Source organism: Choloepus didactylus, chromosome 4 (genome assembly GCF_015220235.1).
Source record: "Choloepus didactylus isolate mChoDid1 chromosome 4, mChoDid1.pri, whole genome shotgun sequence".
Taxonomy (NCBI): Eukaryota; Metazoa; Chordata; class Mammalia; order Pilosa; family Megalonychidae; genus Choloepus; species Choloepus didactylus.
In genome coordinates this window covers 97812131-98055923 of record NC_051310.1, presented here as the reverse complement: position 1 = coordinate 98055923, position 243793 = coordinate 97812131, and the positions used below count along the sequence as shown (strand labels likewise).

At 43.5% G+C, this 243793-nt stretch overlaps 1 protein-coding gene, 1 long non-coding RNA gene and 1 pseudogene across 7 annotated transcripts; 1 reads left to right on the top strand and 2 right to left on the bottom strand.

The window, feature by feature from the left end:
• Positions 1 to 3493: 3493 nt before the first annotated feature.
• LOC119532747 lies at positions 3494 to 5091 on the bottom strand (annotated as a pseudogene).
• A 3924-nt stretch (positions 5092 to 9015) lies between these two features.
• Positions 9016 to 223944, top strand: ARNT2 (aryl hydrocarbon receptor nuclear translocator 2). Of its 6 annotated transcripts, none has more exons than XM_037833232.1 (19): positions 9016 to 9128; positions 65457 to 65571; positions 72563 to 72610; positions 79713 to 79926; positions 83679 to 83892; positions 132740 to 132842; positions 137411 to 137476; positions 137795 to 137880; positions 177699 to 177775; positions 179971 to 180105; positions 182071 to 182145; positions 188197 to 188348; positions 199084 to 199156; positions 200015 to 200138; positions 203125 to 203224; positions 206458 to 206596; positions 207204 to 207369; positions 217507 to 217643; positions 219612 to 223944. In XM_037833232.1, exons 2-19 carry the CDS (start codon positions 65459 to 65461, stop codon positions 219708 to 219710), a joined length of 2121 nt encoding a protein of 706 aa, XP_037689160.1. In that variant the 5' UTR covers positions 9016 to 9128; positions 65457 to 65458; the 3' UTR covers positions 219711 to 223944. The 6 variants fall into 6 exon arrangements, 5 of the variants coding, with proteins under 5 accessions (XP_037689160.1, XP_037689163.1, XP_037689159.1 ...); XR_005216382.1 differs by lacking the exon at positions 9016 to 9128 and adding an exon at positions 9443 to 9723 and having other exon boundaries at positions 217507 to 218959; XM_037833231.1 differs by lacking the exon at positions 9016 to 9128 and adding an exon at positions 9447 to 9723.
• Positions 206159 to 210257, bottom strand: LOC119531693. Its single transcript, XR_005216384.1, has 4 exons — positions 209346 to 210257; positions 207270 to 207396; positions 206725 to 206774; positions 206159 to 206477 (listed from the first exon to the last, which is right to left on the bottom strand). It is a non-coding gene; the product is annotated as an uncharacterized LOC119531693 (long non-coding RNA).
• Positions 223945 to 243793: the final 19849 nt, after the last annotated feature.

Sequence of the window (243793 nt, the reverse complement as noted above, 5' to 3'; positions counted from 1 at the left end):
ACGCCCAGTTTTGTGGTGTGTGCCTATTATTTGAAGCACTTCCGTCACACTGGGTTGTCTGGGGCAGCTCTGGGCTATGGGGCTGGCGATGGGCAGGAGTGTTTCCTGTCCACCAGGATGATGGCTGTGAGTGGACACCCCCCTTTTCTTGGGAAGTTGTGGTGTTTAGTGAATTTTCTCAGCCACTGGATTATTGCCTTTTGTCTCAGAGCTCTCTCAGTTCTGCTCTTATCTTGACCTGCCCAAATTGCAAGTCTTTGAGGCTTTCTGTATTGGGCTTCTTAGAGTAATTGTTTTAGAAAAAGAAAAAAGGATTAAAAAAAAAAAAAAAAAAGGGCCCTACTCACAGATCTAATGGGCTATTGAAATGCTAAGAGACAAAGCAATTAGGGCCATTAAGGAAAGGTCCACAGGGCAGAGAGATCAGCTTTTCTTTGGGATTTGCATATGAGCCTCAGGGCCTGAGCTCTGCCCTTCCCCTTTCTATGTTCACCAGAACTCCAAAAATCCTCCGCTTTTATTTTGGAGTTTTATGTGTTGTTTTTTTCTATGCCTGTCTTCTCTCTGCCTGGCTGGCTGCTCTCAGATTCTCTGGTGTTTGGTCTCAGTCTATCTGTGGTTGGAGTTTGGATCAGTAGAATGAGTTTCTGATAAGGGCTGCCACTGCAGTTCTCCCTTCTCCTTCCCGGAGCTGACAGCCCCTCCTCCCACGGGACTGAGCCTGGCAGGGAGGGGCGCGGGTCCCCTGGCCACAAAAACTTACAGATTTTGCTGATCTCAGCAGTTCCACATTTTCATGAGTGTTGTATGAAGTATGCCCAAAGTCAAATTGCTCTGAGGTATCCAGTCCACGCAGTTCGTGGCTTTCTACCTACTTTCCTGGAGAAGTAACTAAAACATACAGCTCACCAGTCTGCCATCTTGCCCCAGGAAGCTCAATAGTTATTGATGAATGAGAAGTTTGTGGGGAGAGGGCCATTCTGGGCAAAGGAAATATGGCGCATGTAGGAAGAAACAAGTGGATGGATTTTACTGCAGCATGATTGTCAGTGGGGGTGGGGAACAAGTGTCAAGAGGCCAAAAGAGACAGGAAGGTGGAATTAGATATACAGAGGTTCTTTCCAAAGACTCAACCCTTATTAATTTATAAATTGTGTGTGTGTGTGTGTGTGTGCTTGCTAACTTGGTTTCTGCATTTGTTTTTGTTAATGGTTTCCTCCTACTTTAATTTTCCCCCCACTTTGTAGTGGACGTCTATGAAATGTTCTCCCGGCCTTGGCGTCCTTCCTCTTGGGAACAGTCTCCCAGTTCTTTAGAGAACTGTTTGTTCCCTGGCTCCATCCCAGGGTTCCACCAGCAGCTGTTTTCTTCTCACATGACCTGCTTTCCTGTCCCATGCTGGACAGCCGTGGTCTTCTGATCCTTGGCCACTGTTGGCCCTACCCCTTACCCTTCCCTGAGATGTCCTTAAATCTGAAATAGACAAAGAAAGAGAGTTCCTTTCTGGTCATGGGGGCTCAAGATGTGAAACTCCACCCATGAGGAGTTATTTTCTTTTACCACATGGAGAAAGGTTCTGTGCAGTGAGAGAGAATGACACACAAAGAGAAGGAGAGGGGAAATGTACAGTGGGTCCCAGTGGAGTTCAGACCCCTTCTTCCAGTTCTCCTGAGGTCTAACTGTATCCCTGGCTTTCTGCGTTTTGGTTGTTAATCCTTTCTTTGGAACACATTGGTACCTTTAGTATCTTACCAGTAAGCTCGCTAGTTCGAGCTCAAGCTAATTTGAGTTGGGGTGCTTTCATGTACAAAAAAATGAATCCTTATTAGTTGACCCTGAGATTCTCGAGCTGAATGCTGAGTTCACTTATTTTCATTCTTTCTTATTTAATAATCAAGTATTTGCAGCTGTGAGTTTTTCTCTGGGTATATCTTTTTACACAAACAGTCATCATTATGTTCTTTTCCAAATTGTCAGTTTCTGTGGTTTTGAATTCCTTTTTAATTTTTAAAAAATTTGTGCCATCTCATCCTCATCTATTGAACCTTACCCTCTTATAATAACAAACACTAGCATTATACCAATCAGTGCCAGATAATGTTTAAAAATGTGAAGTCATTTAATTCTCACATACACCCTATGAAATAAGCACTATTATTATCTCTTTTTCATCAACGAGGAAACCACAACGCAAAGAGTTTAACTCACACAGTGAGTAAACAGCATTGCTGAGAATTGAGGCTGTGATCTGTGAGCAGTTTAGCAGCTAAACTGTTACATTCTGATTCCTCTATATGTGGAGAAAGCCATCCAGATGTTACCAGCAACTGACAATGCCAGAGAACCCAGCAGAAGGGTCAGCGACAGCAAGCATGTTTCTCCAATACCTAAAGAAGCTGAGGCCTCTGGACATTGGCTTCTTTTTTGCAAGAGAGCAATTCCCAAGAGGCAGCTATCTCCAGAGAGGAAGATTATGCTTGTAGCATTATGGTTCAATCATTGTCCCCAAATCCACTCAATCATAGCCACATGTCTTCCTGTTGGATCTGGGGTGATTTGGCCCCATGCTTAGAGGAAGAGTTGGGAAAGGGAGGTGGAGCTGAGTCTTACAGTCTTACAATATGACCAAGTGCAAACAACAATCCTCTAATAAAAAAATTTTACATTTATCCATTGTTGGTGTTTATTTGATCTACCAAAACCTGGAAAAAGTTGGTTAGAGTCTCCACAGCCATTGTGATTTTTGTTGGTTTCTTCTTCAATTTCTAGTAGTTTTTGTTTTATACATTTTAACACCATGTTACTTGGTTTTAATTCTGCAAAGTTCATGGATGGTATATTTTCACTGGAGATATGTTTATGTCTGTTATATGTTCACTTTAAATTGCTCCTTTTTCAATTGTTCATTTGAGCCAAATGAGCTTTAACCTTGACAAACTAATGGTATCTCCTGGGCTTAAATAATCTCTGTCAAATAGTTCAGACTTTCAGGTGAAAGTGCAGTTGTTCCAATGTCCCCATCCTCGTTCGTTCCTGCTCCTCTTTGAGATGGTGTCCAGTGGAGAACCAGGGAGCCTTAGATGCTTGCTCATTTTTCTGAGTGGCTGGGCTGGGCAGGTCATTTGGCTAGTGACTGTTAAAGAATTTTTTTTTTTTTGAGTCTGTAAATTCATTGAGTAAAAATGAAATCAATGTCAGACATACTAAATTCAGTTTGGTTCAAATTTAGCTGATGTCCATTTACAGCAGGGAAGAATTGGGGCAAGGAGGAGACATGGTGAAGCACGCAAGAGGAGACTGAACAAAACAATCTCCAGTTAGTTGTACAGGCAGGCACCACACAGTCAAGGTGAGTCATTTAGCAGAGGCTGGGGGACTTGACATTTAATAAGCAGGGATAAAACCAAGAGCTTTCAGGAGAGCAGAGGACATTTAGAGGACAAACTGCGGTAGGACTTGTGGGAGAACAGTAGTCAGTGCAGACCTAGCTGGTTCACTTGGAGAGCATGGCGATCTGGCCGTAGCCCTTGGGTGGTGTGACCCACTCCCAGGCATGCTTTCCACAGTAGTTTTGATCCTCTACAAAGACATGGCCCTTCTATTTCAGTGAGTGTCACAACTGGTGCACACATAACACTCTGGGTGGTGGGCTGGTCCTGCAGTTTACAAAAATGCTGACAATGCCAGTGCATTTGTCACACTCAGGCAACTTCAGGGCCTTTCCAATCAATGCAGTACTTTGGTGACTGGAGCCTTAACACTTCTGAATCTTGAGGGCTTGTTGGGATCACCTTTCTTCTCAGACTCCAAATTTCCTGCAAACCCAGGAATGAAGTGGACTGCTTTGGGGACTCATTTGATTCCTGTTTCTCCTAAAGCATCTTGTAAAATTCAGATTCTTTGTTTACGATGAGGCCACTTGGAGACTAAGTATGATCTAAGGGTCTGCTATTAGACCTTTCCCTGCTGACTCTGTGCCAGTTTGGATGTATTATGTCCCCCAAAACTCCATTACCTCTGATGCAATCTTGTGTAGGCAGATGTATTAGTGTTGATTAGATGTAATTCTTGGAGTGTTTCCATGGAGATGCTATTCACCCAACTGTGGGTGATGATGCTGATTAGATAATTTCCATGGAGGCGTGGCCCTGCCCATTCAGCATGGGCCTTGATTAGTTTACTGGAGCACTATATAAGCTAAGACAGAAGGAGCAGGCTTGCTACAGCCAAGCGGGACACTTTGAATAACATATAGGAGCTGAGAGAGGAGCTGCAGCTTACAGAGACATTTTGGAGTTGGCCTTTAAAAGCAGACTTTTGCTCTGGAGAAGCTAAGAGAGGACAAATGCCCCAAGAGCAACTAAGAGTGATATTTTTGAGGAACTGCGGCCTAGAGAGGAATGGAAACCAGAACTTTGGAGCAGATGCCAGCCATGTGCCTTCCCAGCTAACAGGTTTTCCGGACGCCAGTGGCCATCCTCCAGTGAGGGTACCTGATTATTGATGCATTACATTGGACACTTTATGGCCTTAAGACTGTAACTTTGTGACCAAATAAAACCCTTTTATAAAAGCTAATCCATTTCAGGTGTTTTGTGAAAAGGCCGCATTAACAAACCAGAACAGACTCCAACATGTTGTTGAAGTTGGAGATGTTTACAGAAGTCACAGAGTCAGCAGGGAGAGCACTGGAGGGGCGAGGCAGTAAAGGGCATGGCCCTACTGTTGGGGCACTTCCTATGTGCAGGGCTTCTGGGTTCAGAAGCTAAATTCATCTTGTTTGGATGACTTTCCCTTCCTCTGTCACCAGAGGAGACCAGATTTTATGTTCATATCTGGCTACCATGAGAGTCATATTGTCTGTGCAACCCTTGATTTTGTTCTGAGCTTCCAAGCGTGTCATGTTGTTAGCTAGTACGTTCCCCATCGATGGCTATGATTACATCTCTGATACATAAAATAGTTAAACCAGCCTTGCTTCCTGGAGTGATCTCACCAGGAAATGGCGTAAGGCTACTCTAAGTCCTTGCCCCCAATGTGTTGGAAACCCCATGGTCCCAGGCCCTGGATGACTATCTGCTGGGTGGTCATGGTGTGGTGGCAGTGGGCAGCGACATGTGGGGACAGATGTGGCATGGTGTGCTGGCCTCTCTGGGAAGCTGTTGGCAAAAGAGGGCCACCTAGGTATCTTTAGTAGAACTCGCACTGGGAGTGGAAATCTGGCCCTGGTTTTTGGTGTTTATTTATTCAGTCCTGCCCACTGAGGCCTCTTAGTCCTCACCCAAGCATCCTACTCTAGACCTTTTGGATACCTTCATGTCCTCTCGTGTGGGATTATAAGGTTTGTGAGCACAGCACACGAGGCCTTGGGGAGCTAGGAGTACCACAGCAAGCCCAGGCTCTGGACACGTCCCTCGATCCCTGGAGAACCACCTTGTGTGGTTGTCTCCTCCTAGGTTTCCACATGGGGAGCAACCAAAACCCCCTCTGCCTTCCCTGGGACTTGGGCCCAGAAAACAGAAGTCAGAATATATGGTTCTGACTACCTGTTTCCCCTCCTTTCCTTCTTTCTTCTTGCCACTCGCCATGAATATAAAACATGATGAGCTTCCCTTCCTATATCTCTTGGGCAGGGATTTATCACAGTTTTCTTCTTCCCTTTGTGACACCATCAGAAGAGCATTTTAAAGTCTCTACAGTGTACAGCATACATGTTACCTCATTCAATGTGATCTTCACTATAACTCAGCAGAGTATATAACATTACACCCATTTTACAGATGGGGAAATTGAGACTTAGAGAGGTTGAACTAAGTCCCAGCAGCAACAGAGTAAGTGACAGAGCAAAAGCCTGTCCCAGGGTTCTCACCTCAGAGGCCAGTGCTTATGCCTTTTCACATAAAACAAAGATCTCGTTCACTTCAGACTCTGAGTGTTAAGTAAGGACGTGATGGAGAAGGGAGGAGGGGATGCCCAGACATAAACTGTGTGGGCAGCTCTTGCCTGTGTGTAAAGCTAAGGAGGTAAGAGTGGGGATAAAAAAGACCTCTAAGCTTTTCTCATCAGTGAAGAGAAAGACGTCAGAAAGAATGAAGGAGTGAGGAAATGTAGAGAGGAGGCATATAGGACTTTAGGTCAGAGAGAAAAGGCTTGTGTTCATGATAATGGCAGTTCATTAAGTGCCCCACCACTTCCACAGCAGTTCTTGCTTCCTTTCTAGTTTTTTGCCACTTTAAAGTCAAAAGAAGATAAAAATTCCTTGGATCTTTATACATAATGCAATGGAAGTCCTTTTTCTCTGGTGTTGAGACTCAAAGAGAAATAAAGCAGAGTTGGGGTGATTTCCTACCACCACCAAGTTAAACAAGAGAAGCAAAAAACAAACAAACAAAAAAGAAAAACAAGGCTCTGGGGCCCTGGTATTTTCAGCTGGCAAACCCTGGCCATTTGTGGGAATACTTTGTCCAGAACTGTGTGTTATGGACCCAGTCAGTCTGCATTAATTTTTTTTTTTAAATGCAAATCTCTGCTTCAAATTCAACAGCCTGCACTGGAATTTAAAAGAGTTCTAGGTTGTTTAAAGGTTGAGTGGAATTCCTGAGCTGTTAACTGGTCACAGTCTACTAACGCTCACAATTAGCATGAGACCACTGTATTGTGCAAACGCCACTCAGTATTCAACAATGACTAACCGCTCCATTTCAGACTGTTTACTTAAGCGGAGCTTTCATACACAATCGATATTTCTGGGTATTTAACCTATTTAATTCCACGAGACAAGGCAGAGAAGGTAAGGGCCCAAATCACCCATACCCCATCCCTTCTCACCCCTCTTACCCCCTTGGCCACCAAATCCCAGCACTGTGGGCAACCCCTTCCTAAACCTTGTCCCGCTATCGAGCTGTGTCATTTTGGGAAACTCGCTTCTCTACCCTTAGCCTGAGTTTCCTTATCTGCAAACTCTGGGGGCTGAACTGGGCAATGTCAAAAGGTCCTTTCACCTCTGATATGCATATATTGGGAGCGAAGATAAAATGTCTCCTTCTTTGTTAAAATTCAGACATATTTATTATTTACTAAAAACCGCAGCATGACCGACTTCAAGCAGACTATGGAATGTGTCCTAACCTCCAACAGCTGTTCACATTGGCCTGTCTTTTATTGCAATGGACAAGTGCAAGAAGAAGGCTTGTGCAAGATCCACTACTAAAGATACTTGAAGAGCAATATTTAGAAAAATAGGCAGAAGGCGAGAGCACAGTAAGAAAGTAAAACTTGTCAAAACTTTGGCATTATCTTCAAACAAATATGTATAGTTATAGATGTGGATGTGGTGTGTGTATATATATATATATTGCATATATATGTAAATGTCATTACAATTTTATTTTTTTAGAGAAAATATTAGAAATACATTTGTTTGGAGATAATACCAAGATAAGCTGCTTGTAGTGGCTAAAATGTTTGCTAAACTGATATGCAAAAGCCAAGGAGAGGAACTTGCTTTCTCCTAAGAGGTGTAGAGTTGGAGAACGGAAAGAACATGGCAGGATGTGGTGGCAGGGGGAGGACAGTAAGGCTGGACATTGTATATGTAGAATAGCCACCAGAGACAGAACTGTCTGTGGGGAGCAGGGCCAAGAAGGGACTCTGGAAAGCAGACATATCTAAGACGGATTTTCACCTCATTTGATGTGAAGCGAGCAAGGTGAATTTTTTCTTGCACTTACCTTAAGAAAACTTCAGTCAAGTTATACTGTGTATTAATCAAGTATGTGGGGTAATTAATTGAATATTTGAGTGTGTTGTCCTTTGGGATATGTAGAAAAGAAGCTGAGTTCTCATTTGGCTTGAAGTTGGGGAAATCAGGGACAGTCTACTTTGAGAGAAGGAAGTGGGTCACAGCTCATATCTGGATTGAACTCTTTATTTCTCTCTTATCTCTATCAGGGCCTGGCGTTTCCTGTGGCCAGAACATACTTTGGATATAGGCTTTATTCTTCATTTGAAATGTCTTCTCTTTTTCACTTCTGCACATCCAACTCGTTTCTTCAAAGCCTAGTTTTTATTTTTCCTCACCACTCTACCTCTTCTCTGCCCTTATTCATTCAGCAGTGACCACAAGCTGGAAATGCTCATTTCAGGGGTTTTATTCTGTGTCCCCAAGGCAGCTGTGTGCTTCTGGAGTACAGATACCTTATTTTATCCTCTCCATCCCTTCCCCAGACTAGAAACCCCAGGAGAGCAGAGACCCTGTGACTTTCTTTCTAAGGTATGCCCAACATTTAGCTTTGTGTGTGCCACAGAGCTGACATTCAACATTTGTTGAATCATTATGCACCTATTAGTCAATATGTAGTGACAAAACTCCTGAAATAATACACTTATTTGAAAATATACCCCAAGCATTGTTTCTCTACCCCTGAACAACTGCTTCTTTGGAAGGATTTAAGGTAGTCTGATGTCTGCAAACATGTCTATATTTCAGGGCCACCTTGTCCTTCTGGGCCCCCACCATGTGATGCACTTATTCTTTCATCTAACTTTCACCAGGCACCCACTAGGGTGACATTTTCTTCCTAAAAGCCATGGTCTCCCACAGGGATCCTAGAGTCTGAGAAACAATCCTTTCATGCTCTCTGCAGCCTAACTTCACCAGCATATGTAGACTGAACCATTTTAAAAAATCTTTTTTAAGTTCTCCATTTGGTCGTATAAATAAGCCTCTTGCAACAACCCCAGGTAATAACCAATGACAGTCATCTTGGCCAGAAGGGCAGCAGAGGTCAGCGCCTTCCTCAAAGCCAAGTCATTCACAATTTCCTGGGACCTGATGCCTCTGCCTGCATCTGTTTACTGACCGCACCGGAAGCTATGTGTCGCGGTGGCCTTGAAGGTGCCCGTTGCCTTAAGAATCTCTGGGTGCTGGGCGTCCTCCCTTCGGCATCGAGACCTCGGCTCTGGCCCCGGGAGCCGCGCAGCGCGGCCCTGGCATGCTAAGTGGGCAGCACTGGGGCGCCTTTGTTTCTCGCGCCCATCTCTAAGGACCCCACTTCCCTCTGAATCTTAATGGGCTTCTCTCTCACCGGCTCCGCCTTGGACCCCTGGCCTGGGAACGGCGCCCCTCGGTACTAGGCGATGCGTCCAGGGACACCTGGGGAGTGGGTGTGGTGGGCAAACCAAGACTAAACGGGTTAAGGCAGGGGGTGCGCCTGAGGTCTCCAGACTGGTCAGGCCCAAGCGCCCGCGTGGGCTCGAGGGGGCGGTCGCACGCCTGCCTCCCCCGGCCAGTGAGGGCGCCCCCTCCAGCCAGCTGCCCTAATCTTCGGGGGTCCCGCGGCCTGCAGCCCAAGTCTCGCGGTGCTACGGCTCGGATTGGAGAGCCGGGGCCCGGCTTCCAGCGGCGCGGACGGCGCTCCCCTCCGCGCGACAAAGGCTGAACCGGGAGGAGGAGGAGGCCGGGGAGGAGGAGGAGATAAAGGCGGGGGTGACGAGCGGCCGCGGCGGCGAGGAGAGCGGGAGGGAGCGCCGCACTCGCCCGCCCGCGTCGTCCTTTGTGTAGCGGCGGCGGCGGCGGCGGCGGCGGCGGCGCCTGAGCTTGCTCCGGCCGCTCCTGGCCCCGGGGGGCGCCCGGCTGCGCGCCGCCCGTCCCCGCCCTCCCGCCCGGCGCGCGCCGATCCTCCCCGAGCAAGATGGCAACCCCGGCGGCGGTCAACCCTCCGGGTGAGTAGCGGCTGCGGGCCCTGTCCTGGGACCCGAGCGAGTCAGGCGGGGCAGGCACCCCGGGGACGCGGAGCCGGGCGCTCAGCCCCCCGCAGGGGTTGGGGGAGCGGCTGTCACTCCGCGCTGCAGGCTCAGCATCAGCGCCAGCAGCAAGGCATCTTCATCCCTATCTGATCCGAGCCGGGATGCGCCGGCCTGGACTCGCGGGGGGCAGGACGCCTGGCCCCGCATCCTCGGCAACCAGAAGGACCCGCCCGGGATCCCCTCAAGGTCCGACAAAAAAAAACACTTTGCCTTCCGCATCCCACGCATTTTTCTCTTCCGGCACCGGCAGGTGTGGTGGCATCACGGCCATCAGGCGGTGCCGGCTGGTGGTCGGGTGCCGCGGTGGCGGAGGGAAAAGTTTGGAGCTAGGATTCAACAGGGTAGAACTCCGGATATTCTTCCCTGCCCGCCCCGCCCCCCAAGCGCTAGTCCTCTGTGCCCTTTGCAACTGGATGCCGAGTATCCTAAACATTAACGGGCGCAGCCTGTAGTAACAGCGTGGAGCGTCTCCAGACCTGCCCAAGTCACATTCTCTGCCGTCTGGGGCTGAGCTGCCCTCAAGGTGCAGTCTGTGACCTCTGTGCTCATTTGGGTAGTTTGCAAATGAAAAGAGTTCATAATCACTTGGGAATATTTACCTGTGTTTTGGAATCATAGAAAGGAGATTTGGTTTTATTAGGGAAAATTACCTACCTGGTGTGTAGGGCTGCCTACAGGGTGCCCGAGAACGGGAAGGGGGACACCTGGTCTGGCTGCCGCAAAGTTGTGAGTGTTGTGCAGTGACTGCTGTGGGCATGGCACGGGTGCTAGGCCCAGAGGAGGATGCAGGAATTGGACAGGGGCCAGTCCTCAGGGAATACCCCTACTGGAGGATCCCGGGGGGTGGGGGGAGGGCCGTGAACACCCGCGGTGCCTAGCAAAGAAAAGTCATCAGAGAGTTGGGAATGAAGGATCCTTTCCATCCACACTGGTCAGGGAAGGGTTTTTGCAGATTGGACATTTAAGCCGGACCTTGGTGAACAGGGAGGTTTGACTATTCAGAGTCCGGGGCTGCAGCAGGCAGAAGGGTGGCATAAGGCTCTAAGTATGCCTCTGGGTGGGTGAGCAGTCAGTGCACTGAGGACGTAAGAGGGAGCAGCAGGATTTAACGCTGAGTTGTTCGGAGGTGGCCAGGCCTTAGAGTGCTTTGAAAGACAGGTTAAGGAGTGTGGACTCTCTCTTTCCACATGAACAAGAAAGTCACATGATCACTTTTCTCCTGGAAGGTTATCAGCCATAAGTAGGTATCATAGAAAGGAGGAAACAAGACTGGGTGCAGGGAGGTCAGGCTGAAATGAGGCAGGTGCTGGGGAGGTCGGAGTCAGCAGTGGGGCCTGGAACAGAGAGGAAGGAAAGAACCGCTGGGCAGGTAGAGGAGTTCACACCTGGCGACTGACTGGATATGGGGTCAGGGTGAAGGAGAGGGCCAAGGAGAGCAGAGGTGAGGTGGCCGTGGAGACACAGAGGTGAAGAGCCTGTGGAACTCCAAGGAAGGAGGTTCCATTAAGAAATAGAGAATCCTGTTGGAAGACCTGTCTGGAAGAATGGATAAGGAGCCTCCTGTCCCAAACACTGAGTGGGAACAGGGCTGGCTTAAAAACACAGCTGTGCCAGTTTGCTTGCAACTGAAGCCTGCAATTTCAGTCCATTCAGCTGCTTAAAAATCAATGGCGGATTGATAGATTTAAATGTTATTAAATTAGAAAAAGTAAAAGAAGTTAAATTAGTCCAGTATAGATTTATATTGGGAATCGGAATAAAATCACAGAGGCAGTTTACATAATTTGTATACTATTACATCACTGTTTAAAACCATTTTTTCCCATTACATTGTTCCGCGAGCTACATGGAATAAATGCGGGGCAGCTGCTGGGTTGCTAGTGCTGAGCACACGAATGCCAGTGTCTTGGACCCTGGGAGACTTGAATGGTGCCAGCACAGGGCATTGTTTGTAAACATCAGGCCTGCTTGACAGACGGGTAGTTATATGCCTTTGCTTGTTGACGGAGATATCAAAAATCTTGTGCCTGGTGAGACTATCTCAGTTTCCTAGGGGTGATCGCCTTTTTTCTTATCCATTATCTTTTACCAGTCACTGGCTATAACACTCAGAACTGTGAGGACATCGTGTGTTCTTGCCCTGTTTGAATCTCTAACTTCTTCTTTGGGTGAGAGGGTTTCAGTCTTGAGGGATATGGCTAAAGGTTTGAGCCAAAGAGACATTTCAGATCCTGCAGGCAATTTACAACAAAAGGAGGCATGGCAACTGAACTGGTCAACCAGAGCCTGCCCCTCCTGGACAAGAGGCATACGTTAGTTCTTTGAACTCCTTCTCTACCTGTTACCTTGCACATCTCTCTGGATGTTGTTGCTTTGCAAAGAATAAGAGCTTGGTAAACACAGGCAAATGAACTGGGAGACAACAGGATTTATTCTGCTGCCTGTTTATGCCCAGGGTACAAAGGCCACAGCCCACTGTCTCTCTGCCCCCATCCATTTGTTCCCCTTTTTTCCAGCTGACCACTGCACATCAGCAGACCCATTTGCAATTTCATTTCCCTGTGATGTCACTCTGGGATATAGGTTATGATAGATGAAGTTGCATTCTTCACACTCTCATGTTATTCAGTTGATATGAGTCAGGTTCAAATCTCTAATCTGTCCCTTCTAGGTCCCCTGTTTAGCTTTTGGGCAAGGATTCTACCAGCTACTCTGACTGAGGAGTGGCCTCTGGAGAAAGAAGGGTTTGGCGCCCATGTGTTCTCCTCCTGGCTTCTGTCTGGGTCTGGTTCCTATCGCCTGTGGCCTGTGACACCTGTCCTACCTCTGGGTTAGTTCCAGTCCCTACACTGGTTACTGGGATTGCTGTATTGTCTGGGTTTTCTCTTCTCTCTGACTAGGGACATATATTCTCTAGACGAGGGGATGGAGTCCTGGAGTCTTCTGCTCTGTGTGTGTTTGTGTGTGTGTGTATGCACATGTGTGTGTAGTATTTCACTACCTTTTTGGGTAATATTTAAGCATTTCAGATTTATATGAAGTAGTGAAGGTTTGAATTAGTTACATGCATCAAAGAGTATCTGCATCAGAAATGGTGCAATTAAAAAGGGGATTGTATTTCCAATGCCACTGTTCCATCTTAATCTTTTGTAACTTAAGCATGAGGGAATCAGGTACAAATTCAGACTAATAATCGTTAGGAATTAATCGTTATCTGGACATCCTCTGAAATGACTAAGTAATTGATAAGGTTTGCATATTTTAAAAGAATTCAAAGAAATTTAGAATTTCTACTTTTTTCCTGAAATCAATTATTAGACCCCCCTCTCCCGTTCCAGGTTTCTAGTCTTTGGCATTTTAATTTGGAATTGTTTAGTACAGGAAGATTGTCTGGGCAAATTGCCTGAGATGGATGGACATTGGGACCAGTTCAACAAACATATTGAACACCTAGGGTGTGCCAAGTCCTCTGCCTGGTGCAGGGGTGATGCGAAGGCGAGGAGGAATGCTCCTTGGCCTTGGGAGTTCAGAGTCTAACAGGGGAGGTGTAGGTAGACTAACTTTATAACACGAGGTGGAATGAAATGAACGTTGACTAGGTGTGTGTATCATAATGGGCCCAGAGGACACTTGTGTGGAGGTAGCTCCTGTCGCTGAGTCTTTTGAAGGCAGAGATTTTGGCCTATAGATGCTCTCGAGAATTTAGGACTGGTCATTTCAGTCTGGTGGTGTGGACAGGATCAGAGAAGTATGGGATACCGTCAGAGATGGGAATTCTGGAGTTCTGGTCTGCTCAGTGCTCTAGGGCCCATTAGAGTGCTTGGTGGTCCTTGCAGCTGTCTAGCAGCCTTGCCTCAAGCAGAGGCAAAACCCAAACCAGCTGAAAGTACAGGTCCGTGTTGTTTACATGCTCATTTCGTTGAATCCATGGGCCCATCAATTTGAAGATGCATCATTATTTTATATACCTTTAAGAAAAAAACTGCTGCCAATTAAACTGACATACTATTGATTGTAAAATGCTCCTCGATTTCAATGATATTTAAAATGTGCATCTTAGAATCAATAAAATATTATACGGTAAGAAAAAGTCAACTTCGCTGCCTGACCATCTGCTTCTAAAACATACGGTCTCTTTTTCAACAAAAAGCTCTCAAGTTTGCCTTTTAGGCAAGTGCTAGAGAGCCCAATGATGAATTGGTGGCTTTTTGGCTTCTGTCAAAAGAAAGGAATGATATATGAAAAGATAGGTTTATACATTCCTTCAGCCACTGTTCATTGAGCAACTGCTATGTTGGAGGCTCTGAGCTAGATTCTGGGGATACGGATGGTGAACAAAATAAGTATAGTCCCGGTATCATGCTGTTTACAGATAGTGGGGCAAATAGTCATAAAAGAATCACGCAGATATGTTGGCCATAAAATGTATTAATGCTATGAAGAAAAATGATCCACTGAGATAAAATAACTGAGGGACCTAATTTAGATTGGAGGATTGGCATTGGTCACTTGAAGTCAGTAAAGGCCTCTTCGAGGAATTGACCTTCACATTGAAATCTGAGAAAAGAAGAGAAACATGTTATCAAAGAGCATTCCAGTACAGGGAAGAGCTGTGAAGGTCCTGAGGTGGGGAAGAGCTGGGCAGGCCCAAGGAAGCAAAAAAGCCAGTGTGGCTGGAGAGCAGTGAGCCAGGGCGAAAGTGATGTGAGAAGCTGGAGATGCGGGTAGAGGAAGGAAGGCTCATGGAACGTCTTGGAGCTAGGGTTTAGGGGCTTCTGTGGAAAGGGGTTTCAGTGCAGATCTGTTGACATTCTTGAGCAGTGCAGGGACGTAGTCTGATTTGCACATAGAAAGGAATGATGTGTCATAGAAAGGAATGAAGTGCTGATACATGAACCTTGAAAGTAAGGTGGAAAGTAAGGTGAAAGTAAGAGTGAAGTAAGCCGGGTGCAAAAGGGTAAGTATTGTATGGTCCCACTTATATAAAATATCTAAAACAAGCACATTCATAGAGACAGAAAGCAGATTAGAGGTTACCAGGGGCTAGGGGGCAGGGGTGGGAGCTGGGAAGTTATTACTCAGTGCGGGGTCATGAAAAAGTCTTGGTAGTGGATGGTGGTGATGGTAGCACAATGTTGTGAATGTAATTAATGCCACTGAGTTGTGTAATTAAAAATGGTTAAAATCAAGGGGAGGGGGAGAAGCTCCCTCTGGTTGCTTTGTGGAGAACAGATTAGAGGGAGGCAAGAGAATAAGACAGACCCCATTTAGATGAGATGGCTTGGGTCAGGGGGTGGCAGTGGATATGGAGAGAAGCAGACGGATTTGAGATATCATGTGGGGCAGGAACGCCGTGTTGCACAATGCCAGGTATTCAGTCACATCCTGTCCATCCTTGCAGTTGGACAGGGCATGTCCTGCTTGCTCATATGCAGCAACTCCATTTTTGGAGTAGAATTATCCAGACTTTATGGTAAGGGGTTGGGGAAGGACACTGAAGGAGAAGGAGGAGTCAAGGATGCCTCCCAGCTTTCTGTCCTGAGAGTGGGAAAGTCAGAGGTGATGGGCAGATAGTGAGACACGCATCGCCAGTGGGCGTGCTTGAGGCTTGAGTGTTAGACAGGAGGGGAAGTGCCCGAGGGACATCCATGTGGTGCTGTGGTGCCGTCAACAGACAGTGGGACACATGGGCCCGAGGGAGCTGGGCTGGAGAAGTAAATGAGAGGGATGTTAATCAGCCTTTCCCCAGGTTCTCTAAGGGCTTTCCCTGGGGTAAGGATCACAGAAATGTAGAGTATTTGGACTAAATTATTTTCGTTCCCAAGTAATGCTTACATTTACTGCTTTATTGCTTGTCTTTACTGAGACCCAAGTCCATGGAGAGATTATTTCTGCCTCTTTTCCGGAGCTATTACTCTACTAATTTTCCTATATATGTAATAATCAAATTCAGGCTGGACTGTGAACTAAGAAAGGAACGTCCAGTAGTTTAGCTTGCTCCGTAATGGAATACGTGACCTGGGGCGGTGGTAAGGTTTCCAAACAGAAACTGGTAGGAGCTGCTACTGAGAAAGTATCTGCAGCTGTTGGACTACGTTACCATGCGATCTTCTTTGTTCAATGAATAAAAATTATTTCCCATTTCAAGTCAAGCTCCTTGCCACTTGAGGCATTTGCTTACCCTGTGCTTCCTGGAATGTTTAATAGCTTACTTGTCCCTCCTTTCCCACCTCTATCCCTTCCCCACTTGTAACCATTTCCCTGTCCAGCTCCTTTTTTCCCTTCTGGTCTGAGTTTGAACTCTCACTCCACTGGGAAACCTCTTCTGACCCATCTACCCAGGAAAAATGTACCTGTAATGCATTCTACCTGTACTCTGGCTGTATTTGCCTTTGAAGAGCTTCCCCTCCTCTAGAATGAAGTGGTAAATTATGCAGTTATTTGATTGAAGGTGGGTCTCCTGCCTGACTGGAAGCCCCGTGAGGGCAGGAGGTGCATCTTTCACGGTGGCACCCCAGCACCTACTGTATTGCCGTGCATCCAGTAAAGTTTTGTCAATGAATAGATGTATAGATACCAGGAAATCATGTTATATTTTTCTATGTGGCTGCCTTTCAATGTCTCCCTTGAAGCAAAGAAAGCATATGTCTTTGTGGGTCTCTGAAACAAAATAGGCCAGAGCTATCTAATTTAGATTCTGGTTTTCATTTGTGGGAACTGATTTTGATCTGAAAATCCTACCAGGATAATCCCTACCCAGACCAGTTCTTCGGGACTTTATAATAAGATAATAGCCCCGGAGCCATACAGACCAAGGCGATTGATCCCCTTATCATTCTCTCTGGAAGGAGGGAGGGTAACAGCCTGGAAACCAGCTGTCTGTAGTGGAAGGCCCATCCCCACCAGGGACCTTCCCGTTTACTGTCCTGCTTTATGTGGGGGAACTGCTTATATGGCTTGCCTAATTACCTGCAGATATGGATAAGGCAGACTCCTGGCTGGCTTTGAGAGTCAGCCACCTAAAGGAGTGGTTGGAAGGGACTCAGGAAGACAGCAGCAACTTCAGAAGATGTATCCAATGTGTTCTGATTGACGGTCGCAGGCTCTAAAGTTGGAAGCTGAGGCCCTTTGCAGATAAGCAGAGACCATTCTAAGACATGACGGTCGCAGGCTCTAAAGTTGGAAGCTGAGGCCCTTTGCAGATAAGCAGAGACCATTCTAAGACAATGCCAATTTGACCATTTTTCAGGAAAATCCACAAAAGCAAAAATGTTTCCAAGCATGCAGTTCTTGTTTTTGTATGTTGTATGGAACCATAGGGCATCTTTTTCTGCTCTGGTTGTATTGTGAGAGCAGCTCTTCCAGCCCCTACAAGGTGGCTTCTTTTGTCACCAAAAACACCTTTTTCCACTGAATGCAACAATAAAGATACATGATAACTGCAAAACATTTAAAAAAAAATCCACTAACACAGTTCCACCACCCACCATTAACATTTTTGCATGTGTCTTTACAGACATTTTTCTAAATATTATGTGTGTGTGTGTGTGTATATATATATATATATATATATATATATATATATATAAATCAAAATAGAATCATTCTGAACACTTTGCTTTATTACCTTTTTTTTTTATTAGCGGTATATCCTAGCAGGAATACATCTTGAGAGGCTGCTGTGTCATAATTTGTTGACACAGTCTCTTGTATTCAGACATATAACATTTAATGCGGTTTCCCATTTGTCAGAATTATATACAACATTGTAATGAACATCCTTGTATATAAATATATATTTCCTTAGAGTAACTTCCTAGAAGTGGATTTGAACAGTCAAATGGTATATATGCATTTTATATTGCTTTCCACAAAGATTAAACCAGTGGCTCTCATCCGGGTGATTTTGTCCCCCAGGGGATATTTGCCAATGTATGAAGTCATTTTTGTTTGTCATAACTTGGAAGAAGGTGCTGTTAGAATCTTGTGGGTAGAAGTGTGGGATGCTGCAAATACCCTACAGTACACAGGACAGCTGTCCTCAGCAAATTATCCAGCCCTAAATGTCAGTGGTGCCCAGGTCGGGAAACCCTGGATTAAACTAGTCTGAGCCACAAGCCGTGTGTTTTCTTTCTAATATTAGCTCTTTTTAAAAAGAGTAACTTTGCCAATTTGATAGACAAAAAATATTACATTTTTAATGTAAATGTCTTTTAGTACTAATGAGGTTGACCTTTTAATATCATTACTGGCCATTTTGTATTTCTTCTTTGGTGTATATCATGTCTTTAACCCCATTTTCTATTGGATTTTGTATCTTTTTTTATTGACTTGTAATTTCTTTTAATATAGCATGATAGGAATATTTTCAGTATCACATGTTTGGTGCAAATAATTTTTCCAATTTAGGGTTTGCTTCTCAACTTTAAGGTCTTTCTTAACTTCCTGAAGTTTTAGATTTTAAATAGTTAAATCTATCTTTTCTGTGGTTTCTGCCATAGCCATCATGCTTAGAATAGCTTTCCCCATGAGAAGATTCAATGACTATTTACGCATATTTGTGACATGAGACTCAGAGAGAGGTTCAGAGGCCCCAGAGTATGAGTGGAAGAGCAAGACAAACCCAGATGCTGTGTTGTGGGCTCCAGCAGGTGCCGAGTGACCTCGGCCAGCCTCCTCCCTGCCCTCCTGGGTTCTATCAGGAGGCCCCATTGTTTCCCCTCCACTGCCTTCCTTACCTAGTCCCCTCTTGAACACGGCTGGCAAACCACCCTCCTCAACTGCAGAGGCCACCAGTTTGCCCAGAAACTTTTGATTGCCACTGATTATCCATGCACCCTGCTTGACTTGAACTACACATTTTCCCAGCCGGGTCTGTTGGCTGACCGCTCGTCAGGCGTAGAGAGCATGGTCCAGGTGAGGTGTTGTCTTTCTATGAGCATTTTGTGGTGTTAGGTTGTTCTTGTTATTCCTGTTTCAAATGCAGATTCAGGAGGTTTTAGTAATTGAAAAAAATGTGTTTTGCTTTTGATTTGGTCTCTGCTTTTCTTCCACAAATCTAAACATGTAGAGAGTAGCTGCAGGTGGAAACAGGCACCTTTCTGTCCGGGCCCAGGTGGCAGAAGGAATCACTGGGAAGCAGGTCCAGGGCTGGAGATTGCCAGGATGGTGGCCTTAAGCGAAACCTTGCTCGTTGGATAGATGGACCAGCTGAGGGCCTCACTGCTGAGGGAGGAGGGGACTAAAGGAGAGGAGAGCTGTTTGCCATGTACCAGGTAGTAACTGGGTCCCCACAGCGACCCCCTTTGGGCACTTGGAGGCTCTCTGCCTACTAAGGCAACATCCTGCCTGTTTTCCCTTGGACTGCAGAATTGCCCCAATAGCAGTTGAGGAAAAAGCCACTGAAATTGAAAAATGTTAGAGGGGAGTCCAGGAAAGGTAAAATGTTGCTCTCATAGACATCAGTAGATGAGCCAAGTTGTAGAATTCGAGACAAGAAGAAGCTCGAAGCTAATTTGTGCCCCCACTTTTTCTTCATACCTGTACCCAAATGGTATTATTCTCTTTCTGGTCTTGACCAGAGCTCCAACCATGTCAGGAGGCAGAACTCCCGGGAAGCCTGGGCACCGAGAGGCCAGGGCCATATCCACAGCTGTGCTTCTCAGCCAGGGCCATTGTGCTCCCAGGGGACATGTGAAATAGCTGGAGACATTTTTGATTGTCACAGCTGAGGTGGGGGTACTACTGCATCTGGTGGACAGAGGCTAGGGATGCTGCTAAACGTCCACAGTGCAAAGGGCAGCCCCCCCACAAAAGAGAATTATCCAGCCCCAAATGTCAATAGTGCTGAGGCTGAGAAACTCTGGACTATGGTGACAGGACTTTTTCATAGTGGCAACTGGAAAAGGACCCTAGGAATTCCAGAAGGGATGTGTGACAGGCAGAGAACTATGGGACTGGCCCCCAAGACTACCACTTCAATATAGGAAAATATGACGGCTTTAAAAGCAAGACGACATTTTTGAGGGAGTTATGAAATCCGTGATGGAAGTTCATTTAAATGTGAAATAACAGAACTGCAAGAAGTTTTTAATTATTATTATTTTTAGAACAGCATTGATGTTTCTGTCACATCAGCGGTTTGAAATGAGGCATAGTCTGGAATCATTTGCCATAATTTGATATGCTTGATGGATTCCAAGTCCCCAGAAGAATAAAATAAATGAATGTGATCAAGAATCACAGCTGTGTTCTCTTCTTTTGAAAGCATTTCTACCAGAAAACTTCCAACTCAGTTCATCCAGCCTTCCCTAAGCGACCCCCTATTCCCCCACCGCCATGCTCATTGCTGGGAGATAGAAAGACGTTGAGTGAAACAGGTTGCTGTGCATTTGTTTCAGCCAGCCTGTAAATCAGGCCACCTTGAGACAATTTGATGCAAATGGCAAGTTATAGAGCAGAAGAGAATGTGGACCTTACTCAGCCTGCCCCACCTGTTCCTTTCCACTGGCCAGGAAAGAATTCTAAAAGAGTGGTTTAGGGGCACAGCACATTTTGGGAAGAGAATGAGTGCCTTTTCCTAAATCCCCATTTCCAGCTGCTTCTAGGTATCTTGATCTGTGCACCCCCCACCTCCTACATTGGCTCTTCTCTGAGCCCCCTGTGGCAGTGAATGGCACCACTCTTCATTCAGTGGCCCAAGCCAGGCATTAATTATTTTAATTACTTACCCACCTCATTAAGCAAATATTAATTGAATGCTGACTGTGCCCTCACAGTGGTGTGCAAATCTAGGCGTGGTTTCTGCTTTCACAGAGCTTGCTGGGTGATAGAAGAGTCAGCCGCTTATTAAATAATCACACACAGGAGGCTGTCACGAGCTGTGAAAGAAAGGGACTCTTTATTTCCAGATGCCACAGAAAGCCCTTGAATTGCCGGGGGTAGGGGTATGGCGTGATCAGAGGTGCCTTTGAATTGACCATTCTGGCTGCCGAGTGAAGGTTGTGTGGGCAGCGTGGGTCGGGTGAGGGAAATTTCCTGGGAGGCTGTCCCCGCAGCCTGGGGGAGAGACTGGGAGCCTCTTCCAGGGGCAGAAGCACAGAGAGGAGGAGAGGGAGTCTTGAGATACTTGGCAGGGAAATTGGGATTGGAGGTAGGAGATGAGCGGGAGGGAGTGGCAAGGATCCCATTCAGACACCAGTGCCAGTTGCTACGTGGAGAACCCTGGGTGAAGTCTGAAGGGTTTGGGGTTTTGTGTCTTTGGTGAAGGCTGGGAGGAGATCATGAACGTGGTCTTGTCATCCAAGTGAGACCGGGATTTGGCAGAAACCTCTGAATTACTGCATTTTCCCCTTTGAGTCAGGAACTTTGTATCAGTTTCATTCACTGCTGTATCCCCAGCACCTTGAACAATGCCTGACACAGAACTTGATGCTTAAAGAGTATGTTTTGAATGAATTAATGACTTGGTCTCCAAATCCCAAACCAAGGAACAGAAATGTGTTCACACTGCAAGGTTACTTTTTAGTTTTTGGTAACTTTTCATTCAGGATTTCAGGCTTACAGAAAAGTTGTAAGAATAGTGCAAAGAACTCCTGTATATCCATCACCCAGATACCCAATCGTTAACATCTTACCACATTTGCTTTATTGGTTTCTCTCTCTCTTTTTTTTTTTTTTTTTTGCTGATCAACTTGAGAAAAAGTGGCAGACAGGATGCCCCTTTTACCTCTAAACATCAATGTGCATTTCCTAGGAATAAGGACATATGACCAAAAGTTAGCATTAATATAACAGTGTTATCTAGTCCGCAGGCCTTATTCATATTTCACCAACCGTTCTTCACAGCAAAAAAACAAAAACCAGAAAAACTAGTGTTTTCTGGTCAAGGGTTAATCCAAGATCACAAGTTGCATTTCGTTGTGATGTCCCTTTAGTCTCCTTTAATTCTGGAATAATTCCTGTCTTCTTTTGCCTTTCATGGTCATACATTTTTGCAAAGTACAGGCGAGTTATTTGGTAGACTATCCCTCAGCATGGTGGTTTTGTCTGATCTTGCCATATGATTTTATGGAGATTATGCTTTTTTCGGGGGGTGGAGGGGGCAAGAATACCACAAAAGGAATATTTTATCTTACCAGTTTACTTTTAAAGGTCATTATTTAAAAGTGACTTTCTCAGTTGAGGAAGTGAAGGTCATGTGTAGACAAGGTTACGGAAATGTGCTTTGTGGTTGAAGATGCCATTTCCTATCCTCCTTTTGGGTTCCATACAAAAAGCCTGTTTCAGATACTGCTTGTCGAGTTCAGGTCCCAGGGGATTTTTGTAAGACTATAAGAGTAACACTTTCCTAAACTAAATATCAACTTCATTTGATGAACAAAATAATTATAATCTAACTATGTAAGGATTATCATATCTCTGATAAAGTCTATAGGGAATTGAAGTGTTTAATTGCCAACTTTCCTGACATACAAATTGACAAGCTTTTCAGGTAAGTTGCTCGTGTGGAATGCCTGAAACATACTGCAATTAACAACCGGATCTTCATTCAAACAGTAATTAGTGTGAGATTTGTCCCATTCTTTGTTGTTGGTGCATGTCCAGGTTTAGATGTGTGTTTGCATTTATTTTAGGAAGTTAATTTACTATTTCTGCTAAGTTCCATTAAAAAAAAAAGTTTGTGTTTTGCTGTGACTTCATAAAGGAAGATCACCTTTTCTTTTTCTGATGTAGTTACTTAAAAAACAGATTTTTGGGGGGGTTGGGGGGTGGGCATAATTTGCCTGGAGAAACTGTGAGTTTTCCAAAGTTTACAAAGCCTTTGAGAATTTCCCTTTTCCCCTTTTCTCCACCTCATTCTCTCTTTTTTCGTTACAGACCTAAAGGGACAGAATAGGATGAAAATGTTTGGTCTCTCCAGTAGTTTGCTACTGCTCCGTACTATGTGCGTGGTGATGACGTGAACACAGTCTGCTAGGAGACAGTACAGAGAGTGAGAGCCTCGGGTTCCCCATGTGTAAAATGAAGTGACTCACTTATGGGGCACTCACCGTACCAGGGCCTACTCTGTGAGCTCAGGAGTGAGAAGAAGGGAACAGGACACTGTCCTGCCCTCAAGGCTGGATGTGGTGGGCTGGGCAACCCACCCGACCAGCTGGTCAACCTCATACTGCCACTGTTTCCTTATATGTGAAATGGAGGCAATAATAGTATGCACCTCATTTGGTTGTGGTGGGGATTAAATGGTTATATTTATCAATGTTTAGGACAGTACCTGGCACATGGTAAGTACTCTATAAGTGCTGGCTTTTCTTATTATACTTGTTTTTCTCAGTGTTGTCATAGTGGTGTGGAGTACACCACAGGGTTCTTTCCAGCTGGGCAGTGAAAATTCAGGGAGCAAAGAACCAAGTGTGCACAATGAAGGGAGAGGGGCCGCTTGTCAAACGGGAAGTGCTGTCTTCCCTTTGCCCCTGGGCATGCAGGCTGGGGCTCTCCTGGGTGTGCAGGGGCCTTGCACTGTCCTGCTGTGGGCGTTCCTCCTTCCCACTTTCATTGTGGAGAAGCCTCCGGCCCCAGCCTCTGCCATCCCCACCCCTCACGGCTCTGGGGAAAAGCACATCAGCAGCCCTGGAATAGGCTCCTGCCTGATCCTGCTGGACCCCAGGCTGCTTCACCCTGTGTGTTGTGACTGCCCTTCTCGACACCCCTCCTCATTCGCTAGCCTTCCCGTGTGCTCTGCATCCGACTAAGTTTGGACCAGTAAAGCCCTTGTCACCGTTTCTCTCCTCCTGTCCCTACTAGTGGAGGATGAAGGGGAGGGTCCCATCGCCCCAAGGAGTGTTCTCCCTCCCGACCCACCCACCGTGGATCCCCTGGCGCTGGCGCAGGGCTGCTGTGCTCTCGGACTCTGTGCCTGGCCTGCCTGAATGCCTGGAACCTACCTCTGCAGCTGGTTTGCTGCCCCATCTCTGTCCACCTCTTTATCTGGCCCTGCTGTGTCTCAGGCTTGGTCCCAGGGCATGTGCCCTTTTGTTTAATTTCTCTTCACTCATTCAACAGATGTTTATTAAATGTCTGTTATAATGGTGCTTAGGTGCTGGGAATTGGCTGATTAGAGATAAGGACACAGCTGGTGCCTTCCTGCATCTTCTAGAGGGCAGCTTCTTCCCCTGCATCCTGCCCTTTGAAGGTTCAAGCACCGAACACAAACTGTCTTCCAGCATGCAGGACCTGTGAAGCCTTTCCACCACTAGATGGTGCTTCCAAACTGCCGGATCCGTGGCTCACAAAGATGACCACGTCAGAACCACCCAGGGGGGCTGTGAGCAGAGTGCGGACCTCTCAGAGTTCCTCAGTTAGCACGTCCTGAGAGAAGGGGAGTGAGATTCTCATTTCTGAAAAGTTCCCAGGTGATGCTGCTGCTGCAGGTCTGGGGGCCACAATTTCCGATCCACTGAGGCAGTGGTGGTGCTAAGCCAGTTCTGCTTCCCCTGCCAACTAATTCACCCGGTGCAGGGGCCTCCCTATCTGTGAGCTCATTTGCTCTTCGCAATGGTTGGGATTAATAGCCCTGTTCCACAGATGAGGAGACGGTAGCTTAGACAGTCAACAGCTTTGCCCAAGGTTGTGTAGCTTGTGTGTGGCAGAGCCGAGACTTGGAACTTGTTCTTCTGACCCTGGGTGTGCCCTCTTGCCATAGTCCCACCAGCCCTCCTTGAGCAGTTTGAGCAGAGAAGGAAAGTGGGTCAGTGAGTGACCATTCTGGGAGACACGGACTAGAGGTGTCTACCAGACATTCTGGGCAGTGTGGTAGGGTGGAAAGAGCACTGTTTCGGTGGCCTAGTCCTGGCTTTGACATGACCCAGCTTTGTGGTCTTGGACACCCCACTTTTTTTGTTTGGGCCTTAGTTTCCTCATCTATAAATTGCAGGGTTGGTCACAAATCACCTCTGAGATTTCAAACAGAATCTAGAGGTCATTCTGGGGGTTATTTTTATGCATTATATAGATATTCCCTTTTGGTTTTTAGTGTATTTGAATAGCTAGAAGGAAATACCTGAAACTGTTGAACTGTAATCCAGTAGCCTTGATTCTTGGAGATGATAGCTTTTATGGTGTTACTGTATAGTTGTGAAAACCGTGCAAATGACATTCCCTTTATGCAGTGTATGGACAGATGAGTAAGAAAATAAAGACAAAAATTAAATAAATAATGGGGGGGTAAGGGGGATGGGATGTTTTAGGTGTTCTTTTTTATTTTTAGTTTTATTCTTCTTCTTATTTTTTTTGAGTACTGAAAATGTTCAAAAATTGATTGTGGTGATGTATGCACAACTATGTGATGATACCATGAACCACTGATTGCTCACTTTGGATGATTATCTGGTATGTGAATATATATATATCAATAAAATTGCATTAAAAAAAGGTCACTTCTGAGTGGCAAATTCCTGAAGAGTTCCTGGAAAACAGAGCTGAATAGACAGGGTCCGGATTCTCAGGGAATGTTTGTGGTATTTGGGAAATAGACAAAGATGATCTTCCTCCTGTTTCTCTAAGCAGATGGACAGCCTGAATCGAGTGTATTTTGCTTGGGAGTCCAGTGGAAGGGTGTCAGCAGAGGGTCTCTCTGTAGTAGGGGTTTTATGAAGAGTCTGGGAGGAGATGATAGTGAGGCTGTGTCTGTGTGTGGGAGGCCTGGGGTGACGGGCAGACTGGCAGCCCATAACCCCAGACCTCCACTTCCCTGTCTGGCTCCACCATCCACCCACCCCTCTGAGCTTCTTTTCCACTGCTACTCTCTCATGCCAGAACTGATGTTCTGGATCTCTTTTTTAATCAATCTGTTTTTTCACTTACAACAGGGAGAGTCAAATGATGTGATGGTAAGAACATAACTATTCCTGGGTTGGAATCTCATTTCTGCCACTTGGGGGCAAGTAACTTAACCCTCCTTGTCTTTTCCCTGTCTGTAAAATGAGAAAGAGAAAAAAAGAAAAAAAAAAAAAACACAAAGCAAAAAAAACCCTGACCTCCTCCTAAATAATAATACACATCTCAGAGAGTTGTGAGAATTAAATAAGAAACACATAAAACGTGTAGGGCAGTGCCTGGTATGTAGGAATTATCCAGCGAACCGGTACCCTGTAACAGGAGTCAGGAGTAAATGCCAGGAGTGACCGTCAGCTATATTCCTATGACAGGTGCTTCCTATCCGAAGGGAAGGGGAAAAAAGTATGTACCATGCCACCTTTCTAAGGTAAAGTTTTCTCTTTCTGCTAAGGTAGATCGTTTAGATGCCCCTAGCTAGCTGTCAGCTGTTACATGCCATCAGCCAGACATCTGAGCTTTCCTTCCCAGCTTAACATTTTCCAGGCTGCTGAATAATGAGGATCCCTTTGAATGGTGCCACCTTCTCCGAGGCAGGCTTGGATATTTGATACGCCATATGCTCTGCTGCTGGCAATTTGTAATGGAGCTTCTCCAGTGGCTTTTTAAGAATATCCTTAGTTGCATTTTGGCACCATTTGTAATTGCCCCACTAGAGCGCTCTGTCTACCTGCTCTGATCTGGACCTGTTGATCCCAGGATTTCTTTTCACCACTCACCCAGGATGGCAGTACCAAGGTCTCAGGGTCCTTTTGAAGGCACCCTGGATCTTGTTTCTTCCTCTTTTTTGGCTTACTCTCTCTCATTTTTCTGGAATACAGAACACATCTAGAATCCTCTCTTTGTCCTTGGTGTGGGTTTTTTGGTGGTTTTTTTTTCCCCATTTATTTTGCTCAGTACTCAATGTGCCCTTTTGCTCTGGATGATCTTTGACTTTTAGGACTGGGAATTTTTTTTTTTTAATAAATAAATGCCTTCTCTCTCTCCTCTTTCTGGAAATCGTGTTGCTGGGATGTGGATCTCCTAGATTGAGCCTCCCTCTCCACTTCTCTCATTTCCCCCCAGATCCCTTGATAGCTTTGGGGGATTTCATTTCTTTATAAATAATCCTTCTAGTTTTTCCATGTGGGTTGGTGCCAGGTTTTCAGAATTAGGGACTGGAATTCTTTGGCTGTTGCTAATGGGGTGTTGAGGAGAGATGAAAGAATATATTCAGTGTGCCATCGTAACTGGAAAATGGTGGTCTTTAAAAGAAGGACTTAGGTTAATTTTTTGTTTAAAAAGACAAAGATTCCAAAGGTGGGGCAAGATGGCAGCATAGGGAGGTGTGGAATTTAGTTAGTCCTCTGGAACAATTAGCATATAGCCAGGAACAACTAGTAAATAGTCTGGAACAACTGTTGGAGGACATCTGTGACTCCGCAAACATTGTACACCAGCCTGGAGTGGGTGAAATGACTGAGATTATTGCATAAGAACTGTAAGTAAAGCTCCACATACTGTGAAACTGGCACCCCTCCCCACTGGCATGGCAGGCTGAGTTGGAAGACTTCCCTGTGGGAAAAAGAAGCAGTCTACTAGGAGGAAGGGAAGGTAGCTCAAACAAACTCCAGTTGTGGTTTTAAGTAATAAATTTGGACTACTGAATACAAGCTACAAGCACAGATAAATTCAGAGCAAACAGGAAAGGAACCCAGAGGTTCCTCCCAGCAGACAGGAGGTGGGGCTGATGGAAAAAAAATACATAAATAAATAAAAACAGAGTCTTTTGGAATCAGCTGAGCTTAGAATACTGGAAAAGGGCTGTGTCCCAAGAAAAGTGGCACATCGAACTGGGCACCAACTTCAGTTCTTGACTGGTAATGGGGGCGGAGGGGCTGGGGACTAGCTCTGAAAGGGGGATTTCTTTCTTTTTCCCCTTTTTTTCTCTCATTCTAAGTAGCTCATGAGAGAAAGCCTCAGGCATTTGCAATTGTCAGCACTGACCCGGGCAAGGGTAGAGTTAAGATAGTAAGAGAGTCAACGGAAGAAATCAAATGTAGGAGATAAATCTTTAAAGGGCTTATTTTCCCTTAGAAAAGGGGGAGGTGGGGCCCAGTTCAAGTGGCTGCCCTCCCTCAGAGAACTCAGACCCTAGGGCCTTGGTGGGGGGGGGGGCAGAAACAGCTTAAGCTGACACTCTCAGGGATGGGGCTACTGAGAATTAAAGGCAGTTTACCTCGTTACACTGGTGGGGAGCTGTGGGCTGACATGTGCCACCTGCTGGGCAGAATAGGAAAAGCACAGCATCTAGAGGCCTCACAAGGAAAGTCTGACAACCTGTTGGGTCTCATCCTCAGGGAAACCTGATACTGAGTACAGCCTCATCCTGAGACCTGGGCCCATCTGGTCTGGGAAAATCTGATTGGAGTAATCAAGGAAACCAGATGCCTAGACAACAAAAATTATGATTCACAGTAGAAAAAATGAAGATATGGCCCAGTCAAAGGAAGAAATGCTTCAAATGAGATACAGGAGTTGAAACAACTAATTAAAGATCTTCAAACAAATATGCTAAATCAATTCAAAAATCAAATCAATAAGTTGAGGGAAGACACAGCAAAAGAGAAGAAGGATATAAAGAAGACATTGGGCGAACATAAGGAAGAACTTGAAAGTTTGAAAAAACAATTGATAGAACTTATGGGAATGAAGGGCATAAAAGAAGAGGTGAAAAACACAGTGGAGATGTACAATGGCAGATTTGAAGAGGGAGAAGAACAGATTCAGGAACTAGAAGACAGAACACCTGAAATCTTACCTAAACAAGAACAGATAGGGAAAAGAATAGAAAATTACAAGCAGGGTATCAAGGAATTCAATGACAACATGAAGCACATGAGTATGCTTGTCAAGGGTGTCCCAGAAGGATAAGAGAATGGAAAGGGGGCAGAAAAAATAATGGAGGAAATAATCACTGAAAATTTCCCATCTCTTATGAAAGACATAAAATTGCAGGTCCAAGAAGCACAGCATACCCCAAACAGAATAGATCTGAATAGGCCTGCTCCAAGACACATATTAATCAGATTATCAAATGTCAAAGAGAAAGAGAGAAAGCAGCAAGAAAAGTGATCCATCGCATACAAAGGAAGCTCGATAAGACTGTGTGAATTTCTTAGTAATAACCATGGAAGTGAGAAGGCAGTGGCATGATATATTTAAGATACTGAAAGAGAAAAACTGCCAACCAAGAATTCTAGATCCAGCAAAACTTTCCTTCATAAATGAGGGAGAGTTTAAAATATTTTCAGACAAACAAACACTGAGAGAGTTTGTGAACAAGATACCTGCTCTACAAGAAATAGTCAAAGGAACTCTACAGGCAGATAGGAAAAGACAGGAGAGAGAGGTTTGGAGAAGAGAGTAGATAGGAAGTCTGTCAGTAAGAGTGAAAAGAGAGAGAGAAAAAGTAAAAATAAGATTTGACATATAAAATCCAAAAGACAAAATGGTAGACAGTGGATGTTACATTGTGTGAAATTAGCCAGAAGCAAAAGGATGGATACTCTGTGGACTCACTAATATGAACTAACATCGATGAGTGAAATTTGAGAATTAAAGTTGAGAACACAGGTTGTCAGGAGATAGAAAGAAGTTTAGAAAATGGGCATTTGATGCTGAAGGAGTACATAAGGTTCAACAGGATTGACTGTATAGATCCAGAAATGGAGAGCGTAATACTGTGCGATGGTAGCACATTATTGTAATTACTCTGAACAAAGATGAGTGTGAGTACGGTTGACAGTGGAAGGGTAGGGGCATGTATGACACCAGAAGGAAAGATAGAAGATAAACACAGGGATTGTTTAACTTAGTGAAACCTAGAGTGGTCAGTGATGGTGATTAAATACACAAATATAAGAATGTTTTTAAAAGAGGGAGAACAAATGAATGTCAGCATTGCAAGGTGTTGAAAATTGGATGGTATAGGGGAAAAATACAGTCAGTGCAGTCTAGAGTCTATAGTTAATGGTAACATTGTAAGATGCTTCCGCTTTGTCACAAAGTCAATATACCAAAGCTAAATGTCTATAAGAGGGGGATATAAGGGAGTGACAGGGGATTCTTGGTGGTGGTGGTGTTGTCTGACTTTTTCATTTTATTTTATTTTATTTTATTTTTATTTTCTTCTATTGTTTATATTTTTATTCTTCATTTTTTTCTCCTTTTCCTCTTTCTTTGTGGAAGAAATGGAAATGTCCTCATATAGATTATGGTGATGAATGCATAATTACATGATTATACCTGGAATCATTGATTGTTTCCTTAGAATGGATTGTATGGTGTGTGAATAAAACTATTTAAAAAATAAACAGAGGGATACAAGTGCTGGAGAAAATGTGGAGAGAAGGATGTACCTATTTACTGTTGGTAGGAAAGTAGAATGGGGCAGCCCATCTGGAGAACAGTATGGTGATTCCACAGGAAGCCAACTATGGGGTTGCCATATAGTCCTGCAACCCCGTTATTGGGTATGTACTTGGAATAACTGAGAGCAGGGACATGAGTGGACATTGCACACTGGTGTTTATAGTAGCCATATTCATGATTTGCAATGGATAAAAGTGATGTGAGGATACATTGACCGATAAATGGAATGGTGAACTGTGGTGTATACATACAAAGGAATATTGGAGTGGCAGCAAGAAGAAATGAAGTTGTGAGGTATGCAACTAGGTGAATGGACCTTGAGAACAGTATGTTGAGTAAAGTAAGCCAGAATTGAAGACAAACATTATAACGCCTCACTAATATAGACTAACTATAATGTATAAACTCTGAGAATTGAATCTGAGAGCATAGGTTATCAGGGGAAGGCTTATAGTAAAGGTTCCTAGATTGTAAGCTCTTAGAGCAGTCACATCTGTTCATGAGTTGCAATGGTTATTTCTAAATTCTGAGATGCTGAACTGTTTGTGTATATCCTGATCAGTCCCTGGAACTTCGGGTATCTGTGTGTTACCTGAGACTCAAAGCCAGAGTCTGGTAGCTATGAATGTCAGCATTACCCCATACAGCAAATTTTAAAGAAGCTGAAAAAGATAGCAGACTTTAATTAGAGATATGAACAAAATGGACTTGATTAGGACTAAGGTAAACCAGACTAAAGGGAAAATAATGATATTGACTGTGTTTTAAAACTTCGATTTCTGTGTGAGATCAAAGGAAGAGATGTATATTTGGTGGAAAATCTATATTTTCTGTAGCATGCTATGTAATGTAACTTTCATGGTCAGTTTATTCAAATACTATAATTACATGGAACCTTGAGTAGGGGGTGAGATCTGATTGGTTTGTCCAGTTAGCATGAAACCTTCATACATCCCAGAGTAATTTGGGCAGAGAATAAACAGTATTTGCAAAGCCCCCTTCAGGGACTGGGGAAAAATTGGAAATATTAAACTTCTCCACCTGGGGAATTACTGATATTCTCACAAGCATTGAGGACTACCAATTTATTTTTTATTTTTATTTTTTGTTTTTTTTTAATTCATTTTTACTGAGATATATTCACATACCATGCAGTCATACAAAACAAAGTGTACATTTGATTGTTTACAGTACCATTATATAGTTGTGCATTCATTACCAAAATTAATTTTTGACTTTTTCATTACCACACACACAAAAATAATAAAAATTAAAGTGAAAAAGAACAATTAAAGTAAAAAAGAATACTAGGTGCCTTCCCCCCCCCCCCCTTTTTCTACTCATCCATCCATAAACTGGACAAAGGGGAGTGTGGGCCATATGGCTTTCCCAATCACATTGTCACCCCTCATAAGCAACATTTTTATACAATCATCTACAAGATTCATGGGTTCTGGGTTGTAGTTTGATAGTTTCAGGTATTTACTGCTAGCTATTCCAATTCATTAGAACCTAAAAAGGGTTGTCTATATTGTGCGTAAGAGTGCCCACCAGAGTGACCTCTTGGCTCCTTTTGGAATCTCTCTGCCACTGAAGATTATTTCATTTCCTTTCACATCACATTTGGTCAAGAAGATGTTCTCCATCCCATGATGCTGGGTCTGGATTCCTTCCTGGGAGTCGTATTCCATGTTGACAGGGAGATTTACTCCCCTGGGTGTCAGATCCCATGTAGGGGGGAGGGCAGTGATTTCACCTGCCAAGTTGGCTTAGCTAGAGAGAGAGGGCCACATCTGAGCAACAAAGAGGCATTTGGGAGGAGGATCCCAGGCATAATCATAGGCAGGCCTAGCCTCTCCTTTGCAGCAACAGACTTGCCAAGGGCAAGTCTTGTAGTAGAGCGCTCAAGCCCATCAAACCACCAGAGGACTACAAATTTAGAAGGCTGAGCTCTCGATCTTGGGGCTTGCCCTTATGAAGCTTGTTACTGCAAAGGAGAGGCTAAGCCTACTTAAAATTGTGCCTAACCTCTCTAACTAAGTCACCTCAGCAGGTGATCTCACTGCCCTCCCCTCTATGTGGGACCTGATTCCCAGGGGTGTAAATCTCTGTGGCAATGCAGGATGTGACTCCCGGGGATGAATCTGGAGTCGGCATCATGGAATGGAGAACATCTTCTTGACCAAAAGGGGGATGCAAAATGAAACGAAACAAAGCTTCAGTGGCTGAGAGATTTCAAATGGAGTCAAGAGATCACTCTGGTGGACATTCTTACACACCATATAGATAACACTTTTTAGGTTTTAATGTATTGGAATAGCTAGAAGTAAATACCCGAAACGATCAAACTCCAACTCAGTAGCCTTGACTCGTGAAGATGATTATATAACGATGTAGCTTACAAGGGGTGACTGTGTGATTGTGAAAGCCTTGTGGATAACACTCCTTTTATCCAGTGTATGGATGGATGAGTAGAAAAATGGGGACAAAAACTAAATGAAAAATGGGTGGTATGGGGGGGATGATTTGGGTGTTCTTTTTTACTTTCATTTCTTATTCTGATTCTGATTCTTTCTGGTGTAAGAAAAATGTTCAGAAATAGATTGGGGTGATGGATGCATAACTATGTGATGGTACTATGAACAGCTGATTGTACACCATGGATGATTGTATAGTATGTGAATATATCTCAATAGAACAGAATTTAATTTAAAAAAATTGTGCCTAAGGATCACCCCCAGAGAACCTCTTTTGTTGCTCAGATGTGGCCTCTCTTTCTAAGCCAACACTGCAGATAAACTTGTTGACCTCGTCTATATGTGGGACACTCCCAGGGGTATAAATCTCCCTGGCAACATGGGACATGACTCCCAGGGATGAGCCTGGTCCTGGCATCGTGGAATTGAGAAGCCTTCTTGACCTAAAGGGGGAAGAGAAATGAAACAAAATAAAGTTTCAGTGGCTGAGAGATTTCAAATGGAGTTGAGAGGTCATTCTGGACGTTATTCTTAGGCATTATATAGATATCCTTTTTAGTGTATTAGAATAGCTAGAAGGAGATACCTGAAACTGTTGAACTCCAATCCAGTATCCTTGATTCTTGAAGATGACTGTATAACTAACTATATAGCTTATATGGGATGACTGTGTGATTGTGAAAACCTTGTGGTCCATACTCCCTTTATCCGGTGTATGGACAGATGGGTAGAAAAAAGGGGGACAAAAAGTAAATGAATAATAGTGGGGGAAAAGAAGTATGAGATGTTTTGGGTGTTCTTTTTTACTTTTATTTTTATTTTTATTTTTATTTCTTGGAGTAATGAAAGTGTTCAAAAAACTGATTGTGGTGATGAGGGCAGAACTATATGATGATTACTGTGAACAACTCGTATACTTTGGGTGATTTTATGGTATGTGAATATATTTCAATAAAGTTGCATTAAAAAAAAGACAAAGATTCTCTAATTGGGTAAAACAACAGAAACTAGAGTGTGTAATTATGTGCTACTATTTACAATGTGAGACAGGGATTAAAATATTTAAAAACCAAGAAATTGGATGTGGTATGTCAGACAAATACAAACAAAAAGCCTTGCTCACAATATTAAAATCAGTAAAAAGGAAATCAATGTCAAAAAGCATCTCAGTACAAAGAAGGCCAGTTTTAATCTACAATTTATTGGTTTTGAGACATAATGAAGCAAGCAACCCTGTATAACTGGTAAGAATTGTCTGATGATAGTTGGTGCAGAACTCATCATATTGTTTATTTTGGTGTTCAAATTAAATCTACCTCATGCCTGCCAGCTTGTCTGTTGAAACACATAATGTCATCATTTGTTCTGTGGAAGGCATACGTTTTCCCCGGAGTCATCTATGATACCTTGGGCCTTATGTAGCTCAGCAAAATTGGAAACGGGCCTCTGTCCTCCATTAATTGTGGTTCCTAATAAGATACTCATGACCCAAGCCCTCCAGGGTCCAGTTGAAGACTGGAGGTGTTCACCAGACATTCTGGGCAGTGTGGTAGGGTGGAAAGAGTCTGTTGCCTGTTATTTTACCCAGATGAACTGTTAGGAAATTCTGGCATTGAAAAATAAAAAGAATTAGGAAATCAGTGGCTTGATTAAACAGCCACTGAACACAGATGAATGAAGAATTAATGAATTAGGAGGTGGGATTAAAGAAATTACAGAGCATCCATCAGAGAGGTAAAATTAGACAATATAAACAAGTGGCTGTGAGACAAAGACTTCAGACCTCCTCCTCCTTCTGCATGTAAATTAGAGTTCCAGTAAGAGATAGTAGAAGAGAGGAGTGGCAGTATTCAAAGAAAGGGGGCTGATGATTTTCTAGAACTAATGAAAGACACAGAGTCTCAGACTCAGGAACTGCAACAAATCCCAAGCAAGATAAATAAAAATTCCAAACCTAAAATAATATAGTATGCCAAAGACAAAGAGAAAAATCTTAAAAGTAGTTACAGAGAATAGATTACCTACACTAGAATGGTAATTAGTCTGACAAATGACTTCTCAACAGCAGTAGTGCAAGTCAGAAGATAATAATGTTGTCAATACACTAGTTGAAAATAATTATAAAGCTAGAGTTTTATACCTAGAAAATTTATTTTTTTAAGAATGAGAGGGAAGTATAAATATTTTTAGACAAACAAAGCAAGAGAGTTAGAGACCTCATTAAAGTAACTTCTAAAGGATCTACTTCTGGAATATAGCAAGTAACTCCAGATGGAAGTTCTGAGAGGCAGGAGGGAATGGTGGGCAAAGAAAATAATGAGCACAAGAATAAATATAAATGTATTTTGACTATAAATAATAATGTCTCCTTTATGAGAGTGATCAGAGGTAAAGCTGTGTATATCAGGAGGAGGGTAAAGATGTTGGATAATTTTAAGCTTTGCTAAGTTAAGTATGCATGATAATGTTTCTAGAGTAACAACAGAGTGTTTAACTTCCAAACTAGTAGAACAACAAATAATGGAGGAAGAATATACTCGTGCTTCCCACCAAATAAAACAATAACAAAAAGGGGAAAAGAAACGTAAAAAGTGGGGCAAACACAATGCAAAAAAGAAGTGGTAGAATAAATCTATAAGTCATCCCAATAAATGGACTAAGTGTTCCAGGTTAGTAAACAAAGATTGCCGAATTAGGATTTGAAATATATAAATAGCCATATGCTGTTTACATGAGACATATTTAAAATATAATTATGAATCCATTAAGGATTCCATTAGGAAAGTTTACAGATTCAATGTTTTATTTCTTAAGGTGGGAATATGTATAAAGTTTCATTCCTTTTTGTATGTCTTAAACTTTTTCATAAGTTAAATTTTAAAATTAGGTTAAACCAAGTTAAATGGAAATGGTGAAAAATATCTTTAAATATATGATAGAGTTAATATCAATTGTGTATATTGTATGTTTGTACATGTATATGTGAGTGAGTATCTGTGTGTGTGGTGTGTATATAAATAATACAACATAGACTAAGATCCTGAGAGGAAAATTTTTTAAAATATAGGAGTAGGCAGTTGGAGAATAAATATAATCACATGAAAACATGTTTAGATTCATAAATAACTCCATGAAATAAAAATCAAAATAAGATATAGTTTTTTGCCTGTCAGTGTGGCAATAATTTAAACAAATTATAATATTTTGGGTTGGGCAGGAAGTTAATTTGTTTCTGGTGGTAGCAAATGTGTATAACTCTAGAGTGCTAATTAATTTTAAGAAAATAATGAGTATGAGAAAAACAAGTTGTGCAGAAATGATTTTTGCAAAGTTGTTTATAAAAAAGAAGTAATCTAAATGTCCAACCATGATAAATACTGGTTAAATGATTTGTATATATTTTAATGGCCTATCATTTGGACATTTCAGTGATGGTATAGTTCTACTTTTATTGACAGGAAAAGACTTTATGATTTATTAGTTGAAAAAAGTAAATTATATATTTAATTTGATCGCATTCATATTAAATATATCTATTTATTTGTATTTTATGTGTATGGAAAGGGGACTGGACTCATATACCCCAGCAAATTAACTATAATTATCTCTTGGTGTAATTATATTTACTAGCCTTTTCAGTCTTGTAATTTATAATAAAGTAACAATTTTTAAAAGAGATTATGTTCCGAAAAAGAAACAGATAGTCCCCTTCAGACCCAGTCAAGGCGACCCTCCGGCTCTCCCAGGAACCTTCAGCCTGTGGTGTCACCCCAAGTTTGAGGATTGCTGTCAGTCAGTGGTAGAGTTCATTAAGAGGGCCATCATGCACTCCAAGAATGGGAAGTTTCTCTATTTCTTGAGATCCAGGGTTCCAGTTACTCCTCCAGGAAAGTAGGTAGAAAGCCAGGAACTGCGTGGACTGGACACCACAGAGCAATCTGACTTTGGGCATACTTCATACAACACTCATGAAAACGTGGAACTGCTGAAATCAGCGAAATCTATAGACGGAGACCAGACACCAGAGAATCTGAGAGCAGCCAGCCCCGCAGAGAGGAGACAGGCATAGAAAAAAAACAACACGAAAAACTCCAAAATAAAAGCGGAGGATTTTTGGAGTTCTGGTGAACATAGAAAGGGGAAGGGCAGAGCCCAGGCCCGAGCTCAGGCCCTGAGGCGCATATGCAAATCCCGAAGAAAAGCTGATCTCTCTACCCTGTGGACCTTTCCTTAATGGCCCTGGTTGCTTTGTCTCTTAGCATTTCAATAACCCATTAGATCTCTGAGGAGGGCCCTTTTTTTTCTTTTCTTTTTTTTTTTTTTATCCTTTTTTCTTTTTCTAAAACAATTACTCTCCACCTTTGAGGCAAGATGGCAGACTGGTGAGCTGAAAGTTTTAGTTACTCCTCCAGGAAAGTAGGTAGAAAGCCAGGAACTGCGTGGACTGGACACCACAGAGCAATCTGTCTTTGGGCATACTTCATACAACACTCACGAAAACGTGGAACTGCTGAGATCAGCGAAATCTGTAAGTTTTTGTGGCCAGGGGACCCGCGCCCCTCCCTGCCAGGCTCAGTCCCGTGGGAGGAGGGGCTGCCAGCTCCGGGAAGGAGAAGGGAGAACTGCAGTGGTAGCACTTATCGGAAACTCATTCTACTGATCCATACTTCAACCATAGATAGACTGAGACCAGAAACCGGAGAATCTGAGAGCTGCCAGCCCAGCAGAGAGGAGACAGGCATAGAAAAAAAAAATAACACGAAAAGCTCCAAAATAAAAGCAGAGGATTTTTGGAGTTCTGGTGAACACAGAAAGGGGAAGGGCGGAGCTCAGGCCTTGAGGCGCATATGCAAATCCCGAAGAAAAGCTGATCTCTCTGCCCTGTGGACCTTTCCTTAATGGCCCTGGTTGCTTTGTCTCTTAGCATTTCAATAACCCGTTAGATCTCTGAGGAGGGCCCTTTTTTTTTTTAATCCTTTTTTCTTTTTCTAAAACAATTACTCTAAGAAGCCCAATACAGAAAGCTTCAAAGAATTGCAATTTGGGCACGTCAAGTCAAGAGCAGAACTAAGAGAGCTCTGAGACAAAAGGCAATAATCCAGTGGCTGAGAAAATTCACTAAACACCACAACTTCCCAAGAAAAGGGGGGTGTCCGCTCACAGCCACCATCCTGGTGGACAAGAAACACTCCTGCCCATTGCCAGCCCCATAGCCCAGAGCTGCCGCAGACAACCCAGTGTGACGGAAGTGCTTCAAATAACAGGCACACACCACAAAACTGGGCATGGACATTAGCCTTCCCTGCAACCTCAGCTGATTGTCCCAGAGTTGGGAAGGTGGAGCAGTGTGAATTAACAAAGCCCCATTCAGCCATCATTTGAGCAGACTGGGAGCCTCCCTACACAGCCCAGCAGCCCCGAACTGCCCTGGGGGGACGGCACTCACCTGTGACATAGCACAGTCATCCCTCAACAGAGGACCCAGGGTGCACAGCCTGGAAGAGGGGCCCACTTGCAAGTCTCAGGAGCCATACGCCAATACCAAGGACTTGTGGGTCAGTGGCAGAGACAAACTGTGGCAGGACTGAACTGAAGGATTAGACTATTGCAGCAGCTTTAAAACTCTAGGATCATCAGGGAGATTTGATTGTTAGGGCCACCCCCCTCCCCGACTGCCCAGAAACACGCCCCACATACAGGGCAGGCAACACCAACTACACACGCAAGCTTGGTACACCAATTGGGCCCCACAAGACTCACTCCCCCACTCACCAAAAAGGCTAAGCAGGGGAGAACTGGCTTGTGGAGAACAGGTGGCTCGTGGACACCACCTGCTGGTTAGTTAGAGAAAGTGTACTCCATGAAGCTGTAGATCTGATAAATTAGAGATAAGGACTTCAATAGGTCTACAAACCCTAAAAGAACCCTATCAAGTTCAGCAAATGCCACGAGGCCAAAAACAACAGAAAATTATAAAGCATATGAAAAAACCAGACGATATGGATAACCCAAGCCCAAGCACCCAAATCAAAAGACCAGAAGAGAGACAGCACCTAGAGCAGCTACTCAAAGAACTAAAGATGAACAATGAGACCATAGTACGGGATATGAAGGAAATCAAGAAGACTCTAGAAGAGCATAAAGAAGACATTGCAAGACTAAATAAAAAAATGGATGATCTTATGGAAATTAAAGAAACTGTTGACCAAATTAAAAAGATTCTGGACACTCATAGTACAAGACTAGAGGAAGTTGAACAACGAATCAGTGACCTGGAAGATGACAGAATGGAAAATGAAAGCATAAAAGAAAGAATGGGGAAAAAAATTGAAAAAATCGAAATGGACCTCAGGGATATGATAGATGATATGAAACGTCCAAATATAAGACTCATTGGTGTCCCAGAAGGGGAAGAAAAGGGTAAAGGTCTAGGAAGAGTATTCAAAGAAATTGTTGGGGAAAACTTCCCAAATCTTCTAAACAACATAAATACACAAATCATAAATGCTCAGCAAACTCCAAATAGAATAAATCCAAATAAACCCACTCCGAGACATATACTGATCACACTGTCAAACACAGAAGAGAAGGAGCAAGTTCTGAAAGCAGCAAGAGAAAAGCAATTCACCACATACAAAGGAAACAGCATAAGACTAAGTAGTGACTACTCAGCGGCCACCATGGAGGCGAGAAGGCAGTGGCACGATATATTTAAAATTCTGAGTGAGAAAAATTTCCAGCCAAGAATACTTTATCCAGCAAAGCTCTCCTTCAAATTTGAGGGAGAGCTTAAATTTTTCACAGACAGACAAATGCTGAGAGAATTTGCTAACAAGAGACCTTCCCTACTGGAGATACTAAAGGGAGCCCTACAGACAGAGAAACAAAGACAAGACAGAGAGACTTGGAGAAAGGTTCAGTATTAAAGAGATTCGGTATGGGTACAATAAAGGATATTAATAGAGGGAAAAATATGGCAAACATAAACCAAAGGATAAGATGGCCGATTCAAGAAATGCCTTCACGGTTTTAACGTTGAATGTAAATGGATTAAACTCCCCAATTAAAAGATATAGATTCGCAGAATGGATCAAAAAAAATGAACCATCAATATGTTGCATACAAGAGACTCATCTTAGACACAGGGACACAAAGAAACTGAAAGTGAAAGGATGGAAAAAAATATTTCATGCAAGCTACAGCCAAAAGAAAGCAGGTGTAGCAATATTAATCTCAGATAAAATAGACTTCAAATGCAGGGATGTTTTGAGAGACAAAGAAGGCCACTACATACTAATAAAAGGGGCAATTCAGCAAGAAGAAATAACAATCGTAAATGTCTATGCACCCAATCAAGGTGCCACAAAATACATGAGAGAAACACTGGCAAAACTAAAGGAAGCAATTGATGTTTCCACAATAATTGTGGGAGACTTCAACACATCACTCTCTCCTATAGATAGATCAACCAGACAGAAGACCAATAAGGAAATTGAAAACCTAAACAATCTGATAAATGAATTAGATTTAACAGACATATACAGGACATTACATCCCAAATCACCAGGATACACATACTTTTCTAGTGCTCATGGAACTTTCTCCAGAATAGATCATATGCTGGGACATAAAACAAGCCTCAATAAATTTAAAAAGATTGAAATTATTCAAAGCACATTCTCTGACCACAATGGAATACAATTAGAAGTCAATAACCATCAGAGACTTAGAAAATTCACAAATACCTGGAGGTTAAACAACACACTCCTAAACAATCAGTGGGTTAAAGAGGAAATAGCAAGAGAAATTTCTAAATATATAGAGACGAATGAAAATGAGAACACAACATACCAAAACCTATGGGATGCAGCAAAAGCAGTGCTAAGGGGGAAATTTATAGCACTAAACGCATATATTAAAAAGGAAGAAAGAGCCAAAATCAAAGAACTAATGGATCAACTGAAGAAGCTAGAAAATGAACAGCAAACCAATCCTAAACCAAGTAGAAGAAAAGAAATAACAAGGATTAAAGCAGAAATAAATGACATAGAGAAGAAAAAAACAATAGAGAGGATAAATATCACCAAAAGTTGGTTCTTTGAGAAGATTAACAAGATTGACAAGCCCCTAGCTAGACTGACAAAATCAAAAAGAGAGAAGACCCATATAAACAAAATAATGAATGAAAAAGGTGACATAACTGCAGATCCTGAAGAAATTAAAAAAATTATAAGAGGATACTATGAACAACTGTATGGCAACAAACTGGATAATGTAGAGGAAATGGACAATTTCCTGGAAACATATGAACAACCTAGACTGACCAGAGAAGAAATAGAAGACCTCAACCAACCCATCACAAGCAAAGAGATCCAATCAGTCATCAAAAATCTTCCCACAAATAAATGCCCAGTGCCAGATGGCTTCACAGGGAAATTCTACCAAAGTTTCCAGAAAGAACTGACACCAATCTTACTCAAACTCTTTGAAAACATTGAAGAAAATGGAACACTACCTAACTCATTTTATGAAGCTAACATCAACCTAATACCAAAACCAGGCAAAGATGCTACAAACAAGGAAAACTACCGGCCAATCTCCCTAATGAATATAGATGCAAAAATCCTCAACAAAATACTTGCAAATCGAATCCAAAGACACATTAAAAAAATCATACACCATGACTAAGTGGGGTTTATTCCAGGCATGCAAGGATGGTTCAACATAAGAAAATCAATCAATGTATTACAACACATTAACAAGTCAAAAGGGAAAAATCAATTGATCATCTCAATAGATGCTAAAAAAGCATTTGACAAAATCCAACATCCCTTTTTGATAAAAACACTTCAAAAGGTAGGAATTGAGGGAAACTTCCTCAACATGATAAAGAGCATATATGAAAAACCCACAGCCAGCATAGTACTCAATGGTGAGAGACTGAAAGCCTTCCCTCTAAGATCAGGAACAAGACAAGGATGCCCGCTGTCACCACTGTTATTCAACATTGTGCTGGAAGTGCTAGCCAGGGCAATCCGGCAAGACAAAGAAATAAAAGGCATCTAAATTGGAAAAGAAGAAGTAAAACTGTCATTGTTTGCAGATGATATGATCTTATATCTAGAAAACCCTGAGAAATGGACGATACAGCTACTAGAGCTAATAAACAAATTTAGCAAAGTAGCGGGATACAAGGTTAATGCACATAAGTCAGTAATGTTTCTATATGCTAGAAATGAACAAACTGAAGAGACACTCAAGAAAAAGATACCATTTTCAATAGCAACTAAAAAAATCAAGTACCTAGGAATAAACTTAACCAAAGATGTAAAAGACCTGTACAAAGAAAACTACATAACTCTACTAAAAGAAATAGAAGGGGACCTTAAAAGATGGAAAAATATTCCGTGTTCATGGATAGGAAGACTAAATGTCATTAAGATGTCAATTCTACCCAAACTCATCTACAGATTCAATGCAATCCCAATCAAAATTCCAACAACCTACTTTGCAGACTTGGAAAAGCTAGTTATCAAATTTATTTGGAAAGGGAAGATGCCTCGAATTGCTAAAGACACTCTAAAAAAGAAAAACGAAGTGGGAGGACTTACACTCCCTGACTTTGAAGCTTATTATAAAGCCACAGTTGCCAAAACAGCATGGTACTGGCACAAAGATAGACATATAGATCAATGGAATTGAATTGAGAATTCGGAGATAGACCCTCAGATCTATGGCCGACTGATCTTTGATAAGGCCCCCAAAGTCACTGAACTGAGTCATGATGGTCTTTTCAACAAATGGGGCTGGGAGAGTTGGATATCCATATCCAAAAGAATGAAAGAGGACCCCTACCTCACCCCCTACACAAAAATTAACTCAAAATGGACCAAAGATCTCAATATAAAAGAAAGTACCATAAAACTCCTAGAAGATAATGTAGGAAAACATTTTCAAGACCTTGTATTAGGCGGCCACTTCCTAGACTTTACACCCAAAGCACAAGCAACAAAAGAGAAAATAGATAAATGGGAACTCCTCAAGCTTAGAAGTTTCTGCACCTCAAAGGAATTTCTCAAAAAGGTAAAGAGGCAGCCAACTCAATGGGAAAAAAATTTTGGAAACCATGTATCTGACAAAAGACTGATATCTTGCATATATAAAGAAATCTTACAACTCAATGACAGTAGTACAGTCGGCCCAATTATAAAATGGGCAAAAGATATGAAAAGACAGTTCTCTGAAGAGGAAATACAAATGGCCAAGAAACACATGAAAAAATGTTCAGCTTCACTAGCTATTAGAGAGATGCAAATTAAGACCACAATGAGATACCATCTAACACCGGTTAGAATGGCTGCCATTAAACAAACAGGAAACTACAAATGCTGGAGGGGATGTGGAGAAATTGGAACTCTTATTCATTGTTGGTGGGACTGTATAATGGTTCAGCCACTCTGGAAGTCAGTCTGGCAGTTCCTTAGAAAACTAGATATAGAGTTACCATTCGATCCAGCGATTGCACTTCTTGGTATATACCCGGAAGGTCGGAAAGCAGTGACACGAACAGATATCTGCACGCCAATGTTCATAGCAGCATTATTCACAATTGCCAAGAGATGGAAACAACCCAAATGTCCTTCAACAGATGAGTGGATAAAGAAAATGTGGTATATACACACGATGGAATACTACGCGGCAGTAAGAAGGAACGATCTCGTGAAACATATGACAACACGGATGAACCTTGAAGACATAATGCTGAACGAAATAAGCCAGGCACAAAAAGAGAAATATTATATGCTACCACTAATGTGAACTTTGAAAAATGTAAAACAAATGGTTTATAATGTAGAATGTAGGGAAACTAGCAGTAGAGAGCAATTAAGGAAGGGGGAACAATAATCCAAGAAGAACAGATAAGCTATTTAACGTTCTGGGGATGCCCAGGATTGACTATGGTCTGTTAATTTCTGATGGATATAGTAGGAGCAAGTTCACAGAAATGTTGCTATATTAGGTAACTTTCTTGGGGTAAAGTAGGAACATGTTGGAAGTTAAGCAGTTATCTTAGGTTAGTTGTCTTTTTCTTACTCCCTTGTTATGGTCTCTTTGAAATGTTCTTTTATTGTATGTTTGTTTTCTTTTTAACTTTTTTTTCATACAGTTGATTTAAAAAAGAAGGGAAAGTTAAAAAAAAAGAAAAAAGAAAAACAAGGGGAAAAAAAAGATGTAGTGCCCCCTTGAGGAGCCTGTGGAGAATGCAGGGGTATTGGCCTACCCCACCTCCATGGTTGCTAACATTACCACAGACATAGGGGACTGGTGGTTTGATGGGTTGAGCCCTCTACCACAGGTTTTACCCTTGGGAAGACGGTTGCTGCAAAGGAGAGGCTAGGCCTCCCTATAATTGTGCCTAAGAGTCTCCTACCGAATGCCTCTTTGTTGCTCAGATGTGGCCCTGTCTCTCTAGCTAAGCCAAATTGAAAGGTGAAATCACTGCCCTCCCCCCTACGTGGGATCAGACACCCAGGGGAGTGAATCTCCCTGGCAACGTGGAATATGACTCCTGGGGAGGAATGTAGACCTGGCATCGTGGGACGGAGAACATCTTCTTGAGCAAAAGGGGGATGTGAAAGGAAATGAAATAAGCTTCAGTGGCAGAGAGATTCCAAAAGGAGCCGAGAGGTCACTCTGGTGGGCACTCTTATGCACACTTTAGACAACCCTTTTTAGGTTCCAAAGAATTGGGGTAGCTGGTGGTGGATACCTGAAACTATCAAACTACAACCCAGACCCCATGAATCTCGAAGACAGTTGTATAAAAATGTAGCTTATGAGGGGTGACAATGGGATTGGGAAAGCCATAAGGACCACACTCCACTTTGTCTAGTTTATGGATGGATGAGTAGAAAAATAGGGGAAGGAAACAAACAGACAAAGGTACCCAGTGTTCTTTTTTACTTCAATTGCTCTTTTTCACTCTACTTATTATTCTTGTTATTTTTGTGTGTGTGCTAATGAAGGTGTCAGGGATTGATTTGGGTGATGAATGTACCACTATGTAATGGTACTGTAAACAATCGAAAGTACGATTTGTTTTGTATGACTGCGTGGTATGTGAATATATCTCAATAAAATGAAGATTAAAAAAAAAAAAAGAGATTGTGTTCCTAATATTTTGTATTGCATTGTTAAAAGCATTTTCATTTAAGTCAAATATATGTTGGTTTGCATTTTAGCTCTGTCACTGTTCAGATTAGTTAACCTCTCTTTTAATTTCCTGATCTGTAAAATGGGAATAATAATAGTACCAACCTCATAGAGAAGCTGTGCGTAGATGTGGTTGTGTAATGATGGTAGTACAGAGCCTGGCAGAGTTGTGCCCAGTTAACACGAGATGCCGCTGTCATCAGGATTGTCATCACCGTCATCCTCGGTCCGAGGACCATTTCCACAAAGGAGTTGAGAAATGATACTCATATGCCCTGAGAGCAGTAGGGCTTTGAGGAATTCCTAGGAACAAGTTTCTGTCAAAGGAATGAGTCACCTAATCAATTATGTCAAATGTCTTTTTTTGCATATTTTTTTAAACTTTTTAAATGGATTGACAAAAGGTGGTCTAGACAAACAATGGAGTATTATTTAAATGTCTTTTATAGACTCTATTAAGATAAACACATTTTTTTCCTTATTCAAGTTATTGAGATTTCCTAATATTGAGCTGTTCATATATTCCTGAAATAAAAGGTATATGGTGACACTGTATCATTCTTTTAGTATTATTATTAAAAGATATGCTGGATTTGATCTGCTGATATTTTATTTAGGGTTTTCTTATACATATGAATAAGTGAGATTTTTCTTCAAATATGCTAGAATTTGTAGTCAGTGAAGCATGTGCTTGTCAAAATAATTCATCATGTATATAAGTAGCAAGTAGTGTGTGTGTGTGTGTGAGAGAGAGAGAGAGGCGGAGGGAGGGAGGGAGAGAGGAGAGAAAAGAGAGGTGGGGGGGAGGGGACAGGAAAAAAAACACCTCACAGTATGTGCCAGGATTCTTTCAGCTCCAAAAGAAGGACAACCCAGTTCAAACTAGATTAAACAAATAATAAAAGGATTGTTCATAAAACTGAGACATCCAGGTGGGCTTTTTGCTTCAGGTAAAGATCCAGGGAACTAACAATGTAGCTAAGGCACTGTTTTTCCCTTCTGTGGGCCTTATTCTCTGGCAAGTTCCAGCAACTGGTGGCACAGTGGCATCTTAACAGTGGAGACTCCAGCAGAAGATGTGGGTAGGATAGTCACAGGCTAAGCCTGACCTAGTCCCTGTTGCCAGGAAAACACAGTGCGTGGACTCTGATATCTAACACAGGCTGGTAGAGTACTTTCAGTATCACAGATTTTGGTTATCTCATTTGGTTTTCACACGACTCCTTGTAAGTTTTATTTTATAGTGTAAATGAGGAGATGGCCTCAGCAATGTGCAGGGGCTTGCCCACTTTCAGGTCTGAGCTGAGGGCTCCTTCCCCTCCAAAGGCTGCTTTTCCCATCAGGACAGCCTGTGCCACTTCTTTGGGGTCATTTTCACGAGCCAGCCAGGGTAGTGTCAATTCTGATTTCCCGCTTAGTTCTGTTATGGCACCGTTTGTCTGTGATAATCAGGTAAAATGTCACCTGTGGGTAGAAGTCAAGGAGATTGTTCTCTGACTGCTTCTCTATTGCCTGGAAGCTCTCTGTTTCAGTCCTTGGATTCATAGTTTTTCTTTGGCTTATTGGCAAAACAGCTTTTATTGTTTTTGTCCAAAACAGCCCTAAAAAACAAATAAGCAAACAGAGAATGGATTTCTAATTTGTCTCACAAACTCAGGCTTCTAGAAATAATTGCAGAACCCTCATCTTTGTTCCAAAGATGTGAAACTGGAGCAGTCTAATCTATAGTTGCTTCTAAGAATTTGACATGAATTTTGCACAATTCCTTGTGGAAAATAAACCATGTTTTGCAGTGGAAAGGGTTGAAGTTGAAGGATCATGTAAACAGATCATCCAACAGATGAGTTATTAAAATCAAAACATATCCTGGAGATATTTTTGCAAAGTAGCTTGGGATTTTAGGCCATACCCAGAGACTCTTGACCAAATCTTAGCACACTGGTGCTTTGTTTTGTATTATTGAATGTCTCACTCAGAGTAACCCTGTTTGAGTCAGGGGTGAATGAACAGGGGACTTAAACATGTCTTTAAATGGCTTACAATAAGAATGTCCTTCCTAGGAGTCTGGAATGTTGATAATCTTTGACTTCCTACACATATAGCAGACTTGTTTTTGCAAGCATTGCTCCCCAAATGGCTGATATTTGTCTTATTACTTGAAATCCTGATGAGTGCATTTCTTTTCTACCCTTTTTGATGAAGTTTGTTATTTCAGTGGAGCAGAAGTGCTGCAAGATGACCTCTGAGGGTCAAATTCCATAATTTACTCCTATTTCAGGTTCCCAAGTCTGTCCAGAAGACTCAATTGAATTAAGTATTCTTTACTGGACATTTAAAAAAAATGTCCATTTGTTGAGTGCAAGGTTAAAATAGAAAAGATAGAAATGTGACTGGATGCCTGCTCATTCTCTGCCCAGGATAAAAGATTCTTGAGGTCTTTGCTTCTGCTTGAGATAGATGTGGCTTATTGGTAACTCCTCCGCCATATGTTGGTCATGCTGATCTGTGACTTTTCCAACCCCATACTGAGCATAGCTGAAGGAGTAGAGTTGGCTCTTAGATGTCATCTTAACAGGAGAAATACAACAACAATCACAGCAGCCCTGATCTGCCATCAAAATTCAAAACTTCCCTTCCCTTCCCAGCTTCTGTCCATCGGAGTAAAACCCAACTTCTTACTTGCCCCTGCTACAAGGGAAGAGGGAGAGAGAAAGGAAGGGAGGTTTGGCCAATGCAAGGGCATGAACATCTCTCATAGGGTTGTTTTCTCAGAGGAGATTTAACTGCTATTGACCTGGTTAAATTATAATTATCTTATTGACAGGGACACAGTCACAGATTAAAAGCATCCTCTCAGCTAGGTGTCATTGACTAGCACAGAGTTGTTTTTGTTAGAGTGATGTTGTCATGCTGCATGTGTAGACCAATAAGGTCCTGAACGTGGTGGAAAAGGTGAGACAAGGCAGCTGCATGAAGGGGAGACAGCAGTGCCTCGCTGATGACCAGGGAGAGGAAGGCTGTGCAGGTAATGTTTGTTCTGCTAGGACTTGAGCACATGGGCTTTGTGTCCTTTGCCTACTTCTCTACTAAGACACATCTTAAAATTATTTCTTGGTTCACAGCTTACATCGATTCTCTATTGGACTGTCCTTCTTGGCTGTAAGCTTGAGGGCAGTGCCTGATGTGGTATCTGATACAAGATAGAGGCCCTGAAAACCTTCGCAGAAGGAAGGCAGGGAGTTTTGGCCTCAAGACTTAAAAAAGTGAGGTTCTGCTGATGGAGAGAATGGAAGTCAGGTTGACAAATGGTTTGAGAGGGAAAATTGAATTCGGTTTTAGAATATAGAGTTTGAGGTTAACTGCAAAACCTCCAAGTACAAGTATGCCAAGAAGTGGTTGAAGATCATATAATCATGTACTCTCAGCAAAGTCTAGGCCATTTATACTAATCCTGTATTCACATTTGGAATCCTTATGATACAAGACTCCCAAATTTGGCTTAGAATACTCATACAGGCATGTAGCTCTAGTTTACAAGTCAAAATTTTAAAAACATAGACCGTCCTGACTCTTAATTCTCTTCTACTCTTCAAAAACTGCCTCCCTGGAGATTGTCTTATTCTTGGATCTATCATCTGAAGTACTACAGTCTGCTTCTAACCTTGCTTCCTGGTGCCTGTTCAAACCCAGCTTCTAAGGGACTCTGCCTTCCACTGTCTTCTTTAGAATTCACTCTCAGGATCGCCCACATTTGCCAGCTGGTCTCGAAAATGTTGAAGGGCTCTGAGATCTACAGGGTCTGCCCACTTCACTGGCCCAACCAGCCTCCCCTCTCACCTGTTCTCCAGGCATGGCTGGCCAATTTTATTCCAGAATCCAGACTGAAGAACAGGCTAGGGTGCCCATAAAAAAATAGATGAACTCTTAATGTCATTTATATGATCAAACCAGATAGACAAATCCATTGCAAACTCCTAAGTCAAAGACCTTCCCATCCCAGAAGCTCCTTGGAGGTTTTCTCTCTTGTGAGAGCTCAGGGCCAGGATGAAAAAACCCAAAGGAAACAGAGCCAAGGGACTACAGGTGCCAGTTACCAGCTGTCCAACCTCAATTCGAGATGTAAATAGCCTTGGGCCCTCTGTCCTGGCTTCTTCATGGTAGTTCCCCCTCTCTTTTTTGTTTGATTCATTGGGATCTGCCTGATCTTCCAGGGTATTGGTTGGGACCGTGATGTTTTTCTCAACTTGGGTGATCCCTTCTGCTTTAGTGACACAGAGAAATAATCAGAATTGGGAATGAAGTGTCTTAATTCCCCATACTTTCCTCTCCTCCCTGCAGATGACCTCAAAGGCAGTCAGGCAGTCTGGCCAGGCCGGTGGAGGGCACTGGTGTGTGAATCCAGCACTCATCTTCCTTCCGTCTGCTCATCCGGAGCTCTGTCTACACCTGCTATGTGCTGGGGCCTATTCTGGATGGTGTATAGACAGTGGTGAATTCTGCATTCCCTCTCCCCAGACTGTGTCCCACTCTGCCCATCTTACTTTATATCCTCACAAGAATCCAATGTCATGATCACCCCACCAAGCATTGGGCACTGGTCAGGGTACCTACACAGTGGAATTTTTCTGAAGAAAATTTTCTGCTGCCACCATCCCCTTTCCCCCCAAATAATGACAACAGCAGAAGCAGAACCCTAAGCCCGTATTTTCCCTAAGAGGCCAGTAGCTTTTGTATCTGTGAATAGCAGGCCCTTCTGTCCTCTCGGCTCCTTTCTTCTGGAGGGTCTGGTTCTCTCTGCTGCAGGTGAGCTGCTGGGAACAACAGGGCTGTGGCCGTGCTAAATGGAGTATTTATCACCATACTCTTTCCCACTTGGGTTTCCCATGGCCTGGTCAGGAGGGATAAGGTCCAACCCCCTCTCACCCCCGTAGATCGGGGCAGCCCCTTCCAGTCAGCCATTTCCCTCGGAAATCCCCATGTTTTTTCCCCAGTGAGGCTTCCCTTCAGGATCCTGAAAATGGCACTGATGCGGCCCTGGCTCCTTTGAGCCTGTCCTGGCCTCTGAGGCCAGCTGTTCAGAACATCCCCCAGGACACCGATTCCAGGGACAGTTCACACTGGGGGTGCAGCAAACAGGACAGAGGGACAGATTGAAGTAGCTTGAATAGAGGTCTTACAGACAAGGCTTACATCCCTCTCTTTAGTGTTTGGTCTTCCCATGTCCCCATGTCCCCATGTCCCTATGTCCCTATGTCTCTATGTCTCTTCACCTGGGCATTTCCCCCTTGGGCCTCGTGGACAGGAGACTCCCTTTTCTTGGTACAAGGCCCCTGTCTGCATCCTGCCCAGCTGTTTTTCCAGCCTCCACAGCTGTCATCCCTGCTCTGCAGGTCTCTACAGCTCCTTCTCCACCCCTTTCCACATGGTTGTCGTTAGCTGCTGCTGGCCGCTGGGTCTCTCCAGGTCTTCCCACACCCATGCTGGGCACGCCGGATGGCTTCCTGGAGGGGAACATGCAGCTGCAGCCACACAGTGGAAGCCATGCTCCCGGGTGACTGGCCACCCAGGGGTCTCTGCCCAGGGCCTCTCTTCTTCCTCTGCTTTTGGGACAAGCTTAGGTGTATCAGCCTCTGACCCCTCCTCAAATGGCCTGATGGAAGTGAGTGACAGACCTTGTGTGGGTTTTGCTCAGCCGAGAACCAATGCTGCTCTTTCATGAAAGCTTAGCCTCAAAGACTTGGGGGTTCTCAATAGGTAAAAGTGCAGTGTTTGTTTCCCATTCAGCTGCTGCTCCCTGAAGGGTGCCAACTTAGATGAAATATGCATACTGCACCAGGCCTTCACTGGCTTCTCTGGGGTGCACTGGGAGGGCAGGGCCCTGCCAGTTGCTCAGTGGAACTGGAGGTACTCTTGGCGTCTCCTGAGATCCTCCTGGCCCTGGTGCTTAAACCTACTTGCTTAGATTTGAGGTTGGCAAGTTATGACCAGTGGGACACATCTGGCCTGCCACCTGTATTTGTATGGCCATAAGCCGAGTTTAACATTTTTAAATGGTTGGAAAAAAAAATCAAAAGAAGGATGATAACGTCGTCCCACATGAACATTAAATGAAGTTCAAATTTCAGTGCCCATAATAAAGCTTGTGGGAACACAGCCTCACCCATTCATTTACTATTTTCTTGTGCAGTCATCATAAAATAATAAAGAGCACACCTGGGAAATGGTGGCAGTGATGTCTCTGTCACGGCCAGCTGAGGGTTAATGAGCCTGCTTAGGGCCTGGCACCTCCTTGGGGCTCAGTAGACACTTTGTCAGTCATGCCCCCTCCCCCTCCTATGACTCCCACCCTCCCCTCTGAGAAAAGTTTGCTCCATCATGGGTGGTTAACGATCTCACAACTGCCAGAAGTCTTCTGTTCCACCACCCTGACTATCCTTCAGTTCCCACTGTCCTGGTCTGGTCATTTATTTTCAATTAAATGACTTCTGCTTTTTTTTTCTTTTTCTTTTTTTTTTTTTTTTTACCCTGATCATAACAGTATTGTATACTAATTTTTTAAAATTTAGAGATTATATAGAAAATGTAATCTTGCCATCCACACATTAGCTATGTTATTTTTTAGTGAATTTACCTGGGACCCACACACGCATGTGCTCTCACTGTTCTCTTTCTCGCACCTTGTGTACATGTATTAGAGGTACACTGAATTAATTCAGTTTGCTAAGCTGCTAAGCGTTGAAGTCAGTGTTTGGTTGAGATTGAAGTTGAAGCCTAATATCATTGGGTGAAATTCTGTCATTTTATCAAAAATAGGTATTGTCACTATTCTATTACTGATGAAGAGTAGTCACATTGTGCAAGCTTGGCATCCAGGTCAGGAACAGTGGTGCTGGCCCTGTCCTCTGGAAGATGGCTTCTGCACTCAGGTGCCACGATTGTGATGTGGAATAGACACGCATTTACAACTGAGGTTGGTGGAAAAATGACATACGTTGGGTACTTCGTATTTCTCTAACGTTTTCTTCTTTCCTCTGTTCTGCTTTATTGATTATGCCTGGATTGACGATGATTTATTATAGATGTTAAACGTGATTACAAGTGTTATCTGTGAGTACTAGTTTTTCCTCATGAATTTTTAAGGTAGCAAAATTGACAGTTGGCTAGTTATTTATCCTAGTAAAGATATAGAAACTCCCAAATAATACTTTTTCTTGAAAGATGCATGGTCTAAAAAGAAATAAAATTAAAAAAAAAACCTTAGCAGTTGTTTAATGTTATGGAAGCCAGGACACCAAACAATTCCACAAAAATATGAATTGTGATCTAATCTAATCTAATCTCTTATTCTGCTTGTATTATTATTTACAGTTCTATACACATTTCTTGGCTCAAAAAAGATATGTCTTCCTAAAGTAGCAACCAAATATATTCTCTCTTAATATTTGTATTATTTCCCTATTTCTTTTTCATTTAACTATTTGAAAGTTCATAATAATTGGTTTTGCACATAAAGTTAATAGCTTTCACAGTATGGTCATGGATTATTGCACATTTTACTCTGGCAGTAATATATTTATATTTATAAACCATCTGATTGGTTGAATTGAAACATGTATCAGACATGCTAGGAGGTTTTCAATCTAAGTACATCAGTCTGGTACATCGAGAATGCATATCCATAATAGAAAGTAAATACTCAGTCTTGAGCAATAAATTCATACTGTGTGCCTTGTTTGTTATGATGATATTGCTATGCTGATTAGAGATGATGGTGACCAGTATCATTGATTATGCACAAGTTCAGAGATTCCAAAATGTTGCCGAAGGAGGTGTTGGATGTCTGTCCTTTCCCAGGCTGAGGCATTCATTCAGAAGCCTTCAACCTTGTGGCTGAAGCTGAACTTTGATGGATTCCTGATAAACATTTATTTGCATATAAGAATGTGTATCCTGCTCTGTTTACTTACCCTTAGCATTTTCCTGAGACTTCCTTTGAAATCATGATATTGAATGGCTGGCGACTTTTATCTCTATGAGTGTCCTATAATTTATTAGCTTTTCTCTTTCTGCCAGGTGTTTTAGCCCCCTTGGTTTCTGTTCAGCTTCACTCTGTATCTGGACAACCAGCATACATCAGGGTCATTCGGGGTCATTCCTTTTTTCCTTGCCCTTCATATCTGTGGCCCACATTGTGCAGTCTGCAGCAGTCGAGAAAAGGTCTCTTTCCTTTTGTACATGAAGGTCCCTCCGGTTTTTGATGACAATTTCATCTCTGCTTCTGTCTCAAGGTGTCCAGCAGCCACTCCTCAATGTAGAGATTGAATCCCTCATCATCCATGTGGCTTTCTTACATTTTTGAAAGTGGAGAATCAGAACCCTGAGCTCAGGCTCCACCACTGCCACCCACACTCTGCACGTCCTCCTGTGACGTCTGTCTGGCTGCACTGGCTCCAGGTTCCATCGTCGTAGGCCCTCCAAGACCTCCTGTGGGGTGGCCTGTCCACTGACAGTGAGCCTTCCAGCCAAGGGGTTTCTGGTCTGTCTTTTGCAGGGCTGAGGACTCCCCACTTTCCTCTAGTGGTCTCTGACTGTTGGGTTTGGTTCCAGCTTGAGCTGGGTGCTGGGTGTATGATCCTGCTGTGGTTAGAGCTGTGGACACTTGTTCGTGGTCTCTCACAGAGTGGGGGCAGCCGAGCGTGGCGTTCACCCTTGCTGTTTTGCCCCAGAATCTAAATCATCATCCAACAGTCTTTCCTCATTACCTGTCTTCTTGCTGGATCTGTGTTGTTTTCCTCTCTTTTGTAAAGTCCAGTACAGGGATGCTGGTGCTTCAGTGCGCACGTTGGGGAAGGAAGCTGGAGTTGGGGGGGCTTGGACACTAGTAGACACTGCCATACTAGTGGGTTGAAGTGTTAGTGTCCATGGTCCAGAGGGCCCACCCCAGTGCCGGACAAGGCTCTGCCTAAGCCCCCATCCATGACCGAGGTGGGCGGGCCTTACCAGGCTGCCTTGGAGCTGGTTCCAATGCCCTGCTGCTGCGGAAGGGTCCAGGCTGGAGGCACTGGCAGATGACGCAGGACCTGGTCCCTTTCTCCTTTCTCAGCAACACTAGCTGCCCTCTTCCCATTTCTGCCACTTTCTGCTCTGTTGCGGATCCTGCTGGTAGATCGGGGATATCTTACAGAGAATCACAGGCTGATGAAAACCCACCTAAGATCCAGAGGGTCAGAAACCCGTTAATGCCCTGACTCCCAGGCTAGTGATTGCTCTGTCCTTTGTGCTGTAGAAAGCCCACCCCACTGAGGGCCCTTGGGAATCCTGTGCCTTGTCTTCCTTCCAGAAGTGGAAGGGACCCTCTCTCGTTTGCACTTCAAGGAGAATCCTTTAGAGTTTTTTACTGAAATATTTTGAAAACAATCTACATCTTTCAAATGTATATTTGTTATGGTTGCCCCTGAAATTCGTGTCACCGTTTTTTTTTTCAGAACCTAAGCAGTTAATGGTAGAGATTTTGCTGCAAATAAATTGATCAGTATGCAAGACAGTTGTCACGGCTGAATCATGGTCCACAGTTAAGGTAAACAGATCTGTGATGACATTTTCTGAGCAGAATACCAATGCAACTACATTTCCTCCCAGAGGTTTCTGACATTTCTTCTACACGGATAACAGATTCTCCTAAGAAGGTGTTGGTCAGAAGGAAGAACGAGCTTTGTTTAATCCCTCTGAAAAGGTAGGGCTATGATATTTGATGTTCCTTTCTGTGAAAAGAATTGTTCTAAGAGAGATGGATATTAAGGAGAATGTTTTTCCTTGGATAGCTGCCTTCCTTCGCCCCTACCCCCACCCCCCAGCCATGGAGAAAGCCTTTTGATTTTTAGTTTATTTGAATGATCATTAAAATATTCTATGTTGTTGTATTGTGAAAGTTGGCATGCGATACATTTTTTTTTTCCCAACATGAAGATCAAGGAATATTTTTCTTATTTGGATTCACATGAAATAGTGGGGAGAACAAAATGCCTTTATTTATCCCTCATGCTCCTTTCATCTGCAGTGCTCTCAAGTTTCACATTTTTCCAGGTTATCACTGCCTACACGGTATTTTACAAATTCTTCACAGCATGCCTGTATTTGAAATGTGTAGCAGTCTGTAGCCAGATACTGCACTGTAAGCCAGATATGCCTTTGGTATTATAGTGCATCTTTAAAATCCTTAGCTTGTACTGATTTTAAAATGAGCTCAAAATCTCATTCCAACTTTGTCCAGGAGCAGGCAGTCATTGCATCCTTATGTATAATGGGAGACGGTTTCCTTTGGAAATATTTGCGTTTGGGGTTACATTGCTGTGGATAGAGAAATTTCTGCTTGCTTGTGCACTTGCCATAGGTTGTGACCAGGGATCCTGAGCAGAGATCTATACAAGAAGGTTTTATTTGAGGTGGGGGACTTGTAGGGAGTAGCAGTTGGGGTAAAAGGCCAGAAAGTTCCGGTGACTAGAATTGAACAAGAGAGCGTACTCCTCAAAGGGGTAAGGGGGATGAAAGATTGTGCTCAGAATTTCTGTGGCATCCAAGGGAACACATTTAGGAAAGGGTCATCATTTATATAGGGCTTCATTCCTCCCAAAGTATTTCCACAGTCTGTGGCCAGGTTAGTGCAGGTGTGGCCTCCTCCTCCATGAAGCCGCCTCAGATGCTCCCTGGTGTCCCCACAGCACAGTGTCCAGTCCTCTCTCATAACGTGTATCTCTCAGTATGAAATTACCCAGACACGTCTCCATCCCGTTCAAGACAGCCCATCAGAGGGCAGGATCATGTCCTTTCATCACAGACCATTGTTCAGCCTCTAGCACAAGTTACAAACCTTGCACATGCTTCTTGGATTTGAAACGGGACCCCATTTCTTACAGCAGCCTCTGCGGAAGGAAGTAATAGCCCGATGAACCCCAGTTTTTAGATGGAGAAACTGTGGGTCAGATGGTGGTGATGCCAGAACTAGAACCAGACGCCTATTGCACGCTTGGTCCTCTGAATAACCGGATGGAGAAGGGTGTGAATGCTTGTGCCTCTGCCTTGCTGCGGAAGTCCCCGTGAATCAGGCTTGTGTGGCATTGTAGATATAAGTGTGCAACTGATCCAGCCATATTTTTCTTCCTCCTCCAGAAAATGTTTGCCCCATGCAGTCACCGTGTAGGTGGATCAGGCGACTGAGGTTTTTTAGAATCTTCCCTTTTTGGGTTCTGACGCTGACACATTGTGTATTTTGGGGCGGTGACATCATCTCTTCACCTCCTGAGCGCCGTCCTTGCGGCTTCCTCCCCACTGTCACTGTCTTCCTTCAGTCCCTGTCGCTTCTACCTGGACTGCTGTGACCTTCACTCACTCACAGGAGAGGTGCAGGTACAACAGGGAAGAATCACCGGGTCCACACCTAGCCTAGTGGGGGTAGGGGTGTCAGTTGACCAGGGACAGGCCTCCTTGAGAGAGGGATGTTTGAACAGACTCTAAAAGCTTGTTAGGAGTTAATTAGGTGAAGAGAGGGCAAAGAGCTTTCTTGCCAGAGGGCATAGAATGTGCAAAGGTCCTGGGGTGGGAGGGAATGGGCATGTTCAGTAATGGATGGGACAAAGTGGCTGGGACCCATAGAGGTGGGCAGTGGCCTGACCATGCAGGACCTGGCTGGTCATAGCAGGGAGCTTGGCGTTTGTGCCAAGAACAAAGAAAAGCCATTAAAGGTTGAAAGCAAGAGCTGGCCTGATCAGATCTGGCTGCCATATGGGGAAGGCACTGGAGGGGAAAGAGCTGATACAGGGAGCCCAGTGGGAAGGTCCTGAGGTCAGCCAGCAGCAGGACCCAGAAGACAGAAAGGCCTCAGGCGGTAAGAGCAGGGCATGGCAACTGGGGGCCATCAGCAAAGAGAAGGTATGTCAAAGTCCTGGATGGAATCACCAAGGGGAGAGGATGGAAGGAGAGGAGAAGGCTGCACAAGGAGCCCTGAGGTCTGCTAGAAGAGGAGGAGCTAGCAGAGGAGAAGGGGATGGTTGGGGCCTGTGAGGCCAGAGGCGAGGGGATGTGGCATCTGGAAACCCAGGAGAGAAGAGTGTGGGATGGGGGTACAGGGGGCTGCATCTCATGCTCTGGGGGCAGAGAAGTGACGATCTGCCTTCATCAGCGCTGGCCCCATGATGGCGGAGCTCTCCATTGGGGTGACGGGACAAAGTCCGACTAGAGGATCGAAGGGAGAATGGGAGGAGGGGACATGATCCGATTGTGAGGTGAGACAGCTCTTTCATGGAATTTCTCTGCATGAAGGGAGCAGAGTACTTTCCCATAGTTCCAGACTTTTACTTGTGCAAGTGAAAACTCTGCATCTGTCTTGAAGACTGCATTGAGTTTTGATGGGGGGCATTCTCGTCAGTGGAATGCGTCAATGTTTCCTTCATCTCCTTCCTGTTGAACTGCTTGGCTTGCCCGTTAGGAAATGGGGTAGAGCGGGGATGAATGGCTCGTCCAAGGGTTTCCGGGGCTCACTTGCTGGCCCCAAGTGAGCCTTCTGAGGGCCCGTGAGGGGCTGTGGGGACCTGGGGCTGTGACGGGTGCCGCACGCTTCCCTGCATGGGTGAAGATCCCCATTGGTGATGGAGAAGCAGTTGCTGATTGGGGAGGTCAGGGGCAGTGTGGAGGATGCAGTAGAGGGGTGGAAGCACGCAGCTCAGGACCCAGCCCTGCAGTGGGAGGGGCTCAGGGCGTCTGCTGAGCCTGTGCCTGTGATGTCAGGGGGCCTGTAAGGGCAGAGCTCTGTGTGGCGAGGCAGTGGGAGGTGGGCACAGGAAGAGAATTGTGTCTCAGGTTGGCGAGGTTGGTGCCAGCCCCTCTTTGGATCCCTAATCTTCGTATCAACTTCATGAGATGACACCATTGTTGTCCCCATTTTATAAACAGAAAACGGGCACAGAGAGGTTAAGTTATTTACCCAAGAGTTATATCCAAGCACACACACACATACACACACATGAAGTGCCAGATTTGGGAGACATTCTTTTCTTAGGGGAAAGTAAAAGAGAGAAGAAAAATTACTTTTGCTCAGGACTGTGCCAGGCATAGACATAGGCCCTCTTCTTTAATCCTCACAGTAACCCTATGGCATCAGTATTTTTCTTATTTTACAGATGAACCATCTGCAGCTTAGAGGTTAAGTAGCTTGCCCATGACCCCGGAGCCAGATAGAGGTGACCCCAAAGCATGACCATTTTCCCCATGTTGCACAACGACCACCTGGGCCAGCGATTTAGAACCGTGACACTGGGGCATCTCCCGTTGACACTGGGGGGCAGTCTGCCAGGCTGTCCAGCCTCTGCCTGGGCACCACCAGGGGTGAGGAGCTCACCTCCAAGAGGACCCCACAGAGGCCAGAGGCCTCAGAGGTGCCCAGTCACCAAGCTGACCATGTAGATGGTGCATGTGCCCGACCGCTCTGTGCCCAGGTCCTCATCCGTACAGTGGGATGCCTCTACACCTACCTTGTAGGGCAGATGTAGAAGTAAAATGAGATGCATGTAGCAGAGTGCCTGGAACATAGTTAACATCCAATTTAAATTGTACTGTAGACAAAATGTTGCCATTATTAAGCCAGTCCATTCCATTGTTGGCCATTCTCATTATTAAAAGGGGTTTCTTCCCTGTCTCTGCTGCATCTCATTCATTGTTTGCTTCTAGTTCTTCCCTATATATGTTTTCTACCTTGTTTTCCACCTGGAAACTCCTTAATATACTTATTCACTTTTTGATCATTAAATTAACAAGTGTTCATTGAAAACAAAAGCTGGAATGTTCAACAAGAACCAAAAAGAACTTTTAGGAGAAAATAGAACCCACCTATAATCCCACTGCAAAAATAGCGAAGGTTTACACTTTGGTGTACGTCTGCCTGCCTTACACACACACACACACACACACACACACACACACACACCTACGTCTGCCTGCCTTACACACACACACACACACCTACGTCTGCCTGCCTTACACACACACACACACACACACACACACACACACACCCCTTCCACCTCCAGGATCCTCAGGTAAGACATTGACAGTGTAGGATCTATGGGTAAATGCTGAGTTGTCCTCTACAAAGGCTGTGCCCCCACACAGTCCCAGCTGCAGGATGTGATCACAGCTGCATTGTCACCCTATGGTGTGATTTCCATGGTGTGCTTTCCTCTCTGCACAATCAGGTTCCACTTTCCTTCATTTCTGAGTGAAGTACAGAAACCCTGGGGCAGATCAACCTTGTGCTCGGAGGGCTACAGCTACGTTCCATCTAAATGTGTGGTCATCTGTTGCTCCACTTTTTACCAGACCCTGCCTAGCGAGTGACCCTCCTCTAGCCACCTTCCCTGAGTAGAGGCACTTTGGGGGATGGCCCAGGGGCTGTGCTTGCTTATACTCGAGTCGTATAGAAAAGTTGCTGGTTTAGGAAGCAGGGTGTCACTTTTCCAAGGAAGGCTGACAGATCACATCGATGAATATGGACTTCGATTACAGAGAAGAGACCTGTTTTTCACTTTTGTTTGAACTTATTAAGAGTGGCTCCTAAAAAACATTAGGGAAATTATTTTAACCTTTAAAATGAAATTGAATTTCTTTGATTGCATCTTCCATTTGGTTTATTTGGTATCAGAAACACAATTTTACTTACCAAAATTGTATTTAATAAAATGAGACATCCATTCCTTAAATAAGCTTTAAAACGAAGGCCTAGAAGCATATTTCCTTGATATCATAAAGAATATCTGTCTTAAACCAGCAACTCATTCTGATTAATTTCAGGGACCAAACAAGGCTGTTTACCCTCACCATAATCACGATCATCTTTGTTATCATTGTTTATGTTTATTCTCCTCCAGGCACTGTGCTTAATTACATTATCCTTATTTATATTAATTATTAATTATTAATTATTTATTAATATTAATAAATAATATTAAATATAATAATAAAAATTAAATATTTATTAATTATTAATAAATAATTATTAATTGATATTAATACATATTAAGTATAATTACATTATCCTTAATTCTGAAACCAACCCTTCAAGGTAGATACTTTTGACATTTCATAGATGACACTTCAACATGGAGTGACACAGGCTCTCTCATGGCTAGAAAGTGGTTGAGTTGTGGTTTTAAACCAGTTATGCCTGATTGCAAAGCCCCCGTAGCCTTTCTCTTATCTCATTGTAGGTCATTAATACTGAATAGTGTTCTGGAAATTATGGCCAATGAAATAAGATACAAAAAGGAAATTAAAGGTTTATTTGAAGGAGATAAAGGGATCATTGTGTGCAGTCAATAAGATTTGTAAACTTAGGACATTTTAAAAAAATCAGTTAAAAATTATTAGAACAAATAAAAGAATTTGGTGAAATGGCAGGAGACATGATAATGACCTGAGAAACTCTTTAAACAGGATTGTAAATTTTGAAAGGATAATACGCAGAATTGTAAGAAAAGGGAGGACACCACCTACCTTACCATCAGGTCAAGTCAGTTGAAATCATTTATGACAAGTTTGTTATGGCTCAATTTCTTCATAGCTACAAACCAGTTAGAAAATAAGCTGGGAAAGATGATCCCATTCACACTAGTAGCAGTGATATTAGCACATAACACAACAACACATCACACTTACAAGAAAAAATACCTAGAAATAAAGCAAACAAGAAATTTGGGGTCCTATGTGATGTAAACTAAAAACCTTATTGAGCTAAAAGGGGAATCTTGAGTAAATTATAGGCATACGCTTATTCTTGGTAGAAATGTCAGTTTTCCCCATAATTAATTTGTAGATGCCAAGGTAATACAATTAATTGCCAAGGAGATTAAATTTTATATCTTAATTAAAGTATTCTAAAATTTAAATGAGAGGAAGAAGAAAGAATTCAGAAAGATAAGAGTAGTGAGAGAAACTTGCATTACTACAAATGTTATAATAGTGCAATGCTAGAGCAAGAACAGATACCTAGGTAATTGCCAAAGAAATGGATGTTCTAGAAGCAGACATTTTTTCTATGTACATATAGTATAGGTTAGAGGGAGCTTCAGAAAACTTACGGGGAAAGAAAGGACTCCTGAGTAAATAGGGTTGGGACAATTGACCTTGTCTTCTTAAAACTTTCTCTAGTTTTTAAAGGATTTTTCAATGTGAAAAGCAAGCAACAGATTGGAAAAAATATTATAAAATATTTTCAGTAAATATGACAGAGCTCTCATTTCTTTATTGTAAAAAGAGATAAGAAAAACTAAGACTCTCAGAGGAGAAATGGACACAAGATATACAAATGCAGTTTACAAAAGGAGAAATTTTACAGTTTACAGTTTACAAAACTACAAAGAGGCAGACCTTAATTAACGGTTTGTGATGGTACTGGAGATGGTAAACCTCCAGCCAACTTTCTGCCATTGCTTGTTTAGTCGCCTTTGTTGATGATGTGTATGAACCTCTCATTTTCAAATTAGGTTTCTGTATTTGAATATTAAGCCCCCTTGCTCCCCTCACCTTTTCCTGTAGTTCACTAGCCTTATGATATGTGCATATCACATATAAAGAATTTAGATATCTTTGTGCATATCTTCCTGCCATATCACCTTCATTAAGTGTACAGTTTCTCCCGGTAGAAACTACTTTTGTCACCTGTCTACTTGCACTTGATACCTTGCACCAAATTTGGAGGGTACTAGGATGGACACAGTGGGGTGTGTTAGAGGGAGGTAGGTTGTGGGTCTGCCTTTTGCTGAGCAGATGAGACTGACCCATAGGAGATAGCCAGGAGAGCAGAGTCGCATGCTGATGTGACAAAACGACTGCCTGCTCCTGGCCTGGCCACTCCCTCACGTGGGCACCTGTACAAGTCACCTGAGCTCTCTGCTTCGCTTCTCTCATCTGTCTGAAGAAGGGGTTGGACTTTCAGCATTCCTTACCTTTACCCTGCCAGCTGAGATTTGTGTTGCTTTACTTTAGTAACTTGTATTGCAATTGACAAAGGATGGACCTTCCTAGGTTTGCAGATGATGACTAAGAGCTGTTTCAGCCTGACATTTCTTTAAATCAAAGTCAGGAATGACTTTAAAGTACTTAAACTAGTGTTTTGTGGAACACTAGCTGTGCAGGTAATAAAAAAAAACATTTCCACAATTAAAGATGTTTGTGGTATGTTGGGTTAATCAAAGTTAAACAAGCTTGTTTATATAGGACTTCTCAATATATACATATTTTTACTGGAGCAGTTGTAGGTTTACAGAAAAATCATGAAAAAAGTACCGAGTTCCCATATACACCCCCATACAGTTTTCTTTATTATTAACATTTTACATTAGTGTGATACCTTTGTTGCAATTGATTTAACAATATTATTATAATTGTACTTATACCTATAGCCCATAATTTACATTAAGTTTCACTCTTTGTATTGTACAGTTTCAATAGGTTTTGTTTTTTTTCCTGGTAACATATGTAACTTGAAATTTCCCATTTTATCCACTTTCAAATATACAATTTAGTGGTTTTAATTACATTCACACAATTGTGCCTCCATCACCATCATCCATTGCCAAAACTTTTCTTTCACCCCAAACAGAAACTCTATACCAATAAAACATTAACTCCCCACGCCCTATACCCATTCTGCCCCGGTAACCTGTATTGTAGTTACTGATGTTATGAATATACATATTTTCCTTATTTCATGTAAGTAAGATCATATAGTATGATCTGGCTTATTTGGTGTCTGGCTTATTTCACTCAAACATGATGTTGTCAAGGTTCATCCATGTTGTCTCATGCCTCAGAACTTCATTCCTTTTTATGACTGAATAATATTCTGTTATATGTATGTAACACATTTTGTTTATCCATTCATCAGTTGATGGACACGTGGGTTGCTTCTACCTTTTGGCAATTGTGAATAATGCCACTGTGAACACCAGTGTACAACTACCTAGTCAAGTCCCTGCTTTCAGTTCTTTTGTGTGTGTACCCAGCAGTGGGATTGCCAGCCATATGGCAATTCTATATTTAATTTTCTGAGAAGCTGCAAAACTATTTTTCACAGTGGCTGCACCATTTTACATTCCCACCAACAATGTACGAGGGTTCCTGTTTCTCCACATCCTCCCCAACATTTATTATTTTTCAGTGTTTTAATTGTAGCTATTCTAGTGGATGTGAAATGGTATCTCATTGTGGTTTTGATCTATATTTCCCTCATGGTTAATGGTGATGATCATCTTTTCATGTGATTATTGACCATTTGTATATCTTCTTTGGAGAAATGTCTATTCAAGTCTTTTGCCCATTTTTAAATTGGGTTGTTTGTCTTTTTGTTGAGTTATAGGATTTCTTTATGTATTCTGGATATTAAACCCTTATCTGATAAGCGGTTTCCAAATATTTTCTCCCATTCTGTAGGTTGTCTTTTTACTTTCATGATGAAGACCTTTGATGCACAAAAATGTTTACATTTGGTGAGGGCCCATTAACCTATTATTTTCTTCTGTTACTTTTGCTTTTGGTGTGAAGCCTAAGAAACCATTGCTTAATACAAGGTACTGAAGATGCTTCCCTAGTTTTGGTTCTTCTGTTTAGGTCTTTGATCTATTTTGAGTTGATTTTTGTGTATGTTATGAGGTAGGGGTCCACTTTCATTCTTTTGAATATGGCTACCCCGTTCTCCCAGCTGAGTGGTCTTGGCTCCCTTGTTAAAAATCACTTGGCCATAGGTGTGAGGGTTTATTTCTGAACTCTCAATTTGATTGTATTGGTCTGTGTGTCTGTCCTTGTGCCAGTACCATGCTGTTTTGATTCCTATAGCTTTGTAATAAGTTTTAAAATCAGAAAGTGTGAGCCCTCCAACTTTGTTCTTCTTTTTCAAGAGGTTTTTGTCTATTTGGGATCCCTTAGCCTTTCAATATTTTTGAATGACTGTTGGAATATCCAAGAAGGGGAATAAGTTTGTAACTTTTTCTAAACTTTTTTGAGCATTGGAACCCCTTTCCTTGGGGAATCTTGAGGGACTAATATTCTACGGAACTTATTTTAGGAAGTTGTAACTTTCATTTTCTTCCATATTTGCTCGAGCAGTCATTCTGCTCTTTGGTTTTGGGACTTAATCAGCTTAGTGTACATTAGCCTCCATGTCAGAAAAAAATACAAAGTTTTTATCAGATGCAGGCATATGATAAGGCTGTCAGGTTATCACAGTTGATATTGCATAGCTGTCACAAATCCAGTAATTATCTTAAGTGGAGAGAATTACTTTAAGAAATGGATTTTTTCCTTGAGTACTTCTAATGTGTACATTAGTTAAAGGAAAAAAAAACTGTAATAGTTCTCAAATTTTTGTGAACTTAGCAGAAGAGATAAAGTAAACTTTGGTTATAGTGTTTTAGAATTCTTCACAAATGTTGAGTGGAATAATTCAAGTTGACCTTCAAATGTCCTTATTAAACACGATGTCTTTGGACATGACTAGTTGCCTCTCAACGACTCCTTTGTTTCTGCAAGAAGGCAGAGAGCAGAAACCTATACCATGTCTGCCACCGACATCACGGTGCATCATTTTCTGCTGACAGGGGCCGAGACTCCCGCATTTATCTCTGTCTTTGAAAAACATTTTTGTAGACTGTTTCTTCTCTTCTGCCCTGGGTAAGAGTTGGACTAATAAAAGTGAATACTGCAGAAGCCATTCCCAAGAACAATAAACAGAATCAGAGATGACGCTTGAAATATTTATCTTGCCATTCAAAGGTCTGTATAAAGGGTGCCTGCATTTAGGAAGCTTTCCAGAAAGTGAGAAGGAGAAACTTTTTAACTGTGTAGTTTCTTTGAAATTAGGGATGTTTGACATTGCCTTAATGAGCTTCCCAAAGTGACAAGCTTATGAGAAATAATATATTTGGACGGCAATGCTCAGAAAAGGTACTCGCATCAAATGCCAGACCTTCTTACTCTCTAAATTAATGTTTAGAAATATGCTGGGAACTCCTGGGAAGGTCTGGCCGTGGAGAGCCGTGCACTCTAGACTGGCCACTGGGCGGTTAAAATGCTTTTAACCCCTCTGGACCTCACTGTCCTCTTTGTGAGTAGAGGGGCCAAGCGGGGCTCTGACATTCAGGGGTTCTAAGTCCAGATTGGGGTATAGGTTAGGATGGGGAAACAAACATCCTGCTTGAAAACAAACATCCAGGGCCGGGGCACAGCATCTACAGACACTGCCACAGGGACTGACTCAGCGAGTTTGCCCTCATCTGGTAGTGTTGGTTCTTTCTCCCCAGGTCTGGCCGCGTCTTAACCTGTCTCTGGCTGACCAGGAGTCAGGAGTTCCTTATGAAACCTACTAAGCTGTGTGCTCTTTTTAACTACTCTTTCAAGAACCAAATATGGAGCACGGCATGCCCGGAGGCAGAGGACAGAGAGGAGAAAGACTCACCCTAGGCCATGTAATTGGAGATGGCCAGGGATGCCTGGGACCCAGGTCCTTGGGCTTTCCTCCCGTTGGTGCTTTTGGTACAGCCTGACAGCTTTCTGGATTGTTACAGGGCTTTTCTGCCATTGATAAAACCTCTTGTGCTTGCTGAATTCCAGAAATGGCTTCAGACATCCCTGGATCGGTGTCATTGCCCGTTGCCCCCATGGCGGCCACCGGACAGGTGAGGATGGCAGGGGCCATGCCCGCCCGCGGAGGAAAGCGGCGTTCTGGGTAAGCAACCTGAGTGTTTACGGGAATGAGACTTCATCAATGTTGAGCAACACTCTTGACCTGTTAGGAAAATATTGTTTCTCTCCCTCCTGTAGCATGATAGCTCAGCAGTTCGCATCCTGTTTAGATTTTGCAAGATCCCTAAATATGCACATGATTTGCCTCTAAGTGTTTTGGGCCTCAGCACCCAGCTGGGGATTTCTGTTTGTTTGTCCTTGAGTGAAGAATGTGCTTTGTGATCCTGCTGGGCCTTGCTCAGGCCATTTTCCAAAACGAGGGAGGGGGCCCACCCCGTTCCTGGCCCCCGCATACAAGTTTGAGGGCAGCCCTGCAGAGCTGGGCTCCAGCCACCTGGGGGCTGCAAAGGATCCGCCCTGATACCTTCCACCCCGTCCCATCTTTGGAAGGTGGTATGTTGGCACTCCTTTCACAGGAACTGGCTAAAGCCCAGCACCTAAAGGCCAAGCGGCTTACAGCCTATTGACTGTTTTTGACTGGACCAGAAAGACCTTCACTCTTGAGCAGATGGAACCAAAAACTGCACCTACTCATGACGTATAGAGTTTGTAACTATACACAGAACTAAAACACAAACAAAAAAATCCCTTAAGGAAAATATAACTGACCTTTTCAGACTCAATATATCAGCTAACCTGTTTTCCTCATTGAATCAATTTTATTTTCAATGAAATGTTTGATAAACAAGGTTTCTCAGGAACTAGAATCAGTGCTTAGATTTAATGCAGTAAGGAATGTTAGACTTCTCTCAGCCCAAGATCTGCGGAGTCAGTCTGTGTTGTTTGAATGGTCAAGCATTTTAAAGCCTGAGAGTTTCTTTCAAACCAATGTGATTCTTGAAGGGTGCTGGGGAGAGGTGTGTATCCAATCTGGGATGGAGTGGGGTTGTAAGAAAAAAAAGCATGTTCAGTATAATTTTAGATTGCAAAAAGACTTGTTTGTGTAGAACAGTCATTAAAGGAGGGCATGAGATTTTAGAGATGATTGCATGGGTTGAGAGAGGCTGAGAAACTGAGCTCACTGGTTACACTGGAGACCCCTGATTCAGCAGGCCAATTGCTGATGTGGTCAGTTTTCCGTCCACTCCTGCCTGCTCTCATCTTTGCAGCAAGATTGGCAGAGCTTTAAAAAGCAGTGCTGGCGCCTGTGGCAAAGCTCCTCAGATCAACTTTGTAGTAAATGATGTGGTTTGCCTCTGGGGTTTCCTGCAAACACAGCCATCCTATTTTAACTAGCTGTTCTTGCTAACCAGGTGCTAAACTCAGCAGACTCTGGGTTGCTAAAGGAATGTGCATGCTGTCAACCTATTGACCTACTGGTTTTTTTTTTTTTTTTTTGTTTGTTTGTTTTAAAATTCCGGGTCTTTTAAAATTGTTTTAAAGGTTTGTCCTCTCTAACTTGCATTCCCTGGGGACAAAGCCCCATGACTTGCCCAAGTTCTTTTGAAGAAGAGGCCAGCACAGGGCTCTTTGATGAAGTAGGTGGACTGGGTCAGAGCCAAGTGCAAGCAGAGCTGCACAGGCCATGCCCTGTATTTCCAGGGCAGGGAGCCCTTCCTGGGCTGGGGAGTCATCTTGGAGCTTCTGCCAGAAAGTTTCTCCCAACCCTCCTGCAGGGTCAGTGCTGGGTCTGTGCTCTCTCCTGGGCCTGGGCTGAAGTGAGCTGAGCCTGCCTTTCCCCCACCCTGGCCGCAGCGTTCCTGACCCTCTGGCACCCAGACTCTGATTTCTGATTGCTCCCTGAGCCGACGCTCTGTCTGTGGACTCGATCTCGTGTCTGGAGAAGCCCTGCCCCACTCTTCCTTTTCCTCCTGGCCCACACCCCACAGCCTAGCATTGAAGGCAGAGCCCAGAGTGCAGTTACACTTAACAGCCAAGGAAGCAAAGCATCAAGAGAAGAAAAGAGAGATAAAAGAGGATGAACAGCTAACTGCTGCCACACTACCCAACAGAGGGATGAGGGTGTGACCCCAAGGGCTGGGGCACTTTGAGCCCCTTGAAGGCAGGTCAGCAAGCATGGCTTTCTCTGGGCTGCTTGTCCTCCACTTGTCCTCACTCTTGGGGTCCACTTGCGCCTTCCCTGTTTTCTAGCAGAGGGAGGGAGCAAGCAAGCCAACCATGATTCTTTTTAAGCCCCAATAACTTACAAAGGACCAAGCCTCCATTTCTAAGAAAAATACTCTCTGTTTTTATAGTGCTGTTTCCATACTAGTTCTGGCATCTGGCATTTTTTTTACATGTTTTACTGAAATTCTGTGCTTGAGGCCACTGCTGTCCTGGAACCTCTTAATTGCTCTTCTTTGACCACAGCTTAAACACTTAGCTATGTAAGCACAAAGAAGAACCTGATGGAAGTCAGAGCCACCAAAAACCAGACAACTCTGTGGCAGGGCCCCTCTCCTGTACCATGGTGTTGTGGATTGAATCATGCCCCCTACAGGTCCTAACCCTTGGTCCTGGAGTGTGAACCCATTTGTAAATGGGATCTGTGAAGATCCTATTAAGGTGAGGCAAACTGAATCAGGGTGGACTTTATCCAATATGACTAGAGGCCTTATAAGCAGAGGACATTGGACCCAGTAAGAAGAGACAGAAGAAGACACATGATCGTGGGACAGAGGCAGAGACTGAATTATTTCTGGCTGGCAAGCCACTCCACATGCTACAGCTTCAGAAAAAACATGGCCCTGCCCACACGTTGATTTTGGACTTTTAGCCTCCAAAATGGTGAGGTAATACATTCCTTTTGTTTAAGCTAACATGATAATTGTTGGAGCAGCCCTGGCAAACTAAGACAGGGGGCATGCATTTACTGCTGCTCTCTCTACTGGGAGAGTGTCCTTCTACCACCCTCTCTCCAAGAGGGGGACTCAGCTAGAGAGACAGAGGGAGGGACAGAAAAGAAGAGAAGGGGAAAAGGGGATGATGGGAGAGGTGAAATGTTAAGAGGTGTGGGCCTTCTTCCCACTACGTGTTTGTTGGCTAGGTCTTCCGACTCTCACCTGACCACTCTGATGTTGGGAAGTCCCCCCAAACCCCCAAGAGAACCATCCCATCTTGTCCTGCTGTTTCAAAACCAAGTAGAACTAACCCCTTGCTGGTTTCGGATCCTCCTGGCCGCACGCCTGGCTCAGTGCTGTTGCTCTCCCTGGGCAGAATGTTCTGTCCATTGCCTGGGCGGCCTTCCTCAGTGAGCATCTTAGCAAGCCACGTACTCTCCTAGCAGTTGGGACACAAGGTGAAGGTTCAGATTCTTTGCAAAGTGATTCCATGTGTATGGGAGAAATGCACTGAAGCAAGTCACCAGAAATGCATTTTTGTAGGCACCTCCCTGATCTCAGGGATGGCTTGTGGGAAGGGGGTTTCTTCGACAGGGCCAGACTCGGTGCTTCTCTAGAGGGGAAGCAGCAGTGACTAGTTAGGATCCCCAAAGCGCCACCTTGGAGGGTGGAGGTTGCAGGCATGGACCTATCAACTTCCATCCATTGCCTTGGAGTTAAATGCCGGGCTTCTAAAATATAATCAGTGAGTGAAAAGTATTTTCGAATTGCATACAGCAAATAGACCAGCCTCTCCCTCAGAAGTAACCCTGAGGGCTGCTGGGAGATGGCCAAGTAAAAGGCATATTTACTTGAGCAGTTGCTCCACTTGGTTAGCGTTTATGTGCTAGCGTTGCTGCAACCCCAGCAGGCCCATCAGGGCTCTGAAGGAAGAGCATTGGCTGATACTCTCCTCACTTTGCCTTTTGCTAGCAGAACCTTTGGACCGGCCCAGGGTTGCTCTTTTACTGCCGTCGTCGGACCAGCCCTGATGACACAGCCTTTTATCTTTTCTCATAAGCTCATCAGTGAATTCTGCTTCATGACTCATATTTGATGATGCATGCATTGTTATTATTGCACAGTCACTCTTAGGAAAGATTCATATCACTCACTCTTAACTAATTGCAAGCCAGGAATGCCTTTCACAGTTTTTTTCCAAGGTAAGAATTCATGCTTATTGAAGGACAATGAGGTAAGAAGCATTTTCAGCTCTCCTCTCAAAGATTCTTGTAGCATCTACTCATTGTACTGAATTCTTTAAAGTGAGTACAATAGGACTTAAAAGTCATATTTTGATTTCTCTCCTTTATTATCCAGATGCTTCAGTATAATAGAGAAACATAAAAGACAAAACAAAGGATGATTTACTTAGGCTTTTTATAGTAAACGAAATAAGCATAGCTTATTGTAGTCATATTTAAAGTAGAGAATTTAAAGTGATGACAGAGACACAAAGGCAGTGTCTTGGCAAGTGTTACTTGGAAAGATGGTCAGGAGTTGCATTTTCTGTATTGTTGTGAGTGTGCTTGCCTCTGTGAGCAGGTGAGACTGGTTGGGCGACAGGTGGGTTATCCTGAGAAATTGAACAATTGCTTGTGCCCTGGTTTACTGTCTGGGTTCACTCCCACTCTATGGTTTTCCAAATTACTAAAATTTGTGGCACACATGATCACATGCCCGAATTTTTCATATACAATTCCTGATTCTCAAGTTCCCAGTGGACTTAAGAAAACTTTGGCTCTAGGATAGGGCCTTCACTTCCTTGTACCCTCTTGATTGAGCCACAGCTGACCTGGCCTGTACTGGGGCCCTTTTTTCACAAAACTTCCCCATTTGTCTGCTCAGCTCTGCTCTGTGAGGGTCCAGGTAAAGAACAGAACTGTCTTTTGTTAAAACTATAGGGACCAATTATCCTTGGTTAGCTGGGACCATCCCAGTTTTAGAACTGAAGACTGGGAAAACCAGGACAGTTGGTCACCCTAAAAATCCAAAAGATTGTGCAGGTCGAGGAAGAAGAGGGCTGTCTAATAAATTACATTTTGCAGGAGCCTGATTATCACACTCATATCAATTTGAGCTCACATGCATTTTAGAGATAACTGTACATCGCACATCAATTTCAGGTTTTGTTAAGGTTTGCATGAATTTATTGGGATTTTGTAAAGGTTATTTTTCTTAACACTACAGTGTTTTTGACAGCACAGAGGCATCAAGTAACCTTCAGGTGGGCAGCAAAATTGCTGTTTCCCATAATGAACACTGGGTGGCAGTGTGGCTCTGCCCAACACCAAGAGGCTATGGTAGCCGTATTTTTGGTGGTATCTCTCAGGTGTAATTTTCCAGAAAGGCGAGGTGATGGCTTGGTAATTATGTAGCGTGCTGATGGCATTACTTCATTTATAAAACCTTTCATTCACACACACACAAACACACCCCATATGTTCACAACATAGATAACTCTGTGGCTGCTGCTGGGACCTGGTTTCCCAAATTGCATTGGCAGGGTAGGTGGGGTGGGGTGGGAGATGTCTGTCTGTCTCTCCTAGGGGTGTGTATGTAGTCTTTTAACTGTAGTTTCCCTTTCTTATTACTTCTCTTCCCTGCCACTCCTCTTTGCACGTCGATTTTTTTTATCATTGCTGTCATCTTTTCCAGTTATATAACTTCTTTTGTTCTTTTATTCATAGCAGCTAATGCAACCCTTGTGTCTGAGAACCAGGAATTCCACACTGGCAGGGGATCCCATCAGATCATCCTGAGCAAACTGATGCTCAGATTGGAACTCTGGCACACTGTACATAAAACAAAACAAAAACAAGCAAAAGATACTTTTTTTAAGAAGAACAAAATATGCCTCTCCCCTATCTGATCCCAGCCCCTAGGATCCCTCAATCTACAGCCTAGAGGGTACACTTTCTTTTATTAGAGGCCTCTCAGATGTACTTGCTCAAGAATGGCTCTTCCTGTAAAACTGGGCTATTTCCTGGTGCCTGGGGATCCTGTGTCCACTGCCCACTGATCCAGGTCACCCACTACCCACTGAAGCCCTCGAGCCTCACACTTGCTGTGAGGACGGCAGCCCTGGCGTCTGTAGCAGTGGTCTTTCACACGCACTCCGTTCTTATGCTGACCTGCCCAGTCAGGGAGCTTCTTGTCCTGGCTGCCAGGCAGACTGGTCTTCCTCTGCTTGGATTCATGGAAACCGTGCCTCACCCAGCCCTTCCAGTCCCATCAAGAATAAGACGAGGCATCTTCTGCTCGGAACCCACTCACCCTGAATCTCCAGCCCAGCCAAGACCCCTGTCTTAGTTCTCATTTTGCTCCCCAAAGACTCTGGGTCCATCTACCTTGTGCCAGTTAAGCCCTCCCTCTGCTCCAACATCTTCCAGGGTAATATTAGTTGAAATTAAAGAAGTTTGGTTTTTTGACAGAGTTTGGGATACTCATTAAACAATTATCTATATAGACTTTTGTTTTATGTTTATATTGAAAAGCCCATAAAGTGGGAATCTGAGTAATTTTTTGGGTGAGTTTCAACAAGCAGACAGCCAATTTAAATAGTTTAGGCCCCAAATGACCCCTTTTCCCCCTTCAACAGTCATTTCTTTGGGCCTGAACTTGAGAGTATAATGGCCTTAAATATCCTTTCACTTTCACGCACCAAGACAAATCAATTTCTCAAGTTGTGCAACCAGTAATATGCCCTCTTTTTCCTCCTAGTCCCTTCATCACCTTTAAAACTTCCTGTTTCCAAAATCCCTTGTTTTTATAGTGTGTTAATATACCACAGAATAAAGGAGAAAAGGAAGTCTCAAGTGGAGGTGATGATGTGGAGGGGAGCAGGTATCCCAACAGAGCCTAAACAAACCACTGCAAACCTCTAGGATTCTGGAGGGGATGAGTTGATACTTAAGCACTTCTGCAGAAGTCCTCAGCCACATAATTAATGGTGCCCACACCAAAGACCTTTCATTTCACCTTTTCTGGTCCTGACCCCATTTGATGACTGCATGGAGACCCTGGTTGTAGTACTGCCAAGGGTGGTCACCATGGGCAGCAATGACTGAACGAAGCCCTCGTGTGCCTCAGCCTGCGTTACCAGGTACAGCGTTCACCCGTGCTCAGTGCTCACCTGTGCTCTTGCCTTTTCAGAATGGACTTTGATGATGAGGATGGTGAAGGTCCCAGCAAATTTTCGAGGTGAGTTTATTTTTCTTAGATCTAAAGAAGCCACTAGCCAACAATCAGTTTATTATAAGGAATGTACAGGGGTTCGATGTCCTTTGTCATTGGAAAAAGACATTGCCTGTAATTTGACCATTGTATTTTCCTTCATATTTTTCCAGTGGCAGCCAGCAATCCTGCCACATCTCAGCCTAGATGATCAATTTAAGTATCATGTTCTTAACTCTGTTTGCTTTTTAAATTAAACAGTGACTTCCAATTTTAATGAATTCCTTTTTAAAAGACAGAACTGGAGTTCAAGTTTAGAAAAAACCGTCAAGATAAGGCTTCTTTTTCTACCATGCAAAATAAAGAGAAATATGAGAAACTTGGGTGGCCCTGTTCTGGATGTGGGATATAAAACTTGATTTTGAATTCCTAAGAACCTTCTCATTTACAGACCACTAGCACCTTCAGCTCTCTGGGGAGGTATGATTACAGACCATGCATACTGGTGGTGTCATATTTATTATATATTACATACCCACCCCTGTGATTCTTGTTTTGTTTGTTTACCTTTTGGGAGGAAGTGTGGCAATCCTGAGAGGAAAGCACAAATCATTCAGGCAATCTTAGCAAACTTCCCTTTGGCACCCAATTTACTTATGGAAGGGCCTGCCTTGATGTTTCTCCCCATCAGCCAAGCCTTCCTTAATCTTGGTTGTTGCTGGGCTTTGAAACCTGCCACAAGTGATGACAGTTTAATTTCTCCCGCATACCTAGTTCACAGTTTGGATTGACAGCCTCTGTTGTTTTCAAAATGTTTTCAGAAGAATGAATGTCCATATCAAGCCCTGCACCCAGGAACTACCCCAGTTTGGTCCTCCCCGTGACAGCTATTTTTGGTTATGGTTCCTTCTGTCCATGTGTCATTGTGCATTGAGTGCTTTTCCACGAGAAACACCATCTTGTTACTTTACAGAGAACCCCAGTCTCCGAGTCCATTGTAACTTCTTGTCATCAGATAAACATTCCCCCCTGAGGACCTTTCTTTCCATCAGCAGAATTTTCCTTCCATCAGTAGAACCCCACTTCAGCTTTGGATGAAGCATGGGCTAAGAGATGAAGTACATTTCAATCTCTAATGACCCAGGAGTTTCTAATCAAAACAAGATAAGAGTTTCAACCACAAAAGCTTATATTGTTTTCCCCTGGTGCAGACAGAACCCCAGCTTGCGCATCCACCCATCTCTTAGGATACCTTTTTGATAGCACAGACTTTGTTCCTGAAATTGAGCTTGCCTTGGAAATAAGGTTACAGATCTCCCAGTCTTAGTTTGCTCGTGTCTTACACGGCCTCCTTTTATAAGGAAACAAGGACTCTGGATTCCTCATTATCAAAATTTCCCTTTAGAGAACATTTCATATCATGTTAACCCCATGAAATGATGATTCCTGGGGCCTCAAAACATAAAGAGGAAGAGACATGAGGAGTGACTTTTGTTTGACATTGAAGATCAGTGTCGATGTTGATGATGAAACAACACGGCAGTAATGCAAAGAGCTCATTGTATTCTGCCCAGTCATTAAGAAACATAACCCCTAGACCCTGTGCAACTATCTCATAAGCCTGTCAGTGAGTATTTTTACAGTGTTAGAGTTCAAACCTAGGCTTCTAAGAACCGTATCCTCTCCTCTATGCTTGAAAATAAGAGATGTGCTTGTGACATATGCCATTACTTACAGGATTGAGTTCATAGTACCCAGAAGCCGCTTTATCCCAGTTGGGTAGTTGGTGGGTGCATCTGAGCTGCTCAGAGTTGGGGAGATTACTGAATCGACCCCCATCTCTCCCACCTTGCCAGTGGCTGTGGCTGCTGTCCAGGGGTGGGGTGGAGAGCCTGCTTCAGACTGTGCTCCCTGGGGCTGCTCCTGTTTCCTGCTTCTCTGCTTACGGTCAGTCAAGAGAAGCCCCCTCAGGTGAGGCCCTGGACGAGGTGGTGGCTGAGGTTCCTGCCAGCACCCAGTGTGGTTTGTTGACTCGGAATCCAAGCAGGGTGCTGTGCCATTATTTCTGTCCCTTGATGTCTGTTAAACCAGGTTTCCCAGCTTTTCCCAAGTGGCTCTAAATTCAGATGTCTTGTCTGTCGTTGGAACTCGTGTCTCAGTTTTTGGTTTGGGAAATAAGGCCACAGCCATTAGCCCAATTAGCCTTGCACAGCCGGGCCCCTCACAGCAAGCCTCAGATTGAGCGTAGTAGATTTGAAGCTGCCCACTGCTGCTGCCATCCCCTCCTACCCTGACCACACTCACACATGTGTGTGCACACACTACACACACACACTCTCTAGGATCCTGCCTTCCAGGGCCAGCAGTGCTCGCGGGCCTGCTTCACCGCCTGCCGAGGCCTCAGCTCTTCCCCGCCCCCGCACATGACTCATGCAGCTCCGGGCGCTGTGGCATCTTGGACGTGGCTCTGCTGACACTCGTTTTCCCTCCTCCCACCACGGCATCACGGTGACCTGGTGGGGCAGAGGCCAGGCTGCAGTGGGCGGACAACCAACTGGGAGATGAGGAGATGCAGACAAATGGGGATAACTCTTTTGAGCAGTTTGGATGTGGATTAAAAAGGAGAGAGCATTAGGGACTGATGGAGAATTTTTTAAGGATGGGGAAGGTCATGAGCACGTCTGTCTGTTGAGGGGAAAGAGTGAGCATAGCCAGAGATTTGGAAGATTCTGAAGTGAGGTCTGGGGAGAGGTGGATCCGGAGGAGCGTTGGAGGGGAGGGGTAGATCTGAGCCCAGGAGGAGGCCACTCACTCTCTGAGGCAGAGGGAAGGAGCTGCAGACGTAGCCAAGTGTGAAGCTGGTGGGTGGTGAGTGGGTGGGAAGTTGACACCTTAATTCCTGATGGTTTCTACTTTCTTGGTTGAATAGGAAGCGAGTCTGTGGAAAGAGTTTCATCAGGGTGCTTCAGAGAGTGTTTTGTGATGTTCCTGAGGAGAATTCAAAAGAGGCTAACTGAAGGAAGAAATGTAAAAGGCTTCAGACCTCAGTTGAAATTGCAGACCATGAATTTGACGTAGCACTGGTCTCAGCCAACACTGATGTAGAGTTTCTCTCCAGCAATGCCCAGCTGGCTAGAGACAGGAGAAGGCAGATTTTTCATGGGTTAGGGATGGGGGGTTAGGGCAGGTGCAGGGGAGGGGTTTGAGGCAGTTAAGGTGCTGGTGGGAAAGTAACTGGGGAAACCAAGCTGTAGGCCCAACTGCAGGAGGGAATGAAGTGAGGCCAGGGGCAGGAGTTGGCAATGTGAGAGAAAATGGAAGAGACCAGAGACCGAAAGTTGGAATGCAGTCAAAGAATAGTTCTAATTTTATGGGCGTCTGAGAGAGCTGGAAAAGTAGGAAGTTGTGGTCAAATAGTGGGACGCTGTGACCAGGGGAGAGGTTGGCTGAGGTCGAATGGAGGAGGGAGGACATGGGAGAAGGGGCAGTGAAAGTGGGCCTCCTTACCTGTGAGGCTATTGAAGGGGCTGTGGCAGGGGTCCTCAGTGTCTTGTGTGGGTGGCTGGTGGATGGCAGTGATGGGGGACCCATAGGGTGGTAGGGACAGATGGGGTGAGCTTCAAAGCAGGAGAGGTTCTTGCCAAGGAGGCAATAAGAAGTGGGGTTGCAGAGCTGGCCTTTCTTCCTTCCCAGGCTGGACTTGAAGAGGGTAGCCTTCGTTTCATTTGTGAGCACTCGGTTTGCCTTCACTCCCCGCCTCTTGGAATTCCAGTTATCAAGTCACCTGTCCTGACAGCAGATGGTGATAAGCACTCCATCTCAGGGAAACCCTGATGACACACTAGAAAATGCTTCTCTAAAGACGAACCTCCCTGGAAGCTGGTAGTGCTGCCACACCCTCCTTCAGGGAGGGCAAAACAAGCTCCTCTCTAATCTCTGCCCTCCTGGTGGACCTGGAGAGTCAGGGTGACACCTGTCCTGCCCAGCAGAGCCTGTAACCCCACATTTGGAGAGGCCAAAACCTTTTAACACACTAAGCAGTTCAAGAGCATCTTCCCAGAGCCCCTTGGATTGACATTCCCTAGTGAGAACGAGCATTTCTTCTGTGCCTGCAATTGGGGTCAGCTGCCACTAGTGGGTGGTGGTGTCTTGAATTTTGTTTCATAGTTGGGACAGCCAGCTCCCCAGAGCTGTCATCACAGAGTCAAAGAAGACACACTGTGCTCTTCATGTGATTTACACAGATGTGTGGGTGTGTGATATCTCATTAAAACGGAAGAGTGGAGACATGACCAATATAAATATTTTCAAATTCAATTTTATTGAGATATATTCACATACCATACAGTCATCCACAGTGTACAATTAGTTGTTCACCGTACCATTATATAGTTGTAAATTCATCACCTCAGTCTATTTTTGAACATTTCCCTTACACCAGAAAGAATAAAAATAAGAAGGTGAAAATTAGTGGCCGCCACCTTGGGCAGTGGGCTGTGGAGGGTGCAAGAGAATCAAGAGCTTTTTACAAGAGACATGCAAACAAAAGATGAGGCAGAGAAGCAATTCAAGGTGTGGTGAAGTGAGAGTCAGTAGGAAAGGACATCTGTTCTTGTGATAGGAGAGGCACTCAGTGGCCGAATGTCTTTTGGAATAGAGTGGGGAAACAGTGAGTGGGGCCTGGTTAGGGAGATCCTGAAAGTCTGGCTGTGGAGTTGAGATCTCAGGTGGTATGAGCAGGTTGGCCTTCGGGAGCTGCTTTGAGCTGGAGATGAGGGGAAAGCCTCAGGCAGGAGAGGGTGTGTGTAGGGGGTGTGGATTCCTCCTCCTGCGTCATTTATATGCTTTCCGCAAGTGCCAGACTTCCTGCCCAACACCGCACACACAGCAGCAGCCCCAGCCAGCATTTTCTGCATACCACCACCCTACCTGGTCTGCCTCACAGTGTGAGCTGGCAAGGTTGGGGAGACCTCACCTCTGAGGGCTCACCCAGGCCTTTTCCACTGTCCCCGTGGGCCAGCACCTCCAAGGCTCCTGTGACAGGTGTGGGGATATTGATGACAGATCCAGTTCATGGGCTGCCACTATGTGTTTGCCCTTTTGGAATTGTGGAGAGAGGGGAAAGGAATGCCCCTATCTCTTCCAAGGAAGGATTCCTGCATTTGCTAGAGAATCCAGGAGTCCCCTAATCAAATTACCCCCCCTTTTATCGCTTTCCCTCTTTCTTTGTAATTGCTGCTCCGTCTTCTTTGGTTCCCTTTTATCACCCCCCAGTAAACAAGCTGTGTCCAATGATCCCAAAGCCCTTTTCCTGGAGATTGTATGTCCTTCCCTGTCCAGGAGTGCCTTTGCCCTGTGGAGCATGAGCATTTGTGCTCTTGCTGGTATGTTGTCCCCATTCTGATTGGTCCTCTCTAAAGGGTTGTCACTGCGGAGCCTCAGGGATCTCCTCACTGGTCTCAGCCCCTGTGCCCTGCTTCCTAGGAACTCACCCTACTGCCCGGCCTCTCTCCTGAGGCCAGCCACAGGGCTTGTAAGAGCAAGGCTGTGTTACCAGCTTGCCCTCCACAACAGCTTTCTCCCTGTGATCTGGCAATTTCTGGATTTTTCATGCTCTTCACTCCCTGTCCTGCAGGTGGGGTCTGCCCCTCCATCCCGGCCTGGCTCCTCTCCTCAAACCCTTAGTCCCAATTCCAGGCCTTCCTTTGATCGTATTGATCCTCTTCCCAGAATGCGTTTCCTTTTCCTGCTGCCGGTTAGGTCCAGCTCCTGCCCAGCTCCTCCTCCACTTCTCCCAGCCTCTGTAGCCCCAGGACCACCTCCTCCTCTTACCTCTTGTGGTTTTTATTTAGAAAAACATAGAATGTGGCTTTTTGATCATTTAATCATGGTCAGACTTCCATTTCCACTCTACAAGGTATATATTTTACCTTCCTAATTTGATCCCCCGCTGCTTAAGGATGGGAATTGGGCATTGCTTGTTTTGTCTGCCATCCTCCTCCCCACTGGTGCCTGGCTCTGTGCTATTTGTACAGAAGGTATTTGCTGGATGGCTCAGGGCAGCTCCCTGCAATGGAGTCTTGCTTCTTCATGGTTTGCATGTTCCCCACAGTTTGCATGTTCACAGAGGGCCTTAGCATGTGTGACTTGCATGTAATTGGGAATGATTAGCAAGTCTGCTCCCCGCCTGGGAGGAAGGGGTTAAACCTGATTAATACATGCAGTGTGTGGAGGCAGCTTCTCCTGAGGTTTGTCCTTTCCTGCTGTTAGCATCTCTCTTGTTCTTTGAGCATCAGTGAAACCCTAATGCCTACAAAAGATATGTGATGTATTTTTAGACAATTCTTTTATCCCAAGTAAAAGCTTTGTCTTAGTGTTGTTGAACGGGGTTGGCTGTAACTCTCTTTTTGAGCCTGAATTTCATGGTCCTGAGATGGAAACATTCTACCATCCCTTCTGCTAGTTTTTCATCTTAACACATCACAGAGATTGATTTCACTAATTACCCGCAGTGTATGTGTGTGTGTGTTTAATTTTTACTTGTTTAATAAGCTTAGGAATGTACCTGTTCTGTTACTATGCTGCAGAAAATGTGTGGATCTTAGAAAAAAGCCTTGTTCACAACTTCATGTGAAGAAAATTTGGGTCGTTATGGTCTACTTAGTGACACAAAGAATAGCGAAGCCATAGGTCCTTCTTATAGGGTCTCTGCAAACCACATAATTAGCCGACAGTGGCTACATTTAGTGGTGTGTCCACTCACATGTATGGATTCATGTGTGCACGCTGGGTTAATTTTATACTGCTGAAGAATATAACATCTTAATTCTTTATGCTTAATAAATTTATGCTCAATAAATAGTACTCAGGTACATGGGAGCAATAAGGAGACTTCAGAACTTGAGACTGAGGAATCTGAGAAGGCTGTGCTCTCCATGCACTGAGACAAAGCTTGCTGAGGCTTCAGAAGAGCCATCCTGCCCGATATGTAAAAGCTCCTAGCTATTACGAGTTGGTCCCTGTTTCTTGGTTCCTTGGTGTTAGCAAAGTGCTTTTTATCCCTTTAGATAGTGACCCCTAGTCTGACGCTTCTCTTTCCCTCCCTCCTGATCTTGTGCTTTCTGGGAAGAGAGAATCACAGTGAGATTGAACGGCGCAGGCGGAACAAGATGACACAGTACATCACGGAGCTGTCCGACATGGTCCCCACGTGCAGCGCGCTGGCCCGGAAGCCAGACAAGCTGACCATCCTCCGCATGGCCGTCTCCCACATGAAGTCCATGAGGGGCACGGGCAACAAGTCGACGGATGGCGCCTACAAGCCTTCGTTCCTAACGGAGCAGGTGTGCTGGGCGCCGGTCATTGCTCATCTTTTTTCCTATATGGTGTCATCTTGGAAAGGGGAAGATAACTGTGTCACCAAGGTGATGTAATGACTTGGGGAAACAGGTTAAAGTTTGAGGAAGGGACGAAGTCAAAAAATTTTGTTTTTTACCCAGAAGCCTTCTTCAAGAGTGTTTGTCAGATGTTTGCATCTCTGCTTTCTTATTTCCCATGTACCTTAATGAGGCATCACTCAACAAAAAGATATGGAGCATCTGGACAGTGTGCTTAGCATAGTGCCATGGGACACAAGAAGAGGCCAGTAGAAATCCAATTCTCCTCTGCTGGACTGGTGGTGATAATGATCACAAAGAAAGCAACGACAGCAGTTGTAATAATAATAGCAAGGAGAATAATAGTAGCTAGCATGTAACAGGCATTTGATGTGTGCCTGGTTCTGAGTCCTATCTTTATGTGCATTATTTCATTTATTCCTCATTTCAGCCCTACTATTTATTATTCATCTCTATTTTATAGATAGGGAAGTTAGGCTTAGAAAGGTTCATCAGATTGCCCAGATTTAACCAGAAAGTTTCAGCAGATTGCCCAGATTTAACCAGCTGCTTTAGTGGTGGGGCCAGGATTTGAACCCAGGTTGGTTGGATCCCCAAAGCCATATTTTTATCAACTGCACTAGTCTTTTAATAGTTAGGAAGAACAGAACAAATAAAATAGTTAGTGACTAATTTAGTATTTAAAAATGGACTATAACGTGAGCCAGAAGGCCTGTGCTTTGAGTCCATTGGGCCGATCGGCAGACTCCTGAAGCTTCAATGTGCTCTTCTATGAGATGAACTAAAACTTTTTGCCTTCCTAACACCAAGAGCTTTTGCAGGATAAATGAGATGATGGATTTGAAAGTACTTTGTATACGGTGGGAGGAAACAAGGCAAAGTGATATGGCTGTAAGGGAATGAAGTTAGGAAGTACAAAATTACTCAATGTGTGCACCTTAAAGTCATGGGGTATTTAGTGAGGCACAGAGCATGTGGCCAAAATGCAAGAGAGTGGAAGTGGCCTGCTATTATCAGGGAGGACTGCTCAGGGGCGAGACACCACTGACAGGCTATGAAGGAAGTACAGGTGTGGATAGAAAGAGGGAGCGAGAAGGGATTTTACAGGAGAGGAACAAAGTGTGCAGAGCCTCAGTGGCAGGAACGGAAAAGGTTTGGTTGAGTGGCAGAATCGTTTGTTCTGCTGGAGCCGAGACTCTGTGTCCATGTCATGGAAGTCAGATTTAGAAAAGAACAAGGGAAGCAGGACTGACATTTGCTGCTGCCCGTTCCGCGGCAGAACACACTCAATTCTTCCTTTATTCGTGACAGGGGCCCTGAGACGCCACCCACCCCACAGGGTTGGGAAAGTCTGGCCACAGCAGTGTCTGCCACTGAAAGGACAGGCAGTGCTGTGGGGAGGGGTGTGGGCTTTGAGCCTCATCTCCACCTCTGTAATAATGAGTGAGTGCAGTGATCGCTCCTACCTCATGAGGCCGGGGTGAGAAAGAAAGAATCCATGAATGCGGGATGCTTAACATGGGGCTTGGGGTATAATGAAGGCAGAGTAACTGGTAGGTGACCGGACAGAAATGTATTCAGCACCTACTGTCAAGGTCAGAAAGAAGCTTTTCCACATTTCTTTAATTCTTATTAAAAATCCTGTTAGGTCAATATTTGAAATTCATCTCTGTCTTAAAGTGACTAAGGATGATGAAAGTGGAGTGGAGAGAGAAGGCAGTTATCCCAATAATGTACATTTATTGAGCTCCTACTGTGTGCCAGGTCTTTACTGAGTCCTTTACATGTAGGATCTCATTTAACCGCACAGGAACTCACTGATAAAACTGCAAGAAATAACAGAAGTTGAGGCTATAAAAACATGCCCAGAGTTACATAGCTAATAAATGACAGAGCCACAGGTGATAGTCTCTTTTATTCCAAAATCCATGCTCTTAACCCTTAGAGTTTGTTTAACTGGAGAATAGAGGCAAGGCTAGTTCTTGGTGCTCAGTGACATACTCCCCGAAACAAAAATCAGGAGAAGGAGGTAAAAAAAAAATAAAATAAAATAAAATAAAACAGGGTCCATGATGAGGATGATGCTCTGTCCTTTGGGACCTCCCCACAGGCCTTGCAAAATAAAGTATTTGTTGACTGGATGCAAAAATGAATAAATAAATGAAGTCACTCAGCCTCTGCTCGCTCTCTTCCAGTGACAGAGAATTCTTCACTTCTCCAGTCATCCTGTTCCATTTTTTTACAGCTCTTACTGGTTGGGAAAATGTTAACAGTACTGAAAATAAAAATGCTGACACAAAAGTCTAGGAGACACAGAACAACAGAAGAGCAATGCAAAAGAAATGGGCAAACTTTTACTTTAAAAAGCTTGTGCAATCTGCTCCCACACTTGTTTCCCAGCCAGAGAATTTTAGAATTCCTACCTAGCCAAGTACTTAGAGACACTTACAGAGCTCCCCAGGTTCTGCTCAACAGCAGATCAACATTCTCGAATCTTCAGGTCCTTGGATCCCTCTCTGGGACTAGCACACTTAGGGCAGGGCCAGATGCTCTAGACTACCTCCCCCACCTCTTCTCTTCCACTATCCGGTTAGTATGTCTCACAGTGGGGTTTTCATGTGAGGTTACATTTGAACAAAGGATTCACAGCAAAAGCTGTTTGCCAACCACTGCTCTGGAAAGAAACCTTTGTTCTTTGCTGCCTGAACAGTGCATAAGGTGGTTGGAGGGGCAGCCCCGGTCTCCAGAGCATGGGAAAGAGTTAACCACTCAACTGTTGCAGGAATGGAGCCCATTTCACTCAGCAGGCGGGGACTCCTAGCTTGATGTGAGAATGACATGGGTAGCTAAACCTCAGCTGCCTTCAGGCACTATGGAGTTAAGACATCTCCCTTTAAAAAGATGCTTTTGCCCCATTCACATCCTTCCCGGGTGATGCAAGGCTTCCTGCCGCTCATTTGTTAATCCCAAGCAGCTTCCTTCCTGCCTTCAGTGCCAGTTGAAACACCGGTGAGTCAGTGTGACCCCCGGGCTGGGGCTTCTAACCTCTCTTCTCACCGTAAAGTGATATGGGTAATGTGTATGCCCTGCCACCTTGCAGGGTTACTCTTGAAATTCTGTGGAAATGATGGTTGTCAGAGTTCTGGAAATCTGACAGACATCCAGTTGTAAGGTGATACTCATATCCAGTGCTAGCATTTGGCTCAGAAAGAAGAGGAGGAGAAGGGGAACAAAAGTGCACTCAGGGTGGCAAGCAGTAGGTGAGGAGACACATGGTCTCTTTCATTCTTGTTTTCCCATTCTCCTTCCCTTCCTTCCATCAGGCATCCTTTGTACCAAGGGTTTGAATATATGGGTGAGGCCATTCACACCTCTGGCAGCCCAACACCTCCTGGTGATCACTCCTTCTGGTGATCACTCCTTCCTCTCGCATTACCCTGGGCTGGAAATTCTCTCTCTCTCTAATAAGTGATTAGTTAAGACAGGACTAACAGTGTTTTGAGTCGCTGCTGCATCTTAGGGGTGGTGCAAGCTTTGTGCATTTTTCTAACTCATTTTCCAGTAAAAAAGCCACCAGAGTTTCCCAAACTATTTGTGTACCAGAACTAGTATCTGAATTAAAAATTCAAGGTTGTTAAGAAGTTTAGTTGACCTGTGTTTGTCAGTGTTTTGCCCTAATCATCATCTTTTCTTCCCAGGAACTGAAGCACCTCATCCTTGAAGCGGCTGATGGATTTCTGTTTGTAGTGGCAGCTGAGACAGGACGAGTGATTTACGTATCTGACTCCGTCACTCCTGTTCTAAATCAGCCCCAGTCAGAGTGGTTTGGGAGCACCCTCTATGAACAGGTGCATCCTGATGATGTGGAGAAGCTGAGAGAGCAGCTGTGCACCTCGGAAAACTCAATGACAGGTCAGTGTATCTCCCTCTATGGGGCCATTTGAACTTGGAGACTGACTAAAACTTCTTTCAGAAAATAGACCAGGGAGCTGGAGGTCAGAAAAGGCCACCCAAACGTGAGGGGATTTATTTGACTTGGCTTGTGAAATGGCTTCATTCACCCTCTATATTTTAAAAATTCATTTTAATACATCGTTTGCCTATATTTTACCTGCAATAAGAGTACATTGCCACTAGGAGTCAGTGTTGATACTTTATTCCTATCCACAAGCTCTGTAATGAGGTTTATGCAGTGTGTGATTATGTGTGGGCATTCATTACCCAGGCTTCAGTTACCTGAAATGTAGTTCCTTACTGAAACTTTTAAATATAGTGACTACTTCTGTAATGCAACGCATATGTTCCTAAAATCACTGTGGTATAAAACCATGCATTAAAAACCAAGGTTCGTTATTAGAAAAAAAAACGTTGGTAGCACTCACTCAAAAACTTCGTGAGTGGCACGTAAAAACAAAGATAGGAACCTAATAAAATCGGCAGCACAGTGTTACACATGCTAAATGGTTAAGAAATACATAAATACTACCATAAATGTGGCACTTTACTTTGACAGTGACCTGAAGTTTGCTTGTGGAAGTGAGCCCTGGAAGGGTTGCTGCTTGTTTGTTACTGTGAAATGGTGGAGGGAAGGTTATCTGAAATCAGATGGAAAGTTGTAGCACTGGATAAGGATGGGTGCGGCTCATGACACACAGTGAACTGAGGTTGCTGGTAGATGTTTGAGGTGTGTGTGTTTTGTGCATTCTTCATGACTCCCTTCAGCTGGGTGTGGTTTTCTGTGTTCACCTAGTATTTATTGTAGACAAAATCACTCATAAGCAAATGCAAGATTCACCTTATGCTCCAATTGTTCCCTAATTATCAATCACAGTGGAATACATTTGTATGTTATAGCAGAACTGACTGTATCCTAATTTTGTATTTTGCTCTATGATTTATGCTGTTATTCTCCCTGACCATACTGAGAGCTGCTGGATTCTCATTTACTTTTGTCTCTGTGCACAGTGCCTACCTTTGTGCTTTGCACTTAGTAGGCATTCAGCAGAAGGCTGATAAATAAATGAGCCAGTGTTTTACTCATCATAAGACTCAATCAGATGTTGTCAAAGTGACAGGAGTACAGTACACACAGGTGTTTCTGAGCAGTAATAGTAATTTTCTCAGTGTTGGTTAAATGATATATAAAAGGGAGAAAGAGGGCAGAGAGTTTAGGTATGAGGCTAGGGTCTGTGTCTTATTCATCTCTGCATCTTGGGTAGTGTCTAACACATGACCTGGCACAGGATCTACATGCTTGTAAAGCAACAATGCAGAAACAGTCTCAGAGAAAGACTTGCTCTGCCATCTTTCTCCTTGGGCTGTTAGAGAACTCCATATCAACATCTTAAAAGAACACACCTTATAAAGTTTAAATATATAGGAGAAATGTGAAAGGGGCAATAAATCAAGCAGGGAGTGTTGGTTTGACAGCTGAAATGATCTTCTCTGGAAAGAGCTGTCCTTGCTCAGACTTCTATATTTGACCACAGGATGTGGCTTTCTAAAACCCAGTCAGGAGACACAGCTGGGGCAGATGGCAGAGGAAGTGATGATCAAGGGCAGATCTGGCTCAGGCCAAGGGTTTAGCTAACTGGCTCACCAGAGTTGGGTGGACATTTCTGCCAGTTTGAAGTCTTAATGTGTCTGGCAGAATTTAAAAGGATAGTGTGAACCACATTTGGACAGAAATGTCCTTGGAGTAAATACCAGATGGTAGCCCCTGCAGACAGAGCTGGTACAGTGGAGGAAGTCCCCCAGGATGCCAGAGAAGGCTCAGTGAGAGATGAACAACCAAGCCCTCTGAGTCCTTCTTCAGGTCAGGTTCCTCTCCTGAGGAACAAAAGGGGATTGGAGAACTGTGTCCTTATCTTAGGGTGGAAGAGTGGGCCAAGTCGCTGAACCAGGGAGAATATGATGTGAATCTCCCAGGACATACAACATAAAAGCTTGCTGATCTGGTCGGGGAAAACTTGGAAAAGATAATTGCAGCAGGACTGGTACTAAGGCAAGACCTCAGGATTTTACTGGCACTCTGGACTGGGTGGGATGTGGGTTTCATAACCAGCCAAAGTGTGGGTGTAATAATAACTTGTGACAGCCTCACCCCAGGGACAGCTTGACAGCTTCAATTATTGGACTAGGGTCTCTTAAACCCTCCCTTCCCTGCACATGTTTAGTTTCAGGCCCAGAAAGACGTGACCTGGTCCATTTGGTAGAAGGTGGAGTGAGTGGGTTTGGGGCAGGGAGCCAGGCAAGGCCTGACGGAATGGAGGTGGTTTAAGTAGGGCAGCCTGGCCCACTTGCCCAAGGGGAGTTGCTTCCCCCTGAGTATCTCAATCAGTCGTGAGTTGCTGTCTCAATCTTGGGACTTGCAGGAGTCCCAGAAACTGAAGGCATAAGGGGTAGGAGGTGGGACTGTGTGGGTGATTGAGGGGAGGGGACCAGAAGCCCAGCTACAGCGGGGCCTCCAGACTGTTGCTGGCTTGCAGTAACTGGGGTGGTGTTGATAATGGTGTTCTTTAGTGAGTTGAATTTTTCTGTAGGTGGAGAGGTGGTGACAAAGGATGGGTCAGGAGATACGTGGGATCTCCTTAGAAGCATCGTGGAATGGCGTGGACCAAAGTAATGATTTCCTTACTTTGTATGTGAATAAAGATGGAGATTTATCCATATTGGGAGAGAATGTGTGGAGCCCTTACCTAACAATTAGCAATGTGGTAGAGACACTGTTGGAGAGGGAGCTGGGAGCCCTGTAGGCTGGTTTTACTTCGTGATCTTGGCAGTTGCCTTTACTCTCTTCTCATTCTCCTTATCTCAGCCTGGAAAATCTCTAAGGACGCTTTCACCTCTGGGGCAGTGCTGATTGTACTCTCATGCCCAACGCTCCAGTGTAGGATTTAACTCAACAATCTAAGAAGTGGTGGGAGGTTGGAGGAGAAGAACTAAGAGCTGATGCAAAAGTGAAATAGAACCAATTTCCATGCACAAGCCAGGGGCCAAGCCCCTGCTGAGCCCCCCTTACTATGAACCCCTCCATTGTTGATTGGCAAAACCCTGTAGGGAAGACTGTGTTGGCCCTGGAAGCTCAGGAGTAGTGCAAAAAACGTCAATTCTCCAGGACTTGAATTGGCCACTGCTCAAGTGTTTTTACTGTGGCTCACAGAGAGTAGAACCCTACTCCTTTTAAAGATGTATTTCGACAGGAAGGTGAAAGTGATTGGTCATTTCAAACTGAGTAACTCTGGACATAAACCTGGAAAAGTTTCTCTATTATAGAGCTGGGGTACAACTGAACTTTTACTTTGTAAGGGTGATCAGGGAGCTGAGGGTTCCAAGGGCCGGTTAGGAGGAGCCGGTGCCTTCCTCCCATAGACCTCCCTGCTCATGGAAGAGAGCAGCTATGGAAGCAGACTGGGTTACAAGTGAGAGAAAACCAACTCAAATGGGCATTTGGTTCACTTAACTGTAAAGGGTTAACCGGCTTCAGATAGAGAAGGATCCCGGTAATCAAATGCTGCTAACAAAAGTGTACCTTCTCCTTCATCTCCCGGCTTTGCTTTCCTCTGTGCAGAGTTGATTCTCAGGCAGGTTCTCCTCACATGACAGCAAAGGCATTTAACTGGCAGCTCTGGGCTTCCTTTGTACTGGCTCAGCACCAGCAGAAATTCCCCAGTTCTAGCAAATGTCCCAGGGCTGGCTCTCTTGGCTCACTGTGGGCCACCTGCCCCTCCTGACCAGTCCCTGAGCCTGGGCGAGAGGTCAGCTCCTCCTTCCAGCGCACTTGGACCCACAAATTGGGACGAGGGGATTCCCCAGAGGAAATCAGGGTGCTGTCGCTAAAAGGAGAAAGGGTTGCTGGGCAGGCTGAACTGGAAGTCTGCACTGCCTGGTCTAGGAGAGCCAGCCTCAGTGGTCCTTGAGGTGATCCTTACGGAGCAAGGCATTTTCCCGGAGAAGTGGGAATGATGTTCTCCTCTCACTGGGAATGCTGGGCATATTGGGTTATAGGATTCTGAGCAGAAGATGGACCAGATGTCAGGTATGGATGAGAATAGGGATCAAGTAAAAATTTTGTGGGGTCAGGGGCTGTGAAGATAATTATTGTGGATCTCTGAATGGCCTGAGCCTCAGCTCGCTGCGGGAAAGCAGGGGAGCTGGGGAAGAGTCCCAGGGCATTCCAGGTAAAGCCACAGCCTCTGGCAGTAACTGGATCTCCCCAGGGGGGTGGGCCTTGCGGGGACAAGGTGGGAACAGCAGAAAAACACTGCTCAGGGGAACTCAATGAGTGAGCTCTCTTCTGTGCCTTCTGATGGCCTTTCCTAAGTTCCCCCTGTGGCTGCTAAACTCTGGAAAACCTTGATCCCGGTGAGCAGAAACTGGAGGTGCCTTGTTAAGTGACCCCAAGCACTGCATTGGGTAGGAATTGCCTCAATTCCCTGGCTGGGAGGCTGATGTGGGGAAGGATAACCCACAGACTTTTGAAGACGAGGTTTATTTGGTCCATTTCCTCTACATTGCACTTCGGCTGTTCTGTTTCTCGTGGATTTTTCTTCCGTCCAGAGAATTCGGTCAGCATTTTGGTTCGGTGTAGAGAACTTCACAATCGTGGAATAGGGTACAAGTGGAGGCTGACTTGCTTCCTGTCTTCCTCTCTTTTTCTTTCTTTTTCCAGTCATGACTTCATGTAATCGTTTATTCATCCTTTTAACACATACCTGTTTATCATGATCATGGACAGGCCGTCTGGGATGTAGCTCACCTCACATCAGCCACCTCCCCTTTCCCCATCTCCCCTGACTCCCAGTTCACTCTTCACAAAAGACATTGTTCATATCTGAGACCCACCTTAGGCTTAAATAGCCATGTCCCCTCTGTTCCTCATTCCAGCACCAAGGGGCACAGCTGGTTGAGCAGAGCTGTTCAGCTGCCCCTGTAACTGCCCCTGCCTGCCTCCCAGACACTGAGAAGGAGCCTCATCAGGGGATTGTGTTAGGGTGCAAGGGGCTGGCCCAGGTAAGAATACTGATAGGATCTCCTGACTGTTGGTGAATGAATGAACCCCCATTTCCCAACTGTTCCAGCCCAGATTCCTTGCCATAATTTGAGGAGGGCCCGAGCCAGGTCTGTCCCTGAGGACTCTGGCCTGACAGCCTCTGTGCATGATTCACATGCCCCAGTCGGCTGTGATTAAGCTTCCCTATCTCCTGGAGCGGCGCCGCTGAAGTCCACAGATACTTTCAGCCTTGGATCACAGAATTTGGCTGGGCCATGATCTGGGCACAGAGAGCAGTTGATGAGAGCAGCCCTCCAGGGAGCCCTTTGCAGCCAGCTCTGCGGCTCTCCTCGCTTACCTTTCATCGGGCTGTGTTTCTGCGAGACATGAAAGATGCTGCATTCACTTCAAAGCCTCCCTGCTTGTCTATGAAGAGGGCACCTGTAGGACTCTGGATGCTTTTTATGTTTATTTTCTCCTTTCGCAGTAACAGTGAAATATCAGTAACTATAATGAATTCTGTTACATTTTTTTTCTTTAGAGTGTTTTAATATCCAAATATTCCTATTGTGAGTCTTTTTTTTTCAAATTTTTAATTTAATTTAATTTTTTAACTTTCCAAATGCATTTTAACAAGTAGCTAGAGAGCAAATTTCAAAGAATATTATGGCTTACAGTTCCACAGTTTCAGTTATTTCCTTATTGTGAAATATATGTACAAAAAGATGATATCTTTCAAATTACATTTTAACAATAGCTATAGATCGAACTTCAAAGGATGCTATGGGTTACAGTTCCATCATTTCAATTCTTTCCTTCTACCTATTCTAACACCCTAGCAACTGAGAAAAAAAAATTTATATAGATTCGGTATTCATCACCCTTTGTTAAATTCCGTCTTGTCTGTTGGCACCCCTTCCTCTAGTTTAATCACTTTCCTGAACTTCATGGATGTCTAGGCAGTGATCACCCCAACTTGTTCATGTTGATAAGGGGTGTCAACTTTATGAAAAAAGGGGACACATCCTTGATGTACTTGAAGAAGCTGCTGCCTCTGGGTTTTGGGACATAGCTGGCATAGAAGTTCTCTGAAGGATTTATGTTTCTGAAGAATAAATTTAGTGAGTGAAACTTTTATAGAGTCTCAGATAGGGATCTGGGTATTCTGTATGATTTTCGGGGCTACTGTTGACTTGGGTTTATCATATTGTGGCCATTTGGCATATCTAGCTGAAGCTTGCATAGGAGTAACCTCCAAGACAGCCTCCTGACTCTATCTGAATTCTCTTAGCCATTGAAATCTTGTTTTGTTGCCTTTCTTTTCCCCCTTTTGGTCAAAAAGGCACTCTCAATCCCTCGATGCCAGGGTCAGGCTTATTCCCGGAATCTGTGTCCCACATCGCTAGGGAGACTCATTCACCTTGGGGTCCTGTCCCACATCAGGGGGAGGGTGATGGATTTATTTGCAGAATTAGGCTTAAAGAGAGAAAGTTCACCTGTGAGCAACAAAAGAGGGTCTCTGGAGGTGACTCCGAGGCATAATTATATGTGGGCTTAGCGTCCCCTTTACAACCATAAGTTTCACCCAAGCAAGCCTCAAGATCAAGGGCTCAACTTATAAAGCAGGGATTCTTAAGTTCACATAGCATGTGTTTTGTCCACGATAGTCCATCCATATCTCATATTATTCTCACTTAGTTGTTCAATCCTCATTACTCTCCATTTTGAACAATTCTCGTGACCCAAAACACCTCATAACTCTTTTCAGCCCTTAATTATTTGTCCCTAGTATTTGTGTGGTACTAGTATGGTATTCCTATTAATTTTAGCCCCTAGTATGCAATAGGTAGATTTTTCCCATATGCCCTTCTGTTTTCAACACTCTGTGCTAGTGTCATACCTTAGAAGTATATCATACAAGCACCTGTCTATATTTGTAGTGCTGATCTGTGGAATATGTGCCTTTAAACAACCCCGTTCAATCCTATTCCCCTTCGATAGAGTTCTAATATTTATAATCCCATTAACAAACAATTGTCACCCCTACCCATTCCCATACCTTTGAATTCCCCATCATTAACACATCTGAACATATTAGGTTATCATTCCCCCTCACTAGCTTCTGTCTATCACTAGGTCCCCAATATTCTACATTATAAGACATTGATTTTACATTGTTCAGAGAGTTCATACAAGTGGTAACATACAATATCTCTCCTTTTGTGTCTGACTTATTTCAATCAGAATTATATCTTCAAGGTTCATGCATGCTGCCATATGTTTCAGGACCTTGTTGCTTCTTATTTACTGCATAGTGTTCTATTGTATGTATATACCACATTTTTTGTATCCACTCGTCTGTGGAAGGACACGGTTTGTTTCAGTCTCTCAGCAATTGTGAATAATGTTGCTATGAACATCAGTGTACGAATGTCTGTTCATGTCACTGCTTTCAAATCTTCTGGGTATATACCAAGAAGTGGAATTGTCGGATCGTAGGGTAATTCAATATCTAGTTTTCTGAGAAACTGCCAAACTGTCTTCCATGGTGTCTGTACCATTATACAGTCCCACCAGCAATGAATAAGAGTTCCAATTTCTCCACATCCTCTCCAGCATTTATTGTTTCCTGTTTGTTTAATGGCGGCCATTCTTATTGGTATGAGATGATACCTCATTGTGGCTTGATTTGCATCTCCCTAATAGCTAGTGAAGATGAACATTTTTTCATGCATTTTTTAGCCATTTATATTTCTTCTTTGGAAAAATTCCTTTTCATGTCTTTTGCCCATTTTATAATTGGGCTCTTTGACCTATTGTTGTTGAGTTGTAGGATTTCTTTATTTAGGCAGTATATCAGTCTCTCAATCAGATATATGGTTTCCAGATATTTTCTGCCATTGAGATGGCTGCTGCTTCACCTTTTTAACAAAGTCTTTTGAGGCACTGAAGCTTTTGATTTTGAGGAGTTCCCATGTATCTATTTTTTTCTTTTGTTGCTTGTACTTTGGGTGTAAGGTCTAAGAAGCTATCTCCTATTACTAGGTCCTGAAGATGTTTCCCTATATTATATTCTAACAGTTTTATTGTGCTGTCGCTTATATTGAGGTCTTTGATCCACTTTGAGTTAGTTTTTGTATAGGGTGTGAGGTAAGGGTCCTCTTTCATTCTTTTTTTTTTTAAATTTTATTTTGAAATAAATTCAAAGTTACAGAAACAGTTGCAAAAACAATACGAACTCCATACACAACACACCCTGACCCCCTTCCCCCGATAACCCCGATCCATCAACTTTAACATGCTGTCACACCACCATTTCTTTCTTTTCCTCCCTCCCTCCCTCTCTCCCTATCATCCATCATCTATTGCTCTGTCTTCTGAACATATGAGAGCTAGCTGCACACATCCTTGAACAAACACTATAATTCACACATACACTTCCCATGAACAAGGACATTCTTTTATGCAATCCCATTAAGCGCAGCTAAGAAGTTCAAGAAATCCAACATTGATACAAAGCTTACATTCTATATTTCCTTTTTTTTTTTTTCCTTATGTCCCAACTTTGTCCCTTTGAGCCTCCTCTCCTCCATTCTCAGATCCCTTCCAGGATCATCCTTGGCATTCAATTATCATCTATTTAGACTGTCTTTTTTTTTTTTTTTTTTTCAGTTGTGGAAACATATATACAGCCTAAATCTTCCTATTCCACCCCTCCGTAGCATTCCATTAGTGGGATTAGTCACATTTAGAATATTGTAATGCTATCACCTTCCCACCATCTAATACTAGAAATTTCCCTTCACCTCAAACAGCAACCCTACACTCATTTCTTAACTCCCCATTGCCCCTTCCCCCACTTCTCATAACCCATACTCTACTTTTCATCTCTATGGTCATATTCTCTGATAATTTCTTTGTGTTTACTGTGGGGCTTAAATTTAACCTCTTAAATCCATAACAATCTTGGTTTTCTTTGATACCAACTTAACTTCAATAGGACCCATAAACTATGTTCTTATACTCCTCCATTCCCCTGCCTTTATATAGTTCTTGTCAAAAATTACATATTTTACATTGAGTCCAAAACCAATGATTTGTCATTAGAGTTTATGTATTTTATATCCTGTAGGAAGTAAATAGTGGAGTTACAAATCAAAAATTATTGACTTCTATTTGTATTCCATTGTGGTCAGAGAATGTGCTTTGAATATATTGAATTGTTTTGTGTGTTTTTTTAAATTTATTGAGGCTTGTTTTATGTCCCAGCATATGGTCTATTCTGGAGAAAGATCCGTGATCACTAGAGAAAAATGTGTGTCCTGGTGATTTGGGATGTAAGGTTCTATATATGTCTGTTAAAATTCTCTATATCTCTTTCTCCTTTTCTTTGTTTTTCTGTAGGTAGGGCTCCCTTTAGTATCTGAAGTAGGGCAGGTCTTTTATTGGCAAATTCTCTCAGCATTTATTTGTCTGTGAAAAGTTTAAGCTCTCCCTCAAATTTGAAGGAGAGTTTTGCTGGATAAAGTATTCTTGGTTGGAAATTTTTCTCTCTGAAAATTTTAAATATGTCATGCCACTGTCTTCTCGCCTCCATGGTGGCCACGGAGTAGTCACTACTTAGTCTTATGTTGTTTCCTTTGTATGTGGTGAATTGCTTTTCTCTTGCTGCCTTCAGAACTTGCTCCTTCTCTTCAGTATTTGACAGTCTGATCAGAATATGTCTTGGAGTGGGTTTGTTTGGATTTATTCTTTTTGGAGTTCGCTGGGCATTTATGTTTGTATATTTATATTGTGTAGAAGGTTTGGGAAGTTTTCCCCAACAATTTCTTTGAATACTCTTTCTAGAGCTTTGCCCTTCTCTTCCCCTTCTGGGACACCAATGAGTCTTAAATTTTATTTTATCTGTCATATCCCTGAGATCCATTTTGAATTTTTCGATTTTTTTCCCCATTCTTTCTTTTGTTCTTTCATTTTCTGTTCTGTGGTCCTCAAGGAGGCTGAGTCGTTGTTCAACTTCCTCTAATCTTGTATTATGAGTATCCCAGAGTCTTTTTAATTTGGCCAACAGTTTCTTTTATTTCCATAAGGTCTTCTATTTTTTTATTTACCCTTGCAATTTCTTCTTTATGCTCTTCTAGGGTCTTCTTTATGTCCTTTACATCCTGTGCCATGCTCTTCTTCATGTCCTTTATATCCTGTGCCATGCTCTCATTCTTTGACTGTAGTCCTTTGGTTAATTGCACCAAGTACTGTGTCTCCTCCGATTGTTTGATTTGGGTGTTTGGGATTGGGTTCTCCATATTGTCTGGTTTTATCAAATGCTTTAAGATTTTCTGTTGTTTTTGGCCTCTTGGCATTTGCTTTGCTTGATAGCTGTGATCTTCCAGGACCTCTGCTGAGGGAAGGCTGTGCTACATCACAAGTGCGCACCTTCCCTCAATGGAAGCCCCGGGCTGCCAGGCCGTGCAGGGGCGCTCCCAGCCTGATGCAAAGATGGCTGAATGGGGCTTCTCAACACCCCCCCTTTCGCACAGCTCCGCCTTCCCAGCTCCGGGACAGCTAGGCCGATACTGTGGCGTGTGCGCAGTGCTGTGGGATACACTCCCTGTCAGACTGGGTTTCCTGGCGCGGCTCTGGGCTGTGGGTCCGGCCTGGGCAGGAGTGTCACCAGCACGCCGGGGAGCTGGCTGCAAGGGGTGCGGTTTCTTACTCCTTTTGGCTCTCTCCTCTGTCCCTCTGGCCCCGGGACAATCAGCAGTGGGTGTGGGAGGGCTATCCTACAAGCCAGACACCTAGGTGTTGTCTACAGCCCGCTCCTGCAGTGCTTCACTGCACAGTTCTCACTGCTGTATCTGCAGCCGCTCCTGGTTTTTTTTTTTTTTTCTTCCCAAAAAGAACTAGTCTGTCTCCAAACACCAACCCGCAGTTTCCCCACACCGCAGCATGGCTGTGGGACTTTCAGCCGGCTTACTCACTCATTTCGGAATGCAGACTTCCAGTTTCACCAAGTGCATGGTCCCTGTGGATTTAGCAGACCTTGTCCAGCTGGTGCATCGCTGTAAGTGGTGTTCTGGGTCACTTTCTGGTTTTTATCTAGTATTTTTCATGGAGGTGTTTTTTTGCCCTGTCTCATCTAGCCGCCATCTTAGGTTCTCCCCCCTCTTTCATTCTTTTTGTTACGGCTATCCAGTTCTCCTAGCCACGTTTGTTGAAGAGACTGTTCTGTCCCAGTTCTGTGGATTTGGGGGCCTTATCAAAAACAAGTTGACCATATATCTGGGAGTCTATTTCCAAACTCTCAATTCAATTCCATTGATCAGTATGTCTATTTTTATGCCAATACCATGCTGTTTTGACCGCTGTAGCTTTATGGTAGGCTTCACTGTCTGGAAGTGTAAGTCCTCCCACTTTTTTCTTCTTTTATAGGATGTTTTTGAAAATTTGAGACCCCTTTCCCTTCCAAATAAATTTGATAAGTAAGCTTTCCAAGTCTGCAAAGTAGGTTGTTGGAATTTTGATTGGAATTGCATTGAATCTGTAGATCAGTTTGGGTAGAATTGACATATTAACAATGTTTAGTCTTCCTATCCATGAGCACAGAATATTTTTCCACCTATTTAGATCCTTTTTAATTTCTTTTAGTAAAATTTTGTAATATTCTGTGTAGATGTCTTTTGCATCCTTGGTTAGGTTTATTCCTAGATACTTGATTTTTTTAGTTTCTATTGTGGATGGAATTTTTTTTTTATTGCCTCTTCAGTTAGAGCATTTCTAGTGTATAGGAACATTACTGACTTACATGCATTAAGCTTATATCCCACCACTTTACTGAATTTTTTTATTAGCTCAAGTAACTTTGTTGTTGAATTCTCAGAATTTTCCAATTATAAGATCATATCTGCAAATAATGAGAGTTTTACTTCTTCCTTTCCAATTTGGATAACTTTTATATCTTTGTCTTGGCGAATTGCTCTGGCTAGAACTTCTAGAACAATGTTGAATAACAAGGTGACAATGGGTATCCTTGTCTCATTCTCGATCTTAGAGGGAAGGCTTTCAGCCTCTCACCATTGAGTACTATGCTGGCTGTGGGTTTTTCATATGTGCCCTGTATCGTATTTAGGAAGGTTCCCTCAATTCTGCCTTTTGAAGTGTTTTTATCAAAAAGGGATGTTGAATTTTGTCAAATGTTTTTTCAGCATCTGTCAAGATGATCTCCTTTTGATTTGTTAGTGTTGAATTACATTTATTGATTTTCTTATGTTGAGCCACCCTTGCATGCCAGGAATGAACTCCACTTGGTCATGGTGTATAATTCTTTTAATGTGCCTTTGGATTTGATTTGAAAGTATTTTGTTGAGAATTTTTGCATCTATATTCATTAGGGAGATTGGCCTATAATTTTCCTTTTTTGTAGTATCTTTATCTGGTTTTGGTGTCAGGGTGATATTAACGTCATAAAATGCATTAGGTTGTGTTCCTTTTTCTTCAATTTTTTGAAGAGTTTAAGCAGGAATGTTATCAGTTCTTTTTGGAAAGTTTGATAAAATTCCCCTGTGAAGCCATCTGGCCCTGGGCTTTTATTTGTAGGTAGCTTTTTGATGACTGATTGGATCTCTTTGCTTGTGATTGGTTTCTTGAGGTCTTCTATTTCTTCTTTGGTCAGTCTAGATTGTTCATGTGTTTCCAGGAAATTGTCCATTTCCTCTAAATTGTCTAGCTTGTTGGCATACTGTTGTTCATAATATACTCTTATGATTTTTTTTTTATTTCTTCAGGATCCGTAGTAATTATCCCCTTCTCATTTCTAATTCTGTTTATTTGGGTCTTCTCTCTTTTTGACTTTGTCAGTCTAGCTAAGGATATGTCAATCTTGTTGATCTTCTCAAAGAACCAACTTTTGGTTTTATTTATCCTATTAATTATTTTTTCTCCAGCTCATTTATTTCCGCTTTAAACTTTGTTATTTCTTTTCTTCTACTTGCTTTAGGGTTAGTTTGCTGATCATTTTCTAGCCTCTTCAGTTGTTCAGCTAGGTCTTTAGTTGTAGCGCTTTCTTGCTTTTTTGTATATGCATTTAGAGCTATAAAAATTTCCATCTCAGCATTGCCTTCACTGCATCTCACAGGTTCTTCTATGTTGTGTTCTCATTTTCATTCATCTCTAGATATTTACCAGTTTCTCTTGCAATTTCTTCTTCGACCCACTGGTTGTTTAGGAATGTGTTGTTTAACCTCCATATATTTGTGAAAGATCTTGTTCTTTGTTGGTTGTTGATTTCTAGTTGCATTCCATTATGGTCAGAGAATGTGCTTTGAATAATTTCAATCTTTTAAAATTTAATAAGATTTTTTTGTGCCCCAGCATATGATCTATCCTGGAGAACGTTCCATGGGTGCTAGAGAAGAATGTATATTCTGGTACTTTGGGATATAATGATTTATATATTTCTGTTAAGTCTAATTCATTTAACATATTGTTTATGTTCTCGATTTCCTTATTGGTCCTCTGTCTAGTTAGTTGTTTTATCTATAGAAGAGAGTGGTGTATTGCAGTCTTCCACTATTACTGTAGACATGTCTATTGCTCCCTTCAGTTTAGCCCATGTTTATCTCATGTACTTTGGAGCTCCTTGATTGGGTGCATAAACGTTTATGATTGTTATTTCTTCTTGGTGAATTGTCCCTTTTGTTAATATACAGTGTCCTTCTTTGTCTCTTATGACATCGTTACATTTAAAGTCTATTTTGTCCAATATTAGTATAGCTGCCCAAGCTTTCTTTTGATTGCAGTTTGCACAAAATATTTTTCTCCGTCCTTTCACTTTCAGTCTCTTTGTGTCACAGGGTCTAAGATGAGTCTCTTGTAAACAGCATATGAATGGGTCATACCTTTTAATCCATTCTACCAGTCAGTATCTTTTAATTGGAGAGTTTAATCCATTCACATTCAAAGTTATTGCTGTGAAGGGAGTTCTTGAACCAGCCTTCTTATTCTTTGGTTTTTAGTTATCAGATATATGTATATTTTTTCTCTCTTTTTTTCCTTTAAGTTACCCTTACTAATACTCTTCAGTTCTGTGCTCTTCTCCAGACCTCTCTCTCATTTCTTTTTTTCTCAGCTGATAGAGCTCCCTTTAGTATTTGTTGCAGGGCAGATCTCTTGTTAACAAAGTCTCTCCACATTTGTTTGTGAAAATTTTAAATTCTCCCTCAATATTGAAGGTGAGCTTTGCTAGATAAAGAATTCTTGGCTGGCAATTTTCTCTTTCAGAATCTTAAATATATCATACCACTGCCTTTTCACCTCCATGGTGCCTGCTGAGTAGTTGGTACTTGGTCTTATGTTGTTTCCCCAATTATGTCTTGAAACACTTTTCCTAGCCCTTTACCCTTCTCTTCTCCTTCTGGGACACCAATCATTCTTATATTTGTGCACTTCATGTTGTCTTTCATTTCTCCAAGATCCATTTCAAATTTTTCAATTTTTTTCCCATTTGTTCTTTTGTGTGCCTGCATTCAATTACTCTGTCCTCAAGTTCACTTCTCCTTTCTTCTGCCTCTTCAAATCTGCTATTGTGTGTCTCTAATATATTTTTAATTTGATTCACAGTGTCTTTTATTTCCATAAAGTCTGCTTTTTTTTAATTTACTCTTTCAAATTCTCTATGCTCTTGTAGAGTCTTCTTGATTCCCTTTATGTCTTTAGCCATCGTGTTGAAGTTGTTTTGGAGATTTATTTGTACTTATTTAATTAATTGCTCCAAATTTTGTGTCTCTTCCAGCTTTTTAATTTGTTCCTTTGGTTTGTCCATATCTTCTAGATTCTTTAAGTGCTTTGTAGTTTTCTTTTGGCTTCAGGGCATTTGCTTATCTTGATAAGGTTATTTTGGGAAATGCAGGATTATTTGAGCATTCAGACATAATTTGGTAAAGCTACAACTTGCTGGAGTGCAGTTTCCCAATCCTGCCAGCAGGTAGCACTCCTGAGGTACAGCTTGCTTGAGTGCAGTTTCCCTCTCCTACCAGTAGGTGGAGGTGTCAAGTTGGTCTTCCTTGAACTTATTCTGGGTGCTGGGCGGAGTCCAAACTGGGTGGGAACCAATCAGTGCACTGGTTCTCGGTGTGCACTGGGGACTTCTCGCCCTGGGGCTGTGATGCCGGCCCTGAGCAGGTAGGCAGGGTTTTCTCAAGGGCACCCCATAGATAGAATGTGAGCACTGCCTGCCCGCTCCCTGCCTGCCTTGTGCTCTCAAGTTCCTGGGGTGTGTGAGGGGCTCCTGATTGTCAGTATGGCACTTCTCCCTTCCCTACTTCTTGCCTGTGTACCCCCCTTCTGAGGGGGAGAGTAAATGCTGGCTGCTGGGTTCCTTCATGGTAGCTCCCTGCTGTCTGACTGTGGAGGATCACGCCCCAGCCAACTGTCAAGGTAGGTGCATGGTAGTGGAGAACCGCTGCTCACTCCCTTGCCCAGCGGTGGTTTTGGTGCTGACCGCTGGGAGGTGCTCCATGGGAACAATCTTGCCTCCTCCCTGGAGCCACCGTCTCTCTTGCGTTTTTGTCCACATCCCCTCCACGTACTGTGGGGGACCCTCTATGGTCGGTCACACCCCGAAACTGAGGTCCTGGGCATCCTCCGGTCTGTCTTTCTAGTTTCCTTCATGGAGGAGAAGCTGGTTCCACCTCACCTACTCTGGCATCTTCCTGGAACTCCGAATTCCATTATATTTTTATGTAATGCTTTTTGGACCTACTTCAGGAAGTCTCAACCCTGGGTACACATTAGAATCAATCATCTGGGCCCCTCCTCCTCCCCCAGAGATTCTGATTTGGTGGGTTTGGGAGGGGCTTGGGCACTGGTAATTTCTAAGATGCTTCCCGGGTAATTCTGTTGCACTGGTAGGGCTAAGAACCCTGGACCCTTCAGGCCTCATCACAATCCTGTGCCCATTTCACAGCTGAGACCCAGGAGGCTTGAAATAGTTGAGAGGTTCCCAGGGTCACTCAGAAAAGGCCAAAGAGCTGCTGCAAGTGGAGTTTGTCGTCAGTGCAGATGAAGCTTGTTGAACCCAGGGACATCTGGATACAAAGAAACTTCCAAAGCCTTGGCATGGCCTTATGCTCCTGGATCCCAGAAGCCAGTCCAGCCAGGGCAGCTCAACCCAAGGGTCATGGAGGGCAAGCCAAGGCAGTGCTCGCTCTGTGGTGATCCAGGGCGTATGAGTGGTGAACGGTGCCAGAGCCCCAAGATTCAAGTCAGACCCCTGTAGTCTCTAAGGTTCCGTGAGGTCTAGTGCTGTGTTTCCCAAAGTGTGGTCCCTGGGCCAGCACAGCAGCTTCCTTGAATTTATGAGAGATGCAAATTTCGGCTCTACCCCAGACCTGCTGAATCTGAATTTTGGAGGATCCAGTAATCTGTACTTTACCTATCCTCCAGGTAATTCTTACGCATGCTAAAATTTGAGAAGCACTGGTTTAGTGAAATCATCTGGGGATTGAGATCAAGTCACCTGGAAGGAGTCTACCTCTGTTCTTAACCTTGTCAAGCACTTTGATCCCTGAGTTTAACTCCTCCTCAGGAAGATAGGGAGTCTATGGTTGTTCCCTGTTCTAGTTTGCTAATGCTGCTGGAATGCAAAACACCAGAAATGAATTGGCTTTTATAAAAGGGGGTTTATTTGGTTACACAGTTATAGTCTTAAGGCCATACAGTGTCCAAGGTAACACATCAACAATTGGGTACCTTCGCTGGAGGATGGCCAATGGTGTCCGGAAATCCTTTGTTAGCTGGGAAGGCACATGGCTGGCGTCTGCTCCAAAGTTCTGGTTTCAAAATGGCTTTCTCCCAGGACATTTCTCTCTAGGCTACAGTTCCTCAAAAATGTCACTCTTAGTTGCTCTTGGGGTATTTGTCCTCTCTTAGCTTCTGCAGAGCAAGAGTCTGCTTTCAACAGCTGTCTTCAAACTGTCTCTCATCTGCAGCTACTCTCTAAGCTTCTGTGTATTCTTCAGAGTGTCCCTCTTGGCTATAGCTCCTCTTTAAAATGTCACTCGCAGCTGCACTGAGTTCCTTCGGTTTGTCAGCTCATTTATATGGCTCCAATGATTTAATTTAGACCCACCCTGAATGGGTGAGGTAACACCTCCATGGAAATTATCCAATCAGAGTCATAACCCACAGTTGAGTGGGGCTCATCTCCATGGAAACACTCAAATAATTACAATCTAATCAATGCTGATACATCTGCCCACATAAGATTACATTAAAGATAATGGTGTTTTGGGGGACATAATACATTCAAACCGGCACATTCCCCATAAAACTTGATGCAAATAGTTATCTGCACTTGGAAGGGAAACCCTGGTAACATCTGTTAACTGTGGTCTGTGGACCAGCACCACCAGCACCATCAGGGTGCTTGTTAGAAATGCAGAATCCCAGACCTACTGAGGCAGGATCTGCATTTTAATAAGATCCACAAGGCATTTACATCCAGATTCAGGTTTGAGCAACTCTGAACTAAAGAACTTAACAAGTTGGGGAGAGGAGGCTTGTAGCAGTTGCGGGTTGAAGGGCATCCTTTGACTGCCAGGACTGGTGTGAAGTGATGAGATTTGCCCCTAAAGACTTCTGCTGCCAGTGTGTGCTTGCTCAGCTTTGGAGAGAGCAGTTGGCTTTGGAGAGAGTGGCTTTCTGGCTTCTCACCATCCAGGGTGCAGGCAGACCAGGCCCAGGGAACCCGCATGGCAGCTGAGCAATCTGCAGCAGCCTGGGAACCTGGCTCTACAAGCACACACACCCCAGGCTCCCCACAAGGATCAGTAGGAGGTTTTCAGGGTCAAAGGCAGCATCCTCAACTGCTGAATAGGAGGAGAGCAAGGAACAGAGGGCATGTTGACACTGCCCCTGTGAGGATCGGGCTGGAGCAGAGATGAGCCAGCTGATGCATGTTTCCACAAAGGACAGCATGCGCGTCATGGAAACGTGTGAGCCTGGGAGAATAACTGACAGTTGTCAACGTTCAGTCTCAGCCCACCCAAGGCAGCTGGGCCTTCTTTGTAACACTTTGCAAAAGAGGGAAGGACAAAACTGTGTTGCACTCAGCAATGCAATTGAGTCCTTCCATGAAAGAAAGTCGGGCAGATAATTAGTCATGCGGGGGTCCTGTGAATTGCAGAGTCCACCCCTGTGGTATCAGTTTTGGAAAAGGATGATCTGTTTCCAGATGTCAGTCATGAAGATAACTTCATGAAAACCATACTTTCAAATATATGGCTTATTTTCTTTGCAATACCCAAACTTAATCTTTGGATCAGTGCCAGAATCTGAAATCCATCATCAGTTCATTTCTTGCCATATTGGGTAACATAGATAAATGTGGAGGAAAAAAGTCCCAATTTTATCTTGAGTCAATTATTAATGCTGTTATTTGGTTTCTGTTGCTTAAAATAGAAACGAGGTATTTTAGTGGACAGAAAAGCATGTTTATTGGATTTAGGTCCCTTGGAAATTGTCCAACTGAGTAGTCAACTCTTAGGCCACCAGAAGAAGCATTTGGAGTTGGGTTGCCAGAGGTGCTTGGTAAATGCACGTGAGAGCAAAATCTGAGACTCACAGGCTGGTTATTTTTTGTGTCTTCACAGTGACTTTGCCATTTAGAAACCGCAGCCTACGTAGATCTGTTATCCCAGATGTTTCTTTGGCGCCAGTTCAGTTCTTTCTCATTGTTAAATATTTATACAACCTGCCTTGTTTTGCTTCACTGCATACATAGCATGCTGATGCTGCTGAACTGTTCGTGTTTTTCTCTCATATTTTATGTTGAAAGATATTTCATGAATCTGGACACATTCCCAGCGTGGGCTGCTGGGTTCATTATCACCCTGGTGTCACAGCAGATAAAGGAGTCAGAGCAGTGTTTTTGCACACACTGCAGACTCCGACTGGAGGGCTGGCTTGTCTGTGTGCAGGGAGAGCTCACACCCATCCATGTGCTCTCACAGGGAGGCTGAGGGGTCAAGGTGGGTTGGTGGCTGGGGGTAGGGTAGCAGGAGGCTCCCTATATTTGGAGAAGGATGGGCCTGGGGACAGTTACATGTCATGGTGCTTCCATCTGACCAGCCGTGTTACCTTGGGTGAACTCTTAACCTCCCTGGGCCTCAGTTTCCTCACCTGCACATATCACTTATGGGACTGCTTTGAAACATGCATGGGGTGTCATATGGGACAGTGTTAACAGTAGGTTTTGGGAATCATGGAGTTTTCATTCACTTTTTTTTTTTTTTTATCTTCATTTTATTGAGATATATTCACATACCACACAGTCATACAAAACAAATCGTACATTCGATTGTTCACAGTACCATTACATAGTTGTACATTCATCACCTAAATCAATCCCTGACACCTTCATTAGCACACACACAAAAATAACAAGTTCATTCACTTTTTAATAACTGAAAATTATATTAGTGGCTTTCCCGATTTTCCATCTTGCCCTGTTTTATTTCTCTTCCCATTCCTCTAAGATGTGTCTTAGGACTTTGAAATTGTTAACAAAGGGAAGATGAGTAGACTATTGACCTTTATTCATTTTGCTCATTTGTCCAAGGGTGATATTCCCTTCAACTCTGTGCTTCAAAACATCCATCATATGTTCAGAAGAAAGAGAGGGGAGCTGAGGATGTGCTTATTCTCTTTCACTCTTTTTTTTCTATTCATGCATTCATTCATTCCTTTATCCAGTCCATATTTGTTGAGTAGTGACTATATGAGACACTGTGCAAATGTTGCTGATATGGTGGTGAATAAAACCAGTGCAGCCCTGGCTCTTACAGAATTTACACTTTGGTGGGGAAGAGAGACATCAAAGAAATAATCACAAAATAATGACACACTGTGATAAGCGCTATACAGGACAAGTCCATGGTGAAATGAGAACAAATAACAGGGGACCTGACCTGTCTAGGTGGGCTAAAGAAGGCTCCCATGAATGAGTGATTCTTCCACTGAGGTCTGGTGAAGGAGCTGCAGGTACCCAGCTGAGGAGGTGCTGGAGGGTCAAGAGTGTGGATGTTCATTCCCAGAGCAGTAGCAGACCAACAAGGGTTGCCAGCCAGGGGAGTCCATGTGATCAGTGTTGGGTGGTTGCTCGGGCCACAGAATGCAGAATGCGTGGTAGGAGGTCAGTGGCTGAGGGGAGTCCAGCGTAGAAGGGGTTGGAGTCATGCAGGTGAGAGATGATGCAGGGTGGTTTAGTGGAGGTGGACATGGAGAGAAGTGGGTAGATGCAAGAGATATTTTGGCAGCAAAACCAACAGGGGGCTTTGATCTTCTCACTCTACTTTTTTCTCTACCTAAAGTATGCTAAAGACCTGATATCCAAGGTCTTTGGTGACCCTTTGTTGCCACCCTATGTTCTCATTGGCACATCTCTTCAGTCAGGAGTGAGTTTAACCATGGAGAGAGCAGGAAGGGCCTCCTCCTTGGCCCCCCACTTACCACGTGGAACCAAACCATAAAACTTGAGTCACTTCCTTTGATGCGTGTACATTTACTGATGGATCCCTTTGGACCCATCAGCCTGTTTTTGTGGATCAACTTGGCTGCAATGTAGAATGTGCTAGGTTTGCCCTGCTGGGAAGTAGGAATACCCAGTGCTGTTAATATTTTATAACCATTAATCACCCTACTCTGTAAGTCAACAGCTTTACAGTCCCAGGAATGGATCTTCTAAGCTTGTAGGCAGTATGTGATATTCTTATTCTTGCCCCACCACCTTTGCACGGTGCTGATTCAGATGTGAGCATCTGTGGAGGTTCAACGTGTTGTGTTAATTCCTCTGCCCTATTTTCTTGGTCTCTTCCTCCTCATTTCCTTCCAGCTGGAGCCACTGATGCTCACTTACTCATCTGAAGTAAGTTTAAGCTTGCCCTAAAGGAAGGATAAAAAGCAAATCTTTCTACCCTTCCTCTCCACACCTCCCATATCTGGTGGGCTTGGAATTAATCACCCGTCGAGTCCTGAGCAGGCAGTTTAATTCCTCAGGTGTGCGTCTCGCCATAGTTCTCCCTGCCTCTTGTGCTGGCTCCAGCTCAAAGCCCAGGCTTCTGCCTCTCTCCACCTGCTTTGGCTCTGGCTTCACTCATCACCTGGTGCCTGAGTCCTGCCCATCTCTCCCTGCCCTGGACCAGGGCTGCCACTTTGAGCTGTCTGCATGGACCGAAGCAGAGCCAGACACAATCCAGAGTCTGAGCCAAGATCATTTTCTGCTGAGAGCACTAGAAGGTCACCACAGCTAAGGATGGTCCTGATGGTGTGAGTGCAGGTTCCAGGTCGGGAACTGAAGCAGGAGAGGGAGATGGGCCAATGCCAGGGGGCCTGAGGCAGGGAGCACATTTGGCCTCCAGCTCTGGACCTATTCTGCTGGGACAGGGATCAGGGCCCCTCAGACCTGGCTTTCCTAGTCTGCAGGTTACAGAATCTGCTGCCACGTGTAGATGTAGATGGTGGCACTTGACCACTCTGCATAGGTGTCCCACAGCAGGGCACCCGTCCCCTCACCATCCCAAACCTCTTTCTCATCTTATTCTTGCCTCCCATGACTGAGGACCTGTCAAGCTTTGTCCAGGGTAATACCTGGGGGAGGAAGGGATCTAAAACTGAAGCATGCCCAGCCTTTCCAAGGTGTAAGAGGAGATTTGCCCCGATGATGCTAAATGGGTGGGTTTTCCATTTGCTATGGAGCACTCTCCTGCAAGAGGAGTGACCGAGCACACAGCCTCCTCTAACAAGGGGCTTACAGGGAGCCAGAGAGGCTGCCAAGGGCATAGTGAAACAGCCCCCATGTGAGGCTCCTGCTTGTGCAATTTATACACAGCCAAATGGAGTCCACCCTCTGGCTTTAAAGAACAGTCCCCTTCCCCTTCAAATGCGGTGCTGTGTAGGTAAATCTAGGCTAGCCTTCCACTCTCTGCTTGGGCTGCACTGTCTGCTGCCTGATTCGGGCTGCAGTAAGCAAAGTGGCTTCTAGGGGTCCTGAGGGAGAGCCTGTCATTTTTTTTACCATGGCTTTTCTTGAAACAAGGAATAATGAGTAACTCCTGGAAAACAGGAGCTTTGTAAATAAGTTTTTAAAAATCCCAACCTCCATGCACATCTGAATTCCACTGGATGTTTTAAAATTTTGATGCTGGGCCTCCATCATGTTTCTCCGAATTCTAACTTGTGGTGAAGTCCAGGCAGCTGTATTTTTAAAAAGCAACTCTGGTGATTCGGATGTTGACAACTACACCCACCCCTCACCGAAGAGAGAGGGAGGGAGGGAAGAAGAGAAAACAGTACAACACAAATAAATAAAATAATGGAGCCCAATCTGTCTCTACATGCAGGGAGAAATTTCAACAAAGTCAAAGAACACTTTTATTTACCATTACCAACGAACAAAATGTTCAAAATGTGATCAGTTAGCAACACAATTAAAAAATGAGCAGCATCAGCATTTTAAACCTTCTCTAGAAGAGTCCTGATCCCTTAATGAAGTATCTTTGATCCTAACTTTGATATTCATAAAGTAAATAGACAGACTTTACTTCTTGTATAAAAGGGAACTATAACAAAAATAACCTAGAAGTGGTATTGTTTTTAGGCAGAGACAGTTATTTTGAGGTCATTTTAAAAATTAGGTTGATTACAAAGACATATTGCATTATTGCTTCCTGCTGGTCTGATTTAGATTTCAGTAATATTCCCACATGATGGTCATATTTTGTAATGCTTTGGTTAAAAATAGTTTGATTGCAAAAATCCGAGCATGAGTGAGAAAATTAAAATAGTTTCCTTTAGCTTCACCAGAAGAGACACATTTTCCTCAGAAATGTCATGACTCATGCCAAATGGTTAAATAAAAATGCACAGATAGCACTGATCTTTCCTGTTGATTGCTTTTTCAGTAGAGGCTAATTGAGGAAAACATCTGCATTCAGTTTTCCCTTTATTTTTGTGGTTTCTTTTCTTGTACTCCAACACTAAGCCTCCCCTTGCCAGTCGTTTACTCAGGCAGTTATCTGCGGATGGTTTTCAGTTTTCCTCTTTTGGGTGATGACATAATTACTCTCTGGTGAGCTATTTACAATGTTGTTCCTTACTCTCGATTGAGTCCACGTACTCTGAGGACCTAGAGACACAGGAACCCAGAGTTGTAGGGGCCTTAGACATCAGGCACCGGCTCCTCTCGGTCGTGCGTTTCCCCTGTACACTCCTGTAGAGTGCATGGCAGGCTCCTTGGTGAACGCTTGCAGTGGCAGAGCTGGCCGCCTTGGGAGAGAGCCCTTTCTACTTCAGTGCAGCGTAACTGCGCTGAGTTTGAAGTGCCCCCTCCTGTCACTCCTGCCACTGTCTTAAACAGCCCAGTTCACACTCTCTGGTAGGACTGGAGATCTGTGCACACATGCACATTTGTGGATTCGCTGCCTGCCAGGCTGGTGAGTGAAGAGCACGGATTTTGGGGGCAGATTCTGCCGTGGGTTTGAGTTCTGGTTTCACCCTGAGCAGACTGGTGATCTTGAGAGAGGTTCAGATTTGCCCTGAGCCTCCGTTTCCTCATCAGGGTTGGTGGAAGGCTGGTTCCTAGGCCAGGGCACCTAGGAATTGTCGATTACCTTCTTTTTCCCTACCAAAGGCAGCCATTGTCTTTGGTTGAGTGCCCTAGACACAGGGCTGGTGGAGATTCGTGCTCACATGGTGGATTGAGAGAGCATTCTCAGGAGAAATGGGCTACGGCAGGGAAGGAGCCAGACAAAGATGTTTAGCCATAGTTTAGCCTGATCCCACAGGGAGTTCTGGAGCATAAATTGCACCACAGTTTGTCCCACCTGCAGGCAAAGGAGTGGGCTTTCGTAACCCTGTCCCAGGTAGTCACTGGCCATAGTCCTGGAGACGTGGCAGGTGTAGTGGCCGGACACATTCAGGCAAGGTAGGTTCTAGGCAACTCTGAGGCATTCCTCTGGAGGAGATGCAGGTGTGAACCACTGGCTGAAGCACCCTCAGCAGCTGGGGGAGGGATCCAGAGGATGTGGGTGGGAAACCAGCAGTGTCTGCTGCAGCCCTCTGAGTGAGGAAGCCCTTGAGCAGAGGTGAGATCCCTCAGGCTTTCCCACAGGAGCAAGTGAGCTTTGTCCGACACCACCTGACAAGCAAGGATCTTTAGGCCAGGGCCAGAGCCATGTTTACAAGTGCCCTATGGCCCCAGCTCTCCTCAGGGCCTGGCAAAAGCCCGACTCAATCCTGAGGCCAGCCCTCTGTGGCCTGGCCACCATATCTTCACAGATGAAGGGGAGACCTCTTTATGTGAGGCAAATTGCATGCCATTGCTTTATTCAACAAATGTTTATTCAGCAAATGTTGAGTGCCCAACACTTTGATAGAACTGGAAATTCAGGAGTGAATGAAACACAGTTACCACCATAATGGCACTTTTGGTGTGTGAAAGTGGACAAATGAACGGTCATAGAGTGAATATAGAATTAAAATTGTGTTCTAATGGAAAAGAGCAGGAGGGTAACAGTAACAGGGGACCCTAATTTATATGTTGGAGGTGGTGGGGAGAGTAGGGCAGGGAAAGGCCTCTCTGAGAAAATGACTGTTACGCTGAGATCTGATGGATATGAAAGGGAATTAGTAAGATTTAGAGTCTGGGGTGTTGAGGAGCTTTCCCAGCAGGCTGTGGGAGTAACATGGGAAAAGTCCCTGAGGCAGGGAAGATGCTGGCGAGTCTGAGGAGGGGAAGAAGGCCATGGAGTGTGATGAGGGGAGAGGCCACGGCTGTGGCAGCCCCAGAGGACCATTACATGTTCAGAATTTACCCAGAGTGTGAAGAGCAGTCCCTGGAAAGAAATTTTTTTCAAATCTGAGACGCAATAAATGTTTACCTACTACAGAGGTGCTATGTGAGGTGATTTCACAAATATTTCTCATTTAATCCTCACCACAAATCTTTTTTTTCCTTTCTTTTTTTTTAAAATATGGATATTAGTTGTTCCAGCACCATTTGATGAAAAGACTATCCTTTCTCCACAGAATTGCTTTGAAACTTTGTCAAAACTTAGTTATGTGTATGGTACTATTTCTAGTTTCTCTTTTATATTTTTTTGTTGTTGCCCTTAACCAATTCCACAATTTCTTGATTACTGCATTTTCATCACCTTAAAATGAGGCTGTGTGAGTCCTCCAACTATGTTGTTCTTTTCCAAAGTTGTTCTGACTATTCTAGGTCCTTTGAATTGTCACATGAATTTTTTTTTTTTTGCAGATTTTATTGAGATATATTCACATACCATATATTCCATCCAAATTATACAATCAGTATCTCATAGTATCATCACTTAGTTGTGCAATCATCATCACACTCACTTTTAGGTGATTTTCATTACTCCAAAAAGAAAATTATCAGATAGACACACAAAAAAGAAAACCCAAAACACCTCATATCCCTTATGTCCCCCTATTATTGACCCCAATATTGGTGTGGTACACCAGTTACTGTTAGAATTTTAAGTCATTACTATTAACTGTAGTCCAGAGCTCCCACTCTATTATTAACTCTTTGTCCCAGTGTTGTACATTTGTACCGGTTCATGTAAGTACTTATTTAAATTTGTAGTGTTAATCGGTGACATACGTGACTCTAAACAACCCCTTTCAACCAAGATCACGTACAATACAGCACTATGCCTCATATTCCCACTGACAAGCCACCCTCACCCCATATCTATTTCCAACTTTTTTTTATAAGAAATTTTATTTGAGATAAATTCAAACTTATAGGAACAGTTGCAAAAACAGTACAAACCCATACATAGAACTCCAGTGTACCCCTTCCCCTCCCCTGATACCCCGATCCACTACCTTTAACATCGTGTCACACCGCCATTTCTTTCTTTCTTTCCCTCCCTCCCTCCCTCCCTCCCTATCATCCATCATCTATTTCTCTGTCTTCTGAACATGTGAGAGCTAGCTGCACACATCCTTGAACAAACACTATAATTCACATATACACTTCCCATGAACAAGGACATTCTTTTATGCAATCCCATTGAGCACAGCTAAGAAGTTCAAGAAATTCAACCTTGATACAAAGCTTACATTCTATATTTCTGTGTTTTTTTTTTTTGAGCCTCCTCTCCTCCATCCTCAGATCCCATCCAGGATCATCCTTGGCATTTGATTGTCATCTATTTAGACAGTCTTTTTTTTTTTTTTTTTTTCAATTGTGGGAATATATATACAGCCTAAATCTTCCCATTCCACCCCCTCCCTAGCATTCCATTAGTGGGATTAATCACATTTAGAATGTTGCAATGCTATCACATTCCCACTATCCCTTTCTAGAAGTTTCCCTTCACCCCAAACAGAAACCCTACACTCATTTCTTAACTCCCCATTGCCCCTTCCCCCACTTCTCAGAACCCATACTGTACTTTTCTTCTCTATGGTCATGTTCTCTGATAACGTTTTTTGTGTTTACTGTGGGGCTTAAATTTAACATCTTAAATCTATAACAATCTTGTTTTTCTTTGATACCAACTTAACTTCAATATGACATATCAACTATGTTCCTATACTCCCTCATTCCCCCACTTTAATGTAGTTCTTGTCAAAAATTACATATTTTACATTGAGTCCAAAACCACTAATTTATCATTACAGTTTATGTATTTTAGATCCTGTAGGAAGTAAATAGTGGAGTTACAAATCAGAAATACAGTAGTATTGGTATTTATATTTACCATGTGATCTTTAGTGGTACCCTTTATTTCTTCATGTAGTTTCAGTCAATTGTTCAGTGTCCCTTCCTTTCAGTCTGCTCAACTCCCTTTAGCATTTCTTATAAGACTGATCTACTGGTGGTAAAGTCCCTCAGCTTTTTTCTCTGTTGGTAGGGCTCCCTTTAGTATCTGAAGTAGGGCAGGTCTTTTATTAGCAAAATCTCTCAGCATTTGTTTGTCTGTGAAAAATTTAAGCTCTCCCTCAAATTTGAAGGAGAGCTTTGCTGGATAAAGTATTCTTGGTTGGAAATTTTTCTCTTTGAGAATTTTAAATATGTCATGCCACTGTCTTCTCGCCTCCATGGTGGCCACGGAGTAGTCACAACTTAGTCTTATGTTGTTTCCTTTGTATGTGGTGAATTGCTTTTCTCTTGCTGCTTTCAGAACTTGCTCCTTCTCTTCAGTATTTGAGAGTCTGATCAGAATATGTCTCGGAGTGGGTTTATTTGGATTTATTCTATTTGGAGTTCACTGGGCATTTATACTTTGTGTATTTATATTGTGTAGAAGGTTTGGGAAGTTTTCCCCAACAATTTCTTTGAATACTCTTTCTAGAGCTTTGCCCTTCTCTTCCCCTTCTGGGACACCAATGAGTCTTAAATTTGGATGTTTTATTTTATCTGTCATATCCCTGAGATCCGTTTTGATTTTTTCGATTTTTTTTCTCCATTCTTTCTTTTGTTCTTTCATTTTCTGTTCTGTGGTCCTCTAGGAGGCTGAGTCGTTGTTCAGCTTCCTCTAATCTTGTATTATGAGTATCCAGAGTCTTTTTAATTTGGCCTACAGTTCCTTTTATTTCCATAAGGTCTTCTATTTTTTTATTTACTCTTGCAGTTACTTCTTTATGCTCTTCTAGGGTCTTTTTTATGTCCTTTATATCCTGTGCCATGTTCTTCTTCATGTCCTTTATGTCCTGAGCCATGCTCATGTTGCCTGTCTGTAATTCTTTGATTAATTGTGCCAAGTACTGTGTGTCTTCTGATCTTTTGATTTGAGTGTTTTGGTTTGGGTTCTCCATATCGTCTGGTTTTATCATATGCTTTAAGATTTTCTGTTGTTTTGGCCTCTTGGCATTTGCTTTACTTGATCCCTAATTTGACAGAACTGCAGCTTGGTGGCGTACACTTTCTCTAATTAATCAACAGATGGCGTCCGTGAGTCACCTATTCCCCTCAAGTCAGTTCTCCCCCACTTTGTCTTTGTGGTGTGTGGGGGTCTGATTCTTGGGGGGTCCAGTTGGTGCACCAAGTTTGGGTGTGTTGCTGGTGGTGTCCGCCCTGAATGTGGGGCGTGTGTCTGGGTGGTTAGGCAGGCAGGGCAGCTTTAATAATTAAACCTCCCAGGTGTTCTCGGAGATTTAAGGCTGTTGCAGGAGCCTAAGCCTTCATTTCAGTCTTTCCACCGATTGTCTCTGCCGCTGACCCACAAGTCCTTGGTATTTGCGTAAGGTCCCTGGGATTTCCGAGCAGTACCCCCTTCCCAGCTGTGCTCTTCCAGGACCTCTGCTGAGGGAGGGCTGCACCATGTCACTAGTGTGCGCCGGCCCGCCAGGGAAGCCCTGGGTCCCTGGGCCATGCAGGGGCGCTCCCAGCCCACTTCAAAGATGGTTGAATGGGACATGTTAACTTCGCCCTTTTCGCACAGCTCCGCCCTCCCAGCTCTGGGACAATCAGCCCTGGGTGTATTAAAGGCCACTCTCCATGGCTGATATTGTGGCTTGTGTGTAGTGCTGCAGGAAAGATTCCCCGTCACACTGGGTTTCTTGGCACGGCTCTGGGCTGTGGGTCTGGCCCCGGGCAGGAGCGTCCCCCACCCACTGGGGAGATGGCTGCAAGGAATGCGGTTTTTTTCCTCCTTTGGCTCCCCTCTGCTCCTCTGGTCTCAAGACAATCAGCAGCGGGTGTGGGAAGGGGTATCCTCCATGCCAGACACCGAGGTGTTAGCCCAGCCCACTCCTGCTGTGCTTCACTGCGCAGCTCTCCCTGTCATATCTGCAGCCACTCCCGGGCTTTTTTTTTTAAAGAACTAGTCCATCTCCAAACACCAGCCCACCATTTCCCCACACCGCAGCGCGGCCGCAGGACTTTCAGCTGGCTCACTCGCTTGTTTCAGAATGCAGACTCCTGGTTTCACCAAATGCACATTCCCTGTGGATTTAGCAGACCTTGTCTGGCTGGTGCATCGCTGGAAGTGGTGTTCTGGATCACTTTCTGGTTTTTATCTAGTATTTTTCACGGAGGTGTTTTTTTGCCCTGTCTCACCTAGCTGCCATCTTAGATTCTCCTCTATTTCCAAACTTTTTAAGTTCAATCTCGTTATACATGCTGAACATATTAGGTTATCACTTCCATTCTCTAACTTCTATTTCTAGGTATCCTGTATTCTACATTTTAAGATTCTGAGTTTACATATTTTAGTTAGTTCATATTGATGAAATCACACAATATATGTCCTTTTGTGTCTGACTCATTTCACTCAGCATTCTGTCTTCAAGGTTCATCCATGTTGGCTCATGCTTCAGGACCTCATGTCTTCTTACTGCTGCTTAATATTCCGTCATGTATATATGTGTGTGTGTGTGTGTGTGTGTGTGTGTGTGTGTGTGTATCACATTTTGTTTATCGATTCATCTGTTGATGGGCATTCATTTGGATTGTTTCCATCTTTTGGCAATTGTGAATAAAGTCACTATGAACATTAGTGTGCAAATGTCTATTTGTGTCATTGCTTTCAGATCTTCTGGGTATATACTGAGGACCAGAATTGCGGGGTCATAGGGCAAGTCAATATTTAGTTTTCTGAGGAACCTCCAAAGTGTCTTCCACAGCGGCTGTACCATTTTACATTCCCACAAGCAGTGAATAAGTGTTATTTCTCCACATCCTCTCCAACACTTGTAGTTTCCTGTTTGTTTAATAGTGGCCATTTTAATAAGTGTGACATGATATCTCATTGTGAATTTGATTTGCATATCCCTAATAGCTAATGAAGTTGAACATCTTTTCCTGTGCTTTTTAGCCATTTGTATTTCCTCTTTGGAGCAATGTCTATTCATATCTTTTGCCCATTTTATAATTGGGTTCTTTGTCCTTTTATGTTGAGTTGTAGGATTTCTTTATATATACTGGACATCAAAAACATATATAGTTACCAAATATTCTCTCCCATTGAGTTGGCTGTCTTTTCACCCTTTTGACAAAGTCCTTTGATGCACAGAAGTGTTCATTCTTGAGGCTTTCCCATTTATAGTCATATGAATTTTCAAATCAGCTTTTCAATTTCTTCAGAAAAGCCTAATGGGATTTTGATTTAGATTGCATGAATCTACAGATCAATTGGGGAAAACTGACATCTTAACAATATTGGCTCTTCTGACTCATGAGCACATGTCTCTCCATTCGTTCAGATCTTCTTTAATTTCTTTCAGAAATAATTTGTAATTATCAGTGCACAAGTCTTGCACATCTTTTGTCACATTTATCCCTAAGTACTTCATATTATATGCTATTGTAAATGGTATTTTTAAAATTTCAATTTCCAGCTCTAAGTAGAAGCAGAATTATATATATTTATATATCTTGTATCCTACAACCTTGGTAAACTCACTTACCAGATTTTTGGCATAGAAGATCATCTGCCAATAAAGACAGTTTTATTTCCTCCTTTCCTATTTCTTTTTCTTAACTTATTACACTGGCTAGAACCTAGATTATATGTAGAATACAATGTAGAATAAAAGTGTAGAATAGAAGTGGTTAGAGTAGACACCTTTGTCTTTTTCCTGATCATAGAAAGAATCCAGTCTTTTACCATTAAGTGTGGTGTTAGTATTAGGTTTTTCACAGATGCCCTTTATCAGCTTGATAAAGGAATGGATGTTAGATTTTGGCAAATGCTTTTGTGGCACCTATTGAAATGATTATATGGTTTTCTCTTTTTAGTTTGTTAATAGGGTGAATTACATGGATTGATTTTTAAATGTTAAGCCAACCTATCCTGGGATAAACCCCACTTGGTTGTAATATATTATCCTTTCTATATGTCGTTGGATTTGGTTTGCTAAAATTTTGTTATATGTCGTTGGATTTGGTTCGCTAAAATTTTGTTTAAAACTTTTGCATCTGTCTTCGTGAGGGGATACTGATTTGTAGTTTTCTTGTCTTATAGTGTCTTTGTCTGGTATTGGTGTAAGGATATTGCTTGTTTCATAGAATGAGTTGGGAAGCATTCCTCCTTTTCAGTTTTATGGAATATTTTATATAGAATTGGTATTAATTCTTTCTTAAATTTTTGTTAGAATTCTGACATGAAGCTGTGTGGGCTTTTTATGATTGTCATTGGTTTTGAACAATTTGATTTTTTTGTCTTTTATTTTTAGTAAAGTTTTATTGAGATGTATTTGCACACCCTACAATCATCTACAGTGTACAGTTATTCACAGTACCATCATATAGTTGTGCATTCATCACCAGATCAATTTTTGAATATTTTCCTTACTCCAAAAAAAAAAAAATAAATAAAAGTAAAAAAGAACACCTAAAACATTCCATCCCTCCCGCCCCCCATCCCACCCTACTTTTCATTTAATTTTTGTCCCTATTTTTCTACTCATCTGTCCATACACTGGATAAAGGGAGTGCGAGCCACAGGGTTTTCACAATCACACAGTCATAGCATGTAAGCTACATAGTTATACAATCATCTTCAAGAATCAGGGCCACTGGGTTGCAGTTCAACAGCTCAAGGTATTTCCTTCTTGCTATTCCAACACACTAAAAATGGATATCTGTAGCGCATAAGAATACCCTCCAAAGTGACCTCCCGACTCCGTTTGAAATCTCTCAGCTACTGAAACTTTATTTTGTTTCATCCCTCTTTCTTCTTTTGGTCAAGAAGATTTTCTCAGTCCTACGATGATAGGTCCAGGCTCATCTTTGTGAGTCATGTCCCACATTGCCAGGGGATTTAAACCCCTGGGAGTCATGTCCCACGTAGTGGGGAGGGCAGTGAGTTTACCTGCCAAGTCATTATTTCTTCAATTTTTTTTTTTTTTTTTTACTTTTCCTATCCTTCCCTGTTTCAGGTAGTCTAATTACATATATATTAGGCTGATCAAAGTTGTCCCACAGTTCACTGATGCTCTTCTTAATTTTCAAAATTCTCTCTGTGTATTTCATTTTGAATAGTTTCTTTTGCTCTGTCTTCGAGTCCACTAACATTTTCTTCTGTAATATGTAATCTGCCATTAATTTCGTACTGTGGCTTTTCATTACAGACTTTGTGGTTTCCATGTCTAGAATTTCAGTTTGTTTTGTTTGTTTAATATCTTCCATGTCTCTACTTAACTATTTGAACATAGGGAATAAAGTTATAACAATTCTTTTAATATCCTTGTCTGCTAATCTTAACGTCTTGTGTCAGTTCTGGTCTGGTTTTGATCGATTGATGTTTTTCCTCATTCTGGATTGTGTTTCCCTGTTTCTTTGCATGCCTTGTAATTTTGTATAGTATGCCACACTCTTTGAATTTCACATTTTTGGATACTAGATAATTTTGTATTCCTATAATTCTTAACCCTCGTTCTGGGATGCGAATAAGTTACTTGGAAACAATTTGGTCCTTTCACGTCTTGCTTTTAAGATTTGTTAGGTGAGACCAGAGCCGAGTCTAGGGCTAGTTATTCCCCACTGTTGAGCCAAGACCTTCTAGGTATCTATCCAATGCCCCATTAATTATGATGCCTTTCAGTCTGGCTGGTGAGAGCAGGCACCATTCCCAGCCCTGGGTGAGCTCCGAGTACTGTTCTCTAATTGTTTCAGTTGGTTCCTTTCTTGACCTCAGATGGTTTCCTCACATGCATGCCTTGCTGGGATTGTGGTGGATATTCAAGGGACACTCTCTGCAGATCTCCAGAGTTCTCTCTCTGGACACCTTTCTCCTCTCTGGTCTTCTCTCCTATGAACTCCAGCTGCCTTGATCTCCCTGGACTCTGAGCTCCGTTTCCTCAATTGAGAGAGTCTACCTGGCCAGGTCTGGGATCCTCTTCCTTATTCTGCAGCTTGGAAGCACTCTGAAGGTAATAAGGTGGGGTGATTGTAGGGCTCGCCTTATTTCCCGCCTCTCAGAGATCCCTGAGTTCATTGCCTGATGTCCAGGGTCTTGAGAACAATTTCTATGTGTTTTGTCTGATGTTTTGATTCTTTCAGAAGGGAAAGTAAACCTGGCGTCTGTTATTGCATCTTGGTTGGAAGCAGATGTCCGTCTAATATTTATTTTAATACTTCTCTGTCACCCCCGTCAGCTCTGTCCTGCAGTGCCTGTGATGGATCTCCTGACTCTATTCTCCAGGAATGTCACCCTTTTCCTTATCATATTCACCTGCTTTTTCTTTCTTTTTTGTGATTTCTGGGAGAATTTCTCAAATCTTTCTTCCAATACATTGATTGAGTTATCAACAGTATCACTATTTACTGCCTGCATTTGGGTTTTCAATTCTGAAATCATGCTTTTCATCCAAAGGCACTCTTTCTTGGTCTCAGGTTATTCTCTTTTTATGTATAAAAGAGATTTCATTTTATAAAATATTTAAAAATATCTTTCTTGGAATCTGTTTCATAGAGTGGGGAGGTTTTTTTTTTTTTTCCTTCTAATTTTTGAGGTCAGTTTCTTTCTTTTTAAATATGGAGTCTTTTCATTTATTAAGCTACTCCCCACTACCTTTATTTCATCCTATGCTCCTAACTTTTATTAAGACTTGAGAAGGTTTCTGTCAGTGGTTGTGCCTTAACATAAGCAGTGTGTATTTTTTTGAAACTTATTTTTCTGTATTGGGGGTCCTGTGGTCTGGGAGGAGCCAGAGGCGGCGGTTTGCACTGTCCGTGGCAGTGTAAAGTTAGCAGGAGCACTGCCTGCTCCTCTAGCTGGAGCACTGCCCCTCGGAAGCAGGCTGCCGCAGCCTGTCCTCCTCTCCCATGAGGGTGAAGCTGATGGGAGAGTGCTGCCCCTGACCTGTCAGTGTCCAGACCCTGGCCGCTCCCCTCTGCCTCTTGCCGCACTCTTCTCTCTCTCCTACTTGGGGTTTGAAGTGTCTGTTGGGAATCCCTTTTATTTCCTTCCCAGGCAGCCCGCCCCTCTGTTTGTGGAACCATGGGGCTGCTCATACTTACTTCCAGCCATGTTGTCAGCATTGGTCCTTGCAGAAGTCCTTCATTGTCTCTGATCTACTTAAGTCCCCTTCCAATGTTTTTTTGCATGGATACAGATTTCCCCCTTATTTTTGTATTTTCCAATCACTTCGTTAGCAATTTGAGAGGGAGAGGAGGCACGAGCCGAAAATGCCTTCTTGAACTCTGTGTCAGTCTGACCTCTTTCCGTGCACCCTCCTGCCCTTCCATGGGTGAGGAGGGAGAAGAGGGTGAGTAATTTACTGTTAAAATTAAAACCCTCAGGATTGCATGTCTATCATTTTTGTAGCATGATAACCCAAGAGGAATGTATTTCTTTAAATCACACTCCAGCATATTCTAAACAGGATGAAGAATTTGTACTTTTGTCTACAGATTAAATAGCAGAAGAGGTGCTGGTCGCAGGGGGGAGCATGGGGTGATGATTTTATAATGAATAGCAGAGCAGCAGGCGGCAGCACTTGGTGCTCCCCTGATTCCATGTCATGTTTGGAATGTGAATGCTAGAGAAAGTGGTTAAGTTCTGAGGCTTTCCAGAGCGCCGAGGGCCCAGTTGTTAAAGTGGTAGAGGCAGCGTGGCCCATCTCCCGCATTGTTCTCTGCCCCTTGGTGTAGATTTGCCCCAAATGTCCCAGTCCTGTTCTTTTAATTATTCATGAAATGATTATGTCATGGATGCTTTATGCAGATTGTTCATTGCATTCCTTTTGCCATCCTGCTGCCTGCTCCATCCTAGTTAGCATCTCATTAGCACCTTCCCCAGATGGTAGGGAAGGGAGAGGAAAGGAGTGACACTTGGACCAGGCTGCTTGGCAGGAATGCTCCTTCTGAATGTCTACAGGGCCTGTTGTCACGGTGCTCAGTCCCTTTGTGGCATCCTAATCAGGGGGCCCTGTGAGCCTTTTTGTTTCCTGTTTATTCCGTGGTCACAGACTGGAGTCCTAACCCAAACCCCTGCCACTGTTTTCCTTGGTTCAGAAAAGCAAGAAGGCTCAAAGGGGGATGGCTCCCCATTAACCTGGGCCTACTACCTGAAAACTTCGGTGGGTTGGCCAGGAGCACCAGTTCTGCTCCATGAACATCATCACACAGTGCTCTCCCCAGATAGCTGGGGGCCTCTGTCCCCAAGGTAGAGTGTTGCTTTTTCCCTTATCATTAGATATGGATAGCACTGGATATTCATGTCAATCTTGCAAGTTTTTGCTTCTAAAATCTAAATTATTGATATTCTTGCATTTGAAATGCAAATCATGTGAGTTTCTGCAGCCAATTCTGGGGAGGTGGAAGCTGTGTTTTTACAATATGATGTGGCCTTTGCAAAGTATACTTGATATTTATTGCCGACAACATCAAGGGGTAGCTGGGCCTGTCAGAAGCACATTTCCCAAACATCTGGAGTCTCTGGCTTTCTTTCCTCCATGTGAGAGATGGCAGAACAGCCCTGAAGGTTTGAATCCCTGTTTTCTCTTGCCTGTGACTTTCTGACCCTCTGGGATTGGGCCCCCAGCCCACCTCTCCAGCCTCTCTCCCCCAAGCGCCAACCAGAGAGGACTTTAACCCATTCTCAGACTCTGCCCTCCCCTTTCGCAGAACCGTGCCCTGGTCCCTTGGCCTGGGGCACCCTCCCCTCCACCTGCACCTCTCTGAACCTCCAGGACTCTTTTAACACCCCTCTTGTACAAATCTTTCCCTGATAGCCCCTTTCCTCCCTCTGACAGGAAGCACCCTCTGTCTGCTCTGTGCTGCCTTTGTAATTTGTCCAGACTTCTCCTCCAGACCCTTGTTGAGTTGGTTTTATAGTTAGGTGGGAACAATGTCTCCTTTCCCTCTAAAATATGGGCCATTTTGCTTAGTACTGTAGCTTGCACTTTGTAGTTCAGTGGGATTCTTGCTCCCCACCCAGTGTCTGGATGTTCCTGAGCTTCCATGTACCCTCTTTTGACAATATTCTACAGAGAAAAAATGATTGCTCTGTGGACTATTTCCACCCTGGGGGTGGCTAGTCTGTCTTTTCTAGTCTGTTCTTTCTGAGTTCACCACATGCCCAGCACCCTTTTCTTCCCTCCAAGCTTCAGTCATGAGCATCATACATGAGACAAGGAGAACACCGTCCAGCACGGGGGCTGCATGGGTAGAGTTGAGGGTAGCCTGTAACTCAAGCTGGGTAAGAAAGTGTCACACTGGTGCTGCATTGAACCACGTATCCTTTCTTACAAAACCCCGTCCAGACACAAGTGCCAGTGTATCTAGTGGATTAAATAGTTCAAGCTGGTCAGTGGGGCACACCCAGCCTGCCATTCAGCGGGTGTCAGCAGTCTTTCCCTGCCTTTGTTAGGCTTGGGTTGGGGGGTGCTTTGGAGAGAAGCCCTAGTCCTGACTCTTCAAGGATCCTTTGAAAAATAGAGAAAAGAGAGACACATGGAACATGGAAAGGCACATGTAAGGAGTTGTAATTCAGCCGCCGAACAGCCAAGAGAGCTTAGCTTCTGCAGTAGGTGGTTGTGATTCAAAACAGAGCTATTGAATACTCACCATGTGTGAGGCACGCTGGCCTGGGGGACTCAGAGATGCTCAACAAGTGGCCCCTGTATTCATGGAAGGGAGGCAAGACACTTGTCCAAGTAGTCGTAATGCCGGGCCCTGTGGTGGACAGAATTCTACAGATGGCTCTCCAGAGTCCCTGTCCTCTGGTTGTTAATCAAACACTAATCCAGGTTCTACTATAAAGGGCTTTTGCAGATGTAAGCAGAGTTCCCAGGTCAGTTGACCTTAAAATAAGGAGATTATCTGGCAAGGCCTGACCATTCAGGTGAGCCCTTTAGCAGCAGAGAATTTGCTTTGGCTGATGGCAGAAGGGAAAGTCAGAGAGAGGCAAAGCACAAAAAGGATTCAACACACCATTGCTGGCTTTGAAGTTGGAGGGGCCATTCGCAAGGACTGTGAGTGGACTCCTGAGAGCACCCCCAGCCCCCAGTCAGCAAGGAAACGGGGACCTCCATCTCATAGCTGCAAGGAACTGAATTCTGCCATCAACTCGAATGAGCTTGGAAATGGATTCTTCCCTAGAGCCTCCAGATTAGAGCCCAGTCTGGCTGACACCTTGATTTTGACCTTCTGAGAACCTAGGCAGGGAACCGAGTTGAGCCCACCTAGACTTCTGACCTACAGAACTGTGAGCTAATAGGTGGGTGCTGTCTTAAGTTGCTACATTTATGGTTATTTGATCCAAGGCAAAAGATAACTAAAACAGGTCCCATTCTGTTTAGGGCAACAGCATTCCCTGAGTGTGCTGATTTGTATATATTATGTCCCCCAGAAAAAGCCATATTCTTTAATGCATTCTTGTGGGGGCAGACATATTAGTGTGGATTGGGTTGGAAACTATTGGTTCAGTATTTCCATGGAGGCATGGCCCCACCCATTCAGTCTGGGCCTTGATTAGTTTACTAGAGCCTTAAATAAGCTCAGACATAAAAGGCTCACTGCTGTAGCTGAGACAGACATTTTGAAGATGACCGTTGGAAGCTGATGCAGACATTTTGGAGAATACCGTTTTGAAATGCAACCTGGGAGCAAGCAGATGCCAGCCATGTGCCTTCTCAGCTAATAGAGATTTACCAGATGCCATTGGCCATCCTCCAGTGAAGGTACCCGATTGTCAATGCGTTACCTTGGACACTTTATGGCCTTAAGACTGTAACTGTGTAACCAAATAAACCCCCTTTATAAAAGCCAATTCATCTCTGGTATTTTGCATTTCAGCAGCATTAGCAAACCAGAACACTGGGCCATAAGGGATTCTGGGAGGGATAAGACAGGGTCACTGCCCCATGACAACCAGTAAGTGGACGGGTGCAGATTTGAAATAGTAGAGCAGTGTTCGAGGGGAGGTCTCTAGTGTATTTTTGCTGAGGACAGTGTGAAGAAGAAAGGCCTTCTTTCCAGAGCAAGAATATGAGAGGAAATTGGAAAGAGAAGGACATCCTATTACATTTCATTTTGTGATTTCAATTTCACATTAGTCTCCAAGTGTTTGCACAAGTTCAGCATCTGAATTTGACTCTTGTAATGTTCCTGATGTAAAGTATTAACCCTGAATTTTCAGTTCAGGCCAAAACAGTATGAGGTATAACTAGCTGTTCTTGGGGCCCTGAGAAAGAATTTGAAGAACAAGCTTCAGACTTTGCCTGTGTGTGGACTCCCTCTGATTGAACTCAAATGAGCTTTAACCCTCCATGAACATACCTGACTGCATCCCCTCCTTTCTGCCAGGGACCAGATACTGGGTTGACAGCACACCACTTTTTTTCTGAGGGGCTCTTTAGGGAATTGCCCTCCTACCTCTAAAGACAAAATGCAGACCTGTCAGGGAGTAGAGATGAGCTCGAGTGAGGGACAGGCAGGGCTAGGTGGCCTTGAATCTAGCCAAGTTTCTCGACCATCTTGGGGCGGGATCTATCTCTCACTCTGACCTCCTCTGCTGCCACCTTGCAGTCGGTGAGCATACATCTTATCTGTCATCCAAATTGGGGGGCACTTTGAGAGTGAAAGGAGCCTCTACTAACATTGTATGCTGAGACCAGAGCAAAAGCCAGAACCATCCCAGGCAAAACTGGATGAGTGGTCGCTCTAACCATGCCTGCCCTCCTTCTGTAACTCCTCCCAAATATAGACCCAGACCCACTTTCCTGATTCTCCTAGGAATGACTGAGATAGCCTGGAGTAACTAAAAGGTCTCTACTAAATCAGAAGGAAAAACTGAAAAGCAATAAATAGGCCTGCAAAAATAATTAAGGGGAAAAAAAAAACACAAAGCCAGGTTTTCCCAGTCTAGGTTTCAGACCCTAAAACAACCCCACACATGCAGTCCCCTGCAGATTGCTGACCTTCCTGTCCCCCTAACAGCCATTTGCTTCTGTTGTTGGGTGCTATCTTATTTTCTGCTTCGGGAGTGGTCTCCAATCTTCCAAGAGCGGTTGATGCTGTTAAAAGAAGATGAACGTTGCAGTTAGGCAGCCCTTGTTCACATCCTGACTCCCTACTTCCCAGCTGTGAACCCGACCTTGGGTGACTTATTTAGTGTCTCTGAGCTCAGTTTCCTCATGGGAACAATGCAACCTGCTGGGGCTACCAAGGAGGGGGCTTTGGTGGGGGAGTCTGCCCATGGTGTAGGCAATAAGATGATGCTTTACCCATAGAGAATTCAAAAAGCAATAATAAAGACTACTAAACCGTAGTCTGCTTTTCATTATCACCATGCATCAGCAATTCTTGGGAGTATCAGTAATAAAATATTTCTCCCCTCCAGGGCTGATGGCGCCTACTGCTCCATCTCCACCCTACCTTGGAATCTACAGTAACCTACTTCCTAGGGTTATTATGTAAATGAAACAGAATAATATGTGTGAAAGATTTCTATAACTGGCCCTTAGAACAGTGCTCAGTCAGTAAAAAGTTAATTCCCTTGGCCTTCTTCTTCCTGTCAAAGGCAAGGGATGATTGTATTGGTCCAGGCTGTTTGGTTGCAAATGACTGAAAGTAAAAATTGAACTAGTTTAGGCATAAAAAGTAGAAATTCATTGGTATCAAAGACGAACACCATGAGGGCGCTCTTTCATGGTTTTTATTCCACTGCTTTCTTTGAGTCAGTTTTGTTGCCTTAGACCCAGTTCTCCATGAAGCTGGAATCATTGCTGCTGAATTCACTCCAGTGACTTGGTTTCACTCCAGTGACATCTGTCTTCTTGACTTCTCAGCATGTGATCATGCAGACACCTTGGTCTGTCTTGGAAAGGCCTCCTTACCCCTCTGTCACCTTGTCCCATCTCCCACAAGTTTCTGTCCATTCCTAGGTTGGCACCTCTTATTGTGTCTCTCAACTTTCCACCCGTTCTTCAAGGCCCTTCTCAAATTCAACCTCCCCGGGCTCAGATTTAAGAAAAAAGAGGAGAACAGGTGGAAAAGGTCACACTTTGCCTGCACAGGACTCTGATTGGGCTGATTAGATCGTGCCCTCAGTCCTAGGCCCAATCACTGTGGACAGGGAGGGGGAGAGATACTCGGATTGGCCCAGCTTATGGCGGGTGCCTAGTCCTCAGCCAATCCCTATGGCCAGGGAGGTGCGATCTGGTAAGAAAATGGCAACTCCTTTTGACTTTCATCATAAAGGAACAGCATGAGAGATGTTTCTTAAAAAAGCATTGCAGTGGTGGGGGGGGGGACGAGTGCCAGGGAGATGAAGTGACACATGGCCCAATGGAATTCTGCTGCCCAACAGAGACCCCTCTTCTGGCATGTAAAGGAAATGTTTTGACTACAACTTGTGTATTGCTGAATTATACTCTTATCCATTTCCAAATACCTGCCAAAGATAATGAAATATGAGGAAAAGTCATCCACATTTAGTAGCAGAAAGCCTGTTCTTTCCCAGGTCCATTGTTTGTAGCTCATGGCTCCAGAGTTTGTTTGGGAGCAGGCCTCCTGCATGCTGCTTAGATTCCAGCGTTGTGGGGAGTATTTTGTTCCTGGGTGCACAGCTGCTATAATGGCTGGGGTCAGCCTTTTGAGAATGAGAACACGCTGTCACTGGAACAGCAACCAAAGTATCTTCCAGCCTCCAGGTCCCCATTTTTGGAACCAAATCAAATACAGTCCGTCATGGAGCCATTGCTTTGCTTTTGTAGCTAATCATTTTCTCTTGTTTTTTCTCCCATTGCTATCGTGGTTGTCCTCCTTTTATAACCAAGATAAGATGTTTCCAGTTCTCTTGAGGATTCTTTTGATGAAATAATTCTATTTTATATTTGTATTTCTGTTGTAGCCTAGGGAGCATTTTTATGTGCACAAAGCCTTCTTTTGTGATCTTATCCAAGACAAACTTCTGAATCTTCTTTTTTGAAAAGTTACTACTGGCCTTAATAATACTTAAAAATCAGTTTACTGAAACGATTAAGGAAGAGCCTTCTGCCATAGAAAAAGGTACTCCACTGTTAGAATCTCTATAATCGTTCTTCTAAAGCAGGAGTCAACAATTTTTTGTTTGTTTGTTTGTTTTTTGTAAAGGGCCAAGAGTAAATATGTTAAGCTTTGTGAGCCATATGCTACCTCACAGCTACTCAATTCTGCCTTTGTAGTGTGAAAGCAGCCATAGCCAGTACATAAATGGATGGCTGTGGCTGTGTGCCAGTAAAACTTTATAAAGAATAACAGGCAGAGGGCCAGATTTGGGCCTCAGGCCATTGTTTGCTGACCTCTGTTCAGCATTTTGCATTTATCAACTGTCTTAGAAAATTATGGTTAAAACCTTAAGGTACATCACAATTCTTATTCCCATTTCACAGAGGAGAAAAACTGAATATCAGTCAATTTGTTGATCACGGCATTCATGATGAGTTTTAAAGGTAGACCAGGGCACTGGCATTAACAGCTTTAAAAACATTCCATTTTTAGGAATCTATCCTCAAGTTGATACAGGTTTCTATTTTTTTGAACATATATGTTCACCACAGCATTATTCGCCCTTTGGAGAACCTGGGAAACAACTTAAATGTCTAACAGTAAATTACCTACTCAAGTAATGTAATAGAGCCTTTAAAATGATGTTTATTATTAAAACATTATGAGTTAATGTTAAGTGACATAAATTTGAAAAATGTATGTCACGAGGCCTCAGTTAATTAAAATAAAGAGCAGGCATTTATAGTAGAAGACTGACAGGAAATATATCTAAATGTTAACAGTGTTTTTCTCTGGAGAGGAAGATTATCTGGGATTCTTATTTTGTGTGTATATGTGTGTGTTTGTATATATGAATTTTCTAAAAAGACTAGTTTTAGAATTAAAAAAAAACATTATAAGGGATAAATATGTAGATATAATCCTTCGACATTTTAGCTTCAGGGTAAATTCTGGCATTGATCTGTGCATTACTCTTGAGCAGGCCAGGATGCTGTGCCCTGTCCCCTTGGAGAGCGGGGGACCGGGGCTGGGCTGGCTGGCACTTTAGATGAGATCCCCACCCCGCCGGCCCGAGGCTCTCTGCTCCAGGAGAGGGTCCCTCTCAGGCTTGTAAACTTCCTGAGTGGAGCTTGCTGAACCACTTACACTCTAATTCTCAAAGGGGTTTAATTGAGCTCCTACATATAAATCTTCACATAACTCTTCAACATAGACATGTATGATCCCATTTTCCAGTCAATGAAACTGAGACACAGAGAAATTAAGTGACCTGCCCAAACTCACACAGCTCACACATGAAAGAGCTGTATCTCCAATCCTTGCTGCCCATTTCACTTTGAAAGAGCACAATTCAGGTTTGGAGTATATTGTTAACTCGCTAATAGCATACATTTGTACATCAAATCTAGAGCAGTAACTGCAGCAGAACCTGCCTACTGTCGGAGATGGGAATCTCAGGCAGAGGCCATTTGGCAGCTTTGTCAGTCATAATTTTTGGGGAGCAACTCCCTCTTTCCTCTTGTGACTTTTGGCCACATTCTTAAGAGAAGGAGCCACTTGGGTTTTACCATGTGATAGATGAGGACGTGAGGGTTTAGAGCAGGGACTTGAAGTGAGTATGGCCAAGCACACAAGATGCTCTTGGAATGACGGCTGGGATTTCGCATGGAAGATTAGGTGCATCTTGGTTCCTCGCTCTGTGAAGGGACCAAAAAGAAACCAATTCCTAAGTCAGCCCCAGATTCCACTGCCCTGTCTGTCACTTTGGGATAATTCTTCCTAACGTTGTAAAGGAAGGAAAGGGCTGAGGCTACAGGGATGTGGTGGGAAAGGCGAGGGGCTTGGAGTAAGAAGACCTGGGTGGAAGTAACTGTCCCTCACTTGCTAGCTGCTTAATCTGACAGAATTTACTTAAACTTCCTGAGCCTCAATTTTCACATCTGTGAAATGGGAATTCCATTAATAACTATTTCCCAGGATTGCTGTAAGGCTTAAATAAATTAATGTAAGTGAATATATTTAGTAAACTGTAAAGCACTGTGCTGTTCCTCATTATTCTGTCTGTCTCCTGGAGGAATAGGAAAATACCAGAGACACTGATGAGTTCAAATTTGTCTGAGGGGTGGTGGTGGTGGGGCTGGAGGTTTTGAGAAGCAGTAGCTGCTGTGAGGGGAGGCCTAGAGAACACATGGTTTTAAAAAGGAGGAACTAGGCTTAACAGAGTTTTTAAAGGGAAGATTTAGGGAAATGGAGTCCTGATAACTTGATAACTGGCTTCAAAATACCCAAAGGTAAGAATCCTACAGAAAAGGAATTAGAAGTTCCCCTTGTTGCTTTTCAGAAAAGAACTAGAACTGCTGGGTGGATATTCTAGAAAGACATATTTCGACTCTGGTAAGATAAAGCTTTCTAACCCTCTGAGCTGCCCAGTTTTCCTGGCTTGCAAAGTATTTGCCGAGTGTAAGGGAAGGCTGGAAGATGATCTGTCAAAGCATCGCTGAAAGGAAACTTGCATTGGCAGAGGTTAGACCAGAGCACCTCTTAGGATTTTCTTATGCCCTGCTTTGTGGTCTCATGAGGCTCTAACCATCAAATCTGAACACTGGTTCCCCCACCTCCCACATTTTCTTAGGATTTTCCTTTTTTGCTTGAGATCCATGTTGTTCACATGGGAATCTGATGGATGTGGGCTGATGTTGAATAGGGTTCATGGGGAATGGGATCCAGGACCTGGGCAGAAAGGTCCCTGGGCTGGACCCTAGGCTGGAGGAAGGTGGGGGGGAGGGAGACATTGTGGCAGGTGTGTTTATAGGTGGGGAAGGAGAAGGTGGGGCAAGTTCCTGTGTGGCTCTGTTTTCCCTGCAAAGAGCCCCATTGTAAGCAAGCTCAACACTCGGGTCAGCTGTGGGACAGAGAGTGATTCACATCCCAACACAGTGGGATTTGCGCTTTCAAGCATCTCACGGCTATTCAGTTTGTCACAAATCCAATTTCTGCATAACTTTTCAAGAACACACCTAGTGTATAAAGCTAGGCATGCTTCCATTCCAGAGGAGCCTGGAAAGGGGGTTCATTGTGCCTAAGGAAACCAGAGAAGCACATGGAGAAATAAACGTCGAGGCAGTTGTCTCTCAGGGTCATGACAGCAGATCATGGAAATGTGTTTTTTTCATTTCCTCATGTTCCGCTGCTCATGGGCTTCGCAGCTGTGATTTATTTTCAGAGCACACTTTGGAATTTGACAGACTCTCATGCTGGCCTGCTTCACAGCTGAAACCATTTGCCATTTGGTAGCTGATAAAGCAAGTGACAATTTACACTAAAACAGCCGTTACAAGAGAAGTGTCTGTGAATGAAACAGACAGGTGTCAAACCGAAGCACAGCTGACAGCACAGAATCGGCAAATGCTCAGGGTCCCCTCCATGTCGGCCACGCCAGAGCTCTCGACAGACCAAGATCTGGCTTCTCAGTCAAGTGGAATTCTGGGGTACACATCCTGCTTAAAGAAGGGGAAGTCAGCTTGAGCATGATAGCAGTTGCTGGAATTTGTACAGTGCTGTGCACCCCACTGAGCTCCTGTCCTTGTGTGAAGGGAAGCCTGGCACATGCCACCTGCTGTAGTAGGTGCTGATGTAGAGAGCTGGCGAGTTCTAATGTGGGGTGGCAGAGTGGGTGAAAGGGGAGCACAGGGTACTGCCGGAGTGTAGAAGAGGGAGGTGACACATTTTTACCCCTCTAATCCCCACTCTCCTTTTGGAGCAGTGGGACCCAGGGCTTGCTGTCGGCTTGGGGAAGGTACCTTCTTAAAGGCCCTTTCAATTTCATGTGATAGAAAGCCATCCAACTTAACTATTGCAAAGGGTCACTTTCTCATGCTTATTCTGCTCTATTTTTGTCCATAGCACTTATCTCCACTTAGTAATGTATCCTATTCAGTCCTGTCCTATCTCCTGGACTTTTTGTTCTCTCTCTAGCCCACTAGCACATGAGGCTCTTGGCTTGTTTAGTTCTCCACTGTATTCATTGTGCTTACATCAGCCAGCATCTACCTTATTTGTTAAAAGAGGGAGAGGTGACACCTTGAGCAAGCTGTAGAGATAAAGAGGAGCTAGTCCGGCCAGTGGAAGGGGATTGTCTAAGGCAGAGGGAGCTGCTGGGGAGGCCCAGAGATGAGAGCGCAGCAGTCAGGTGGCTGGAGCAGTGGGGAGGTGTGGGGTCTGCAGGAAGGTAGGGAGGGGAAGCCGTGGCCGTGAGCAGAGGCCAGTCTTGGAAGGACTTTTGCACTGGGCTGCAGGACTGAGGTTTTATTGGGAGCCAGTAGTGGGACACATGAAAGGTTTCCAGGAAGAGTGCAACATGATCATTTGTTTTATGTCTCCCAGGAAACCCACATTTATTGCTTGCCTTCTGTGCATAAATCACACATATCTATGTTACATCACAGTCATCCTGAGGATAAGGTCTTCCTCCTCCACTTTATTGAAAAGAACTGTGGGTCAGTGAGGCTCAGTGCCTGGGGTCACACAAGTGACACACAAAGCATTTTTGTGTATCAAATAAAGAATTCTGGTTGCAATGCAGAGCATGGATTGAAGAGGGTAAGACCGAAGGAAGGAGACCATGATGTGCTTTTGTGGTGGTCCCAGGCACGCCCCCAAGAATGACAGATTTAGTGCAGTAGCCATGCAGACAGAAGAAGTGGGCAGGCCAAAGATATTTATGGGAGGTGGAAATGATAGAATATTCATGACTGATCAGATGTTGGGCTGAGCTTTCCATATTCTTTATTTAATAAGCTTTGTAAGCCACCTTCTATGAGCAAAGGCAGTTCTAAGCAGTCTATGTATTAACTCATTTGATCCTCACAACAACCATATGAGGAAAGTACTAGTATTATCCTCATTTCTCATATGAAGAAACTGAAGCAGAGAGAGGTTAGTTCACTTTCCCAGACTCACACAGTAAGTGAGGGAAGCAGGATTAAAATCTAGGCAGTGAGGCTCCAGAGCCCACGCTCTTGACTACTAGATTTCTAACTTGAGCAACTGAGTAGTGGTGGCACCCATAGCTAAGGTGGAGAACCGTGGAGAGAACAGCTTTGAACAGGAAGACAAATTTAGTTTTGGACATGTGGCACATCATCTGCCTTTGAGGTGCCCAAGAGACAATTAGACAGCTAGGAGCTTCCAAAAGAGTTCTGGGTGGAGATGGACATCTTGGTGTCATCGACATGTCGGGGGTGTGGTGTGGCCAAAGGAGTCATTGGGGGTCCCCAGCAGGGAATGGGAGAGCAAAGGCTCAAGGCTCCACCCTGGGAATGCCAGCGCTGAGGGGCTGGAGCGAGGAAGAGGAGCTGCCCCAAGGACCGAGAACCAGAACAGGAGAAGCAGGATAAAGAGGTCTTGGGAGAGAGTATGCCCAGAAGGAGGGAGTGGTCGAGGCGAAGGACCAAGGACTAGAGGGCTTGGAGAGTGTGAATTAAATTTGGAAATAAGACGGGACTTGGTGCCAGGGTCAGAGTGGAACCAGTGGAGCTACCGTGACTAAAGGTGGACTGCAGTGGCCTGAGCCAGTGAGGGAAGCAGGAGATGGAGATGATGAGAGAGGACACAACCCTGACTGCAGATGGAAAGAGAAAGGACAGGAACTTGAGAGAGAATTTTTCCCCTAAGGTGGGACAGATTTGATGATGTTTAAATATTATAGTAGGCAGTAGGGAGGGGAAAAGTTGAAAACAGCAGGGGGAGGAAGGGAGTTAGTTGATGGAATGGAGTAGGGGATGGGGTAATACACTGAGGTTCAGCACTTCTTCCTCTGAGATTGGGAGTGGGTGGAGGAGAGAAGGTGGGTCATGGATGCAGAAGAGTTTGGAGCTGTTTTGGTGTAGGTCCAGAGAAATTAAGAGGCAAAAATCCATTTATACTGCTTATTACTTAATGCCAACCTTATTGAAAAGTACTTTTGTGGATGGGTATTGTCGTAGGTGCTGGGATATAACATTTTTCAAGGAGGTTCCTCCCTTCGAGGCACAGAATTCAAGGAACAAGATAAGTGGGCGTTAATTAAACCATCACAATACACTGTGCTAAGTGTTATAATAGAAAGGTCTATTTCTTGCACTAGACATGATGGTAGAGACCATATTGAACATATTTGCATCTCCAGAGCCTCCAAGATGCCTAGTACATCAAAAGCATTGGATAAATATTGAATGAATGAGTGAAAGATGAAAGAATGAAAAAATGGACAGGAAACACAGCTTGAAAACCCAGAAAAGGCTTCCAGGGGTTGTGACATTTGAGCTCGTCCTAAGTGTGAGTAGCAGTTCACCAGGACAGCTCGCATGGGATGGAATGAGGATTTCTGGCAGAGGGGACCATATCTGCAAGTGTGTGAGGACACAGGGTACAGGTAGGGATGCACGCCAAGTGGTTTGAAGAGGCAGAGGTCCAGAGCTACACTCTGTACTCTCCGGGAACCACTGGCCACAGATGATCTGAGCACTGGTAATAGGGCTAGTCCAATTGATTTGTGCTTTAAGTATAGAATACACACTGATCTCAAAGATTTAGTATGAGGAAAAGAATGCAAAATGTCTCCTTAATAATTGTTTCCATTGATGACATGTTGGAATGGCAATACTTTATATAAGTTATTAAAATTAATTTCACCTGTTTCTTTGAACTTTGTTTTAATATGCCTAATACTGGCTTTATATTATATATCTATAGGCCAGGACTGGTAGAGCGTATGAGATGTGAGAGTGACAGGAAATATAGATTAGATGAGTCTGAGAGGCAGGCAGGCACCAAATTACGAAGGACTTTGGAAGGAGTTCCTGTCAGTGAAGTTTTAAGCAAAAGGGGACACGGTGAGATATGTGTTGTGAATCACTGTCAGCCTTGTGAAAGGTGGACGAGGAAGAAAGGATGCTGAAATGTGGGAGTTAGAGAGGAGGTCCTTGCATGTGTCCGGTGAGGGAGGAGGAAGAGATGGACAGACAGGGACTGACTGAGTGAAGGGGGTGAGGGAGAGGAGGGACTTGGAGATGACATCTCTGTTCTGACTTAGGTTTCTGTGTTGATGGCGATGCTCTTGCTAGTATTTGGTTGTTTGGGGAGGAGAGAGTGTTGCTGCCTTTGAGATATAGAGTCAGATGCCAGTGGTGTAAATTGGGAGCTCAGGAGAGGGAGGGTTGGGGGTGGTGGTGTAGCTTTAGGATTATTACCATATACAGAGGTGATCATTAAAACCTTGGGGTGGATAAAATTGTGTAGGGGGCATATAAGATGAGAAGAGATGGTGGCTGAGGCTGGAGCCTTTGAGGAATCTAGCAATTAAGAGGCAGACAGGAGAAAAGTTTGGAAAGCGGTATGTTAGAACCCAAGGATAGAGATTTTTGAGAGTGAATCCATGTGTAGTAGTGTCAAGATAACAAAGCAGTCAGATAAGACAAAGAAACATGTTTTGGATTCAGCATTAAGAAAGTTGTTGGTGACTTTGGCAAAAGCTGTTTCTGTGGAGGAGTGGGATAGAGCCAAATTGGAGTGACTTGAGCTGTTGGAATTTAACAAAGCAGAGACAATAAGTGTAGACTGTTCTTTGAAGGAAACAAGGCACTTTGAATTGTATGGATTTCAACTCTTCCTGTACGTTCTGCCAAAGAATGTTGAGAATTCCAAGAAGCAAATAATTTCTACTTGTCCTCATTAGCAGAACATTCGGAGAAAGTGCTTTCCCCACTCCACCCTCCCAATCAAAGGCAGAGGTTTATGAACTTGTCCTCTCTCTCCCCCAGGCCGGATCTTGGACCTGAAGACTGGGACAGTCAAGAAAGAAGGGCAGCAGTCGTCCATGAGGATGTGTATGGGTTCGCGGCGGTCCTTCATCTGCAGGATGAGGTCTATTTGGGTGAACAGGGCAAATGGGTGTGGTTGGTTTGCCCCTTTAAGATCTACCATTAAGAGCCTCAGCCACTCTGCTGAGATCACATGTGCAGACTTGGTTTCATCCAATGACTTCCCATCTTCTTGACCTCAGCCTGTAAACCTACAGACCCCTTGGTCTGTCTTGGAAAGGCCTCCTCACCTTGTCTGATCTCCCATCATTTTCTGCCCATTTCTAGGTTGCCATCTCTTGTCCATCGTGTCTCCCAATTTTCTACCCATTCTTCAAGGCCCTTCTCAAATCCAACCTCCCCAGGCTCCATGTATCTTTTTGTATGCGATCCACTGATTTCACACATACTTTTTTATTTCCTTTAATTGGTCTTTAATCATTGTATTGTTGGTTGGCTCCACATCTAAATTATTATTGCCCTGAGGATAGGAGCTGTGATTTGTACCTCTTTAAACCTCCCACAACATCCAGCAGAATGCTCTGCACATATTTGGTGAATGTGTGGTTATTGAAGAAATGCAGGAGTGACTGGACTTTGGAGTAATCGGGGGAGTTTAGTCATGTCCCCAAAGGAGGGAGAGCTAGGATCTTGAATCCTCAGTGCCAGTTCAGGTACCCCTGTGCCTTCAACCCTGTGGCCCCAGAGGGATAATGATGCCTCTCATTCATTCGTTCATTCATTCACTCAACTAATTTATGTTGAGGACCTGCCTGTACCAGGCACTCTTCAAAGTGCTGGAAATACAGTGTTAAACAAAGTCAATAAAATCCCTGCCCTCGTGAAACGTCATTTTAGTGAGGGAGATCCACAGTAGACAAAATACCAAGCAAATATATATTTCAGACAGTGATAACTGCTGTGGAGAAAAATAAAGCAAATTTAGAGGGAAGAAGAAGTAGTAGGAGTTTGTTAATTTGTATGTTGTATGGGGTGATTAAGGGAAAGCCCTACTGATAAGACGATGTTTGGGTACAGACCTGAAGGAGGCAAGCAAATGAGACATGGGAATATCTAGAGGGAGATAACACCAGGTAGAGGGAGTAGGAAGTACAAAGGCCCTGAGGCACAGCTGTCCTTGGCATGTGTGAGTTGCACCAGGGAGGTTACTGTCACAGGAGCAGAGTGAACAGGGCTGAGGTGCGAGGAGGAATGGAAGAAACGAGATAGAGAAGTAGCAGGTATCAAATCCCATGGCTTTTACCCTGAATGAGATGGGAGGCCACTGAAGTTTGAGCATAACAGTGACATGTTCTGAATTATATTTTCAAATATGACTGGGGCTTCACAAGGGCAGTAAACTGGGGCAGATGGCCTGGGGACAGAATATGTTGGGGTTTTCCAGAGAAACCGTATCGACAGGAAACATAGTAAGATGTTTATTATAAGGAATTAGTCCACGCAACCCCAGGGGCCACCAAGTCAAAACTCCATAAGGCAGGCCGCAAGCTAGACATGCTGATAAACGGGAGGCCAAAGTCCTTAATCTGAATTCCTCAGGGGAAACTGGCTGGCTGAAAATTTCAGCAAGAGCCATTGCTGAGGTTGTGTCTCTATTCTTCTGACCTCTGAAATCCTCAAATCTGGCTTTTAAGACTTCTAACTGATTGGATGAGGAGACTCACCACATCACTGAGGGCAGTCTTCTTTTTGATTGTAATCGACCAATTATAGATGTGAATCCTATCTAGAAATTCCCTCACAGCAACAAGCAGTCCGGTGCTTGACCAAACAACTGGACACCATACCTACCCAAGTTGACACTAAAAATTAACCATCACAGAGAACAAGGGTAGAACTGAGAAGACTATTGTAACAATGCGGATAAAAACCTGGGAATATGGTGGTGGTAAAAATTGCTCTGATTTTAAATATATTTCAAAGACGGAGCCAGCAGACATCCAAATGGAGAAGTTGAATAGACAGTTGGACATATAATTCTGGAATTCAAGGGAGACTTTGGGACTGAAGCTGTGGGCTTGGGGACTGAAGTCATAGAGATGGTACCTGCAGCCCTGAGGCCTCATGAGATCACCGGGAGGTGAGTGTCGGTAGAGAAGGGTCAGAGGGCTGAGCCCTGGGACACGCCTGCATCGGTGAGATGAGGAAGAACCAGCAAGGGGACTGAGAAGGAGCAGCAAAGGAAGTGGGAGGAGGACAAGAAGGTGAAGGAAGTTTCAAGGAGGGAGGAGTGATCAGCTGCCAGTTGCTTTTGATGGATCCCAAAAATGAGGGTGGAGGATCAGTCTCTCAATTGCACAGGAAGAACCAGGCAGGTGAGCAAGATGGACAGAGCCTCCGCCTCCTCCAGGAAGGAAGCTTGTCCCTGCCATCCCTGACCCGTTCTCTCCCTTGCTGTCTTGGAGCACCGCTCCTGACAACGGTCTCACTCCAAAACCTGCAGCCTTCCCATGAAGCGATGGATCCAGGTTAGCAAGTATTTTCCTAAAGCAGCCAACTCTCATTTAAACAAGGCATAAGAGTAAGGGCTACACGGAGAGAGGTGAGGAAGTAATGGAGGGTCCCAAATCATGGCTACCACAAAGCCAGCCCACATGATTCCACGCAGCACGGGTCTTGGTTTAGCCCTCAGCCATGTCCTGCACTATCCAACCTCCTCTTCTCCACCAAGCTCCCCATCACCGTTGATGCTCAGGGTCTCAGACCTGGGCTCAGTTGAGCCATTCACAGATGTCATTTTCATCCAGTCATTTGCTACTGGAACTGTGATGTATACTTGATCATCTGTTGGATACTATGAAGTTCCAGACAATAGATGTTTTAAAATAAATATCATTCTCATAATTCAAAGTAATCTTTTAACGTATATGTTCTTTTTAAGTGAAATCTATTAATCTGCAGACTATTAATATGCTCCAGGTCACAAAGGTGGCCTGTGTTGAGGCAGGGCCTGGCTCTCTAATCTCTGGCTGGGCCCACCGAGCCAGCAGAGAATTCTGCTCCTTTTTTGTTTTTTAAGAAGAAGAAATGCCCCTTTAGGGATTTGAGTATAGCCATCCTTTCCTCCAAATCTGCTCCTCTCCAGGCCAAACATCTGGAATTCTTCCAGAAGACCTTGATGAAATCCCCTTCATCATCTGCCCCAAGTCACAAGATGATTCTGGAGTGACAAAATACCCGAAAGCTTCCATTTAACTTAGTATTGAGTGTCTGAATGCTGTCTGCCTGTCTGCTCATCTGGCAGGAGGAGATTCAGATGTATCAGCCTTCCCCCCAGGGATAACCTCCCATCAGTTAAAGTAGTCGGCTGCAGCAGGGTCCTTCCTACAGTGCTCCAGTCAATAGAGGAAAAGCCCATCCTAGCTCGGGGTGCAACATAAAAGTTTAATTGCACCATCCAAGCAGTTCCCATATTAGTACATTTATTGGCAGCATCATGGTACACCGTTTCTATTAGTAGCCTGTTTAAAATACCATTAGGGCCGTTATCACTGCCCTGTCCTCCAAATTCAGGCAGTCCCCCCTTTGCCCTGGTCCCACTCCAGGGAACTTGCTTGAGGTTGGTTCCTGGTGCCAAGCCCACACTGCCCAGCTTTACATCTGAGGGGGGCAGGCCTGCTGTCTGCTGAGAGCATAACCTTCTCGTCCAAATAAAGCAGCATATGACAGCTTAGTTTCAGAAAGTCACTGAATATAGTCTGCCAGAAAAGGGCAGAGCATCATGCCAACATCATGGGCAGCCATATCATGGATTGAGCCTGCTGTGAAAGCCACACCAGTACTGGCAGCTGTCCAAGGTCTCAGAATAAAATTGGACTGTTGTGTTTGCTGTGTTGAACATTAAGACATCAAGGATATTACTTGTCGTGTGGTCAGATCTGGAAACACGTGTAAAGAGTGACCATACCATGCACCGGTCACAGCCTGGCTGCAGTGCAGGCTTTGGATGTACAGAGCTGGGATGCTGAGAAGGTCATTGAGAGGGGAAGCAGAATCTGTCCTCCAGAGTGGACAATGTGGCATCTCACATCCCCTGCAGAGAAGGAGTCAGAAAGACCTGATTATTTACCTACGCATCTCTCCATCCCCACATTCTCCTCTGCTATCAACAGGATTCCAGCTGCCTAGTTATTCCTAGTGCCAGAACATTGCAGGGGAGGAGGGAGAGTTTCTATAACTGATTCTAAAGCTTGAGAAGATGCTTCTGCTCATTAACTGGCAACATTTTCTTTGATGGCCAGAAGAGACTTGGTTGCCATCATCAACCCCTTTCCTATTTCCTGAAAGCCACCCAGTTACACAGAAGTGATCCCCAGGACTGAGCATGGCCAGGCTCCTCTAGTCTTTCTGTAGGTCTCCAGCATCTGGGTTGGGCCCTGCAATAATTTCTGTATACATTAAAAAGTGGGTCACTCTCTCCTTGCCTTTGGTGACAATTGAAATTCCAAGGCATCCAAGCCTGCTTCTACACTTTGGGAGGAAATAAGCCATAGATGTCTCCTAAATAAACCTGGAAGCCTCATTAAGGCACATCTACTTGACCACAGCACTATGTGTTTTATAAGCTTGTCTTGGGTCTTCATTCATTCTAATGTATTTATCAACTCTTAGGTGTGGAAATGCTCCTTTGGACCACCTTCCTTTAAACAGAATAACCACCATGAGGAAAAGGTTCAGGTCAGTCAGACTTGCTGATGTCTGCTTTTGGGCTGTGCTGTTAGAGAGAGCTAAGGAGTATCAACTCAGAGGGGCTGAGAGTAGAGGGGACCCAGAGACCAGTGCCTCAGCTTGTAGTGACTTGAATAAGAATAAGGAGTTGGATGAAACTTATTTGGAACTTTTAGATCATGTGGGAGGAGGGAAACTGGATGGTGGGAACTCAAGATTCAAAACCACAAGGCAAACGGGTGAACCCAGGAATTTAGATCATTTTCATTTTGCTCCCACCCTCCCTGCAATCTGATGAAAACACTTTCACAAACATTCTTTCTTTAGGAATGGCCTTGGCCCTGTGAAGGAAGGGGAAGCCCAGTATGCTGTGGTCCACTGCACAGGATACATTAAGGCCTGGCCACCGGCAGGTAAGCTGAACCCACAGATTTTCTCCAGGGGAATTGAATGCCATTCCCACCTTACCATGTGCATGGGTATCGTGTTAGAAATGTATTCTTGTACAAGGAGGCAGGGTCTGATTTTTCTCTGTAGTTAGGACATAGAGATCTTTGTAATTGGGAAGAGTTCCTCCCATTTGAAAGAAAGGTTTCTAAAGAGAACTAATCCTACAAAGGTGATTGGAGCCTTAGCAGTTCATTTCTGCACTGTCACCCAGAGCACTCTACAAAGGCAGAGTGGCAATTTGAGATGATGGTGATAGCCAAGGCTTAGTATACCATCTTTGCCATATGAAATCCAGTGGTATAGAAGCCATATCCCAGATTCACCTGAAAAAATTTGAAGGAAAATTAGCTTTTAACTGCCTTTTACCTGCTTTTATTGAAACCAGCATTAATAAGGCTTTATAGAATAAAACACATTAGTTTGTTCATGTAAATGTAGTATTATTACCAGAGCCAAATAGAAAATTGTAAGTTTGGGATAGTCAACCATAATTTATAAAATCTGGAGAAAAGTATAAAATCATAGCTAATAAGAAATCTATTGGCATATTGCAATTCTCCATGTCCCTGCTACAAATACAGAAATGCTCAATAAAACATAATAGGAAACAAATATAGCTATATATCCTAGCTTGCAGAACAGCAAAGGGAAATACGCAGGTGCCAGAAATGAGAGAATTTATAGCTGAAAAGGTAAGCACACAACCTGATGTCACTGCAGTCCAGGAGAATATCAGATCCAGATGCATATCCTGATAGCTAGGGAATTTGATCTTAACATCCATATGGAAACAGGAAAAGGAGCACTGAAACCACTGTTATAAAGCCAAGATTCTGGGAGGGCAATGTTAGGGGGAGCAGAAAAATTTTACTCATTGACCCAGGACAGGGACAAGAATGCTTGTCCCTGCTTAGGGCACTGTGTAGGAATAAAGCCTCCCATAAGATATCAAAACCCTAAACCTGGGCAGCATATGGGCTAGAGTCCATATTTGAACAGTCCACATGAACCAGGACTCATAATCAGGAAGATCGTGTAATATCTGCTCCCTGGTTCAGGGAGATCACAAGTACACTGTAGGAACACTTCTACATCACAGCGTACATGGGTCATCTCAGTGTCTGTCTCTTCTCTCTATCTGACAAATGCACACACACACACTCAAACATATACAAACACACACAAAACATATGTAGACTGTTCTAATTTTGCCTGCACTTTTGAAAATATTTTTCTGAGTATGGAATTCTGAGTTAACTCTTTCAGCACTTTAAAGATATAACTTCATTGTCTTCTGGTTTGCATCGTTTCTGACAAGAAGTCTTCTGTAATTCTTATCACTGTTCCTCTCCGTGTGATCTGCCTTTTTTCTCTGAGTGCCTTCAAAATTTTCTGTTTTCTTTGGTTTTCAGCAGTTTGACTACGATTTCATTATGATGTGTCTACATGGTGTGTATGTATGTGTTTGGTATTTAATATGCTTGGAGTTGTCTGAGGTTCTTGGATCTGTGTTTTAATATCTTTCATTATTTTTGGAATATTCTCACCCATTATCTCTTCAAATATATCTTCTTTTTTGTGCCCCCCCCCCATTCTGGGATTTCAGTTAAACTTAAGTTAAACCACAGCTCTTGGGGCTTAGTTGCATTTTTCTAGTCTTTTTCTCTTGTGCTTCAGTTTGGATAATTTAGATTGACCTATCTTCAAGTTCACTGATTCTTTCTTCAGCTGTGTCAAGTGCACCAGTGAACCCATGAAAGGAATTTCTCTGTGTGTTGTGTTTTTATTTTTTGAATTTCCATTTGGTTCTTTCTTATAATTTCCAACTTTCTGTTGAAATTCCCCATGTTTCTGCATATTGTTCATCTTTCCCACTAATTATTAATCATAATCATTTTAAATTTCTAACAGCTAGATCCTCTCTGAGACTAGGTCTATTGAGGACCTTGTCTCTTGAAAACAGATTGTTTTACTTTTCTGTGTGTCTTCTAATTTTTAATATATTGCTAGACATCATGAGTAGGCCATAGAGACTGAGATAAATAATATTTATCCCTGGAAGTGGGTATGCCTTTTCTTCTCCTAGGTCATTATTCTGGAAGGTTAAGACAATCTAGTCAAGAGTTGAGCTGGATTTGGATTTTTTTTGTTGCTTTGATGACCTTTTATGTACCCCTGTCTTTGAATTTCTTTAGTGCAGGGTTTCTCAGCCTCAGCATTATTTAAATTTGGAGCTACATAATTCTTTGTTTTGGGGGCTATCTTCTGCATTGTAGGATATATTTAGCGGCAAGCATGGCCTCTACCCATTAGGTGACAGTAACACACAACCCCACTCCAAATTGTGAGAACAAAAATATCTCCATACATTGCCAAATATTCTGGGAGGGAGGGGCAGGGGGAGGCAAAATCACCCCTGGATAAGAAGCACTGCTTCTTAGTGCTTAGGGTGGGAGCTGGGTTGCCTGAGTGTTCTTATCATTGTTTCTATTTCAACATCAGCTTTCAGCCTTCCCTGTGTGTCTGTGCCTCAGAGGTAGCCTCTCTCCATTCTCTCACCCCTTCCCCAGCAGTGAATAGGCATTGCTTATTACTCAGCGCCTGCTAGCCTCGTGTTGGTTGGCTGATCCAGCCTCAATCTTAGGAAGACCCTTTGTGCCTGGGGTTTTCTCAGTGATTCTGCTCCTTCTCCCCTTGGTAGCCAAATGCTGCCTTGTATATTTGGCAGGTCTTTTGTGGAAGAGAGTTTCCTGCCTCTCCCCCAGCTATAGTCTGGTGTGGGCCCAGGACAGGGAGAGAGTTTTATTTTTCACCCTTGCCCCAGCCACAGCATGTCTTCCCCTGTTCCCTGGGATAAGTTCCTTTGTAGTTAAAATATACAAAACAAAACCAGAAACAAACAAAAAATATTTCTAACCTGAGAAGAGGCAGAGACTTTCTTAATGTGATTAAAAAAAAAAAAAAGTATCTACCAGCCTATTGCATCTATCATGCTTATTGGTTAAATATTAGGAGCCTTCCTTCTAAAATGGGGAATGGGTAAAGACTGTCCTCTGTTATCACCTTCATTCAACATACTACTGGCAACCCCAACCCAGTTCAATAAGAGATGAAAAAAATCTGAATATAAATGAGAGTTAGAATGGAAAAAACTAAATTGTTGTTATTTGCACATGTTATAGTGTATACATAAACAATCTAAAATAATCTATAAGCAGTTGGAAATAACAAGAATTTGACAGAGTTGCTGGATATAAGATAAATATACAGAATAAGCAAAAAAATTAAAAATACAGATTTTTTAGAAATATCCACTTCCTGCGTATTTGTTTCCTAGTGCTGCCATAACAAGTTACCACTAACTAGTTTCTTAAAACAATAAAAGTTTCTTCTCTCATAGTTCTGGAGGCTAGTAGCCCAAAATCAAGTTCAGCAAGGTTGTTTCTTTTGAGGCTCTGAAGGAGAATCTGTTCCCTGCCTCTCTCCTGGCTTCTGGTGGTTGCGGCCGTCAATGGCATTTCTTGCCTTGCAGCTGCATCATTCCAGTCTCTGCTTCATCATCACATGGTGTTCTCCCTGTGTGTCCCTGAGTCTCTGTGTCTCTTCTTATAATCCAGTATGACCTCATCTTGATTACATCTGCAAGACCCTGTTTCCAAATCACGTTCACAGGTACCAGCGGTAGGGCTTCAACATATCTTTTGGGAGATGCAGTTTGGCCAACAATACCTAATAACAACATTTCTTAGGAATATATATACATTTCTTAGGAATAAGTCTAATAAAGGTAATGTAAGAACTTGGGAGAGAAAATAATAAAACTGAATGACAAGACAAAAAAAGAAGATCAAAACAGAAGTTTAGGTATGCCATGTTCAAGGATGGGAAGCATCTCCTTACGTTAATGTATAAACTCCTCTCAATTCCAATCAAAATATTTTTAAATAAATTAGTTTCAAAACTTGATATGTTGAACCTTAAATTCATATTTAATGGTATAGGGCCAAGATTATCCAAGACAAATTTGAAGAAAGTAAGAAGAGGGAGGGGATTTTACATTACCAAATTACAAAAGTTTTTTAAGCTATTAGTAATTAAAATGAAAGACTAATGACAGTGAACCAAAATAAAATTGCAGAGACTCACGTATCTGACACAGGAAGCATTAAGTTAATTTGGTGGAGAAGGCTGGTCTGTTAATAACTGAGTCTTGGATAAAATTAGATCACTTACTTTTACCATATCTAAAAATAAATTTTGGGTTTGTGAACAGCAAAATTTCAAATATTTAGAAGAAATTGAGGACAGTATTTTTTTAACATCAGGTAGGAAGAGATTTCTTAAAATATAAAAGGCACAATTTTTTAAATAAAAAATTGATACATTTGACTATATTAAGACAGAAATACATAAATAATAGAGGGGGATAAGGGATATGGGATGGTTTGGGTGTTCTTTTTTTATTTTTTTCTTTATTTTGGAGTAATGAAAATGTTTGAAAATTGATTATGATGGTGAATACAGAACTATATGATAATACTGTGAGCCATTGATTGTATACTTTGGATGAATTATATGGTGTGTGATTATATCTCAATAAAATTGCATTAAGAAATAAAAAAGACAAAAGTGCTCTAATGTGAAACACAATTGCTCAATGTCTAAACAACAAAGATAAATACACACACACACACACACACAAACACGTATATACTGGAAACTACATAATACAGGTTTAGCCAAGCTTAAAATTAAAAACAATATATATAACTGAATACTTCTTCCAGTAATAATAAAAACAAGATAATAAACAAAAAATTAATACTTCTACATGACAAGACATCATTCATATAGGTGAAGTATAAGCCATAGACTCAGAGAAGGTATTTCCAATGCATATAACAGAACAGGGATTAGCATTAGAAGGATTTAAAGAATTCCAGAAATCAGTAAGTTAAAGAAAAACAATTCAGAAGAAAAATAGGCAAAAGATATATACAGGCAAGAAAAATAATTCCATATGGTATTATGCTTAACTTCAGTAGTACTAAGATACATGCTAATTAAAACAACGAGATATATTTTCTTTTTGTCTTACTGGCAAAAAAATAAATAATCTGAGGATGTGGAGAACTAGGAAATCTGATACAATGCTGGTGGGATCTAGAGTGATACCTTGGGAGAGCAGGTTGGTTTTATTCTGGGGAAGCTGAAGACACACTGCAGAGGACCTTGTAATTCTGCTTCTAGTTTTTGCCCTAGAAAGGAAGCCCTTGTGTATGTGCACAAAGGTATATTCACGAGTATATTCTTTGAAGTAGTGTTTGAGATAGTGAAAAATGTGAAACTCCTTAAATGTCTATTGATGGAATAACCAAATAAGTGAACTACATTTGTACGGCAGTGTACTATGCATCCGTTAATATTAATTAACTATATCTGTATGTGTCAGCATGGATAATTCATGAAAACATAATGTTGAATGAAAAAAAGCAAGGAGCAAAAGAACATTTACAGCTAAACTGACCAAGGTGAAAAAGAGAAGACTTAAATTACTAAAATTGGGAACAACAGAGGAGACATCACTACCAACCTAACAGAAATAAAAAGATTGTAAGGGAATTCTGTGAACATTTCTGTGCCAACATATGATATAGCCTAGATGAGCAATCAAGGATATGGTATATTAGATAGCTCATTATAGAGAGATAAACTCAGGAGTCTTTAGCTGGTAATTTAAGCCATAAGCTTCTTCTTACCACTGGAAAAAAAGGAAGGGGAATTGAATCAGGGAGCCTTTGAATTGCATGGGAAATTGTTTATTTCTTTAAGATAAAAGTAATGTGAAGCAATGTGTCATAATGTTAACATGTTTTAAATCTATATACTGGATACATAGGTTGGAATTACATTATTTCTGTACTTTTTTTGTGTGTTTAAATGATAAAAGAAATTAAAATCATATTATAAAAAAATGTGGCACACAAACTATTCTGGCCACAAAACCCAACAAATGTACTGGTCAATGAAAGCCTATGCTTTATATCACTGTAATTTAAAGCAAATACCAGTATTTTAGTGACTACTCAAACAAGTCATGATGTTAAATAAATATGAATGAATTTATGTAAAGTATATGCAAAGCAGCGATAGCAGTAATAATTGTTACAAATAACGCTGAAAAATATGCACTTGAATAAATTCTTACACAGATCACTGCAGTTCATGTAAACAAACAAATGTTTGAATACAAAGGGCACAAAGCATATGGCAAAAGAATAAATTTGAAGACATCCAATGCCATCTTAATGCTTGGGATAAATCACATATTTCACAGAATACTGGTAATTCTCAAGCAAATGAAAAATAGGTGAGTTCTAAGATAAACCAGCTTGAAGTTAAAGTTAATATTATAGTATTGACTCTGTTGGGCATTAGGTTATGATAGTAATAGATTATAGTAATAACAAATTTGAATCTTTCATGTTAGGGGAATAATCCAGACCCTCTCGACCAACTCAGGGATCTGTAGGCAGCATTCCTTTGCGGAGATGTTTAATGTCGCTACGCTCCATCAATAGAGGGTGAAGCCTTGCTGTCTTCTGGTACCTTATACCTCTTCCGTGCGAGGCCTTCCATCCATGCTATGGATTATTTGGCAGCAAATCAATTTCTAGATACTTGAAAAAATAAAAATTGAGTTTCCTATATCCATAAATATAGGTAAACATCTTAACTCAGTTCTTAAGTGTGCGTAATAATAATAATGATAATAGTGAACAGTTACTGAATATTTATTATTGCCAGACACAATTATAAAGGTTTTATATGTCTATATAAATACATAAAGGCACAGTCAGAGAAATGACCTGCCCAAGCTCATACAGCTAGTGCATAAATAATGGAGCCAACTTTATTCTAAAGCTTGTACCTTCATTAGTTTGAGATATCCTTATGCACACACACACACATATATACACACACATACATATAAATATATGCATATACACACATACATATTGTTTTCTACTTGGCGCATAATACACAAAATTGTCAGGGTGTTGCTGGCCAAAAGGCCTCCAGCTGGACTCCAGGGCAGGGACTCATACAACAGTGATGCCTTCACAGGGTTCAGAGCCTCAACCCCAGTTTTATAGACCCAGAAACAGTCATGACAGTGCTCCAGAAGTGATCCAATCCAGGGAACCTGGAAGAGTTCTCTGGAAGCTGATATATAAACCAAGTGCAATTTAGTAGTGCTGCGGAGTTCCTAGTCAGTGGCATGGGTGCACAGATCCATTGATCAGGGAACCTCTCAGGGTTTGAAGTACTTGAGAAATCAGATTTGTATTAGAAGAAGGTGAGAGAAAAAGAGCAAAGGGATGTGGGATGCCTGGAGGGAGATTTCTGCCAGTAGCTCCGTTCAACAAGCACTTGTGCTGGCCTGATCTCTGCCACTGTAGAGCAAGACTGTGGGGGAGCAAGACATGGCCCCATCCCTCAAGGAGTGCAGAGACGTGGGGGGATCAACTCCGAAACAGGTGACTCTGTGGTTGGGGCCAGAGGAAGTGTCCCTACTCCACCCCAGGGTCAGAAGAGGCTTCCTGGAGGAGACTCGTAACAGTGCTGGACCAGCATGGTGAAATTCTGCTTCTCGGAGCCCCATTCCTGACTAACCATTTCATTGTTGATGCTTTCTTCACTTGAATTTGTTAAATCATCTTCACTATACTGTACAGATTGCTCTTCCTCCATCCAGTGTCTGCCCTCACTTTATTTGACTCCCAGGCCTGATATCACAAAAGAAATGTCATTATCATGGTAAGACAAACCATTAGTATCCTCATGGACAGGGTGGAGAAGGGAGACTGAGGCCCATGTGCATGGAGGTGACTGTAATCAGTCTGCCAAGATGCCCCAGGGCAGGCTTTTCTAGACTTGCATGTTGCTTGGGTCCATATGAATGTTAGAGTGTATTTCTCTAAATCAGGGCAGGAGGACTTACTATGCAACAAGACTTTGACAGCGGCACTTGAAACTTTGCCACATGAAATGGTTGAAGGAGCTGGGGGTATTTATCTTGGAGAAAGCGAGACATGATTTGTGTCTTCAAGTATTTGAGGGGGTGTCATGAAGGAGGAATTAAACTTACGTAGGATAGTTCCAGAAGACACAGCTTGGACTAAAGTAAGAAAGTTGCCAGAAGACAGATTTTAACTCTATGGAGAAAAATGAGCAAAGGCTATGAACTGAGTTTTTAAAAATATATAAATATAAATACATACACACTATAAGTGTGTGGAAAATAGTTCACCTCACTATTAATCAGAATTGCAAATTAAAACAGTTTGATGCTATCTTGCTCTCTCTTTCTACCTATCAAAATGGCCAAAAAAAAAAAAAAAATAAAGACAAAGTACCAGGTGTTGGTAAGGTGTAGGAAAAATGGACTTTTATGTACACCTGGTAGGATAATTTGGCAGTATGTGTTAAATGCCTCAAAATATGCATTCCTTAAGATACAGGAATTCACTTCCAGGGAATTATTCTAAGGAATTAATCAGAGATGGCATATGTTTATACATTTAAGCATTATTTATTATTTATGCTGGGTGCAGTGTGCCTACAGAAAACTTGAATTAATCTAAATTTCAGTGATAAAGAATTGGTTAAAAATAGGATGGAACATCTGTAGGATAGCGTAGTGAACAACAATTAAACAGGCATACTTTCAAAGGATATTTAAGAATGAGGCAAGGTGCTAATAAACTCTAGTTAAGAAAAGCAGATTATAAAACACATATCAGTTCCCAATTTTATTTTAATATTATAAATGGGTAAAGTACATCTATCCATTTTAAAAAATTATACATATAGACTTAGTCATTGTTATCTCTATTTGGTAGATTATTGGTAATTATTTTCTTCTCTATTCATTACTACATCTTCCACATTTTTATAGACTTTAATCATCAGAGAAAATTACATTTTTAAGCAATCAATTTCAGTTTTCTAAAGAGACATTCCAGACAGTTGGATTGAGTGGTTTGCACTGAATTTAGAAGTGGTGTCTTCCTGTTAGTTTTGTTTAGTTTTTGTATTTTGTTGGTCATATTTCTATGAAGATAGAGGTTCTGGAAAGCAAACCTGTCTCCTGTGTATGCTGGCTGCGGTGTGCCTACAGAATACTTAATTGATGTTAACTTGTTCTATGACTGTTAACATTCTGTTTCTTGATTAATGACTACATTCTTAGCATATATAACACTATTTTGTGCTTCTTGATTACATTTGGGTCTGCCTCATCAGCCAGTAGATCCCTCAAGACTGTGGGTCATGCTTTGATTAATTGTTGAATCCAGTGCTTAGTTCAGGCCTGGCACTTAGTATGCCCTAATGAAGAATGGATGGAAGGAAGGAAGGAAGGAAAGGGGCGAGGGAGGGAGGGAGGGAGGCAAAAGAAGTAGTCAACCTAGGGATACAGGTAGATGAAAGAATTTCCAAAGGAGTTTATAGAATCTGCTTTCCCAGAAATCTTTTACGATGGTAAAGACACCAGTCATCTGGCCTAGATGAGGGGGCTGAAATGAGGTCACTGGCACTCTTACCCTGTCTAAGGTCATGGAACTGGAGCATGGGAGCAGTAACCCACTTAAGGATTGGATGATGCCTTGTAAGTGTTCACAAGGAATGCTCTCCCTGCTTGCTCATCAACTCAAGCTCCTCAACTATAAACAGTGACTTGATTAGGAAGTGGAAAGTTTCCTATCACCAAAGTTGCTAAAAACATCTAAAGGAGCTCTTGAAAATATCTAACAGTGAGCAGAAGAGAGATACTCTGTGGTGATAACGAGGCCTTTATTAGCTGATTGGTTTGTCCAGCCGCTCGTACTTGCCTGTTCTGACTGTTGTGAGTCTCCTTGTGGCCAGCTGACTCCGATTAAATATAAGGAAGCAGTGTGTTCTCAAATATTCCAGAAGCCCTTTCTGTTAGTAGCCTTCCCAACTAACCGTAGTTTCCTCTGTCTCACAGCATTTTATATTATATATGTTTCCTTTTGAATATGTGGGGTGTGAATAAAAGAAAAAGGAGCGTTCCATAGACAATCAGTTCTCTTGTCTAATCTTTCCATGACCATTTGTGTTTTACATTTTGTGAGGAGTGTTCAGAGTCCAAAGCAAATTTTGAAATTCTGACGCTGTTAATTGCCTCTGTCCCATTGTCATACCCCAGCACGTTGTATTGCACAGACTGACATCCAGCTCTGAGCCGGAAGCCTTTCTATAATAGAGGCTTGTTTTTCCAGTAACCATCATCTGATCTGCTTGGTTCATCATGTAACAATCTGTGGAAAACGTCTGGTTAGCTGGCATTGTGTCTGCACAGGAGAGCTAGGATCTGACCCAGGGGAGGGAGCACGTAACCAAGAGCTGGTTGCCTCACACCAGGGCCGTCGGGGTCAGGAGGGGGCCCTGGATGGGCGCCCTGGTGTGCCTTCTTGGTTGAGACTGATCCTATTTTCACTTTGCTGCTAGACTTTCAGTAAGCCTTGGCCACAGCATGCCAGAGGCTTGAGGTTATTTTGGGGTTTTGGCGAGAATCTGCAGCGGTCAAGCCAGCCTGTCACTTCACCAGCCAGCTCAGCCCTGCCATGAGCTCATCTCCAGCAGCCGTGCAGTTTGCTTGTTGAACATAGTTGAGTTTGTTTTTCCTTCATTTGAAATTCCCCCAAAGCTGCTTGTCTGAAGCAAGGCCACCAAGTCACAAGTCAGTGGCCTGACTCCTGCTTACCCCAACCCTCAGTCACATCACCCTGCCAGGGTGGGGGTGGATCAGATCTCGGTCTCCTGCCCAGGACCCCACCAGACATCAATGGCGGCTGGCAAAATCTTCTAGCCTCCTTGTTCTCAGGCAGGGCAAAATCATTCTTCCATTCCTTCAGTAAACGCTTTCTGAGCTCCTGCACATGCCAGGCACTTTGGTAGGTCCTGGGGATCCTACAGTGAGTGTGACATGGTTCCTGCCCTTAAAGAGTTCAGAGTGCAGTGGGGGAGCCTGGGAAGGTGGGGCGCAGGTCATTGCAGAGCCTAACAGAGGCATGCCAAGGGAAACACCTGCTTCCTTCGAGAGAAGGCAGAGTCTACCTGCTGGCATGCCAAGATTGGCTTCTCCCCACTACACACCATGGCCAAGGCTTGCTGAGAGCCTAGAATACGAAAAGAGCATAATATTGGAGCTGAAAAATAAAGGAGAAGTAGGAAAAAGTGTGGTTGAAAAAATGTTAGAGGCTAAGAAATAGTGTGGGCAGGGGCAAGGGAGGTGTAACAATTAGTTTTCATTTGTTGAGTGCTTACTATGAAAAGCCCTTGCATGTATTATGTTGTTTAATCCTTTTAACAACTCTCATGAGGTGCAGGCACTATTCTTAGCTCCAGTCTACAGATGAGACACCTGAGGCTTAGACTGTCATTTCACAGCCCAGCTCTACTGCTTACTAGCTGTGTAAACTTAGTAAGTATGTAGTAGGGCTGGGTTGTGAAATCAGGCCTTCCTGGTGCTGTTAACCATGATACCCAGCTTTCTCAGTGTGAGAGCAAGACGTGGTGTTGGGAACTCTGGTTGGTAGGGGAGATGGCTGGACAGGTGGGTAAAAGTCAGATCCTGGGGGCCAGACCTTGTGCTAAGCCTGGGAGTTTGGACTCCTCCCTACTGACCATGAGGCCATTGGAAGTCACTGAAAGTTTTTAAAAGGTCATTCTGGGAGGCGAGTTGAAGTGAGAGGAGGGTCGGGAATCGGCCTGAAGTCAGTGGAACCAGAGAGGACTAGTGTTTCTGGACTAACCCAGGGAGAAATTGTGGAGTCTGAAAGAGTAGTGGCTGTGCCGATGGAGAGGAGGGTAGAGTGGATGGGGAATGGGGGAGATGCGAGATGGCTGGGATAAAGCAGTCTGCAGGCCGGGCTGGCACTGGGTGAGGATCACAGCTGGCAGGTGGTGAAGCTGGGATTCAAACCCAGCGTGCTAGATCAAGTACTGTCAGTGCACCACTGGATTGCGGCCCCTCGCTCCTGCCAGTTAATGACGAAATAATCGGGGCATTTATCAAGAATTTAGATTTTAGATATTTGGTCATTATTATTTTGTATTATCGATCTTCACTTTCAAGAAACTTGTTTGCCGATTGCAGTAAATTCCATGACCAAGTTACTAAGACTATTCAGACAGTAAGTCTGTTTCCCTGGTTTCATTGCTCACCCCTTATTTCTTCTATGCCATGCTCTCCTCATTATTTTGTTTCATTTCTCAGAGCTACAATGGTTCTTTAAATAATGTTTTTCAAGGATGAGTGGGCACTACATTTCAAGATTCCTTGCGAGTTTGAGGTCTTCCTGTTGCCCTTACGCAGCTGCATGTAGACTTCTTGGGTCATAGGGTTCCCGCTCAGAACTCTGGGGATGTGGCTCCTTTGTCTTTAGAAGTTAGTGTTGTAGAGAAGTCTGAGACTGACTTTCATTTTTCTTTTCTAGGTAGCCTGTTTTTCTTTTCTTCCACTCTGACACTTGTAGGTTGTTTTTTCTTTATCCTTGGAATTCAGTAGTTTCCCTCTGATCTGTCTAGCTTTAGGTCTGTTTGCATTAATTTTAATTATTGCTGATGGGGGGGTGGTTCAGTTTGCAGAATCACATCTTTCTTCATCATGGGAAATTTTTTCTATTATTTTTCCAAGTTGCTGCTTCTTCTCAGCCTGCTTTGCTGATTTGTTCATTCATGTAGATTTCCTGGATCTGCTCTCCCCACCACTTAGATTTTTGCTCATCCTATTAATTCCTTTATCCTTTTCTTCAAAATTCTTAGAGAATTTCTCAATCCAAATCTTCTATTCATGATTCCCATTTAATATTTTTGTATTTAGCAATTGTTTTTTTCTCTGGACTCAATCCTTCCTGAATTAAGTTTAGACCTTTTTCATAAATATCATGTCCTCATGAGTCATACTGAGAAGTTGAATTTAGATTTCCTTCTGCCTCTTTGTATAATGAAAGTCTTTTTTCCTACTGGGGATGTTTGCTTTTGTTCCTTAACTTGGTCCCCCTTCTTTTTGTCATATGCTTGTGATTTTCCTCACATGGCTCCTCTTCAAGAGGGCACTGTGTTTGCCCATGGTTCTGAATTGAGAATGTCCGTCATTAATCCCATGGGTTCTGGTTAGAACTTTCACACCCAAACAAAGGCAAAAGATGAATATTTAGCTTAACTGCGGTTTTACTTTTACCTGGCCAAAGGTGAAGTTATCTGTACATGAGGACCAAAGGGTGAGGGGGGTGGCTAAAATCACAAGGAATCATGGGAAGCAAAAACCTCTGCCACCGTCCTGCACCATCTCTCCTGCTCGCTCATGCCTTGCCCATACTCTGTGCTCATCTCAAGCCACAGTAGCTCTAAGCTTAAGTGTCAGGGGAGTACTGCTGGGGGCCCTCCACACACTTCCAGGTGGGCTTTTCCTTCCTATGCAGGGAATTATGGCTTAATTGGCACTTCTCCCAATCTGATCTTGCCTGAACTATATACTTCAAAAATTTCCCACAAATGGTAACCTTCCCTAGTTTCCAGTACTGATACACACTTCTCTCTATATCATACTCTAGTCATTTCCATGATAATTTGGAAGGGACCGGGAATTACCGAAGTGGCTTCAGTTTGCTTTTTTGATCCATAAGCACTAGTTTTACTTAAAAGCTTCACTTTGTAAGATGGGGGATCCATTTCTTTAGGGAATCCTGAGGTAAGAATACCTATGGATTAGCGTTTCCCAAAATATCTCTCAAGATCACAAGTCCACAAAGATAGACTGTGAAAAGGGGATTCCATGGTCAATAAATTTGGAGAACTTTGCATTCTGTATTCCCTCCTAGAGGGCCGTACTCCAAAGTTGCATATTAAATTTGCTTAGAAGTCCTGCAGTGATAAAACCTCTTTATCTTTGTTTAAAGTATGTTTCCCAAATGCATTTGGCCAAGGAATCATTTTTCGCCTAAAATTTGTTAATATTACTCAGAGAACACTTTGGAAACACTGCTGTGGACAAGTGTCCTGAGTTGCTCATGGTAGAAGGTGGTTGTTTTCTTCCCCTGTGTAATGCAAAAATATATCTTAATTCACATGTGAAGATGGAAGTCCTAAGACAGGCTCCATCCACTTTTACTGAAAAACAGTCTGACTCTCCATGAGTGTTTGCACAGGGTTAGTGCAATCCTTGGTAAGAAATGAAGAAGCATTTCTGGCCAGTACTGAGTTCCATCCCAAACAGCAGTTTCCAATTACATTTCATTTGTATGTTGTTTATATTATTCAGTATTTATTTAGGCCTGGCATTAGTGAACAGTGTTTCCAAAGAAAAGGTAATGTAATGTAGAGCAAAATAAGCTTGTGAAACCAATCAGGGAATCATTGAAATCCATTAAAATAGCTGGAATTACCCTGTTCATATTAAAAACCACTTTGATAAATATTGCATTCCTGCCAGGAAGCTTTCCGTCCTGATACCGTTCCTCCTGGCCCTGGCATCCAGCCTTGGCTGCATGCCCGTCCTCAAAGCAGTGTGTCCTTTTCTCTGTTTTAACACTAATCACATGGCATTGTAATTATCTGGTTCTCTGTTTCCCTCACCAGCTGGTGTGCTCCTTGAGGTAGGAACCAGTTCTCATTCACTGCTAAACTCATCTCTAACAGAGTGCCTGCCACGTAGAAGGTGTTCAGAAAGTGGGTCGAATTGGACTCATCTCATGGCTGAACTTTGACCCATTGTTTAGACCCACAGAATGTCAGAGCCGAAGAGAACAGTGGGGCTTATCTCGGGCCAGGTCTTCTTTTACAGAGGGAAATCCTGAAGCCCTGCAAGGTTCTGCATCTCAGCTAACTCCACTGCCTGTCAGCTCCCCAGCACTCCTCTGCCCTTGACAATAGCCCAAAACCCTAAATAGGAGGCCTGCCGCCGGGCAGCACTCAGCCTCCACCAGAAGCCGGCTAGGTGGACTCCACCTCTTTGAACCAAGGCCAAGGGTATCATTATCAGCAGCATGGTGAGAACAAGAACCAGAACATATTGAGCCCCACGTGCCGGGCACTTATATGCCCAACATATATTTTCTCACCTGATGCCTGCAGCAGCCCTTTAGAGTTTGGACTGTTATTCCCGTTTCACAGATAAAGTAACCAAAGCTTAGAGAAGCCAGAGGCTTTGCAGTTAGTAAGTGATAGAGTCAGGATTCCAATCCAGATGAGTACCTGGATCATTCCAGAGCCGAGCCCTCGATAACCAGCAAGACACCCTGTCTCCTATAGACTTGCCTTCTGGACACAATGTCGGGGCCAGACACGACAACTCTATTCCCTTTTAGGACCCTGTCCTGGGTCCACTTTTGTCACTGGCATTCAGAGAGACTTTTGTCACAGTCATTTCCAATATAAAGAATATATTCCTGTATCAAGAGGTGACCTACAGGGCTCAGCTGACGTGCTCTGGAAAATCCCCTCCAAGGTATGTAAGTGCCTTTTTGCTCCATGTCCTAGGCTGTGGCTCTCTCTCTGAAAGGACCCCAGAGTGTCCAGTACGCTGGAGGAAGAGGGGCTCGGCCACCCTGTCGCAGAAAGTTTTTTTTTTCTTCTATGAAAAATATATGCCCTTTGTATCATTTATCCCCTCTTCATAGTAAAGATTCTTTCTTGGGTGAGCTAATCACCAAAATAGATCTTGAGATATATTTTTAAGGGAATATTCACTAGAATCAATTTCACAAATGGAATGAATGGCTCCGAAGTTGGTGACCGGTGGGGAGATTTTGAGGTTTTCTGAAGAGGGGCTCAAACACGGTCAAGGCTCTGCTTTGGGAAAAGGAAAGGGGCAACAGGACAGACTGCAGTCAGGGAGAGATGGGGCAGAAGAGGAGAAAGTGTGGGAGTAGAGGATGGGAGGTGAGTTTGCAAGGAGCAGAGACTGTTGCATGTCAGTAACAGGAGAGTTGTGTGGGGCAGCCCTGGGGGTGGGGAGAGAGAGCCACAGCCTAGGACATGGAGCAAAAAGGCACTTACATACCTTGGAGGGGATTTTCCAGAGCACATCAGCTGAGCCCTGTAGGTCACCTCTTGATACAGGAATATATTCTTTATATTGGAAATGACTGTGACAAAAGTCTCTCTGAATGCCAGTGACAAAAGTGGACCCACTCCATGGTCGGGGGTGGGTGATCTTGGACAAGGAACCACAGTTGGAGAGGATGAGTACAATCCGGGTGGTGCTGTGAGGCCTGATCACAGAGCCTGCGAGAGGCCAGGAGTGTGGGTCTTGAGTTGCAAAGAATACGGATCCTGTGGCTAAGTAGAAGGCACCCGTGTGGGAAAGCTAAGTCAGGTCCTGTGGAGGCTGGTTCTCATGGTGGGAGGCATATGGAGGAGGAAGTGGTAAGGCACCGACGGTGGAGATAGTTGATAGCGGAACAGGGAGGGGCAGGCTATGGTGAGCATTGGGTTGGCAAAACATTAAATCATGGAGGAACCACTGGACCAGCCAACCCTTGTTCCCCGTGACAGAATTATTGTGATGGTAATTTGTAGTGGTGGTGTAGCCCCAAAGCAGGGTTGGGTGACAGATGGACTGCCAACACAGCTCTCCCTTTTCAGATGCCCATCCTGCACTGGTGGGGGTTTTTAGCTTGTAGAATTCAGGAATGGGGGAGAAGCCAGCCAAAGAAGCATGTCATTATACCTGTGTACTTTTTATAACTGCAGTGTTGAAAACAGCCGGTGAAGTCCCACAGCATGGAGAGGACGTGAGGTCTAGTGTTCTTTCACTTCCCTTTGTCAACAGCCCACTGTTTTCCCATTGAAAACTACCCCTCCTCTGTCTGTGGTCATAACATGGACTCAGAGTCACCCAGAGGGCAGGGGCCTGGGAGACCCCATGGTCCCCTCCTCTCGTTACTGATGGTGAGGCAAAGGCCCCGAGAGGGGTGATCACCGAACCTCATGCCTTTCTTATGACATCGCGCTGTGCACAGCATGTCTTTATCTTAACAGCCCTTAGCCAACACTTTGTTAACAGATTCCAGTTTATTGGAAATGAAGATCTGTCTTCTAAGTCCAAGTTTATACGGAAAATACTTGTTTGCAGCTTTCCCTTCAGGCAGAGAAAGATGCATGTTGATTTTCATGACTTAGTGGCCGTAAATTTGGAAAGAAATGTCGCATCTTTGCCAAATGCTTTAGAATTGGACTTCGACTGTCACTGGGTGCATTTTACCTCAGTTGGACAATGGCAATCAAGGGGCAGTTTCTGAAGTCTGAATTCAAGTACACAGTCATGTTTCTGCCATGGTTGGAGAACGAGATGCAACATAAGAACCTTTCCAGAATCTGTGAAGCCTAAACATCATGTTCCCAGCCTTTTTTTAAAATCATTTTTTGTTACAAAAGCTGTCGTGTTCATTAAAGAAATTTGGAAGATACAGAAAATCTTGAAAAATAAAGCAAAATTCACCCATAAAGATATTTTTTCTATTTTACAAAAATTATAAATGAAAAAGTAACAGTCCCCTTCCTACCCCAGTCCTACTCCCAAAAACCATTTAGCAACACTCTAGTGCTTCTCATTCTAGACTTTCTTCTATACAAAAAACATGGAGGTCATGCTTTACGTTTTATCCCACAACCTGTTTTGTTTTGTTTTTTTTTTAACATATTATGGATATCAAAACTAAATTTACAAATTAGTGCAAAAAGATCTTTTTTTTTTTTTAGTGGCTGCATAATATTTCATCAAGCATTCCTCAACTTCTGTTTTGGGTTCTTGTAAAGGATTCTGCAGCAGATATCCTTGCACATGAATTTTTATCCATGAGTGCTGGTATTTCTAAAGAATAGAGTCCCAGAAGTGGTATTGGGATGATACATTTCAGTTTCAATAGATACTATCCAATTACCCTGCAAAGCCGGATAGCAGTGTGGCCAGTATTCCACACCCTTTCATTCTTTGTAAGTTATATCACTCTGACTGTTTGCAAAACTTGATTTATTTTAAATTGGGTTTTCTTCATTAGTGAAGCTGAGCGTCTTTCCTGGGCCTACTGACCATTTGTAGTTCTCCTGTGGATTGCCTGTTCCTGGTGTCTGCCCTCTTTCCTACTGGGTGATTTGTGCCTTATTTACCTGTAGGGAGTCTTTATAACATTGTGAATTTTAACCCTTTATTTATTATGTGTTGCAGTCATTTTCTTCTTTGTGTTTATTGTTTTTCATCTTCTTAAGAACACAGAGCATGCTTTCATCTTTCCCTGCTCACCCAGAGCTTTCAATACAGAGTTCCAGGGCTAGATGAGTATCTATTCAAAGATGCCTTCAAAGAGTCTTGAAGTATATGGAGTTCTCCAGCCCACTGAGGCTGTGGCTGTTGTCTTTATTTTGTTTTATTTGTTTTTCAGTTTTTCTTAAGTTCTGTAAGAACTCACTGTCCTCTCCCCTGCTGAGGACTGACACTTCTTGTTTCTTGTGATATGCCTCCCTTTTCAACTACCCCTATCCCATCACAAGTTGCTGTCTCTCATCCTTCATGGTCCAGCAAACCAAACAGCACAGTTTGCCGGGATTGTGGATGAAAGGGAATAAAATAAGCTGTGAGTCGGGGGCTGACACCTTTTTCTGAGAGTTAAGTGCCCAAGCTTTAGAAAATGGCTTTTGAGACATCTGTGCGGGCTGCACAGAGACCGTGTTCTGGATAGCTGAGCTTGACAAAAGGGTGATTTCCAGATGGATGGAGTGCTTTTGTAGTCTTTTTTCTCACACGAGGGACTATTAGTTGGAGCCTCTGCTCTGACTGCCTGGGTCCAGACCCCTCATTATACCACACTGCCCCGTCCCTAAGAGCACTCTTTCCCCAGGCTCTGCCAGCCCCACCAAACCTTCAAGCCCACTGCTGACGTCTCCTCCACAAAGCCTTCACCATTACTCTGCCAGTGGCTTCTCCAGCCATGTGATTTTGTCACTTTGTACTCTGTATTAAAGCTATTTTTACATCTGTCTCCCCTGCTGACCCAGTCCTCCTGGAGGGCAAGGACCATATCATACACATTTCTGTATTATTAAGATGCTGAGAAGGGCTTAGCACACAGCGGGAGGCTGGCGAATGTTTGGGGCTGAGTCCTTCTTTGACAGATACACACCTGGAAGTCTTTACCCAGAAGGTACCCAATTTACCCATACCAGTATTCTAAATTTTTATTGGATCGTTATTACTAAAAGAACTTACACGCTTTTATAATAAAACACCAAGACCAAAAAACAGAAATGACAAATAGATTTTATTTTGTGAACCACTTTGATGAACTGTTTGGGGTCTGCTTCTGTTTAGTGGGAAAATGTCGTGATCAGTTAATGCTGCCTGTCCTGGGTACAGGAGGGGGTTCTCAGTTCACGTGCTGTATTTGTGCCATTTCTGACCTAGTAGAGCAAAGGGCACGAATAAACAGAGTATTCACAGATGGATAGAGAGATGAAAAAAGGATTTTTAAAAAGTAAGCAAGCACATGGAAAAGAAATAAAGGTTTAAAAAATGAGAACTCATTTTTTACTTTTACTGAATTAGTGAAGTTTTTTAATAATGTAACTTCCCAATATTGACAAAGTAAAATAAAACAAGAAACCTCATATGCTGCTTCTGGGTATAAAATGTTTATGAACTTTATTTTTTTTAATTTAAAATACATTTTAAGAGTCTTAAAAGTTTCATACTCATTGAACCCTATGTCTAGGAATCCATCCTAAAGAATTAATTGGAAATGCATGCAAAGTTTTTTCAGAATTTTATTTTATTTTAAAATTATTTATCAAATGAAAAAACACTTCCAAACAAAATAAAACAAAGCAATGGGAAAAACAAATATCCTGAAATAACTTCATCCCTTCCAATATACTCGTACCATACCAAAAGAAAATTAACAAACCATAGTCACCCCTGAGCATTCCCATATCAAGCTCACCCTCAATATCTTGTCTGTTCTTATTAGATTATTGTTCCCCCTTTCCTAGCTGCTGTCTATCTCTAGGTCTCCTATATTCTACAATATAAGACACTATTTTACATTTTTCACAGAGTTCACATTATTTCTCTTTGTGTGTCTGGCTTATTCCACTCAGCATTATGTCTTCACAATTCATCCATGTTGTCATATGTCTCACAATCTCATTCCTTCTTACTGCTGTGTGGTATTCCATCGTGTGTATATGCCATATTTTGTTTATCCACTTATCTGATGTAGGACATTCAGGTTGTTTCCATCTCTTGGCAATTGTGAACAATGCCGCTATGAACATTGGGGTACAAATATCTGTTCATGTTATTGCTTTCAGATCCTTTGGGTAAGTACCGGCAAGTGAAATTGCTGGATCGTAGGGTAACTCAATATCTAGTTTTCTGAGGAACCACCAGACTGTCTTCCAGAGTGGCTGAACCATTATACCCTCCTACCCCCAATGAATAAGAGTTCCAATTTCTCCACATCGTCTCCAGCATTTGTAGTTTCCTGTTTGTTGGATGGCAGCCATTCTAATTGGTGTGAGATGATACCTCATTGTGGTCTTGATTTGCATCTCCCTAATAGCTAGTGAAGATGAACATTTTTTCATGTGTTTTTTAGCTATTTGTATTTCCTCTTTAGAGAAATGTCTTTTCATATCTTTTGCCCATTTTATAATTGGGCTGTTTGTACTATTGTCATTGAGTTGTAAGACTTCTTTATATATATAAGATATTAGTCTCTTATCAGATACATGGCTTCCACATATTTTATCCCTTTGAGTTGGCTGCCTCTTTACCTTTTTGACAAATTCCTTTGAGGTACAGAAGCTTTAATTTCTAAATCTAGAAATTCAAAACAAAATGTTATCTTTTAAAAAGTCAACAATATGTACAAAGGGAACCTATCCCAAGTAACCTTTGGGTAAAGGATATAAATCAAAACTCTACCATTTTGTAATTAGCAACCATGGCCACATTCTATATCAAGACTTGAGATGTGGCCAAAACTGTGTTTAGAGGAAAGCTGTGGCTTGAAATGCTTTGATTGTTAAGTGTGGGGAAATTAAAATTCTGAGGAGTTCCCATTTGCCTAATTTTTCTTTCATTGCTTGTGCTTTGGGTGTAAGGTCTAAGAAGCGACCTAATACTAGGTCTCGAAGACATAGTTTGATGCACAAAGATGTTCATCATAGTTTTTACTAAAAAGAAAAAGTGGGAACAACTCCAGTGTCCAGTATATTGTGGGTACATGGGAAAGTTAGCATCAATGAATCAGTACAGCAAAATTAAATATGTCTGGGAATATAGTATAATGTAGAAAAATTCTTATAGTATAAAGTTATACAAAAAGGAATAACACAATAAATTACCTTCATGAATAAAAAAATCAAGACAATACTATAAAAACTCTTCCCTCCTCCAAATTCCCATGGAAATGTTGAAAGAAATGTAATTATAGTGAAACATGTTTCTCAGCATGAAAATTAGAACAGAGGATCATCCACCTGCCAGAAAGTTTAGGAAAATTCTGCGTGTATGAAGAATGTAAGGCCAGACTTAGGGAAGGGCCAACCTTCCTACCTTTCCATTTGTGTGAAAAAAAGTATGCCCTGAGGAAGAAATAGAAGCTCTTCCTGCCACCTAATGGACCCTCTATCCCCTCTGCCACTCCATACACACTGATAGCTCTTAGCTTAAGGCACAAGAAAAAAAGAATCTCAGAGAGACGCCAGTGAGCTCTGGATCACAGCTCATGGCTGATGTACTGGCCTTCTAACCAATATGGGCCAACCAATATGGGCTAAAATATAAACATGGGAAGCAGAACTCTTAGAAATACAAGGAGGAATTGACTAGACCGCCTTGACATTGGGAAACTTTAACGTGCTGTGTTCAGATCTTGACAAACCAAGTAGTGTATATAGGAATACAAATACAGATGGCTGCATTGTCACACATATAGAATGCATAGTTATAACCAATGTCAAATGCTCGTGTAGCATCTCACAAATGAATTCGCAAAACTTCAGTAAATTGCAAACTATAAAACTTGGATAGGCCATGTTCTTTGATCACAATGCAATAAATCTAGAAATTCAAAACAAAATGTTATCTTTTAAAAAGTCAACAATATGTACAAAGGGAACCTATCCCAAGTAACCTTTGGGTAAAGGATATAAATCAAAACTGTACCATTTTGTAATTAGCAACCATGGCCACATTCTATATCAAGACTTGAGATGTGGCCAAAACCGTGTTTAGAGAAAAGCTGTGGCTTGAAATGCTTTGATTGTTAAGTGTAGGGAAAATTAAAATAAATGAACTAGGAATTTAACATATGAAACTACAAAAAGAATAACAAAATAACCTGAGCAAACTAAGAGGAAGGAATTAATGAAACAAAATGAGAAAAATTAACTTAGAAAATAAATGTAATATTCAGTTGATAAAAGGATCTTCATCAAGACCAGTAAAAGAGAAAAACTATGGCAAGCCTAATCATAATTTAAAAAGAATGAAAATAAATACATGTTAAGGATGAAGAGATTTAAGACAAAGTTTAAAAACTTATAAATGAATAGCCTGTGTAACTTAGAATTATGTATGTTAAAACTTTGGGAAGAAAAGGAACTTCTGGGAAAACATGTAATCAAACTTGTGTCAAAGAAAGGCTTTTTAAAACAAGAAAAGATCAAACTAGGCAAGAAGTTGAAAAATCTGAAAAAGAACTCTCCTCAAATGCTACCAGATCTGGGAGGTCTTATGGGCAATAATTTAAACACTTCTAGAGAATAGGAAAAGATGGAAAGTGTACTGTTTGTTTTCTCAAGCTAGCAGAATTGTAATTTAAAAAATGACATTTAAAAAATGACATTAAAAAGTGACATTAAAAAAAGAAAACCATGAACCCAGTTTTATCTATGAATATAAAGACACTAAATAAAATAATGGCAAAATCCAATTAGTAGCTGTACCTATACATATTAATTACAAGAATACTAGTTTGGTTTAACATTAGGAAATCTGTTCATGTAATTAATCAAAGGAGAAAAACTATATGCCCCCCCACAAAAAAATTAACTTTAGATATTAATTTTAAAAAGAAAAGAAAAATCTTTGTAAAGTAAGAAGAGAAGCATACTTCCTCAACGTAGGCAAAACAAATATCTGAAACCAAAAATCAATATCTTACAGAATGGTGAAGTATTAGAAGGGTTCTCGTTAAACTGTGTAATACAAGAGGGATGCCTCTATCACCACTGTTACATAGTGTCATCTTGGGATTTCTAGCCATCGCAATAAAATAAGAAAAAAGATGTAAAGCATAATTACTTGAAAGGAAGAAAAGAAAAACAGAATTTAAATTATTTACACAAAATATGATTATCTGCATGAAAAACCAAATCTATTCTATTCGAAGATTGGCCATTTAGGAAATACTAAAAAAAAACAATAATCAGAAAATATGAAAAATATCCATTTATAAAAATAACAATCTAAAATGCAGATTAGTTAATAGTTATATTAACATGAAGTATATAAGATTTCTTTACTTAAAACTACCAAATGACATTGAAGGATATAAATGACTTTGCTAAACAGAACTATTCATACCCTTTTATATGAAGGTTTAGTATACAAAGATTTCAGTTTTTTCCCAAAGTAATCTATAAATCTAATACAATTCCAATAATCATCCCAACTGGTCTTTTAAATGACAAGATAATTCTGGAATTCATGCTACTAAAATGTTCATGAATAGAATTCTGGGGAATAATTGCCTTACCAGATATGAAAATATATTTAAAATCTAAATAGTGAATATAGGATAAATGAATTTATAAATCAAATTATTGAACAAACTTAAGAGGCCTAAAACAGACCTAAGTATCAATAGAATTGTGTTTGATGAAGGAAGCATTTTCAGTTTGTGGGAAAAGGAAAAATTAGTCAGTACATGGTTTGAGGGCACTGACTAACCATTTGGAAAAATATGAGGTATAGAATCTCAAAAATAAATTTCACAGCAATAAGTAACCATTTATACTCTTTGAGCCAGCAATTTCACTTCTAGAATTTTATAGTAAGGAAATAATTGATAAGCTCAAATATTTTGGCTACAGTGATGCATATAATCATATTACTTATACTGGTGACAAACTGGGGAAAATCTAAATGTCTAACTATCAAAGAGAGACGGTTAAACAAATCATGACACATCCCTATAAAGGAAAAATGATTAAACATAGATGTTTTGAACATATTGAAAGGTTTTCCCAGTAAGTCATAAAGTTTCAAAAGCAAGTTACAGAACACTAAGAAAAAAAATCAAGACGTATTTTATTATACACAGACACACACAGTAAAGGGTGTAAGCAATATTAACATAATTAAGGATAGTGTTAACGTTCATCCAAAGTTAGTTTCTAACTTTGTTCCAAAAAGACTGGAATATACCAATATTACAACATATACCAAAATACTATCTTTTATATTCTTCTGGTGAGATGATATGAATTTTTCCTCCAAATTTTTTATACACAATCTTTATTGAGATATAATCCACATCTCATAAAACTCACCCATTGAAAGTGTACAATTTAATATGTTTAGAATATTCACAGAGTTGTGCAACCATCACCACAACCAATTTTAGAACATTTTCATCTCCCCAAAAAGAAACCCTGTACCCATTAGCAGTCACTCCCAATTTCCTCCCAACTCTAGGCAATCACTAATCTACTTTCTTTCTCTGTAGATTTGCTTATTCTGGACATTTCATGTAAATGAAATTTTACAATATGTGGCCTTTTCTGACTGGCTTCTTTCACCTAGCTTAATGTTTTCAAGATTCATCCATGTTGGGGCATGTATCTATACTTAAGTCCTTTTTATTGATAAATGATATACCATTATGGATATAACACAATTTGGTATTCATTCATCAGTTGATGGAAATTTGGGTTGTTTCCACTCTTGGGCTATTGTGAATAATGCTGCTATGACCATTCATGTACATGTTTTGTGTAGATACAATATTTTCAGTTCTTTTGGGTATATACCTAACAGCAGAATGACTGAGTCATAGAGTAACTCTATGTTTTACCTTACAATGAACTGCCAGACTGTTTTCCAAAGTGGCTGCATGAGTTTGCATTCCACCAGCAATATACTAGGGTTCCAATTTCTCCAGTCCTCACTGACACCTGTTATTGGATCTTTCTAATCATAGCCATCCTAGAGGGTGTGAAGTGGTAGCTCATTGTGGTTTTGCTTTGCATTTCCCTAATGACTACTAATGTTGAGCAGCTTTTCATGTGCTTATAGGCCATTTTTATATCTTCTTTGGAGTAATGCTCAGATCCTTTGTCCATTTTTAAATTGGGCTGTTGGTCTTTTTGTTAAGTAGTGACATCTTATACAAGCAATGCTTGAAAAATAGAGGAAAATCCAAATATCTGCATAATAATAAAGACTGCACAGTACTGCCCTGTCACAGAGGGTTTTGTCACAAGCAGCCTTTGAGAGCTTGATCTTAAATCCTTTCCTCTTGCTAATGCCAGAACTGACCCCTGCCTTCCCTGCAGGCATCCACGACACCTCAAGACCTTGGTAGTCTGAGCAGTGAGGGTAACATGTTCGAGAGCAGTTTGGTCTCTGCAGCTGCTCATGGGGGCTGGTGTCAGGGCTGCCTTTACAAATGTTTGGTTCTGCTGGCTTGGACACCATCCTTCCCATGGGGAAGCTGAGCCCAATGTCCTGAAGAGAACCTTCAAGCTTGGGCACTTAAAGGACTCATTTTTTTTTTTTTTAGGGAAGTTTGGGTTTACTGAAGATTTTCTGTAAATTTTGCAAACACACACTTGGATCTCATTCGCAACTAAAGATTACCTGCCCATCTTAGTATTAATAAATTGCAACTTTACCACTTCATTTCTGCCAAGCCTCGTAATTATTTTACCGTTATTTTACTTGTTGATTAAACTGTATTCTTATAAATGAGCCCATTTTATGTGTAAAGGGCTTAGAGCACCTATCAAGTCTCTTCTACACTTCTAGGCTGATATACCTTTTTGTTGGGATTTATTTTATTTTGTTTTGTTTGTTTATTGGCATAAAACAACTACTATTTTATTATGCTCATGGGTTCTGAGGGTCAGGAATTCAGACAGGGCACAGTAAGGATGGCTTCTCTCTGCTCCACAATGTCTGGGGCTGCTTGTCTTGAAGTCACATAGTGTCACTTCCACTGTACTTTATTGGTCAAAGTAGTCACAAGGGAATCTAATGCCAACTCTTGATGGAAGTGTTATAAAAGGCATTCATCACTATTTTATAAAATCTGCAGCAGTTCTTGTTGAATGAAGAATGAATGAATGAACCAGATTTTGCTATCCCAAGGTAATTAGTCTCTAATATTAGCCAGTGAAAGCCGAATATTGAAGGATCTCTCCAACAGATGAAACTTTAAAAAAAAACAAGCTATTTTTCTTCAACCCAGCTAGAGTAGAGGGTTTGTCATGTTGTCTTCTCTGCTTCCTGTTCTGGCCTGTGGCATTGCATTCTGATCCCTAAATATAGCAAAAATGCATTTAAGCCCAATACTTTCTCTGTCCACAAATATACCTGTTTACTAGTAATTGGGGAATGTGTTCAGGGAAGTGAGAAGGAAGCTAACATTCAGACCTTGGGCTGGGTGCTCTGCAGGCCTCATCTCATTCAGTCCTCACATCCCCCTGAGGTGGGCTTTCTTATACCTGTGTTCCATATAGGGTAACACAGGGCCATTGAGGTTGGGTCCCTCTAACACATATCTCTGGTGCCCACATCACATCCCCTTGGCCTAACCCTCATATCAGTCATAGTTGCAGTGGACAGCTGCTCAGACTCACCTCAAGTTGACAGCATCTCACATCAAAGTGTGGTATCATTGTAGTTTCTGCAACAGGGACTTCTCCAAATGGGGTCCCATTTGACTTAGGTTTAAACAAAGCCCAGAAGTGTGGGGGAGATAACCCTTTACTGTTCCATCTCTCTCTCCTGCTTCCTTTGATCACCTTCCATGTAAACTGTCTGCACTGCATCCTTGTTTTAGACTCTGCCTTGGGAGGAACCCAAACTAAGACTCTAACTTGGCCAGCTGCTGGCAGAACTAGTATTTGAACTCTAGTCTATTTGACTTCAAAGTTGATATAAGCTAAAGAGTGATGTGAGATGACTCGCCTCTATAGACTTTTACTGCTGGCAGCAAAATGAATGTAAGAAGAAAATGGGGGTAGGGGGAAAGGGAAAGGATTAAGGGGCAGATGAGACAATTCCTTGCAATCACTATTCCTCGTTTAGTCTCCATTTGAATAAGGCTGGACATCAATACATGCATGAAAAACTTAGTGAAGGAGGCCATGAATCACTGTAATAAATCTTCTCCCTCCGTAACTGCCGTCTCAACTCAGTTTCGGAGCTCCAGTCATTGACAGTAAATGCTCCACCACACGTGAGTATTGTAGCATGTGATGGCCTCTCTTAAGCCAAGTGTGGAGGTGTCCTGTTGACCTCGGTTTTGACTGAGGCTAAGATAGCACCAGTGTGGCCCCAGTGACCCTAGCATCTGAAAATTTATTGTCAGTGACACGTGCCATGCTAAAGGATTTCCTACTAAGTGAAAGCTAAAGAATGTGGATTCTGCCTCTTAAGAGGCAGGATCATCTTAATGAGTCTGAAATTGGATCTTTATATTTAAAATGTATTTATTAGCAGTATATGATTGGGTCCATTTTTCCTCTCCTGAGCTTTATGTTATTGATTTGAATAATAAGAAAATAATCTTGACTCAGATAGTTACCATATGTGTAGATCCATATTTCCATCTGGTGTCGTTTTCCTACTGCCTTAAAGACTTTCTTAAACATTTAGAATATTGAGGGTCTGCTGGTAATTAATTCTTTCAGTTTTTGTATATCTGAAAATATCTTGATTTCAACTTCATTTTCCCTGTTTGTATAATTTATTTTTTATTAGAGAAGTTGTAGGTTTACAAAAAAGTGATGCATAAAATACAGAGTTCTCATATACCACCCTATTATTAACACTTTGCATTAGTGTGGTGTATTTGTTGCAATTCATGAAAGAACATTTTTATCATTGTACTATTAACTATAGTCCATTGTTTACATTAGAGTTCACTGTTAGTGTTGTACAGTCCTATTTTTTTGTTTTAAGTTTTTATTCTAGTAACATATACAATCTAAAATTTATTCTTTTGGCCACATTCAAGTATATAATTAACAGCACTGAATTATATAATTCACTTTCACTTTTGAAAAATATTTTCACATGGTATAGAATTCTAAGTAGTTTTTTTTTCATTCTCACTTTAAAGATATTGCTCCACTCTATTCATATTTGCACTGTTTTCTGACAAGAAATCTGCTGTCATATTAACCTTTGTTCCCTGTCTATAATGTTTCCTTTTTCTGGGTACTTTTAAGATTTTCTCTTTATCGTGGCTTTTGAGCAATTTAATTATGATGTGTCTTGGTGTAGTTTTCTCTTGTTTCTTGTGCTTGGGGGGTTTCTTAGCCTTCTTGGAACTACAGATTTATACTTTTCACCAGATTTGGAAATTTTTCACCCCTTATTTCTTCAAATATTTTTTCTGTCCCCCTACTCTCTGTGCTCCTTCAGAGACTCCAATTACACACGCCTTAGTGCACTTGAAGTTTCCCACAGCTCACTGATGGGCATTTCATTCTTCAAAGTTCTTACTTCTCTCTGTTTCATTTTGTATCGCTTCCCATACTCTGTTTTAAAGTTCACTAATCTTTTCTTTTGCCCTATTTAATATGCCATTAATCTGATACAGTTCATTTTTCATTTTAGTCATTGTAGTTTTCATCTCCAGAAGATCAGTTTGGGTCTTTATATATTTTCCAAGGCGCTGCTTAACTGTTTGAACATATAAAACACAGTTATAATAAAATAGTTATAATAAGGTCTTTATTTGTTAATTCTAAAATCTGTGTCCATTTTGAGTCAGCTCAGATTGGTTGATTTTTCTTTGCAAGTGTGTTATTTTCCTGCTTCATTGTATGTCTGGTAATTTTTGATTGGATGCCAGGCATTGTGATATTTAAGTTGTTGACTTGGAAACTCTCTTAAGACAGTAATCTGGCACAGTCATATCATTTGTTTCCCATCTCCCAAGGTTCACTATTGTTCATTACTTGATGTCCAGTGTCTTGAAAACCATTTTTTTCTTATATACTGCTTGCTTTTTTTGGTTCTTTCAGACAAGAGAATAAATCTGATCTCTTTTATTCCATCCTTGCTGAAGGTGCAACTATATATTTTTTTAAAATACTAAAACAATACTCTGATTATGGAGAGCAGTCAACATATCTCACACCTTGATTCCAGAATACACTTCCTTTGGTGCTAGTAAGATAGTCTCCATAAGTCTCCAGAATAAAGGAAGTGAAAGACCTCTGTAATGATCATACCTCGTGTATTGTGGGTACCACATTTTAGGGAAAGATAAGTAATCAGGAGAATATTCAAAAAAGTGACAAGGATATAGGGGAATTTAAACAATTTTTGTAGGAGGAACAGTAAAGTGACACAAGTGTGATTGTCCTGAGTTGATAAAACAAAAGATTGATAAAATTAAAAATTTTTCACAATAAAAAACATCATAAATGAAATCAAAAGACAGCAGACCAACTGGGATAACACATTCACAGCATATACCAAAAAGGCCTGATAACCCAATATATAAAAAGAGCTCTTAAAAATTTGGGGACAAAGAACCAAAATCATGATAGAAAAATGGCACAAAGACAATTCACCAAAAAAAAAAAAAGATAAAAATGGTCCCCCAAAATATGAAATAATGTTCAAACTCACCCATCATTACAGGAATGCAGGACAACATTTCTCACCTGTCAGACCGGCATAAATTAAACAATGTGACAGCACATTCTGTTGACCAGGCTGGGGGGAAATTTGGCAATTGCTGACAAAACTACAAAAGCACTTAAACCTTTCAACTCAGCAATCCCATTTGTAGGACTTCACCCTGAGGATACACCTCTTAACAATATGCAAATACATATGCAAAAAGTTATTCATTGTAGCATTATTTGTATTTGCAAAATATGTAAATGCTTATATATAATGAGAGGTTAATAAACGACGGTACATCCACCAGTGCAGCACTATACAGTTGTGGAAAAGGAGGAGGAAGATCTCTATGAATGGAGAAGGAATGATGTCCAGGACATGCTGCTAAGTGAAATGAACAAAGCCCAAGGGAGTGTCTACAGTATAGCACCCTTCGCATAAGAAAGAAGAGGATATATGAAAATACACATGTGTCTGCTCATTTGTGGGGTAAAAGTGCAAGGATAAACCTGAAACCAAAAAGACTGATTATTTACAGGGAGTGGATAGGAAAAGGATGGAAAAGAGAGAGGAATGTAAACAGGATAGCAGGGATGAGGAAGAAGTGAGATTTCTCTGTTTCTTAGAACCATAGTAACGTTTTACACACCTTTCACAGTCTACTGTCAGGGGCGTTCACGTATTGTGTGATTCTGTCACTGTGAACCTTTGGCCTGACCTAGTGTAGAAATATAAATGTTTAGTGTCATGGAGCATAAAAAGAAAATTTCTTCTTATAACAGTGCACTTGTCTGGAAGTATCAAAATGGAATGCTTGTTCTGCTACAACACTTCTAACCAGCTACAGTTTTCAAGAACCATGCACTATGAGGGACCCCAATGCCAGACCCTTATTGGGCCTAATGGACGACTGTTTTCTGCCAATGAATGATGATGATTGTTTTATAAATTCCTTCCCATCCAGATCCATTAGTTCTCAGGCCTTAATTAGCATAACCATTATCTTAGTTTGCTTGAGTTGCTATCACAAATACCATACGGTGGATTGGTTTAGACAACAAACATTTATCACCACACAGTCTCAGAGACCAGAAGTCCATACAGGGCATTAGCAAGACCATGCTTTCTCCCAGGGTCAGTAGCATTCTGGTGCTGATTGCTGGCAAACCTTGGGGTTCCTTGGCTTTTATCTTTGCCTCAGGTCACAAGGCAATGCCCTCTCCTTTCTTGTGTCTGTTCTCCTGGTTTTCACCTGACTTCCTACAACTGGCTCTTTATAAGGCCTCCAGTGATCCTAGTTAAGACCCACCCTCATTCAGTTGGGGTATACCTTAACTAAACATCTTTAAGAAGGCTTATTTACAATAGCTTCACCCCTCAGGAATGTGGATTAAGATTAAGAACATGTCTGAATTGGGGTACATAATTCAATCTATCACAACCATTGTGAATTTCTCCTTTGTAGGGCTTAAAACATCCTGACTGCCCCCCACCCCCAAGGGCAATCATTCCTTGTGTTCCCTTGCTTAGCAAGTTATTAACTTCAGCTTTGGTGGTTTTTAGTTTTTTTTTTTTTTTTTTAATCTTCATTTTATTGAGATATATTCACATACCATGCAGTCATACAAAACAAATCATACTTTCGATTGTTTATAGTACCATTACATAGTGGTACATTCATCACCCAAATCAATCCCTGACACCTTCATTAGCACTCACACAAAAATAACAAGAATAATAATTAGAGTGAAAAAGAGCAATTGAAGTAAAAAAGAACACTGGGTACCTTTGTCTGTTTGTTTCCTTCCCCTATTTTTCTACTCATCCATCCATAAACTAGACAAAGTGGAGTGTGGTCCTTATGGCTTTCCCAATCCCATTGTCACCCCTCATAAGCTACATTTTTATACAACTGTCTTCGAGATTCATGGGTTCTGGGTTGTAGTTTGATAGTTTCAGGTATCCACCACCAGCTACCCCAATTCTTTAGAACCTAAAAAGTGTTGTCTAAAGTGTGCATAAGAGTGCCCACCAGAGTGACCTCTCGGCTCGTTTTGGAATCTCTCTGCCACTGAAGCTTATTTCATTTCCTTTCACATCCCCCTTTTGGTCAAGAAGATGTTCTCCGTCCCACGATGCCAGGTCTACATTCCTCCCCGGGAGTCATATTCCACGTTGCCAGGGAGATTCACTCCCCTGGGTGTCTGATCCCACGTAGCGGGGAGGGCAGTGATTTCACCTTTCAAGTTGGCTTAGCTAGAGAGACAGGGCCACATCTGAGCAACAAAGAGGCATTCGGGAGGAGGCTCTTAGGCACAACCATAGGGAGGCCTAGCCTCTCCTTTGCAGCAACCGTCTTCCCAAGGGTAAAACCTGTGGTAGAGGGCTCAACCCATCAAACCACCAGTCCCCTATGTCTGTGGTCATGTTAGCAACCATGGAGGTGGGGTACGCGAATACCCCTGCATTCTCCACAGGCTCCTCAAGGGGACACTACATCTTTTTTTTTTTTCCTTGTTTTTCTTTTTTTCTTTTTTTTTTTAACTTTCCCTTCTTTTTTAAATCAACTGTATGAAAAAAAAGTTAAAAAGAAAACAAACATACAATAAAAGAACATTTCAAAGAGACCATAACAAGGGAGTAAGAAAAAGACAACTAACCTAAGATAACTGCTTAACTTCCAACATGTTCCTACTTTACCCCAAGAAAGTTACCTAATATAGCAACATTTCTGTGAACTTGTTCCTACTATATCCATCAGAAATTAACAGACCATAGTCATTCCTGGGCATCCCCAGAACGTTAAATAGCTTATCTGTTCTTCTTGGATTATTGTTCCCCCTTCCTTAATTGCTCTCTATTGCTAGTTCCCCTACATTCTACATTATAAACCATTTGTTTTACATTTTTCAAAGTTCACATTAGTGGTAGCATATAATATTTCTCTTTTTGTGCCTGGCTTATTTCGCTCAGCATTATGTCTTCAAGGTTCATCCATGTTGTCATATGTTTCACGAGATCGTTCCTTCTTACTGCTGCGTAGTATTCCATCATGTGTATATACCACATTTTATTTATCCACTCATCTGTTGAAGGACATTTGGGTTGTTTCCATCTCTTGGCAATTGTGAATAATGCTGCTATGAACATTGGCGTGCAGATATGTGTTCGTGTCACTGCTTTCCGATCTTCCGGGTATATACCGAGAAGTGCAATCGCTGGATCGAATGGTAGCTCTATATCTAGTTTTCTAAGGAACTGCCAGACTGACTTCCAGAGTGGCTGAACCATTATACAGTCCCACCAACAATGAATAAGAGTTCCAATTTCTCCACATCCCCTCCAGCATTTGTAGTTTCCTGTTTGTTTAATGGCAGCCATTCTAACCGGTGTTAGATGGTATCTCATTGTGGTCTTAATTTGCATCTCTCTAATAGCTAGTGAAGCTGAACATTTTTTCGTGTGTTTCTTGGCCATTTGTATTTCCTCTTCAGAGAACTGTCTTTTCATATCTTTTGCCCATTTTATAATTGGGCCGACTGTACTATTGTCATTGAGTTGTAGGATTTCTTTATATATGCAAGATATCAGTCTTTTGTCAGATACATGGTTTCCAAAAATTTTTTCCCATTGAGTTGGCTGCCTCTTTACCTTTTTGAGAAATTCCTTTGAGGTGCAGAAACTTCTAAGCTTGAGGAGTTCCCATTTATCTATTTTCTCTTTTGTTGCTTGTGCTTTGGGTGTAAAGTCTAGGAAGTGGCCGCCTAATACAAGGTCTTGAAGATGTTTTCCTACATTATCTTCTAGGAGTTTTATGGTACTTTCTTTTATATTGAGATCTTTGGTCCATTTTGAGCTAATTTTTGTGTAGGGGGTGAGGTAGGGGTCCTCTTTCATTCTTTTGGATATGGATATCCAACTCTCCCAGCCCCATTTGTTGAAAAGACCATTATGACTCAGTTCAGTGACTTTGGGGGCCTTATCAAAGATCAGTCGGCCATAGATCTGAGGGTCTATCTCCGAATTCTCAATTCGATTCCATTGATCTATATGTCTGTCTTTGTGCCAGTACCATGCTGTTTTGGCAACTGTGGCTTTATAATAAGCTTCAAAGTCAGGGAGTGTAAGTCCTCCCACTTCGTTTTTCTTTTTTAGAGTGTCTTTAGCAATTCGAGGCATCTTCCCTTTCCAAATAAATTTGATAACTAGCTTTTCCAAGTCTGCAAAGTAGGTTGTTGGAATTTTGATTGGGATTGCATTGAATCTGTAGATGAGTTTGGGTAGAATTGACATCTTAATGACATTTAGTCTTCCTATCCATGACCATGGAATATTTTTCCATCTTTTAAGGTCCCCTTCTATTTCTTTTAGTAGAGTTATGTAATTTTCTTTGTATAGGTCTTTTACATCTTTGGTTAAGTTTATTCCTAGGTACTTGATTTTTTAGTTGCTATTGAAAATGGTATCTTTTTCTTGAGTGTCTCTTCAGTTTGTTCATTTCTAGCATATAGAAACATTACTGACTTATGTGCATTAACCTTGTATCCCGCTACTTTGCTAAATTTGTTTATTAGCTCTAGTAGCTGTATCGTCGATTTCTCAGGGTTTTCTAGATATAAGATCATATCATCTGCAAACAATGACAGTTTTACTTCTTCTTTTCCAATTTGGATGCCTTTTATTTCTTTGTCTTGCCGGATTGCCCTGGCTAGCACTTCCAGCACAATGTTGAATAACAGTGGTGACAGCGGGCATCCTTGTCTTGTTCCTGATCTTAGAGGGAAGGCTTTCAGTCTCTCACCATTGAGTACTATGCTGGCTGTGGGTTTTTCATATAGGCTCTTTATCATGTTGAAGTTTCCTTCAATTCCTACCTTTTGAAGTGTTTTTATCAAAAAGGGATGTTGGATTTTGTCAAATGCTTTTTCAGCATCTATTGAGATGATCAATTGATTTTTCCCTTTTGACTTGTTAATGTGTTGTAATACATTGATTGATTTTCTTATGTTGAACCATCTTTGCATGCCTGGAATGAACCCCACTTGGTCATGGTGTATGATTTTTTTAATGTGTCTTTGGATTCGATTTGCAAGTATTTTGTTGAGGATTTTTGCATCTATATTCATTAGGGAGATTGGCCGGTAGTTTTCCTTTTTTGTAGCATCTTTGCCTGGTTTTGGTATTAGATTGATGTTAGCTTCATAAAATGAGTTAGGTAGTGTTCCATTTTCTTCAATGTTTTGAAAGAGTTTGAGTAAGATTGGTGTCAGTTCTTTCTGGAAAGTTTGGTAGAATTCCTCTGTGAAGCCATCTGGCCCTTGGCATTTATTTGTGGAAAGATTTTTGATGACTGATTGGATCTCTTTGCTTGTGATGGGTTGGTTGAGGTCTTCTATTTCTTCTCTGGTCAGTCTAGGTTGTTCATATGTTTCCAGGAAATTGTCCATTTCCTCTACATTATCCAGTTTGTTGCCATACAGTTGTTCATAGTATCCTCTTATAATTTTTTTAATTTCTTCAGGATCTGCAGTTACGTCACCTTTTTCATTCATTATTTTGTTTATATGGGTCTTCTCTCTTTTTGATTTTGTCAGTCTAGCTAGGGGCTTGTCAATCTTGTTGATCTTCTCAAGGAACCAACTTTTGGTGATATTTATCCTCTCTATTGTTTTTTTGTTCTCTATGTCATTTATTTCTGCTTTAATCCTTGTTATTTCTTTTCTTGTACTTGGTTTAGGATTGGTTTGCTGTTCATTTTCTAGTTTCTTCAGTTGATCCATTAATTCTTTGATTTTGGCTCTTTCTTCCTTTTTAATATATGCGTTTAGTGCTATAAATTTCCCCCTTAGCACTGCTTTTGCTGCATCCCATAGGTTTTGGTATGTTGTGTTCTCATTTTCATTCGTCTCTATATATTTAGCAATTTCTCTTGCTATTTCTTCTTTAACCCACTGATTGTTTAGGAGTGTGTTGTTTAACCTCCAGGTATTTGTGAATTTTCTAAGTCTCTGATGGTTATTGACAACTAATTGTATTCCATTGTGGTCGGAGAATGTGCTTTGAATAATTTCAATTTTTTTAAATTTATTGAGGCTTGTTTTATGTCCCAGCATATGATCTATTCTGGAGAAAGTTCCATGAGCACTAGAAAAGTATGTGTATCCTGGTGATTTGGTATGTAATGTCCTGTATATGTCCGTTAAATCTAATTCATTTATCAGATTGTTTACGTTTTCAATTTCCTTATTGGTCTTCTGTCTGGTTGATCTATCTATAGGAGAGAGTGATGTGTTGAAGTCTCCCACAATTATTGTGGAAACATCAATTGCTTCCTTTAGTTTTGCCAGTGTTTCTCTCATGTATTTTGTGGCACCTTGATTGGGTGCATAGACATTTACGATTGTTATTTCTTCTTGCTGAACTGCCCCTTTTATTAGTATGTAGTGGCCTTCTTTGTCTCTCAAAACATCCCTGCATTTGAAGTCTATTTTATCTGAGATTAATATTGCTACACCTGCTTTCTTTTGGCTGTAGCTTGCATGAAATATTTTTTTCCATCCTTTCACTTTCAGTTTCTTTGTGTCCCTGTGTCTAAGATGAGTCTCTTGTATGCAACATATTGATGGTTCATTTTTTTTGATCCATTCTGCGAATCTATATCTTTTAATTGGGGAGTTTAATCCATTTACATTCAACGTTACAACCGTGAAGGCATTTCTTGAATCAGCCATCTTATCCTTTGGTTTATGTTTGTCATATTTTTCCCCTCTGTCTATTAATATCTTTTATTGTACCCATACCGAATCTCTTTAGTACTGAACCTTTCTCCAAGTCTCTCTGTCCTTTCTTTGTTTCTCTGTCTGTAGGGCTCCCTTGAGTATCTCCAGTAGGGCAGGTCTCTTGTTAGCAAATTCTCTCAGCATTTGTTTGTCTGTGAAAAATTTAAGCTCTCCCTCAAATTTGAAGGAGAGCTTTGCTGGATAAAGTATTCTTGGCTGGAAATTTTTCTCACTCAGAATTTTAAATATATCGTGCCACTGCCTTCTTGCCTCCATGGTGGCTGCTGAGTAGTCACTACTTAGTCTTATGCTGTTTCCTTTGTATGTGGTGAATTGCTTTTCTCTTGCTGCTTTCAGAACTTGCTCCTTCTCTTCTGTGTTTGACAGTGTGATCACTATATGTCTCGGAGTGGGTTTATTTGGATTTATTCTATTTGGGGTTCGCTGAGCATTTATGATTTGTGTATTTATGTTGTTTTGAAGATTTGGGAAGTTTTCCCCAACAATTTCTTTGAATACTCTTCCTAGACCTTTACCCTTTTCTTCCCCTTCTGGGACACCAATGAGTCTTATATTTGGACGTTTCATATTATCTATCATGTCCCTGAGGTCCGTTTCATTTTTTTCAATTTTTTTCCCCATTCTTTCCTTTATGCTTTCATTTTCCATTCTGTCATCTTCGAGGTCACTGATTCGTTGTTCAACTTCCTCTAGTCTTGTACTATGAGTGTCCAGAATCTTTTTAATTTGGTCAACAGTTTCTTTAATTTCCATAAGATCATCCATTTTTCTATTTAGTCTTGCAATGTCTTCTTTATGCTCTTCTAGGGTCTTCTTGATTTCCTTTGTCTCCCGTACTATGGTCTCATTGTTCATCTTTAGTTCTTTGAGTAGCTGCTCTAGGTGCTGTGTCTCTTCTGGTCTTTTGATTTGGGTGCTTGGGCTTGGGTTATCCATATCATCTGGTGTTTTCATATGCTTTATAATTTTCTGTTGTTTTTGGCCTCGTGGCATTTGCTGAACCTGATAGGGTTCTTTTAGGATTTGTAGACCAATTGAAGTCCTTATCTCTAATTTATCAGATCTACAGCTTCGTGGAGTACACTTTCTCTAACTAACCAGCAGGTGGTGTCCACGAGCCACCTGTTCTCCACAAGCCAGTTTTCCCCTGCTTAGCCTTTTTGGTGAGTGGGGGAGTGAGTCTTGTGGGGTCCAATTGGTGTACCAAGCTTGCGTGTGTAGTTGGTGTTGCCTGCCCTGTATATGGGGCGTGTTTCTGGGCAGTCAGGGAGAGGGGGGTGGCTCTAACAATCAAATCTCCCTAGTGATCCTAGAGTTTTAAAGCTGCTGCAATAGTCTAATCCTTCAGTTCAGTCCTGCCACAGTTTGTCTCTGCCACTGACCCACAAGTCCTTGGTATTGGCGTATGGCTCCTGAGACTTGCAAGTGGGCCCCTCTTCCAGGCCGTGCACCCCGGGTCCTCTGTTGAGGGATGACTGTGCTATGTCACAGGTGAGTGCTGTTCCCCCAGGGCAGTTCTGGGCTGCTGGGCTGTGTAGGGAGGCTCCCAGTCTGCTGAAATGATGGCTGAATCGGGCTTTGTTAATTCACACTGCTCTACCTTCCCAACTCTGGGACAATCAGCTGAGGTTGCAGGGAAGGCTAATGTCCACGCCCAATTTTGTGGTGTGTGCCTGTTATTTGAAGCACTTCCGTCACACTGGGTTGTCTGGGGCAGTTCTGGGCTATGGGGCTGGCGATGGGCAGGAGTGTTTCCTGTCCACCAGGATGATGGCTGTGAGCGGACACCCCCCTTTTCTTGGGAAGTTGTGGTGTTTAGTGAATTTTCTCAGCCACTGGATTATTGCGTTTTGTCTCAGAGCTCTCCTAGTTCTGCTCTTGACTTGACCTGCCCAAATTGCAAGTCTTTGAAGCTTTCTGTATTGGGCTTCTTAGAGTAATTGTTTTAGAAAAAGAAAAAAGGATTAAAAAAAATAAAAAAAAAAAAAAGGGGCCCTCCTCAGAGATCTAATGGGTTATTGAAATGCTAAGAGACAAAGCAAGCAGGGCCATTAAGGAAAGGTCCACAGGGCAGAGAGATCAGCTTTTCTTCAGGATTTGCATATGCGCCTCAGGGCCTGAGCTCGGGCCTGAGCTCTGCCCTTCCCCTTTCTATGTTCACCAGAACTCCAAAAATCCTCCGCTTTTATTTTGGAGTTTTTCGTGTTGTTTTTTTTCTATGCCTGTCTCCTCTCTGCTGGGCTGGCTGCTCTCAGATTCTCTGGTGTTTGGTCTCCGTCTATCTATGGTTGGAGTTTGGATCAGCAGAATGAGTTTCCGATAAGGGCTGCCACTGCAGTTCTCCCTTCTCCTTCCCGGAGCTGACAGCCCCTCCTCCCATGGGACTGAGCCTGGCAGGGAGGGGCGCAGGTCCCCTGGCCGGAAAAACTTACAGATTTCGCTGATCTCAGCAGTTCCACGTTTTCATGAGTGTTGTATGAAGTATGGCCAAAGTCAGATTGCTCTGTGGTGTCCAGTCCATGCAGTTCCTGGCTTTCTACCTACTTTCCTGGAGGAGTAACTAAAACATACAGCTCACCAGTCTGCCATCTTGCCCCGCCTCTCTAGTTTTATTTTATATTTTTGTTTTGCCTCTGGTGGTCTTTGCAACAAATAAGTGAAATATTTACATAACACGAAATGTCACCTAGACTGCTTACTTAAATTTCTTTCATAACTAAATGTTTTAGCCAAATTGTGTAACTATAAAGATGACTAATTTGCATTTCATCTTCCTTAATTTCCTCTGTATCATCCACAGATGCAGATGAAAATGTACCATGAAATTATCAGAATACGTCAGGCAGAGAGAGGAGCAGGAAATGAGGGCAGGGGTGATTAATTCATCAGCTAACTTTCAACCCAAGTCATCAGCAGTGGATCTGTATTTTCAATTGCATAAATAAAATCTCAGGCACTTTTGCCCCCTTTCCATTCATCTTGAACATGTTGATGATACTTACATTTCTCATTTCAGGAATGACTATACCTGAAGAAGATGCTGATGTGGGACAAGGCAGTAAATATTGCCTTGTAGCAATTGGGAGACTCCAGGTAAGAGCAAACCCATAGCCTTTTCAATGTCACATAAGGGCTTATTATTGCAAAGAGCTGTAGGTTTGAATGCTGATTCTGACCTTTACTGCATATTAAGTATCTGTTGGGTTTCATATCTCATGCTAGGATGATTCCAAATGTGGGAGAAGAGAAGGGGTCTGTGAACTACAAGCAGCAGAGTTCTGGAGGCATTCAGGAGTTATAGCAGTTATTGTGCCAGTTATTGCAAAGTCAAGTTCTGCTCATATCATGTACCTATTTAATCGCCTTATATGTCTCCCCATGGTCTACAGGATAAAGTTCAAACTCATTACAACCTCATGTCCATCCCTCCCTCCTCCCTCACCACACTCTATTCCCAAATCACATCATTCTCTTTTCCATAAAGCCGCCATATACTTTCCCACCCCTGTGGGTATCGGTAGGCTGTTCATTCTGCCCAGAACCAACTAAAATGACTCCCCTATCCTCTTAGTGAAAATTAATCATTCCTTCCTCCCTCAGTTGCCATTCTTTTTTTTTTTTTTTTTATTAAATTCAGTTTTATTGAAATACATTCGCACACCATACAATCATCCATGGTATACAATCCACTGTCCACAGTATGATAACATAGTTATGCGTTCATCACCACAATCTATCTCTGAACATTTTCCTTACATCAGAAAGAACCAGAACAAGAATAAAAAATAAAAGTGAAAAAAGAACACCCAAATCATCCCCCCATCCCACCCCATTTGTCCTTTAGTTTTTATCCCCATTCCTCCACTCATCCATACACTAGATAAAGGGGGTGTGATCCACAAGGTCTTCACAATCACACTGTCACCCCTTGTAAGCTACATTATTATATGATAGTCTTCAGGAGTCCAGACTGCTGGGTTGGAGTTTGGTAGTTTCAGGTTTTTACTTCTAGCTATTCCAATACATTAAAGCCTAAGAGGTGTTATCTATATAGTGCATAAGAATGTCCACCAGAGTGACCTCTCGACTCCATTTGGAATCTCTCAGCCACTGAAACTATTTCGTCTCATTTTGCATCCCCCTTTTGGTCAAGAAGATACTCTCAGTCCCACGATGCCGGGTCCACATTCATCCCTGGGAGTCATACTCTGCGTTGCCAGGGAGATTTACACCCCTGGGAGTCGGGTCCCACATAGAGGGGAGGGCAGCAAGTTCGCCTGTCGAGATGGCTCAGTTAGAGAGAGAGAGGGCCACATCTGAGCAACAAAGAGGTACTCGGGGAGAATCTTCGGCACCATTACGTACAACTTTAGACTCTCCTTTGTGGTAATGAGCTTCATAAGGGCAAGTCCCTTGCTCGAGGGCTCAGCACATCAAACCTCCAGTCCCAATGTTTATGACAACATCAACACCAGTCCAGGTGAGGATGTCCAATCAGTTGCCATTCTTTCACTGTCTTATAGATGTGGAGTATATGCTTGGTCCCCTACTCAACTGCAAGCTCCTCAATGGCAGCAAACATGTCTTGTTTGTTGTGGGAATTAAATATGTTTAATAGAGACAATGTATGTAAACCCCCTGCACAACGTTGGACACACCCAGTAGCCACTCAGTCAGTTGGCCTGTTCACCTCTTTAAGGCTTTGAGTCTTCTCCATGCTAAAGAGGGGCAACATAACAGATAAGTTCAGAGAACACTCATCTTTTATGTCCCTGGTTTCCTGGGACATTTTCAGACAAATGATAAGCAGTTTGGTTCATGTATGACAAACAATGAGTGTTCCTTGCTGATGGGTGAAGAAAGAATACTTGAGTAAATTCAGTTCACAATGTATACTTCCCAAATATTTTGACCAGTGCCTTTAGGCTTATTTGCCATCCTTGTTAGTAAAGGGAAGGTGGAAGAAAGGATGGGTATCAACATGTTTTGAGCACCAACTGCATGCCAGGCATTTTAACATGCAGTATCTCTCTTGAACCTCACAACCACCCTATGAAATTGAGGTTTCATTATTCCCATTGACTGATAAGGAAAATGAGGCTCAGAAATGTAAAGCAAGAGGCTCGTATTCCATACTTAGTCAGAGGCAGACCAGGGCTATTTGAACACTTGAGACTTGTACTGATGACACAGAAGGATCTGTGAAAATTATATCAACATGATTTTTTCCATTCTCTGTCTGCATCTCTGCCAACATCCCCTCAACCATGGATTTTGCCCCATTGCAGGTGACTAGCTCTCCTGTGTGCATGGACATGAATGGGATGTCGGTGCCCACGGAGTTCTTATCCCGGCATAACTCTGATGGAATCATCACATTTGTGGATCCAAGATGCATCAGTGTGATTGGCTACCAGCCTCAGGTCTGTGGATAATTTTGGGCTCGTGGTAGTTGGCGAGAGATTTAACTTACTTTAAGAAGTACTTTTCTAATTTGCTCTAGATAGAACGCAGTGATAATATAAGGAGATGTAGCATGAAAATTCATCTGCCCTGCCTGAAGAGAGTGACATCCTTCCAAAGCAACAAAGGACATTATGGGCAACTGCACCACCTAAAACTAATTCTTCATTCTTTGCCCCAGCCATTCTGTTTCTCTAACTTATTTTTCACAAACTAGAAGTAAGATGCTCCACTTTAAATGGGCTCTCTGATTGATTAATTTTGATAAACATGAAATAGGGACTCTCCTTCTTGGAAACTTACAAAGCACATTAACATGTAAAAGACTCGGAAGAGTCTTGCAGGAAAGATGCCCACTTAATTTTACCTAATCCCTTGTTTCTCAGATGTATTTGGAAACCCTCTTACAGAGGATGCCTCTTCAGATCTTTATTCCAAACTCTTATTAAAAAGCCAGTATTATGAGAAACACAAAGAGGCAGGAGAGATTATTCCAGAATAAGAGAAACCAAAGAGATAAAACAACTATATGCAATGTAAGAGTCTTAACTGGAATCTGAGCCCAAAGACATATAGCTAGAAAAAACATTCAAGAGACTATTGAGGCCGTGTTATTATGGGCAGAATATTGGGTAATTTTATGGAATAATTATTGATGTTCTTAGATGTGATAATAGGTTATTATAATTTTGTAAGATAATATTTTTTATGAAGTACATGCAAAAGTACATAAGGGAGAAGCTTTATGATGTCTGCAACTTACTTTCACATGGTTCAGCAAGAAATTTGAGTATACATTAAATATATTTGAAAGAGAAAGAAAATGCAAAAATGGCAACATGTTGACAATTGTTGAATCTAGGTAGAGGATATACACGTGTTTATTGTACTGTTCTTTCTACCATTCTGTGGATTTAAATTTCTTTCAAAATAAAAAGCATTTTTAAAATAGAGAGAGACAAAGATATTTGTACTGAGGGACAAAGTTGATTTGAGTATTTTTTTCACATGAACTAGAAACAGTCCAAACCAGGAAATATTGGAACCCTTCATGTAATCATGTAATTCTACATCTCTTGTTCATGCAAATCTTGAGATTCTTGGACAGAATAAAAGGAAAATTCATCCATTTCCAAATTCACCATAACCTTCAAGGGCATTATAGTCCCAACCAGACCCATTTATCCACCAGCACCTCCTGCAAACATCTGAAATCTCCTTGGCATGAAGATAAGCTTCATCTCCACTGTCGGTGTCAGCTCACACTTAGGCCATTTGCTGATCTTGGTTCTGATCAGTGACTCAGTTTAAATCCTTTGCTGTTTAAGACACTTCCACTTGGGCCAGTTTCCTATAACACAGTTGGCGCTGCCTTTTGATGTTTATCTTATTCTGCTCTGTTTCATTCTGAAACACACTTTGTTTTGGGTTAATGCTGGGTCCTTTGAATAAAACATAGACTAGAGAAGGTAGATAGTAAACAGGCTTTTAACAAATACAGCTATTTTATGATAACAGCATTTCTTCAGCCGCAAGGGAGCTACAGTTTCCACATTTAAACAATTCCAATTTTCACATCTGTCCTCATGCTATCAGTTTGCTTTCTTTTTCTGTTTATTAAAATATGTTTATTATAGCTTACCTCTCCAGGGCAAATACAAAATTGGATTCTGAAGCTGCTGATCTAGTGCCTTAACAAAATTAGAAATTAATATGGAGTGGCCAAAAGAACTCAGAGTGGATACCAGGGAGCCAGTTCCATGATCACTCCAAGGGAAAATTTGCATCCACTTTTTTCCCTATAGCAGGACAAGCTGAAAGAGATGAGCAGAAGGGGGTGTGCCTGAACACTGCTGTCCAACAGCGAGTATGTAAATACGGGAAAGTGGAACTTGGGGTTTTTAAAGCTTATCTGTTTCATCTAGGATCTACTGGGAAAGGACATTTTGGAGTTCTGCCACCCTGAGGATCAGAGCCACCTGCGTGAGAGCTTTCAGCAGGTACCGCCGACGCCCACAGCCTGGGTATGGGCAGGTGTGGCTGCAGACCCCGGGGCCTGGGGGCCAGGCAGGCTGCAGGAGCCCGTCTAAAGCATCCTCATGGCCCTGCCCTGAGGGGGGGAGGGCAGGCACATCCGGAAGTGGTTATACATGGTGAGATAAGGGCACTACAGAGTCATGGAAAACAGTGCCCCAGAGCACCGAGGACTTAACGTCAGAAACAGTTCCCAGCAGAGGAAACTATTCCAGTTTTTAAAGGATGCACATCGGCTTTCCAACAGAAGAATCGAGAGAACATTCTAGACTGAGGGGCCAACATCCAGGTATGCAAAGAACGTGGCCTGGGGAGAAGGATACCCGTTTCCTTCTGGCTGCAGTGGACTAGCCACCCTGGGGGGAGGTGGTGAGCAGTGGTGAACAATGAGGCTGGTGAGGCCAAATGATGAAGGACCTGTATGCCAGGCTAAGGAATTTGAAATAACTCCTGAATTATTTGAGGGTAAGTGAGGATTCCTTTACAGATTTTAAGCAGAGCATTGTTTTTGGAAAGCAACTTTGGCAGCCCAAATGTGCAGGATAGACAGATGTGGGAAATACCTTGGAACAAGGATGAGTCAGGAAGCTGTTTAAATTGCCCAGGAAAGAGGTGATGGGTTTGGAAACAAGGCAGGAGCAAGTGACAATTAAAAATAGGAGGCAACTTAAGGAGACTGCTCTTGGGTTAGTGATGGTTTGGACAGACACGGTGAGGGAGAGAGAGGATTTAGCCTGCCCCTTGGAAGCCTGCGAGGATGCCCACCCCATACCTGCAGCATCAGCAATGCATCAGGCACCGGGGAAACCTTTTACGTGCACAGCCTTACTGAATCCTCACAACACGCATAAGAGGTACATGATTATCCTCGTTTGACAGGTGAGGCTAAATGAAGGAAAAGTGCCTTAAGGTTACACAATTAATGAGTGACAGAACCAGGATTCAAACTGAGGACTTGTCATCCCCCGAGTCTGGGGAGAGAGGGAACACACTTCCTCTGAGAACTCGCTTCAGCTCTAGCAAAGAATGGAATGAGCAGTGCTGCACGAAAGGGGGCCTTTGAGTTACTTTTTAAAAGTGGATGATATTTTGTCATTCATCTGAGAGAACAAAATGCTTGACCTGCTTTACAAGTGTTTCAGAACAAACCTCTCCCACAGCCAAGCTCTTGTATGGAAGGCACTGCTGTGTCTGCACGATAGACATGGCACTCCACTCCTGTGCCATCATGTGGGCAGATCTCTTAACCTTCCTGCTCCCTGCGTGCTCTGCTCTTTTCTTCTGAAACATCTCCCACTCCTGGGTTTCCTCCCACCTCTCTGGAAGCTCCTTCTCAGGCTCTTTTGCTGGTTCCTGTCTTCTCCCCAATTTCTAGGAGGCATGCTGCCCAGGGCTCTGTCCTTGGCTGCCTTGTTTTCTTTTCTCTCCATCATACCTCCCTAGGTGGTTCTACCCATTGGCCAGGCGACTCCAATCCAGACCGCCCCTTAAGCTCCACACCTGCTTCACCCTCCACTTGAATGTCCAGTGACCTTCAAGACAGAAGGCTTGCTTCTTCCCGCACAGCCCCCCGATCTCTCACACACCACCATCCACCTGGTTGCTCAGGCCAGAAACCAAGAAACATCCTTCACTCTTCTCTTCGTCTCATGCCCCACATCCTGCCATTCACAAGTCCTTCTAGTACACCTCCAAAATGTACCTGCAGCCCACTCCTCATTCCCACCAACTTGGACCAGGCCACCCCCATCTCTCATTTTGACTATTGCAGTGCTCTCCTTACTGGTCTCCTGCTTTAATCGTCCCACTCCAAGCCATTCTTAAAGCATAAATTCAGTGTTTGCTACATCTGTACCTAACACCTGCCAGTGGTTTTCCAGCATCTTAAAATAGAATGCAAGCTCCTCGGCCTGGCTGCATGCCCTGCATGAACCCAGCCTCGCTCCATCCCATCCTCGTGCACTACACTGCAGGCGCACTGGCCTTCTTCTAGTTCCTTAAACACATCATGCTTTCTCCCATCTCAGGGCCTTTGCGGGTGCTGTTCCCTCTGACCAGAATGCTTTTCCCTCACTCTTTACATGACTGATACTTTCTTATCCTTTAGGTTTCAACTCATGTCATCTCAGAGATACCACTTATGACCCCCCTGGCTAAGAAAGGCTAAGAAAGGCCCCCAGCCTCCTTCTCAGTCCTTGTTTTTCCTTCACTGCTCTCCTAGTTTTTAATCGTTTTACTTATGTGTCCATTGACTTGAGCTTTTCTTTTTCCCATCTCCTCTACTAAAATGTAAGCTCCCTGCAGCCAGCATCTTAGCTTGTCACCATTATATCTACCCTCTAGTGTGGAATCTGGCATATGGGTGGCATTTAATAAAGAAGTCTAAATGATCATTACCCTAAGGTGGATTTTATTTTGGAAAAACATGAAATTAGAATGGTTAAACATTTCAAGGTTATATTTTTTATGCCTTATCTTTGCTAAATGTGTGGGAATTATAAATTTTGCATCAGCCTAGTTTACTCAGGTGCGAGTCAGTTGGCTTCATTTTTCTGGGTATGTGGGAACGATGCCCTAGCAGTGTCTGTGCCCACAGCACATGCCTGGCCACTAGGCAGACTGTCTGGTGTCCCATATCTTATGTAATCCTCAACCCTACACAGTAAGTGTTGTCATCTCCCCTTTTCACAGTGGACACTGGGACTCAGAGAGGTTCGGTAGCTGGCCCACATCACACAGCAAAATGGAAACAGAACTGGGGTTGGAGCTCAGGCCTGCCTCCCCCCAGAGCATCCACTCTCAACACCACAACCCACACACAGGCCCCTACATCTGACAGAATGTTCTGCTGACATTGTCAGGACCTGGCTGGCTTTGAAAAGAAACAGAAGTAATTTAATATCTGATTCCACCCCAGTGTTTAGCTTAAGTACATCTTGCCCTGTGAGCAGCCACCTCATTCCTGAGGCAAGAGTTAGAAGCCAAGGCAGCAGCGCTTGAGAGCCAGCAGCCCTGGCCCCGGATACAGGGCTCAGCGGGCAGCAGCCGAGCAGCCACAGGGACATCCTAGAGCACGCCGGCCTTGGCCCCATGCTTGTGTTCTTTGGGCTGTGGCCACTGGTGGGCTGGATGGGAGACAAATGTTGATAAAGGGAAGTGGCTTATTTATGCAGAAGCACATGGGGTCAGCTAAAAGTGAGTTCTTGATCTCCAGATTTAAACAAAAGCATTCGAATGGCCCAGACGTGAGACCCTCAGAGTGTGATTGGCTCTGTGAGGGATTTGAGTGTGGTGGGGTGACAATGTACAGGGCTAGGGCCTGGGAAGCTTATGTTCTGTTCTCGGGTCCCTCTCTGGGCCACAGTTTACCTAGAAGTCAAATGGAGGGTCAAAGCCAGTGAGATGTAAAGCAGACTCCCATCACTTCTCCCTCCTCTCTGCTCAGATGCCTTCCAAGATGATGATAGTGATGATGATGATGAGGGAGGAAGCTGTTTTTGTGTACAGCTAGGCTGGGTCTTATGCCTGGTCTTTGTGATCTTCTGTATCAGCTTTGCACTTGAATTAAGCAAGGTTGGATGCATCACCCTGGTCCTACTACACTGAGTTGCAGGCACTGCCTTCCCTGCAGTGTCCAGCCTCAGACATTGGCTTGTGCCATGCCTTCTGCCAGGGGAGCCTTCCCCGCACAGCTTCACTTAGCAACATTTTGCCCACCCTCCAAAGTATCTTCCAAACCCATCTCCCTTCTGGAACCTTTTCTGGATCCCAGCCACAGGCTGTCTCCTCATCCGCCTTGTAGCCCTGGAACACTTAGAGGTTTGTAGCAGTGTTTGGCACCTTCCCTCTGGGTAACAGTTTGCTACGTATCTCTTGCCTCTGCTAGATGAGAAGCTCCTTGGGGCAGGGAGTCTGCCTTGGCTATGGAGATTCATGAAAAGACAATAAGACAGCGGCATTGGGGTTAGGCAGATCTGGGATCAGATCTGGGCTCTGCCGCTCCTGAGTCTTGAGGCCTTGCACAGGATATTTAACTTCTTTTATGTTCAGTTTCCAGATACACAAAGTGCTGTTATAAGGTACTTAGCACATAATGTGGCAGCTAGGAGGGCACCAAACTGTCGTTCCCCCTCCTTTATTCTTTAGCTGCAGCTCCAGGGGTCGTGCTCTGCACACAGCTGGTGCCTGGCACGTGTTGGTTCCATGGAGTTGAAAAATTTTGCACCATCTCAGACATTCTAGTTAGAAGAAAAATCAAAAGGCTCCCCACCTACACTCCTTCAGAGTGCAGAAGATGTGTCTCTAAACGTGGAAAGTGGCTGCCTCTTCCCCCTGTATTTTGCGTAGGCATGGAAGTGTCCCCCATGGACTTCTCAGATGCTGACCTGAGGGGAACATGGCCTTGTCCTCCAGCCCCTCTGAGGATGGAGCTAGGTTTCCTGCATCCTTGGTTCCGGGGCTACAGATTTGCTGTCAGGCAGCAACCCCTGAGCATCGCAGCCTTGCCTGACCCCACAGCTTCCCTCCTCACATGTGCTGCCAGGAAAGGCCTCCCACCCTCCTTGAGCTCTTGGTGTGGCTTATTTGTCACTCGAGGATTTCCCACCAGGGAGCCTTATCTGACATCATCAGGCCTTGATCTCTTCTGGCTTCCCCCTGAGTGGGGCCACCCAGAAAGATGACAGTCACCCCCAATGCATCAGCCCAGGACTTGGGGCCAATAGGCCCCTGCATGGGGTGTCTGCTCTGTGGCAGCACAGGCTATGGGGCAGGATACCGAGTGCCCCCCTGCTGCACGCAGGCCAATAGAGACCACAGATGTTAAACAGGGAAGAGACTCCACGTGCAATGGGCCTTGGGAGAGGGGAAGCCAGGCCATGTCTGACACCTGGAACCAGGGCCTTGTTCTTACCTCTGATCACCCTGTGGCCTCCCAGTTGGGCCAGCCCGGCTGCCGTGGGCCCAGGGCCTCTCCATCCCACCAGCCCCAGGACCCAATGGTCTGCACGTGCCCACGGGAGGAGAACCTGTTCACCCTGTTTTATCCTGGGGGTATAATAACATCCCCAGCTGGGACCCACCAGTCACTTCTATCTTTTCTCCCTCTTCTCCTTATGCTTTAGCCCCAAATGCTTCCTTCTGCACATCTTTGTATTTCTGAACGTGCATGGTGTGTATATGTCTGAGTGTGTGTATGTTTGTCTACACAGAACAAAAAACTGAGCTGTGAATCGAGAAAGAGACAAGCTTGTGATTTGGATGTAAGACCTTGGTTTCTACTTCAGCTTCTCCACCAAGGCTCTCTGATCTTGGGCAACTTATTTAATCTCTCTGAGTCACAGTATTATCATCTGTAATGAATAAAGCTCACCCCACCAAACTCTTGTGAAGATATACCTGGGATAATGCATTTGAAAGTATTTTGGAAACTAGACTGCAACATAAAAGTAGTAGTAGGTATTTATTTACAATTGGTAGTGCATACCAATTTATCATTTTACTATATCTTCTCCCAGAGTGTTTATTTGACCCAATCTGCAAAGTTAAACAGAGGTTAAGAATTGTTTAAGGTGAGGTATGAAGCAATAAATTCATGAATACAGTATGACTTCATAACTGAGTTAGATAATAGCTTCTGGGGGCCCTGGCACCAAACCCAGCATATATTAGCAGCCAAGGCAAAAACAGAAATACCCCAACTTGTAGAGTTTTCATGATCTGATTTGTAAAAGCTAAAAAGTCCAGCTGTAAAGCAGGCGTGTACTGGTTGATTTCTCCCATAGTGGGGACAGAATGATCCAACTGTAGTGCCGTTTCAAGGAGGCAGTGGACAGAGGGGTTCCCATGGCTTTACTAGGCTCACTTGCCTTCTGTCTCCCGCTCTCCCGTAGCCACAATGCCCCTATTCTGAGGTCCCGCTGGCCCTTGTGTGACCGAGAGCACTGCCTGTGCTGCCCTGGCCTTCTGTCTGGCACCTCCTTCCTCCCACTGACTTCCTTCTCCAAATGTTTTCTCAGGTGGTTAAGCTGAAAGGCCAAGTCCTGTCGGTCATGTATCGATTTCGCACCAAGAACCGGGAGTGGATGTTGATCCGCACCAGCAGCTTCACATTCCAGAACCCCTACTCTGACGAGATCGAGTACATCATCTGCACCAATACCAACGTCAAGTACGTACTCGGCCTTTGCCCTTTGCGGGATCTCAGTGCCTTTTCTTGAGTCCAGAGCTGGCGGTTTCATTTCGGGGTGATTTTCTTCCTGTAGACTCAACTGCAACTGGAAATCCCTGCAGGGAAGGACCAAGAATAGGGGAGACTGTGGACCCTGTCCCTGCCTCTCTCCCATGTTTCCACATCTCTATTCCCTCCCCATTTGAAAGAACTGAGAGGGTCAAGTGGAGACCCCCATGACACTCCGTTCCCCTCACCACAGGCAGGGCCAGGTGCTCTGGCTTCTGCTCCTCTTTTTCTCACCCTGAGCACAAGCCCAGCAGAGTGGGGGTTCTGCCTGGCATACCCCCTGTTCCTGGTGGAGCAGCTGCTTGCACCTGGTTCCTTGGTCCTGCTGAAGCCAGGGTGGGAAAGTGAGGCTGAGCCTCTTGGCAGTGTGAGATCCTGAGGGCAGGGGGAATGCAGGGAAGCATTCCTCCCTGCCCAGAGCCTGAGGATCCCAGAGCCCCCGCTGGCTGCACCACTCCTGTCCCTCTTGTGTGTTAGCAGATGGATTTAGACTCCAGTCTTGGTCCCACCATTTCCCAGCTTGTGACCTTGGGCGAGTTCCTTCATCTCTTAGCCTTCACCTCCTCAACTGTGAAACCGAGTGATAATCCCCACGTTATCGGGTTGTCATGAAGATTAAATGGGGTCAGGCTCCTCAATATGGTCCAGACGCTGAAATCACCTCCCAGAACAGTGTGTATGACCTTGGGCAGGTCACTCCTCTTCTCTGGATTTGGTCTCAAGGAAATCAAGTCTAAAGAACCAGCAAAGACAAAGGGAAAATGATACCCAAATATACACGAGCATACCCAAGCCGTGTCTAGAGAGTCAGGAGGCCGGGCCCTGCAGGGCTGGGAGGTGAGGTGATGTCATGAGAGCGGTCCTTTTGTTTCTGGTCCCTGACTCTCACTGCCTTCTATCTTCCCCGCTTCAACACAGTCAGTGTGGTCTGTTCCCAGCCCCCTCACCTGCTGACCCCTCTTCTCAGCAGCTGCCCAGGGGACTGAAGCTCCAGGCAATCACATTTCCTCGTGGTGCCCTCAGTACTTGCCAAGTCCTGCCCCTTGTTGCCATATCTGAGCTCCTTGTATTTGGGACCACCTGGGCCAGCTGCCACCACAAAGCAGCCTCCTTTCCAGGTAGTACCACCCTGTGTGTGCTCAGCCTCGGCCCCTGCTTCTGGGCCACGAGGCACAGCTTGACAGACGGGTTCACACAAGATGCCTGCAGAGGGTGAGGACAAAAGTGTAGGCTCCATGGCCAGACGACCTGGATTTCAATCCCAGCTCCCAACTGGGCAAATCACCTTCTTTTTCAAAGCCTCAGCTGCGTCATCTGTAAAATGGGGGGAATAACAGTACCTACTCTCCCAGAATCATAGAGTTTATGTAGAGTCTGCGTATAGATATTGCATGTGAAGCACTCTAGCATACCAGGCACAGAGTTGGCACTTGGTAAACAAGATCTGCAAGGGATATTATTGATGTTTTTATCAACAATATTATCAACCTTGCCACCTCTTGCAGCTGCTTCACAGTTTCTTGGGTTGCTTCTTACAAGCTGCCCCAGATCATCTTTGGTTTTCTTAAGTCCATGGCCCCACTCCCTTCTCTGGGCAGATAATCTTGCCTTCCAAGCCAGAACACTCCTCATGAACCTCTGCCTGTGTGTGAGAGTATATGTCTCAGTCCCCCTCTGTCCTTCTCCTTTTCTGGCCTCTGGCAGGAACTCCTCCCAGGTGAAGCCCTTAACTTTCTTCCTAGCTCCCCACACATCCTCTACCTCCCATGGCCCTCACTTCTTGTCCATTTCCATGAGCTCTTTCCATGGCCTTCAAATAGGCATACAACTCCCTGGCCTTGGAAACCCTTGTCTTGCCCATCCTCCAGATCCTTCTCTCCTGCCTGGCCCTGCTGTGTGTCTCTGTGGTGCCTCCGACTTCCCTATTCATCTTGCCCCTTACGCTCTGACTTGTGTCCACAATCATATTGAAATTGCTCTCTCAGCAGCCTCCAGTGACCCACGTGCAATCATTTGTTCTCACTGGTCGTTCTCCCCAAACTGTCTGTCTGGCCAATTCTCTTTCTTTACATCTACTCCTTTGGCTTACTTGGTCCTCTGATTCTTCTTCTACCTCTGGTTTCTAGTCAGGACTTTCTTGGATACTTGTATGGGGGAACACATATAACAAGACAGAGCCACATGTGCAAAAGATAGCTTACACTTTATTTTTTCTACATCTGAGTTTATTCACTGCTGGGTAACCTTGGTGAAATTAAGTGTTTTATTTCTCCCACTTGGGAAGGGGGTTTCTTCACTCAGGAAGCAGGGAGGTATCCTCTAGTGTCTGGCACTGGCCTTGAAGAAAACAGCAGAAGCTTGAGTAACACGAGTAAGAGACAGAAGCACAGAGCTCAGTAACCCACTACTTTTACGTTATTCAGCAAATGGGGCACAGAGAGAATTGTGCATAAGCCTCCCTTTCAGGAGCTCTTTGAGTTGGGGGCCAAGGTAACAGGGTGTGCTGACTGCCCCATGGAGACTGGGTCGGGAGTGGGCACAGGAGGAAAATGCCAGCGCCAATCTGCTTGTCATCTGCTCAAGCCCAGGGTTTGTCCCAGGCTCATACATCCCGTCACAGGCCCCTCTGCAGTCACACCGGGCTGCTTGTGCTGGAAGCCAGGACATGGTTGAGCACATCACCCATTCAGAGTCAGGGCACTATTCTAGAAGTCCGGATTTTTAGATACCAAAAAAATGACTGATTCCTAAGGAGGGTACCTCCTGTTATATTCTCTTCCATGTGTCCCGCTCACCTCCTCTCCTCCTTTTCCACACTTGTGCTGTTTCTCTTTCCCAGTCACTTTCACAGCCATGGCCATGGAGCCTGGCACACACTAGGGGTTCTCAGTTGATGAGACAGAAGCATCAAGGGTAATGGGAACAGCCAGTGACAAGTCCCTCCTGTCGGTGACGCTGCAATAGAGAGCGTGTCCCAGGCTGGGGTCCCAATGGAGTGCTCTAGGTTTGCATCACAAGAGCTCCCCTTCAGGGACTGAAGCGCCCCTTTTCTAGGTTTCTGGTATTTTTAAAATTTTTGTCCTCCTTCATTCATTTCATTCATTTCATTTGTACAAGCTTCAGCTGTCAAAATTGAATGTTTTTGTTGAGAACTAAGTGCAGTGCATCAGCTACTCACCGAACACCTTGAAGGGCCCAGGCCTGCAGCGGGTGTCAGGTAGGTTCAAGGTCCTCGTTATGGTCCTGCCTGTAAGGCCACGGAGAGCATGAGAAGGGCCAGAGGGAGGCTCAGAGACCAAACACCCAGGGCCTCAGAGAAAGCACACAAGGAGGCAGTGCTGCAGTGGGGCCTTGCAGGAAATAAAGAGCACCTTCTCAAGCCAGTCCCCAACAGGGGTTTTCATTTCTCTTTCTGAAGGTTAGACAGCACTGCCAAAATAGAAAAAATCATTCCATAAAGGGGTGTCCCTACATGTTTTCCCAGGATGATTACTCTTGGCAGCTCCCTGAAGTTCCATCGGATCAGCGTGTCCCTTGGGGACCCAGACTTACATCCAGAAACCTGACTCTAGTAGCCTCTGAACAGAAGGGTCTTCAACTGGTAAAGACAGCTGGAAAAGTGCACTGTGGACTGTAGAGGGCAGTGTTAACTGTGGATGAGAACAGGCCAGCCCTTTTTTGAGTTCCTGAGGCTTAGCTTTGCCAGCAGCAGGAGGCTGGGCCTGGGTGGGAGGGTGGGGTAGGGGGGTGGAATCGTGCCTTCGGTTGCATTCAGTCAAGAGCATCCAAAAGAAACTTCCTGGAGAAATTCAGTATCTAATGTTTAGCATTTGTGTGACACTGCTGAAAAGAAGGCCTCTTTTTCACCCCTGCATTTTTTCCTATTATGTCAGTGCAGAACGGAATCCAGAAGAACGCAGACTCTTACTTAACATGCTGGTTGTACAACTTTGAATACTGCCCATGTCTCTGGCATTTGGGGTCGACACTTGTTTTTGTGGACAAGTTGTGGGCTGTTTCTGAGCCTGAGTCATTCAGTGTTTTTACATCTGCACAACCTCCCCGCTGTGCTTTCTTCATTTCCAAAATCTGTTTATGGGAGTCATCTGAAGTTATCCCCTTTGCGTTCGCACAGGCTGAGCTCTGTTTCCTGAGAAAGCGCCATTCCAAAACCTTTGTAGATTTTCATAACTACAGCTACTTGTTGTGCTGTTGTGGGGGTTCTCCCAGGCTCAGAGTCAGGTTTGCCATCTCTCCAAGCTGCTCAGCCATCCAGGAGTGTTTGGTGATTACCTGCTTCATGCCCAGCCCAGCTGGCTGGGTAGTGGGCAGGAGGCAGGGAGTAAATGTGGGTACAAGAGAAGTTATAGGAAGTTACCTTCCTGGACTCTGCAGAACTTAGAGCTAGTAAGGGGCTCAAATACCCCGCCCCAAACCTGGGAGTTGTCCTGGGCTCCTCCCTTTCAATCACCCACTGTAGACAGTCAGTCACAGGTTCTCTCTGTGGTTCTGTCATCCTTCTCCCCGCCTCTGCCTCCTCTGCCATGCCCTTGGGGAGGCCTTCCCCATCTCCCAAGTGATCACTGGGCTCTCTTCCTAACGAGGCACCCCCTGCCTTCAGTCTGACCGCAGCTGAGCCGACCTCCGTGGTCCAAGGAGCCCTCTCTCTAAAACACAGAACCTCACCGCTCTCTGTCCCTGAGGAAATAAATTCCAACCCCCAAACAGGCACTCTGAGTCCTTCACTGTATTCTCTCACCTGCTTTGTCTCATATCACCAGCCTCTTTCCTCCATGTGTTCTGTGCTCCAAACACACTGAACTTACACTTGGTTCTTCCCCTTACTCCTCGATACCTTTGTACATGCTGTTCCCTCTGCCTGGAATTCCTTCCCCTTTGAGCCTGGAGAACTCATCCTCTTTCAGGGCTCAGCTCAAATCTTATTTCCTCTATAAAGCATTCCCCAACAACCTCCCCATCCTGCATAGGCATGAGGACACACATGGGGCTCCTCACCTGCTCCTCTGCCATCTCAGTGCGTCTGGTCTAATGTTCATCCCGTATCACTCTGTTTGCTTGTCTCCTCTCTAGACCAGCTACTGTGTCTTACTGATCTCTGTACCTCCAGCATCTTTTTCAGAGCCTGGAAGGAAAGAAAGGAAAGAAGGAAGGGAGAGAGGGGAGGAGGGGTTTCCCATGGCCCATCTGGGGACAGCGAGGCCTCCGCTGAGGAGGAGGGCTTGCCTGCGGGGGAGTAGGAAATCCACCACACCCAGAGCATCGGATCGGGTCAGCTTGAAAGCCACCCAGGCTGAGCGGGGAAGGAGGGTGCACTCAGGAGGGAGGCATACACTGTTGAGAGTCGGTATCAGTGCCTTCCAACTCTGGATGGCAAGCTTAGAGGATATCGGTGGGGTGAGGGGTTGGAAGTCACGCTTCCCATGGGCGTGTGGGTCTGGGGAGTGGGATCAGGTACCCTCAAAACACACAGAAACACCCGAGTCTTCAGCTTCAGGGAGCTGGTATCTGGGCAGAACACCATCTCCACTAAGGGAGTGGGCTTTGGAGCCAGATCACCTGGGACTGTGTCCTGGCCTTGCATCTATGGGCTGTGTGTCTTTGGGCAAGTCATTTAACCTCCTAAAGCCTCAGCTCCCTTTAGCTATAAATTGGTTTACAACTGCTTTCTCCCAGTGTTGAGATAGGAATCCTTCGAGAAACCATATGATCCAAGCCCAGCACACAGTCATGCAGAGGGTGCTCAACCAGCGGTTCGTCTTACTAGCCTTCCTCTGGTCATCTGAGTTCCCGGAGCCCTCGCGATGCCTCCAAGCAGTTTCCCCTTACTCCCAGGGGCCCAGTTATGCGCTGCCTCTGAAATTCCCCCTAATGACTTCTTGCTCACTTACTCAGGCTGTGTAAAAATCCTTTGTCTAGGGAGCCTCAGAGATAATTGACAGCATCTGCCTAGCTCCTGCCCCTCCCAGGCGCAGGGAGGCGGCGCTGACTGGAAACCAGGGCCCGGGCCTGGAGCACTGGCTTCTGATCATCAGCTGCCGTCCGTCAGCTAACGGAGGGGCAGCTGTCTGCTGCGGTGGGCACCTGGTCCCCTCGCTTGTGCCCTCGGGCAGCTTTCTCCTGAGCAGCGGTGCCTTCTCTCTTGCTGGAATTTGCAAGCACACCAAGGTTTATTTTTATCCCATTGCTGTGAAATGTGCGAGAATCCTCCTCAGGCCTCTTCTCAGGGTAGGGGCAGCCTGTAGGTCAGCACTTCATCTTTTTCATGCCCTCAGCTATGAAAGCAGAAGCCCAGAGGCTGTGGGTTGGGGATGCTGATGTCCAGACTACAGAGGAAGTGAGGTTAGGATCCTGGGGATTTGCCAGGCAACCTTGAGACTTTATTTCCACATCCCAGTGAAAGGAGCTTTCTCTGGTCTGGGATCCCAGAAGGGAACAGAACTGAGAACAGACTCCCTGCTTAGTGCCAGGGACCCACGCCATGCCTTTCTACAAATTAGAAACACGTGCCCTTCCTCCATGCAACCCAAACCTGCGCTAGGCAGGGGCCGGGCAGGTGGCTTCGGCTGGGTTTTGGGCCCACTCCCGCACCTCCCCCTGCCCAATAGGGCATAGCGGCCCAACCCCCACAGTGGCTCTGCCCGCTCCCAAAGGGACTGTCCTTGGGCTCCACACAGGATCTGAGCCAGGGGAGGGAGGCGGGGAGTGGTGGTTTAACATTCCCTGGCAAAACACTTGTGGGTCAGAGGTTGGGCTCTGGGAAACTTGTGAAAAGGGAGGAGGGTGGTCCACAAATTCCTGCCAGCGTGGGGAGTTCATGACTCCAATCCCACAAAAAGGAAAGAGAAAGGGAGAGCAGATTTTTCTCACACCCTGTGTCTTGCAGGACCCCAGACTCTAGAATGGGAGGCGTGGAGTGATAGACCTTGTTAGGGTAGTGGGCATTTAGCCTGGACGGGGGCAGCAGCCCAGGATGGGGAAAGAGTGCATGGTCCACAATGAGTCAGACCTGGATTCAAATCCTGTTATGTGTCACATTCTAGCTCTGTAGCCCTGGGCCTGTCATTTAAACTCTCTGAGCCTCAGTTTCTTTATCTGTAAAATGAGAATAATACTACAGACGTGTAAAAATGTTGGCAAAGTACTAACATAGTGCATGACTATCAGTGTGTCTGATTTTAGAGATGCTGCAAATGAAAGCTACTGGTGTCCCAAGATGCAAATCAAAATAAAACGAAACCATAAATTAAGAATAAGAATACAAAAAAGTTCTAATTTTTTTATTTATGATCATATTGATCCTTTTTAAAACTTTTGATATATCAAATTGCTTAGAAAATTCTTTTTTTCATGCTCCGGCTTTGCTGGTCTTAGAAGCATGGGCTTAGAGCACCTGGTGGGAAATCACATGCTTCTGGTTTTATCATTATCCTCTTCCCTAGGCTCCTGCCAAGGTTAGGCGACACACTGTGTGCCCAGATGAAAACCTCATTCTTGCAACATCATGGCTCCTAACTCACTGTACTGCAATTGCTCATCTACTTTTCTCCTTCCCCCGGAGACTGTCAGCATCATGAGTGCAGGGACCGTGGGTTCTGAGTTGCGTTCTGTCCCCAGTGCCTAGGCCGGGGCTTGGCTTTGACACTTCACTTGACTCAATACAGTTCCCTGAATGGATAACTCATCTGGGTTTAATTCTAAATAGACTCTTCCCTAGGCCCTGCAGCTGAAGTTCTCTTCTAAGTCTTCTACACAGAAGGAACACGCACAAGGCAGGGGCCACTTGAAGTGGAAGACGTGGCTGGAAGGAGCAAATCGCATTCAGAATGTACATCTCTGAATACCAAGAAAGAGTTTCAAAACGACTTATAATTCATTTTGTGTTTCTCCAAAGAGAAGAGTCAGAACCCAGAGTAACAGTTGTAGGGAGGTGGATTTGGGCTCATTACGAGGACAGACTTGTTATAATTATTTTGGTCTGCAAATGGAACAGGCTGCCTCATAGAGTAGTGAGCTTCCCAGCACAGGAGGTAGTCAAGCAGACACTGACCAGTTGCCTGTCAGAGATGAAGTACAGGGGAATGCTGTATCAGGTGCTGTGGGTAAACCACCTCTTATTCTGTTTACCTTTTTATCACCTAAGAACAGTCAGTAGATAGTGAGTGACTCTGCTTTAGTGTATTACTTGGAATGGGACCTGTCTTGCTCAGTCTTTGCTACCTGCAAGCATGGTGGTTGTGCTGGATATTTCTGTTGGCCTTCCAGATCCTCTCTCCACATGCTTCTGCCCTCCACACGCTTCTCCCTGGGAGGGAGGTCGAAGTTAACCTTTAGGGACAGCATCACATTGGCACCCTTTCTCTTTGGCTCCTGGCTGAGTTTGCCAGTGGGAGAGGTAGACTGCAGACAGGAGTGAGAGTAGGATAGGAAAGAGGGTCTGGCCACCTCCCTGAGCTGGGTAGTGGCTGCAGCATCGCTAAGCCAGGCTCCTGGCGGGCAGCCCTCTCTCACCACTACTGCTCCATCCCCTGCCCCTTCAGGGTGGTGGTGGCTTCCCACTGTGACCAGCCTGGAGTTCTTCACCATCCACATTGGGTTGCTATTGCCCCACCACACCTGTTAAGCAGCATCCTCTTTAATCACCCCTTCTGAGGGTATCATCTATGTTCTGCAGATATTTAGCATTGCCAGGCCTCAGTTTCCTCACCTGTAACGAGAGGTTGCAAAAATACCTACTTCAAGGTCTGTTGTGAGCTTCACGTGAGTTGTAATGAATGCAGGCTCTTGGCAAAGGGCCAGGGCACATGCTTAGTGGATGCAGGTGTCCTTCTCACTTGCCTTCCACATGTCGAACTGCCCATTGGCCTCACCACACCACCTCCTCCTGAGCGGGAGCCTCCAGATCCTCGCCAGGCCTGAGCTTTTGTCAATTCCGGCTGCTGTGATCCAGCCACGAGCTCATGGGGGTTTCTCTCCAGGGATTGCTCCCTGCTGGTGCTGGCTGCGCCACCGTGCACACCTGCTCTCCTTGCCGGTGAGTGGCTTCCCTCTGCTCAGTAGCAGGCTCCCCTCCTGCTCATCCTTCAGGCTCTCAAGTTGCCCCCCTCTCTCACCCTCCCCTCACTTCCTGCCTGTTGAACACCTCAGGCCGGGGGTGAATGGGGGGTTGTCCTGTGAGCAGTTTCTCTGTGGGACCCTGCTGCCTCCCCGGAGTGAGAAAAGCTGAACCACAGGTTAGAAGGGACCACGAAGATTGTTCTTGTTTCAAAACAGACAGTGAAAATCAACAATGAGAAATGAACATCCCTAATCTTTCCAATTAATGCCACTTGAGAGACTGTTTTCTGTGCCTTTTCAGACTGTTCACCCCCATGAGATGTCAGGTTCGTAGCCATCACCGTAATGTGCAGAACATTTTGTGCTGGACTTTCATGTGCTCTCATGCATACTCCCCATATTTCCAGATAATCTTCAGTGTGCCTACTGTTAGTGTTTGTGGAATAGTCACTTGGTAAATTTAATATCCATAATTTACAAAGTCCCTCCCCTATTACAGCCAACTCTACAATGAACATCTGCAGGGAGAGCTCATATTTCCTTCCGTGGAGTGTTTTCCTTAGTGCCACCCCAGCAGCAGGGTGACGACCTGGAAGAGGGGAGCGTGTTCACCGTTCCTAACGTGGATTGCCGTTGTCGCTTTCCAAAAGCATTTTATATATACACACTTCTCCAGCAGAGTGTGGCAACAGTAGTTTCACCACAAAGCCACCATGTTAAACTTGTCATTACCAACTCAAGGTGAAAAATTGCACTTCAGGGTGGTTTTGATTTGTGTTTATTTTGTTATTTTCATGGTGAAAATGTTTGCCTAAACTTGCATATTAAATATGTTTATTTTTGCTTCTGTTGCCTGCTCATGTCCTTTGATTCATGGGCAGGGTAGAACTTTTGATACTAATTTGGATTACATATGACATCTAATAATTTTTTTTGCCTGCCACTCTTACAGGTAGAGTTGAAAAAAGGGCCCCGTGATTCTGTCCCAAACTTAAGTTCTCAGCTCTCCCTAGAAAGTAACCCAGTTTCCATATTTCAGAACTTAAAGCAGCCATTTCTGTAATAAGCCTTTTTCTTTGGGCCCGAGTTGCTTCGAGTCAGAAGTGTTAGGTCAAATCCTGGCTGTCTTATATCCTGGCCACTTGTTGGTCTGGTGATTTTGACAGCAACTTAACCTCTTTGAACTTCAGTTTCTTAATTTTTAAATGGAGATAAAGTAACCACTAGGAAAGTTTAGGGTTAAATAAGAAAATGTAAACTCCTACCAGTTTATAGGTTAGCATTAGCTGAAGCCAATTCTTTCTTCAGCACTAAACAAAACTGCTTTTTTTTTTTTGGCTAAAAAAAAAAATCAGTAGTCTGATATCTTCTTCATAAAATGAAGTCATAATTTGAAAATTATCTCTTAAATATCTCAGTGCAGCAACCTAAACTTGAGTCATGATGTGAGATATAAAAACGGGAAATTGCAAACAATATAGAGATGCATGGGGTGTCATCCACTATGCCTTGGGGAACAGGGAGAGTTCTGGTTCAATCTGGGCACCTCCTTTGTCTTCATGACACTATTTGTTGACTTTCTGTTTCACAGGCAACTTCAGCAACAGCAGGCAGAATTGGAAGTGCACCAGAGAGATGGGCTGTCATCCTACGATTTATCACAGGTTAATTTCTGGAAAACCCTTTCCCAGTTGGAAGTGTCTCCAACCCAAAGGGGGTACCCTGGACTGGGGACTAAATTCAGCCTTTCGCTTGAGCCCCAAAGGGTGCCACCCCCAGCAGTGCAGAGAGCATTTTTAACTCCTGGTGGTCACTGTGGCTCCTCCAAGCCGAACTGAGCCAGGGAGAACATAAAGCATGTGAAGACAGGGAAAGAACTATGAGCCATCACCACCCAATAATGAGAATTTCCAAAGGGCAATGGAAATTTCAAAAGGCTATGAACTCTAGTACCAAGATAGTCAGAAGCCAACAAAAGCAGGCTTGACCCTTTTCAGTCCCCCAGCTTCTAGCTGTTTCTCCTGCCTTCTTTCTGTGACTCTCTTCCACAGCACGCCTCTTTCTCTCTTGCTCAGTCTCTCCCCCCTTACCTGTATTGCCTGTCTCCTCTCCTTCGCCTGTCCCCTGTGCTCCCGTCCCTTCCCCTCTTCCCTGAGTCTCTTCTCACTGCTCCTGGGGGCTGGCCAGCTAGAGAAACTGCAGCCCTGGTTGGCATTTGGCCTCTTTCCTCCATTAAGCTTTATGTTCCCTTTTCTTGGTATTTACAGAAAGTCAACTGCTTTTCATTTATCTCTCTCTAGGAAAGTAATCCATGGGGTCTGTTGCCCTTTCTGTGACCTCTAGTTCCCATCTCCTTCCTTGGCTTTTGCATCTAGAAAAGGTCCCCACCCTGGAAAAGCCAAGCCTGAACTGCCAGTGATTCCAGAGGGAGGGGGCTCTGATGAAGGAGAGCTGGTGACTGCTGCAAACACATTTTCTGTGCCTCACACATGGGTTGCTGTTGTGTTTTAATGTGCAAACAGGTTCCTGTCCCTAACCTACCAGGTGGTGTTCATGAGGCCGGGAAGTCTGTGGAAAAGGCAGATGCAATCTTTTCCCAGGAAAGAGATCCCCGATTTGCTGAGATGTTTGCAGGAATAAGCACATGTAAGTTTCCAAACGTGAGAATTCTCTGTTGTGCACTGAGTCGGTGAGGATGTGGGATTATAGTGGCTTTTGGCCATGTAGCGAGAGCCACACATAGAGACAGAGGGCCAGGGAGGGTGCATTTTGAATGACTATTGCACAGTGCAAAAAGAGCACCAAATACAGGAGTCAACCCTGGCCTTTCTTCTTACTTATCCATTACCGGGGCAATTACTAATCCTTCCTGGGCTGCTTACACCTCATCTTCAAAGATTAAGGGGTTGGGATGGATGAGCTCTGTTACCCATAACTGTACAGTTTAGTTTTATTAAGCTGAAGACATGCCCCTGTAAAAAATCTCCATTGAATCCCTAACAGAAAGAGGACCACATTTTGAAATAAAAACATGAAATATAAGAAAAAATAAAAATAATCCACTATCCCGCCACCTGTATATAATCATTTTTAACTCTAAAGTTTGTCCTTTCTGTCTTTTTCTGCATATAGGAATCCTTTTTATGTATAAAATTGAGCTCATACTGTTCAGTAGCTTACTTTGTTCACTGGACAATTTATTATGAACATATTCCAAGGTCATTAAACAATCTAAATCATTTTTATCACTTGCACAGCATTCTATTATATGGATGTTCCATAATTCATTCAATTAATCCTTTATGGTGGTGATTAGGTTGTCTATTTTTGTCAGTATTGCTGTCAGAGAAAATGGTGCATTTCTAGTGTAAGATGTCGTATGAAGCTCATGTTTAACCGCCTCACTCTCCCACTCGAATTACTCCTGAGATTATCAAAATATAAAATTTGGAATGTCTCTGTTTCAAAATTTGGAAAAATTTCCATTTCCACGTGATCAAGAAATGTATGCAAGGTACAGTGAATTCAGGATCGATTGAAAGGAGAAAGCAGTTGGCTCATAGACAGCCTGCGAAACCCTGTAACTGGAAGGGAACCCAGGAGACTTCTACCAGGACTGACTCCAGGGGCAGTGTGGACAGAGGCGAGGACAGACAGGCCTTCGGGCTGGTGGGAGGGAGACATCTGGACCCTCTCGATGCCAGCACAAGCAGTGGAAGGCTGCAGCCTTTGTTTCCACCTGGCTGTGGACAGGAGGCTAAGAAAGCAAGGAGGGTAGGCTACCAGAGCTGCCCCCACTGGGGGTCATCACGCTCCTGAGAGAAGGGCCAGGCCCCAGAAAATACCCAGTTACCGACACCAAATAGAAAACACATTTTAGCACAAGGAAGCTCCCTGTCTTGGTTCCCACTGACCGTCCAAATGTGCCCCATTACAGACAACCAGCTACATCAGTAGTTCCTTGACTCTTTTAGAGAAATACATTTTCATCCAGCAAGGGAAAACAATAGCACATCTAAAAGCTTTCTCCCCCTCCCAAATAAGCCTGAAATATTTCACCAGAGACCCACAACATCTCTGAGAAATCCCTTTGAACTTTTAATATTGTACAAACAATAAACACCTTCCCATAAAGATAAGAAAACAGACTAAAATCAACAGACAAGAAAGAAGGGGGATGAACCCAATGGGAGGAATCAGAGCAAATTTATGGGTATGGGAGATTCAGCACATAGTCCCTGACGCCTGGGCTGCCCCCGAGTCCTAGTATCCTTCACTGCTGAAGTCTGTTCAATGGGGGACCCACCCGCTCGCCCAACTTCCCTCCCCACCCCACACCACCAAGCCAGAGATGGGTTCAGGTGTGTGGTCTGTGTAGGCACAAAACGATTGCCACGTAACTGACATTATTTCCCTTCTTCCAGGATTTCACTGGGTCCGGGGTGTTGGGGCATCCAGGATAAGTCATGAGGGCATTTGGAGATTGGGAAAGGGGGCACCTCGGATGGCTTAGGGCACCCTCAGTTACAGGAGTGCTTGTGGTCAGGCAGGAGAGCCCCCAGCCAGCGCTCTGGTCCATCGTGTTCCCACTCCTGATTCTCAACCTGCCACAGAAAGCACCGTCTTCCTCAGGGAAAATCTCAGCAGCACAGCTGGGGTTTGAGCCTATTTCTTCAGCCTCTCTCTGTGGGTGAGGCAGCCGAGCCCGGTCTCCACTTTGATCCTGTGGTGGCAGAAAAGCAATGGTGACAGCACAATGCAGCCTGTGCCTGTGTGTTCAGCATATGGGGGGCTCGGTCTCTCAAAGCACCCCTGTGGAAGGCCGGGGAGCATAGGTCGGGGGCTGGCCCCAGTTCTTCTGTCTGTGAGCCCATGTCAGCACCTACTTTGAGGGCATGGCAGGCATGAGGGTGGGGGGTAGTTCTGGGGCAGAGGAAAGGGCCTGGGTTTGGACTCAAGCTCTGGGTCCTCCCTCACTGGCTCATGGCCTTGAAAACGCTGAGCTGCAGGTTTCATATCTGTTAACAACACTAATGGGAGCAAACACATAGGCACCTTTTGCTCTGTTATCAAGCACTGGGTAAGTACTTTATCATGTCAGCTCATTTAGCCCCTGCCACAGCCCCGCGAGGAAGGGGCTGCAATTAACCCCATCTTGCAGGTGAGGAAACTGAGGCAGAAGAATTTTGAATAACATGTCCAGAGCCACACAGCTGACAAATGTGGCAGAGCTGAGGCTCACCCTGGGGAGCCAAGCCTCAGGGTCTCTCTCTCCCTTGCGCATAAAATGGGGATGTATCATACCCACCCTGTGGAGTTGGAAGGAATCAATAAAATATAAAATAATGTCTGAGGAAGTACCTTCATTAGTTCTTTTAATCTTCCCAACTCTCAAAAAGCCTCTTGCCTTCAGGTGGCTTGTGGCATAGCCTTGAAGTCAGAAAACCTTAGTCTGATGCTGTCATGTGCCAGGAAGGCCCCAGGAGAGACAAGTAGGTTGAGGGGAGCAGGAGCAGGCTGTGTGGGGTGGGGGGGGGGGGTGGGTGCTGCCTCTGTGCCCTGTTCGGGAGCTGCCTCCACTGTAGGCTGTGGGCGGGAATCCTCACATGACCCTGTGCTCTGATTTTTCTAGCGGAGAAGAAAATGATGAGCTCAGCCTCTGCAGCAGGAACCCAGCAGATCTACTCCCAAGGCAGCCCATTCCCCCCAGGACACTCGGGGAAGGCCTTCAGGTATGTGCTGGTGAGGCGGGCAAGGAGCTAGGGTGGACTGGGTCTCAGAACTCAGCTCTGGGTGCTGCAAATGCAGCAAACAGTAGTTAGCAGTTACTGTCCCTCAGGCCTTCTCCAGGTTGAGGATTTGGGGGCCTCTGGTTCTGCTCTGTGAGACCTTGCTGAGTTGCCACAGATGCCTGGTGTCAGTTACTCTTCCTCAGATGTGAAAAGCACAAACCTCTGGTTACTGTAATGTGTCTGCTGGAGAGAAGGGAGTGAGTCTGTCCAGTTGGGGCAGAGCTGGAGACACTGGACAGTGTAGCAGGAAGTGCCTGTCCAAGGAAGAATGGACAGCTCAGCCCATCATGTCTGGGTCTCAGTTTAAAGGGACACTTAAGGGTACAAGTGGGGTGACTGGCCTGGGTCTTAGCCTCAAGGGAATTTTATAGGTAATTGAGAAAGCCCTGACATAATCCCTGGAAGCATTGCCCATCTCCAGTGCCTGCTGGGAAAACAGGAGAATAAACTGGGAAGAATGGCCAGAAAGATAGACTGGCAGCCCTCAGGGAGGGTGAGGGCACTCAAGTGTGCCCAGACACTCCCGGGCTTATGAAGTGTCCCAGCTCCATCCCTGGCAGATAGGGGCTCCTCATATAGCCCAGCCTCTGGCTAGCTTGGCCAGGGCCTACCAGAGCCTCCACGTGCAAGCAGGGACCCGCCAAGGGACTGCCCTAGCTATGGGGAGCTTGAGGATTACATTTACACACTGTTCTGTGGACACACCTCCTTTAGAAGCAGCAAGGGGCTCAGCAGCTGTGGCCCGGATGAGCAGATTCTGAAATCTTGGAGCTGCTTGGGCTAGTCCTGTGGCTCAGACTCACTGGCAGCCTCTTCCGAGGATCTGGGGAACCCTGGCCTCAGGCAGGACAAGATGGCAGCCACCACTGAGCTGCTCCTGAACTGTCATCACTGCAGGGCCCGACACTGTTGAGCAACGGTCAAGGGTTGCAGACTTCTCTTGTGCTGCTGCGTTATTCGTTCACACAGCACACACTAACAGAGGCCTGGGCCAGCCTCTGTGCAGCCCCTGCCCAGGCCACGTGATCACTGAATCCTTGTCACACTCACTGCCTGTCCTCCAGTCTGGACAAAGGGGAGCAGGGAGGGAGCACAAGGCAAGAGGCAGTGAGGGGACAGAGTTTGAGGGGTGAGGGGACAACCTGAGGGGGTGTGGCCAGGGAAGGTTGGGCCTATTTCCGAGCTAAGCCTGGAAGCAAAAGTTGGGTTCTGCCACTTAAAGAGGGTGTGGGGCATGTGGGCATCAGAAATGTCCTGAGCAAAGCCCGGGAGGCAAGAGTGAGTGTGGTGGAAGTTCAAATATAGGAGGAACAGAGGATGAGACTGTGGGGCCTCGACTGTCATGCTAAGGGGTTTGGACCTCGTCATTGATGGCTTTTAAGGAGAAGAGGGACTTCAGAAAATGGGGTGGCAGTGGTTTGTGGAGAAGAGTGTCAGACCAGCTAGAGATGCTGGGCCCTATGTTAGGCTGTTGCCTTAGAAACAAGAGTGGGGTGGATTGAAGGGAAGTTGTGGAAGCAGAGGCGGGCCTATCGGCCAACTGGCTGTGCTGAGAAGGAGTAAGAGACCAAGCACTTGTGTGGAGCCTGGCATAGGGAAAGCACTCACTAAATATTAGTCTGTGGGATGGATGGATGGATGGATGGATGGATGGATGGATAGATGGGAAAGTGAAGAGTGGAAGGGAGGAAGGCTGACTGTGAGGCCTTATGCCTGGAGAATGGGCAGAATATCCTATAAATGGGCCTGAGCTGGTTTGGAGTGGGGAGTGGTAAGAGATGAACAACTCTGGGGTCTGACATGGTCACAGGTTGACCTCGGCCCCTAGCAGAAGCGCACCTCTGCACATCATCCTTAGGTCCATCCTCAGCCTTGGTCCACTGGCCGGGGCCCATGCCTTGCTGCAACCCAGAGGCCTGTGGGGAAAACTGGGCACAGGGGCCTGCCCTTTGCCCCAAGAAGCCCCTGTCAGTCAGCCTGGGAAACTCAACAAAGGCCAGCAGTGCTATTGCCAGCCCTTATCAGTGCCATGGAGATGGCCCCAAGGGTGATCAGAAATGGTCTCTGACATCATACTTTGATCAAGAAGGAGAATGGGAAAGAAACCCTTATGTTAAGTGAGGAATTAATTTTAGGAAGATGGGAATAATATGTCTGTTTTACAATGGCCCTTGAAAGAATGTGGCATTCTTGGTTCCTCCCCATTTTAGAAAGGACCAGATAGCATGGAAAAAATATTACAGTTAGTGAAACTATACCCAATTTTCTTTACCAGCCTATATCCTGCCCTTCAAAACCCAGCTGAAAATCCACCTCCACTAAAAGCTTTCTGTGATTAGCCCCATTCCACCCCACTTGATTCACTCATGGGTACCCAGCATTTTGCCCTCTGTGCTAAGCTAGTAGGCCCAGGGAGCCAGGAAGAAGGGCCAGAAACAAAATGTAAGTCTCCCCACCCCCCACCTTTCAGTGTTTAATGAATTTACTGTATACTTGGCATAGCCAAAAAAATATCATGGAAGAATTGCCTACCGGCACAGATGGGCATGCTTAGAAGCAAAGACAAGTGGTCAGAGATTGAGCCTGCAGAAGTGCCCGCAGAGAGCACTGAGGTCAGTGTGACGCACACAGCAGGTGCCTAATAAAGATCTGATGGAGTAAATTGAAGACAAACTGATAGGAGGCAGAAAAGGTGAGCAGTAATGTGCTCTAGGTAGCAGGATCAGGCCACATCCAGCAGGTTTCCATCAACAGCTTGTATTTCTGTTTAAAACTACCTGAAGCCTCCATCCTATTTCCTGAACCCTTAAGCCTTACAGGTACCCCCAAAGGAACAAATTAACCAGAGCACAGAGGAGTCAATTACCACTGAGACTGAATTTTATTCCAAGCAGCTTTTCCCTTCTTGGGAGGGATTAGACTTAAAGTAGAGGAGAGGGCTGGAGAAGATGAGCTGAGGTGGTCCCAGGACTACTCATGGCCAAGAAAGCCCTGGAGGAACAGAAGGAAGGCTGTGTTGGTCTTTGCTTCTTTCCTTCTTTGCTCTGGGGCTTGTCGTGTGTTGCGAGTCCAGTAACATGCTGCAGTGCAGACAGAGAAAGCAGGAAGAAGGTCCGGGCTGGGGCCAGCAGGGGACTCATCCAGACATCCGGATGCATTCTCTTCTCTTCCAGCTCTTCAGTGGTTCATGTGCCTGGAGTGAATGATATCCAGTCCTCCTCTTCCACGGGCCAGAACATGTCCCAAATCTCCCGGCAGCTGAACCAGAGTCAGGTGGCATGGACGGGGAGTCGTCCACCCTTCCCCGGACAGGTATGGGTATCTGGGAGGGCCTTGCCCCTGGGTTCCAAGAAGTGCCTCCCATCTGAACTGGAGCTGACCACCCCAACAACAGCTGGCCACCCTAAGGGCACTCTGAGAGCTGCTCCCCAACAACTTACCATGTCTGCTTGCAGGGGCCTTCTCTCCTCACAGTCTTGACCTGGAGAAACTAACAGTTAAAGGGGTGAGGTGTGCAGAGATGCTCGGTTGGGCATTAGCCCCTTAGTTCTCTGACCCTCTGTTGCTCTCCAAGGAGGGTGTGAAAATACCCAACTCCGGGACCCATTCAGCTCCCTGGTAGTGCTGTGAGGCTGTCCTGACTGGGTTGAGGGAGTTCTTTGTCTTCATAGTGCCAAGGCCTCCATAACCAAGGAAACCAGGGGAAACAGAGCATTATAACCCTGGGGGGAGAAGGTGGGAGGTCACTTCAACCTGACTTGCCCCAAAGATTCTTGGGCCCAAATACCCTGTGCTGGTAGCAGGCCTTGTGCCAGCGTCACTGCCTTCTGAGCCTGCCAGTGGCAGGACCAGCCCGGGGCATCAGGGCCGAGGCCTCCCTGGTGATGCTTCCCATCTGTTTACTTTCTCCTGGTTTTAGCAAATCCCATCACAATCCGGCAAGACTCAGTCATCTCCCTTTGGGATTGGGACAAGCCACACTTACCCGGCAGACCCTTCTTCCTACAGTCCTCTCTCCAGCCCAGCTACGTCCTCACCCAGCGGGAACGCCTACTCCAGTCTTGCCAGTAGGACTCCAGGGTTCGGTAGGTGGGGAATGAGGGAAAGAATTCCTGGGAGAGCCAACAAAAGCAGAATGCTTTCTGAGCATCTTGAACTTGGGGACTTAGCCCCCAGCTCCTGGAATCCCAGGGCAAGGTCTGGAGATTTCAAAGATCCTCTCTTCTCTCTGGCTGTCATGTGGCCAGTGGCATTCCTAAGAGCCTGGGTGCTTAGACCTTTGTGTTGTGATTTGACTTTATCATTTTCAAGATACCAGGGACTACGTTCCTGTGCCCTAGGGTGATTTAAATGTAATTTTAACCCTTTATGGCCCTTTGCAAAGACATTCTGGTCCCCTAAAGGAAAAATCCTTGTTTCAACTAGAGGATAGTTGGAGGTATGACGAATTTTGTCAGTAAACATTGAAAAGTTCTTTCTTTTTAGCATTGAAAGAGGGACCCCATCTTTCTTAGCTTTGTTAACAAAACCGCAGGCCATAAAGGGTTAAGTAACCGCCCCTTCTGGTGCATTTCTCAGGAGCCCTTGCCATTGCCCACTGTTCACATATTTAATGAATCCCCTCAGCAAATCCCCCAAGGCCAGGATTGCATTTCACATGAAGAGTGGCTGACAGGTGAGCTGTGATGCTAAGACACCCAAGCTGGTTCCCCTTTTCTCCCAGGGCTGTGGGTGTAGCTCCTAGGGCTTTCTCTGCAGAATCCATCATTCTCAGGGGAGCATGAGACTGAGCCCAAGCATCTCCATTTCTATCGAGGCTGCTTGTCAGCCTTACGGAGAATGTTATTCCACGTCCCTAGCCAATGCTGCAGAGTTATCCACCGCTCCCCACCCAGTCTCCCGCCTCTACCACTGACAGCAGGCTTCTCCCCGACTCAGCCTGAGGTCCTGGGGTACAGCATCTCCTGACCCCTCGTTTGTCCCTCCCCCTTGGAGTCAGCTGTCTCTCTAGCCATTAATCCCATGTACTTGTAGTATGCACTTATGTTTAGCTGTTAAATATCCTTGTTATATTAGTAAATGAAACTAAATTGAGAACCACGGTGCCCTGTTTCAGAAAGCAGATGCCCTGGGGCAGTTGCTTTCAAGTCAGCCAGGCGCTCAACTCATTAACCACCCTGAGGTCAAAAGTCTCTGAGTCCCAGGAGACCTCCCTTCTCCCTGCATTCCAGTGTGAGAACATTCTCTACATCTTGTCTACCTGGATGTGAGAAAGATCCCCTTGCCACCTACTAGAAGTCAGGCTGATGTAGGCTGGAAGCCTCATGGGTCTTTCCTGGAAACAGGAGGGACCCACTTGGTTCTGACTTATTCCACAGGCATTCACGAGTGCCAGGCCCCTGCTGGGCTGTGGGGAAAGGGAGGGGGAAAGACTTGGTCCCTGCCCTGGAGAAGATCACAGTCAAGGGAAGCAGACATGTAAACAGAGGAGGGCAAGCCAGTGCTGTGGATGCGACAGCCAGTGCCTGCATGAAGGACACCGGCAGCTGCAGGCCAAGGGGGCCGTTGTGTCTACTGGGGTCAGGAGAGGCTTTGGAGGAGAATTTGTACTCGTCCTTGGCAAGGCTGAGGAGCATTTCATTGTGGCCATAACAAGAAAGGTGGGCAGGTCACTTCCCTGCCCTGCCATGACCCAGTGTCTTTAACTCTATCCATCTGTCCAGTCTCCACTAAACAAATGCCAAGCCCTGAAATACAGATGGAGATGGGGCACAGGTAGGACAAGGCCCTGGGCTGGGGCCACTGCACAGCCCTGACAGCCAAGACACAGTCACACAAGTGGGGTCCCAAGACATAGAAGCCATTTTTACATTTTACACTTGCCTTTGAGGTATCTCACATTCCAGATAATTATAATAATAATTATTAAAGCAGCTAACCCTAACTACTAAGCATTTTACACACTTGAATTCATTTATGCTCATAATAGCCCTATGAGTTAGGCACCATAATTATTTTAATCTTATAGATAAATAAATAGAGACATGGTTGAATAACTTACCTGAGGCCTCATAGCTGAGAAGTGGTGCAGTCATGCCTGTAGGGCAAGTTTCAAACCCAGGCAGTGTGATCCGAGTCTGTGCTCCCATCTGCTGCTTTATACTTAACCATCATCTTCTAATCCATCGTTCAGGGCATCTTAGAATTGGGCAGGACTTGGATGTCCCAGAAGATGGTCCTTCCAATGGAACCCTTCCAATGAAGCTTTAGAAGATACTATAAAATACAGAAATTAAGGCTCAAGAAGTTTCATGTGGCCTTAGCATCAGTCAATCATTTGTTAACCTTGATGGGAGCAGTTTGAGTGGAATCGGATGCAGGTGGAGTGTTTGGGCAGTTTGTAATAGAGTGAGTAGGTGGGGAAGCAGGGAGAGGAAGCTGAGGAGAGAGGGGGAAGGGAGACTAAGCCTTGGGATGGAGAGGAAGACCTTGAGGCAGGTGAGGGCCTGAATCACCTGTGGTGAGGAAGCTGCTAGAGGACAGCCACAGGTACAGGCAGAAGTGTTGGGGAAGGGGAAAAAGCTTCGCCGCAGGGTGGAGAACGGGGGTCTGCAGGTGGCCTATAGAGGTTTAAGGATGCCAGGCCCCCCCTGACCTTGACCTCTGTGAAGTCCAGAGGACTTCAAGGAAGTGGGGTCTTCCAGGGACACCAAGCTTAAGGTAAGGTGAAAGAACAGCAGGTATGTGATTAGGAAGAGGATCCGAGGGGTTGGATATTAACGAGAATGGTTGCTCCTGGGGGCACGGTGCAAAAGGGTGCAGGGAAGAGAGGAGATGAGAATGGGTGAGTGGAGGAGGAAACAGAGCAGTCTCCATTAATGGACAGTTTCATTAATTATTAAATAAACATAAGACAGATGAAACAACAGGAGGTGGTTACATCTGCAGTAGTAGGCACACATCCTGGCCCTGCGTGTGCACATCTGAGTAGCTTCCCCAGCGGCCTCTCTGAGGGCATGGGCCAGACCGTTTCAATTCAGCCTTGAGGCCTGTTGGGTGAGCAGGAAAGGGTTCAGAAACATCTCAGCACCCTGCAGGGCCCAGCCTCGGCTAGTTATCCTTGGCTAGTTATCCTGAGTCCAGAGAGGCAGCGAAGTCCATCCGGAACGCCCCCTTCTTGCTGGCTCAAACCAGCATGGGTGTTGGAGAGCCTGCTGGGCAGACTGGCTGAACATCATCCAGCTCAGGTGGCTGATGTCAAGGGACAGCAAGCATAACATGTCACTTTTGAGCAGTGACTCAGCTTCAGCTGGACTCCTTGGAATAGCTTTGTGGATAGAGTCAATACATTTAATGAGAAAATGGCCCTGCCTGGGTTCCATCCGTTCAGTGAGCCACATGCTGTTTTCGTCCCATGAGCTTTCAAGAGTCAATCCAAAGCATTTCTTGTATTTCAGGTCTGTTGAGTTATCCTGAGCTATACTACTTTTGCGTTTGTGTTCCCAATCTTCATTTCAATTTCAGTATGATTTGAGTTATGGCAAAAATCTAGTTCTTTAGATGTAGCATCCAGAGGCAGAACTAAGAAATTCATTTATTTTTAAGTTCAAACATTTCTTTCCTTAAAAAGCAAAGTGTGAAAGATGTTGTGTCCATCAGGGCCTCATCAGGAGATGGAAACTACATCGTTAATTTGAACAGGAAATATTTAATGTGAAGATTTTTTAACTAATTAAAGGTGTTAAAAGAGAACCTTAAGGAATACAGAAATAGAAAATGCAGGAAGCAGCTTCTACCTCTAAGGCTGAGGGAATATAGACAAGAAAGGAACTAAGAACTTGGAAGAGAAGATCCCACCCCCCATGAAGGCTGAGCTCCAGAGCTTGTTAGAGAGACTACCTCAGGAACGCACAACCTGCCAGTGGGAAAAAAACTTGCCAAAGGGTGTAGGGTACAGTGGTACATAGAAGCAGTCTTCCAGGTGGCCAGGGAACTCACTAGAGGATACGGGTGGACCACAAGTCGTCCTTAGGAAATCCATTAGGTGGCCAAGAATTTCGATGGAGAGTGCCAGCCAGCTAGAGCTATTTGCAGGAGGCAGCCCTCTGGGTGGTAAAGGAACTCGCTAAAGAGTAAGAGCCACTGTGCCTCCTGCAAATTGCTGGTAAATACACTATAGGAGGAGAAAACAATATATCTAACCAGAAAGAGAAGCCCCATCCTCTGCTATGTCTTGCACTGTCCTTCTGGCACCCTCCATTGACAAAGGCTAACACTGCACCAGCTGGCAAAGGACAAATGTTCACAGGGTTCAGCTCCAATATCACAAAACAGGGCAAAGAAGGATGGATTGGAAGCTCAGAGGTAATACATTGATAACTGGCAAAGGTGTGTATGACCTGAATCCCCAAATTGGTCAGCTTCTCTCCGACTCAACCACCACCAGGCATCTGCTCATTGACATTATGATGTTTCTTGGAGAAATGCAGGGATCCAGGCACACAGGTTGCCAAGTGAGAAATGGCTCAAGGATGCTGTGGCAGGCCAGGCTTCTGTTTCCTGATTTGCTCTGAATGTGGCATATATGCTCTTTCAGTATTGGGTCTAAATTACATTATTTCTTTAATCAACATGCTTCCACATATAATGGATTGGTGAGCACAAGCATGCCCATTACTTGTTCATCATACGATTTTCAGTTTAGGAAGAGGTAGTTAAAGCATTTCATTCATGCATGACACACGTCACAGTAGGTCAAAGCAGGTCAAAACGGATGAAATCTGGTCACAACAGATTACACTCACAACTCTCAGGATGAGCATCCTTTATAAATCTCAGGAATCACACCCAGAACATAAATGCCCTTCCTTAAAAGAGCCATGTCCATCCCAGCCTGCCTCACCCACCCCAGCAGATTGAAAGACTGAAAGAATTTGTTGTTCTAAAAATGATAGAAGATTCTTTCAGTGATAAATAGGACAAATAATTAGAGATGGAGTGGAATGGGGTAAACACAGTGAGGATGGGGATAGGATTTCAATAATGCGGGTGTCTGAGCTTGTGCCTCGACTTACCAGGCCTGGGCCAGGGGACTTGATATCACCCCCTGGGGAGGGTAGTAGGTACGGGCGTGAGTGCCCTCTGCAGCCCCCCCGAGCCTGAGGAGCGAGGTCAAGGCAGCTCCCTTTTCCTCACCCAAAATGCCACTGGCAGGGGAGGCTTGCCGGAGGAAACCGCCTTTCTCCCAACTGCCCTTTCCCCACTTCCTTATCTTACCCACTCGCTCCCTGGTGCCAAGGCCACTCCTGCCACCGCCAGCGCGCATGCACCGTGGCCAGAACAACCCCCGCCCGCTGCAACGGCTCCTGAATCCTCTCAGAACCAATCCTAGCCCCTCTCCCTTCAATATTGCCATTTTAGGCTACTTCACCTCCTTTCCAGCCCTGCCCCTCTTACCAGCCTATATAACCTGTAATCACCCCTGAATAAATCTCTTTGGCGCATACCCCTACTGGATGAAGAGTGTTTTTGTCCTTATCGCCGCCCTCCTTGCACGCCTCTCGCGGAGGACTCTGGCCAACGTCCTCCGCCTCGCCCTCGCCTCCGGGAAAGAGCCCCCGCCGCCGGTAACCTTTAAGCAGCCCCGAGAGCTGAGGGCTCGGCTACCGGCCGCCACTCCCCCTAGAAGCAGTAACCCCGACCGCAAATAACCTGAAATGTTTGCAGACATTATACCCCCTCTCTCTTCCTAGCTTCTACCCCCCAAACTCAGCCCTGTGTATTCTTACTCATAAATTTTCAGGAATTATAGACCCTCCCCACCCCTATTCCTACTAGTCAGTGTTGTAAAGATGAGGTCCTAGCCAGAAATCTTGGGCAGTTTGTGATCCTTGTTTTGAGATGCAGTTCTTGGTTTTTCTGATTAGAAGGAATTTGTAAATGAATAAGCGGCCTTTTTGGTGTTTCTTATTTTATCCAGCAGGGTTTCTCAGCCTTCGCACTGCTGACATTTTGAGCCAGATACTTTGTTGTTGGGGGCTGTGCTGTGCAGCATCCCTGGCCTCTATCCACTAGATGCCAGTAGCACCCCTCCGCTTATGATCATCAAAAACGTCTCCAGACATTGCCAGATGTCCCCTAGGGGGCAAAATCATCCCTGGTTGAGAACCACTGAGCTAAACCAAACCACACAGGCCCACCCAGCAGGACTTCAAATGAGCCTTGAACCAGGACAGTTTCTGAGTCAGCTGAATTCCACAAGGAAAAATGTTAGAGCAATTGAAAATAAAGGATTTATATCCAGTTAATAGAAAGGAGATTATTCATCCTTCTGCTTCCACCACCTCAGAATCTACAAACTCCTCAAGATTCTGACCTTTGGTCTTAAATCCCCCTGGCTGTCCAGGCAGAAGCAGCCAGTAGCACAACCTATTTGGAGACCTGGGCTGACCCAGGGCCCACACATCCGGCCATGGCTGGAGCAGCCAACAGCCTAGACCTTGCTCAAGAAGCCAAAAGAGCAAAAGAGATTCAGCCTGGCTAGAACCCAGCTCATAGTTTGTACCCATACACATGGTTTTTGGAACAAGGAGTACATCACAAGGATGTTGGCGACCAGTGGGGCTTTGTTCCAGGAAGAGGCCTGTGGGTACGTCTTGGGGCAGCCCATGTGCAGCCCCTGCTCATCATCCCTCTGCTCTGGCGGGTCGGTGAGAGCCGAAGTTTAGGCTAAGAACCCACAGTGCTCTGTCATCCAGGAGAGGTCACGCTCTAGTTCATGCTCATCATTTAGGGGGGCCACTAATACCATTCAGAAAAACATTTCTGAAAGGAGGGCTTTCCCCTTAACTCTCCCCATCACATGGCCAGTGAACTCATCCTTCAGGTCAGCACTTTGTTCGAAAGTTCCTCTAGGAAGACTGAAGTCTGAGTTAGGGCCTGCTCCCATGTCCTCCCAAGGTTGCATGTACTTCCCTTGTAAGAACTCAACAATTCTGGTTGCCTAGTTACTCATCTGTCTTTCTCAATGGATTGGGCTAGTATTGATCAGCACTGTATCCAAAGCACACTGATCAGGGTCTGGTACATAGTAAGTGTGCAGTATATATACTGTATTTATAGACTGGAAGCACATGAGCTTCAGAGTCAGGAAAACCTGGGTTCAAACCCTGGCTCTGGCATTTATGAGCTACATGAGTTGGGCAAGTTTCTTTGCATCTTTGAACCTCAGTTTCCTTATCTGAGAAATGTGAATAATGGTACCCATCTCTTAGAGTCACAATGGAGAGGAAATGAAGTGAAATGGCCTATATTAAATACCTAGCACGATGCCTAGCACTTAGACAGTGCCCCCAAAACTACGAAGACCTTTCCCTAACTAATGTGTGTCATTGCCAAAGCAATCCAAATGAATGTTTGTTTCTGTGTACCCTCAATATCTATTACCAACATTTTAGAAGAATCCCTTTCCTTCACAGAATCCCAGTTCCTTCAAAGAAGTTCAAGAATTTGTATTCTACATCTTTGCATCTGTAATTAACAGAATCATCCTCCCCAGACATAAAGAGCTAATCTCCTAATCTTTATCCCCCTTCACCCCAATCCATCTCTGGCTGTCACTGAAGAAAGAATGATGAGAGAATGTCTCTGGCTGTCACTGAAGAAAGAATGATGAGAGAATGTGTGCTTGTTTCATCACAGGTTGGCTATACTCAGGAAGCCTCAAATCTGAATAGACATAAGTATTTATGGTAGGTTCGTGTTCCTTCCTTCCTGTGACCCTCTTTAACACCCTCCCTCCCCTCCTTCCTTCCTCCTTCATACGCTCATTCTTTCCTTCATCAGATACTGAAGCCTGTGTGCCCAGCACTATACCCAATAAAGGCTGGGATGGGCAGAGATGTGATCCTTGGCCTTAAGTTACTCACACTTTGAGGGTATATTGGTATAAATGTGCCATCATAAGCCCATAAGGGCCATGGGCAAGCTAAGAGGAGAGAATGACTGAGGAAGCCAGCAAAGACTTCTCACACAAGGTCACTTTGATTAGGGCATTGAGCATGAAAGAATCCTCTAGGCCTTGAGAAGGGGAAGGATGTACAGTGTCACAGGGTGTGGTAGAGTGGTGTTTGGGGGGATCCAAATATTATGACGCGACTAGGGTAAAGGGGGATGGGAGTTACAGAGAAAAGAAGTGGGAAATGGGCCTGGAAATACAGATGGAAACCAGATGACAAAAGACCTTGTATGCCAACTCTAAGGAATGTGGACTTGATTTCATAACAGTGGCGTTAGTTTTTAATCAGTGAACTACGCTTTAGGAAGCTAACACCGGTACCCAGGTGGACCTGGGAGAGATTGGGTGTGGGGGTGACCCAGAGCAGTGGGAATGGAAGGAAGACATGGGAAATGAGAGGTGGTGTTAGGGGAGTGGGGACTCAGCAGAACTCAATGAGTGACTGGTTTTGAGGGATCAGTGGGAGGAAAGAATCAACACTCAATTTTTCTCTCTGGAATGGTACTGCCATCCACTGAGATGGACCTCTATGAGGAGGTGAGATGATTGTTTCAGCCATGATGAGTCTTAAATTTTCTTTCAGAGGAGTAAATAGACATGTCTCCTAAGTACAGACATATGGATCCGAAGCTGGGACTGTAAATACTGCCAAAAATTCAAGTTCATCAATCCTAATTCTTCCCACTCAGACCCCTCAGCACAGCTAATCACTCAACAAGCATCCCCTCCTCCACCATATCTCAAATCCATCTACTTCTCTCCACCTTGCTTTTGGTTCCGTAATTCAGCCACGATCATCTCTTGCAGAGGTTACTACAGCAGCCTCCTCCTAACTGGTCTCCTTCCCTCTTGTCTTGCCGCTCCATTGCTTTCTCATACCACTGATGGGGTGACCTTTCCAGATGAACAAATCAAAAATAGAGATTTATTAGGGCAATGTGATGTAATGGCGTAAAGCAATCAACTGTTTGATAGGGCATCCTTTCAAAAGTAAGCGCCAGGGTACAATTATGCAGTTTCCCCACTAATGCTGTTACCAGGTACATATTTTTTACAACAGAATCCCATGTGCATGGTAAATTTAAATCCCCCTTTGTGCTGAATTAGGGGATTGTGCCCTTCCCTGACTTTATAAAACTCTTTACCAGTTGTTGTCATCACAAAGAGTTGGAAAAGTACTAGGGATGAGGTCTTAAAGGGAACTTATATGCTTAAAGCCCTTTAGATATCAGGCAGTATATATGGGGTGTGTGTGTGAGAGTGTGCACCCAGTGGTGGGCCTGTCCCACCACCCAGAGCTTGACGGAGAGCCCACTGCCTCCAAAATGTTACTGAATGATTTGAAACAAGAAAATAATTTTTCTGGGTTTATCTTAATGCACCTTAAAACAAACCGGTCGTATTTGGTATAATCTTAAAAAGGGTTTATATAAAATTTTGCTTATTTTTCCTATTTTCTCTTTTTCCATTTGGGTATTCTTCGTAAACTGGAGACAAAGCAGATTTGCTCTCACTCTAAATTAATTTACCAAGAAGCTTTCTCTTCTTGTCTGAGCAGGGCCCCGATTTCCTTCCCTCCCAAATAAGCTGATGCTAAGACACATTCAGCTAAAGAGACAGACGGAAAGGGGTGTGGCTCTTGTCCTTGTAGAAGGACCAGGCAGAACCCTGTGCACGGCTCCAGCCAAGTTACTGAAAAGGTGGTGAGATGGACAGTGGTCAGGGAAGTGCCGAGACGAGGCTCTTCCTCTCGCAGGGCCAGATTCCCTTTAAAGAGCAGCCTGTGAACTGAGAAGTGCCCCTTGGCGGGGCTGTCCGGCGGTGGCAGGGACTGCTTCTCCCTTCTCAGGCCAACACGGCCCTCCACTGAGAGGGCCTCTCCCTGCCCCTCCTCTGGTCCCCCACACAGGCCTCTGGCCCCGGGTGTCCACCTGAAGCCTGGGTGTGTGGCAGGTGGACTCCAGGGCGAGCTCAGGGCCTGCGCTGCTCCTCAGTGGGCTACCGTTTCTTTCACCCCCTGACCGCTCTAGTGCTAGACGGACTTACTTCTATCAGAGTCAGAGAAAGAGGGGACAGGGAACATGCAGCCAGCCGTAGACGGAATGCCTTTCAGATATGTGGGGCCCTGTGAGCTGCACTGGTTCTTAGGTCTTACAGAACCACGGATGGCTTTTAAAGGAAGTGTCCTGTACGTCGGATCTTTCAGCTGAAAGTGGACAAAGTAGCGGGCAGTTTCAAGGGCGGCCCTCAGAAGTCTGGTCGCAGTGGCAAAGCCAGCACCACGGTCAGCAGAGCGGTGAGCAGCACTCCCACCAGCAGCCCAGTCAGACTGAAGTGTTCCAGGTAAATCGAGCCAGCACCGCCTTCTCGTAGGTACCGGCGCCTTCTCTCTGCCTCCTTTCCTCCTCGGTCTCTGCCGTAGCTCCGAATGCCAGATGGTGATCGTGAGTTCTGGCCCGGCCTGGGTCCGTGTTGTAGCCCTGAGCTAGAGGGGAGTCCAGGAATAGAAAGTCCCGTCCTGCCCTGCAGGAAACGTTGTGTGCAAAGGGACCTGCAGCCTTTGAGCTGAGGCAGACAAGAGGATGTTGCCCTTTGAGACTCCCCGCAGCCCCAGACTCCAGGGCCACCCGGGAGAGACACACAAAGCCAAAGACTGAAGGGAGCTTGCTCTCTGTAGCAGTGGCGGCCTCCCCTGAGGGCTGCAGGCCCCTTCTGGCCTTGATGGCCTCCAGCTGCCAACCACCTCCACCCAGGAGGGACAGCGTGCCCCAGTCCAGACCCTGGCCTGAATTCGGCTTCTCCCTGGCACAGCTCTTCTGCCTGGTTGAGCCTAGGTGTTGGCCGCTAGGTGAGGATTCCAGGGCACCTTGCCTTGAACTTCTAATCCACTGTCATTTGAGACATCTCTGGCCCACTACTAGTGCCTAGGGCAGATGGATCTAACTGTGCAGGTAGAATGGACCCTGCTGGAGGACCCTGACTCCTTGAGGTTTCTTTGACTCCACTTTCAGCCAGAAATGTTCTCACTAGAAGGCTCCAAACGGTGATGCAAGCCTGTTGACTGCCCCCTCGGCCCTCCCCCCAGGTCTGCACGAGGGAAAGGCACCTTGTGACAAGGGCCTGGGCACCCTCCATCTCACCCCAGAGCTCAGGGCTGCCCAGCAGAGCAAGGATTGTGGGCAGGAATCGCATTGTGGGAGGGGTCTAGGACTGCTAGAATCATCGCCCCTTCTCAAGGTCAACTGTTCCTCTACCCCTCCCTCAGCCCAAGCTCCTTTCCTGCCAGGTCAACCAGAATCTTCTCCAACAAAGATCAAGGATCCAGGAGTTATTCCAGGTCTCCAAGGGCAGTATCCCTTTAAATATACAGAAGAGTGTCTTGCCCAGACTTAGCCTGGCCGTCCCTAACCTACAGTAATTGTTCCCTCCTTCCTCCCTCCCTCTTCCTCCTATAAGTCCCCTGGCCCTTGCCCATCCTTATGCCTAACATCAGCCCCCTAAGCTAGAATTTCCTAAGTGGACCTTAATGGTCGTGATGCTAAAAAGAATTCTGGGTCAAATAAGTTTGTGAAACACTGGTTAGAGTAATTCAATTTCTTTGTCTTGCAGGACTTATCAGAGTCTTTATTATACTAATGAGGACTGTGAATTTCTAGGAGGTAGGCGAAGTATGCCTTGTTTCCCAAACTGATTTGTCCACAGAACTCTTTTTTTTTTTTTTTCCACTGAGTGTTTCATGGGCCTAGGATTCCACAGAGCACCCTTTGGGAAAATTGCCATAAGGAACTGAAGTATTGTCAGCCCCATTTTCTGGATGGGTAATCTGAGGCCAAGAACTTGAAAGACTTGTCTAAGACTGAAGCATAACCATGCATGGATTTGTCCCTGCCCTCAAGAAACACAATGAAGACAGGCCTTGCAGATCTCCTCCATGCACATACTCTCCCTCTTCTCTGCCCTGCATTTCATTGCTGTTGCATTTTGAGCAGCCGGTTGGTGCCAGGCTGGGTTCTCTCCACCAGTGGGTCTCTTGTCCACCCTGTGTCCCTGGCTTGGCTTTAAATAGACAAAAGTCATGTCCTGAAGTTGTGTTTGCTGGCTAGAATGACAGCTCCCAGGAGAAAACTATTTCCCAGGGTCTCCACCATTTGAGGATACCTGCAGAGCGTCCCCCAGAGGGCTGGGGAGTGTTTCAGGGCTGCCCCTGTTAGAGAGATGCCCTCAAGGGTGAATGGCAGGCTGGGCTCCTGGGACATGCCCAGTGCACAGGAGAATGACCCGACTCCCCTGTGGCTTTCTTCTCTTCTGCAGGACATGCTGCCCATGCCAGGAGATCCAACCCAGGGGACTGGCAACTATAACATCGAAGACTTTGCCGACCTGGGCATGTTTCCACCATTTTCTGAGTAGCTGTGGGCAGAGCGAGGCTCCCACTGTGTGGTGCCCTCCATGCTGTGACGTCGACACCGGTATGGATGGGGCCCACCCTGTCCCTGCCTGCCCTGCCACAGGACACCCCACCAGAAGGCATCTCACCCCCCTGTTCCCATAGGCACATCATCGCCCAACTCTAACCTGCAACAGTGGCCGCTCTGGCACTGACCACAGGCATTGGTAGACGTTTGGGATTTGCTGTATTTATTCCGTTGCACCTGTGTGTGCTTGGGCGGGGAACATATTGGGCCCATTAAATTTGGTTGTGAATAATCTCTTAATAGACAGCTTACACCTGTAAAATGTTCAGTGCAGCCCATTGTGACCAGGCAGCAATAGTCAGCCTGTCCAGGAAGCTGAAATAGGGTTTCTTCAATCTTTTAAACTCTGCTGGATGGGTGAGGCTCTGGGATGTTGGGAAAAGATGCAAGAGGGATGCACAGCCTTTGTCTGCAAGCTGGAGGTGAGCAGAGAGCACAGGGACACAGGACACTGGCTCCCCTGCCACTCAGCTTGGCTAAATCTGTGTGCGTCCGTGGTGCTGTGGGACATATGTACTTTTTGCGGTGTGACATGAACTTCCTGTCCTAATGGATGTGTTGTGCCTCGTGTCTGTCGTGTGTGGCCAGAGTGAGTATATAGAATCCAGAGTGTACAGTGAGTGTGAGATCCCAGATGCAGGGCCCCCCTGCCCAAGCTTGGCAGCACCCCAACCAGAGGGGTGTTTCAGTTGGCCTTGGCCTGGGGTCTGGGAGCTGGGCTGACCTGTGCAGGCTGGCACTTCAGCATCTCCAGGAGTCAAGGCTGGGTACCTGCTCACTTCGATAGGTCAGTTCTTTGGTCCAGGCCACCTGGTGTAGATTCAAGACCTCCTCCTCTTAGAGAAACCAGCCCCTTCCTCCTACAGGAGACCCCATGGGAAGCCTCACCTTTCTCTTTCTTAGGCGGAACAACTTCTGTTCCTGATTACATGTAGATGTTTCACATCCTTGGTCCATTGGTGAGAGACAGACCTCGTCCCCACTCAGTGCTGTAGGAAGGCCACCTTCCGTCCTGTCCTGAGTGGTCACAGAGGCCTGGGCTCTTCTCTAGACATGTGGATGGGTTGGGCAGCAAGGCCTGGGTCTCCTCATGTCCTCTGTGCCGTGCTGGCCAGCCTTGGTGGCCACATTCTGCTCGGTGGCTCTGGAGGTGGTTAGGGATCAACCCCACGTGTGGAGATGGGAACTCTGAAATGCATTCCTCCAGGCTGCCTGAGTCTAATTTCTTCGGCCTATCTGGGGACAAAAAGTGTGCAGGTCTGTGGAGCAGAAGGGCCCAGTTCTCCTCCATTCTGGTTCTGCCACATGCTCATGGGGGGTCTTGAATTTCTTGGGTGGCCTGAAGACAGGAGTAAGAGCCAACTTCTAAGAGCTTTCTGCCTGGCTGATCCCTGAGTCCATGGTCCCCGGCTTGCTGGGTTTTGCCAAGATTTGAGGAGATGAGTTTAAGAATCCAGCCCCCTCTTTCTCACTTGCCTCTGCCCCCTCCCATGCCCTTTACAGCAGCAGAGGCTCTCTCTGCCTCTCTAGTTTTCTAGAGACAGCCAACCTCTCTTTTCCCATCAATATCCCATGAACCTATATGGGATAGAACCTACACATGGCTGCCTTTCCTATCTGGAAAACCCTGGTGTCCCCTCCAGAGTCCCTTTTGGCCTACCGTAGCAGGCACTGCTCGGTGGTGAAAACACTGAAACAACCGGTGTCCCCCCTCATGGATTCCGAAGGGCCATGGAAAGTGGATTTAGTTCTAGGCTTCCTGAGTGCAGAGGGAGCCCAGCATGCAGGCAGGAGCCCTGGGAGAGTGTTTGCTGTGATCCTTTGAAAGCTCTGCATTGAACTCAAGCCCTGTCTGGGTCCAGAGGCATGTCCCCGCATCGCTGGGTGGCTTCACCTATAAAAGCCCAGCGTTTCTCTGTAGAAAGCTCTGTGTGGTTGCAGCTCCTAGGCTCTAAATTAACACTGATTTTACAGGTTTTAGAGTTGTTTTAAGCCTTGTGTATATAATGGTGATTGGGTCTTGAGTTTGAATGCACATGGTGTTGCTCCACCCTCAGGAGCCTTTTTGCTTCTGGGGAGATGGCGGGTGGTTGCACTGTCCACCTCCTAACAGCCGGACCAGCCCAGGCTTCCCAGGTGTGCCCTGCCCCAGACCACCTCTGCCTTCAGCAGCCTGGAGATTGCCCCAGGCAGTGGGCTTAATTATTCCCAAACAAAAGGCACAAGAATCTGCTTTAGGATTAAAGAAAAGCTTGTCAGTGAAATGAAAACAGACTTTTTTAGGGCTTTTAGTCTGTGGGTTAGGAAGTTTAAGGGGTTTTATGTTTGTTTTTTCCTTCTCTTTTTTTGGGAAGTTGGCAACTTGACTTAGGTGCAATGAATGGGCCCATTTCCTGTGAGCCTGCCTTGTATCCGGGTCTGTGCTGAGCACTGAGGGGACCAAAAAATTATGAGAGGATCCTGGCTTCCAACAGCCTTTCATCTGTTCTCAAACAGGGCTTTAGGTTGCAGCCAACCCAGTTCTTGGTCCTGGAAAGTGAGAATTTGGGGGTGACTGAAATCCAGACAACTGAGGAGCATCCTAACAAAATAGTCCCAACCTCCTTCCCTTACAGCTTTGTCCTGGGAGCAGCAGCAGGGAATCTGATTGACTTGAGTTGTGTGTCTTTACTGTTCCTGACTCTACTTTTTGGTTGTGATTCTAAGAAGCCATCATGTGGCCTGTAAGAAAATAGGGGAGAAGGAGGAGGCAAAGCTCAGGACTGACAGAATCCCACACACCCAGGGGATTCTCACCCAATTCTTGAGAAAAGCTGAAGTAAGAATTTTCAAAAGAACCTCCCGTGCCAGTCCTGCCCAGCCTTAGAAGGCAGAATGCTCAAGGACCCTGTCCTCTGCTTGTCCTTCAGTCAGCCCCAGCCCAGATACCTCCCCTACTGGAGATGGAGTCAAAGCCCAGGCTGGAAAGGTGAGACACTTAGGACTTGTGTGCTTCTGTGGCTCACTTCCTCACTTGCACCTCATCTGAACTACTAGACTTTCCACTGGCCTCCTTTAGGCTATGCAAGCAGATGGTTTTCCACGGAAGAGGGCCATGTGGTTGCTGCCTGAGCCATTGGTGAGGACACAAAAGCAGCCACACTGGGTCTCAACCAAGACTAGGTCAGTGACTGTAGTAGTGGCTAAGAATGGTTCTAACTATATGTCACTACCTACTAGTGTTTTGCTTTTAGCTTTGGTTTCAGGGAGTGATAGAGCCATCACAAAGGGCTACATTCTCTGTTTCCCAATGTATCTAATTCAATCCTTTTGTTATTTCATGAATACCTCTTGAAAATAGGGGGAAATCCTGATATTTAATGAAACTTACATCGGGGGGTGTAAATCGTCTCTGTGTTACCTAGATGAGCCACACTTGCAGATGTCATTGCTGCTACCAGCCTTAGCCATAAATGAGGCAGGCCCCGGGGTCCTCAACGATGATAGAGCAGTCAACACACGCGTCTCTAGGCCCACCAGCTCCATAACCATTAAGACCTGTCACAGGAACAAGAACAAGCAGTTACCAAGCAGCTTTAGTCAGTAACAAGTCAGAATAGAAACACTCTTTGTGTCACCAGGAAATATGGGTTTGGTCCTTAAGTAGCTGCATGCTGGCTTCCCAGAGGTCCATGTCCACCTCCAGTGCCCCCACCCCATCTCATACTAAGCAGCCATGAGCCTCAACTGCCTGGAGTCTGGGGAAACTTGAAGAGGCACCACACAGTCACACAGGCCCATTTTCACATGTAGGTGTGCTTGGATTTTGTGGCCAAAGCTGGTTTTGTTGTCAAGCAAATGATCAAAATCTGTGGGGCACTGACTGAAAGCACCAAAAGGAAGGTTCCACAGGCTGTGTGGGAACAGGCAGCTTGCTTCATGTAACCAACTAGTTTTCCTTAAAAATCAAAAGATTTCTCAGAGAGGCTTCAGTGGAAAATTTAAGCACTTAATTGTTCCTCTTTTAACCTTTCTTCTTATGGATGTGAACTGTGCTGTGGATAAATCATAATTTGTATTTCTTGAATAGTCTCTATGACTAACAGTTATTACGTTGATTGTGTATATGTGTAATTAATGTAACTGCCTTTTAAAATTTCATGACAATAAAAATGACTTTGCTCTGAACAGTGATTAGTCCAGCCAGCTTTGTAATTGGACAGTTTGTGGAGTTTGTCCCTTAGAATTTGGGATATATCCTCCTCTTAATGGCTGTATCATGTCATAGCCAGTAAAGGGTACAGAGTTCATGTGGGCTAACAAGGGATCGTTTCAGGGATTCTAAGCTGCATAGATTGAAAAGGAAACTAAAACTAACATTTCTTGAGATTCTTTCTTGAGCAAGGCTCTCCACAAGTTTCTTTGCCAGTATTAATCATTACAAGCCCCTGTTAAGTGCTTATTATTCCTGGTTTACAGATGAAGGACTTGGGACTCAGAGAAATTAGGAGATCTATCTAAGAATGCACAGGAAGGAAATAGCAGAATGAGGATTTGATTGCAAAACCCTGTATATATTGTCCTCTTCAAGCACCTTTTTTTTTTTTTTTTAATTCTCCCAAAATTAAGTTAGTATTCTAATGTGGTCAAAACTCTAATAAATACTTATCAATCCTAACCTTTCTCTGTAGAAAGAGAACGATGTAGGCTCTAACAAAATAGAAGACTAAAATCACTCGAAAGCCTTTTCCATCCAGTGCCTAGCATTTGCTATTTTGTTTGCAGCTTTACTGAGGTATTATTGACATAAAATGAACTGCAACTATTTAAAGTAAACATAGGAGAAAATCTCTGCAACATTGAATTAGGCATAAATTTCTTAGCTGCCGCAACAAAGGCATGATCCATAAAAGAACAAATGGATAAATTGGACTTCATCAAATTAAAAACATCTGCTCTTCAACAAACTGTGTTAAGAGGACAAAAAGATAAACCACCAACTATGAGAAAACATTTGCAAATCATATCTGACAAAGGGCTTGCATTCAAAATATGAAAAGATTTCTTACAGCTTAAGACAAATAACTCAGTACAAAATAGGCCAAAAAATTTTGAACAGACATTTCACCAAAGATATATGAATGTCAAATAAGCACATGAAAAAATGGTCAGCATCATTAGTCATCCAGGAACTGCAAATTAAAACCACAATGAGAGACCACTAAGCATCTATTAGAATAGCTAAAATTTAAAAAGACTGACAGTAGCAAGTGTTGTCTGGGATATGAAGCAACTGGAACCCTCATCCATGCAAAATGTTGCAACCACTTTGCAAAAGAGTTTGGCAGTTTCTTATAAAATTAAAAATACACTCATCATACGATCCAGCCTTTCCATACCTAGGTTATTTACCCAGGAGAAATGAAACCATATTTCCACACAAATATTTGAACAGGAATACTCATTACAGCTTTATTTGTAATAGCCAGAAATTAGAAACAACCTAAATGTCCATCAGCAAGTTAATGGATAAACAAATTGTGTTATACCCGTAACTGAGTACTACTCAGCAATGAAAAGGAACAAAGTACTAATAAGACAAGAAATAAATACATCTCCAAAACTTCAGACTGAGCAAAAGAAGCCAGGCACAAACACGTTATTCCATTTATATGAAACGCCACAAAAGACAACTTCCACTCTATAGTGACAGAAAGCAGACCAGGGGTTGCCTGGCACCACTTCGGGGCAGACACAAGAGAACTTCCTGAGGTGCTGAGAATGTTCTATTCTTGATTGGGTGGTGGTCACAAAAGTGTATACAAATGACAAAACATCAAATTCTTCTCTTAAAAACATTGCATTATATCATGTTGTGCGTAAGTTATATCTAAATAAAGTTGAAGTAAAAACAAGTGCAGCAGAGTTTATTGTGGAATTTGATAATGTAAGCCATATTTCCTATGTAAGAGAAAAAGAAAAATAATAGTCTATAAACTTTGTTAAATGAAACATTTAAAAAAGAGGAGAATAAAGGAGGAAGGAGAAGAGAAGTAGGAAAAAGAGGAAGCATTCCTCCTTCCAGATACTGGTAAGCTAAATAATTAAAACTGGGATCAGCATGGAGACAGATCAATAGAACACAAGAGAGAACCTAGAAATACATACAAACATGCAGAAAGGAGATCATTGTTGGGGAGAGTCAGCATTATTACAAATCATGGGGATCAGATGGACTTTGCAATAAATGATCCTGGTAGGGGGAAGTACATGGGAAAGGAAATAATTACATCCTTATTTTACAGCAAGCACAAAAAATAAATTATACATGGATGAAAACATCAAAACATTAAAAGCAATAAATATAAAACAATTAGAAATAAATCAAAATATGTTTGTGGGATCAAGTCAAGGAAAGATTTTGTAAATCAGACATAAACATCCCAAACCATGAAGTAAAATATTGATGTTTGAACTCAGTAAAACAAATCAGTTTAGGAGGAACTTCTGGGGAAGATGGCAGAGTAGGGAGCTCCAGGATTCACTCCTCCTCCACAACAGCTAGTAAACAAGCAGAAACTGTCTGAAACAACTGTTCTTGGGCTCTGTTGGCTGGAAGGACACTGTACAGCATCCAGGGGAAAGCGGGAGAAAGAGGCTGAGAAACTGCAGTAAAGAACTGTCAGTAGCTCACTCTGTGGTGGTTACTGGTGCCCATCCCCCACTCTCAACGTGGACCATCTCAGGATCTGATCCCTGCCTAGCTGCTGCAGACAGAAAGGGGCATAAATATCTACTTCCCCAAGAATGGGGGAGGAGAGAACACAGCCAGGCAGTGATCACAGCTTCTGATTAGTGAATTCAGATTGCTGGGGTCTGGCTGGCTATGAGCTACAGTTTCAAGCTGCCCCCAGACCAATCACAGCCATTGTTTCAACCCCAACCATGAAAGGAACAGAGGCGGTAGAGGTTTAAAGATGCAGTACCTCCTTAGAGCTATGGGGAACAGTTTGCTGAAGGGTGCCGTCTGCTGGGCAGGTCAGGAAATCACAGCTTTGGGGAGCCATTAAAAAGGTTTTGGGCATGTTTCCTGACCCTCTCCCCAGGGCTCTTTGGGGCTGGTCTGCACCCCCTTTATGGATCCCTGGCCCTGTTTGGGATGGGAAATACTGACTTGGGAAAGTCCTCTCCAGGGTGACCCTCCTCCAGAATTTGCCCTCCAGTCAAAAGCAGTTAGAGGCAGCAAAAGGACTATTAAATAAATTTAAAAAACAAAACAAACAAAAAAAAAAACTACAGAGGTAAAACAAAAACAAACAGATGAAGATTCATAGAGAAGGAAGAGAAGAAAGGAAGCTTTCTCCTGGGGGTGAAACAATTGCACAAATAGTGCAGTCTTAGAAATTTTACTGCTTACCCAGGGCAAGAATCAGATAAAGAAGAGCTGAAAACACCTGATCAGTGAAACATGGGCAATTCTAAAGTCTAGAATAAGTTGAACCAAGTGTCAAAGAAGAGTCTGAACACAAAGCCAATCAACAATAAAACCCTAGGCAAGAGAGACAAACTGACCTTCAGAGTAAACTCATCAAGACAGTCAGATGCCTAGACATCAGCAAAAATATTACAAGCCATACTAAGAAATAGGAAGATATGGCCCAGTCAAAGGAACAAATTAAAGCTTCAGAGGAGACACAGAATTTGGAACAACTAATCAAAGATATTCAAACAAATCTCCTAAATCAATTCAAGGAGATGAAGGAAATATGCATAAAGAGAAAATATATTAAGAAGACACTAGATGAGCAAAAAGAAGAATTTGAAAGTATAAAAAGAAACATAACAGAAATTAAGGGAATAAAAGGCACAACAGAAGTGATTAAAATATACTAGAGACATACAACAGCAGATTAGAAGAATCAGAGAACTAGAAAACAAGACAATTGAAATCTTAACAGACAGAACAGGTACAGAAAAGAATGGAAAAAATTGAGCAGAGTCTCAGGCATTTGAATGACAGCATGAACCATATAAACGTATGTGTCAGGAGTGTCCCAGAAGGAAAAGAGAAGGGAAAAGGAGCAGAAAGAACATTTGAGGAAATAATGGCCAAAAATTTACCAACTCTTATAAAAGACTTAAATACTCATATCCAAGAAGCACAACATGCTTCAAATAGAATAAATCCTAACAGACCTTCTCTGAGACACATACTAATCAGAATGTCAAGTGCCAAAGATAATGAGCAAATCCTGAAAGCAGCAAGAGAAAAGCGATTCATCACAGCAATGTAACTACAATAAGACTAAGTTCCGATTTCTCATCAGAAACTATGGAGACAAGAAGGCAGTGGTATGAGATATTTAAGATACTGAAAGAGAAAAACTGCCACGAAGAATTCTTTAACTGGCAAAACTGGCCTTCAAAAAATGAGGGAGAGTTTAAAATATTCACAGATAAACACAGACTGAGAGAGTTTGTCAACAAGAGAGCTGCCCTAGAAGAAATACTAAAGGGAGTTCTTCAGGCTGAAAGGAAAAGATAGGAGAGAGAGGCTTGGATTAGAGTATAGAATTGAAGATTATCAGTAAGGGTAACTAAAATAGGGTAAAAAGACAAAAGTAAGATATGACACATAAAAACCAAAGGATAAAATGGTCAAAGTAAGTATTGCCTTTATTAGTAATAACATAAGTTGTTAATGGATTAAACTCCCCAATCAAAAGTCACAGATGGGCAGAATGGGTAAAAAAAGTATGATCCAACTATATGCTGTCTATGAGAGACTCACCTTAGACCCAACAACACAAATAGGTTGAAAGTGAAAAGTTGGAAAAAATATTCCATGCAAACAATAACCGCAAAAGAGCTGGGGTAGCTATACTAATATTAGACAGAATAGACTTCAAATGGAAAACTGTTACAGGTCTGATAACACAATTGATATTGCTGGTATGGGGAACTCTTTTCCCTTGCTGGTGGGGAATGGTACAGTCACTTTGGAATGTATAGGGCAATATCCAGTAGTGTCAAAGATGTACACACCCTATGACTCAGCCATTCTAATTCCAAATATCTGTCCTAGAAAAGCTCCACAGGTGCATGAGATCACAGGTAAAAGGATATCTGTTGAACTGTTTGTGAAGTGAAAAAGTCATAAATAATGGAACTATCTCTAGTAGGGAAATGAATAAACTATGATTTAGTCACACAATGGAATATATTGCAGCACTTAAAATAATCTTGTCACAACATGTAAAAATTCTAAAATTATAATATTCAATTTAAAATGCTGTGTCTATTTTTATAGCTCAAAGCAATCAGATGTTTTGTTTGTGAGTAAATAGATATGTAGTAAAAGTAAAAAAGAAAATGCATGGACTGATACATATAGCTCTCAATAGTGGTTACCCTTAGAGAGGGGACAGAGATGAAGGAGTAGCTTGTGGGTCTGAATTCCTTAAAGCAGATTAAGAAAGAGAAAAGAGAAATTTTGATTTTTTAAAAAGAGAAGAAAAATGTATTGGAAACAAGTACGGCGAAATGTTAAACAGCTGTTTAATCTCAGCAATGAGCATATAGGATCCTGCTATACTTTTCTTAAATTTGCTGTAAAATGGAAATAAAAAATAATTAAACGTAAATCAGCACATGAGAAAATGGATACATCTTCTAAGTAGTCAGAGAAATGCAAATTAAAGTAAAATGAAATGACATATTGCACCTAATAGATGGGCAAAAGCACAAAAGAGTGATTAAACCTATGCAGATGACAATGCATGTGAAAGGATTTTCTAACATAATTTTGGTAGAAATGCAAAATTTTACAACTTATTTTGAGAGTAATGTGTATTACATTTTTTTAAAAAAGGGGCTTATCTTTGACTCAGCTCTTCCACTTGTAGAGACCCATCCCAGTGAAATAGCATAAGTATATTATATAAGAATGCTTACAGCAGCAACTTTTTTGTACTTGGGAAAATCCTAAATGAAGGCAAAGCCCACTGGTAGAGGAATAGATGAATGAATTGGAGTACATCTGTATTGTTCAATATTATATCACCATTAACTCAATATATTGTTAACAGATAAAAACAATAATCAGAAAAGCATAAAAATATGAATCCACTTTGATAAAACAATAGCAGAAACATTGTATAGGTTCATTTGTGAGTATTTAGTTGATAGATACAGAAAATGTATAAAATATTTATATTAGGTTGTATTTGGAGGGGAGAGAATGGAGGGAATATAGAAGTGGAGAGGGTAAGCAAAATGAAAATTGTAACATTAAGTATAACATTATATTTACATAAAAGTATATGTGCATTCATATGCATAAAAGGCATATGAAAACAGCTTAATTTCAATCTCAACATGATGGAACCTAAGGAGAACTTTCCTTCCATCCTTGTAACTTTTAATATGATTTTTTTACAAAGAACATATATTATTTATAAAACCATTTAAAAAGTAATAAAAAGCAAAATGCCTGTCAGAATAAAAGAATATAAAGGATTAGCAGCAGTACCTTGAAGTCTGGGGCAGGCTACTGAGGAGTTGAGATGCCAAGCGCTTGGCCTGTCTATTGCACTGTGCAGTGGTGGAATGCCCCAGAGCCGAGCAAACCTGTGGCCAAAGGAAAAGAAGGCAAGGAATTGCAAGGCAGGGATGAGGAGAGAAGGAATACTGACCACATGCCAAATACTTGCCACAATTTGTGCTGATAAATTGCCCGTAGTCTCTCTTTAATCCTCAAAATAAGCAATAATCAAAAATACTCCCTTTTCATAGATAGAATAATATCATTTTCTCCTGAGTTTACCATTAATATATGTTCATCACTTTAAAAGTGGGGAGTATAGAAAAGTGCTAAGAAGGAAGAGATTTTATTCTGAATTGTGACTGTTGGTGATTGGGCCACACTCATGGGACAAGTGAGTAGGGGGAGGTGAAAGGGGTCCAGCTGGGCTACAGGGAACCCTGCTCCGGCTCGGAATTCAGAGATGGGAACAAAGCCGCCAGAAGAACCACATGCCTTCTCATGGCGCTGCCTTAGCTTTCACCACTCTCCTCCCTGCCTCCTCCCAGAGAGTGGTGAGAGAGACAGCTGCTCAGATTCCACCGAGAGAAAAATAAGGTTATCTTCCCTGTGGCCATTTTGAAGCTTGACGGTTGTGAGCTTATTTCTCCCATGACCCCTCTCAAACATGTTCTTATAGTAAATGCTTGTTTAGCCCCTATTACCTCAATGCATGGTGCTGGGCATGGAGGCAAGAGAGGAGAGACCCAGGCCCTGTCCATAAGGAGCAGCCCATCTCCTAAGGGAGAGAGAGGCAAACAGAATACGGTGTGCCGGAGTGTGCTAAGAGTTAGGGAGCAGCACCATCCTGCTCTGTATTAGGGTTCTCAGAGAAACAAAACCACCCCACACATACACATGCACATGCACACATTTATATATATACAAATATACATAGAAAGACATATATATACACACATATACATATATACACAAAAATAAATTTATTATAAGGAATTGGCTCCATGATGATGGGAACCGGCAAGTGCAAATTCTGTAGGGCAGGTCAGAGGCTGGAAATTCCAGGAGGAGTGACATTGGAGTCTTTAGTCAGAGTCTGTAGGAAAGGCCAGGGAGGAGTGGAGGGTGCTGTCTTGAGGCAGAAAAAAGTTCTTTCTGATTCTGGAACCCTCGGTTCTTCACTTTTTAAGACCTCCAACTGATTGGATGAGGCCCACCCACATTTCAAGTGCAATTTCCTTTACTTAAAGTGAACTAGCTGTAGATGCTAATCACATCTACCAAATACCTTCACAGCAACATCTAGGCCAGTGTTTGACCAAACAACTGGACACCATTGCCTAGCCTAGTTGACATAAAGTTAACTATCACACACTAACACAGATGAAGAGAGGCCATCCAGAAAGGACTGTATTAGCTGGTGAGATTGTGCTTAGCATGTCTTAACCAACAAGTCCCAGCACGCCCATCACAAAGGGGTCTATCTCCTGGGCACACAGCCTGTTGGCTCAGCTTTTGCAGAAAGCACCTAATGCATTCCTGTCTCGAAGCCCAAGACCTTCAGAAATAGGTACAATCCCTCAACAGGCCACCAGATTGAAATGACTGCAACACGCCTGCCTCTGGTTCTCCAGCCAGAACCTCCCAACTCTCAATTCTTCCCACACATTTCACTTGAGTCAAACAAATATGCCAAAAATAAAGAACTCTGGCCAGGGCTTGATGAGGTAAAAAAAAAAAACAAAACAAACACTACAATGCAGCAATTTATCAATGTATGAGAATTTCTCTTTCACAAGTGTCCTTGAAAGCAGAAAACAATGTTGATACATTTTTCTCAGGGAATTACTACACCCTTCAGTGGTTGCCAGGGTTTCACTGTGGCCACGTTTTAGTGTAAGCTGGGTCCACATTACAGAGCCCTGCCAGAGATAATGTCACACAGGGGCTACTGGAAACCTTGGCCATGCCTCAGGCCCCTGTGGGAGAGCCCCTGTAGCCACCTAGTCACATAAACTCTGTGAGGAGCCAGGATCCCGAATGCTAAGAGGCCACACAAGACCTTGGGGCTAGGTTTGCTTCCCATGGACAGAATAAAGTGCCAAGTCAGAACTAACAGGCCAACTTCCTAGTCATCAGATAAGGGTGGGAGAGAGACTTTTGTCCAAGCTTGGGTACTAGGGCAGGTAGAGAGTCGGCTCCACTGGAAGGAAGGACAGAAGAAGAGAGAAACGATTTCGGGCGTGGGGCTGAGGTTTCCAGTGAAGGCTACTTCGGGTATTCTGTTCATCAGTTTATACCCAGCACATTGCACAGTACATGGTACCCAATAAATGGTCTTTCAGTTATAAGAATTTCATTTTACTCTGGGTCACAAGCATTGGCAGAGCAGATAGAGGCAAATTCCTCAATTGTCCAGATCCACAATGAGTTCACAATGTACGATGGGAGCTTGAGAGAGCATTCTGGAGAGACATCAGCCTCCAGTGCTACACCAGCTATGGGCATGCAAACTTGTATTTTCATTCCCTTCTGCTTCAAGACAATGGAGAGACTGGAAGGAAGAGAGCTGGGGTGGAGACATAAAAGATGGGAATAGAAGTAGTTGGCATTTGGTTGTGAGGAAAACCGGCTGAGTTCAAGGGAAAGGGACAGGCTGGAGAGTAAAGGGAAAGAGGACCAGTGTCTGGAGGATGTGGGAGATAGGAACGAATAACCGAGCAGCCTCATCTCTGGTGTCCTTATGCCTTTCCCCGGGTTTCACTGCAGATAGCTATTTTTCCTTTTGTGGGAGAGAAGGAAGCAGAGACATGGGGAGTAGTGTGTAAAGAAGAGGCAGAAAGGGGTAGCATTTAATCTAAATCAAATCTAAAGGATTCCTAAAGGGTGATGTACATGATTGAAAACCAGTAAGTAAAGGAGGCAATCCCTATTACCCGAGAGGCCTAGGGCCAAGGGATGGAGAGTGGCCTGTCCCAGACCAATGGCCTGAAGATAAATAAAAAATGGAAGAAAGGCAGGTCAGGCTGGGGGGTGGGGGTGGGGGGTGGGGGCAGGAAGGAAATGCTGGTCCTCACTGTGTTCTGGACCCAAGGATCCCATATACACCACAAGTCTGGGGTCTAAGAGGACTGGGCCTCAGTGTGACATTACAAGTTATCCCAGAGGTTATGAACACAGGGAGTGCTGAAGGCACAGCACCCTGAGCAGATCACAGAGGTCCCGGGACTCCGCTATCCTGGTGGGGAGATTAAGGAGCTGTGAGCAGATGATGTCAGTGCTCTGCCCGTTTTCCTGTACACCAGCTCCTTGTTTGCTTTCACTCCCAAGCACCAGAACCTGAGTCTCCTTGATGAAGGACTATCCTCAGGATACTGGATCCTGCTTTGCCAAAACACACAGAGCCAGAAGTGCCAAGGATTTTACATCCACCAGGGAGACCCCTTACCCTTTACCAATGCTGACGGATGCCAGCTCCCTTCCCCCTGATGAGGCCAGCTCTAAGTTGCAATTTATATTCCCTCCAGAGAGTCTCTGTGTGATTAAGGTAGAGTTACCCTCTGTAATAACTATATTTGGTTGATATTGTAGGCTTGCTTAGTCTTCTTCCTTCTCAAACCCACTTTCCCACTTTCCTACCAGATTTTTCTGGGAAGGATCCTTAAATAAATAACTTTCGCATGATTATTTTTCTTAGATTCTACTTCTAAAGAACTCAACCTAAGACAGGGCTGCTATAACAAACACTAAATTGCAGGAAAATAAAGAATAAGAACGTGTAAACATTTCATTATTCTACCAATAATAGTAAGAGTACTATACACGTTTATACCTAGAGGTGGACTTACTGAGTCAAAAGGTAACTCTATGATTAAGATTTCAAGAAACTGCCCAATGGTTTTACAAAACAGCTGCACCATTTTACATTCCCACCAGCAGTGTATGAGGTGCCACATCCCCAACAACACTTGTTATTGTTTGTCATTTTTGTTATAGCCACTGTGGTGGGAGTGAAGTGATATCTAATTTTGATTTTGATTTGCAGATCCCTGATGGTTAATGATGTTGAGCATCTTTTCATGTGGTTATAGGCTATTTGTATATTTTCTTTGGAGAAATGTCTATTCAGGGCCTCTGCCCATTTTTTAATTAGGTTATTTGTGTTTTTATTATTGAGTTTTAAGCATTCTTTATATATTCTAGATAGAAGTCCCTTTTCGGATATATGCTTTGCAAATATTTCTCCCATTCTATGGATTGTCTTTGACTTTCTTCCTGATGCACTCTGAAGCACAGAAGTCTTTAGTTTTGATGAACTCCAGAATTTGTCTAAATTTTTGGTATCATATGTAAAAAACCATTGCCTAATCCAAGGTCTTGAACATGTGTGGCTGTATTTTTATCTAAGAGTCATATGGTTTTAATTGTTACATTTAGGGCTTTGATCCATTTTGAGTTAGTTTTTTGTCTGTGGTAAAAGATAAGGTCCAACTTTATTCTTTTGCATGTGGATATCCAATTGTTCTAACACCGTTTGTTGAAAAGACCATTTTTCCCCCATTAAATTGTCTTGCCCCTTGTTAACAATCAACTGACTGTAAATGTGAGGGTTTATTTCTATACTTTCAATTCCATTCCATTGATCTACATGTGTAAACGTTTGCCAGTACCACCTTGTCTGGAATTGCTGTAGCCTTGTAGTATTTTTTTCTTAAATTAGAGAAGTGGTGAGTTTACAGAAAACATGCATAAAATACAGGGTTCCCATCTTTGTAATAATTTTTGAAATTTAGAAGTATGAGTCTTTCAACTTTACTCTTTTTTTTAAAGCTTGTTTTGGCTATTTGGAGTATTTCCATATGAACATTAGGATCAACTTGCTACTTTCTGCAAAAAAAAGACATTTGAAATTATCATAGGCATTATATTGAATTTGTTGATTAAGTTGGGGAGTATTTCTATCTTAACATTAAGTCTTACAGTCCATGAATACTGAGTGTCTTTCCATTTATTTATATAACTTCTTTCAACAATGTTTTGTAATTTTCAGTATGTAAGTCGTACACTTCTTTTGTTAAAGTTATTCCTAAATATTTTATTCTTTTTGGTGATATTGTGAATGGGATTGTTTCCTTAATTTCATTTTCAGAATGTTCATTTGTAGTGTATAGAAATACACCTGATTTTTGTAATATTGATCTTGAACTGTGTGCCAGGTTGTTCAACTTTTTTATTAGCTCCAGTTTTTTCGTGGATTCCTTAGGATCTTCTAAATACGAGATCACATAATTTGAAAGTAGAGATAGTTTTACTTTTTCTTTTCCAATCTGGATGACCTTTATTTCATTTTCTTTCCTCATTTCCCTGAACCTCCATGACAATATTGAATCCTTTTCTTATTCCTGTTATTAAGGGGGGAACTTTTAGTCTTTCATCAAGTATCATGTTATCTGTGGGTTTTTCACAGATGCCCTTTATCAGGTTGAGGAATTTCCCTTCTATTCCTAATTTGTTGAAGTGTTTTTCATAAAAGATTGTTGGATTTTCTAAAATGCTTCTTCTGCATCTCTTGAGAAAATCATGTGATTTTTGTCCTTTATTCTATTAATACAGTAAATTACAATGATTGATTTTCATGTTGAACCAATCTTACATTCCCATGATAAATTCCAGTTTGTCATGGTGCATAATCCTTTTTATATGTTGTTGGATATGGTTTGCTAGCATATTTTTGAGGATTTTTGTGTCTATATTCATAAGGGATATTGGTCTGTAGATTGCTTTTCTTATGAAGTTTTTTGTCTGGTTTTGGTAACAGAATAATACTGCCTCATAGAATGAGATGGGAAGTGTTTCTTCCTCTTCTATTTTTTGGAAGACTTTGTGAAGGATTGGTACTAGTTCTTTAAAAGTTTGGAAGGATTCGTCAGTGAAGCCAACTGGTACCAGACTTTTTTTTTTGGGGGGGGGGGTAAGTTATTATTATTGTTATTATTATTAATTCAATCTTTAATTTCCGTATGCCTATCAAATTTTCTGTTTCTTCTTGAGTCAATCTTGGTAGTTTGTATATTTCTAAAAATGTATCTATTGTATCTAAGTGACCTAATTTATTGGCATGCAATTGTTCATAGTATTCTCTTATAACCCTTTTTATTTCTGTAAGGTTAATAGCAATGTATCCTCTTTTATTCCTAATTTTAGTAATTAGAGTCTTTTTCTTTTTCTCAGTCAGTCTACCTGAAGGTTAATCAGTTTTGTTGATATTTTTTCAAAGAACAAACTTTTGATGCCATCAGTTTTATCTATTGTTTTCTATTCTCTATTTCATTTATTTATGTTCTGCTCTTTATCATTTCCTTCTTTTTACTTGATTTGGGTTTAATTTGCTCTCTCTATTCCAGCTGCTTACTGATTGTATGGTATACATTTTTCGATCCTTTTACATTCAAACTATTTGTCTTGAATCTAAAATGTCTCTTACAGACACCATATGGTTGAATCATTTTTTAATCCATTCTGTCAGTCTCTGTCTTTTAATTGGAAAGATTAATCCACTTATTTTCAATGTAATGACTGATAAAGTAAGATTTATATCTGCCATTTTGCAATTCATTTTCTCTTTTTCAGGTCTTTTGTTGTTCCTTCATTACTGACTTATTTTGTGCTAGATACTTTCTAGCATACCATTTTAATTCATTTCTTTTTAAATTCATTTCTTTTTTATTCCTTTCTTCTACACTATTTTACCAACAAGTAAAAACAATTTTACTTATTTTCTTAGTGGTTGTCATGATGATTATAATTAACATCTTACAACTATCTATCTCTGAATAATACCAACTTAATTTCAATAGTATACAAAAACTTTGCTCCTATATCGCTCCATTCCCTCCTCCTCTGTGCTGTTATTGTCATACGAATTACATCTTTATACATTGTGTGCACATCAGCACAGAGTTATAATTATTGCTTTATGAAGTTGTTTTTTAAATCAGGTGAAAGAAAAAATAGTTATAAACAAAAAATTTATTTATACTATTTTTTATATTTACCTATGTACTTACCTTTACTGGTGCTCTTTATTTCTTCGTGTGGATTTCAGTTACTCTCTAGTGTTCTTTCATTTTGGCCTGGAGGACTCCCTTTAGTATTTTGTGTAAGGCAGGGCTGCTAGTGACAAATTCTCCCTCTCTCTCTCTCTTTTACATCTGGGAAGATCTTTATTTCTCCTCCCCTTTTGAAGGATAATTTTGCTGGGTACTGAATTCTTGGTTGGCAGGGTTTATTTCAGCACTTTGAATCTGTCATCCCACTGCCTTTGGCCTCCATGGTTTCTGATGTGAAATCAACTCAGTCTGAGGATCCTTTTGTAGGTGACAACTCACTTCTCATTCTGTTTTCAAGGTTCTTCCTTCATCTTCGTCTCTGTCTTTTGACAGTTTGATTATGATGTGTGTAAGTGTGGATCTCTTTGCATTTATCCTACTTGGAGTTTGTTGAGCTTCTTGGATGTGTAGATTGTTTATCATCAAATTTGGAGAATTTGCTGCCATTAGTTTTTCAAATATTCTTTATGCCCTTTTATCTCTCTCCTCTCCTTCTGGGACTCCCACCATTCATATGTTGGTATGCTTGATGATGCCCCACTCTTCCCTGAGGATCCTATCCTATGGCAACAGCACGTGGGGTGAGGGTGGGAGGCTGCCCCCTGGGTCCTCCCTTGTCTCCACAGCATTGCTCCCTGTCTGGTCTTCTCCGAGGGCACACTGAACTCATCTGCTGAAGTATGAGTAATGTTGTCTAACGGTTTTGGATTTTTTCATTTCTTTTTCCATGTATATATTTTTTCAGTTTTTTGGAGGTATATTTGACATACAGTAAACTGCACGAATATAAAGTGCAAAATTTAGTAAGTTCCAATACACTATTATGAATGTAGCACTCACAAATCTGTCACATAATCAAGATAACAAACATAATTCTCATCCCCCAAAGTTCCCTCATGCCCCTTTGTAGTCCCTTTTTCCACTTCTCCCCACCCACACCCACATCATTCCCAGGAAAGCACTCATCTGCTTTCTGTCACTGTAGATTAGTTTTCATTTTCATGAATCCTATACAAATGAAATCATACAGTATATACTCTTTTTGCCTGGCTTCTTTGACTCAGCATAATTACTTTGAGATTCATATATGTTGTTATTTGTATCAATAGTCATTCAATCTTATTGCTATATAGTGTTCCATTGTGTGGATATACCACAATTTTATCCATTCACCTGTTTGATAGACATTTGAGTTGTTTACAGTTTTTGGCTATTACAAAGAAAACTGCTGATAAACATTCATGCACAAGTATTTGTGTGAACACACGCTTTCATTTCTCTTGGGTAAATACTTACGAGTGGAATGGACAATTTTATGGTGGGTGTATATTTAATGTTTAAAAAACTCTCAAACTTTTCCAAATAGGTTATACGGTTTTATATTCCCACAAGCAATGAGAGCTCCAGTTGCTCCACATCCTTAACAAAACTTTCTATATTTTTAATTTTAGAGATTCCAATAGGTATGTCATGGTATTTCATTGTGATTTTAATTTGCATTCCCCTAGTGACTACTGATGTTGAGTATTAGTTCAAGTGCTTAATTTTCATCCATACATCTTCTTCAGTCAAGTATCTGTTCAAATCTTTTGCCCATTTTAATTGGGTTATTTGTTTTCTTATTATTGTACTTTGTGAGTTCTTTATACATTCTGAATGCAAGTTGTTTGTCAGATATATCTATTGCTAATATTTTCTCCCAGTCTGAGACTTGTCTTATTTTCTTAATTGCGTCTTTCTAAAGAGGAGAAGTTCTTACTTTTGACACAGTCCAAATTATTTATTTTCACTTTTTTGGACATCCTTGTGTTGTTATCTAGGAAATCCTTGCTTAATCCAAGGTCACAAAGATTATCTCCTGTTTTTCTTCTAGACATTTTGTCATTTTAGGTTTTACATTTAACACCTAGGGATCTAATTTTATTTTGTAATGGTTTTATTCTACAGAAGTGATGCAAAGATGGTACAAAAGAGAACTATATACCCTTCAACCAGTTTCCTCTAATGTTAACATTAACATCTTATATAACCATGGTATATTTATCAAACCTAATAAATTAACATTGGTTTGATATTAACCAAACTGCAGACTTTATTCACCCTTCCCTTATTTTTGTCCAATATCACTTTTTTGTTCCATGATCTAATGCAGAATACCACATTCTATTTAGTGTCATGTCTCCTTAGTCACCTCCAATTTTTGACACTGTTTTTTACGACACTGGCATTTTAAAGAGTACTAGTAAAGTATTTTGTAGAATATCCCCCAATTTGGGTTTGTTTTTTGGAGAATAATACCATGGAGGTGATGTGCCCTTCTCAGTTCATCATATCCAGGTGTACATAATATCAACAGAACTTACTGTTGGTGATATTCACCTTGATCACTTGTTAAAGTGGTTTCTGTGGTACATCCATACCACGGAATACTACTCAGCAATAAAAAGGAAGAATCTATTGATTCATGCAACAACTTGGATGAACCTCAAGGAAATTATGCTGAGTGAAAAAAAGCCAATCTCAAAAGGATACATTTTGCACACTTTTTTTTATTTAACATTCATGGAAGAACATACATTTAGAGATGGATAATGGATCAGTGGTTGCCAAGGTTTAGGGATGGAGGGAATGGTTGGGGCTATAGAGGGGTAACACGAGGGAGTCTTGTGGTGATAGTGCAGTTGAGTGTCTTCATGGTGGTGGCAGTTATGCAAGGACACACTTGTGAAAAACTGAGTAGAGCTAAACATACTCATACAAAGAAGTCCATGTAGAACTGGTGAAATCTGAATAAGCTCTGTGATCTGTATAGCTGTTTAAGATGTGAACCATGGTAAAGATTGGAGGAAGGGTACATGTAACTTCCCTATGCAATCTTTGCAGTCTCCTATACATCTGTAATTATTTCAAAATTAAAAGTTAAATGAGGCTTCATTACAGTATAAATAACAGAATATTTATAAATTATGAAATGGTTTTCAAATCCCTCTTTTTGTCCTCCTTCCAGTCATATTAATGCGAAGTTGTTCCCAACATTTGAAAAAGCAAAAAGGGAACCATAACTTTTTTTAACAGACATGTGCTAAGGAAATTGCATCAGCAAGTAACAAGTGACACAGCTGTCATGCACCATCCAGCCTGAGAGTGGCCATAGGCTTCGGAGCTTAGGAGTCACTGGGGACTCTGGCAAGCGCAAGTCCTGCAGTGAGGCAGAGACAGAATCCAGGCTGCCCCAGCCTGAAAGGCCCTTTATGTGTGGATTAATCCTCTGAAGTTTATTCAGATGAGGATGCAGGCACCAGGGAAAAGAGACTGGCCTAGCTGCCAGGCCTAGATGACAAGGTGGGGCCTAGGCTCCAGACACAGCCAGGAATTGTGAGTGGAGCAAGCAGCAAGGTTGACTCGATGGCCTGCAGAGTAAGTCAAGAGGTCACAGCAGTGGGTGGACAAGAGCTGGGGCTTGGGGAACTAGACAAGCCCCAACAGATGCTTCTTAGAGATGTTCAGCTTCTGCAAGAATCACCATGCAAATCTCCAAGGACTGTCAGGTATGAGCCCATGTTGGGCTTAGCCTTGAAGAATGAGGCGATGGCATTGTATAGACTGTTTTAAAAAAATTTTTTTAATGGAATTGGGTGTGTTCTCCTTCCTCTGCTAAGTGATTATTATTGATCTCAGTGATGTAGCATTGGTCCCATGGGGCCTGGAAACACTATTGCAAGTTTCTGACTGCCATTTATTAATAAATCATAAGTCATGCAAATCTATGTGTACACCCTTTGACCCATTTATCCAGGACCTGGGAATTTATTATATGAAAGTTGCTCAATAAAAGGAAAGTTAAAGCCACAAAATTCTTCATTTCAGTTTAATTTATGTAACAGGGTAATGGTTGAATAATCAACTATGGATATTCCATTCCCTTTATCCTAGCCTTCCTCATCCACCCTCCACTCAGACAGCAGGAGTAGCCTCTAACTCCTGCTTTCAGAAGAAAGAAGAGCCTAAAACAAAAGCTGATGAAACTCACTAAAAGTTCAGATGATGGTTAACATTTTTTTAGCGATAAAATATTTTTAAATTAAAAAATATTTTGATGAAAATATTAAATGGATTACTTAAAGACACAAACAAAAGTCAAAGCACTTCAATAAAGCCAGGTTTTATGGAAAGTTAAAAGGATTTTCTAGGCATTTCAGAATCTTAACTTCAAAACCAAAAAGCAAGCTTGGAGGACTAAGAGTTTTTACTGCCCATTGAGTAAAGGAGGCTTCACGATGCCTAACGGTTATCTTCCTATGCAAAAAGAAAGCCAAAGTTTGACCGGCAGACAGGAAGAGGAGATTCAGAATAGGTAAGATGGGGTATGGAGGCTTCAGCTACCTTGTAGAATAGTTACCCTGGATGTAGTGATCGAAACACTCTCCAAATGTTTGAGGGTATCCCAGACCAGTGGGGTTTGTGCCTCCCTCACCAAAGCACAACAAAGTAGTCCAGCACCTAAGCAGAAGCTCAGCAGTTACCACGGTGGTCTTACAGAGCGGTGCCAAGGAAGCAGTAAGAGTCTCCCAATTCCCAAGGGAGATGCAGAAATGCTGCGAGCTAGTGGCTGTAAGAGCTGTGGGCTCAGAACAAGGGTGACCCAGAACAAGGCCCCCTTATGGCCAGGGACATGAGCAGCCAATGTCAGCATCCAATGTCCATCTCCAGGACAAGCGTCAACAATGCCAAGGCTGGTGAAGACAGCAGATGGCACAAATATGAGAAGCACCCCTATACACAGACAGCTCCTTTACCCCTTGGAAATTATATCACCTTGTGAGGGAGTGGGGGAATGAAAAGTAGAAGAAAATGGGGAGAGTCTTAAATTTGACCACTGACCCAAAAGATACTAATGTTTAAAGCAGGATCAAGTGGAGGAACAAGAATTTTCTGCCATCTGTGGAATTTAGTTGAGTTCAATCACAGAAACTTAAAGTTGAATTCACACACATAAGAGGTGTGGCTGTACATTTTAAATGTGCTGCAATTACCACAGTGTAATCTCAGAAAACAAGGAACTGTTTGGCAGCCATTAAAAATGTTCTATAAAAATGTGGAGCAATATGCATAAATGTGTGAGGATTCCTGAGGTGAATGCAGGAGGATTCAGACTTGTCTGTTTGCTTCAGCTGCAATGATGCATCGGTTTTGTGTGCTTACAGCCAATGAGTGAAAGGGAGATGAGGGGTGGGATTTAGGGAACAGCTTGTTTCCTAGAAGAGATATGCCCAAGATGTGTCTCTAGGAAAAAGAAATAGATGTTTTAAACCAAGCTGCCTACCATAGAACTAACTTGCTGTTGGATATTCCCACAAAACTAGTTTTCTAGCCTTCGAGAAAATGTCAGTGTTTACACCAAGTCAAAGCAGCGGCTACAGTACCCTGGAGACATGCGGCTGAGTCCAGGTGAGGGCTTTTTCCAGGAAGCAGCGAAAACAAGGCAGGACTTATGAACCTGCTTCTCCCTCGGGGACTCAGCATTCCCAAGACCACATTTGGATTAATGGTGGAACCAGAGCAGGGAGGATTGTCAAGAAACAGGGACCTATTGCAAGCAGCACAACATCCCAAGCCAGAAGCAGGCATCAAACTAAAGTTGTGTGTGTGTGTGTGTGTGTGTGTATGTGTTTTGGGGATAGGAAGCAGATACTCTCCCTCCCTGAGCTTCCACACTGACACCCCTCTCTTCAAAAGACAGCCCCAGCCCCCATCCTCTTCCCTTGCTGGAAAGAGAAAAGAAGAGAGCTTCTTGGTTGTGTTCTGGATACATCAGACTCACAACACAGCTCACTTTTACTAGAAGCACCATAGAAACAGCAGCATCTTGCTGCAGACCTAAATTGCTCTCACCCAACCACTCACCCATATGCTTCACTTGGTCTACCTCTGGGGGGAATTTGGATTGTCTCCAAAATTCCAAATATCTGTAGTCGTTGCACAGTTTGGTGCCAACCAATTTTTCCAACCTACTCCATGCTGTTTTGTGTCCCAATCAAGCCTGACTGCTTGTCGCCATCTAAACACATTTCTACTTCCATGCTCATCCCATGCTACCATCTGGGCTGCCCCCTCTACCCCAATCCCCACTCCCTGGCAACAAAACTCCAGGACAATTTCAATTGATTCCCTGGTTTCTCAACCCAGATATTATCTCCCTCCGTTGTTCACCTTCTATTGCACTGGGACCTCTAAGGATAAATGTTTTGGGCCTTGATTACTGTGATTTGTGGACTTGCCCCCTTCCATGACTGGGAGCTACCTGGAGAGAAAGCATGGATTTATAACCATCATAGTGCCTGGCATTAATCATGGAATCAATATTTTCTGAATTTCTATGTTATCATG

Bases quoted from the DNA above. Each gene is read 5' to 3' on its own strand.
- ARNT2 (XM_037833231.1), top strand. From the start codon at position 9,693: ATGGCAACCCCGGCGGCGGTCAACCCTCCGG. The intron at 177,776-179,970 runs GTAAGAGCAAAC...GCCCCATTGCAG, and splicing joins TAGCAATTGGGAGACTCCAG to GTGACTAGCTCTCCTGTGTG. The intron at 188,349-199,083 runs GTACGTACTCGG...TCTGTTTCACAG, and splicing joins TGCACCAATACCAACGTCAA to GCAACTTCAGCAACAGCAGG.